Here is a 288,358-nt window from a genome sequence, read left to right on the forward strand (position 1 = left end):
GAAGCCCAGTTAGCTTTTTTCTGTTTATGCTATTTACAGTTGATGTCAGTGTCTGTAAAAGTGCCTGATGTTTATAGCTATCCATCCATCCATCCATCCATCCATCCATTATCTGTAGCTGCTTATCCTGTTCTACAGCGTCGCAGGCAAGCTTGGAGCCTATCCCAGCTGACTACGGGCGAGAGGTGGGGTACACCCTGGACAAGTCACCAGGTCATCGCAGGGCTGACACATAGACGCAGACAACCATTCACACTCACATTCACACCTACGGTCACCAGTTAACCTAACCTGCATGTCTTTGGACTGTGGGGGAAACCGGAGCACCCGGAGGAATCCCACGCAGACATGGGGAGAACATGCAAACTCCACGCAGAAAGGCCCTCGCCGTCCACTGGGCTTGAACCCAAGACCTTCTTGCTGTGAGGTGACAGTGCTAACCACTACACCACCATGCCGCCATCGCATATCATATGTTATTATATTTAAACAATGTCAAGGAATTTTTGTAATTTACAAAATGTTTTCATTTTCAAGAGTGTTTTTATAATCTGGGTTGAATACACTGGTCTACAGCCAGAATGATTACGAAATAAATACCGTCAAACTTCACTAATTCTGGGTCGCTGAGAACAAAAATGAAACTTAAAATTGTTCATTGGTTCTAGTTTTCAGGATTGGCTCTATGAATAAATCTATGATTGGGTTTCGATAGTACTTACTTTTTTGGCAAAACAAGAAATGATGCAATCTGAAGCTGGTATTGCATCATACATGATATCATGTTATTCCTAGAAGTCACTGATGATGCAATCATAAGTCAACTTACATCACTCTGCTGAACAAATTGCCCTATATCAGTTAAAAAAAATTGTACAGTGCTATGCACTCGAGATTAAGTCTTTGCTTGATTAGCTTGACAAGAGATGCTCCATTTCATGAATACAAGAGACAAGCTGCAAAAAGCACTGAGTACACACTGAATAGGACTAAACCTATTCAGTACTTGTACATAATTGTTTTTTGCCATTTCGTTCATAATACATTTTATTTATATAAACTTTTTTGCTGATTTTCTAGTGTTACATAAAGAGAACAGGTGAAATATCATGTAAATCAACCATAAACACATGAAGAGACCTAGGTTTATAATTTATACTTAAAATGTTACTATCTACATAATGTACATAAGTATAAAATGTAAAATCTTAAATATCTTGGAAGCCGTAGCCAATCAGCTGTTTTAATTGTTATATTTGAATTCAACACACCAAATTTCACAACAAACAGCCAATTTCATCTCTGAAGCAGACAACTTCTGAAAAAGTTGCTGACCAGTGATATAAATAAGCTCAAAGGAACAAACAAAGCTCGGTATAAGAAAAACAAGAGCTACAGATCAGCTCATTTTGACATAGACATAAACTTATGTTCAATAGCTACAAGTGGAAGCTATATCATACCATACACTACCGTTCAAAAGTTTGGGGTCACTTTGAAATGTCCTTATTTTTGAAAGAAAAGCACTGTTCTTTTCAATGAAGATCACTTTAAACTAATCAGAAATCCACTCTATACATTGCTAATGTGGTAAATGACTATTCTAGCTGCAAATGTCTGGTTTTTGGTGCAATATCTCCATAGGTGTATAGAGGCCCGTTTCCAGCAACTCTCACTCCAGTGTTCTAATGGTACAATGTGTTTGCTCATTGCCTCAGAAGGCTAATGGATGATTAGAAAACCCTTGTACAATCATGTTAGCACAGCTGAAAACAGTTGAGCTCTTTAGAGAAGCTATAAAACTGACCTTCCTTTGAGCAGATTGAGTTTCTGGAGCATCACATTTGTGGGGTCGATTAAATGCTCAAAATGGCCAGAAAAATGTCTTGACTATATTTTCTATTCATTTTACAACTTATGGTGGTAAATAAAAGTGTGACTTTTCATGGAAAACACAAAATTGTCTGGGTGACCCCAAACTTTTGAACGGTAGTGTATATCTTGAGTAGGTTCTGATCACCTACAGGGGCAAGCCATAAGTAGAGCTGCAGAAAGGTTTGGCTCCATGGAGTTAACATAAACTCGCCATGCTCTATAAAATCACTATTTTTTAATTATATATACAAGTGAAACGTTTGAGTTGTAATAATACCATTGCAATTTTGTGCCAAACATTTGAATTCAATGGTTTATCAGGAATCCAACAGGATGTTCTTCCTTCCACCAAAGGTTTTTTGTACAACCTTTTCTTACTTGGTAACATTACTTTTCTGCAAGGGAGGACCAAAATCCCCCTTGACTCCCAAGATGCTGTTAACTGAATTAACTATCTTAGCCCACACACTTGAAGTTGATGGCAGGACCAGAAACAGTGGATGAGAGTTTTTATTTGTGTCTTACATTTAAGACATAGAGGTGAAAGAGATTTATTAAAAGCATTTCTGCACCTGGGTGAGATATATGGTACTGTGTAGAAGTCTTAGGCACATGTAAAGAAATGCTGTAGACCAAAAAAGGCTTAAAAATAATGACAAGAAAAACGAAAGAAAGAAAGAAAGAAAGAAAGAAAGAAAGAAAGAAAGCACAACTTTATGCATCACACACTTGTGAAATTCCTCTCTGCATTTAACTCATCTGAAGCAGTGAGCATGCACACATGAACAATGAACACACACACATACCCGGAGCAGTGGGTAGCCATGCTAACAGTGCCCGGGGAGCAGTTAGGAGTTAGGTGCCTCGCTCAAGGGCACCTCAGCCCAAGGCCGTCCCATATTAACCTAACCGCATGTCTTTGAATTGTGGGGGAAACCGGAGCACCCGGAGGAAACCCACGCAGACACGGGGAGAACATGCAAACTCCACACAGAAAGGTCCCTGCCGGCCACTGGGCTCGAACCCAGAACCTTCTTGCTGTGAGGCGACTGTGCTAACCACTTACACCATGAAATGAAATATTTCAATATAAAAAAATACTGTAAACAGCAGTAAGCCATACTAAATGAAACAAAGTCAATATTTGGTGTGAGACGACTCTTTGCTTTAAAAAAACCCCCAGTAGTTTCAAGTACAATGAGTGCAGTTTTATAAGGAAACGAGCTGTAGGTTTTACTGAGCATCTTACAGAAGCGGCCACAGCTCTTCTGGACACTTTGACTGTCACACTTGCTTCTTAATTTTGCACCAAAACCCTTCATTAGCCTTCATTATGTTTTCTTTTTTAATCTGAAAACTGCTCTTTTATGGAATATGCTGCTCAGATACAAACTTTTTTTCTGTAACATTTAATTTTGTGCTGGAAAACAAACATTTGGAACTCTAAAATATTTTTGTACTGACTCGATAATGTACAAGTCATAAAATACAAATCTATAACAAAGTTTGCATGAAAAAAAGGGTGCCTAAGACTTTTGCACAGTACTGTATGTCCAATGTAAAGTTTTGGACTATATTTCCTTGATATGGTTTCATACTGATATGGATTGCTAATATTTCCAAATATCATCCCAATCAGGGGCGGCACGGTGGTGTAGTGGTTAGCGCTGTCGCCTCACAGCAAGAAGGTCCTGGGTTCGAGCCCCGGGGCCGGTGAGGGCCTTTCTGTGCGGAGTTTGCATGTTCTCCCCGTGTCCGCGTGGGTTTCCTCCGGGTGCTCCGGTTTCCCCCACAGTCCAAAGACATGCAGGTTAGGTTAACTGGTGACTCTAAATTGACCGTAGGTGTGAGTGTGAATGGTTGTCTGTGTCTATGTGTCAGCCCTGTGATGACCTGGCGACTTGTCCAGGGTGTACCCCGCCTTTCGCCCGTAGTCAGCTGGGATAGGCTCCAGCTTGCCTGCGACCCTGTAGAACAGGATAAAGCGGCTACAGATAATGAGATGAGATGAGATCATCCCAATCATGATCACTAATGTTTATTGATAAATCCTTCTGCCATAAAGTGTTAATTTACATGTTTGTGTACATTCAGAGTATTATAGAAAATATCAAGCCAGTGCTATAAAGGGTTTAGGTTATGCACTTTATGAACTCCTGAGCGCTACCACAGTTTGGTAAATTACGTCACTCTTTCGAGGTAAATAGTTGTAGGGACACTAAAATGCCTCTGTAAAGTGACTGCTTAATATAAATGTTTCCCTTCATGCCAACGATGTCCTGATCAAAGGCTGAGTGATGTGGATGATAAGATCTACTTGTGCATTCCTCTCTCTTCTTCAGTCTGGGAGACGACTCTGGGACAGGGAGGAACCGAGTACACTGCCTGCTGCCTGTAAAAGGAAATATCAAACACCACTGATGTCTTTTCTGAGGAAGTACTTTTAGATGGTAATTATTGGCTGTGCCTCAGCCCTTCCTGTTTGATGAGCCACTGCACAAAATGGCCCATAAGAATAATTTCCTCAATGTAAACTGTTTATGTAAGACCTGTATACTCAAGGGAGAAGGAATTTACAGATAGTTTTGTACTTGGATGCTAGACATTGTGTTTCAAGAGCAGATGAGATGGTAGTTAGTCTTCAGAGGTCTGTCTTTTTCAGAAATTAAAGCCATTACCTGCAGCCACTAGGTAAGTCTTTCCAGTCTTGATAATTACATCAACCAAACTACAATAAAGAATAAATTAAACCAAAGTGTGCTATTCTTCTTATACCACAACAATGTGCCATTTTTTACTTATTAAAGAATGACACATCATACTTAAAATTTTATAGTTCTACTTAGTTTTGTGGAACATCCATAAAACAAGTTAGGTCCCATTAACACTTACATTATAGCAGCTATAAACTGTTCTGACTATTACCAAACATTCACATAGGAGAGTTTATTCATTAATGTCAAATAAATAATCTCCTTAGAGAAAACTTCACGATATCAATGATCATACATGTTTCTTGTTTTTTTATCTATTAATTATAATGCAAGTCATTACAAGTCCCTGTGTATTTTATAAGAATATAATAGTAATAATGTACTGTATTTGAACTAACACATAATACAAATCTCAACATAATACAAAACTTTGAATTATAGCCGAAACTAGCGTCAGAGTCATACCGTTATAAAAAAAATAATTTAATCAATCAATTAATTGACCAATCAGAATTGAGAACTACAACAGTACTGTGACATAAATATTACTAGCATGTGTTCATTAGTGACACCAATACATGGTTTAATCTGTACTCATTTAAGCAAAATTATCAATGGCTTTTCTTGGAAACAAATAAAATGCCATTCAACATTTACATCTGCTTCAGATATGATAGTTTTAGCAAACTCTTAAGTTGGCAATATCAAAACTTCTGTGTTCAATGACATGGTGTTTAAATCTAGTCTCAAACAGTTAACGATGCTGCGTAGTCGATGATTTAATCGGCTATATCCAAATATAGCAGAATGCTTCCATCTTGAGTCTGAACAAAGAGAAGCAAACAAAGTAGTGAATGGAAATAACACTAATTGCTAAGGTTATTAAAAGATCTGTAGACACATTGGCAGAGCTGAATATGAAATATTTAGAGCCATATAAGCATTTTTTAAATAAGGACATGAAAAACAGACATGATTGGTGGGTAAGTATTGAAATACAACAATGAAAAATACTCCTCAGCAATGAGAGCTGGCATTTGGGCTGCATTTTTGAGTGCCATCAGGTGTATGATGTATCCCCTTTCCTGTTGCAAAGGGCACATTGAAACCAGAGCTACATGACCCCGTCACCCCCGACTATAACCACGGCACCATTATCATATTCACCTGTAACTTGCTACTGTCAGGAACAATGACAATTAGGCATGAGGAAGGATTATACTGTATATATTGTTCTCCTTGGCTGTAATTTTTCCAGCTAAGCCTTGTGCCTGGTGCTACGGTATTAACCTGTGTTGTTTAAATATTTATGTTTTTTTTTCTTACAGTGAGGTCAAGCTACAACAACCAGGTGGAGTTTAACAATACCAAGAATGTTAACGAAGGAAAATGGTGCTTGAAGATTCATTTCCTTTCTTTTAGAAAGACCTAGCCAGCAGCTTGTGTACGTTTCCTTGAATTATGCTAAACTATGTTTACACTCTGCTTGAACTGCAGATACAGAGTGATGTTAATAAATTCCTCTTTGTTCAAATAGAAAATGCTGCATGTTATTAGATGGATTAAAAACCTCTTAATTTACAGATAGTTTTGTAAAACAAAATTCCGTTTTGTTCAGTGTAGTGTAGTTTAGGTTTGGTTCTGTTAGTGTTACTGTGGTCCAGCACCATATTGTTTCCTGCTGGCTTAAAACATTTTACTTTACAGTCTTACGTCTCTGGAAAATGTGAATAGATTTCGACTGAAAAATATTGCATACTGTAACACTGTATAATGATGTTCTATACATTTGTCTGTCCTGCTCACAGAAGTGCAACTGCCCACAGCATAACCCATATATATATATATATATATATATATATATATATATATATATATATATATATATATATATATATATATATATATATATATATATATATATATATATACACACACACACACACACACTAGTGCATCTCAAACAATTAGAATATCTTGGAAAAAGTTAAATATTTTCCATCAGTTATTTAATAATGTGAAAATTTAATATATTCTAGGCTTATTACACGTAAACTAAAATCTTTCAAACATTCGATTTTAATTTTGATAATTATGGCCTACAGTGGGCGGCACGGTGGTGTAGTGGTTAGCGCTGTCGCCTCACAGCAAGAAGGTCTGGGTTCGAGCCCCGTGGCCAACGAGGGCCTTTCTGTGTGGAGTTTGCATGTTCTCCCCGTGTCCGCGTGGGTTTCCTCCGGGTGCTCTGGTTTCCCCCGCAGTCCAAAGACATGCAGGTTAGGTTAACTGGTGACTCTAAATTGACCATAGGTGTGAATGTGAGTGTGAATGGTTGTCTGTGTCTATGTGTCAGCCCTGTGATGACCTGGCGACTTGTCCAGGGTGTACCCCGCCTTTCGCCCATAGTCAGCTGGGATAGGCTCCAGCTTGCCTGCGACCCTGTAGAAGGATAAAGCGGCTAGAGATAATGAGATGAGATGAGATGAGATGAGATGGCCTACAGTGCAAAAAATAAACAAAAATCTCAAAAGATGACAGTATTTCATTTCGAATATAGGTAAAACAGTATAAATATCATGTATCTCTCTGTCTAGTTCAGTACACACAACCACAATCATGGGGAAGACTGCTGACTTGATGGTTTTATATAATAGTTTTCGTTTAATAGTTGGTGTGATATCGAATGACTTTTACAGACTTAATGAAGATCTAGATGTAGACCTGACAGTTGTCCAGAAGATGATCATCAACGCCCTCCACAAGGAGGGTAAGCCAGAGAAGGTCATTGCTGAAAAGTCTTATCTGGGTTAAGGAGAGAAAGAACTGGACTGTTGCTCAGTGGTCCAAAGTCCTCTTTCCATTTGAAAGTAAATTTTGCATTTCATTTGGAAATCAAGGTCCTAAAGTCTGGAGGAAGAGTGGAGAGGCACAGAATCCAAGGTCTTTAAAGTTCAGTGTGAAGTTTCTGCAGTCTGTGATGATTTGGGGTGCCATGTCATTTGCTGGTGCCGGTCCACTGTGTTTTATCAAGTCCAAAGTCAATGCAGTGTCTGCCAGGAGATTTTAGAGCACTTCACGCTTCCATCTGCTGACAAGCTTTATGGAGATGCTGATTTCCTTTTCCAGCAGGACTTCACATGTGATTGCCTCCATATGCCACTGATGCAGTAATTCGTGGTATATGAGCCCCAATCAAGTACTGAGTGTATAAATGAGCATACTTTTCGGAAGTTGGACATTTCTGTATTGTAAATCCTTTTTTTAATTGATCCTAGAAAATATTCTAATAATTTGAGATACTGGATTTCTGATTTTCATAAGCTATAAGACATAATCATCAAAATTAAAACAAAAGAAAAAGTTTGAAATATTTTATTTTACATGTAATAAATATAGAATATATGAAAGTTTACCTTTTTGAATTAAATGACAAAAAAATGAACTTTTTCACAATATTGTTTGAGATGCACGAATATATATATAAGATTCAGGATATGTTTATTGCCAGTATTTCCTGCACTTCTGTACAGTCCAGAATGAAATGCCATTCCTCCTAGCCTAAACAATGTACATAAATAACTATGGAGAGAGTTAGTTAAAAATAAGTACTAAAAAAACACACAAGTAAAAAACAAACAAACAAACAAACAAACAAACAAACAAAACACCCACATTCACACACACATTTGATCACATATTTAGCAGCAATTTTCATTGCGGTAGTTCTTTTTATACATAAGGTACATGGTGTGATGTATAAGAATTACACTACTGGAGTGTAAAGTGCACTTGTGGAGTGTAAAGTGTCAAGTCCAGAATTCCACTGGTGTAGTGTAAAGTGCACAGTGTGATGTGTACAAATTGCACTAGTGGAGTGTAAAGTAAAGTACACAGTGCAGTGTGTAAACTTTTGGATTGCACTAGCGGAGAAGTCCAGTGGTGGTAGTGGTGGTGGTGGTGGGGGAGTGTTCAGGACCCTCACAGCCTGGGGGATAAAGCTGTTGAGGAACCTGGAGGTCCTGGTGCAGATGCTCCTGTACCTTTTTCCTGATAGCAGGAGGGAAAACAGTCCATGTGAAGGATGGGAAGAGTCCTTGACGATGCTGGAGGCTCTGCAGATGCAACACTGGTTGAAGATCTCCAGCAGGGATGGGAAAGGGGCACCAATGATTTTCCCTGCTGTTCTTACAAGCCTGTCCAGCTGTTTTAGTTCAGATGCTGTGGAAGATCTGAACCCGGCAGTGATGCAGTAAGTCAGAACACTTTTAGTGGTGCCTCTGTAGAAGGTGGAGAGGGCTGGGATGGGTAGGCTGGCCTGCTTCAGCCTCCAGAGGAGGTGCAGCCGCTGGTGAGCCTTCTTCATGATGGCCATGGTGTTGGCCGAAGAGGTCAGGTTGTCCACCAGGTGTACACCCAGGAACTTGAAGGTGTTGACCCTCTTGACAGCCTTGCCACCTATGGTCAGCAGGGGGCAGTGCTCTGCACGGGCCTTTCTGAAGTCTATGACCATTTCTTTCGTCTTGTTGATGTTCAGGAAGAGGTTGTGTTTGTTGCACCATGCTGCCAGCTGCTCCATCTCCATCCTGTAAGTTGTCTCATCTCTTTTGGTGATGAGACCCACTACTGTGGTGTCATCAGCAAACTTGATGCAGTTGTTGCTGAGACTGGCTGGACAGTTGTGTATCAGAAGGGTGAAGAGCAGGGGGCTCAGGACACATCCCTGGGGTGAACTTGTGGTCACTGAGATGGAGCTTGATATGTGGCTGCTGACTCTGACAGTCTGCTGCCTCTTTATCAGGAAGTCCAGGATCCAGTTGCAGGTGCTAGTGATCACCTCCAGCAACATCAGCTTCTCCACCAGTTGCTGTAGAATGATGTTGAAAGCTGAGCTGAAATCAAGGAAGAGGAGCCTGGTGTAGGCAACCCAGTTTACCAAATGGGACAGTGTCAGGTGAAGGGTGGTGGCTATTGCATCATCTGTGGATCTGTTGGCTTTGTATGCAAACTGTAGAGGGTCCAGATGTGTCTGGAGGCAGACCTTGATATGCTGAGTTACCAAATGTTTAAAGCACTTCATCACTGTTGGAATGAGAGCCACAGGACAGAAGTTGTTCATGCTGGCTGAGTTGGGTTTCTTTGGCACGGGTATAACTGTAGCATGCTTGAGGCAGGTGGGCACTGATGCTTGGCTGAGGGCGATGTTAAAAATGTCTGTGAAAACTGTTCTGCACAGTCCCTGAGAACACGACCTGGGACATTATCTGGCCCAACTGCCTTCCTGGGATTGACATTGCAGAAGACTCTCTTTGCCTTGTCTGGGGACAGCTGTAGAGTCTGTTCACCAGGTGCTGGTGTCAGCCTCTGTGCTATGGTGTTGTTGGAGACCTTAAAGCATGTGTAGAAGCAGTTGAGCCTATCTGGGAGGGAGGGGTCATTGTGGCGTGTTTGGGTGGGCAGGCTTGTTGTCTGTGATGGTTTGGAAGCCTTGCCATAAGCAGCGTGTGTCCTTGTTGTTCATGAAGTGGTCATGGAGACTCTGCCCATACTTCCTCTTAGCCTCTCTGATACCCCATGATAGGTTGCTTTTGGCCAGTCTATACACTGCAGCATCCCTGGATCTGAAGGCAGCATTCCAGGCCTTTAGCAGCACATGGACTTCCCAGGACAGCCAGGGTTTCTGATTGGTACGAGTCTTGAAAGTTTTCACTGTAGTCAAATCTTGGATACACTTGTTCATGTAGCCCAGACTCACTGTACTCCTCCAAGTCAATGATGTTGTCATATGTGGCAGCCTCCTTGAACACATCCCACTGTGTGGTTTCAAAATAGTCTTACAGTGCAGCAATAGCACCTTGTGGCCACAGTCTGATTTTCCTGACAGCCAGTTTTTCCTGTTTCACCCATGGTCTGTATGCAGGCAATAGCATAACAGTCAAGTGACCAGGACAGAATTGCCAACTTGAAGGAGGGGTGTGTTGCCATATGGTGGTGTAGTGGTTAGTACTGTTGCCTCACAACAAGAAGGTCCTGGGTTAAAGCCCAGCAGCCAGCGAGGGTCTTTCTGTGTGAAGTTTGCATGCCCTCCCCATGTCTGTGTGGGTTTCCTTCGGGCGCTCCGGTTTCCCCCACAGTCCAAAGGCATGCAGGTTAGGCTAATTGGCGGCTCTAAATTGACCGTAGGTGTGAATGGTTGTCTGTGTGTCAGTCCTGCGATGTCCTGGTGACTTGTCCAGGGTGTACCCTGCCTCTCACCCATAGTCCCCTGGGATAGGCTCCAGCTTGTCTGCGACCGTGTAGAACAGGATAAGCAGCTACAGATAATGGATATATATATATATATATATATATATATATATATATATATATATATATATATATATATACACACACAGAGAGAGAGATGTGGAGATCTTGTCTTGATGATGGGAAAGTCAAAACATAAAGTCTTGTCCAGCACATCCCAAAGACTTTCAGTGGGGTTAATGCCCGGGCTCTGTGGTGGCCAATTCATGTGTGAAAATGATTCCTCATGTTTCCTGAATTACTGTTTCACAATTTGAGCCCTAATTTTATGCCCATGCCATCAGGCAAGAAAAAAACTCAATTGATGGGATAACTTGGTTATTCAGTACATTCAGGTAGTTAGCTGACTTAATTGCTCCATAACATTACTGAGCCTTGACCTGACCAATTGAAGCAACCCCAGATCATAACACTGCCTTCAGATGCTTGTACAGTAGCCACTATGCATGATGGGTGCATTGCTTCATGTACTTTCCTTCTTACCCTGATGCTCCCATTACTCTGTAACAGAGTAAATCTGGACTCATCAGACCACATGACCTTTTTCCATTGCTCCAGAGTCCAATCTTTATGCTCATTAGCAAATTGTAGCCTTTTCTTCTGATTAGCTTCACTAAGAAGTGGCTTTCTTTTGACCACACAGCTATTTAGTCCCAATCGTGTGTGTTTCTGTCACGTTGTACATGTGGAAATCCTCTTACTTTCACTATTAAATATAGGCGTGATTTCTACTTTTTACAATTCGACTTCACCGAGCATTTAAAGTGACCTTTGATCATGGTCACTCAAGATTTATTTTCTGACCACCTTTCTTCTGCAAAGTTGATGGTTCACCACTATCCTTCCATATTTTAATAATGCATTGGACAGATCTTAACCCAATTCCAGTAATTTCAGCAATCTCCTTAGTTATTTTCTTTGATTAATGCAGGCCAATAATTTGGCCCTCCTGAAACACAGCAACATCTTTTCCAAGGCCATGGAAAATGGACCAATAAAGAAATGCAAAGCTACTCAGTGCATCACTTTGCATTAAAATAATTCTTGCCAGCTGAAACATATTAATCACTGTAGTAGTTATCTAATCAAAAGCCCTTAAGTATTTGCTTATTTGAATCCAAATGGCAACTTTTTTTTTGGCCAAGCAGTGGATATAATGTATATATAGGTTATGGGGTTATGGCTATGGGCAGCTGTGTGTGTGTGTGTGTGTAAGAATTAAGCCAGAACAAGCCAAGGTGTTGTCCATAATATGGACAGTTCCTCATAATGACTAATGGAGTTTACTTTAACTCATTTTTTTTTTAAATTGTGCTTTTTTCAGTAGCCACTTTATCCTGGTCAGGGTCATGGCAAATTCGGAGCCTGTATCCCAGTCCATTACAAGACACCACGTACATACCCATTCATACCTAGGTACAATTTAGCAGAGCCAATTCACCTACTGGGCAGCACGGTGGTGTAGTGGTTAGCACTGTCACCTCACAGCAAGAAGGTTCTGGGTTCGAGCCCAGTGGCCAACAGGGGCATTTCTGTGTGGAGTTTGCATGTTCTCCCCGTGTCTGTGTGGGTTTCCTTTGGGTGCTCCGGTTTCCCCCACAGTCCAAAGACATGCAGGTTAGGCTAATTGGTGGCTCTAAACTGACCATAGTTGTGAATGTGGGTGTGAATGGTTTGTTTCTGTGTGTCAGCCCTGCAATGATCTGGTGACTTGTCCAGGGTGTACCCCGCCTCTCGCCCATAGTCAGCTGGAATAGGCTCCAGCTTGCCTGCGACCCTGTACAGGATAAGCGGCTACAGATAATGGATGGATGGATGGATGGATGGATGGAAGGAATTCACCTACCAGAAACGAGAGCATCTACAGGAAAACCACACAGACGTGGAGAGAACATGCAAAACACACTGAAAGTAACCCAAGCACAGGATTAAACCCTGTGGCTGTGAAATAGCAATGTTATGTGACATTTATGGCATTTAGCAAATGCTCTTATTCAGAGCGACGTACAACATGCCCAGAGCAACCTAAGGAGCAGTTGGGGTGTCTTGCTCAAGGGCACTTCAGCCATCCCTGCTGGTCCAGGGAATCAAACCAGTAACCTTTTGGTCCCAAAGCTGCTTCGCTAACCTTTAAGCCATGGCTTCCCAGTTCAGTTATTATGCTACCCGCAACACCACCATTTATTCATTTATCAGATGCTTTTATCTACGACTCAGTCTTTGTACTGACTAGGGGCACAATTAGAAATTTATGTATGTATGTATGTATGTATGTATGTATGTATGTATGTATGTATTTATTTGTTTGTTTGTTTGTTTGTTTGTTTGAAAACCCTATTAAATTTAATGAATACCATGTTTTCCATGTTGATTGCTTCCCTGAAAATCTATTAAATGCTCACATTATAAAGACCATGACTCAAACATATTCCACAAATACGGCACAAGACCCCACTACAGTTGGTACAAAAAACTGGTTTAAAATTTGAGGAGTTGAATTGTCTCCAGTGTATGTCGATCGGAACACTATAAAATAAATCAACTCCAAACTTGTGGCGAAGAAAACAAATACACACGTCTAATTTTACACAATAGTCCAACCACAATCTTGAGTCATACCAGATGGAATTAAAGGTTTTAACACTAACTACGAACATACATTTTGGATATCCTGTTAAAATCAGCTGTGTTGGTTCGGGTAATCTGCAGGATTTTTAGCCCATTTAAACTACATGCATGTTAATGAACACATGAAGTGAATATACACATCCTAATAAATTGCAGATTGTATTGACAGTGTGTCATTTCTCTAGAACCTGTTACAACCCAAAACCAGGCAGAATACAGATGAGGGTGAAATGCTTGGCTCAGGTTATTAGGATTTTTGAGAACACAATCTTTAAGCATTAACCACTGAGGTAACCGAGTCATAAAAAAAGGACCAGTCAAGTTTATAAGTTTTTTTTTTTTCTGTAATCAGAAATTTTGATTTTAAACAGTCTATACTCTCAGGTAAAATTGTTGATTGTGTAGCTGTAAACTGCACCCCAAGCCACATGCCTGGAATTAAGAACCCACAGAGTGAACAATTCATCTATTTCAGAATCCTAATGAAGTGCTTGGCATGGTGGCTCATGCTCGATGCAAGCTGCTCCAAGCCCACCTGCTGGCCTTACATGCCCAGGCCATTTGCTGGCTCCCACTGAGGCCCAGGTGGCCCATCTGCTCCCATTCACTTGCTGCATATCTTACACTCAGCCAGCAAGATTCTGACCCAGAAACTGTCTGACTAATTATATCGTATTATCAAGCCCATCCTTTTTTGCCCTTGTTTCTGTCTCGGTGGAAAGGTTGCAAAAATCCCAGCCGCCCGAATCAGAGGGTCCACATTAACCTCTGACCTCCATCTGATGTGTGTGGCTTGGAACACTCTCACACCCAGCCATGGGCCCATTAACACATCGCTGCTAAAACACAAGCTGTTTTGACGGGCCGAAATTATCACTAAGTGACATAGAAGAATGCCCTCCATTGTGCGAGGGGAGGGAAGGGGCAGCCGGGGGTTTGCTCTCATAGGCCCGGATCTGACATTTTGAGTAATATGAATGTCAGTCCATTCCCTCCTGGGCCCCCATCTCCATCTGAGCAAGTGCCATTTTCAGCAGGGCATTTCACCATAGAACTGAGATAATGAGAAGGCATTCACAAGAACAGCTCTAGTGGAATTACATGTTCCAGATCGGCAAACGCTAATTAAGTCATCAGTGGTGATTCCCATTCATTGCTGTCCCGAGGCTTCCACTGTATCAGGAATGTAATTAGTTTATGTTCACTGGTAAAGGTTAAAGGGTTCTAAAGAGAATGGTGAGGGGTTTTTTTTTTTCCCCTTAGGATATCAGGCGAGATGCTGTGGTAATTGCTAGATGTTCCTAGCTGCAGGTGTGTGATGGAGCTCATTTGGGATTTGGCAGTTACCGCTGAACCCTGACTGAGAAGACTGAAGAATGACAGGGCCTGTTTGTCTGGCTCACTGCTTTCCTGATCCATACTGTTTTGGATTTACGTGTGAAACCTGATATGAAAAAATATACATAAATTATTAATGGTATTGTGACAGTTTGCTCTTTCAGCAAAAATCGACTGCTGTTGCTAGAATTCCTGAGAAATTTGTCTGAGACTTGCTTGGCCCACTACATACATTATAAATAGAGAATGACAAGAATTAATAGGTGCAGCTGTGGACACATATTTATTTTCTCTCTCTCCTGCTCTCTCTTTCTTACTTCTGACTTGACGATTTCCTGTAACCGGTAACCTTAGACTGCTATATTTTCTGTAACCAGTAACCATCCAAAACCTTAGAATATAATATTGTGTATTCTCATGCACATTCCTACAGATGAGTCACACCTCCATAGTAAATGCCCTCTTCAGACATGTTGCTAATCTAATGTGATGGGATGACCAAAGTCACAGTGGTGGGCCGAAAGTAAACTGATTTTAAAGTGCTTAAACCTGAGATAGACCCAATGAGTAATAAATCTCAAAAGGCTCTGGAAGTGGTTAATCCTGAGCTTCTGAGACACACACACACACACACACACACACACACACACACACACACTAATTAGTGAGCTTTTAGCATCAAAGGAAAACAGCTCTTTGATTTACAAGAAAGCTCTGCTCAAACCCACATCAAGCCATGTTCCTCGCGCTTTGCTCTGGTGTTCCTCCACAAGGCCTAAAGATCTTAATGCTTCACGCAGCATGTGATGAGAGATCAGGACACTGTATATAATACTCCATGACAGAACCCTTTAACTAATCTAAGGCTACATCCACACGACAATGGCAACGAGATTTTTTTTTAGCGGGTAAAAAAAAATATCGCATCCACATGGGCAACGGATCAGTAAAATATCAGGTACATATGGCAACGCAACGCTTGCTGAAAACGATGCAATACACATGCCACACCTCTACGTGCGCTGTAAGATGGTCCCATCGGAGACACCAGAACAATAGAAGAAGTAGGACGCATGCGCATAAACCCCTTCTTCTACCCGGCGTGAATGAGTGAGTGCTGCTTGTTCTAGTCATGTGGTTGTGATGTCATCGTAAACAAATCCGTTCTGCTCATCCAGACGACTTCGCAACGGCGCCGTTGCCAGATTTTTCCACTCTGGAACCCGTTCTCAAAAAATATCGTTTTGGGGCACCCAAAACGCCGGTGCCGTGTGGACGCCAGGCCGAAACGATAAACAGTTTTATCAGATTCACCTGAAACCGTTGCCGTGTGGACAGGGCCTTAACCTCTTGTGAAGTATTATGTCAATTTGTTATGTTGCGTTGCTATTCAGTATTTAGTCTGATTTACAAACACATCAAGGGCATTTTTAGCAGCAACAATTAAGAGTAAATGTTTGATATACACTCACCAGCCACTTTATTAGGAACACCCAGACACCTGCAGTTTTATGTAGTTATCCAATCAGCCAATCCCTTCACAGCAGCACAATCAGACGTGCAGCTTGTGAACAGGCAAGGCAGGCAACTGCTTGGGGCCCCCTGGCCCAGGGGCCCCCCGAGAGCCAGGGCCTGAGGGCTTATTTATTTTGTTTTTTATTGTTTTTATAGTTCTTTACCATTGTATTTTCACATTTGGAATTTAAAAAACTTTGGTTTCATACATTTTTCGTTGGTGTCAGATTATTTATAACATATTGGTGATGAACATGCCCTGTGATGACCTGGCGACTTGTCCAGGGTGTACCCCGCCTTTCGCCCACAGTCAGCTGGGATAGGCTCCAGCTTGCCTGCGACCCTGTAGAACAGGATAAAGCGGCTAGAGATAATGAGATGAGATGGTGATGAACACTGGTCAGAAGGGCCCCCTGGAAATTTTTGCTTGGGGCCACAACAGACTCTAGAATCGCCTCTGAGCACAATGCATAAAATCATACAGATACAAATCAAGAGCCTCAGTTAATGTTCACTTCAAACATCAGAATGGGAAAAATTGTGATCTCAAAGTGTGATCTTTCACTGTGGCATGGGTGTTGCAGGATTGGAGATTCAAACTCTCAAATGCAGACCTGCACCGCGTTACTGAGACAAAACCGATCAAGTCCTTCTGCTTATCAAAAATCAAATCAAAGTCCTTCCCACACCATGTGGCGCATAGGGAGGTGCCGATCTCCATTTCTGTAACCCTCGGCCTCTCACCTATTACAACCCCGATTCCAAAAAAGTTGGGACAAAGTACAAATTGTAAATAAAAACGGTATGCAATAATTTACAAATCTCAAAAACTGATATTGTATTCACAATAGAACATAGACAACATATCAAATGTTTTGAAATTTCATGCCAAATCTTGGCTCATTTGAAATTTCATGACAGCAACACATCTCAAAAAAGTTGGGACAGGGGCAATAAGAGGCTGGAAAAGTTAAAGGTACAAAAAAGGAACAGCTGGAGGACCAAATTGCAACTCATTAGGTCAATTGGCAATAGGTCATTAACATGACTGGGTATAAAAAGAGCATCTTGGAGTGGCAGCGGCTCTCAGAAGTAAAGATGGGAAGAGGATCACCAACCCCCCTAATTCTGCGCCGACAAATGGTGGAGCAATATCAGAAAGGAGTTCGACAGTGTAAAATTGCAAAGAGTTTGAATATATCATCATCTACAGTGCATAATATCATCAAAAGATTCAGAGAATCTGGAAGAATCTCTGTGCGTAAGGGTCAAGGCCGGAAAACCATACTGGGTGCCCGTGATCTTCGGGCCCTTAGACGGCACTGCATCACATACAGGCATGCTTCTGTATTGGAAATCACAAAATGGGCTCAGGAATATTTCCAGAGAACATTATCTGTGAACACAATTCACCATGCCATCCGCCGTTGCCAGCTAAAATTCTATAGTTCAAAGAAGAAGCCGTATCTAAACATGATCCAGAAGCGCAGACGTCTTCTCTGGGCCAAGACTCATTTAAAATGGACTGTGGCAAAGTGGAAAACTGTTCTGTGGTCAGACGAATCAAAATTTGAAGTTCTTTATGGAAATCAGGGACGCCGTGTCATTTGGACTAAAGAGGAGAAGGACGACCCAAGTTGTTATCAGCGCTCAGTTCAGAAGCCTGCATCTTTGATGGTATGCGGTTGCATTAGTGCGTGTGGCATGGGCAGCTTACACATCTGGAAAGACACCATCAATGCTGAAAGGTATATCCAGGTTCTAGAGCAACATATGCTCCCATCCAGACGACATCTCTTTCAGGGAAAACCTTGCATTTTCCAACATGACAATGCCAAACCACATACTGCATCAATTACAGCATCATGGCTGCATAGAAGAAGGGTCTGGGTACTGAACTGGCCAGCCTGCAGTCCAGATCTTTCACCCATAGAAAACATTTGGCACATCATAAAACGGAAGATACGACAAAAAAGACCTAAGACAGTTGAGCAACTAGAATCCTACATTAGACAAGAATGGGTTAACATTCCTATCCCTAAACTTGAGCAACTCGTCTCCTCAGTCCCCAGACGTTTACAGACTGTTGTAAAGAGAAAAGTGGATGTCTCACAATGGTAAACATGGCCTTGTCCCAACTTTTTTGAGATGTGTTGTTGTCATGAAATTTAAAATCACCTAATTTTTCTCTTTAAATGATACATTTTCTCACTTTAAACATTTGATATGTCATCTGTGTTCTATTCTGAATAAAATATGGAATTTTGAAACTTCCACATCATTGCATTCTGTTTTTATTTACAATTTGTACTTTGTCCCAAGTTTTTTTGAATCAGGGTTGTACATAGCTAGGGTTACAGTGGGGGGGGGGGGGGGGGGGGGGGGGTAGTCCTCTGGTAACCGCAAGAGTTTGACTCCCCACTCGCATCTGTATTGCAGCGTGCCTTGCCAGATGGCAGTAGGTACCATTTTTATGATGGTCTTTGGTATGACCCGACCGTGAGTAGAACTTGCAATCAAAAGGCGGACACGCTAACCACTAGGCTACTCGTCAGTCCTTCTGCTTATACCAGCGATTAAAATACCTGGCGTATGTCTGCAGGATGGATAATGGAGACAGAAGGAAACAGATACTTTTTGATGAATGCTCCCCAAGTTGGATGATGTTGGAGAGACTGTTGGGGATAGATGCCCCGCAGATAAGGAGAATGATGATGGATAGGACAAAATTTTAGCGTCTATTGGATACAATAATCAATTAAATTTATATAGCGCCTTTCTCAAAACCCAAGGTCACTTTACAGTTATAGGGGGGAGAAATAGACGCACCCTAAGGAGTCAAAATCTCCAGAAAAGGGAGCACGATGATGATGATGATGATGATGATGATGTTGGTGCCAGATGGACTGGTTTGAGTATTTCAGAAACTGCTGATCTCCTGGGGTTTTCACACACAACAGTCTCTAGAGTTTACACAGAATGGTGTGAAAAACAAAAAAAAAACATTGAGGGAGTGACAGTTCTATAGATAGAAATGTCTTGTTGATAAAAGAGGTCAGAGGAAAATGGTCAGATTGGTTTCAACTACCAGGAAGGATATCGTAACTCATATAATCACTCTTTACAATCGTGGTGAGCAGAAAAGCTTCTTCTGGAACAGCAGAAGACCACACTGGGTTCCACTCCTGCTAGCCAAGAAAAGGAATCTTAGAATCAAGAACAAGTTCCTATTAAAGTGGCCAGTGAGTGTCTCTTCAAGATATATGTATGTTACCTGGACGTGCATGGAAGACATTCAGACATTCTGCATTTCTACTGGATAATCACTGTTGTCTTTTAAGTACGAAATGTTTATCAAGGTTTTTTTTTTACAGGGTTGATTTTAAATATAGCCTGGAAATACCTAATAAACATTCCTCAGCATAAGATGTAATCAGAAATTAAATATTTAGTCATAACACACTAAAAGACTGGCTGGTCTATAATTTCACTTTCCTTTGAGAAGAACTCTCATTTTTCTTTTCAGACATTTCCATTTACCTCATTTGGCTGACACTTTTATCCAATTCGACAATTCAGAGAGGATACAAATGAGCTGTTGAGAGCTCAAGGGTCCAAAAAAAAAAAAAAAGGCAGCTTGCTTGTGCTAGGATTTGAATTCATGATCTTCTAATCAGTAGTCCAGTGCCTACAGCGCCATGTCTGTCCAGGCTTACCAGCTTATCATACAGTATGTATACACAAGTGCTTCTGTTAGGGAATCTCAGTTAATTTATTCTACCTCTGAGTAAAAGTGACTCAATTTCAGGACATTCAGGTTTAAGTGAAGACATACGGTACAATTGGACGTCCAGTCAGCATTATCACACAACTCTAAGGATAGACAGAAACACATCTTTGAGGATTTCTCATTATATATCAACCATAGTTTTCCATCTTAAAATATTATTCGGTAATTCAGTGACTGCACTGAAACTAATGAAAAATATAAAGCAGGATCAACCAAGGGGTCTTGGGACTCTAAGTGGTTAATTCTCATGTGAGAAGCCAAAAAGTAATATAAGCATCATAGTGCCAATGTGCCCAGCAGCAACAGCACTGAGTCATAGACATGAATGTGACTCTTTATGCTCTTGGTCCAGGTGCAGGTACTTCACACTTCAGCTTCTGCACATTAACGCCCGAGTACCCCAATCCCCTTCCTCTCCCCTGTACTTTGTGCCTCAGCACTGCTCTAATGTAATATACCCCCACCTGACTAAAAGGAGGTGCATGAAAGGCAATAAGAGCTAGAGTGTTTTGCAGTGACGGGAAATCCCCCATCAAATACGCTAGGATTTTGAGATGTATGGCTATATATATCAAGAATCAAAGCTAGCTATCATTCAAAGGCAGACAATCAACATCCATGTCACATATCCCGAGTAAAAAAAAAAAAAAAAGACGTGAAATCTGTGCTTCTCAAAGCAATTACTTCATATTTTCTCAAGACCGTTCTTCTATTTACTTCATTCAAATCCACAAGCAATTAAAGAGCTATTTGTTTTCTAAGGCAGGTCACTAAATCTATGCTGTAGCATTACAAGCTTAAATAAACCAATCACATGAGACCTGAGAACCTCTTGTTCCCATAATGGCTCCACTTTAATGTATGGAAATACAAAGAACAGGGATTCACTTACATCATGTCATCACTGAAGGCTTCTGTATTTGCACACATGGAAGCAGTTTCATAACTTTGAACTGTCAAAGCAAAGTGGTTTAAAAAGCCATGCAAGCTGACATATTCACATGATGTATGAAAAAATATTGATATAGTATTGACATTTTGCCAGACACAGTTTCTTACTTTCTTTTTTCTCCAAGAATGCAGTTTTATATATATTATATTTAACAATTATTCCACAAAATCGAGTCGTACATGAGCTGATAGCCAATGAGGCGCATAGCACCGAGTTGGCTATAATCCGTGCACGACAAGATTGAGTGAAATAACTGTTTTATTCTATCCGCATTCACTGGATTTTGAGAAACAGAGCATTTTTATTTTTATCAAATTCGCTAAATAAAAACTTTATACAAAACGTCCGACAAAATCATTTCCGCTGAAAATGTAAACAAACCGGAGAAATGACAGTAGCAATTTGTGAAAAATGCTGTAATAATCTCATCTCATTATCTCTAGCCGCTTTATCCTGTTCTAGAGGGTCGCAGGCAAGCTGGAGCCTATCCCAGCTGACTACGGGCGAGAGGTGGGGTACACCCTGGACAAGTCGTCAGGTCATCACAGGGCTGACACATAGACACAGACAACCATTCACATTCACACCTACGGTCAATTTAGAGTCACCAGTTAACCTAACCTGCATGTCTTTGGACTGTGAGGGAAACCAGAGCACCCGGAGGAAACCCACGCGGACACGTGGAGAACATGCAAACTCCACACAGAAAGGCCCTCGCCGGCCACGGGGCTCGAACCCGGACCTTCTTGCTGTGAGGCGACAGTGCTAACCACTACACCACCGTGCCGCCTGAATTTTATTTTTATATCTATCTATCTATCTATCTATCTATCTATCTATCTATCTATCTATCTATCTATCTATCTATCTATACACACAACCCCGATTCCAAAAAAGTTGGGACAAAGTACAAATTGTAAATAAAAACGGAATGCAATGATGTGGAAGTTTCAAAATTCCATATTTTATTCAGAATAGAACATAGATGACATATCAAATGTTTAAAGTGAGAAAATGTATCATTTAAAGAGAAAAATTAGGTGATTTTAAATTTCATGACAACAACACATCTCAAAAAAGTTGGGACAAGGCCATGTTTACCACTGTGAGACATCCCCTTTTCTCTTTACAACAGTCTGTAAACGTCTGGGGACTGAGGAGACAAGTTGCTCAAGTTTAGGGATAGGAATGTTAACCCATTCTTGTCTAATGTAGGATTCTACTTGCTCAACTGTCTTAGGTCTTTTTTGTCATATCTTCTGTTTTATGATGTGCCAAATGTTTTCTGTGGGTGAAAGATCTGGACTGCAGGCTGGCCAGTTCAGTACCCGGACCCTTCTTCTACGCAGCCATGATGCTGTAATTGATGCAGTATGTGGTTTGGCATTGTCATGTTGGAAAATGCAAGGTCTTCCCTGAAAGAGACGTCGTCTGGATGGGAGCATATGTTGCTCTAGAACCTGGATATACCTTTCAGCATCGATGGTGTCTTTCCAGATGTGTAAGCTGCCCATGCCACACACACTAATGCAACCCCATACCATCAGAGATGCAGGCTTCTGAACTGAGCGCTGATAACAACTTGGGTCGTCCTTCTCCTCTTTAGTCCGAATGACACGGCGTCCCTGATTTCCATAAAGAACTTCAAATTTTGATTCGTCTGACCACAGAACAGTTTTCCACTTTGCCACAGTCCATTTTAAATGAGCCTTGGCCCAGAGAAGACGTCTGCGCTTCTGGATCATGTTTAGATACGGCTTCTTCTTTGAACTATAGAGTTTTAGCTGGCAACGGCGGATGGCATGGTGAATTGTGTTCACAGATAATGTTCTCTTGAAATATTCCTGAGCCCATTTTGTGATTTCCAATACAGAAGCATGCCTGTATGTGATGCAGTGCCGTCTAAGGGCCCAAAGATCACGGGCACCCAGTATGGTTTTCCGGCCTTGACCCTTATGCACAGAGATTCTTCCAGATTCTCTGAATCTTTTGATGATATTATGCACTGTAGATGATGATATGTTCAAACTCTTTGCAATTTTACACTGTCGAACTCCTTTCTGATATTGCTCCACTATTTGTCGGCGCAGAATTAGGGGGATTGGTGATCCTCTTCCCATCTTTACTTCTGAGAGCCGCTGCCACTCCAAGATGCTCTTTTTATAGCCAGTCATGTTAATGACCTATTGCCAGTTGACCTAATGAGTTGCAGTTTGGTCCTCCAGCTGTTCCTTTTTTGTACCTTTAACTTTTCCAGCCTCTTATTGCCCCGTCCCAACTTTTTTGAAATGTGTTGCTGTCATGAAATTTCTAATGAGTCAATATTTGGCATGAAATTTCAAAATGTCTCACTTTCGACATTTGATATGTTGTCTATGTTCTATTGTGAATACAATATCAGTTTTTGAGATTTGTAAATTATTGCATTCCATTTTTATTTACAATTTGTACTTTGTCCCAACTTTCATAATGTCATTAAAGTGAAAAAAAAAAACCCTGAATAATTTGCTTGACTTTTTTTTTTAAACTTCTTTCATGAACAAATTGGTTTATTGTCTCTTTGGCTTCCTATATGACCTTGTAACGGTTTCCTACATTACCCATGATGCCGTTTGTCTGCCCACTGCATTCATCTACAATATATGGCCAAAAGTCTGTGGACACCTGTCCACCACAGCCATATGTGGACCTTCCCCAAACTGTTACCACAAAGTTGGAAGTACACACTTGTATAGAATGCCTTTGTATGCTGTAGCTTTACAAGGGCCATGAAGACATGCTTTGCCAAGGTTGGTGTGGAAGAACTCAAGTGACCTGCACAGAGCCCTGACCTCAACACGATTGATCACCTTTGGGATGAACTGAAATGCAGAATGGACACCAGGCCTCTTTGCCTCACATCAGTGTCTGATCTCACTAATGTTCTTGTGGCTGAATGAGCAAACCCCTACAGTCACACTCCAAAATCTAGTGCAAAGCCTTCCCAGAAGTGTGGAGGTTAGAACAACAACAAAGAGGGATGAAATCTAGAACGGGATGTTCAGAAAGCACATATAAGTGTGATAGTCAGACGTCCACATACTTTTAGCCATGTAGTGTATATCTAACGAGGTGCAGCAGCACTTTCATCCTTTAGTTTGCCCAGTTGTCTCACTTCCTCACCTGTACACTTTGCTCAACGCATAGTGTTCCAGAGTAAAACTGTGATTGTTAGATTCATATTCAAACTCATTGATTACTAGCTGGGGTGGCATGGTGGTGTAGTGGTTAGCGCTGTCGCCTCACAGCAAGAAGGTCCGGGTTCGAGCCCAGCGGCCGATGAGGGCCTTTCTGTGCAGAGTTTGCATGTTGTCCGCATGGGTTTCCTCCGGGTGCTCCGGTTTCCCCCGCAGTCCAAAGACATGCAGGTTAGGTTAACTGGTGACTCTAAATTGACCGTAGGTGTGAATGTGAGTGTGAATGATTGTCTGTGTCTATGTGTCAGCCCTGCGATGACCTGGCGACTTGTCCAGGGTGTACCCCGCCTTTCGCCCGTAGTCAGCTGGGATAGGCTCCAGCTTGCCTGCGACCCTGTAGAACAGGATAAAGCGACTAGAGATAATGAGATGAGAATTAAACACCATTGTAACTGTGCTAGCAAGGTTCCCCTGTGATGTAAGAGCAACACAAAACTGTTAACTTCTTCCACAAGCAACAAAAATGCAGCACCAGAATTGGTAATCACATCACAATGATTGCAGTATAAACAAAAACATTTCATATGTTTCAGGGAGGAGTTTAGCTCTAAGTATTTAATAGTTTGTGTGTATATGCATGGGTATGTATGAATATCTCAGTATCTATGTGTGTGTGTGTGTGTTTACATGTGTAATGTCCTGTTATGTTGTTAAAAGTCTCCAGGCTCTGTGGACCGGACATGGCTCTGGCTGGCTCGGCTTTGTCTAGTATAGCATTAGCTGATGGGATGCTTTGACCTTGTTAACTGTTCCATGAAATGTGTCTTTGGAACAGTGTAAACCTCCATGAAACAGGATCACCACTGTTAGAAAACAGAACTTCCTTTGTGTGGAAAGAAATGGTAAATCTGGACCTTTTCTGTTAATCTGCCTTTTCATCTGAATCCTCAGCTGGGAGTAAACTAAGCTTATTTTAAGATAGTGAAAAGGTAGCAACACCTTCATTAATAGGACTGTTTTTTTTTCTTGCCTCCAGTTCTACTGCCATAGTGTTAACAATCTCCGTAAGTACTGAAGTTAGCCAGATCTTAAAACCCAAAGTCATGTTTGAAATGTTAAAGCATAATTCTTTTGATGCACCCTTTCCTCACTGCTTGTAATAACAATGAATCATTATTAGAGAAAATGTTCCGCTAATGTCTTTTGACTTGTTGCCGTATCCAATCCGATCTTGACCTTCTCCCTGAATCTGCTATAATGTACCTCATATGGAGGCTAAAGTTGTCTAAAAGTCACACCCACACTCTCTGATTGGACTGTCTCGACCAATTACTTCTAGGGACTCAACACAGTGAACTGTTAATGGGAAGCAGGTTGGATATTGGGCCTAGACTGCACCTGTCAAAATCTTCCTACTTTTTGGGTCAGATGATGGCACTCAGTCGCTCTATTATACAATTTGGATCACTGGTTCAATTTATGTTTCCAGTATCACCTCTGATTACCTGAAATGGTTTCAGTGCTGAGTGGAGTATACGAATATTTCATCACTTTTCATAACTATACTGTGTGCTAGCAGTGAACCTGTCAGACTCAGTTAATAACATCCACTGTGTGGTAGTTTTTACAGCTTTAACCAATTTCTTGGTTTCCCAAACTGTTATTCCAGAGATGTCGTTTGTGAGCCGTAGAGCTCTTTTTCTTTCGCATTTACATGCTCTAACTGTTGCAGTTCTTTCATTTAGTTTTGCAGTATGTTTTTGTCTGGGATACAAGTGCAAAATTTACAGTGTTAGCATATAAAAAAGATCATTACAGATTGTAGATGGTTTACCTAATTGACCATCAAGTCACCGCCACAGTGTGCTGTCTGGCTCAGTTTTGCTGTACCATTTAACATGGTTTGCTACCATGCACACGAAAATACCATAAAACAGAAATGAGTTCCGCAGTAATGGATGTCAAATGTTTTCTTCCAGTTAAAGAGCATGAACTGTTAATAAACCACACGGAGCATGCCATTAAAGCCAGCTGCCAAGATGCAGAGAGCAATTCCTCAAGTCCTTTATTGGAACAGATGGAATTCATTATTGTGGAATCTGTTAAATGGAAATGAAAAGCAGTAGCAGTTGAATGGGTCGATCCGGTGAGGTGCATTACTGTACCTTTAGTTTACATCACTGACAGTCTGTGATTGTACGTGCACACCCTAAACTCGAACCATGTCATGCATCTGCTTTGTCCGAGCTGAATATTTGTGGCATGCTCCTTACTTTTCCACTTGAATTATGGTTTTTATGGTGTACACAAAGCCGGCAGTGGCTGACTCAGCTCAGTTGGTTTTAAATGCAGGACTCTGTGGCCCTGTCTGAGCTCTATTCAAACTTTTATAAGAGACTTTTTTTCCCCCTTTTGCCTCCACACCATTTACGGTAAATTGAAAGTGTGTAATTGCTGGTATTGATGAGGGTTGTTTGCTATGCTTATGTGTGGCGTTTTCATAAAACTGTTAATAGAGCAATTGTTCCATTTTGTGAGAAACGTAAGTAAAGGGCATGACAAAAAAAAAAAAATCCTTAACCAAGACCAGGGTTCAGGCATGCTGGTGCAACGAGGTAGGCTGTTCCTCCGCCAGGTTGGCAGAGGGTTTTGTTTGTTTGGCACTAGGCTCAGGGCTGTGCAATCTGTCAGACGCATACACCTGTGTTGTAAATGCCCAGCTTTTACGTAAGAAAGACACAGTCATGCTGTTGAGCTAAGGATGTGGCAGAGTCCCACTTTGAAGGTCGGCGTGCAGGTGCAAGACCACTGTAATTTCTGACATTCTGAGTTTAATGGCTCTCAAATAAGGAGGTCCTCATTCTCTCTCTCTCTCTCACTCATACAAACACACACGTACGTCTTGGTTCTTTTTAGTTAACATGAGCAAGTCGCTGTTTATTTTCATTGGCAAATCATTTTAATTTGTTTTAACAAGAATAATCTGAATGTTTTCATTAGTAAATACATTTCAGGTTTTCAGGTATATAAATAACATTTCAAAACATATTTTGCAATAGCTAATGACTACATATTATATAAATCTCAAGCTAAAGAATATAGGTTTTTGAATAAAATACAGTTTAAAATAATACATTTTTTAAAAAGTGAGTTTTAATAAAAGTTTTCTTCGGGGGATTATTTATTAATTTAAAGGTTGGGTTTTTTAAAAAATATTTTAGAGTAAGCAAAACTGCTACTATTTTCTTTTAACTAACTAAATAACTAATCAATTAACCAGCAAAGTAACTACTTATTTGATTTCTCTTTTCTACAGTTTTACTCTCTGAAAGGCTATATCCAATTGTAATGACTTGTGTGTTGTTGTTGTTTTTTTTTTTTTTTTAAAGTTGCACTCTGAGGTTTAGGTTTCCTACAACTTACCGTCCCTTGTTTATATGCAAAATGATGGTAGAGCCAATGTCTACACACTTGACTCAGTTTTTCCTTGCAGACAGTCTGCACCCGGCGTTGTTTGTTGTTGTGGATACGTGTTGTGTGCTTTCCACTGAAGCGACAGTACCTCTGCCAAACCATAACTCAGGTAATAGTCTTATGCGTCATGGCCTCAAGCTAGCATATAGGTCATACTCAACCATTCCAACACAGTCATATGTGTGGACTTTATCTTTTCCCTACATCGCCTCCAGTTGACGCTCGCCAAGGCCACACAGTCATTTTCCAACACCTGATAATAGCCTGTTAAATGAACTCAGCTAGTGAAACATTTTATGTGCCCATATCAGTGGGGGTGACTGAATGACTCGTCTTCTCAATTATGTGCCTCTTGACTATTTAGCCAGAGAAAGAAAGAGAGAGAGACAGTGTTATGACTTCACCTTGTTCTTAAATTATCGTCTTCCGGCTTAAAATTTTAAGTGTGGCTTGGATTCCACTCAACGTCCTAAAGTTTAGATAGCGGATAATAACAAAGATCCTTACAAGTTAAGTATAAGTGGGATCTAGTTTCCTTCCAGTTCACATCATCTTTTTTTTTTTTTTTTTGGGAACTCCTGTGAGGGTTTTGAACATAGCAACAGATCAAAATATACCTATTTTAACAGTCTCTGGATGTTGCACTGCATGAAAGCATTCCACCTGTATTATGGACAGATGCTCAGTTAATGGCAGACAGATTGCCTTGGCAAAACCCACACACATATACTTACTCAGACAGACAGACAGACAGACAGACAGAGATTTTTCTGCACATCTGTTGGTAAATGGGAAGCAAACAGGAATGCAAATCGTTGCCGAACATCTGCTGACCACAGGCCACATCCCAAGCGCAGAAGAAGAAATAGTGTTAGCCATGATCATGCACAGATATTAGACGTTATTAGATTTTAGATGGATATCAAACAGACCCTCACATGTAAGAGTAATAGATCACATAAAATTTGCTTTCTTTCATGTCTTATTGATTCTTTTTTTTCCTCCCAAATCTTGCTCTAAATGTGCACGAATTGGCAAACAAAACAGAACGATCTGTGGGAAATGTTTCATAAAACAACAGGGCCAGATGTTGGACTGGGACACGTGGTAGTAAAATACCACAATGCAAAAAAAAAAAAAAAATCCAAGGTTCGAAAAATTTTTGATGTCAACAGATGTTCTCTCTCTCTCTCTCTCTCTGTCTCTACCGAATGAGCTCCCCTCTCCCTTTCTTTTTCTTGCACTGCTACAATGTTGCACATGGAGCTGTTATTAACTGGCTGCAGCTGTGAGGTCCATATCTGAAAACACGTACTGTCACTGGCCCAGCACAAAAATAAATGGACAATTTAGAGCAATTGTCACTGAGTGCCTAAAAGACACTGAGTGCTTTTGCTCTGGATCAAATTTGTTTTCCCTGCAATCATATTTCTTCGCCTGGTACAACTTAAATAGTCATTTCGAAATTCTTGCCCATTTTTATAAGTAGAGAAGCAAAACAAAGAATGCGAGCAGACGTTTTGTGATGCAAAGTATACATATAAAAAGTGTAGACTCCTTTAGTCCCACTGACACATAACACAAACCTGCCACCACCTTCATGCTTCATAAAACACAACGCCCTGTACATGCCTTAACATTGTCAGCCTGGTTTTCCTCTTGCATCAGGTGCAATAAATCTAGTGTTAATGTCATGATTTAGTGGCTTTTACTGGCCTTGATGACTACCGAGGAGAGTATGATGGGAAATGACTTGCACAGTGATATGGTTTTCCAGGGAATTAACATTTTGCTGCATCACCTAGGCCAGGTCTGTTGAGTGCACCGTTTTCCCATCAGAAGTGAGATCTGATACAGCAGATGCTGACTGAGTCATGTTCGCAGCTCAGCACATTTAAGCAGGCTTTTTTTTTTTTTTTTATCTGCCTTGAGCTGGTGTTGATTTTCTTACAAGACCTCAATGTCAGAAAATGTGATAAGGTCACTGTAGAAAGTTGTATACAAAGAGCATGAATTTGATTGCCGTAAGATCTCTTTGGAGGCTGAGAAGTGAAACATTGCCCTCTTCTGGAGTCTTCATGCTGAATGAAGGAACCGAGTTTTTTTTAAATGGTGCATAACTGCCATGTGGAGATGCTGTAATGAGTCATAAACATTTATCAGTCACTGTTATTCATTCAGCAGTTATATGTGCTTTGGTCAAAGAAGAAGAGATTTTTCCAAAGCTGAGTGAGCTGCAGACGTGAATCCGGTGGCCTGAGAGCAGAAGGGCGCTCGGTATGTACACAGGTGCAGAGTGACGAGCGGAACAGCACTCTGAGGCCCCTGTAGGTCTGTAGACTATGAGACTGAGGCAGTGTCTTGTCACTACAACCACAAGACTCAACAAGGCACACCCTATCCCATATAGCTTTGCTCTGCAGGCCTTACTATGGAAAAACCTGAAGCCATATGTGCTGGGCTTGTGGCCAAAAGCACTACTTTACTTACAGTTACACACACACTAACATTATGTGTGTGTGTGTGTGTGTGTGTGTGTGTGTGTGTGTGTATTAGCACACACACACATTTATATATAGTATATATACACACAGAGCAGCCATAGCATTAAAACGACTGACAGGTGACGTGAATAACATTGGTTATGTCATCACAATGGTACCTGTCAAGGGGTGGGATATATCAGGCAGTTGCTGTGTTGGAAGCAGGAAAAATGGGTAATCATAAGGATCTGGGTGACTCTGAGTAACTCATTGTTTACAAAAAATGGTCCAAGGAAGGACAACCAGTGAACTGCTGACAGGGACATAGGTGTCCAAGGCTCACTGATGCATGTGGGGAGTGAAGGCTAGCCCATTGTGGCAGTAAGGGTGTGGTCGAGTATCGGCTGTGAACGGCGAGGATTCAGGTTGAACCAGCAGGTAACATGTGACGAGTTACACTTGTGTCTAATTACTGGCTGTCTACTAATGTGTGTTTCTTGCAGATAGTCAGTAACCAGAGAGAGAGAGAGAGAGAGCTGTGTTACCTAGCACTATGTTTGTGTGTGTGTGCGCGCAAATAAAAAAAGCTAAAGTCACTGAAAAGTGAAATTGGAAAGGGAAAATAAAACACATCTGTATTGTAAAGCCAGCCTCCCAGTTCCTCATTTATCTCAGCATAAAACTTGTCACACCCGTATAGTCATCCATCCATCCATCCATCCATCCATTATCCGTAACTGCATATCCTGTGCAGGGTCGCAGGCAAGCTGGAGGCCGATCCCAGCTGACTATGGGCGAGAGGTGGGGTACACCCTGGACAAGTCACCAGATCATCACAGGGCTGACACATAGAGACACACAACCAACCATTTAAACTCACATTCACACCTACGGTCAAATTAGAGCCACCAATTAGCCTAACCTGCATGTCTTTGGACTGTGGGGGAAGCCGGAGCACCTGGAGGAAACCCACACAGACACAGGTAGAACATGCAAACTCCACACAGAAAGGCCCTCGTTGGCCACTGGGCTCAAACCCAGGACCTTCTTGCTGTGAGGTGACAGTGCTCACCACTACACCACCGTGCCGCCCCCCGTATAGTCATATCTCACAGAAAAGCTATTGTAGCATAAGTTGCTGAAAAAGTTAATGCTGGCTATGACTGAAAGGTGTCAGAACACATTACAGCTTGCTGTGTAGCTGCAGACCGGTCAGAATGCCCATGCTGACCCCTGTCCACCACCAAAAGCGCCTACAGTGGGCACATGAGCATCAGAACTGGACCATGGAACAATGGATGAACGTGACCTGGTCTGAAGAATCATGTTTTCTTTTACATCATGCGAACAGCCAGGTGCATGTGTGTGTCACTTACCTGGGGAAGAGGAAGTGCACCAGGATGCACTATGGGAAGAAAGCAATCCAACCCAGGCAGTGTGATGCTTGGGAAATGTTTTTCTGGGAAACCTTGAATCCTGGCATTCATATGGATGTTACTTTGACATGTACCACCTATCTAAACATTGTTGCAGGCCATGTACACCCCTTCATGGTGACGGTATTCCCTAATTGCAGTGGCCTCATTCAGCAGGATAATGTGCCCAATCACACTGTACAAATTATACAGGAATGGTTTCAGGAACATGACCAAGAGTTCAAGGTGTTGAGTTGGCCTCCAAATTCCCCAGATCTCAATCCAATCAAGCATCTGTGGGATGTACTGGACACATAAGTCCGATCCATGAAGGTTCCACCTTACAACTTACAGGACTTAAAGGTAACATGTTATACCCCTTTTCCACAAATTGATACAGCTCCCTGAGGTCTTAATGAAATGTCTGTGAAATGCTTTGGCCAAAATACCAGAAGGATAAAGCACCACAGTTCCTTTCTCACACAGCCCTGTTCAGAACGCTATGAGTGCCTGTTCCTTGATGATAACGAGCCACTGCTCAGCCCACTCCCCTCTTCCACTGACCAATCAGGTAGCACTTACCTCATAAATATTCATTCACAAAGGTAGTTCTCAAGCCATGAGTGGAGATACTCCAATGAGGAGGCAGTAAACTTCTAATGAGATCCCCTTGTGACACAGAAATTGGACTCAAATCTGAACCGCTTGTTGAAGCACATGTTTTCTGAAATAGGCAGCCTAAAAGAAACTGACTGTTGTCTTATTTCAGAGGTTGTGGGTTGGTAGGCACTCCAGATACCTAAATGTGTATGCACAACCACTGAAAAAGTGAGTTTTTATCCCCCGCTGGCCAAAAGGGGATTATGTCCTGGCAATGTCCGTCCGTCCATCCATCCCAGGAAGGGTGCTCACCTTCTGAAATCAAATCCTCTCACAATTTTTGGAGGAATTTCACGAAACTTGGCAGGCTTCTTTGTTATATGTTGGTAGTATGCATATTGTAATTTTGTTCAATTTGGTCACATTTTACCAGAGTTACAGCCCTTGATTAACAAAATTATATTTTGACAATTTCACCAGAGTGTGTTTTCCTTCTGAAATCAACTCCTCTCACAATTTTTGGAGGAATTTCATCAAACTTGACAAAAAGCTTTGTTATATGACAGTTATACGCATATTGAAATTTCATTTAATTTGGGCAAATTTTACCAGAGTTATTCCCTTGAATATTAACAAACTTGTACTTTGGCAATTACATCAAGGTGTGCTTGCTTTCTGAAATTAACTTCCCTCACAATTTTTATCCCCCGCTGGCCGAAAGGCCTGAAGGGGGATTATGTTGTGATGATGTCTGTCCGTACGTCCATCCCGGGAAGGGTACTCACCTTCTGAAATCAAGTCCTCTCACAATTTTTGGAGGAATTTCACGAAACTTGACAGTATTCTTTGTCATATGTCGGTCATACACACATTGCAATTTTGTTCAATCCAGTCGCATTTTACCAGAGTTATGGCATAGTTGCCAGCAGGGGATATTGTGCTCTCAGAGCACTCTTGTTCATAATATGACCCTAGGATCTGCTGCTAATGTCTTAGTGCCAGATATCACAACACACCTTCAGAGGTCTTGTGGAGTCCATTCCTTGATGGGTCAGAGCTGTTTAAGCAGCACAAAGGGGACCTATACAATATTAGGTACTGGTTTTAAAGTTGTATCATAATATAATATACATCAGCTGAGAATTTCAGGTTTTAAATAACTCTCTTCCAGTGCACCCTAAGTCCAACCTCTTGGTCAGCAATAATGGCTTTCTTTTTCCTTGGGGCTTGTGATGCATGTTGGGTACTCCCTCTGGTCAGACCAAAGTGGCTTTTTAATCAAAAACTCTGCACTCATTTGATGTCCACCATGGCCTCTGTGCTATGTGCAAACGCTCAAACAAATTAGGACAACAGCTGTAGGATACTAGCTGCTTGCAGTTACACAATGCAGGGCTATTCTCAACATTCCCTCATTCTTTCACTCGATTATTTCAGGTGATATACAGATTGATGACAGATTAAAAGAAAAACCAATATAAATTGTCTTAGAAAGATAATGGACCAACGTGTGTCACCAGAACAGCTTCAATATACCTTGGAAGTCTTTGGAGCTGTATTGAATGGATGAACACCATTCTTCCCAAAGATATTCCCTTAGTTGGTCATGGAGGTACAGAGTGCTCTTTAACATATCAATCCAAAATCTCCTATAGGTGTTCAGTTGAGTTGAAATCTGCTGATAGTGAAGACCATGTGATTTATATCATTTTCATATTCATCAAACCATTCACTGAATTCTCAAGGGGACTCCGTTTTTTTTCCTTTAATTTGTCAGTCATGGTAAAAGATTAGTATTTCCTCAATTGAACCACTACACCATCACTCCTGCAATTAGAATCAACAGCCTTGTCAAATGCTACTCCCCGCCAAACATCTAAACAATAACGCGTGACACACTACCCCATGCAGGTAATGTTTGTATTAGAAAACTAAAAAACATTCTCATCTTAAATTTGTCCAGTGTGGCGTGGAGAATTTTCGTTTCATCCCTGTTCCAGGCTCGTAGTGGAAAACCCCTGAGCTTCCTTCATAAACTGTACATTTCATTTGATTTCGGCAGGAGGGAAACATTCCCCACTGTGGCCCCTGCAAACGGAGGAGGTTCAAACAAAGTGCTAGGTGCTAATGAACAGAGTCCTGACAAAGTTTGTTTTCCTGCACCGAACCATGCATATAATGGCTTCATTCAGAAGCGGTGGCTCAGCCATGGAAAGAGCTAGTAAAGAAATCCCAAAGTGTTTGGGTGACCTTCCTGAACTTCTTACAAATCCGTTTGCCTTATGGGCCTAGTCAAGGGAGTTTACATATTCATGAGAGACATGCTGCAGCAACAGGGCAGAGATGGCGACATGCTATGAATTTCCCTTACTGTTACACAAAAACTTGGAAAGCAAGTAAACAAGAAGCATAATGAGCAGTGAGTGCATGCTGGCACATTTAATATAATCAGGGAAGAAGGACATGATGACATATGAAAGAATTATTTTGATTAGAAACAAGAAAATACGATATATATATAATAATCCAACTAAATTAATTTCAATATTGTCACTTGTAGTATCTAAAGGTAATTAAAAAAAAGAAAGCATGGCAAAGAATGACTCATGTACATCAATAAGAATTGATGTAATATATAATTCATATTTCTTGCTTATTTATATACTATTATGATAGCTTATGATATAAATAACGTGTTCTAATAACTTTTTGGTATCTGTTCAATTTATACGATGCCTTAAGTCATATTCTAGAATTATTGAATACTGAGATCTTAATAACAGCTTCATGCAGGTCATCAGAGCCTTGGGATTTGCTCAGATCTTCTCAAAAGGGTTCTATTGATTTCCTTCAAAGACCGGCACCCTTTGGCATTCCAACACAAAAAATTTTAAAATTAAATATTAAATGTAGAATGTCCCAACAACTGATCATAATGCAATAAATGACAGAAACCTACTTTTACCATGGTATTATTTACAATTATTTTTTGGAAGAATGTATGTATGAACTGGAAAGCGGTACCTGTAAGAGCTAATGCAAGGTGAAGTTCCTCTTGTAGTAACTGAAGCACATCTCTGACACCTTTCTCACCCTAATAACAGCATTAGATATTTTTGTGATCAAATTTGCATTAAAGCTAGAAGGCCTTTCGATTTCATAAAATCAGTGAAATTTAGTTCCCTATGAAATTTGGTCATTGTGATACATGTTTATTTCTGTAATATCTAAATTAAAAAAAAAAAAAAAACCAGGCCATTCTGTGGCTGGGAAGTTATTTAATTTGAGAGGATTCCCGAGCAAATAATGTGCATGAAATCGCTCGCTTTGTTCAGTCAAGCAGACAGAGGAAGTCCGTGTGCGCATGCGCAGGTTTATCTTCTTCTTCTTTTGGGTTTTACGGCAGCTGGCATCCAGTGTTGCATTAAAGCCATCTACAGGTTTACCTTGAGCGTGCACTGACAGTTCCATCATTCTGTCGGTAAACGAACAGCTGATCACACCGAGGTGCTCGCTGAGCGCCGATATTTATTAGGTTGGTCCTGCGTTTCCTTTCCTTCGCAACATAACGCTTTTCTCCTCACTTTCCGTTACTGCAGTCAGTCTTTCACGTTTCATTCGCACACTCACATCCTCCATTTTTCTCATCTCATCTCATTATCTCTAGCCGCTTTATCCTGTTCTACAGGGTTGCAGGCGAGCTGGAGCCTATCCCAGCTGACTACGGGCGAAAGGCGGGGTACACCCTGGACAAGTCGCCAGGTCATCACAGGGCTGACACATAGACACAGACAACCATTCACACTCACATTCACACCTACGGTCAATTTAGAGTCACCAGTTAACCTAACCTGCATGTCTTTGGACTGTGGGGGAAACCGGAGCACCCGGAGGAAACCCACGCGGACACGGGGAGAGCATGCAAACTCCGCACAGAAAGGCCCTCGCCGGCCACAGGGCTCGAACCCGGACCTTCTTGCTGTGAGGCGACAGCACTAACCACTACACCACCGTGCTGCCCCCATTTTTCTCTCCTGTTTCAAATTTGTATCCCACAATGCCTTGTGCGAACGGGGAAAGCCCATCACGTGATGCATGACATAGTATCTTGAATTGGGTCATGGTGAGGCAGGAAAAAATAGCAGAGGATTTAGGGCCACTTGGCCCTAAATTCATTAATTGTTCTATTTAAAAGAAAAAAAAACGAATACATTTGGAAGCCTGTGATTCGAATTCAGTAGCTTTTGGTCCACTAAACAAAAATAACTGGATGTCAGGGAAAATTCTTTTTATGACCTACGCTTGAAAAATCTGAAAGGCCTTTAACAAAAGTTAGTTTTAGTTGAAAAAGTTCTGCTGCCATGTTTTCTTTCTCACCTCACAGGCCAGGCCCCACAGGATGGGTCTTCCTACAAACACAGCCTTTGCCCCCAGCGCCAGGGCCTTGAGCACATCTGTGCCTGTGCGTATGCCTCCATCCAGATAAACTTCTGCTCTGCCACCCACGGCCTCCACAATCTCAGGCAAGGCATCGATCTGCTCTCACACACAGGTACATTGTGTAACACAATTCAAACACATTTTAGCTTGCTCGAACTCTTCTCACTTGTGTTTAATTTTTGCATGCCATGCTAGAAAGTATGACCCACAAAGACGTCAGAGCAGTAAGTAAGACTAGTTTCCATAAACCTTTTGACATTTAATAAACAGTGTATGAAGGTTGCTATGATGAAATAAACCAATAACCTACCCATTTGACAAAAATACAGCATGAGCATCGTGTGATACCTGCAATCATAGCTTTTAGTCACGCCGCAGTGTGACACCTTAAAGAACCAACACCCAGGCAACACTAACTGAGATGTAATTTTCAGACCACAGTTGTTTACTGAAGAGATAACATGCGGCTTGGGGATCTCTAAAGTATAAGCACTGTTTACTCTTTCACTAGGCACTTACGGTGGCTGGAACACAATCAAGCTGTCTTGCTCCATGGTTTGACACGAGTATCCCATCAACACCGTATTTCAGAGCTTCTCTGGCATCTTCCGCTGCAGCATAGATTTGGAATAAACAAGATGTTGGCATCAGGTTAAGCATACACAGTTCTCTTTGCATATTATGTAAGGAATAAAACACAATGAGGTGTGCTGTTCTTGGAAAATAATCAACAATGGGTTGATGTGATGTACGGTAGCAGTTACTGTTTCCACCATGGTGTTGATTATTGATACAAAACACCAATATGTGAAGCTTCTCTCATAAATGTTAAATAAACTGCTCTTTACAGGAAGTGTCACCATCAGTAATAATGATTATACATTTTCTTGGTTAAATAACAACACATTTTTCTCTGATTATTATTATTTCCTCCTCACAGGCTGATCTTTGTCGGTTTTCACCAAGGAGTGGGTCATAACAAATGATCATGGGTCCTGGGCATTCATTTTTTCTCCATGATCAGGTTTCAAGCACTCTTCTCAGTATCCTTACTATTCCAAGCAGCGTTGTCTTTTGTAACATCGATGTTGCCATTTTAATTCCAAGCTTTTCTACCCATTTACTGAAGTCAACCATTACACAGCCAAGTTCACCTATTACCATTGGGATGACCATTACCTCTTTTATCTGCCAAAGTCTAGCTATTTTTCTTCTGAGATCTTGATCTTTCTAACATGCCTCTTTCTTGCCATTCCATATGCATTCGTTGCCTGTAACCTTTGATCGGCTTTCTGTTTTCATCAAGTGGTTTACTTCAATAGTAGCATTCCATCGCAACTTCCATCTCATTATCTCTACCCGCTTTATCCTGTTCTACAGGGTCACAGGCAAGCTGGAGCCTATCCCAGCTGACTACGGGCGAAAGGCGGGGTACACCCTGGACAAGTCGCCAGGTCATCACAGGGCTGACACATAGACACAGACAACCATTCACACTCATATTCACACCTACGGTCAATTTAGAGTCACCAGTTAACCTAACCTGCATGTCTTTGGACTGTGGGGGAAACCAGAGCACCCAGAAGAAACCCATGCGGACACGGGGAGAACATGCAAACTCCGCACAGAAAGGCCCTCGCCGGCCACAGGGCTCGAACCCAGACCTTCTTGCTGTGAGGCGATAGCGCTAACCACTACACCACCGTGCCGCCCTCCATCGCAACTTGATTTACAATATTATTCCACTTCATCCTAGCAGTAGCTGGATTATGACTGGGTCCTTGCTGATGGGCCAAGGAACACCTGCTGGGCAAGGTGCCTTCACTTGTTATACCTCCAGTCCCATTCACACCATTTTCTGGTAAATTATCATTTGACATTTGAACTCATTTAAGAGGATGGTGTTTTAAGGTGCTACCACCACTGGTATTTTTTATCGAGACACCATCTCTAGGAAGGCTGTCATCCAAGACTCAAGAGCCCCTCCTGCTCATGGGACACGACTATTCCCTGCCGGATGTCAACCCAGTATTTCTAGGTTGCAGGGATGCATGGACTGGGGTAAAATTGGACTACTCTTCATCTGGCCTCTTCCCTTCAATCTTTCTGGCTTGGGTGGCTGTAGCAGGAGCAATAGCTCCCACCAGTATAGCTCTCAGGATGACTGAGACACACAAGACCCTCCACCACAACAAGGTGGTAGTCCGTGGAGGGCATTATTACCTCGTCTGCTATGGAATACTGTAAGTGGGGCAAGGTATTGTTTTTGGTCAGGTTTCTTTGTTTTTTTTGTAAATGATATTATGGGAAAACAGCTGGATCAATCTTCATGAAACTTTCAGGATAGATGGTCATTGGTCTCAAATAGAACCTCCAAATGGGGGTTCTTGTCCATAGAGGAGCCAATCAGGACATATGCCCTCTACATCCCAACCCATGGCAAAAGATGCCCAGGACGTCAGAAAACGAGCTACCTGACCTACGTTCAGAACCTGCTGGGGGATGCAGAGGGTGACCTGACCCCCGATACTATTGCTGCGCTGGCTGCTGACCGTCAGTCGTGGACAAAACTTGTGATCAACTGCTCTGCAGCCGACTGATGATGATGAGAACCTCCAACATTTTGAGGGCCATTCAGTCAAGGTCATCATGCTGTAAGAATGTAAGTGTAATGATCGCGCACTGCACATGCGCATACACATGTTCCGATTAAAATGGCTGGTGAGTATATACAATTCGGTTCACCATTTGAAATAAATGGATTAATCGCTTTCAGACATGTTTATGCTTATTACAGAGGGAACGTGTGTTCCACTGAGCTCTAGCGCCGGGCCATTTCCAGGAAATAAGAGTTTCGGTCATGGCGACATCGTGTGTATGTCAGCCTCGGTTCGGAGGTTTCAATTTCTAAAACTGTAAGAGGTAAGAGTAGAATAATATAAAGTACAGACACTTGGTATATTTTACTTCTGTGATTTTTAAATTGTTCATTTTTGAATTATACTTCATTTTTGTGGCTACTGCCTCATAGAGTGTATATATATATATATATATATATATATATATATATATATATATATATATATATATATGCTATATTTACTGTATGGACATGATATCAGAAAAAATATATATTTTCAGCAGTAGCCACATGTACCCATAGGGTACCTTTTTTTTTTTTTTTTTTTTGCGATATCTTCCTTCATATTCATCATAAGTGCTACCGGGCAAGGTTTGTTTTGCCTGGCAACACTTGTTGTTGTTGTTATTATTATTATTATTATGTGGCGAATTTGCAATACAAGTTCCCACAGAAATGATAATCTGTTAGAAGAAGCACATCCTTATAAAACTGTGATTTGAATTACAGTTAGCACTACTGTTAAAGCTGCTGTCATAGAAATTAATCACCTTCTGACCAATCAGATTTGAGTATTTTAATACTGCTGTAGTATAAAGATATTTAAAGGAAGCAACAATATTTTTGTGTTGAACTGTTAATACTTCCTTGCATGTTGCCTGTTACATAGTACGTGTTAACATCTCATTATCTGTAGCCGCTTTATCCTGTTCTACAGGGTCGCAGGCAAGCTGGAGCCTATCCCAGCTGACTACGGGCGAAAGGCGGGGTACACCCTGGACAAGTCACCAGGTCATCACATAGACTACCCTTCACACCTACGGTCAATTTAGAGCCACCAGTTAACCTAACCTGCATGTCTTTGGACTGTGGGGGAAACTGGAGCACCCGGAGGAAACCCACGCGGACAACATGCAAACTCCACACAGAAAGGCCCTCGCCGGCCACGGGGCTCAAACCCGGACCTTCTTGCTGTGAGGCGACAGCGCTAACCACTACACCACCGTGCCGCCCACGTGTTAACATAGCTGGGATTATTTAATATCAAAGATTTTTTTTTTGTGCTGAGTATATGGACCATTGAAGGTGGTGTCAATTCCCATAAACACTGTACTTTCTCTATTTCCACATCAAGACTTTCAGACTCCATCTTCAAGTGATCTTAGTTCCAGACCCAGCAAGATCTGAAAGTTAAAGGCCGATCTCAAAGAAAGATAACAATGGTTTTAGCCATATGGAGGCCATTATGTGTAGGAGCTGCAAACTTCACTGCATATCTTTCCTGCCATGAAATAAGGTACATACTGTATTTAATTAACACGCCCTTGCTGACATGCAGCTCACATATCATTCGTGGGTTTTTTTTTTAAAATCGGATTATGCAAATCCCTTTGACGGTATATCAGTGGTTCATTTCCAGAGACCAAAGGCCGCAGACGGATGAGCGCAGACGCTCTAATCACTCCTCCCAGCTGGAGCACCCACCTCTCAAAACTCCTTTAACCACCACAGGCAAGGAAGTGATTCTTTTTAGCCAAGCAATGTCCTCCCACTTCAGTGTGGGATCTATGGCCTGAGCCACATACACTGCCAGGCCGCTGTCCTCCCCGTAGCCCTCCTTTGATGAGAATGCTAAATCAGGCGTTTCAAAATTGGCCATTCTGAAAAAGAAAGAGTGCACAAAAAATTACATTAATTTGAAGAGTGTTGTTTTTGGTCAGTGTTTAAAAAGCCAGTTTGGGAATTAAGCCAACCAGTACCCCTGCTGCTCAATAGCACCTTGTTGATGCTGGTGCTACACCTTAAAAAAAAAAAATCTGGAAAGCTCACAAGGCTGTATCATGTCATTTCTGGTGGAAAAAGGAGTAGCACATGAGGAATATATGATCTGTTCACAAACTTCATTTTAGTTTTCAGATTGCAATAATTCACCTCGCAGTACAGAACAGGAAGCCTTTGCTTTCATCAAGCTGTTTTCTTTAGCCTAACGTAATGAGGGGTAGTGAAGATTAACCAGTTCCTATTAATCCCCATGAGCGACTTGCTAATCTACTGTAAGACGTGAGGGGGAAAATGTTTCCCTGGTTTTAGAAGCCAGTGTTCTGTTCCATAAATACATAAGCCTGTTCAGGGACCACAGTTCAGTTTTCAAGAGAAAACAAAGCTGTCTGTGTGGGGCCAAAATTCAGATGGGCTTTGCTTTTCAAGAAATCTTACAAGAATGTCAGCATTAGACACTTATCTCTCGTTAAATACTTGGAGATATGCATGAACTGTAAGTGGTTCTCTAAAAAAAAGGTTGAGAGTTTGTGTGTGATTCCATGACTGCAGTATCATTTCACCCTTGTAACTTAAAATTGTTTTATCATTGAATCTTAGAAAACATGCATTAAAAATGTCATCCAAGACAATATTTATTTTTACAATTTTTTTATGACATTGGCTGCATTTTTCTTTTAAATGAGTAACAGGACTGAGTTTTTTTTTTGTGTGTGTGCGTAATATGACCAGCTGCTCAAAATGTGGTTAACTACTATCCATGTTTATGGTATGAGGACATGAAGGGCTTTCTAATGATTAACTTGAAATCTTAAAAAAAAAAAAATTCATGAAAGAACGTTCTTTTTATCTTCAGGAAGATGAAAGTTCATGTTTGAAAACGAGGTGAACATGTTGAGGTAACAGGGTTGAGTGAATGTTTGAACCAAATGTTTGAAAAAAAGAATGGACATATTTGATAACCTGTAATGGATAACTCATGGAAATGGATGATTCACGCAGAAGATGTTATATTGATTCATACATTAATACAAAAATATTAAGATTGTTAAAGTGGGCTTGGACAAAGAAAATGCTGTTTTATGAACGCTGTCGGTTTTATTTTTGTAAGTGATTTATCTGAAATATGTATATAGGTTGTTGTGAAGGACACTTGTTTATCCATCCATTATCTGTAGCTGCTTTATCCTGTTCTACAGGGTCGCAGGCAAGCTGGAGCCTATCCCAGCTGACTACGGGTGAAAGGCGGGGTACACCCTGGACAAGTCGCCAGGTCATCACAGGGCTGACACATAGACACAGACAACCATTCACACTCACATTCACACCTACGGTCAATTTAGAGTCACCAGTTAACCTAACCTGCATGTCTTTGGACTGTGGGGGAAACCGGAGCACCCGGAGGAAACCCACGCGGACACGGGGAGAACATGCAAACTCCACACAGAAAGGCCCTCGCCGGCCCCGAACCCAGACCTTCTTGCTGTGAGGCGACAGTGCTAAGACACTTGTTTATGTTTAAAATGTCTTTTACTTTACACTTATACATACATTCATGGACCACTTTATTAGAAACGCCTGCTTATTCCTGCAGTTATCCAATCAGTCCATCATGTGGCAGTAGCACAATGCATAAACTCCTCCAGATACAGGTCAAGGGCTTCAGTTACTTTTTGCATCAAACATCAGAATCATCAAAAAATATCATCTCGGTGACTTGGTTGTTGGTGCGAGTATTTCAGAAACTGCTGGTCTCTTGGGATTTTCATGCAAGGCAGTCTATACTGTAGAGTTTACAGAGAATTGTGCAAAAATGGTCAAAAGAGGATGGAGAGATGGGCGTGAGCTGACAGGAACTCAAATAGTCACTCATTACGACCGTAGTGAACAGAAGAGCAATTCAGAATGCACACTTCGTATCATGAGGTGGATAAGCTACAACAGCAGGATAAGCTACAGCATTTCCTGTCAGCCAAGAACAGGCTCACCCAAACTAGACAGATGAAGACTGGAAAAACATCTTGACTGATTGGATAAATGCATGAATGAGCAGGGGTACAGATGTTCCCGTTAAAATGGAGGGTGAGTGTATTTGTAAATGGAATATCAGTGGGACACAAATGGACCTCCATTGTGGGATCATCGCTGTATTATCCTCCAGCAAGTGTATAGGTACAGCATTTATATTTACTGGCAGACTTGCTGACTTTCGCTACATCCACACGACAACGGCAACGAGATTTTTTTTTAGCGGGTAAAAAAAATATCACGTCCACATGGGCAACGGATCAGTAAAATATCAGGTACATATGGCAACGCGACGCTTGCTGAAAACGATGCAATACACATGCCACACCTCTACGTGCACTGTAAGACGGTCCCATCGGAGACAATAGAAGAAGTAGGACGCATGTGCATAAACCCCTTCTTCTACCCGGCGTGAAGCACTCACAGGAACAAACACACAACAACAAGAAGAAGATGGCTGCGACTATGCGAGGAAATCATGCCTTCTGTGTGCACAAATTAGTTTTATTAGTGTGCATAGTTTTATATAACTTAATTTTCTTATTGTGTGTGAACATTTTGAAAAGCATTTTTATATAATTTATATAACTTTTTATATTGTGTGTGAACATTTTGAAAAGCAGTCTTATCCAATAAAAAAAAAAGAAATTCAAGAAATGGTTCAGTTACTTGTTTATTTAAAAGAAAAGCTGTATACAAAAGTGAATGCAATGCAGTGGTTCATACAAAACGGTCTGTTGAAGGGTCTTCTAGTCATGTGGTTGTGACGTCATCGTAAACAAATCCGTTCTACTCATCCAGACGACTTTGCAACGGCGCCGTTGCCAGATTTTTCCACTCTGGAACCCGTTCTCAAAAAATATCGTTTTGGGGCACCCAAAACGCCGGTGCCATGTGGACGCCAGGCCGAAACGCTAAACAATTTGATCAGATTCACCTGAATCCGTTGCCGTGTGGACAGGGCCTTTAACTCTGCGATAATTTCTGGTGTTTTGTGTGTATAAAACAAGATGGTGAAGGTTTTTTTTTCTTTCAATGGTAAAGAATGTATGACACTAGTTGCTAAATTCCTTTAGGCAGTAGACTGGCACTGCTGTGTGCACTATGCCCTGGAGTAAGTGCTCCACTTGTATGTTCACAAAAGGCTGTGAAACCCTGCACATGGCACACTAACATGTTGTGCATAGTTGCCTCCACTTTTACCTCAAATGAGAGGGCAGCTTGAAGCGATTGCGCACGTCATCACGCCGCTTGCCAAGATAAGGTGTGTCCACTGTGACAAAGATACCCTTATACCCTGCCTCTTCAGCCCTCTTGACTAGAGACTGAGTCAGTGCTCGGTCTTTGTAAATGTAGAGCTGCAACCAGCGCACGCCAGCCGGGGCTGCTTCTGCTACTTCCTCTATGGTAGAGGTGGCCCAGGAGCTCAGCATCATACCCGTGCCAGCAGACAAACAAGCTACAGGAAAGAGACAAAAAAAAAAAAAAACATGATGTGCTAAAAGGATCTTTTATAGTAAAATTATTTTAAAAAGCTCTTATTTTCTTAACTTTGTGGAGGAAAAATAATGAAACGTACGTGAAAAATACCTGACTATAATAAACCTCAATTAGCAATTTAATACCAAAGGGTTAGCTCCTAAAAATGAAAGAGCAGGAGCTGTTTTTCTCACTCATCATTTTCCAGCTGTTTAATGTCATAATGCTGAGAAACCCAACACTGAATTAGTGGCATTGATGGAGATATTAGCATGAAAGTTGAAGCTTTAGGATCTGGTTTAATTGATATAACTTTTCTCACTGGGAAGAACGGTGGTGTAGTGGTTAGCACGGTCGCCTCACAGCAAGAAGGTTCTGGGTTCAAGCCCAGTGGCCGGCAAGGGCCTTTCTGTGTGGAATTTGCATGTTGTCCGCATGGGTTTCCTCTGGGTGCTCTGGTTTCCCCCAAAGACATGCAGGTTAGGTTAACTGGTGACTCTAAATTGACCGTACACTCCTGTTCAAAAGTTTGGGGTCACCCAGACAATTTTGTGTTTTCCATGAAAAGTCACACACTTATTTACCACCATAAGTTGTAAAATGAATAGAAAATATAGTCAAGACATTTTTCTGGCCATTTTGAGCATTTAATCGACCCCACAAATGTGATGCTCCAGAAACTCAATCTGCTCAAAGGAAGGTCAGTTTTATAGCTTCTCTAAAGAGCTCAACTGTTTTCAGCTGTGCTAACATGATTGTACAAGGGTTTTCTAATCATCCATTAGCCTTCTGAGGCAATGAGCAAACACATTGTACCATTAGAACACTGGAGTGAGAGTTGCTGGAAATGGGCCTCTATACACCTATGGAGATATTGCACCAAAAACCAGACATTTGTAGCTAGAATAGTCATTTACCACATTAGCAATGTATAGAGTGTATTTCTGATTAGTGTAAAGTGATCTTCATTGAAAAGAACAGTGCTTTTCTTTCAGAAATAAGGACATTTCAAAGTGACCCCAAACTTTTGAACAGTAGTGTAGATGTGAGTGTGAATGGTTGTATGTCTCTATGAGTCAGCCCTGCGATGATCTGGTGACTTGTCCAGGGTGTACCCCGCCTTTCACCCATAGTCAGCTGGGATAGACTCCAGCTTGCCTGCGACCCTGCACAGGATAAGCGGTTATGGATAATGGATGAATGGAACTTTCCTCACTTGGCAAAATGGCGCACATCGACTTCTTTATGTCAGCTCTGTAGATTAAGTGGGTTATGGCAAAAAAAAAACCTTCTTGAATTTAGTATTCATTCATTCATTCATTCATTCATTCATTCATTCATCTTAATGCATGATTCAGCCACATTTATTTTCTGACTTCCTATAATTATTTTTATTGTCAGATAAATTGCAGGGGTTTTTTTTCCGAAGCTTTGGATTGGAACTAATCCTTAAGAAAAATCTGTGCAATTTGAACACTGGATGTAAGGATGAGATTAGTCTTTGCAGCACAACACAGATTAACTCTTTTGGAAAAAAAAATCACATATTTGACATGTAATTATGTGAGAAGCATGTGTTCAAATGAGGGAAGTATGTGAAAAAAGTGACCTCAAGTACACCTGAAACAGCATATAAACGTGTAATCGCATGAAAACAAATTAATTGTTGGAAAAACACACTTCCATCCATCATCTGTAGTCGTTTATCCTGTCCTACAGGGTCGCAGGCAAGCTGGAGCCTATCCCAGCTGACTATGGGCGGCGGGGTACACCCTGGACAAGTCACCAGGCTATCGCAGGGCTGACACATAGAGACACACAACCATTCACACCTATGGTCAATTTAGAGCCACCAACTAACCTAACCTGCATGTCTTTGGGGGAAACTGGAGCATCCGGAGGAAACCCACGTGGACAGCATGCAAACTCCACACAGAAAGGCCCTCGTTGGCCACTGGGCTCAAACCCAGGACCTTCTTGCTGCGAGGCGACAGTGCTAACCACGACATCACCGTGCCGCCCGGAAAACCACATTTGAAAAATAAAAATATATGCACTTCCTGTGAAAATTCCAGGTGCACAGCATAACAATATGTGTTTAAAATCTATCTGTGTATATTTAAGAGTTATTGCATGAAATCGAATCGTACATGAGCTTATAGCTGATGAGGTGCGTAGCGAGCGCCGAGTTATTTGTAAACCGTGTATGACGAGATTGAGTGGAATAATTGTTTTATTCTATCCACATTCACTGGATTTTGAGAGACAAAGCATTTTTATTTTTTGCAAATTTGATCAATAAAAACTTTATACAAAACGTCTGATAAAATAATTTCCGCTTAGACTGTAAACAAACCGGCGAAATGACAGGAGCAATTTGTGAAAAATGCTATAATAACAATAAGTCTTGAAAAAACAACAACATACGCTCTTATCATGGCGGCACGGTGGTGTAGTGGTTAGCACTGTTGCCTCACAGCAAGAATGTCCTGGGTTCGAGCCCAGCAGCCGGCGAGGGCCTTTCTGTGTGGAGTTTGCATGTTCTGTGTGGGTTTGCTCTGGTTTCCTCCACAGTCCAAAGACATGCAAGTTAGGCTAATTGGTGGCTCTAAATTGGACCGTAGGTGTGAATGGTTGTTTGTCTCTGTGTCAGCCCTGCGATGACCTAGTGACTTGTCCAGGGTGTACCCCGCCTCTTGCCCATAGCCAGCTGGGATAAGCTCCAGCTTGCCTGCGACCCTGTAGAACAGGATAAGCAGCTACAGGTAATGGATGGATGGACGTTCTTACCATCAAATACTTTTATTCCATATCTTGTTGCTTTTTTTTTATTTTAAGGCCCGGTCCCACTGGCCGATGGACACAAAACGTATGCAAAAAGGACACAGCGGACGAGCAAAATTTCGGAGGTGGCTCTATCCGTTTTCATCCGCTCCAGAAATGGACAAAATTGGCGAAAATTGGCGAAAACAGAACGGAAAAGAACGGACGTGGGTAGTATATAGCGGGGATGTTAAACGCATGTTCATAGGAAGCCTAGCGGATGAAAGCGGATGGAAGTGGATGACAGCTCCGAAGGGGTTACCGGTGATAACTGAGAAGCGGACGCATAGCAGAAAGAGCGGATGCATAGCGGATGAAGGGGATGCATCACGTACGCCTAACGGAAACAAAGGGGATGTTGCACGGATGTATATCGGATGCAGACCATTCACTGCGCTAGGTGTCCTTCTACATACTCTACACATACTCCAGACATCCTAAATATACGAGATACATCCCAGATATAAACGCTTCGTCCGTTTTGAATACTTTATATACGAGATGCATACGCTTACATCCTTTCTATTTCCGTGCTACTAACGATGAATAGACGTTTCATGTACCTTATCTTTCCTCCCTCTTTCCGTTTTCAGCTGCAGCGGATGTGAGTTGCGAGGATGCCCAGAGGATGCAGAGAGGATACAGCAGACGTTTAACGGATGATAACGGACATAGAACGTTTGTTGCTCGTATATGTCGCGGATTTACATCGTACACGGCGGAAAGTTCATCCGTTCTAAAAGTTTTGTGCAGCTCAAAATTTTTTGCGCGGATGAAATCACAGTGGACGGATGCTCGATGGATAGAGCGTATGAAGCACGTATGCAATGAGTACACAACGGATGCATAGCGTTTTCCAACGGATGGCAAAGATTTTTTTACGTTTTACATCCTCTTTGCATCCGTAAGTGCAGTAGGACCGGGCCTTTAGGGGGTTTTTGTTTTTTAGTAGAATTTTTTCGTCCTCGGTTGGTTAAGCTACACGCGCCTCCATTTTGTTTTTTTTCTACTTGCGGTATATGAGCTGATAGCCTAGTAGTAGAGTAGCCAATCAGAGCACGCGATTGCTCATATCCAGTCAGTCAATGTGGATAGAATAATTATAATTATACATGAAGTTGGTGTGACTACTGTGTAAGAGAACCATGGGAATATGGGCAGATTTGACTTTGCTGTGACAGAGTTCAATGTGTGAACTGTTCACCCTTGTGATGGTGACGTGAAGCCTTGCTGTAACATCATGCGTAACACAGACCTGGATTGCCACCATGTGGTGTATTACATTATTACACTATGGATCCAGCACTCTGTGTGACGTGTCCTGGAGCTGCATGTCTCACCTTTGGCAGTAGCAGTCTCTCCTTCAGGGTGAGCCATCCTCTGCATTGCAGTGGCTGCTACACACACAGGCATGCTCACGCTCTGTCCCAGCACAGTGGTAGACATGTCCACCTTGGACACATCTTTAAGCACGCGTGGGAACAAGCGCCATCTTTAACAAGAAGGAAAAAATACACTCTGAGGATGAAGAGGCAGGGAAACATTAATCGTTGACTCACTGTAATTTGTCTCTCAATACATAAGCTGCCTACTTTGCACTACATCACATTCCTCGTCGTCCACAGGTCATTCCTCCTTGTTTTTTTGTTGGTATGGTCATTTTTCAAACCTTTCACTTTTACTCAAGCCCTAAAGCTACTGGTGCAAACACACACGATCCCTGTTTGCCTTATTATTTATTCACATCCTTTCTTTTCATCTACTTTTCTGTCTGTAGAAAATTGGCTTCATCTAGATTTAAAAAAAAAAAATAGTTTCAACTGACCATGCTGATTTCTGACTTCTCATATCTTTCTTTTCTCATCTACTTTTTCTTCTCGTCTTCTCTTTTCTACTTTGCTTGTCTTACCTCCTCCTCCTCGTTTTATCTCCTTCTCTCGTCTCAAATCCTTCTTTTCTTTCCTACATTTCTCTTCTCATCCCCTTCTCCTGTCATCTCTTCTCATTCTTTTCTATCTCCTTTTCAAGATTCAAATGACTATTCTGTTTTTCATACTCTTCTCATCTCACATCTTTCTTGTTTCTTGCATTCTTCTTTTCATCTAATCTCGTTCTCTTTGCCCTGGGCTGCCAACTCTCATGCAATGAGCGTGAGACACATTTGACTGTCTTCACACGCTCACATGCCATACCTCCGATTTCTCATCTCATCTCATCTCATTATCTCTAGCCGCTTTATCCTTCTACAGGGTCGCAGGCAAGCTGGAGCCTATCCCAGCTGACTACGGGCGAAAGGCGGGGTACACCCTGGACAAGTCGCCAGGTCATCACAGGGCTGACACATAGACACAGACAACCATTCACACTCACACCTACGGTCAATTTAGAGTCACCAGTTAACCTAACCTGCATGTCTTTGGACTGTGGGGGAAACCGGAGCACCCGGAGGAAACCCACGCGGACACGGGGAGAACATGCAAACTCCACACAGAAAGGCCCTTGCCGGCCCCGGGGCTCGAACCCAGGACCTTCTTGCTGTGAGGCAACAGCGCTAACCACTACACCACCGTGCCGCCTCCGATTTCTCACGCTAGAAAAAAATCTAGTTTATCTATCTGATCTAGGCTACCTATTCCGTCGCGCCAACCACTTGCGATCGATCAATTACGCCTTACACACGGCTAAACAGGCAGAGAGGTGTTCCCTTCTGTACACACTCCCCTATGGTAGGTGGCGCATCTAATGATGCTGCACTCGCCGGAAGTTGGATAATTGCCTACCGTCAATTTAGAGGAAGAGGAGAGAGAAGAAGGTATCCGAGTTGAAGACGGGTGTCTCAGGCAGGTTTGTGCATATGCACGCCAATGTGTGGTGTTACTGGCGTAATTATGAACTTATATAAAGTTTCTTAATCATTTTAGCCTATAAGTGTTGTGAGAATATTTAATGCCATATCGAGAGCTGTGTACTAGGCATGCTAAATCATTATAGGCCTCCTGCCGTGCCACAGCCTCTATCTTCCCCAACAAGCAGCACGGGAGAGCACCTCCTTAGCACACGTTTATTAAGGCGCATTTTTAGTTTGTTCACTGTATGTTATCATACTTTATGACTTTATTTGAAGCCATACTGGAAATGTTGTAAAATAAAGCAAGTAAGAGATAATATTACAAATGCAAGAAGAGCCATTAGCCACCATACCTATTGTTTATTTACAGGGTATTTATTTTTAATTATTTATGATGTATGTAATTGCTCAGTTAAAGTAAATAAAGCATGGTCACCTGTAATATCAAAGAACTTGAACTTGTGAATAATTAAAAAAAAAAGACAGAACAATATACTGAGGAGACAGGGTTTCAAAGAGGGCAAGACAGGTAGAGAATATTTGTTAGATAACAGGCCCTGACGAATGCTCTATTACAAATAAGAAACATAGATAAGAAATAAATGAATAAGAAATATATTAATATAGCTTATTTAAGTATGACCAACATTTTTAAGCCCAACTTTGTGTGCACATTCCCACCAATGGCCAAGGTTCAGCTTTTTGTGTTTCAATACTGTTCAAACTTAATCATTTTAATGTTTCTTGTAGCACATGCACATTTTGCTTACTGTTTAAGCATTTTATTTGTTCTTTTGCTGTTGATATTTTTCCCCATGCCAATCTTCTGCTGAACCCAGTGGTGGGGAAAGCCCTTAAATACATAATGAATAGTCAGTGAGGGACAATCTTATTTTTGCAACAGTTATTAAAAACTTAACATTTAGTTTCAATTCAGAAGGTGTTTAGGCTTAGCTGATGTAATATTTTCAAACATGAACTTGCCTTTAAATCTGAAACACAGATCTATAGGGCTACAGGAACATTGGCAGTCATCTGTAGTTTTCTACTGTGGGGGCTTTTAAGCCAAAACTTGGTGCTTTTGTTGGCCACAAGCTGAAGGCCTGGCAAGTCAGGGTGTGTAAGAATGTAGGTATGGCACACCAGGCCACTCCAAAAATCCACCAGAATGCAGGAACATCTACTAAATCCAAAATCTCAAACCCCCCCCCCCCCCCCCTTCATTGTCCATCTCCAGCTGGACGACCCACAAACAAAACACCAGAATGCAGGGGGACAAGTGAATATCAAACGGAATACAAAATTCCCACTTACGGCGTGGTGTGCAGAAAAATTTTGCCGTCGAGTCAACCCCCCCCCAAAAAAAATCTCACTCCAAGGAATTTTGAAAAGTTGGCAGCCCTGCTTCGCCTCTCCTCTTCCTTTCTTCCCTCATCTCCTTGTCTTGTCTTCTCGTCTCCATGTCTTTCTTTTTTGCTCTCTTCTCATCTTTTCATCCTGCGCAGGGTCATGGTGGATCAGGAGCCTATCGCAGGAATACACCTTGGATCTCATGCATCATGTAAATGCTTGTCCACTCTTTGAGATCTCCTTTCCCAGCACTTTGTTATCTGCTTGTACTTTTTCAGTCTGTGACGTTACGGGCATTATATAAAGCAGGAGCAAAGCTATATTCTGGAGACACAGGTTCAATTCGCTGTGCTGTTTTAAGCAGACACATTAATGTGAGAAATAGAGCCCCACCACAGAGCTCTTAATTGTTGCCTGTCACTGTTAATGGCTGATGTAGTCAGGGTGATCTGGCTAGAGCTGACTAACTACAGCTACTTTCACTTTCCATGATCACTCCCTGGACCCTGAGCTTAATGGTTTGTTCTTGATTATACTATAAATAATGTAGCACAAGGTTTATCTGCATAATGACAGGCTTTTTGTTTTTGTTGACAGTGCTTTAGGACACTTTCCCCCCTCCTCAATTGGAGTCTGAAGTGCATCTAACTACCCACACAGGAGAGACCAGCAGGGAATCCTGGGAAAAAAAAAAGAGTTCCATAACCTTTTCTGACCTCTAACATCCATGCTGTAGATTAATAAGAAAAACCAGAGTTGTGAAATAGCCTGGGTGGATATTTTTTTCCACTTGCTGAATGAGGAGGAACGAATATAATGTTGTAATGGAATGGCTCGTGTTATTAGCTTGGGGTCTGAAATCAATTTCCCCAACTTGTTGTGATGGTTTATATTTCTTGCTTGACATGTCACGACTTCCACCTCAGCATGTGTTACTCCGTGTTACTCGTCTTAGTAGTGACAGCAAAGAAAGGGCTTGCATGTGGAAAAACAATGTGCAGCATTTTCATAAAGTTTTTTTAGTACATGGTGTGACGAGAGTGGTTTTGTTTGATTGATTGTGTGGCCTCACCCTTTGAGGAAGTTTATGTGCATCGTAGCACGCATACACTGTAACTGGATTTCCAGCTTAGAACTTGTGTAAATTCCTAAGCAGTATGAGGTTTTGGTCTGTTATTAAATAATATGGGTTTGATCCAGAGGCGGCGTAGTGGTTAGCACTGTCGCCTCACAGCAAGAAGGTCCTGGGTTCGAGCCCAGTGCCCGACGAGGGCCTTTCTGTATGGGTTTCCTCTGGGTGCTCCGGTTTCCCCCACAGTCCAAAGACATGCAGGTTAGGTTAATTAGTGGCTCTAAATTGACTGAGTGTGAATGGTTGTTTGTGTCAGCCCTGAGATGACCTGGCAACTTGTCCAGGGTGTACCCTGCCTCTCGCCCGTAGTCAGCTGGGATAGGCTCCAGCTTGCCTGCAACCCTGTAGAACAGGATAAGCGGCTACAGATAATGGATGGATGGTTTGACCCAGTCTTTGCACAACTCTAGGCAGTCATAGAGCCTTTGTATATTTATAATTATAGCTAAGATCTCATCTCATCTCATTATCTCTAGCTGCTTTATCCTTTTCTACAGGGTCGCAGGCAAGCTGGAGCCTATCCCAGCTGACTACGGGTGAAAGGCAGGGTACACCCTGGACAAGTCGCCAGGTCATCACAGGGCTGACACAGACAACCATTCACACTCACATTCACACCTACGGTCAATTTAGAGTCACCGGTTAACCTAACCTGCATGTCTTTGGACTGTGGGGGAAACTGGAGCACCCGGAGGAAACCCACGCGGACACTGGGAGATCATGCAAACTCCGCACAGAAAGGCCCTCACCGGCCACGGGGCTCGAACCCGGACCTTCTTGCTGTGAGGCGACAGCGCTAACCACTACACCACCGTGCCGCCCAAAGCTAAGATTTATGACTTATTGCTGCATGTCAAACTACTAAATTACTCCTATTATGCAAACAAAAACATATTTACTATTGAACTATGGCTGAAAAAGGATTTTTTTTTTTTGTGTACATTGTATTAGCCACTCCAGCTTGCCACATTTAATCAGATCTCAGAAACAAACTACTAGATATGTATAGCTGCATTTTCACAAAAGCATACAAAAAAACCCCCAAAAAACCTGGAAATCATCCTGATTTTTGAATTTCAAAAGCACAATTTAATGATTGTGTTCACGTTGTATAGAGCAAACACTTTGCCATTATACCATCACATACCTTTTGAAAGCTGCTACATTATCAGCTAGTGATTCCTGCTGATCTGCTCCAGAGAAATAATAATCAAATACTGCTTTGGGTAAGATTATTTTAGCTTGCTGCTCAAAATCACTCACACACACGGGCTTGTCGGACATGTTTCCCAAGAGACGACCCTTCATCTGTCTCTCCCTCTGCAGCATTTCACAGAAATCAACAGCTCACCTATAAATAATTAACTCCAAAAACTTTGGGAAGTTTCATAATAAATGTTTATCTACTGAGGGCTGACGTACAGTTCCTTGAAAAAGTATTCATACCCCTTGAACTTTTTCACATTTTTCCACCTTACAACCACAAACTTAAAAGTTTTTTTTTTATTGAGATTTTATGTGACAGACCAACACAGAGAAGCATATAATTGTGAAGTGAAAAAAAAAAGATAAAATGGTCAAAATTTTAAACAAATAAAAATTTGAAAAATGTGGTGTGCATTAGTATTCAGCCCCCCTGCGTCAACACTTTGTAGAGCCACCTTTTGCTGCAATTACAGCTGCAAGTCTTTTGTGGTATGTCTCTACCAGCTTTGCACATCTAGACACTGAAATTTTTGCCCATTCTTCTTTGCAAATAGCTCAAGCTCAGCCAGATTGGATGGAGAGCGTCTGTGAACAGCAATTTTCAAGTCTTGCCACAGATGCTCAATGGGATTTAGGTCTGGACTTTGACTGGGCCATTCTAACACATGAATGTTCTTTGATCTAAACCATTCCATTGTAGCTCTGGCTGTATGTTTAGGGTCATTGTCTTGCTGGAAGGTGAATCTCCTTCCCAGTCTCAAGTCTTTTGCAGCCTCCAACAGGTTTTCTTCCAGGATTGCCCTGTATTTAGCTCCATCCATCTTCCCATCAACTCTGACCAGCTTCCCTGTCCCTGCTGAAGAAAAGCATCCCCATAGCATGATGCTGCCACCACCATGTTTCACAGTGGGGATGGTGTGTGCAGGGTGATGAGCAGTTTTAGTTTTCCGCCACACATAGCGCTTTGCATTTAGGCCAAAAAGTTCAACTTTGGTCTCATCTGACCAAAGCACCTTCTTCCACATGCTTGCTGTGGTCCCCTACATGGCTTCTGGCAAACTGCAAACGGGACTTCTTATGCCTGTCTTTCAACAATGGCTTTCTTCTTGCCACTCTTCCAAAAAGGCCAGATTTGTGGAGTGTACGACTTATAGTTGTCCTGTGCACAGATTCTCCCACCTGAGCTGTGGATTTCTGCAGCTCCTCCAGAGTGATCATGGGCCTCTTGGCTGCTTCTCTGACCAGCGCTCTCCTTGCTCACTCTGTCAGTTGAGGTGGACGGCCAGGTCTTGGTAGGTTTGCAGTTGTGCCATACTTTTTCCATTTTTGAATGATGGATTGAACAGTGCTTCTTGAGATGTTCAGAGCTTGGGATATTTTTTTATAACCTAACCCTGCTTTAAACTTCTCCAGAGCTTTATCCCTGACCTGTCTGGTGAGTTCTTTGGTCTTCATGATGCTATTTGTTCTTCAGTGTTCTCTAACAAACCACTTCAGAGAACAAGTGTATTTATGCTGAGAGTAAATTACACACAGTAGGACTCTATTAACTAATTAGATGACTTCTGAAGGCAATTGATTGCACTGGATTGTATTTAGAGGCATCAGAGTGCAGGGGGCTGAATACTAATGCACACCACATTTTTCAGATTTTTACTTGTTTAAAATTTTGAAGACCATTTATCATTTTCATTTCACTTCACAATTATGTGCTACTCTGTGTTGGTCTATCACATAAAATCTCAATAAAAAACTTTTAAGTTCGTGGTTGTAAGGTGGAAAAATGTGAAAAAGTTCAAGGGGTATGAATACTTTTGCAAGGCACTGTAGCTGTAGAGTGTTAAACCATGTGAAAGGGTCCATGCATATGTTGAACAACCCACACTGTTTGAATAAAAATCAATACCACATGTTGTCTGTGGGCGGCCCGGTGGTGTAGTGGTTAGCGCTGTCGCCTCACAGCAAGAACGTCCGGGTTTTCTGTGCGGAGTTTGCATGTTCTCCCCGTGTCTGCGTGGGTTTCCTCCGGGTGCTCCGGTTTCCCCCACAGTCCAAAGACATGCAGGTTAGGTTAACTGGTGGCTCTAAATTGACCGTAGGTGTGAATGTGAGTGTGAATGGTTGTCTGTGTCTATGTGTCAGCCCTGTGATGACCTGGCGACTTGTCCAGGGTGTACCCCGCCTTTCGCCTGTAGTCAGCTGGGATAGGCTCCAGCTTGCCTGCGACCCTGTAGAACAGGATAAAGCGGGTAGAGATAATGAGATGAGATGTTGTCTGTGTAATAATAATAATAATAAATAAAAATGAACCCAACAACCTTGCATTAGGGCCTTCATATAAAATCATCTTCATGCAAAAAGGAAAAGGCAATCGAGAGAACGAACCCATTACAACTGACAACGTGTGATTAAAAGAGTAATTCTTAATCGGGTTAATACGAACATATTTTCTCAGGAGGGAAGAGTTCCCTCTGAGAACATCCTGCACCACATTGCTGTGTAGGTTGTAGGCTGTTAATATTCCTGGCGGTTTAGATCCTTCTTGCTATATAGCCTCCTCTGCAGCTTTACGTAACAGTATTGCAGTGCTCTCTCATCTCTCTCTCTGTATTCCACACATCATGAGTTCAGAGGACGTTGTATAAACTTCCATCTAACTTTAAATCAACAGAGGGAAAGAAAAAAAGGGTGGAAAATAAGTATAATAATTTACAATTCATTTTTCAAGTAATTACCTTTTAGCTACAAACTTTTAACATAAATTTCAACCATGCAATTAGAATTAAGAGTTGAAGAGAAAAAAAAAATTCTCACTGAAGCCATACAATACTGCTTTGACCCGACTGTCTGTTTAATCTCAAATATTGCAATGACTTCAATGTGTGCGTACGTGTGTGTTTTGGTGTAGTATAAAGATAGACACAAAAAACATGATTAACAGTTTATAGTCCAAATTAACAGTCAATTGTATAAAATGACAGCATGTCATAGCATCACTCAAACATTGCATAATTTATGTCAATTAAGTCCTCCAGAATTACTGGAAGTGGACATAATCATCATCATCATCATCATCTACCAAATTCTAAAATTCCTTCATTCAATTCAAATGTTCATTGCTTTAAAAATAACTTCCCCATATTTTGCAAAAAAACCCACAACACATCCTAATCCAATACACACAACATCCACAAATACCCAGTAAATATTTGAGACAGTGCTTTTTTTTTTTTTAAAGCATTACCTTTTCCACATAGGAGGCTTGTGCGATACACATTACACACTGCTATACTACCAGACCTGCCAACCTTTACACCTTTTCTTCATAGCAGCTCCACAATTTAACACCAGAATACGCTAGTATGAGTCATCACTTACATACATGCCAGCAAAGCAGTCTTTTTCTCCCCCAGTAAAACTGGAGATGAGCCAATTGACATTAATCTGAACTGATTTGAAAACACCCGTGCAAATTTCCAATATCAAAATAGCCCCATATCAGAATCCCCTAAAATCCACCATCCAGTTTGGTTCCCCTCCCTTCATGATTTCAACTGCAGGTGTTCGCTGGATTCCGACTCCCATTTGCTGGTACACAGCAGGCACACTGATGCTGCATATTCAATATTATTCAAGATTTGCGTTGCTTTTGTTGAGAACATAAGATATTATGGGCGGCATGGTGGCGTAGTGGTTAGCACTGTTGCCTCACAGCAAGAAGGTTCCGGGTTCGAACCCAGTGGCCGGCGAGGGCCTTTCTGTGTGGAGTCTGCATGTTCTCCCAGTGTCTGCGTGGGTTTCCTCCGGGTGCTCCAGTTTCCCCCAAAGACATGCAGTTAGGTTAATGTAGGGCGGCCTTGGGCTGAAGTGTCCTTGAGCAAGGTACCTAACCCCTGACTGCTCCCCAGGTGCTCTAGTGTAGCTGCCCACTGCTCTGGGTGTGCGCGCGCGTACACACGTGTGTTCACTGCTTCAGATGGGTTAAATGCAGAGGATGAATTTCACAGCGCATGTGACAAAGATTTCTTCTTCTATTATTAGAAATAAGCTACTGTGGTGCACAAATGCATGCGAAGGTGAATCGGATTCTGCCAGATTGAGCAAAATACCACACCAACACCAAGTCTTCAGATCATGAGATAAAGTTTGGCATCATTGTAATGGTCCTTGTTTTCTTTTCGTGTAGTTCTGCAGATTACAGCATAGAACAGTTAAGGGAAAATATAAAAGCCCTGGAACCTACCAAGAGAATAGCAGTAAATATGCAGCACTGCTGTGCTTAGTTCGTAACACGTGTGCACGAAGGAATGTCGGATTCTGCTGGGGAGAATTCAGCTCAACAGCAGCATGCAGTTCCTGACTGCACAGCTGAGGATATTACTGCACCATTCCCTACCCTCCTTAAACCTAAAATGCTTGGTTTCCTGTTGGTTCTGGATGGCAAACGGTGACTCACAAGTAGGGAAAAGATCTATCACACAAGTCTACATACAACAAAAGTAATGGCCTGACGTCACCATTGTTTACGGAGTATTGCATACTGTATGGTAAACTACATGGTCTCAATTTTCAATTAAGCTAACGAATGCATAAGACCTATTCGCAGCGCTAGGCCATTAAGACTACATAATAAGCAGATTTGTTTTAATACTTAGACATGGAACAACTCAAAGCACCATACAGAGTTGAGGTTCTCAATGTGGTTCAAACAGGTTTGCAAAGCACAATCGGGGGGGGGGGGGGGGGGGGGGGCTGTGGTTTTCTAGTTTTGTTATAGTAGTAGAAGCCAGAATCCACCTATTATGCCTAGAAATAATGTCAGCTGGATTCTGGGGATAGGGAGAACAACAAAAAAAAAAAAAAAAAAAAAAAAAACCTCCTCTGTATCCAATTACATAAACTTATACACACTTTTTTTTAATTGTCTGTTTGTAAAATAAACCTGCTGAGTTAAAAGGGTCCCTGACTGATAAAACTTTGAAAATCCCCGATGTTGAGCATCTCGCTGACGATCTAATTCACGGTGACGATTCTCCTCATACTCTGCATCCGATGCCTTCAGTCACATTCACTGAAAGCTTTTACAAAAGCAGTTTTATACCCTGGAATGTAAAAAGCATGTACTTGTAGCTGTTGCAACTAAAAAAGTTTAAAAAAAAAAAACACCACAAAATGGCGTAAACAAAAAGCATTCCATTTGCAACATTAATGGCATATGGACATCCTAAATGCAAAATACAAATATTAAACAGGTTTTTGGAGCCTTCTTAAAATCTATCACATTTTATATTATTTTTCTTTTTAAGAGCATTACAGTCACTTGCTGTATGATTGATCCTTGGCAATAGTTTTGTTTATAAGCAAATATTATTTTAAAGGTTTCTCCTAATTTACACACACAAAATACTGAAACCCACAGGTGAGGTTTGACAGAAACAGGGACGGGCTGAATAAAATCGAGAACACTGACTAGGAAAGAGGAGACAAGTGTTCAGCTCTTACAGTGCTGGATTCAGCTTTGCTGTGGGAGTTTCTGTATTTGTGTAAAACTCTATTTGAGATTTCCAGCCTGTGCAGAAGTGTTATGTGGTCTCGGGACTGTTTGGACCCTGAGGTTTCCTCTTCCTCACGGAGGCCTCTGTAGATTGCTCACTGCTGCCAGCTGCAGCTTCAGTGCCAGGGCTTCCTTCCTCCTCGGTGAACTCCTCCTCTCCAGACACCAGCTCACTCTCATTATCCAGGTCAGATGCGTGCTTCTCTTCAGTCAGGGTGTCGTCTACTTCGTCCTCAGAGCCTTCATCTTTCTGAAGTATAACTAGACAGGCAGAGATATAAGAGTATAGGATGAATAGTGGGACTGCATTTCTATAAGCAGAGGTGTCAACATTGAGAGGGGAAGAAGAAAGAAAAAGAAAAAAAAAAAAAAAAAAACCCTAGTGGTTCCACACTAGCAAAATAAAACAGTGATCTTTAACTACAGTCTAGGTTTATACACAACTAGCTATAAGTGGGTATATAAGCTTACTTTTATATAAAAAGTACATGCTTGCTTTATTTATGATTAGTACAAAATTAAAGACCATATTCAGTCTGTAGTTTGATCCGCATCAAGTGACACGACAGTTTCTACAACTGAAAGTAATAGACAGTGATAAAATACACTAGTGCATCTAAAAAAATTAGAATACCATGAAAAAGTTTTCATAATTTAATTCAAAAAGGTAAACTTTCATATATTCTATATTTATTACATGTAAAGTGAAATATTTAAAGCCTTTTTTGTTTTAATTTTGATGATTATGGCTTATAGCTCATGAAAATCAGAAATTCGGTATCTCAAATTATTAGAATATTCCCCAAGATCAATCAAAAAAAGGATTTACAAGACCGAAATGTCCAACTTCTGAAAAGTATATTCATTTACACACTCAATACTTGGTTGGGGCTCCTTTACCATGAATTACTGCATCAATGCGGTGTGGCATGGAGGTGATCAGTCTGTGGCACTGCTGAGGTGTTATTGAAGCCCAGGTTGCTTTGATAGTGGCCTTCAGCGTATCTGTATTTTTGGGTCGGGTGTTTCTCATCTTCCTCTTGACAATACCCTGTAGATTCTCTATGGGGTTCAGGTCAGGCAAGTTGGCTGGCCAATCAAACACAGTAATATCATGGTCAGCAAACCATTTGGTATTAGTTTTGGCACTGTGGGTAGGTGCTAAGTCCTGCTGGAAAAGGAAATCAGCATCTCCAAAAAGCTCGTCAGCAGATGGAAGCATGAAGCGCTCTAAAATCTCCTGGTAGATGGCTGTGTTGACTTTGGACTTGATAAAATACAGTGGACCAACACCAGCAGATGACATGGCACCCCAAATCATCACAGACTGTGGAAACTTCACACTGGGCTTCAAACACCTTGGATTCTGTGCCTCTCCACTCTTCCTCCAGACTCTAGAACCATGATTTCCAAATTAAATGCAAAATGTACTTTCATCTGAAAAGAGGACTTTGGACCACTGAGCAACAGTCCATTTCTTTCTCTCTTTAGCCCAGATAAGACACTTCTGCCATTGTCTCTGGCTCAGGAGTAGCTTGATATTAGGAATGTGAAAGTTATCCCCTTTCTTGAAAATGTCTGTTCGTGATGGGTCTTGATACACTGACACCAGCCTCAGTCCACTCCTTGCGAAGCTCTCCCAAGTTCTTGAATCAACTTTTCTTGACAATCCTCTCAAGACTGCGGCCATCCCTGTTGCTTGTGCACCTTTTCCAGCCACCCTTTTCAGCAATGACCTTTTGTGGCTTACCCTCCTTCTGGAGGGCATCAGTGATCATCTTCCCCATGATTATGGTTGTGTGTACTGAACTAGACCGAGAGATACACTGTGTTCATACTGTTTTACTCAAACTCGAAATGAAATATTCTAATATTTTGAGATTTTTTTTTTTAAATGTTTTTGTACTGTATGCCATACTGATTAAAATTAAAATAGAAAAATGCTTGAAACATTTTAGTTTATGTGTAATGAGTCTATAATGTATAAATTTCACTTTCTTAAAACAATTGATGGAAAATATTGAACTTTTTCACAATATTCTAATTTTTTTAGATGCACTAGTATTTGATGATGTTTAACTGACCAAGATATGAGCATCAGTATAAAAATCTCAGTCTTTACACCTTCCCCCCAGGATTTTATCAAAGGGAAACAAAAAAATTAACTTCTGTCCAAAGTATAGTCGACATACTGAAAATTCAGAACACTTAAAGCTATACACTGCCTTTCAGATTTTTCAAGTGTAGGTCATAAAAAGAATTTTCTCCGACACCCAATTATTTTTGTTTAGTGGACCGAAAGCTACTGAATTCAAATCACAGACTTCCAATTTTATTTGTTTTTTTATACAAGTACAATTAATGAATTTAGGGCCATGTGGCCCTAAATTCTCTGCCATTTTTCCTGCTTCACCGTGATGCAATGCAAGATACTTTGTCATGCATTACATGGTGGGCTTTCCCCGTTCGTTCAAGGCATTGCGGGATACAAATTTGAAGCGGGAGAGAAAAATAGAAGACGCGAACGAAACATGAAAGACTGACTACAGTAATGGAAAGCGAAAGGAAAAGACGTTATGTTGCAAAGGAAAGGAAACACAGGACCAAACTAAAATATTGGCGGTCAGTGAGCACCTTGGTGTGATCAGCTGTTCAACGACAGAATGATGCAACGGTCAGTGCACGGTCAAAAGTAAGCATGTGCATGCTTACACAGACTTCTGTCTGCTTGACTGTGCAAAGTGCGCGATTTAATGCACATTATTTATTCAGGAATCCCCTCAAATTAAATAACTTCCCAGCCACAGAATGGCTTGATTTAAAATAAATAAATAAATAAACTACAGAAAAAAAGCATGCATCACAATGACCAAATTTCAGTGATTTTATGAAATCGAAAGGCCGTCTACTGTTAAATCTTATCGCTTCTCTCTCTGCTATCCCTGGTCACTGACTGTTCAGTCCTTTTCTGTGCTTTGAGCTACTCTGCTGTCTTTATGCCCGTGCTAATTCTGACTTTGTTGTGTCCCTTATCCGTCATGTCTTCTTTTGGTTGATTTGTCTCATTCCGTTTTGTCTTTTGTAATGCCATTAGTCTGTAAAGCGTCCTCGGGTTGGTGAAAGGCACTATATAAATTAAACTTCTTGTTGTTGAAAGATATTAAAATGGTGACACAGCACAATCCTCCCTGTGCTTTGCAGCTCCTACTTTTTTTTTTTTTAAAAAGTTCACAAATTCACAAGTCAAAGTTCACCTAGATAAAGTTGCTGCACTGCAGAGCAAAAAGTACTGCTACCAAAAACATGTCTTTTTGATTCCCCAAGTCCTTATCACCTTCACTGAACTGGCTTTTCCGCTGGGTGAAATTTTATTTCCCCATGTGGTCTGATTGCTGCTGCTTTAAGTGAAAAAGAAAAAAAGGGGGCAGAGTTTTCCATCAAACGCTTTAGTGTAGGTGTTGGCACCTCTGTATAAAGCCATAAGATAGAAATATTAAAAAATGTAATACAAGAACGAGGAAAAGAAACATTATATACAGTCCCATCCAATAGTATTGGAATGGCAAGGCCAATTCTTTTGTTATTATACACTGAAGACATTTCAGTTGGAGATCAAGACGAATGAGACTATAGATCAGAATTTGCAAAGAAATTCCAGAGGCCATTCCTGGACCAGCAGGAATAGCTCAAGTGACCTTGAGCAAGGCCCACTGCTCTGGGTGCATGCGCTCACATCCCCAAATGGGTTAAATACAGAGAAAAAAAAATTTCACTGTCCTCTAATGTACATGTGACGAACAAATACAGAGACGAGTCATAAAACTCCTGGAACCAAGATTAACCTCTACCAAAGAGATGAAAAGGCCAAGGTGTGGAGAAAGAAAGGATCTACTCATGATCCAAAACATGAGCTCATCAGTCAAGCACAGGACAGGAAGGGTCATGGCTTGGACTTGCATGGCTGCTTCTGGAACAGGCTCACTAATCTTTATTGACAATGGAGCTCATGATGGTATGAGCAGAATGAATTCAGAAGTCTATAGACACATTCTGTCTGCCAATTTACAGAGAACTACCTAATCTTACTGGGAGGAACTTCATCATGCAGCAAGACAATGAACCAAACCACACTTCCAAAACAAAGGACTTCATCAAGGGGGAGGAAGGTTTTACTGGCCAAAATCAATCCCAACTGAGCATACAGTTCACCTCCTGAAGGGAGTGGAGCGAGAAACACCCCAAAACAACAACTGAAAGAACCTGAAGTACAAGCCTGGAAAAGCATCACAAAAGAAGAATGCAACAGTCTGGTGAGGTCAGTGGGTTGCCAGGTTGATGTTTCAAGCATGAGATATGAAGCCAAATATACATGTTATTTACCAGCTGGGAGGTCCATATCGTGAAATACTGTGACCAAGGTCTTGAAAGTACTGACCGAGGCCCTTTGGGCCGAGGTCACGGTATTTGACCATACAGACCGACCTTAAGCTGGTAAATAATATATTTATTTATTTTTCTTCTTTACCAAACTCTAATAGAAAACAAGAGCGCCCGAAAGGGAAAACCGAGCCGAGCCGCCATTTTAAATCCTCATTTCACGGCTGTAATGCAAATGGCTTCCTCCTCGGTATACAAGTGTACTTCCATGGCAGGGGAGAAAAAAAAAAAAAAAAACCCTACATTTTGCCACCTATGTAGTCCCCTATTCATACAAAATTGAGTCATTCAGGATTCAGCCATGTTTTTGCTTGGCATTAGCAAGTTAAAGGTTTTTAGCTTTCTCCTGAAATGTTCCATTTTATTTCGTCTTCCTCAGGGTAGTAAAACTCGCTTTCGCTGTGAACACTGTCGTTATCGCTATCCATGCTGTAAAATTACCGTATTTTCTGGACTACAAGCCGCTACTTTTTTCCCAGGTTTTGAACCATGCGGCTTATACAAAGGTGCGGCTATTCTGTGGATTTTTCTTCCACCGCTAGGGGCGCTCTAACCAGAAGTAGAATCAAAAATAAGATAGACGAAAAATCAATGCAAAGAAGAATTAGCAGATCTTTAGCAGATAGAACACGCACGACAAATTACTAACTGGTAATTATTTTCAAATCCAGCAAAGATGATTAAAGTGACTTGTGGCTTCAAACACAGGAGAAATGAAGGTAAATAAATACCGGTTATTTTCTCTTGGTTCTGTTCCGTTTTAATCAGCAAAGTTGCTGCCGTGTTAAAAGGCACTGTTCGGAAAGAATCTGTTCAGGTACATACATGTACATTTACAGTACAAAATCGTTCTGTACATGCAGTAAATATCTAATTTTTCAACATAGATATCTGCGGCTTATAGCCCGGTGCGGCTTGTATATCTTTTTTTTAATTTTTTTTTTAAAATAGAGCGGATGCGGCTTATATACAGGTGCGCTCTATAGTCCAGAAAATACGGTAATGCTATTTTCCTGAGAAATGCTGGCAAAAATTTATAAGATTTCTGATAATCTTACAAATAAATCTTATAAAAAGATAAATGTTGAGAAAAAAAAAATGCTACCGTGTTTGTTGTTGCGAACGAGTGAGTCACCAGGGGTCCGTACGGACCCGCTCGCCAGCCAATCAGAGCACAGGATTTGATGGAAACCGCCCTGTGGGGGGAGTGTCATTTCCTTTACTTTAAGGCCATCAGTTCCTCTACTTTTGATCACCGAAAAATAGGTGGTCTGCCACAAAATATCCCAAGTTAGATGGAACATATCAGGAAATGAAAGCTGAAATTCTAAACCACTGTTTCATTCCATCTTTTGATCTCAAACCCAAATGTCTTGTGTATAGCCAAAAATAAATAAATAAAAATTAAATAAAATTTTAAAGCTATACAGCCTTTCGATTTCATAAAATCAGTGAAATTTACTTCCCTCTGAAATTTGATTACTGTGAGATGTTTATTTCTGCAATATCTCAAAAACAGGTCATTCTGTGGATGGGAAGAAGTTGATTTGAGCGGATTCCCGAGCAATTGTGCATGAAATTGCTCGCTTCACGCAGTCAAGCAGACAGAGGAAATCCCGTGTGCGCATGCGCAGGTTTACCTCCTTTTGGGTTTTATGGCAGCTGGCATCCAGTGTTGCATTACTGCCATCTATAGGTTTATCTTGACTGTACACTGACAGTTCCATCATTCTGTCGCTAAATGAACAGCTGATCACACCGAGGTGCTCGCTGACAGCCGATATTTATTAGTTTGGTCCTGCATTTCCTTTCCTTCGCAACAATGTCTTTTCTTCTCGCTTTCCGTTACTGTAGTCGGTCTTTCACGTTTCATTCACGTCCTCCATTTTTCTCTCCTGTATCAAATTTGTCCCCCACAGTGCCTTGTGCGAACAGGGAAAGCCCACCACGTGATGCATGACGTAGTATCTTGAACTGGGTCATGGTGAAGCGGGGGGGGGGGATTTAGAGCCATGTGGCCCTAAATTCATTAAAGGAGAACTGAAGTCATTTTTAAAAACTTGCTTTATTTTTTAATTAACGTGTTATTCAATTACGTTTTCGGTTTTAGTAACCTTATATCGTGACTTGTATTGGCAACTAATTGCAGTTAAATATTATACTTATCGGTCTATTTGGTCCACGGCAGGCGTCGCTTATCCACGCGATCTTCACGAGACTTGTGCGAGACTTCGAAACGTGAAGTGTCAGCCAGGTGTCAGTGCCGCCATTTTGAAAACTGTTTCCCAAACGAAATATTGCACAAAAACGAGTTTAAATGACGATTACTGCCTACTTTTTTTTCAAGCTTTCCTGATTGCTATCAAAACAAACAAAACTTCCAGCTTGATTACATCAGCATTCGAAAAAGAGGGCGCGCGTCTTTTGGCAACGTTGGTAGCTGTCAGTCACTTTGATTTCCGCTGTACGTTTTACTTCCGTCCTACGATGTCCCGCACAGGTCTCAACGAATGTCGTTTACGGCCATTGCTTTGACATACGGACTGATATTACAGAGCATATTTCAAACACAACTTGCTATAGCAGCGACAAAATAGCGATCAAAAATGCATTCCGATATTTAATAAAATGAGAAATAGAATTTTGATTAAAAAAAAAAAAAAAAATTTGCCTTCAGTGCTCCTTTAACTGCTCCATAAAAAAAAAAAAAAAAAAAAAAAAAAAGGCACCCATAATTAAATTTGAAGTCTGTGATTCAAATTCAGTAGCTTTTGGTCCACTAAACAAAAATAATTGGGTGCCAAGAAAAATTCTTTTTAGGACCTAAACTTGAAAAATCTGAAAGGCAGGCTGCTTTTAACATGAAACAAAAAATTACCTGATCATGCTAGAAATAAATAAAAATCATACAAAAAGCTTTACATGAGTACCAGTGGCACAACCAGAACATGTACTTGTAAAATAATATTCACTAAATCCAATAAGAGCTGAGATTTTAAAGGAACAGTCCACCGTATTTCCATAATGAAATATGCTCTTATCTGAATTGAGACGAGCTGCTCCGTACCTGTCCGAGCTTTGCGCGACCTCCCAGTCAGTCAGACGCAGTCAGACGCGCTGTCACTCCTGTTAGCAATGTAGCTAGGCTCAGTATGGCCAACGGTATTTTTTGGGGTTGTAGTTAGATGCGACCAAACTCTTCCGCGTTTTTCCTGTTTATATGACCAGTGATATGAAACAAGTTCAGTTACACAAATTGAAACGTGGCGATTTTCTATGCTATGGAAAGTCCGCACTATAATGACAGGCGTACTAACACCTTCTGCGCGCTTCGGCAGCACATTGATACGGAGCTCAGACATCAATGCGCTGCCGAAGCGCGCAGAAGGTGTGCCACTGGTACTCATGTAAAACAGGAAAAACGCGGAAGAGTTTGGTCGCATCTAACTACAGCCCCAAAAAATACCGTTGGCCATACTGAGCCTAGCTACATTGCTAACAGGAGTGACAGCGCGTCTGACTGACTGGGAGGTCGCGCAAAGCTCGGACAGGTACGGAGCAGCTCGTCTCAATTCAGATAAGAGCATATTTCATTATGGAAATACGGTGGACTGTTCCTTTAACATCAGGTTGAGTTAACTGCTGGATTTAAAAGGCCTTGCATTTCCATTTTTTAATTTAGGTCTGGACGAGTCTTGATGTATAGCATATTTGGCAAAATGACAATCCAAAAATGGATACAGCTTTACCAAGAGCAGAAAAATAGCTCCCTGCAATTAAACCATCATTTAAAACTGTGGTCCAAATTACATTATCCATCTCACCAGTCTTATCCTCTTTGTACTTTGGCCTAGATGGGCAAATGCAGTCTGCGATCAGCACCAGCATCTGTTAGAAACGCAGAGAAAATTTAAGAGTACTGGCAAAAGTTTTCTACAACGCAAGGTTCTAGTTCCACCCACTTTATTCCCAAACGTGCTGTACAATAGATAAGGATTACACAACCAAGAGTTGTATAACGCTTTTGCTGAACACCTTTATTTTCTTACATAATTCCTAATGACGCAAGTCATTATCTCTTTACCACTGGTAGCAGAATGATCAGAACATTAGAATTGAGAAAAAGTCATGTACAATTTCTTTCTAATGTTAATGTAGAGGAAAATTATTTAATAATAATTAAAAAGCAGGTGTGGGGGGGGAAGCGCACCCCACATACACCACCTTTTAAAAATGCACTTTTACGGGTGCGTGGAACATTTATACATGAAACACTTTCGCTAAACAATGGGCCCACACGGCATCGGTGTCATTCTTTCACCAAGCTGGATTTAGGTAGTTTTTTTACTTACCAGGCCAAGGAGAAGGCCCAGGAACAGCGTGACAATGGCAAAGATTACATAAGAGCCCCATGACGGAATGCCAACAGTGTTGGTTAGGTACGTGTGGATTTGCTGAATTGGATAAAAAGATACCCAGAATGATTTCCTGATACAAAAACTTCCAACAAAAATCACCATATTTCAAGCTATGTAATACTGCAAACCAAGCAAAAAAGGTGTAGAGGTGCAATTCTCCCATGCACAAATATAGATCATGAAACTACACAGTTTTCAGTTTACGCAGATTCTCCCCTTGACTTATGTCTTACTTCTGACTTGCACGCTATGAAGGCAGTTCTGTGCTTTGGGCAGAGCAAACCCAAAACCTGGTAACAGCTTATGTAAAGGACACTTGCGCGTATTCTTCCCTGCAATTATGTACTTTTCAACTACTCACTTCTAAGAGCTGTAATAAATCAAGTTCCACCTCATGGCAAAACACCATATTGCTTTTAAGTCAGTGGTACGTCTACTTTTAACATTATTATACATGTACAAATAAAAGTTTAAAAATTTCTAAAATGTGTGTACCATTTGTTTTAAAACTACAATAACATTCCTTGTAACCTTATATTAAACAGGTAAAAAAAAAAAGTTTTACACCACATGGTGTTGTGAACAAGCCTGGTAAATTAGTTTAATTCGAATAAAACAACAGTTGGGCGGCACGGTGGTGTAGTGGTTAGCGCTGTCGCCTCACAGCAAGAAGGTCCTGGGTTCGAGCCCCGGGGCCGGCGGGGGCCTTTCTGTGTGGAGTTTGCATGTTCTCCCCGTGTCCGCGTGGGTTTCCTCCGGGTGCTCCGGTTTCCCCCACAGTCCAAAGACATGCAGGTTAGGTTAACTGGTGACTCTAAATTGACCGTAGGTGTGAATGTGAGTGTGAATGGTTGTCTGTGTCTATGTGTCAGCCCTGTGATGACCTGGCGACTTGTCCAGGGTGTACCCCGCCTTTCACCCGTAGTCAGCTGGGATAGGCTCCAGCTTGCCTGCGACCCTGTAGAAGGATAAAGCGGCTAGAGATAATGAGATGAGATGAGAAAACAACAGTTAAGATGAACATAAATAGGACCAACTTTCTGGTATGCTTTGATCCTAAATGCATGCACTGCCTTCACTTGTACTCATGAGAGAGTCGGAAAGACGGAGAAGAGCCAAGTGAAAAGACGACAGACAGTCACGAGTACTTGGACCTGGTCCGGACATACTGGGGCTCACGGGCGTGCAGTTCGTCGAGTGATTTCATCTCAACCATGAAGCCATCATCCACCTGTGCAGACTCCTGGGTGAACAGCTTTCTAAGCACAGTAATCACGTGTTCTAGCTGACGTCACCATCATTACACCATAATCATCTATACTTGAACTTGAGCCCCATTTTGACCAATAGCAGAGCGCTACCCATTCGCTGAACAGTTTAACTAATAGCCGGAGGCGAAGTGGCCAAGTGGTTAGAGCGCTTGACCACTAAGCGAATGGTCCCCGGTTCGAGCCTCGGCTCGACGGGGATCTGGGGCTCGCTCCCTGTCCACCCAGCAGTGAATGGGGACCTGGTGGAAACACTGGGGGAAGAAAGGCGGCGAGGAAAGGAACTGGCCACCCTACCTCACTATGCCGATGGCCCAGGACAAGTGCGCTCTCTAACAGGCACTCCCCCAATGTACGAATCGTATATGGGACCCTCTCTTCTTCTTCTTAACTAATAGACAGTACTTTGGAAGAGGGAGGAGTATAGAGAGCGTGCACGTGAAGTCACGAGGTCACGTGATATTTGTTTATCTGCCATCTTGGACGGCATGGGCGCATAGAACTTAGACGAACCCGTTCTAATTATCAAGTGTGTGGGAGTAGATCTTTCGAGAATGGTTATATCTTGTTCAGCATTTGGTTGTACCAATAGACAGGGCCAAAAGGAGGGCCTGTCATTTTATAGATTCCCCGCAGACGAGGAAAGACGCGCAAAATGGGCGTCCGCTGTGCGAAGAGAAAACTGGTATCCCAGTTCTACCAGCCAAATTTGTAGTGAACACTTCATATCAGGTAGGTGTAATCTAATTCAATACTCCTAGTACATCTGCCAAGTTGATTTTCGGATTGAATGATAACTGCATAGTCGGTGATTTGTGATTTTTTTTTTTTCAGACAAAAACACACATATTTACAACCCTGTCATTATCTGGAACTGAGTTTAGATTTCGAACATTCTTACGATAAAATGTCCTGCATAGTCTCTATCATAGACGTCTTAATGCCACTTACCTGTGAGGTTATCAAGTAGACATTCTTCTTCGGAACCTTCCAGAGGTATAGTTGGGATACCCATCCCGCAACAAAATATTTATAAGCTTCCAGGCTCTTGTAAGCTTTGAGGGCTTTGCCAGTGTAACACGATTCACGATTAACGAGAAAATTGTAAATGTCGTGGTAGGCCAGATCGGGCAAATCGCCGGCACCGCAGCTCCGAATTTCCCTGAACAAGGATTGCGGCAAGTTGTACGGATCTGCAATCCCCAACCTGGAACACTTTTCCACGTAACGCTGCCTCACGTCACCTTCAAGATGCTGACCAAACTTAGACAAGTTATCGCGCGATGTAGATGGGGTATTTTCCGAATTTTCTTGGGGATTACTCCCTGGATCCATTACGCTCGCGCAAGGTAAACAATCCTGAAGCCGTCCAATATGGCGGAGTAAACACGGACGGGTCACGTGACTGCACATCCTCTATACATGTATATGATTACTGTACAGTGGCAGTTCGTCAGGAGGCAATGCCTGATTGAGATTTTAGAAGAAAATTGTAAAATACAGTATGTAAATAACACCATTTAGTTTGACATTCTCGGAGTCTTTCATATGTTTAGATGGTAACACGGGGTTTACTGGCCAGTGTTTTTATTATGATGCGTAATCTTACGCTTGTCTTTTCCTGTCAGCAATTTTCTGACTTTAATTGACAATGGTTTCTAGGTACAGAGGCCAGATGATGCATGTTCGGTCTGTGGCTGAGACTTGTGCAAGTGTTGCTTTGAACAAGCAGGCCCTTAGGTCAGCTGATTGTCATCATTTGTTTTTATCCTGTAGTCAGATGCATTTACAAGACCATCTGTGTGCGCGTGCATGCGTATGCACGCTGCATAAGGGGTGTTCACACGGCAACTTTTACTCCGGTGTAGCACCAGGGCTGCCCCGGTAGAGCGTTCACACGGTACAAAGTTATACCGGTGTAGCCCCTGAAAGCTGCTTAAACCGGTGCAAATCTAACCCTGCTCGGGAGGTGGTTTAAGAAATTTACTCCGGAGTAAATGCTAGTTTGCGGGGCAGCACCGATATAAAATGGGACGTCTGAACGCTACAGGGTAGACTCGCTACGCGTGAAGAGAGTTGATTACATACGGGCATTGCATAATTTGCATCCTGGTATTTTGCGCTTCCAAAATGGCGAATATCAACAACAGAACTGCGCGTCTTCCAGTGTTGCCAGATTGGGCAGTTTTAAGTGCATTTTGGCAGATTTGAACACCTTTTGGGCTGGAAAACGTCAGCAGTATCTGGCAACACTGGTGTCTTCATCCACGGTGTTTTCCCGGTGCTTGGTGATGCCATGACAACCGGGAAAAGGAAGTACATTTTCACGCATGCGCATATTTCATTTCCGCATTATTACTATCGTATAGCACGGTCGCAAAAACTGCCGTGTGAACGCAAGTGGGGCTGCATCGGTGCTAACACGCTTCTCTCTAGTAAGCAGGTTTGTGACGTGTGAACGCTCCACAAAATTTACACCGGTGTAAGATATATCGCAACAAAATACATCGGTGCAGCATCGGTGCAAATATGTGCCGTGTGAACACCCCTATAGTCTGCCTCCTCAGTGAACTTCGCCACCAGCCGGTACTGATTACTAACGCATTTTTAATAGTACTGTAGGCTACGCAGCACGAGTTCGAGCGTGGACATTGGAACATGCATTTTGTTGAACCTTTTCCTCAACAGTGCATTTTTATTAATGATCGTGTTCATTTTTTGGAGGGGTTTACATCCTACACAGAAACTAATGCCTTCCTTTGAAGCGACTCGTAACATAGCCAAGCTCTCTTTTTGCATTTATTTTCAAACTCAGAGTCTGGTTCATGGTTTAAACGGATTTCAATGACATTCACGTGGTAAAAGACCATGAGGGTGTGACTCAGTCTACTGCCATTTTAAATAAAATAAAATAAAAAAAATCACACCTTCATTCAGAAGGGATGTGCGATAGCTGGGATCAGAGAGTGTAGGGGAGAATGTGCGTAACTGGTAGTGAAAACTAATTGTTGTAAGCACAGAGACCACTGCACTTTGCGGTGTCTTGACAACATGACAAACTGCATTTTTGAAAAATCAATGACTTAATATGCATTATAAGTGACAACAGGAACCAATGTGTGGATGTTCCACAACATTAAATGCAACAACAAATGGGTAAAATGTACCAGTTAATCATGAGCAAATTGCTGTGGTATGGAGCACTTGCATGTGATGTCACAGCCGATCCAGATTGTGACAGACGCCATCTTGTCGGTCAAACGCCATTTTCCGCCTTCTACTTCTACCTTTTCTTCTGGAAAACCCTACTATATACAATTCTACTACAACAGCTGCAGCTACAAGCTCTCCCTACCTGTGCACGTTTATGTTTTTTGTGTGTATTTTTGCGTGTTGTTCGTCTGTACCAGACTTCAATATCCACTACAACCGTATGGACTTACTGGACATGGGTTTCTAGCAGAAAATGACGGTTTGTAGCGATTTCAATCGCATTCACAACATTCCGGACGAGATAGCGAGACCAGCGGGGTCTCCGTGGATTGTTATCGGAAGCAAAGCGAAGGAGGCGGCGTCGGGAGTGGACGCAAAAGCGAGGCTGCAGGCAGAGCCGGCCTGTTGACTAAGCTCAGAAAACAGCCACTCAAACCTCCACTGCCAAGCCTCTACCTCTCCAATGCCAGATCCATGGTAAACAAGATAGACGATTTGGAATTACAGCTGGAATTACCTTATTCTATAATCGGCTGGTCAGTGTTACACTTAATACTTAAGTGACTTACCCATCCAATGAGGATTATTTTCTTGTTTACAAGATGCCACATCTGAGTCGCTGACAAATCCTGAATTTCTGTAAAGACAACTGTCCAGAGATTTATAAGCACGCAGCGCTTCACCACTGAACAGCGAGGGAAAGTTGATGAGGTAATTATACACGTCCGGGTATTCCGCTGGCAGTTCAATATCCACTGACACGGTCAGGAAAACTACGTCCGGTAAGCCATAAGGGTCACTAATCTGTAGATCGTTTATTTTAGACATATATCTAGTTATCTATTCATTAGAAAAATGAGCCGTGTAGTCCGTCGGTTGAAATTGATCCATTCTGTACACGAGTGCAGCAGTATTCAGCTGTGTTTTTTACCGACAAGATGGCGGCTGTGTACTTTCCGGTCACGTGACTACAAGATCTCTATAGGAGGAAAAAAAAAAAAAAACCCCACTTCAGGACATGCCGTTACAGCGCAATAATCCACTTCACATTTGAGCTGCATCACACCACCCGGTCATTGCCCTGCCCCCCCATAACAGCATGCCTGATTGTTTTTCTTTACGTTACATACAGTAAACATCCAATAAAATACATCATACCCGTATCCACACGGACAGCCGGAAGAGACCAGCCATTCCTGACATCCTGCAATTAAAAACAAAACCTAGTTCAACAATAGAGATAAGAACAACAAAAATGGCTTCAGATTAGTTCTCTTGAGTCGCCAAGACCCTTTGAGTGCTGAACACATCTAACTGAAGATACGCAGAGAAAGAAGAGTGTTACAAGATAGATGAAGGCGATTTCCATCCTGGCAGCGGCTCCACAGATTCCCACTTTTTTTGAACAATGTATGCTTGGATATCCTCAATGGTCCGTGATGACATGTATCTTCTAAAACTTCCATCTTTAGCACTGCAATAGACAGGAGATGAGCACTTGACCACAGAATATTAAACAAGGTGTGATTATATTCCACAAAGAGGCAGTCAAACCGATATAAACCGAAAACAAAGCAGACTGATGACTGATTGCTCTCCTAAGGATAGCGAAGCAATGATGTATTGTTTCTACACTCTGAACACACTGGCCCTCATTTATCAACCTAGCACAGAAACCAGCGCGGATCTGAGCAGAGAAATCATCGTACAACAGGGTTCACTTGTGATTCATGAAAGGTTCGTATCTCGGCAATCACAGTGTATGAATGATCGGATGTTGATCGATGCGGCGACTGAAAACCATCATCATTTACATAATCATGCCCTTAAATATTCTCCATTTAGAGGCTGCGCCCCTAGACTTTACGACATGGAGAGACGCAACACAGCCAAAAAGAGAAACTCTTCTCTCTTCCGAAATAGAAGCGCCAACATCAAGTCCAATTGAATTAATTATTTCTATTTGGCAGCCTGAAACGTGGCAACATAAGAAGTCATAAAGAATGGAAAGAAACGCTGCGGTCAGCAACACTGTCAGTCATAGACACACTCCATCTCCAGCTGACGTTTGAATATTTAAATTTATACATCTGTGATATGTATAGCCTGTGTACTGTTTATTATAATAATAAAACATTTCACAAATTTTCACATCCAGGATGGGTGAAGAAAAATGGTCAGCTCTTAAAACACAGGAGAGAGAAAGCGCGCGAGAGAGAAAATGAATCTTCTCCACCCCTGTACTGGCACATCACCACACTGACTGCCTTTGGAGAGGAAAATGACTTAACCACTTGCCACTCTCCATTATAAATAAATTAGATGGATTGGGGGTGGGAGACGAGATGGGACCCCACGTGCTCCTGAAAAAACCCCTCATGTCTTATGGATGTGTAAGAGGCCTTCTAACAGAGCCAGATGTGGCATTGCCAAGATTTGATGATTGGCAAAGCTCTTGTTTAAACAGGTGAATAAATAAGGCCAGCCTTAATTTTTTTTTGTTGGTGGTAACCCAGCTGGGTAAGTGTAAAAAAAAAAAAAATAAATAAAAATAATAATAAAAAATTGCAGGCGAAACGTTTGTAGTTTAAAAGGGGGGAGAGGGGGATCCTCCCTTTTAGGCCTGCCAAATGGCCCCCTATCGTACACTGTACCCGTACTAACTGTTACCAAAACCATTACGTGTAGCGCCTAGCGATTGGTCCGTTTGACACTGTGAAAAGAAAGCTGCCGTCTCATTGGTTGTTCAGCGTGTTTGCTAAAATGGCGTCCAATGACCATGCCGACTGCAAGTTGTTTTTAATATCTATAGCGGTGAATAACACTAAAATACGCAATAAAATGGTGCACGTTGATTGTTCTAAAACTTCCAAAAAAGTGTGTTCATAGAAAATGTAGACAAATATTTGATATATTTGTACAGACGAGGATGCTGAAGCAAGTCACATACATGTTTTCGTTCATACACACAGTACAAGGTAGTCTGGTTAACACCAGACCATATCACAAGTGAAATATGGTCTGGAATCCGCCTACTGAATTTCTCGTAGGGGAGGTGTGGTTTACGATTGTCAACGGCCGTTTATTGGACGTTGCGAATGTCTATCATTTGGCGTATACGTAGCCCATGGCCAATCATGGCAGTTGTACCCGGTGACGTAGTTAGAGCAACGAAGAAAGACTAACGCCAAACGCTGTTCTTTTTTTTAAAACAAACTTTCGCTCTAAACTATTCAGAACAGTGTCTAAAGCTTGATCAAAAGTTTGGTTCGTATCGCTCGCCGCCATGTTAAATGTGATCCGTAAACAGCCCCAAATAAACTACAAGCTTCCGTTTGTCGAGTAGTACGCGTCACCGTCTTTCCACCCCTCCCCACTCTCTGATTGGCTCCCTAACTCAGACGAGCCTTTAGACCATAGTTTCCATGCTGTCTTTTCAGATTGGAACGATTGTGCAAAGCAGCATGGGATTTCCCAGGCTAAGTACAAGGGAGGGGTGGGACGCAAAACCTACTGCCAGTGCTGATGAACTCCAGATTGACTTGACTTCTCAAGTTTCACATTTAACTCTGTAGTTTAGATCCAGTTTGAGACATTTGATACTTTAACGTTGTACATTTCTGTGTCAGACATTGATTTTTTTCTGTCCCCATGTAGGAGAGGGTGGAGACCTCGACTGGCTATCGTAGCCTGCAGGGAATCGGCCGTCAGACATCCTGTCGCATGTCCCAGACCCGGTAAATATAACGGAATTGTCTTGGCCAGCCCTAAGGGTCCCATCTGCATCTCATCATTGCTGAGGAGTGTGCTCCCATCACCCATCCAGCCAGAGCAGGTCATGATATTTTTTAATCATATTAACATGCCATTGCTGTGTATTATGCCTGATGTCAAGACTCTCGTCTCTGCGAGCCTACCACACAGATTTAATACTTGTGTCATTTTTAGGGCATACCTAACAACCTGTGTTCTCTCTCCCTCCCCCCCATCTGTCCCTCTGAGTTACATGTTGGTCCTGGGATTGAGATGCTGGCCTCTTCTGCCCCTCGGACCTGCTCGATCCATCCTGGTACCCTGTGTCTGGTTGGAGTCTTATCGCATCACTCCTGTGAAGGACGGCCCCATGAGGACAGTTGAGGGTTATACCTGGAGGATGCTCTGGACACTTACAGTAATGCTTTTATGGCTGAGGACTACAGTCAACTTGCTAACTTTAGGACTGCAGTTGTCATGAACAGTTTTGCACTCAAGTTTCCATCAATGAAGAGTTATAACATCAACGAAACTGTCTTCACGTTAAAACTGTTAATGTTATAGTCATGCTGTCTGTTGTTGCCCAAATGAGGATGGGTTCCCTTTTGAGTCTGGTTCCTCTCGAGGTTTCTTCCTCATGTCGTCTGAGGGAGTTTTTCCTTGCCACCGTCGCCACAGGCTTGCTCATTGGGGATAGATTAGGGACAAAATTAGCTCATGTTTTAAGTCGTTCAAATTCTGTAAAGCTGCTTTGTGACAACGTTTATTGTTAAAAGCGCTATACAAACAAACTTGACTAGTGTTAGAAAAAGATTAAAGTTGTTCAGTGCAGATCTATAGTTCTTGACATTATATAAAATGGAGGGTTTGATTTAGATATCGAACTTTGTTGTGTGTCACGTTAGTGACATTTTAATACTTAAAGTTATGAACTTTATAAAAATATTACATTTTTTCTAAAGCATTATCAGATTATAATAAATCAAATAAAGTTATTTGCTGTAAAATGAATTCCACTGTTGCAAGGCTTGTAATGTATGTAACGTATGGGTTTTTATACGGCCTGTCCGAAAAAATTTCTCCGCAAACACCTGGGGATCTTGAAGGGGCCAAAAAATAATAATATTTCTGCTTACCTACTGGAATTTTTCATACCATGTTACCACCAGCAAAGCATTTATTAAGGCTGGCCTCAGCATCTAGTGTCTCACTGCAAATGCCTTAATCTTATTTGTAATGTCACCAGTAGCAGGCTCTCTCAAAATGAAAAATAAATCTTAATAAATAAATAAAAACCTACGGAAGCCGCGAGAGGCCCTTCATATAATCTTTTTTTTTTTTTTTAAACTCACCTTATCCCGAGATAACGACAATTAATTCAGGATCTCGAGAAAACACAACTAATTCGAGATCTCGAGAAAACAAAACCGTTATTTCGAGATCTCGAGAAAACAAAATTATTTCATGATCTCAGCTGGATCACTGTATCTCCGTCGGTAGAGACGAAGCCGGGCCAGTCTTCCGCGGAGATGCCGCGGACTAATTTTGAAATTATCCCTTATTAAAAGACTTAATGCAATCTCTCCGTGTCAACCCCTGATCAAAATATTGCCTTATTAGGTGATCGATTATTCCAGACATTCTAATGACCAAAGCTGCGTCTATACAGAATGAGAAATAGCCCCAAAGTCAGCATATCAAGTCTCTTGGCGCACCTGAATGAACCATTTCTCAGCTGTTTACTCAAGATCTCGAATTAGTTGTGTTGTTTTCTTGAGATCCTGAATTAATTATGTCGTTATCTCGGAATAACGGTTTTGTTTTCTCGAGATCTCGAATTAGTAGTGTTGTTTTCTCGAGATCCTGAATTAAATTATGTCATTATCTCGGGATAACAAGGTTAAAAAATAAATAAATAAATAAAAGGATTATATGAAGGATAAAAAAAAAAAAAAAGGATTATATGAAGGGCCTCTCTCAGCTTCCGTAAAAACCTGTTAATTGCAAACAATTTGATCATACCCATTTATCCTATGTTCAAGATATGGCCTACTCGATGTAGGCCTTTACCTAATATATTATTTTGCCTTATGCTACATATTTTAAAGTGATCCGTGGCTGCATATGCTTGGATGCCAGTCAGAATATATGGTTTAATAACAATTCTGTCCACTCAGCCGGCTTTGCTACACTGCACCGCACGTCTGAACCGACTCAAAACTTGCATATACGAGGCAAGACTTGACTGTAGCCTCTGCTCTCGTCCACATTGGTCATTTCCACACAAAGCACGGCATTTACCATACTCCCAGTGTTTTGGGTTCCCCCCCCATACGTTCATTTTGTAATTGAGGGCCTTTGTGTGCTACCTGATAATTATTTTCTTCCTTTTATGCATAACTAGTTTGATCTCTCCTTCCCTTATTAAAACTGCTAAACTTAGGATTTATTCATTTCCGTGAGTGCCAAGTAATACACATTCAGAGAGAATTCAGGGCTACATCCCAAAACCATGTAATGCACAATGATTAGTAGAGCTGCAACTAAAAAAAAAAAAAAAAAAAAAAAAAGACAAAACTATTTGAATTTGGTAATAAAAATAGTTGGCATAGAATCTGATTATCAATTCGTTGGTATTTTGTGATGCATGCAGTGGCACACAATGCTTCATTTCATTTCGACCAAAAATTCATCTGATGCAAAATGGAAGAGAATGTTCTAAAAACACAAACTCTTTCTTGATTGTATCGTATCCTACACACTATAGCACATGACTTTCAGAAACACAACATCATTAAATGAGACGGCTTTCTTTTAAAGAGCTTCTGCAATTAAAGTAAGAGCGATTAGTATTGTCAGCATTATACAACGTTAGAACTCAACTTTGGAGACTTACTGAAAGATAGTCGGGAGTGAGGTGACCAGAAAGCGCCCACTCAGACCTGCAGAACAGAGCAACAAAGGGCATGAGAGACGGAGAGAGCGAGAGAATTAGTTATTACAGAAATAGAGAGGGTGCAGTGCAGCTGCAGGTCCTACAGGCTCATCTCCTGAGCGTGGGAGGTTCATACTGCTTCAATAGCGGAGCTGTAACACGAGTAAAGTAACTCAGTTTTTTTGATGGTGAACTGTAGCAGAGGTCTCATTTTCACCCAACAGCTGAGGTCTCCGCAGACATTCAACTTATACAAGCAGAGTGTCAGAGGCAGCCTTAAAAAAAAGAGACAGTGTGGCTCGGGTTGGTTATTTTCAGGCTCACGATAAAAGGAAGTCGTCATCTTTCTTTCTTCTTTCATGGCCCAAAACACACACACACCCCTTTGAAAGTTTCTTACTGGGATTATGCTAGAGCTAAAATGTACAGTGCCCTCCACAATTATTGGCACCCCTCGTAAAGATTAGTAAAATGGCTGGGGGGGGGGGGGGGGGGATCCACCTTTTGGTGAAGGTCACTTCATCTCATCTCATCTCATTATCTCTAGCCGCTTTATCCTGTTCTACAGGGTCGCAGGCAAGCTGGAGCCTATCCCAGCTGACTACGGGCGAAAGGCGGGGTACACCCTGGACAAGTCGCCAGGTCATCACAGGGCTGACACATAGACACAGACAACCATTCACACTCACATTCACACCTACGCTCAATTTAGAGTCACCAGTTAACCTAACCTGCATGTCTTTGGACTGTGGGGGAAACCGGAGCACCCGGAGGAAACCCACGCGGACACGGGGAGAACATGCAAACTCCACACAGAAAGGCCCTCACCAGCCACGGTGCTCGAACCCGGACCTTCTTGCTGTGAGGCGACAGCGCTAACCACTACACCACCGTGCCGCCTTTCAGGAAATAATTAATTATTTTCAAAACACACACAATTTCTTACTGGGATTATGATGGAGCTAAAAATGTACAGTGCCCTCCACAATTGTAAAGATCAGTAAAATGGCTAGAGGGGAAAAAAAATAAAAATATCCACCTTTTGGTGAAGTCACTTCATCTCATACTGGGGGGGGGAATGACGACAAATCTAACCTTTAATTGAAACATTTATTCAGAGAAAAATCCCTCTTCAGTAAATAATTAGTTTTAAAACACACACGGGCAGCACGGTGGTGTAGTGGTTAGCGCTGTCGCCTCACAGCAAGAAGGTCCTGGGTTCGAGCCCCGTGGCCGGCGAGGGCCTTTCTGTGTGGAGTTTGCATGTTCTCCCCGTGTCCGCGTGGGTTTCCTCCGGTTTCCCCCCCAGTCCAAAGACATGCAGGTTAGGTTAACTGGTGACTCTAAATTGAGCGTAGGTGTGAATGTGAATGGTTGTCGGTGTCTATGTGTCAGCCCTGTGATGACCTGGCGACTTGTCCAGGGTGTACCCTGCCTTTCGCCCGTAGTCAGCTGGGATAGGCTCCAGCTTGCCTGCGACCCTGTAGAACAGGATATAGCGGCTAGAGATAATGAGATGAGACACACCACTATTACTGACACCCCTGGAAATTATAGAACACACAAATGTAACTGAAACATGTTTTCCATTTAAATTGTACGTTTGAGTTGATTGGAGTGTGTAGGAACTTTCAAGCTATAATCCATGACTTCCTGATTAGCTGGGGTGCAAATATGAGGTGACACAGAGGCCAAATTTCTTGAGTCATCCATCAGCATGGGAAAGACAAGAGAAAACAAACCAAATGTGTGTGTGTGTGTGTGTGTGTGTGTGTGTGTGTGTGGAGCCCCTACTCACCTGAAAATGCCCATTTCTACTGTTTGGGCAATAATAAAGTGGACACCAACCGGAACTGTTACAAACTTGCCTGGATAAGGACCCAAGCTTATTTTGCCCCAAGGTAAGGTGAGGAGGATGATGAGAGAGCCGAGAAAAAAAAAATCTCCAAGGATCACTGAAGTTTGCAAAATGCTACTCCAACTTTGGAATCATGTCCTGTGGTCTGATGTAACAAAAATGGAGCTTTTTAGCAAACACTCAATCTGGGTTTGCCATAAAGAGAAGGATGGCTTTAATGAAAAGACCCCGATCCCAACTGTAAAATATGGAAGTCCTGTGATGTTTTGGGGCTGTTTTTCCTCCAAAGGCCCTGGAAACCTTGTGTGTACCTGGCATCACGAACGTCACGAAATACCAGGATATTTTAAATCAGAAATCAGGCTGCTTCTACCAGGAAACTACAACTGGGTCGTCACTGGCTCTTCCAGCAGGACAATGATCTGAAGTACATGTCCAAATCAACACAGAATCAACTTCTGCCATGGCCATCTCAGTCCCCTGACCTGAACCCCATTGAAAACCTGTGGGCTGAGCTGAAGAGGAGAGCACAAGAGAGGGTCGAGGACCCTGGATGATCTGGAGAGACTGTGGAAAGAGGAGTGGTCTCAGATGCCCTGCTCTGTATCTCCAACCTTATAAAATGTTAGAGACCCGGTGCTGTTTTACTGACAAAGGGAGGTTGTGCAAAAGTATTAAATGCAGGGGTGCCAATAATAGTGCCTCATGTGTTTTTGTTGAAAATTATTATTTCTTGATGAGGGATGTTTTACTCTGAACAAACTTGTTTCAATTAAAAGTCTGGCCTTCTCATTTTCTCAGTGTGAGATGAAGCGACTTCAAAAGGTGGATTTTGTTTTCTAACCCTTTTTAAGGGGTGCCAATAATTGTGGAGAGCACTGTAAATAATGGAGGGGAAAAAGCCACACTGGGGTGTGATGTTACAAGGAAAATAAACAGGGTAGTGTGATACAGCCTATTATTTTTTTCTATAACAGCATGTCCCAAAATCTGTTACTCTTCCAAAACCAGTGATTTGACAAATGAGCAACTCGTCATACCTTTTAACCTTCTATAGTTACAGCTACAGTTTGTTATAGAACATCTGCAGAACAATTCAGCTCCTGTTCCCACTCGTGCTATTTAAATAAATAAACTCCACAACACTTATTGAATATCACAAAGCACAGACTTCCCAGATTCCTCCCATCAACAAATTATTTGACATTACAGGCCTTCAGCAGATGCTCTTATCCAGAGTGATGTACAACATACCCAGAGCAGCTGGGGGTTAATGTGCCTTGCTGAAGGGCACTTCAGCCATTTCTGCTGGTCCAGGGAATCAAACCAGTACCCTTTTGGTCCCAAAGCTAATTCTCCAACCATTAGGCCACAGCTTCCCATAACAAAGGTTTCAGCTGAGTCAGTCTGTCTACTTCAGTCCAGAACCTGGAACAAAGGCTTCATAGGTTCCACTGAGATTTGAACTCGGATTCAGAGTCCAGAGTGCTAACCATTACACCATGGAACCAAGCAAGAAATATTTTTATTTAAAGCAGATACACAAACTTTATTTTATTTATTTTTGGGCTTTTTCCACCTTTTTATTGGACAGTGTAGAGACAGGAAATGAGCAGGAGAGAGACGGGGAGGGATCGGGAAATTACCTCGGGTAGGAATCGAACCCAGGTCCCCGGATTTATGGTATGGCACCTTATCCACCTGAGCCATGACGACCCAGAACTCATCTCATCTCATTATCTCTAGCCGCTTTATCCTTCTACAGGGTCGCAGGCAAGCTGGAGCCTATCCCAGCTGACTACGGGCGAAAGGCGGGGTACACCCTGGACAAGTCGCCAGGTCATCACAGGGCTGACACAGACAACCATTCACACTCACATTCACACCTACGGTCAACTTAGAGTCACCAGTCAACCTAACCTGCATGTCTTTGGACTGTGGGGGAAACCGGAGCACCCGGAGGAAACCCACGCGGACACAGGGAGAACATGCAAACTCCACACAGAAAGGCCCTCGCCGGCCCCGGGGCTCGAACCCAGGACCTTCTTGCTGTGAGGCGACAGTGCTAAACGACCCAGAACTTTTATTTTTAAATAAATTTGAGTGGATAGGCTCTCCATCCTTGACTCTTGTATGCTGCACAAATGGGAATTCCAAAAAAATACATTTTTGACAGTTAAAATTGACCGCAAAGTTGGCATTTGAGCTGCCCTGCTGAGCCAGCCATGCCCGAGTGCGTGACGTCACAGCGGGAACCGGTTTTAAGGCCAAGGCCTTTGACAGCTATAGACCATCTCATCTCATTATCTCTAGCCGCTTTATCCTTCTACAGGGTCGCAGGCAAGCTGGAGCCTATCCCAGCTGACTACGGGCGAAAGGCAGGGTACACCCTGGACAAGTCAACAGGTCATCACAGGGCTGACACATAGACACCGACAACCATTCACACTCACATTCACACCTACGGTCAATTTAGAGTCACCAGTTAACCTAACCTGCATGTCTTTGGACTGTGGGGGAAACCGGAGCACCCGGAGGAAACCCACACAGACACGGGGAGAACATGCAAACGCCGCACAGAAAGGCCCTCGCCAGCCACGGGGCTCGAACCCGGACCTTCTTGCTGTGAGGCAACAGCGCTAACCACTACACCACCGCGCCGCCCAGCTATAGACCAAAGTCATATAAATAAATAATTTATGGTGAAAGTAAGAAATACTGTTACCGACTTGCTCAACTAAGACTGATTTGACTTCATTGACTGTGGGTCGACTCTCATTAAAACAGGATAGGTGTTATAACTTATGCAACATACATGTACATGCACGCATTTTCACTGATAAAATGTAAAAGGCTACTTAAATAATCAGATGAACTGAGACGATCACATTCTGAAGCAAATTAAATAATCTTATACCGGTAACTTAAACACACAATACAAGTTACATGTATTAATCTAAACGCAGGTAAACAACGTGTTTTTGTTGTTTTTTTTATCCAAATGAGAGTAGGAGCTTACCCGTCTGTGTTCTCGCTTCCTGAAGGCTGAGCTTGCGGCCGATTGCTTCGAAGCAACCTGACTTTCAGTTGTTCATTCAGTTCCCCGTTCATTCACTTCTTCCACGCAAGGGAGAGATGGCAGCGATATCCAGTTTAGAAATAAGACGGCTGCTCCACGCTTTCTCTATTTTGTCCATACTGTGCATTCCACCATTACTGCTTGGCTCAGGCAATTACGAAAACCCAGGACAGAACAGGACGTCACCGGTTTTAGCAACAACCGCGGGGAGGTCACTGCCCGAGCAATACTAGGTCACATCCCGTTCCATCCCAGGCTTTACCAACAACCCTCGGCTCACTCCGGGAGAACTGGTGCAACTGAACTTTGCTTTTAAAATCTAAATTTAAAAAAAAAAAAAAAAAAATTTCCAGGGCAGCACAGTGGTGTAGTGGTTAGCACTGTCGCCTCATAGCAAGAAGGTCTGGGTTCGAGCCCGAGCCCCGTGGCTGGCAAGGGCCTTTCTGTGCGGAGTTTGCATGTTCTCCCCGTGGGTTTCCTCCCCCAAAAGACATGCAGGTTAGGTTAACTGGTGACTCTAAATTGACCGTAGGTGTGAATGTGAATGGTTGTCTGTGTCTATGTGTCGGCCCTGTGATGACCTGGCGACTTGTCCAGGGTGTACCCCGCCTTTCGCCCGTAGTCAGCTGGGATAGGCTCCAGCTTGCCTGCGACCCTGTAGAACAGGATAAAGCGGCTAGAGATAATGAGATGAGATGAATGAAACAAACTTTCCTTTTCTTGTAGTTTTCTTTTCCTTTAATTGTTGGTACTGCACCCCCTTTCAATATGGGCTTATAGCCAACGCTTCTCAACAGATCAGAGGTCTCGTACGAGTCCTCAGTAAAATGTGCAGAGCAGAGGAGAGACCACTTCATAGTCTCATGGAGACAATGTGCCCATGAACTTCTCGCAAAACGCATCCAAATCTTTGCAGTTTGAACATTCTTGGGCCATGAATGCAACGTAAATCCACCTTCTGTCACGTTGCTGGCGGGTGCAGCAACATCTACATGGCATGGCGATAAATTAGCTCAAAATGGAGGATCGGCATTGCAGTCAGCTCTCTGTTTTAGTATAGCGGAAATGGCGAGGAGACCGATAGACTTCCTGCTGTGATGTTACAGACGTCAAGGTCATTCACTCAGACCGCAACCTATATGAAATCACTTTAATCGTAAAAATGACTAGATTAGAATTATTAACACTTAAAACTATTCCTGTGCCATTCCTGAGGTCTCAAGGCATTTATAAACGAAAGTGAGGCCATGGCTCTGCATACATGCTTTAACAAGAAACATGTATAACAAATTTTATTTGTTCATCATTAGGTTTAGATTGGGGTAGTACAGTGGTTCGTCCGGTCACCTCACAACAAGAAAGTTCTGGGTTTGACCGTCACAATGGACCAGGGCCTTTCTGTAACGAGTTCGCATTCCTCCCCCCCGTGACTGCATGGGTTTCCTCCGGATGCTTCAGTTTCCTCACATAGTCCAAAGACATCCAGCTTATATTTAACTAGTTCCTCTAAATTTCCCACGAGCGTGAAAGGCTGTTCCTTTCTGTTTTTGCCCTGCGACAGACTGGAGACCTGCTCACAGTGTACCCCGCCTCTCGCCCAAAGTCAGCTGGGATTGGCTCCAGCTTCCCCATGAGTCTAACAGATGAGCGGTATAGATAATGGATAGATGGCTTATTAGGTTTAGATTATGTAACACATCTACCATATGAGTCACTGTGTGTTACTATCGTTCTAACACAGTATTATTTCAAGGTACACTACCGTTCAAAAGTTTGGGGTCACCCAGACAATTTTGTGTTTTCCATGAAAAGTCACACTTTTATTTACCACCATAAGTTGTAAAATGAATAGAAAATATAGTCGAGACATTTTTCTGGCCATTTTGAGCATTTAATCGACCCCACAAATGTGATGCTCCATCCAGAAACTCAATCTGCTCAAAGGAAGGTCAGTTTTATAGCTTCTCTAAAGAGCTCAACTGTTTTCAGCTGTGCTAACATGATTGTACAAGGGTTTTCTAATCATCCATCAGCCTTCTGAGGCAATGAGCAAACACATTGTACCATTAGAACACTGGAGTGATGGTTGCTGGAAATGGGCCTCTATACACCTATGGAGATATTGCACCAAAAACCAGACATTTGCAGCTAGAATAGTCATTTACCACATTAGCAATGTATAGAGTGGATTTCTGATTAGTTTAAAGCAGACCTGGGCATTTTACGGCCCGCGGGCCACATCCGGCCCTTTGATTCATTCTGACCGGCCCGCGTAAGGTTAATTAGAAATTACAAAATAAACGCATTTTCTAATTTTACCTCATGCATGGACTGAATGTGCAGTGCTTTTATTTTGAAGTTGTATTTAAAAAAAAAAATAAATAAAAAAAAAGCAACATGTGCGACATGACATGAAATCCCACGAAACCTAATCCTGCGATAACTACTTCCATAATTTGTCCAGACCAACCACACTTGTACGTCATCCTTCAAACGGTCCAGCCAATCACATAGTGTGACGTCACCAGCAGGCGCCGGAGCCCGAGCCGATCTGTAGCTCTGATAACTACACCGAATCGACACGGCATCATTATTATAATATGATGTATCTTGCTTGATATGTGGAGTAGAAAGACAATATTGTGATGTCTTTATTGTGTTTTGGGGTGAATGTGACGGGGGGGAGGTACAAACGTTCACATTTTGTTAACCATTGTTTTGGGAAATTTGATTGAATAAATGACATTTTTTGTAAGGCAACCTCGTTTTTTCCATACTCTTACCAAGCTGCTAAAACTGTAAAAACAATGTTATTTACTGCTTTATATAAAGAAATACAATTATTATGCAGAATTTAGTTCAGCCTTTTGGTCCGGCCCTCCACAAAATTTTCTGTTTCTCATGTGGCCCCATGGAAAAAAAATAATTGCCCACCCCTGGTTTAAAGTGATCTTCATTGAAAAGAACAGTGCTTTTCTTTCAAAAATAAGGACATTTCAAAGTGACCCCAAACTTTTGAACGGTAGTGTATGTTATTATAAACCTCCAGCCAGCGAGCACTGTGAGAGCTGTGTGGTTAGAAGAAAGAAAAAAAGAAAAAAAAAACCCAACACCTTCCGAACAATCGGATTTAATAATTTCACTAGCGCCGTGGTAAAATGAGCAATTATTTTAAAAAGCACAGAATAAGTATAATCAGTATTATCAGATGTGGGATGGACATTATATTTTCTGTAAATCTGAAATCGCATGAAGTAAAACAGCCATTTTTGGGCTGCTGTTCAATTTGTATGCCAAATATCCTCAACCATTCACCTTCTCCGTCCTTCCCCATCTCCCCTGGTTCTCCTCCCCCCAGGTTACTCTTCATCAAGGTTATTCAGTCCTTTTGAAAAACTGATTTTAACATGCAATTGACCTGAGCTTTCTATTTTAGGAGGTTTCACCCACATGTCCACTCACCAAATAAGACTTCCATTAAAGACGATTTATTAACTTAAACCCTGTAACATGTACCAAACGCCCATGCACCACAAAGCACTGATAAAACAGAACGCAGTTTGAAGAAGGATAAAAAGATGGATTGTCTTAAATTAATCTACAAAGTGAAGACGTGCATAAAAAGCATGACTTGCCATAATGCTGACTTTTACTAATAAGCCCGTCACACAAGTGTGAGCAATGAACAGCATTAAACTAACTAACAACTGTATTTTTTGGTGACTTTATGCTACTCATATAATATGAACATAACACGAGAATAATAACGCACATCAGCACAAACAAGTATACTAGGACATGGCTGGGGCAGCACGGTGGTGCAGTGGTTAGCGCTGTCGCCTCACAGCAAGAAGGTCCTGGGTTCGAGCCCCGGGGCCGGCGAGGGCCTTTCTGTGTGGAGTTTGCATGTTCTCCCCGTGTCCGCGTGGGTTTCCTCTGGGTGCTCCGGTTTCCCCCACAGTCCAAAGACATGCAGGTTAGGTTAACTGGTGACTCTAAATTGAGCGTAGGTGTGAATGAGAGTGTGAATGGTTGTCTGTGTCTATGTGTCAGCCCTGTGATGACCTGGCGACTTGTCCAGGGTGTACCCCGCCTTTCACCCGTAGTCAGCTGGGATAGGCTCCAGCTTGCCTGCGACCCTGTAGAAGGATAAAGCGGCTAGAGATAATGAGATGAGATGAGGACATGGCTGAACAATATGATACAATATCGATATTGTGCTAAACATTTTTCCAACCTTTTCTTTGAGAAAAAGATAAATAAATACGTTTTATAAACATGGGACTACAAATCTCTGAGCCAAGCGGCATGCGTTGATGCACGGTTAGCATATCACGTGTGTGTAATCTCAAATTCAACAAACGTGTAAAGCATGACGTAACATGCAACATGGGTTCATAGGAAATAACTTTTGCTTTAAAATTTCTTCAACGTCAAATAAGTCTTTGGGGTAAATTTACAGATACATGGACACGACAGTGTGTGGATTTTTTTTTTTTGGCTTTCCACAGTTGTAAGAAGCTGTGTTGGGTGTATTCACATGCAATGGGTTCTTTTAGGGCCACTGATGCCCCTTTTCCACCAAAGCAGTTCCAGGGCTGGTTCGGGGCCAGTGCTTAGTTTGGAACCGGGTTTTCTGTTTCCACTGACAAAGAACTGGCTCTGGGGCCAGAAAAACTGGTTCCAGGCTAGCACCAACTCTTTGCTGGGCCAGAGGAAAGAACCGCTTACGTCAACAATAGCAAGATTGCGAAAGGTCGCCATTTTTAAGTGGCGAGAAGCAGCAGCTGTACAAACGCGAAGTCATCCATTATTATTGTTGTTTCTGCTGCTGCTACTTCTTCTCCGTGTTGTTGTTGCTGCTACGATGTTCGCGCCAAGGTTTATACAAACGCAGCGACGTAACTGACGTATACAGCGACATAATGACGTGGCTCCCCTTAGCAGACCTGTTTACCCCAAATTTGCCCTGTCAGTAGTCTTGCAGTATCTTGTCAGTAGTTTTGGTAAGCTGCCAGTAGGAATTTTACTGGGGTCCAATCTATGTATTGTATCGAAGACAAAAAGTAGAAAGCAGCCTATTAGATAATAGTTCAAGTAAGTAATAATTCAAGTTGAAAGTAAGTGATAGATTACATGAACAAAATTTAAAAAATTAATCTAGCACTGGTCTTATTTTTTCTGTCAAGTTAAGCACCTGTGAGAACCAAAAAGCAAACCCATGTAAGATTCTAGATCTGCTCCATAATCCTCATATTACCAAGCCTAGACTCTAAGGTCTACTTGTTGACTCCTCATACATTTCATTATTTCAGTATCTCTGAAATAACCAGAAGACTAGCAGTAATACTTATTTAGGATGCTACAATAAGAAATATTTCAGAGACCATACTATGCTCTAATAGGCTACTTAATACTTGATTGGCAGCTATACTGATCTCACACTCTTTACTAACAAATCACAAGTCATTGATACCTGGCAACTTGACAAAACAAGAAAAAAAAAAGTCAACATCAAAAAAGTTTAATTTCAAGTTAAAGTTTGACATTGGTTAATAACTGAACATGCATTTATGGCAACTCAATTATGGCATTCAATGCAACGTACGGTAAACGTGGCTTAAATGTGATTAAACATGGCCGCGCCCATGACTATACGATCAATGTTCGATTCCCACAATAAACATGATTATAAAGTAAGTCATGAAACATTTGGCAACATTTCGGCCATAAATCGTAGTTTTTGGACAAGAATTCGTAGTCCGTGTTTTGTTTTGAAAAATCGTAGGAACTACGGACAAATCGTAGGAGTAAACAGGTCTGCCTTAGCACCCCGAGCTATAGAAAAGCAAACTGGTTCTCAGGTGGCTCGCAAGTTGAACAAGTTGTGAACCAGCACCAGCGCTGGCCCCGAACCAGCCCTGGAACTGATTTGGTGGAAAAGGGGTATGAGGTGGCATTGTGGTGATTTTTTTTTTTTAAAAAGGTATTGGCACGAGTTGGGCTACTTGAGCCCTATTTCATAGCAACAATGAATTTAACTTGTGGCAAACACTGCATTTGGAAACGAGCGAGAGATTCAGAAAGATCAGCCAAATTAACCATCGTGGCTACAGGAACCCAAGCATGGGGATGACTGATAAGATTAGACATTACTGAATGATGCATAAAGACATAATGGAAAGTGACATGGATACACCATTAGCCAGCATCACTTTAAGGTAATACACGGCCTCCTGTTAATTAAGGATGATGCTCCTACAACACGTGTCAAATTCATAGCTCATGCAAAGCCTGTTTTACACTGAACAACTATAGTAGCCTTAAATTTTATTTAAATTGAATAACTGTACAACATGATCCCAATCAAATCTGGACTGGATTCTATAACGGGCTAAGCAATAACACATTCTCCATTTAACAGTTATTCCACGAAATCGAGTCATACATGAGCTGATAGCAGACGAGGTGCAGTGCGCCAAGTTGGCTATAAACCATGTACAATGAGACTGAGTGGAATAACTGTTTTATCCACATTCACTGGATTTTGAAAAACAGCATTTTAATTTTTTGCAAATTCGATTTTAAAAAAAACTTATACAAAACGGCCGATTGAAAAAAAAAAATACATTCTTGCCATCAAATACTTTTACTCCACATTTTGTTGCATCTTTTTTTTTTTTATGCCTCCGCCACCGTAAGGTGCAGGAGGCATTATGTTTTCGGGTTGTCCGTCTGTCAGTGCGTCCATCCGTCCCGAAACCTTGTGAACGCGATCTCAAAGGCTAATGAAAGGAATTTCACCAAACTTTCACCATTTGTGTGCTTTGGGACAAACATGAACTGATTAGATTTTGAGATCATCTCCAAGGCTGATACAAGTAATTTCACCAGGTCAAGATTACTGTGAGGTCAAATGTCCATCCCCAAATCACAACTTAATAAAGGCGTGTAGTCTACTGGGCGGAGGCATCCCCATTGACGCAGTTGGCGTCGAGTTCTATCTAGTTTTCGAGTAGCGTTTTTATTTCATCCTCAGTTGATTCAGCAACACGCTCAGCCATTTTGTTTTTCCTCTACGCACGGTATATGAGCTGATAACCTAGTAGTAGAGTAGCCAATCAGAGCACACGATTGCTCATATCCAGTGAATGTGAATAGAATAATTCAGATTATATGATGATGATGGTCCTCCTTTAACAACAGACCTGCGATTAACAATTGTGTTCTGGCAGATTCTACCATAACTGGATCCATTAACCACTTGCCCACAAAATAAGAAATTTTTCTTGTCCTTTTTTCAGTGAGGTAATATTTTCCAAGACTGAAAATATGGTATTTGGTCTTCTAAAACAGCACGTCATTTAAAAATACACTGAGGCCCACTTTACACGGGGACGGTATAAAACAAAAACGCAAAAGTCCGTTTTCGTTCTCACTTTTTTCCGCGTCTATACGACTGTTTTCAAGGAGGAAATCTGCGTCTATACGGTGACGCATAAATGTCTCCGCTATGTCTGCACGCATGCGCAACGTCTTCTGTCTTGTCTGATCTGCACATCTGCGCTGCTGTTCTGTCAAGTTATCCTACCAAGCCTACTACGCATGCGCGAAATCCAGGAGGGTAGGAAAATTCAACAGTAGTTTTGTCCCACTGATCAGCTGGGCTGATAGAAAATCGGTGAGAATTTCACGCATTTGCCGATTTTTATGTTTTGTGCGTATTGGTCGAGTCTTTGGCCGAGTCAAATAATTTGTAATGACTTGTTTTGAATAATAAAACGGTCTGTATGAGAACTTGCTAGGATAACTTTACAGAACACCGGTCCGGCTGAGGTACTGTAGTGCTCGAGGGAGGAGCAGGAGCAAACCGAAACTCTTTTAATCTGCCTTTATTAAGTAACACTCACTCTTGTTTCGGTGAAGAAGAGAAAAGGCAGTGTCCATCTCAGCAAAATAAACCCGTTCGGCTGCTAGTTTTGTTTTCAGTCTCGGGTTTATTTTTATTTTTTTTGTTTATTTAGTAAACCAATGTATATACATGATATAATAAATACAATATGGAAAATATACACTAGTTGTACATGGATAACGCAAGAAAGTTTAAAACTTATTTCCATTGCGGTCCATATGAATGATGACATGATGGCGGGTAAATACTAATTATACATTAATCACATATAATTATCACATATACATATTAAATTAATTAATACTGAGTATGTATGAAAATTTATTTTTAAAAAAATGGTTTCACGAGCGGCTTGAATAGGCGGCACGCGCGTGCGCGTGTGTAACTTGGCGACACCAAACTGAGGAGCTCCAGCCGGGCGGGTGAGCAGGAAAACACATCTACTGCATTAAAACACAGAGCAGCTTGAAGGTCCGTTGGATCGATGTAATCAGACATGCTCTTACTTTTTTACTTACTTTCTTACTTCCCGGGCTGGCATGTGCAGTATATGACATATGTATGACGTAAACGCGTACCCGACGTGAGCAGATCCGAGCAGAGTTTCGCGTACTGGGTAGTTTAGACGGATATGCAACGGGGGCCGTTTTTAACTTATCCACTCTGGAAGGCGTTTTCAATTTTATCCGTTTTTCAGCCTCGGAAACGCCGTCCTCGTGTAAACGAAAGGCACTTCTGATAAAATATTTAGTCGTTTTTACCCGACAGCGTCTTCGTGTAAACAGGCCCTGAGTAAATCAATAAAAGATTTTTAAAGAATAAAAGTTCTATTTCTTTGACATATCTGACAGACATAACTCCCATTTTAAAAATCACTTTCATTATCCCTGTTGCTATCGTCAGTGAATTTCTGTCAGATGACCTGACGATAGACTCAGCCATTATGGATCTTTGGTAGTTATCGTGTGGAAGCAGGCTTTATCATTTTTGGGTGTCAACAAATAGAGTTGAAATAGATTAACGGCGAAAAAACTATTTCGTTCACGAGAGAAGCCCACAGTTATTTTTAAAAAATGCTATTGTCAGTCTGTCAGTCAAATGCACCTGACGATAGCAAAATTCAAGCCCTCGCCACGCACATGTTGACTGACGCAAAGAGGAAATTCTACTGCGCATGATTTTTGTGACGGCAGACATTTACTTCCGGGCAAGACTTGGAGTTCTGACAGCTAGATTTCATCAAATAAATCAAGGTAAGATTTTCAGTCAGCTATCCTGACGATAGAAATTTTTGACGATAGAAACATTGAGAATATATTTGTGCATTCATATTTAAATTTTTCTGGAGGAAAACTATCGTAAGTTGAGATAAATCGGAGCCACTTGCGACCCTTTCAGCCGACAGGCCATTTCAATGTGTTATTTCCCCGCGAAAGTGACACAGTCGTGTCTATCGTCACTGTTCTGACAATTATTGTTGATATTTCAATTTTGAAAATAAATTCTCTTTATTTCAATATTTTATTGTATTAATTGGTTCTAGTGATGAGGTATTAATATTACTAAATTTGTCAGATTAATAATGCAAGAAACAGTTTTGTTGCTATTGTCATCTAGAGTGTCTGTCAGAATATGATGGTAGACGTTAGTTTGTCTGTCAGATTTTGATGATAGAAACCGATGTGTTTCTATTGTCATTTAGCATGTCTGTCATGTCAGGCTTTTATTAATTAGTTACCAGGACTACTGTCCTAAAAATTTACTGTGAATGTCCAAGACCCCAAATGCTACTAGAAAAACTTAATAGAATGATCAAAATAATCAATTCAGCAATTTAAGGAGATGGGACTTAACTGGCCTCTGTTACGGTAGAATCTGCCTTATGTTTTCGGGTTGTCCGTCCGTCCCGAAACCTTGTGAACGCGATCTCAAAGGCTAATGAAAGGAATTCCACCAAAAACTTTCACCATGTGTGCGCTTTGGGACAAACATGAACTGATTAGATTTTGAGATCAAAAGGTCTAAGGTCAAGGTCACTGTGAGGTCAAGTGTCTGTCCGAAAACCTTGCGAACACAATATCTCCAAGGCTGATACAAGTAATTTCACCAGGTCAAGATTACTGTGAGGTCAAATGTCCATCCCCAAATCACAACTTAATAAGGCCTGTAGTCTACCGGGTGGAGGCATCCCCATCGACACAGTTGGCATCGAGTTCTATCTAGTTTTGGTGTGTTTTCGAGTAGCGTTTTTATTTCATCCTCGGTTGGTTCAGCAACACGCTCTGCCATTTTGTTTTTCCTCTAGGCACGGTATATGAGCTGATAACCTAGTAGTAGAGTAGCCAATCAGAGCACACGATTGCTCATATCCAGTGAATGTGAATAGAATAATTCGGATTATATGACGGTCCTCCTTTAACAACAGACCTGCAATTAATTATTGTGTTCTGCTTACGTCATGAAGCAGTACAATCCTGAAAATAGGCTGACACAAACAAAAACACATCTCAAAGTGAACTTGAAGAAATAAGGAGTTTCCTTTCCTTTAGCATGTTTCATTTGCATTTCGCCATTCTCACTACCAGTTTCATGTCTTCCTACTGGGGGCTTTTAGAGGAGTATTGTGCAGAAAGATTTAAGAAACTTCAGAAATTTCTGACACTGACAGAACTTTGTCATCGGTCATCTTTGGTTACAATGATGATATTTTGGTTGATGGTGGACACGGTCCAAGATCACCGATCTTAACTCAAGACCAAAGAATTTATTTACAATGTGCTATTTTTTTTTTTTTCCTGTACAAGACAAAAAAGTGTAAACCTGTCTTCAAACAAACAATGCGTTCATGAGTTTGGTATCTTGTCACCATAACTAATTTGTGGCCTCAAAATACTATCGTATAGCCTTTGTAGCCAAGCACACCATGTCACATCAGTGCTCAGTAGGTCCCAACCTTGTAGGACTGTGGAAGCCTGTGTAAATGTGGCTTGACACACGTCATTGCGAGGACATGTTCTTCCCAGTGGTGTAGTGGTTAGCACTGTCGCCTCACAGCAAGAAGGTTCTGGGTTCACAGCCAGCAGGGGCTTTTCTGTGTGGAGTTTACATGTTCTCCCAGTGTCAGCGTGGGTTTCCTCCACAGTTAGGTTAACGTGGGGCGGCCTTGGGCTGAAGTGCCCTTGAGCAAGGTACCTGACCGCTGACTGCTCCTCGGGCGCTGTTGTGTGGCTGCCCACTGCTCTGAGTGTGGGTGTGTGCACGTGTGTTCGCTGCTTCAGATGGGTTAAATGCAGAGGATGAATCTCACTGTGCTTGAAGTGTGAAGGTTTCTTCTTTAAGAAAGAAAGCAAGACTTTATTCATCACACACTTGTGAAATTCCTCTCTGCATTTAACCCATCTGAAGCAGTGCACACACACGTGAGCAATGAGCACACACACATACCCAGAGCAGTGGGCAGCCATGCTACAGGGATGTGATTTGGGGCTGGTGAAATTCTGAAAATTTTAGGCGGGGGTCTGGGGGCCACAGGCCCCCAGCTGGTCCAGGGCAGCGCCCTGGTGGGGGTACAAGGGGGGAAGCCCCCCGAAGCTCCTGGGTTTTGGGGTTTTCTGACTTAAAAATTGTACTAAAATGGCAAGCAAAACACACAAGAAAAAACTTGTCATGATTAACAAATTCAAGCCAATTTAATGGTCAACATGCAACTCTGACACACACGCTCACTCTCTCACACGCTCACTCTCACTCACACACTCACCCCCCAAAGAACCAGCGCGAGCAGGGCCCGCTATTGGGACGTAATTCGCCCCGAGGCAAGCCGCGGCGCTCCGCTTAGGTTTCGTTTCTATCCCGGGCTCCAGCCTGACTTTGGACGCTCGTAGTTCGGGCAGGGGAGGTCCCAGTATCCCATACATGTCAACCTTTGGTCACTCAAACCTGTATAACCAACCTCCAAAATCTGTATTTCCCTTATAAAATCTGTATAAGATGCAAATTAAAATAATTGGCCTAAAATTTGAATGATAATTAACAATGATATATCCCAGTTACTTTTATTCAATATTAATAACAATAAACCTTCAGAATGAATACAAAGCTCCAATGTTTGACAAAAACACAAAGTGTCACTCTAATGTTCTGAATTGTACTCCATGACAGCTTTTTTAGCGCTCTGCACCAATACCTCACGAGGCTGCATCTCACAACAAGTGTCTGTGTTGATCTTGCCGGAGTGCCCATTCAGAATCTTTTCAGTCACTAGTGAAAGTCGCTCAGGTGGAAATGTTACTTCCAGGTTGGCGGGATTCTCGCAATGCGGTGTGCGCATGATCAGAAGTGGACCGAAGTCTCGCTACCACAAGATAACGCGCGATTTCATAAGACTCTTTACTGGCTGTCTGTGGTGTACAGTACGTTTGTAAATGTTATGCGCTATTTTATCATCGTGGGAATTGATTATAGCTCTAAATAAATATTGAAGTTTTTAAAAAAAAAATCCGTATAACTTTATTCATACGCCCGTATACTACGTTTATTGAATCAAATCCGTATAAAATACGGACATTCCGTATAGGTTGACATGTATGAGTTTGGGGATAGTATCCCCAAACTTGACAGCCAGAGACCTCTGCCCTCTCCCCAAAGAACGAAATCGCTAAACAAATGTCTCACAGTCTTATGTCCAACGTCTGTAGCAACCTCTTTCTCCAACCATTCCCAGCGGAACTTGTTTTTCACTATTCTGTCGATTTCTTTAACTCGATTTGCATCTTTATGCCTCGATCACGGAGGCTGCCATCTTTCAACTCTTTGTTTGAAGCGAGCTTACGTACAGCTAACAAGCGCGTTCATTGGTTGTTACAGAGCGATGGGCCAATCACGTACCTCGTTTCATCTCAATGATGTAATTGCGTCAATGACGCAATTACGTCAATGAGATGAAACGAGGTACGTGATTGGCCCATCGCTCTGTAACAACCAATGAACGCGCTCGCTTCAAACAAAGAGTTGAAAGATGGCAGCCTCCGTGATCGAGGCATAAAGATGCAAATCCGAGGCTGCCATCTTTCAAACAAAGTCGGAACGAATAGGATACGAATGTGGATTTGAGGGAAAAATCGGAAACATTTTTTTTTTCAACTTTTGAGGTGAAAAAAGCGGAATTCCGTGAATTCGCGGAAAAATCACATCCCTGATGCTAACAGTGCCCGGGGAGCAGTTGGGAGTCAGGTGCCTCACTCAAGGCTGTCCCATATTAACCTTTGAACCAGTGGCGACTGGCCCATGGGGCGCTCGGGCACCACCCTCCCAGATGTGGAGGGGAAAAATAAAGTGTGTGTTTGGGTTTTTTTTTGCAAATTTTATCAATGTCAGTTTTACTTAATAGTGTGTGCCTACATGCAATCTGAATTATTTAAACAACATTTCCACCAACTGACTCTCATTCAACAGTGAATTTCCACCAACAAACTTGTATCATTTCTCTTCTTGGGTGCTCGTCAAAGCACCCCAGAAGTGCAGCGAAATAGCCAATCGTGTATGGCTGCTAAGGAAAAACAAATATTTGGCCAAATCAGCATCACCAAATTTAATGGTTTTTGGGCGCTGGAAATTTAACCCCTGCTACAGAAAACATGAGAAAGTTTTGGATTGCTATGTTGATAAACTTGAGGTCTGAGGGCAGTCAGTCAGAGAGATGATGGTGATGACGACAGTTGAGGGGCAGCTTCCACTAAATTCGGTGAGATCTTTGTTGAACTCCCCTTTCGCGAGAAGGACGATGGTGGAAAAAATCCGTGTTAAGGAGCTGGGACCCGGCAAGCCCGAAATAAACATCACCCAACCAACCAAGGAGAAAGTTAAAGCCTACAACAGGACTTTTTGCAGGAGTTGGCTCCAGCGTAAGTCGTGGCTGACAGGCTGTGGAACAGCCAATGCACTTTTTTGTTTCCTCTGCATCCTTTTCAAAAGTGACAGGTGTGATTTGACGTGGACACATTCTGGACAAACTGACTTAAAGCACCTCTCCGAACACATCAAGAAGCATGAAAGATCAAGAGTTCACATGGAAAACTGCGTAAAGCTAGCTGTACTCGGAAGGATTAGCATAGCGGCGCAGCTAGACGATGGGCACCGCATTGCTGTAAGAAGACACAATGAAGAGGTATTTGACTATTGTATTTGATACCGTTCCTTTCCAAAGCGTAAATGGAGCCTAATATAGTTGTAAATTGATAATTTAGTTTATCTCTGAAACCACAGAATTGTCATCATTTTCTGACTGTTCATTTGAGTGCTTATACTGGACTAGGCGGGGAAATCTATTGGCACACCAGCCACCACTGCTTTGAACCGCGGGGGAAACCGGAGCACCCGGAGAAAACCCACACAGATTTTGATTCTTTGGGCAGCACAGTGGTGTAGTGGTTAGCACGGTCGCCTCACAGCAAGGAGGTTCTGGGTTTGAACCCAGCGGCCGGCAAGAGCCTTTCTGTGTGGAGTTTGCATGTTCTCTCCGTATCTACCTGGGTTTCCCCCACAATTCAAAAACATGCAGTTAGGTTAATATGGGACAGCCTTGGGCTGGGGTGCCCTTGAGCGAGGCACCTAACACCCTGGACGCTGTTAGCATGGCTGCCCACTGCTCTGGGTATGTGTGTGCACGCTCATTGCTCACATGTATGTTCACTGCTTTAGATGGGTTAAATGCAGAGAGGAAATTTCACAAGTGTGTGATGAATAAAGTTGTGTTTTCTTTTCTATCTCATGGCCACAACATAACACTATAGGCATGACAGGAAAGAAAGAAAGAAGAAACCTTTATTCATCACATGCACACTTCAAGCACAGTGAAATTCATCCTCTGCATTTAACCCATCTGAAGTAGTGAACACACACGCGCACACACACACCCAGAGCAGTGGGCAGCCACACCAGAGCGCCCGGGGAGCAGTCAGGGGTTCGGTACCTTGCTCAATAGGGTGCATCAGTTGCCCCCTAAAAATGAAAAGTTCCTCCGATCATGATGCATTTTTGTTTTATGTTCCTTTTGGTAAGAAAACACACTGGGTGAAATATTTTGACAAAATTCAAAAGCTTAATGGTGGCACCAGGAGCTCAAAGTTATGGAAAAAGCTGCTATTTTATGACAAAATTTCGATCACTTTTCATGAAACATTATGGCACCTTATAGAGTATACCAAATATCTTAGATACACATTTTTAGTACATATTCTAAATATATTATCAAGCACAGTTTGAGTTTTAGCTGTTCATTGAATCATTGTTCAACTACTTTTAAACAATACAAATGTATTATGAATCAGATAAATGCTTCTCAATCCTTTGAAAAGGTTCTTAACATGATCTCTGGGTCAGAAGAAATCAATAAATGGAGTCCAACATTGTGATTCAAACCTTACGTGAAAACATAAAATAAGCGTTTTTTGGCAAAAAATGAACCTCATGGTGCCACCATTAGACTTTTGAATACGGTCAAAAATTTTTACAGGATGTCTTTATTGGTGAAAAGGAACACCCAAACAAAACTGCATCAGATTTTATGAAAGTGAGGGCAACTGATGCACGCAATTGCTTAAGGCTGTCCCATATTAAAGTGCCATTCCACCATTGGATGTATTCTTTGGCATAAAATACAATATATTTTATGACAACATGACTAGACAGAGAAATCTTTTAGCTTCAAAATGATGTGTCAAACATAATTTTTTGACAACGACAAGTATATTAATTTTGCGACCAAAGTCACCTACCCTTTTAATTTCCGCGCGGTAGTGAAACGTGATGTCATCGGCAGGTTCCCCTTCTTGTGTACCACGTCACGTGTGATGTGGCACAGATTATCAGCAATGGCGGATAGAACGCGATTTCCACTTGTCAATTGCTGTGCCGGGCGGCACGGTGGTGTAGTGGTTAGCGCTGTCGCCTCACAGCAAGAAGGTCCTGGGTTCGAGCCCCGGGGCCGGCGAGGGCCTTTCTGTGTGGAGTTTGCATGTTCTCCCCGTGTCCGCGTGGGTTTCCTCCGGGTGCTCCGGTTTCCCCCACAGTCCAAAGACATGCAGGTTAGGTTAACTGGTGACTCTAAATTGACCGTAGGTGTGAATGTGAGTGTGAATGGTTGTCTGTGTCTCTGTGTCAGCCCTGTGATGACCTGGCGACTTGTCCAGGGTGTACCCCGCCTTTCGCCCGTAGTCAGCTGGGATAGGCTCCAGCTTGCCTGCGACCCTGTAGAAGGATAAAGCAGCTAGAGATAATGAGAATTGCTGTGCCGATATTCACCATCGACCGTCTCCTTTGGGCATCACTTGCTATTTTCCTTCGCTTCTTTTCCGAAGCTGACAATCGCGTTCTATCCGCCATTGCTGATAATCTGTGCCACGTCACACGTGACGTGGTACACAAGAAGGGGAACCTGCCGATGACATCACGTTTCACTACCGCGCGGAAATTAAAAGGGTAGGTGACTTTGGTTGCAAAATTAATATACTTGTCGTTGTCAAAAAATTATATGTTTGATATATCATTTTGAAGCTAAAAGATTTCTCTGTCTAGTCATGTCATAAAATATATTGTATTTTATGCCAAAAAAAAAAATACATCCAATGGTGGAATGGCACTTTAACCTAACCGCATGTTTTTGAATTGTGGGGGAAACCCATGCAGACACCACACAGAAAGGCCCTTGCCGGCTGCTGGGTTCGAACCTGGAACCTTCTTACTGTGACGCGACCGTGCTAACCACTACACCACCATGCCATACTTAGTCATAAAACATAACCAGCTTGTCACTACAGCAGCTCTGTATCTTGTAACTTACAACACTTTTGTGCTTAAAAAAAAGTGCCTTGGTCCAATTTTTTTTTTCCTTCTCCAGAGTGTTTAAAAGGGTTAAACATACCAATCTGGCAACACAGTCTCAGTTCAGTAGAATTGCTGCTTCTACAGAGGCCTGTATTATCCTGCAATAATCATGTATTTATTTTTTCCCCTCCCATTTCTACGCAAAAAACAAAATGACAAACCTGGTTGTTGTGTGACATCAACATTCCCCACGGATATTCCCAGACTGTGGCCCAGTTTGGCAAAAGCCTCCCAGTCCGCCTGAATGTGCTGACATGCTGGACACCACGGGGCGTAGCTGTGGTCAAATAAACAGCACTGTTAGCCACTAACTGGACCTGATCTCAGGTAAAACCAGACAGCAGGGAGCACAAGACCCCTCAGAATGACAAGACAATAGCACTAGCTAGCCAATATGCTAGCATGGGTCTTCTGCTGTATTAGCTAGCACTGCATGCTAGCTAACTAGCTAGCTCCCCTGTATATACTGTACTGCTCGCATGAATGCACTCATATAATAAACAGTAAAATGTGATTAAATGGTATAATTTCCTTTCACTACTTAACGATTTCCGGTCTGTGCAGAGAAAGATAAACAGTACCCCCAGTGGGCGTGGCGTGTCAAAATCTAAAGCTCACACTACCAGTTTAATACAATTTAATAAATGACATGAAACTACTCACAATTTTAACATCCACTCGCCCTCCAGAATAAGGGTCCAGTTTGAGTCAGCGACTGTCAGCACACTGCTATCAGTCTGAGCACTGACATCTTGGAGCTGGACTGCTAAAACAGCTAAAACTGCACCGAACCAAAACATCTTTCTGAAAACCTTCAGCAGCCCTGGATGCTTCTGTCCCGCCATATTGCCAGCACACATAATTGTAAGATTGTCAGAGACCTGAAATGCCTCGCCCTCTTTAGGTAGACCGTAGTGTCAGTATGACACGTCTTCTATAAATTCCTGATTACTTTGGCACTGGTTGGTTATAACGGCTCCTGTGTCTTGTTTATCAGCAGAAAGTCCCGCCTCTGCTTCACCAAACGCGCCACTTTCAGTTTGAATTCTCCAATTGTTTTCACAGACCACGCCCCTGTCCGGCTGTTATTGGTTGGGAAAATGATTGACGGTCCTCATTATCCAGTAGGGATAGGCGATATGACTGATTTTCATCCGACACCAAGTAACACTCAGACGAGTTCATGATAGTAAAAAGTCTTCCTGTGTACACAAGAACAGGAAATAATAATAATAATAAGTTAAATTTATATAGCGCCTTTCAAGAAACCCAAGGACGCTTTACAATTATAGACAAGGAAAAAAAAAATAATAATTTAAAAAATGATAAATCCATCCATCCATTATCTCTAGCCGCTTTATCCTGTTCTACAGGGTCGCAGGCAAGCTGGAGCCTATCCCAGCTGACTACGGGCGAAAGGTGGGGTACACCCTGGACAAGTCGCCAGGTCATCACAGGGCTGACACATAGACACGGACAACCATTCACACTCACACTCACACCTACGGTCAATTTAGAGTCACCAGTTAACCTAACCTGCATGTCTTTGGACTGTGGGGGAAACCGGAGCACCCAGAGGAAACCCACGCGGACACGGGGAGAACATGCAAACTCCGCACAGAAAGGCCCTCGCCGGCCACGGGGCTCGAACCCGGACCTTCTTGCTGTGAGGCGACAGCACTAACCACCGTGCCGCCCAAAATGATAAATAAATCTCATCTCATCTCATTATCTCTAGCCGCTTTATCCTGTTCTACAGGGTCGCAGGCAAGCTGGAGCCTATCCCAGCTGACTACGGGCGAAAGGCGGGGTACACCCTGGACAAGTCGCCAGGTCATCACAGGGCTGACACATAGACACAGACAACCATTCACACTCACGGTCAATTTAGAGTCACCAGTTAATCTAACCTGCATGTCTTTGGGGGAAACCAGAGCACCCAGAGGAAACCCACGCGAACAACATGCAAACTCCGCACAGAAAGGCCCTTGCTGGCCACGGGGCTCAAACCCGGATCTTCTTGCTGTGAGGCGACAGCACTAACCACTACACCACCGTGCCGCCCGCCTTTGTAAGTATGTTTTTTTAAAGCTTTTCGTTCGCATCTTTACAACGAAGCACTGCAAGATGAAGTGTAAACATACAACAGTTTGCTTGATTCTCCCTTGTGTTCTCAGGTAAATCATTCACAAAGATCATCAGAAACCCCTTTAAAGACCTGGATCTTAGTTAAACAAGACGGAGAAGTGATCACGGCGCATTGTAACTGTATGGCTGGGTAAGAATTTTGTCGCGACCTTTATGCGTATGGACTTTGTGAGGAGTGACGAGGAAACAAAGAAACAGCTGGGGACTTTAGCGCTTCATGACTAAAAAAAGTACCGTAAAATGACGACACATAAAAAGAAAAGTACTTGGAAAACACTAAGGACAGGGATATACAAACCTTTCACGTGAAGAAACTTTGATCAGTGTCACAGTTAGATCGATTAAAACAACGCAAGCGTAAGGCATTTTTCATGCGAGCAATGCACCTTCTTCGTACAAACGCTTTGTCAACTAGCTTCGGTTGACCACCAGCTAAAGTTTTGAATAACTAATGAGGCGGATGTGACGTCATGTGAAACCCAAGCATAGGAAGATAATTGCAAGTCAGTCACACAGTGGCAGAAAGGAAACAAGGTGTTGTTGTTGTTGAACCTGTTTATGTCAAGAATAACTCCTGAAAAATTTACTAATGTAAATATACGTTTATTGAACCTGTGCTGGCTGTTATTAAAAATTAAAAGGACATAAAGATGTCTGCATTTACCAGTTTTCACTCTAGAAAGATTTCCTACTTGGTGGACTTTTTACTTTTTTAATTTAATTTTATTTATTTATTTATCATTTTGGGCGGCACGGTGGTTAGTGCTGTCGCCTCACAGCAAGAAGGTCCGGGTTCGAGCCCCGTGGCCAACGAGGGCCTTTCTGTGCGGAGTTTGCATGTTCTCCCCGTGTCCGCGTGGGTTTCCTCTGGGTGCTCCGGTTTCCCCCACAGTCCAAAGACATGCAGGTTAGGTTAACTGGTGACTCTAAATTGACCGTAGGTGTGAATGGTTGTCTGTGTCTATGTGTCAGCCCTGTGATGACCTGGCGACTTGTCCAGGGTGTACCCCGCCTTTCGCCCGTAGTCAGCTGGGATAGGCTCCAGCTTGCCTGCGACCCTGTAGAACAGGATAAAGCGGCTAGAGATAATGAGATGAGATAATAATAAGGCCTATTTTAATGTCTATCTTCTTACTATTATGGTTAGTTTGCATATAGTCATCATTTACAGTTGATGTGCAGTGAAGCCAGCAAACTCATGAACAGATGATACCAAGAATGAGGACGAGAAGAAAGAGAGCTAAATTTTTAAGTACGGCTTTTTGTGGAGAAATGGCTGCTACTTCTAGCTGGCTTTAAGGCTCTTAACTTTTCTCTGACGCTGCAGCCACATTCTTCTTCAACCAGTTGTTTCAATGTGCTTTCAAACACAACCCGGTTACAATACAACACCTCAAGTTTCAGTAGGTGTGGTGGTGCAGTGGTTAGCATTGTCGCCTCAGAGCAAGAAGGTTCTGGGTTTGAGCAGGGACCTTTCTGTATGGAGTTTGCATATTCTCCCCGTGTCCGTGTGGGTTTTCCCCATAGTTAACTGGCTACTCTAAATTGGCTATAGGTCTGAATATACAGTAGCTGTGTTCTGTGGTCAGACATGAGTAATATGGTGGCTGCCAGTGGTGCCTTTGCGTGCCTTCAACTTGACCATGTTGAGCTGTGTCCTTTGCTATTCAGCTACAAGAAAGGATGATTAGCCGCTTCAAGTTTTACTTGTACAGAAGTGTCACCCCAAATACTTCTGAGGTCTAACACTTCACTGTCCCTCCAGTGAGTTACTTGCAGCTGTCTCCATGTTTGTATTCACCCAAGTGACTAAACCAGCACATAATTATGACGAATGTCAATCTAGAGTGAAGTAAAATTTGCATGAATTCTGAAACGACTGTTTGAACCACTACACCACCATGCCACCCTTACCTGAAGAATATATCCACAACCACTTATCCTGTGCAGGGTCGCGGGCAAGCCGGAGCCTATCCCAGCTGACTATGGACGAGAGTCAGGGCCTGGACAAGTCGTTAAATCATTTCAGGGCTGACACATAGAGACAGACAACTATTCACACTCACATTCACACCTACGGTCAATTTAGAGCCACCAATTAGCCTAACCTGCATATCTTTGGACTGTGGGGCACCCGGAGGAAACCCACACAGACACGGGGAGAACATGCAAACTCCACACAGAAATGCCCCTGTCAGCCACTGGGCTCAAACCCAGAACCTTCTTGCTGTGAGGCAATAGTGCTAACCGCTACACCACTGTGCCACTGCCTCATAAAACAAACCTTGTATATTCTTGGTTATGGTGACATGAAATTAGGTGTCATGAAGGTCCATGTGAACCAATCATGTGGCAGGAATTATACCCGATAACCTTAAAGCTAGGGTACGCAACATTGGAGAGACTAGCAAAAGTAACTAGGTTTTGAAGTATTAAACCAAAAAAAATCCCACCCATCCCTCCAAAACACATGAATGCGCACTGCCTGATTACTGCTGGAGGACTAGTGCACGAGATAGATCATTATGTAGAGGAGCGTAGTGCATTGTTGTCATATCCAACTACCTCATGTCTAGGGCTTGAACCCGGAAACTTCTTGCTGTGAGGCGACAGTGCTAACCCCTACATCACCGTGCCATCCATCCATTATCAGTAACCGCTTATCCTGTGTAGGGTCGTGGGCAAGCTGGAGCCTATCCCAGCTGACTATGGGCGAGAGGCAGGGTACACCCTGGATAGAATAGATAGTTGTCAGACAGAATAGAATAGAATGCCTTTATGGTCACTGCACAAATGTATAACAAAATTAGTTCATCATAGGACATCAAAGCCGCTTTGTTCGTGTGTGCCGCCACTCTTGGGCACTTCAGCCCAAGGCCATCCCATTTTAGCCTAACTATGAACTGTGGGGGAAACCAGAGCACCCAGAGGAAACCCACACAGACATGGGGAGAGCATGCAAACTCCACACAGAAAGGCCCCCATCGGCCACTGGGCTCGAACCTTGAATCTTCTTGCTGCAGGCAAAAGCAACTACTGCAGGCAACAGTGCTAACTACTTTCACCACCATGCCACTGATACACAGAGAGACACAACCAAATTTCACTCTGCTTGAGTGTCCATGTGACAAATAAAGGCTTCTTCTTCTTTCACACCTACAGTCCAATTTAGAGCCACCAATTAGCCTAACCTGCATGTCTTTGGACTGTGGGGGAAACCGGAGCACTCGGAGGAAACCCACGCAGACACGGGGAGAACATGCAAACTCCGCACAGAAAGGCCCTCGCTGGCTGCTGGGCTCAAACCCAGGACCTTCTTGCTGTGAGGTGACAGTACTAACCACTACACCACCGTGCCGCTATCACAGGGCTGATGCTTGAGTGTCCATGTGACAAATAAAGGGTTCTTCTTCTTCTTTCACACCTACGGTCCAATTTAGAGCCACCAATTAGCCTAACCTGCATGTCTTTGGACTGTGGGGGAAACCGGAGCACCCGGAGGAAACCCAGACAGAAAGGCCCTCGCCGGCTGCTGGGCTCAAACCCAGGACCTTCTTGCTGTGAGGCTACAGTGCTAACCACTGCACCACCGTGCCGCCCTTCCATATATCATATGAGCGAGCAAAAAAAAAAGATTGATAGATTTGTGCCACTTTTGCCTGCAACTGTCAAATGGATCAGATATGCAAACGCACAGCTTGTGAACAGGCAAGGCAGGCAACTGCTTGGGGCCCCCTGGCCCAGGGGCCCCCCGAGAGTCGGGGCCCGAGGGCTTATTTATTTTGTTTTTTATTGTTCTTTACCATTGTATTTTCACATTTGGAATTAAAAAAAACCCCTTTGGTTTCATACGTTTTTCGTTGGTGTCAGATTATTTGTAACATATCGGTGATGAACACTGGTCAGAAGGGCCCCCTGGAAATTTTTGCTTGGGGCCACAACAGACTCTAGAATCGCCTCTGCAGATATGTAAGGGTGAGCATATTGATGCGTGCAGATGCGCAGGTTGTGAACAGGCAAGGCAGGCAACTGCTTGGGGCCGCCTGGCCCAGGGGCCCCCGGGCTTATTGATTTTGTTTTTTATTGATTTTATTGCTCTTTACCATTGTATTTTCACATTTAGAATTTAAAAAACTTTGGTTTCATACATTTTTCGTTGGTGTCAGATTATTTATAACATATTGGTGATGAACACTGGTCAGAAGGGCCCCCTGGAAATTTTTGCTTGGGGCCACAACAGACTCTAGAATCGCCTCTGGATTAGGGTGGTCCTAAATTTTTTTTTTTAGGATTTTGTTATGACCACCTTACCTTTTTTTTTTTTTACATTGTCTAAAAGAAGTTATTGCGCGGAATTTGGTTAAGATTGAACAATGTTTAGAGGTGCCACAAAGCCATTAAAGTTTTCACTCAAGACATAATATAAAATAATGTGGCTTATTAACTGTTTCATATTAATACAAACAATACAGTAATATAACTTCCTGTGTTCAAAGTAACAATAGCTATTACTTGTCTGTGATTTTCTAAACCCTTCGGTATTATGGTATCTTGTGGAGATAAAAGAACACACTAAGGACTTCCCTAGCAGAAGGAAGCTTTCTCCCAGACAGTTCCTTGGAAGTGGGACCAATTAACCAAACATAATTGTCCTTTCTGGTTTTGTGCTTTGCACCACCGGTACTACTTGTATTACTGTTGCTAGCCATCTGAAAAACATAGAAAGAAAAACATTCACAACTTCATCAGCATATTACGATCAGTGCTCATTGTTTAAGAACCCCTTAGTGCATGAAAGTTAACCTTCTATCAGTCTATAAACTCTTCCTCCCTCTTCTTTTTCATAGAAGTGGCATATTCCCTCTAGAACTGTGACTTTTTGGGGGTTTGAGATCTTCTCTGCAACAGTCTACGCACCAACTAATGTTAATGGCTTAACCCGATTTGCAACCTCGTGTGGCACCTCTAAATATTAACCAATTTTTCTGAAATTTTGCTTGTTGCCTTCTTTTAGCCTATGTAAAAAAAATGGTAGGGTGGTCGGAATGTCTCATCTCATCTCATTATCTCTAGCCGCTTTATCCTTCTACAGGGTCGCAGGCAAGCTGGAGCCTATCCCAGCTGACTATGGGCGAAAGGCGGGGTACACCCTGGACAAGTCGCCAGGTCATCACAGGGCTGATACATAGAGACACACAACCATTCACACCTACGGTCAATTTAGAGTCACCAGTTAATCTAACCTGCATGTCTTTGGACTGTGGGGGAAACCAGAGCACCCAGAGGAAACCCACACGGACACGTGGAGAACATGCAAACCCCGCACAGGGTTTGCAAAAAAATTTTCCCATACATTTCGGGACCAGGGGCGGCACGGTGGTGTAGTGGTTAGCGCTGTCACCTCACAGCAAGAAGGTCATGGGTTCGTGCCCCATGGCTGGCTGGCGAGGGCCTTTCTGTGCGGAGTTTGCATGTTCTCCCCGTGTCCGCATGGGTTTCCTCCGGGTGCTCCGGTTTCCCCCACAGTCCAAAGACATGCAGGTTAGGTTAACTGGTGACTCTAAATTGACCGTAGGTGTGAATGTGAGTGTGAATGGTTGTCTGTGTCTATGTGTCAGCCCTGTGATGACCTGGCGACTTGTCCAGGGTGTACCCCGCCTTTCGCCCGTAGTCAGCTGGGATAGGCTCCAGCTTGCCTGCGACCCTGTAGAACAGGATAAAGCGGCTAGAGATAATGAGATGAGATGAGATAATGAGATGAGATGAGATGAAAAATTTTCCCATACATTTCGGGACCAGGGGCGGCACGGTGGTGTAGTGGTTAGCGCTGTCACCTCACAGCAAGAAGGTCATGGGTTCGTGCCCCATGGCTGGCGAGGGCCTTTCTGTGTGGAGTTTGCATGTTCTCCCCGTGTCCGCGTGGGTTTCCTCCAGGTGCTCCGGTTTCCCCCACAGTCCAAAGACATGCAGGTTAGGTTAACTGGTGACTCTAAATTGACCGTAGGTGTGAATGTGAGTGTGAATGGTTGTCTGTGTCTATGTGTCAGCCCTGTGATGACCTGGCGACTTGTCCAGGGTGTACCCCGCCTTTCGCCCGTACTCAGCTGGGATAGGCTCCAGCTTGCCTGTGACCCTGTAGAACAGGATAAAGCGGCTCGAGATAATGAGATGAGATGAGATGAGTACTGGTTCTTCAGGGCGATGCCATAGAAGAACCTTTTTTCAGGGCTTCAAAGAACCGTTCATGCAACAGTTCTTTAAAGAACCATTTAAACCATTTGTTTGAGCAGTGAAGACAGATTTGTGTTATGTGCATTGACCAGCAAATGGTAAGAGAATGCCAGGCTCTGAAGAACCACTTCCAATGTGAAGAACCTTTCGCATAATGTAATGGTTCATCACAGAGTTTTGACTCTCCATGGAACCATCCAGAGATTTGAAGAACCACTGAAGCACCTTTATTTTTCAGAGTGTACTCTGGGTGCGTGTCCGACTTATTTATTGGCTCCCCTGCCCTAACCAGGTTGCATGCTTTCCTCACCTTAGCTTTGTCCAAACGCACTAGGAGGCGCTGAATCCCAGCGAGCTCAGTGTTCAGGCGCTGAAGTGCCGCAAATGAGTCAATGTGCGGAGGCCCCTCATGCTGCCAGCCCCCCCTTCCCTTTTACTCGCCATCATTCAGGAGCGCTCTTCTCTTTTGCTGCTCATTTTTTACCTCTCGCATCTCGGCGCTCTGTCGGAATTCCCAGCAAGCTCATGAACAGAATCTAAAGACCATATTAAACAAACAAACAAACAAACAAACAAATAAACAAGCAAACAATAAAGGATGTTCGCGCGCATGTAGATCTCCTTATTGTCAGTCATTTTTGGCACACAGCCCTCAGTCAGGGCTCTGGAAGAAGACAGAAGATCTCGCTCCATCTCCTTTTATTTCTTTGTTTCTCTCTTGTTGGAAGTAAATGTGCATGCTGAATGGCCGGAGCACAGCCCGGGGTTCACGCGCTGCAGCTCAAGCCGGTGTGCGTACCGGAGAGTCTGAAGAAAGGCAGCAGGTTTATGAAATGGGACGAGGTAAGTCATGGAACAGAACAGAACAGAACGTGTGCTGTCAGTGTGTGCGATTTTGCTTACTGACTTATATGAAAACTTAAACGATTTCGGCTCATCCGCCCCCCAAAATGATCTAGAACATGAGTACATCAGTAAGAAAGACACCTCTGGCAACTCGCACATCTGTTTATGCGTTCTAAGCCCGCGCCACCTCTGAACGGATTCAAAAAAAAAAAAAAATCCTGAATGATCATAAACAGGTTGATGTAGCTTACTGAAATCATATATATATATATATATATATATATATATATATATATATATATATATATATATATATATATATATCCTGCAATGAGCATGCACCACTGCTTTCTGTGGTTATGCTTTAAATGTCATTGAAATCCCCACTTTTTATAATGTGTCCTATTCACACATGCCTCGAGAATAAAAAAAAGGATTTCCTTTTATTTCCATTTCAGAAATAATAGCATTGTATTTCTGTTAAGATTATATTATAGTAGCCTACTGTGCTATTGACTGGGAGCCTTGCGCTCCCAGGCTGCTGTGGGTTGAGTAATTACTGGAGTGTAATGCAGTCCCTCAGTGCTGCACTGTTAATGATGGAGGATGAGGATGCTGCTGATCTGCTCACCTGTTGGTTCTTTAAAAAGACACGAAAAACTCCTTTACTCAACTCCAGAGCTGCACCGAAAGAAGCTCGTGTATAATCTGAAACCATTTGACATACTGGGCTGTCCTAGCATGTCCCACTGACCGATTCCTATAAATAAATACATTATTGTGCGCTTGTGATAGGCTAATTAAAAAGAATGCACACAGTAGAGTACTTGTCTATCTGATATGGATGGAACAGTCGAGTCGATGGATATATATATATATATGATAAGGATGCACCAATACCTACAGCTTGATATTGGGCCTGAGCTTCTTGGGTTTTGAATAAGCTTTGAGATGTTTGGCTTAATTACTAAGAGGATGTCAGAGATAAGCCAATCTCCAGATCATCATCATCAATCATCCTGGTCCAGCGCTGTTGCCAGGTTGGGGTCCATGTGGACCCTGTTGAACCACATGTTATATTAACTGGAACATAGTTTTACACCGGATGCCCTTTCTGTCACAACCCTCCCATTTCTGGGCTTGGGAAACAACCATTCACACTTATGGACAATTTAGAGTAGCCAGTTAACATAACTGCATGTCTTTGGATGTTGGGGGAAACAGGAACACCCGGAGGAAACCCACGCAGACACGGGGAGAATATGCAGACTCCACACAGAAAAGCCCCCATCAGCCACTGGGCTCAAACCCAGAACCTTCTTGCTGTGAGGCGACAGTGCTAACCACTACACCATCATACCACCCCTCCAGAGCCAGAGCCAATCCAATAATATCCATATTGTATTAAGGAAAAAGTGGGCAAAGTGGTACTGCATCCCTAGAACTTGATGTTATCCATAATTTATGAGAAAACACACACACACCACTGTTTTCTGCTCAGATAGCTTTAAATGTTTGAGAATGTGCTCAAAAACAACAACGTCCATATAAATGAACGATATTTTATCCCTACACCTTATTTCGAACACTGAAGTGAATAATCCAGCACTTCCTAATGGCGGTGTTTGTTCCTTCTACAAAGAGCACCTTCTCAAAGTGGTGACTACACGAGATGCAGATGGTGCAACCCATTCATGCATGCTTGTATCTTTCTGTGATCAACAAGAGGAGGCAGGTTCTTATGGTGAGCTGCACAATTTGAAATACTGTTCGAGCCTATTCATCACTACAGCCGCAAAATCTTACAAGCTGCCAGAAGGGAGACAATAAATAAAGGTTTGTGGTTTGCTCACGCAGAAAATGTAGGCAGTTCAAAGCTTGGGCTACACATAAAACTGAAAATATTGGTCTGTTGCTATGGCAACTTTCATGCTTTTAATCCTCCTCTTCTTGGCTCCCTTACTTTAGCTAAGATGCGCTCTACCACCCAACTTAGATGTCCTCGTGCATGTGGGCAGATCCTCCAAAGGTCTAAAATAACACAATTAGAGAGCTGTAAAGAATACGTCGTGCCACAGTCAACAGTGGGCACTGAGTAAAGGGTGAAAGTGTCCCTTTTCCATTTGAGGCAGACATGCATTTGCTTCAGAGCTAACATTTAGTGTCTGTTTAAGTGATGAGTGACATGTAAGGTTAAAATAAGCTTGTGGTCTCGAATCATTGTAGAGGAGGTGAACTCTATGCAGGGTGCCAGGATTTTGTAACTTGCGCCAAAGGAAGTTATTAAAAATTAACATGAATATGTAGAACACTTATGCAAGGTCTGACTCAAACTTCAGATTTTCATGCAGCCCAAGACTCAGAGACCACACAGTGTATTAAGTCACATTATAATAATGATATTCCAGGGTGATTTTTAAGATGATTAATAATTGGCAATATTACAGCTTATGGTTTCAGTTATATGCTATAATAGCAACTTAATCTATAGGTACATTTAAATTAAATGAAGAACACAGCCGGTTCAAATGAATACTTGTTTTGTTCTGTTAAGGATTCTTCTACAGTGACTCCAGTGACCTTACGTGTGGATCCTCAGGGATACTTTCTATACTGGACTGATCAGAATAAGGTAAGATTTCTGTTTTAGTTAGTGCATATTTTAATTAGCACTTAGTGATTTTCACAATTCATGCATTTTAATAATTAATTGTAAATTATGTGTCTCATCAGTGTGCAGTATATGATGATTTAGTATATAATGATTTAGTATATGAGGATTCAGTATACAGTATGATGATTCAGTATGTAGTCGGATGATTTACTATATGATGATTCTGTATATGGTGATTGGGTATGCAGTATGATGATTTAGTTTACAGTATGATAATTTAGTATATAATGATTCAGTACACAGTGTGATGAGTCAGTATACGATGAATCAGTATACAGTGTGATGATTCACTATATGATGATTCAGTATACAGTATGGTGATTCGGTATATGATGATTCGGTATGCAGTATATGATGATTCAGTACACAGTATAATGATTCAGTATATGATGATTTGGTATACAATATAATGAATCGGTATACAGTATGATGATTCAGTATGATTTAGTACATGATGATTCAGTTTACAGTATGATGAGTCAGTATATGATGAATCAGTATACAGTTTGATGATTCAGTATATGATGAATCAGTATACAGGAGGATGATTCATTATACAGTATGATGATTCAGTATTTGACAATTCAGTATATGATAATTCAGTATACAGTATGATTTAGTAAATGATTTCGTGTACAATATGATTGCAGTATTTGATTCAGTATATGATGAAGATTCATTATACAGTATGATGATGCAGTTTACAGTATGATTCAGTATTTGACAATTCAGTATATGATGATTCAGTTTAGAGTATGATTTCAGTATATGATTTCGTGTACAATATGATGATTCAGTATTTGATGATTCATTATACAGTATGATGATTCAGTATATGATGATTCATTATACAGTATGATTCAGTTTACAGTATGATGATTCAGTATACAACGAGTTCATGTACAATATGATGATTCAGTCTTTGATGATTCAGAATATGATGAATCAGTATACAGTATGAGGATTCATTATACAGTATGATGATTCAGTTTACAGTATGATTCATTATCTGATAATTCAGTATACAGTATAATGATTCAGTATTTGTTAATTCAGTATTTAATAATTCAGTATACAGTATGATGATTCAATATATGATTTTGTGTACAGTATGATGAATTAATATTTGATGATTCAGTATATAATGATTCATTATACAGTATGATTCAGTTTACAGTATGATGATTCAGTATACAATGATTTCATGTACAATATGATGATTCAGTCTTTGATGATTCAGAATATGATGAATCAGTATACAGTATGAGGATTCATTATACAGTATGATGATTCGGTTTACAGTATGATTCATTATCTGATAATTCAGTATACAGTATAATGATTCAGTATTTGTTAATTCAGTATTTAATAATTCAGTATACAGTATGATTCAATATATGATTTTGTGTACAGTATGATGAGTTAATATTTGATGATTCAGTATATAATGATTCATTATACAGTATGATTCAGTTTACAGTATGATGATTCAATATACAACGATTTCATGTACAGTATGATGATTCAATCTTTGATTATTCAGAATATGAATCAGTATACAGTATGATGATTCATTATACAGTATGGTGATTCAGTATTTGACAATTCAATATACAGTATGATTCAGTATCTGATAATTCAGTATACAGTATGATGATTCAGTATATGATGATTTTGTGTACAATATGATGATTCAGTATCTGATAGTTCAGTATACAGTATGATGATTCAGTATATGATGTAACTTGGATCCAAGTTATTGCTTGAGTTTGCAGTGATATTGAACACTTATTTTGGATGTCAAGATGGAAGCATACATGGGGGAATGTGATATGTTTTGTAATAATATGGCAATCTAATTTTAGCTAGAATATGGTGTCACACACAGATATAAACTTGAAAAAATGCCAGAAGGGACATATTTGGGAGATAGTCCAGATGGATGACCTACCACCAGATAGCCTGAGAGTTCCCTATTGAAAGCCCCATTTCAAATAATGTCACAGGGATAGTGCAGAAATTAAATCTGACAACACACTTCTTTGAAATTCACATTTAAAAAACTATTTTGAAAACCCAGAGGTTAGTGAATGAAAAGATTTGAACATTATTCATGATTTTAAAAAAGTGCAGTGGGAATTATTTTTGATGTGTTATCACATGGATTAGTTTCTGTACAGGTGTTGTTCCTAAAATGAGCTGCGTGTCTTATAAAATTTTAGTAAACACAGAGACACATGGTACGTTCAGACCAAAGGCAGCAAGAACGTTAAAATTTGCTCTGGATGCTCAACCAACAACGCTGGTAAGTTTGTGGATGCTCTGTGACGTAGATGAAATAGGTGGTTCGTTCAGAATGCTTCATCTTGCAAATCTTATTTAAAGGGACGCAAAGCAAACAAACATGTCAACCAGTATTAATCTCTATCTATTGTGTAGGGTGTAAGTTATCCTCATACAATCATTTAAAAGTGAAGATTTATAAAAATTTAAAAAATGAAAAAAGATGAAGGAAGGTAACGAACAATTATGATACATGTTCGGTAAGAAAATAAACTAACGACAAAATAATTAAAAGCCAATTGTGTAGTGTGACTTTTGTGTTGATGCGGAGTGCTAAGTCAAATTTCAACATGCAGTTTACCCTTTTTTTTAAATTATATCCCTGTATGCAAACAGGGACACATCATAACTAATGGGGAAGCCTACCACCGAAATTATTCATTTCTCCTCCATTGTACTTGGGTATGGTTTGAACAAAACCAAAATTTAGATGACTGCGTTCTGTAGTATTCTTTAGAATAGATCACTTCTAAATTCCGATTGGTTGCTGCCAAATTGTGTCACAGCCATAATGTCATTAACAAAGACTTTATTATGATGCCCAACCACCCAAGATGCGCTGCCAATGATCATGCCGCTGCTTGTCGCCGAGAGACGCTGCCTCACAGAAAAAAAAATGAACAACTTCCAGTCATTTTGATGCTCCTGCCGCATTTGGTGTGAACATAGGGACAGAAGGTTGTAGGCTGGTGAGATGTGGGGATTATAGGAGAAGCAACCAGGCATGTGTATTTTTAGTATTTAAAATGATGTACAGTCTGTTGATTTGAAAATAACGCAATAACAACAACTGGTTGCCATTTTTGTCACATTTGGACTTTTTTTTTAGAAGTTTAGAAATATGGCGCAGTGGACCGTAATTGGTGCAGGTCAGTCTGTTTACCCCAGAGGATATATACCAGTACACATTTGAGAACAGAAAAGCAACGAAGCATTTTCAGAATCTCAGTCAAATTATGTAGCATGAAATTGTCAGAGGTTCTGGAGTTAAGCCAGGCATGGAGAGTGTGATTTGCAATCAGTTTCAAGGTATTTGAATTCTGCATAAGCAAAAGTAGGATTCTCTCTTTCTTTTTTTAAAAATCTAAAAATATTCTTATTTCTTGTTTTATTTTTGGTTTCTTTATTTCAGCAGTGAAATCTCTGAAAGCAGAAGCCTGTGAGGTTTATTTAAAAAAAAAAAGCACAAGGAATGATCTTGCCCTTTAATATCAGTGTCCAGGTCCTGTGAGATGACCAGTACCCAGCACTTTAACCAATAGTAACAAATGATCTTGCTAGAAATAGTTTAAATGTAATGTCTTGATAGGGACAAAGAAAAAAAATGTTATACTGTTCAGAATGTCCAATGCAAATTTTATGTAAAGTTGTTTGGGTGATTCCATGATTGGGATGCTGATTGTTTCCCAATGATATTAAATTTACAAAGATGTATGCAAGGTAAAATACTCTTTAAAGTGTCCTTCACATGGTAAAGGTCAAGTAAATCATCAGAATTTCCAGAATGTCCTCATTCCATTAGCATGACAACCATATTTTGAGTATTTGCCAATTTTATGTGAACAAGCTCTGTTTATTTCAGTCCTGTTACTGATTTAAGAGTGAGCCACTGCCAGCAAAGAAACCTTGTTACAAAAAGAGATAGCTGCCTGAGATGGGATAACTCATTTTTGAATATTTAAAATGCATGTTTGCTTAGGTTCAGAGTTGAAAAAAAATCTAAAAAAAAAAAGAGTTTAAAATTTTAATAGTTACAAGGGGTAAACGGCACTTCAATTGTAGAATCACCTTCTTAGTGCATAGTATTTACAGCCCACATTTCAAAACATTTAATTCCTCACTACCATGCACTAGAAACTCATGCATGTAATTCATGAAGCTGAATCACACAATGATTAGAATAGCTTCTCATACCTTGCACTTAGCAGTAATTGCTTTCAAAGTGATGCAAAATAGATTTGAGAGTGGGTCAGGTTTCAGTGCATCATGTAACAATAAGGTGCTATTATGCTTCTTTCACAGAACATGTGTGAACATGATCAAAATGAATATAGTGAGGTATTTTTAAAACTTGAATTTCACAGGGTGGTGTAGCAGTTAGCACTGTCGCCTCACAGCAAGAAGGTTCTGGGTTCGAGCCCAGCAGCCGACAGGGGCCTTTCTGGGCGGAGTTTGCGCGTTCTCTCCGTGTCGGTGTGGGTTTCCTCTAGCCGCTCCGGTTTCCCCCACAGTCCAAAGACATGCAGGTTAGGTTAGTTGGTGGCTCTAAATTGACTAAGTGTGAATGTGAGTGTGAATGGTTGTTTGTCTCTATGTGTCAGCCCTGTGATGATCTGGCAACTTGTCCAGGGTGTACCCCGCCTCTCGCCCATAGTCAGCTGGGATAGGCTCCAGCTTGCCTGCGACCCTGTACAGGATAAGTGGCTACAGATAATGGATGGATGAATTTCACAGCAGGGACCCCAGTTTGGAGAGATTTGTTCTGATGCTCTTTGAACATCCACCCATCCATATATACCGCTTATTCATCAGGGTCATGGGGTAACTTTGGGTGAGATACAGGGTACACCCTGGGCACACCAATCTATCACAGGGCTAACACAGAAATGAACAGCCATTCACACTCAGAGGAAATGTACAGTAGCCAGTTGACCTAATCTGCATGTCTCTGGACCGTAGGTGGAAACTGGAGCACCTGGAAGAAACCAACAACTTTTCTTTCATGCATGAGGAGAACATGCTAACTTCGCATAGAAAGACCCTGGTTGGCCATGAGGTTCGAACACAGGACCTTGTTGCTATGAGGCATTACATTACAGGCATTTAGCAGACGCTCTTACCCAGAGTGACGTATAACACCTGCTCAAGGGCACTTCAGCCATTCCTGCTGGTCTAGGGAATCGAACCATTTTGGTCCCAGAAGGTCCTCTAACCATTAGGCCATGGCTTCCCCTAACTACTGCACCACACTGCTCTTAGAATATTTTATCAGAATTCTCATCTCAACATTAACAAGTCACCTACCATGACCCCATATTTTCATAATGTTTATTTAATACAAACAAAACTCTTTCATGTGTCCAGACAACCAGCTTTGTGTCTTTAGAAGGAAGCATTTCTGCTTCTCATGTTGCTTCAAGGCTACCCACATGCGTATGTTGTGCTGATCTTGCGTTTTTTTCTTGTCATCGTAGGAAAAAATGTAAGTTGTGTAATATAACTAAAGATTGAGGAATGAAAGAATGAGGCAATATCGCTGTGAGCCAGCTGTTTTGTGAGTCCCTAGGTTTGCACGTATAAAAACCAATTTGGAATAATAAATTACGCAAACTAACCTGTCCATGAACCACACTGAACTAAAACCACACAGAGCATGCTTCAGCGCATAACTCCAGAATGATTTCAAGGTCCCATCATTTGAAGGTGACAGATTGCAGGATATTTCACATTTGAATTCAGCACAAATTTGGTAGTGGACCAAGCAGTTAGTTTTCTCTTCTCCAGTTTCCGACAGAGGCAGACGTATACACCAGTCTCCCTCCAGAAAGATCAATATGAATTAGTCCATCAGGGAAATGTAAGCTACAAGGCATTGATAATCTGTACTGAAAAAAGTTTGTATAAAATCATTTCAAACAGAATATAATTGATTTGGAGGTTTCCACAGCCATATGTACCTACTATTCATCTTTTTTAATCGAGTTGTTGGTATCCAGATGCTAATGAATATCAATTTGTACACATTAAATGAGTTCTAAATGACTATGCTCTATGCAATTTTGCTTTTAAGGATAAAACCAAACACATTAAGTTCTAGGATGACCGGATTCCCTGAAACGAATGTGTCTGAATAACAGGGCAATAACCGTGCGTCCTGCAAATCACAGCTTACAATGACTTATTATACATTTCTGCTTTTGTACAGAATGTGCAAGGAAATCATAACCAGTTGCTAGTGGCAGGAAAATAATAGCATGCAGTAGTGTTATGCAAACCAAGGGTCTCATGATCAATACTCGGCTTTCTATTTTTAGAGGACTGCAGGTTGGCTTGTCGCCAGTGAGAGGCACAGCAAACATGACATTCATTTAGTACACAGTAGCAGTGGACTGCTGCCATTGCATCAGTCGTGTGAGTTGCATCTCAGCCGAGGAAGTCAGTAGACTGCGCTATCCAGCAGACTGCCAGCATACTGAGTGTATCACTCAGCCTAAGTGGATTCTAAACAAGGAATACACTGGTCTTGTTAGATCAGATCATATTGTCCATCATTGCACCTTCCACCAGCTTCTTTCAAGTCCTCGCCATAGGTAGCCTCCTTGTCCTGTTGCCATGGCAGTACTGAAGCTTACAGCTGTGTGAGAGAATGAGTTAATCCAGAAAATGAGGATAATAAAAAAAGTGGGCAGGAACATGTTAAATAAAAGCCACATTATTTATGCAGATAAATTATTGATGCATTTACTATTAATAATACATAGCTGACACAATAAGACACTTTCAACCAATTCAAGAATATGATATTTTGTCACGCTTATAATATCTGATGCCTGATGTCTATGGTTTGTGAAAATTCACAGTGATGCTGTAGGATTTCTTCATGAATGTAAAGACTAGACTTCTAGTTTTATCCATGTTAATGATACAATTACAACCCCGTCGAGAAACTGTTTGCTCATGCAGTTTTTCCACAAAGTGGTGAACCTCACCCCATCCTTGCTTGTGAACACCTAAGCCTTTCCAATTAGCAGTTAAACCGTTTACCTGTAGAATGTTCCAGACAGGTGTTTTTTGAGCATTTCAAAACTTTCCCAGTCTTTTGCTACCCCTGTCTCAATTTTTTTGGAATGTGTTGCAGTAATCAAGTTCAGAATGAGTATATTTATTTAAAATTCAGTTTGACCATTAAATTAGGAATATCAGGTGAAAATTCAAATTCAGTCCAAATTGCTTGAAACTGCTCAAGGAAGTCAGAATTGAATGCAGAACAGCATACTTTTTACATAATTAAAATATGTTTAGCGGCACGGTGGTGTAGTGGTTAGCGCTGTCGCCTCACAGCAAGAAGGTCCTGGGTTCGAGCCCCGGGGCCGGCAAGGGCCTTTCTGTGTGGAGTTTGCATGTTCTCCCCGTGTCCACGTGGGTTTCCTCCGGGTGCTCCGGTTTCCCCCACAGTCCAAAGACATGCAGGTTAGGTTAACTGGTGACTCTAAATTGACCGTAGGTGTGAATGAGTGTGAATGGTTGTCTGTGTCTATGTGTCAGCCCTGTGATGACCTGGCGACTTGTCCAGGGTGTACCCCGCCTTTCGCCCGTAGTCAGCTGGGATAGGCTCCAGCTTGCCTGCGACCCTGTAGAAGGATAAAGCGGCTAGAGATGATGATGATGCATTGTTCTTTTTATCTCAAATTTCTATATATAATTTTTCCCCTAAATTTAGAACAATATCAATCCTCTAACCCTGAAGTTATCCTAGTACATTTTTTGGCAGTAGTGAGAAAACAAAGTTGCATAAGACTCCTTTAATTCTCATCAGTTTTCTAGACAATAAGTTACCAGTGTCTCATCTTAAAAACATTGTCTTACAGAAGAGTTTTCCATGTGAGATACTCTTCATTGACCTCTGTTCAAAAACCCACCTTTCTTTCTATTCCAAATCAGAAATTTAAAATTACATGTTGACATTTTATTTTTATGTTACATAATTGTTAAAGACTGTCTATCCTGTTACTGCTTTGCATCATAGTCAGTCTGTTTGTATCGATGTTCTTAATGTCAAGGTGCAGGCACTTATGGATGTAGGTGCAGGAGAAGTAAACTGGAAATGAAGTCAAAACATAGGACAAGAATCGTAGTCAGAGAAACGGGCAGGGGTCAGTCGATCGGCAGACAGAACAGCGTGGGCAACACATGAAGATGAGGTCAAGGAGAATGTAAACGGAGTCAAGATAATGAGAAGCCAGGCAGAAAGTAACCAGCTCAGTGCACCAGGAGAGAACCACTGAACAATACTTCACAACTAGAGTGCGTGAGAGAGGGGTTTAAGTAGCAGAGCTAATTGACGAGGAAATGAGAGACAGGTGTAATTAATATGCAGGAGACAGAGGGCGCTGTGGTTCATGGGAGTTGTAGTCTAGACTGGCCATGTTTGGAGGCTGTTTTGAGCTGGCGCTGTCAACGCTGTTACTGACATTTAAAGTGTATCATATATGGCTTTTATATGGTTATACATTATTATGAGTGATCTAACCATCAAGTCTACAGTAAACTGTTGTTCATTTATTTAATCACCATCAGTAAATGCTTTATCCTAGTCAAGGACGCAGTGCCAATTAGCTTGTAATGACTTTAACTGTACCAGGTATTTCCTTTGTAAATGGTTATTAATTAAACATAGACCTGTGTAAAAAAAAAAAGAAACCAACAATCCAACAATACCTGTAAAGACAGAAATAATTAAAATAGCAGACAATCAAAGATGAATAAAATCTCACCATTCCCTTCCTGTTTAATTTTTATTTTTTATTTTAATGTTTAATGTTTACTAGTCCATCTCAAAATATTGGTATATCATGAAAAAGTTAATTTTTTTCCTAATTTACTTCAAAAAGGTAAACTTTCATACATTCTATATTCATTACATGCAAAGTGAAATATTCCAATGTTGTTTTGTGTTTTAAGTTTGATGATTATAGCTTAGCTCATGAAAATCAGAAATCCAGTATCTCAAAATATTACAACAATTAATTTTGAGTTTGAGTAAAACAGTATAAATACTGTGTATCTCTCGGTCTAGTTCAGTACATGCAACTACAATCATGGGGAAGACTGCTGATTTGACAGTTGTCCAGAAAATGATCACTGACACCCTCCACAAGGAGGGTAAGCCACAGAAGGTCATTGCTGAAAAGGCTGGCTGGAAAAGGTGCACAAGCAACAGGGATGACCACAGCCTTGAGAGAATTGTCAAGAAAAGTTGATTCAAGAACTTGGAAGAGCTTCACAAGGAGTGGACTGAGGCTGGAGTTGGTGCATTAAGAGCCACCACGCACAGACGTCTTCAGGAAAGGGGCTACAACTGTTGTGTTCTTAATATCAAGCCACTCCCGAACCAGACACAACGATAAGATAAGATAAGATAAGATAAGATAAGATAAGATAAGATAAGATAAGATAAGATAGCCTTTTATTATCCCATAAGGGTTGAAATTTACATTGTTACAGCAGTAAAATATAGAAAGAAAAAGATAAGGAAGTGAAGGAGTAATGCAAAAGTACTAAGTATACAAGTAGGGTATATATAAAAAGAAATAAACTACAAATTCAAAGATAAAAATTAACGAATTTGCATAAATTAACAGGTTTGCAGATATACAGTTAACATATGTGTATTACACAGGTGGTATTGCACGTGTAAGTATTGCACAGGTATTATTACCAGTATTACACAAGTAGTATTGCACAAGTAAGTAGATATAGTGCACAAGAGCCATTTTAACAGTGTGTAGCTAGCAGTTCACTGTAAAGTACTGATGCTGATAGTCAGTGAACACAGTATACATTCAGAGGGGTTTCTATGGATGTAGAAGTGATCTGGATAGTATTGTTCATTATTGTGAGGAGTGTCTGGTGCTGTGCTTGGTGAGGTGCCAATTGTACAGTCGTACAGCAGTAGGGAGGAAGGAGCTGCTATATCTCTCCTTAACACACCGCAGATGGAAGAGCCGGTCACTGAAGGAGCTGCCCAGTGCTGCTACTGTCTCCTGCAGTGAGACAGGAGGTGTTCGCTATTAAGGACGACAACTTGGCCAACATCCTCCTCTCCTCCACTACGTCTACTGAGTCCAGTGTACAGCCCAGGACGGATCCTGCCTTCCTAATCAGCTTGTTAAGTTTTTTCCTCTCTGCTGTTGTGATACTGCTTCCCCAACAGACAACTCCGTAGAATGTGGCTGATGCCACCACAGAGTCACAAAAAGAGTTCAGAGGTGGACCCTGGACTCCAAAGGCCCTGAACCTCCTCAGCAGGTGGAGTCTGCTCTGGCCTTTCTTGTACAGGGCGTGTGTGTGATCAGTCCAGTCCAGTTTATTGTTCAGATGAACACCCAGGTACTTGTAGCTCCTAACAATCTCAATGTCCTTTCCCTGAATGTTCACTGGGGTAGGTGAAAAGAACCTCGTCCTGCAGAAATCCACCACCAGTTCCTTGGTTTTACTTGTATTGATCTGGAGGGAGTTCTGTTGGCACCAGTCCACAAAGCTCCTCGTCAGTTCTCTGTACTTACTATCATCGCCATCTGAAATATAGCCCACAATAGCAGAGTCATCAGAGAACTTCTGTAGATGACAGGTAGTTGTATCATATCTAAAGTCTGCAGTGCAAAGTGTGAACAAAAACGGGGCCAGGACTGTTCCATGTGGAGCCCCTGTGCTGCAGGGAATGGTGTCTGACACACAGTCCTTCAGTCTCACATACTGTGGTCTGTTTTTGAGATAGTCCATAGTCCATGAGGTAAGATGATGGTCCACCCCTGCGCTCTCCATCTTACTCCTCAGAAGAGTTGGCTGGATGGTGTTGAAGGCACTAGATAGATCAAATGACATAATTCTAACAGTCTTCCTGCCTTGTCAAGATGAGAGAGAGATCTATGAAGCAGGTAGATGACTGCATCTTCCACCCTGATGCCTGGCTGGTAGGCAAACTGCAGGGGATCCATAGCTGGCCCCACCAGTGTGCGGAGATATGCCAGAACAAGTCTTTCCAGAACCTTCATCAGGTGAGAGGTCAGCGCCACTGGTCTATATCCATTTAAATCAGTGGGGTGTGCAGTTTTCGGTATCGGAACTACACATGATGTCTTCCAAAGGACCGGCACTCTTTCCTGTTCCAGGCTCAAGTTGAAAACGTCCTGCACTATTCCACACAGCTGGTCAGCACAATGCCTCAGGAACCCGGGGTTGATGCCATCTGGACCTGCAGCCTTTCTCGCCTTCATCTTACTCAGTTCCCTCTTGACTTATTCTCTGTCGAAGGACAAAGAAGAGCACAGCTGAATGCTAGGTGTAACACACGGAGGTGTGAAGCATTGAGCTGGAGGTATGATGATTGAGGGGTGCTGAGAGGGTGAGAAGGAGCTCTGTGAGCTGGGTGATGATGACCAGGAAGAGACAGTAGCAGTAACAGTAGGCTGATCTGGGGGGAGGGCCGGTGCCTGATCAAATCTGTTAAAGAAGTTTTTCAGGTTGTTTGCCCATTGCAACTCTCCTCCAAGCTGCCCATTGGACTCCTTAAGTCCTGAGATGGTTTTAAGACCCCTCCAGACTCCACTCACACTGTGCTGCTGCAGCTGATCCTCCATCCTCTTCCTGTAGCACTCAAAAGCATCTTACCTGGGCTAAGGTGAAAAAGAACTGGACTGCTGCTCAGTGGTCCAAAGTTCTCTTTTCAGATGAAAGTAGATTTTGCATTTCAATTGGAAATCAAGGTCCTAGAGTCTGGAGGAAGAGTGGAGAGGCACAGAATCCAAGGTGTTTGAAGTCCAGTGTAAAGTTTTTGCAGTCTGTGATGATTTGGGATGCCATGTCATCTGCTGGTGTTGGTCCACTGTGTTTTATCAAGTCCAGTGAGCAGCAGTCCAGTTCTTTCTCTCCTTAGCCCAGGTAAGACGCTTCTAGGGTTGTCTCTGGTTCAGGAGTGGCTTAATATTAGGAATGCGACAGTTGTAGCCCCTTTCCTGAAGATGTCTGTGCGTGGCGGCTCTTGATGCACTGACTGACACCAGCCTCAGTCTACTCCTTGTGCAGCTCTCCCAAGTTCTTGAATTGACTTTTCTTAACAACCCTCTCAAGGCTGTGGTCATCCCTGTTGCTTGTGCACCTTTTCCAGCCAGCCTTTTCAGTAATGATCTTCTGTGGCTTACCCTCCTTGTGCAGGGTGTTGATGATCATCTTCTGGACAACTGTAAAGTCAGCAGTCTTCCCCATGATTGTGGTTGTGTGTACTGAACTAGACCGAGAGACACACGGTATTTATACTGTTTTGCTCAAACTCGAAATGAAATATTCTAATATTTTGAGAAAGTGGATTTCTGTTTTTCATGAGCTATAATCCATTATCATCAAAATTAAAACAAAAAAAGCCTTGAAATATTTGACTTTACATGTAATACATATAGACTATATGAAAGTTTACCTTTTTGAATGAAATTACGAAAAAAAAGAACTTTTTCCACAACAGTGCAATATTTTGAGATGCACTAGTATATAAACATAGTTTAATACTTTAACTACACTGCCTAATGTCGTTCAGTGCTTTCACCCATGCCACGACGTTGCATTCAGACTTAGACCACATACATTTCTGCTGTAGTTGTCTGAAGGGATAACTATCACCTCTTTCAAGGCTATAGGAAACAATTCAGCACTCAGTAATTGCACGTTTTCTTCAGGAATATTTTCACTTAGAATGGTCAGTTTACTTTTCTGAACTGGATCCATACTTACCTGAATTGACTTCTGTGTTTTACACACTGTTTTTTTCTGTATCCTTTGTGCTGTTTCATTTAATTTTCATGGCATGTCTTCAAGTTGGTCTTTGACTCATTTTGGGCTATTATGTAATATTAGGCAAAAAATATGAGACATTTGCAGTCAACATGTTGCTTGGTGTCTTTATTCATGACAGGAAACCGAACTGTTGGACATCAATTATATCAAGGATGCAAGAACTGGGAAATGTACGAAAACACCAAAGGTAAGTGTCTTCAACCACTGTGACCTCTTACGTTTAATTTTCAGAATATACTATCCAGATTCTCTTCATTAGGTCTCCAGTACCACCTGATTAAAAAAGGAGGCTTACCTATTCCACCTGCTGGATGTCCTGCCTGCCAATCTAAATATAGATTAATTGGGTTTGTGGGTGATAAGAATCACTCAGTGAAGGTAATGGGCTATGGAGTCTGGTGACTCTGGCACAAAGTGCCAGAGGCAGACATCTGGATGCACACTCAAAATCATCTTAAAAAAAAAAAAAAAAAGTAACATGATGTTTATGTTTTTTTTAACAACTACATAAAACACACATGTAAAATCAACATGATGAGTTTATAGGTTTAGTACATAGATGAACTGAATAAATTCCATTGATTACACATACGTGGAAAAGAATTACCATCAGTATACTGTGTGCATGTGACATTGAGAAGAAACAATACATTGTTAGAAAAGGTGATATTTACAGATGGATATACTGTAATAGGGTTCATCCATCCATTATCTGTAGCTGCATATCCTGTACAGGGTCACAGGCAAGCTGGAGCCTATCCCAGCTGACTATGGGCGAGAGGTGAGGTACACCCTGGACAAGTCACCAGGTCACCGCAAGGCTGACACAGAGACAAACAACCATTCACACTCACATTCACACCTATGACACACCTAACCTGCATGTCTTTGGACTGTGGGGGAAACCAGAGGACCCGGAGGAAACCCACGCAGACACGGGAAGATAAGATAGCCTTTCATTATCCCACAAGGGGAAATTTACATTGTTACAGCAACAAAATATATAAAGACAAGGCAGAACATGCAAATTCCACACAGAAAAGCCCTCATCAGCCACTGGGCTCGAACCCAGGACCTTCTTGCTATGAGGCAGCAGTGCTAACCACTACACCGCCCTAATAGGGTTCATTGAATCAGTATTGCTCCTCATTTACTACGTTAATTGGGCAAACTTAGAATATATCATTTTAGCGAGATAATTCAGAGAGAGATGCAAGATGTCAAGAAGAATATCAGCTGAATATAAGCCAGGGAAAATCTGCTGTGCCTGGGTCAAAGCTGATTGAATAAATCTTTCGCTTCACATTCATGTGAATGTGCCTGAAGCTCACTGCAAGCCATCCGTCCAGCCATACACGCCAAGGTTGAAGTTGTTTGAAATGAGAGAATGAATCATATCAGGTGATTTGAGATGTCTTCTGAGACAGTGTTTCTGAAATGATCAAATGTATTACTCAGCACCTGTCAACACTTGACACATAAAGCATGATTGAGAGATGCTAGTGAGCTACAGGGAGAATTTTCCAACATTGTCTTCACATATATTAAGACTAAAATGGATACATGCAGTTGGAGAAAGACACAAAATATCTCAATTTTATGCAATTGATCATCCCAAAAGTAATCTTTGCTACAATGAAAATTGAGTGGTTGCTCCAGGCAGGAGCAATGAGATTCCCATCTCTAATCGCTACTCTTATTCCCGGAGGCACAGTAAAAGCGTAATAGAAAACCATTTGGTTTTAATGTATTATCAGCCCACAATTGCACAGTACAGCTTCATCGTCATTATATACAGAGGGAAGTGAAATGCCATTTTATTGTTTGTGATATTTTCTTGTTATAAAAACTGTCATGGAGTCTGAGAATTAAAAATGTAATTAAAGTTGTTGACACTTCAAGAAAGGGATATATATATATATATATATATATATATATATATATATATATATATATATATATATTGCTCTCTATAATTATTGGCACCCCTTGTAAAGAATAGCAAAAAGGGTTCGAAAAAATTCCACCATTTGTTGAAGTAGCTTCATCTCACACTGAAAAAGATGAGAAAAATCCAACCTATAATTAAAATAAATGTATTCAGAGGAAAACAAGTCTCTCATCAAAGAATAATTATTTTCAACAAAAACACATGTGCCACTATTATTAGCACACCTGGAAATGATAGTGAACATAATGTAACTGAATCATGTTTCCCATTTAAACTGTACATTTGTGAATTGATTGGAGTGTGTAGAAACTTCCATCCATCCATTATCTGTAACCACTTATCCTGTGCAGGGTCACGGGCAAGCTGGAGCCTATCCCAGCTGACTATGGGCGAGAGGCGGGGTACACCCTGGACAAGTCACCAGGTCATCGCAGGGCTGACACATAGAGACAAACAACCATTCACATTTATACCTACCGTACGGTCAATTTAGAGCCACCAATTAGCCTAACCTGCATGTCTTTGGACTGTGGGGGAAACCGGAGCACCCGAAGGAAACCCACGCAGACACGGGGAGAACATGCAAACTCCGCACAGAAAGGCCCTCGTTGGCCACTGGGCTCGAACCCAGAACCTTCTTGCTGTGAAATGATAGTGCTAACCACTACACTACCGTGCCACTTTTGTGTAGAAATTTTCAAGCTGTAATCCATGACTTCCTGATTAGCTGGGAAACAAATATGTGGTGACACAAATTCCCTTAGTCGTCCATCAACATGGGAAAGATAAGAGAACAGACAAACCAAATGAGGGAGAAGTGTGTTGACCTTCATAAGTCAGGGAATGGTTATAAAAAAAGCTACTCGCCTGAAAATATCCATTTCAACTTTTAGGGCAATAATAATAAAGTGGACACCAACTGGAACTGTTACAAACTTGCCTGGAAGAGGATCCAAGTTTATTTTGCCCTCACGTTCAATGAGGAGGAGGGTAAGAGAGGGAAAAAAATCCCCAACGATCACTGTTGATGAATACCAAGAAAAAGTAAAATCTTGGGGTTTCCAAGTCTCCAAAACCACCATCAGACGCCACCTCCATACCAGCAGATTATTTGGAAGCTCTGCCAGGAAAAAAAAAAAAAGCCTTTTGTATCAGTTAACCACAAACACAAGTGCCTGAAGTTTGTGATACGCTACTTCAACTTTGACTGGAACCGTGTTCTCTGGTCTGATGTAACAAAAATGGAGCTATTTGGCAATAAACACTCAAGCTGGATTTGGCATACAAAGAAGGATGGCTATAATGAAAAGAACCTGATCCCAATTGTAAAATATGGTGGGGGTTCTGTGATGTTTTGGGGCTGTTTTTCCTCCACAGGCCCTGGAAACCTTGTTAGGGTACATGGCATCATGGGTGCCATAAAATACATGGACATTTTAAATTAACATCAGGTTGCCTCTGTCGGGAAACTAAAACTGGGTAACCACTGGATCTTCCAGCAGGACAATTATCTGAAGCATATGTCCAAATCAACACAAAAATGGTTAGCTGACCACAGAACCAAGCTTCTGCCATGGCCATCTCAGTCCCCTGACCTGAACCCCATTGAAAACCTATGGGCTGAGCTGAAGAGGAAAGAGCACCAAGATGGCCGAGGACACTGGATGATCTGGAGAGATTGTGTAAAGAGGAATGGTCTCAGATGCCCTGCTCTGTATCTCCAACCTTATAAAATGTTACAGGAGAGACTCAGTGCTGTTTTACTGGCAAAGGGAGATTGTACAAAGTATTAAATGCAGGGGTGGCAATAATAGTGGCACGTGTTTTTGTTGAAAAGCATTATTTGTTCATGATGGATTTTTTAAACTAATTTATTTAAATTAAAGGTTGAATTTTTCAGTGTGAGATGACGCGACTTCATCAAAAGGTCGATTTTTTAAAAAACCCTTTTTACTAATCTTTACAAGAGGTGGCAATAATCATGGAGGGTACTGTGTGTGTGTGTGTATATATATATATATATATCTCATCTCATTATCTCTAGCCGCTTTATCCTGTTCTACAGGGTCGCAGGCAAGCTGGAGCCTATCCCAGCTGACTACGGGCGAAAGGCGGGGTACACCCTGGACAAGTCGCCAGGTCATCACAGGGCTGACACATAGACAACCATTCACACTCACATTCACACCTACGGTCAATTTAGAGTCACCAGTTAACCTAACCTGCATGTCTTTGGACTGTGGGGGAAACCAGAGCACCCGGAGGAAACCCACGTGGACATGAGGAGAACATGCAAACTCCGCACAGAAAGGCCCTCGCCGGTCACAGGGCTCGAACCCGGACCTTCTTGCTGTGAGGCGACAGCGCTAACCACTACACCACCGTGCCGCCATATATATATATATATATATATATATATATGATTTATTAATTTTTGGCATTTTTTCTTCTTTCTGATTTTGAGTGATATGAATTTTTCATAACAGTGACAATGACCATCTCAGCAGAGAGTTATAACGTTTTGAGATTGATTTTGTTCAGTAAGATAAATTGTTGCAGAGATAATATTTACCTCCAAGATGTACCACATTTACGTGTGAAATTAAGGCTGTGTTCCAAATCACATTCTAGGATTAAGTAGTGGGCCGTTTATGTGTAGCCATCTGTTGAAAAGCCGCTGGCACTTTGTTAGTGGTGCTGCTTATGGTAATGAACATATGGCTTTCTAGAAACAGTTTTCATAAGTGGCAGAAATGTAAACAAATGTCCTTGTGTAACCTATGTTCTTGTTTTGATGCACACAATAACTTTCTTCTGCAAATACTTTCCCTCTGGCCTCTAAGGCACCCATATACAGGCAAGCAGGATCACGTATAGAGCCTTGATTTGAGTGGAAGAGACTCCTTTTTAATTTCTGCCCACTTTTTTCCTCAAGCAAAAACTGCCTCAAGGAGGATTATCAGCTCAACACCAATGCCATGAAATCAGGCTGCTCCATCTGTTGACATGCTTCTAGAAGAGCTAAGAGCCCAAAAGCCTGTTTGGATGTCAAAGCAGAACAGATCAAGGTTTTAAGACCCCAAGTTTATTATTGTACCTTTTTTGCTTGCGCTGCTTGGCCAAACCTGTGCTTTATATTTAGAATATACATGCTGTGTGGTACAAATCTACAATTTGTAAAGTGGCAAATTTGCAATGCAAATCCTCTTTTTACACACACGTTTAATTTCTGTCATAGAAGCCTGGCGGTCCATTTACTTTGGCATAGAGATGCAAAATATGACCATCCTCTCATTATTCATTTGTTCCTCTTCAGTAATCATTTTGTCCTGGTCAGGGTGGTGATGGATCCAGAGCCTATCCTGGAACACAAGGTGTGATGGCATGAATACATCCCTCACAGGGCACCATGCACACACACACACATACACACACACACACAAAACAAATGACCCCCCCCCTCCAAAAAAAAACACTCAAACTCATTAGTGTACCCAGTCCACCTGCTGGCATGTCTTTGGGAAGTGGGACCAAACCAGAGAACCTTGTGTCAAGTCAAACAAATTTTATTTCTATAGTGCTTTTAACAGTAGACATTGTTGCAAAGCAGCTTTACAGAAAAATATAAATTTTGAACATATTAATTTTTCCTTAATAACCTAGCCTGAGGCGATTGTGGCAAGGAAAAACTCCCTCAGACGAAATGAGGAAGAAACCTTGAGAGGAACCAGGCTCAATAGGGAACTTATCCTAATTTGGGTAGCGTGATAATAAATAGCTTGCTTCTAAGACTGTGTCCTATATGGTAAAAAAGTGCAATTGTGTAACCTGTATACTGATTACAGTTTTGACATTAAGTCTTTTTTGTTGACGCTATCAACTGTTCATTGATGGAGATTTGAGTGCGAAACTGTTCATGACAATTGCAGTCCAAAAGTTATTATGGCAACTGTAGTCCTAAGCCACTGTATTATTTGTCCAAAGCCGTCTTCTAAGTGTATCTTTAGGCTGTGCATATGGGACTATCCTCCATAGTAGTAAAGTGATGAGAACTTCAGCTAGAAGTAGGGCATCAGGATGGATCAGGCAAGTCCAGAGAACAGGAGAGGCCAGCATCACTGGTATCTCTGGAGTGGCATTTGGGGGGGAGGGAGAAGGAAAGAGAGAGAGAGAGAGAGAGAGAGAGATTGATTGATTGTCATGGCCTAAAGGTTAGAGAAGCTGGTTTGATGATTCCCTGGATCAGCAAGTATGGCTGAAATGCCCTTGAGCAAGGCACCTACGGTAACCCCCAACTGTTCCCCAGGCTGCTCTGGGTATGTTGTACTTTGTTCTCAATAAGAGAATCTACTAAATGCCTTTAATGTCATGTAATGGTTAAGAACAGGGTACATTTTGCACTGAATGCAAGCAGGGGCTCCAGCAAGACTAAATACACTCTTCGAAAACAAAGTACATCATTGTACCTTTTGGGGTGGCATGGTGGTGTAGTGGTTAGCACTGTCGCCTCACAGCAAGAAGGTTCTGGGTTCAAGACCAGTGGCCGACAGGGGCCTTTCTGTGTGGAGTTGGCATGTTCTCCCTGTGTTTGCCTGGGTTTCCTCCGGGTGCTCTGGTTTCCCCCACAGTCCAAAGATGTGCAGGTTAGGTTAATTAGTAGCTCTAAATTGACTGAGTGTGAATGATTGTGTGTCTCTATGTGTCAGCCCTGTGATGACTTGGTGATTTGTTCAGGGTATACCCCGCCTCTCGCCCATAGTCAGCTGGGATAGGCTCCAGCTTGCTTGCAACCCTGCACAGGATAAGTGGGGATGGATGGATGTACCTTTTGGGGTAAGGCAAGGCAAGGCAAGGCAAGTTTATTTATATAGCACATTTCATACACAATGGCAGTTCAATGTGCTTTACAGAAGCAAAAACAAAAACAGTAAACAATAGAGAAATAAAATTACATAAAATAATTTTATTTTTAATCTAAAACAATTAATTAAAAGAATTAAAAGAAAATAATAAGAATTAAACAACAGTAGAAATAAAATAATAAAATGCCAAAAAGGAGAAAAAGAAAAAGAAACCAGCGGAATAAAATAGAATAAAATTAAAGTAAATTTAAAACATGCAAAGAAAGTAAAGATTATAAAAAATGTAAAAATATTAATTATTTAACAGAAAGCATCTGAAAACAGCTTGGTCTTTAACCTAGATTTGAAGCTGCCAACAGCAGGAGCATTTTTAATGTCCTCTGGCAGTTGGTTCCATAGATGTACTGCATAGTAGCTAAAAGCTGCTTCACCACACTTTGTTTTAACAACTGGTTTTAATAGTAAATTTTTCTGTTGCGATCTGGTAGATCTGATTGGGTTTGGCCGCTGCAACATATCAGAGAGGTAATTGGGCCCTGTACCATTTAGAGATTTGTACACCAGCAGCAATGCTTTAAAGTCAATTCTGTAGCTTACTGGAAGCCAGTGAAGGGACCTTAGAATTGGGGTAATGTGCTCTGTTCTTTTTGTTCGTGTGAGAACCCTCGCCGCTGCATTTTGAACCAGCTGAAGTCGTTTGATGGTCTTTTTTGGCAGGCCTGTGAAAAGGCCATTGCAGTAATCAACCCTACTAGAGATGAAGGCATGTATTAGTTTTTCCAGATCATTTTTTGACATAAGTCCTCTTAGTTTGGAAATGTTTTTTAGGTGATAAAATGCCGTTTTAGTGATTGCTTTCATGTGACTGTCAAAGTTTAGCTCGCTGTCAATGAAAACACCAAGATTTTTAACCATTTCTTTAGTTTTAATCCCTTTTGTGTCAAGAATAGTGGTAATCCTGAGTCTTTCATCTTTTTTTCCAAATAGAATTACTTCTGTTTTATCTGTGTTCAACTGAAGAAAATTTTGTGACATCCAGCTATTGATTTGATCGATGCACTGGTGGAGACATTCAAGGGGGGCATAGTCATTTGGTGATAGAGCAAAATAAATTTGGGTATCATCTGCATAGCAGTGATACAAAATTGAATTTTTATTGATAATTTGCCCAAGTGGGAGCATATAAAGGTTGAAAAGTAATGGTCCAAGAATCGACCCCTGGGGGACACCACAGGTCAAGGGCATTGACTTTGAGGAACAATTTCCCAGGGTAACAAAGAAGCTTCTATCTTTTAAGTATGATTTTACAATGGCTTGTCACTGAGGCAGTACCCTCTAAGGTACTTATTTGTACCATTTATATACTGCTTGAGAACATGTATGTACCTTTTTGGCCCTAAGTCAAATAATGAGCCCTAGAGGGTACATTAGTGTAGATTGTACCTTGGGGTACAGAAATGGACTCCTACTATATCCCTATTTCTGACAGTGTATGACAGCATAACTAAAAGAGAGAGCCATAAGATAACACAGACATGAGGGCACCCTGGGACATTAAGTAGCCAGCCACTACACCGTCAACAAACATTAGTGAATGTGTGAGAGTGGTAGGGTGACAGCATCTAAATATCACAGTTTACCAAAACAATTTATGCCTGAGAACCTTCCAGATCTGCTCCTTTACCTAATACAAAGCTATTAACAAAAGGCTTGACTAGCCAGATATGTTTTCAGCCTAGACTTAAACACTGAGACTGTGTCTCAGTCCCAAACACTACTTGGAAGGCTGTTTCATAAATGTGGGGCTTTGTAAGAAAAGGCTGTCTCCTGCTGTCTTGTTCACTCTTTGAGGTACCAACAAATAGCCTGCACCTTTTGATTTAAGTAGGCATTGCAGGTCGTAAAAGACCAGAATTTACCCAGGTACTGTGGCACGAAACCATTCATGGCTTTATAGGTAAACAGTAGTATTTTATAATCAATGCAAAATTTGATTGGGAACCAATGCAGTGTGGATAAGATAGGAGTGATGATGTCCTGTCTTCTCGCTCTAATAAAGATCCTACCTGCTGCATTCTGGACAAACTAGAGCTTGTTTATTCACCTACTGGAACATCCAGACAGTAAGGCATTACAGTAATCCAACCTAGAGGTAACCAAAGGCATGAACTAGTTTTTCTGTATCATGTAGTGACATTATATTTCTTATCTTAGCAATATTTATGAGATGAAAAAAGGCTATCCTAGTAATATTATCTATATGAGGTAGGATTATATAAAGAAAAAAGCAGTTGGCATAAGACAGAACCTTGTGGAACACCAAACTTTACCTTAGCATGCAAAGAAAAGTCAACATTTTCATCTACAAACTTAAACAATCAGTTAAATAAGACCTACGCAAAGAGTGTGTCCTTCCTTTAACTCCAACAACATTTTCTAGTCTATCAAGAGGAACCCCATGCAATCATGGGGAGAGCATACAATACTTCACACAGACAATAAGCTAAATCTCAGGATCCAACAGGGGACCTTGACGCTGTGTGTCGCTGCACAACCCTCCTGTCATTATACTGCCACATCTCTCTCTCTTTCTCTCTCTCGTAGTTCCTTTTGTACAGTCGGGCAGCAAGATGTCGCCAATCATTCCGGTTTTGAGCATAGTCGCCTGCATCTTCCCAGGTGATGTTGAGTTGCTTCAGATCTTCTTTGAAGATGGCACGCCATGTCTTCTTGAGTCTCCCTTTCTTCCTTTGTCCCTTTGGTGGTACCCACTGTATAGCTGTCTTGGGTATTCGCTCTTCTGACAATCAGAAAACATGACCTGCGAGTCTCACTCTTCTTTCTGCCACAGTCTCTTACAGGCTGTGTAGATTGGCTCTTTTCAGGACTTCAGAGTTTGTGATTCTGTCCCTGTAGGTGATCTTGAGTATTTTGCGCAGACACCATTGGTGGAATATGTTCAACTTCTGAATGATCTTGGCAGTCATTTTCCAAGTTTCTCCTGTGTAGACTGCTGTTGGCAAGAGAATGCTCTGGTACAGCAGGCTCTTTATATGATTGCTAATCAAAGTACTGGCCCAGATCTTGTTCATTCTTCTAAACACTGCTGCTGCACACCTGAGTCTGGAGTTGACATTTGTCTCAGTATCCCCCTCTTTAGCAGTAATGCTGCCCAGGTAGGTGAAGTTGGTGACATCTTCAGTGGATTCTTGAGTCACAAGAATTTGTGTCTCTCTTTGCCCACTGACCTGCATCACCTTGGTTTTCTCAGAGCTGATCCTTAGGCCCGCCTTTGCCACTTCTTCAGCCAATCTGGTCGTCTTTTGTTGGAGCACTCGGCGTGGACTCTGCCAGGAGCACAATATCATCTGCAAAGTCCAGGCCCATTAGACGTCTTCCTACAGTCCACTGTATTCCAGCTGTTGGTCCATTCATGGCTTTCCACATGACAAAGTTGATATCCAGAAGAAACAACAGGGGTGACAGGAGACAGCCTTGCCTCACTCCTGTGATGATTTTGAAGAATTCTGTGTTGCTACTTTTGGTTCTCACACAGCAGCTTGAGTTGGCATACAGACTCTTGAAGATGGAGATGTAGTCTTCTAGGATGCCATATGCCTTGGCAGTGCTCCACAGTGTTTCTCTATGTACACTGTCAAAGTCTTTTTTGAAATTGATGAAGTTGATGACCAGTGATTGCTGGAATTCTACGCACTGCTCCACAATGTTTCGTAGTACAAAGATCTGTTCGATGCATGATCTTCCTGCCCAGAATCCTGCCTGTTCTTCCCTGAGTTTTTCATCCAGCGCTTCTTTCAAATGGAATTCTGCCATTGCCGGTCCCAAGCTCGGATGTGAAAGGAGGAGGGTGGTCGGTGGGCTAGCAACCCGCCACCAGAACCACTGATGTGGGGAAAACTACAACCGCTACAGAAACAGCAAGAAGAATCGCTAACAATATTGCCACATACTGTATATGTATATATGTCTACAGTACTGTGCAAAAGTCTTAGGCACCCTGTTTTCTCATACAAACTTTGTTATAGATTGCTGTTTTATGACTTCTACATTATCGAGTCAGTACAAAAACATTTTAGAGTTCCAAACGTTCGTTTTCCAGCACAAAATTAACTGTTACAGAAAAAAATGTTTGTATCTGAGCAGCATATTACATAAGAGACCATTTTTCAGATTAAAAAAGAAAACATAATGAAGGTTACTGGGTTTTGGTGCAAAATTAAGAAGCGAGTGTGGCAGTCAAAGTGTCCAGAAGAACTGTGGCTGGTTCTGCAAGATGCTCAGTAAAACCTACAGCTCATTTCCTTATAAAACTGCACTCATTGTACCTGAGACTACTATTTTTTTTTTAAGCAAAGGGTCGTCTCGCACCAAATATTGACTTTGTTTCATTTATTATGACTTACTCCTGTTTATGGTATTGTTTTAATGTTGAAACATTTCATTATTTTAAGCCATTTTTGGTCTACAGCACTTCTTTACATGTGCCTAAGACTTTTGCACAGTACTGTCTATCAGACCCTATGTTTATGTAATAAATACTTCTGTTTGTTGGATCATTTGGATGCTGTGATTCATCAGCTCTCCTGCAGACACATTCGTGTGGAATGTTCGAAATTGATCAGATGCTAATTATGATTTGTTATGCCTAGTGGACATGACATGGCTCTCAAAATTCTAACATTGCTCTTCTGCTCACACTACACGGCAATTAACACTCACATTCTGTTTCCATGTTGGCATAACAGTGAGTTGCAAATGATTGTTGATGAGGCTTAGACATTACTTGATCTGTCACCTTGAGGGCTCCCTGACAAAGCGTGACTGCTTCCAAAATCCTACAGTCAGTAAAATTTATAACTGCCAGAACAAATTGCAAAAAGGGAACTTGCAACTTGCTGAAATAGATGTTTCTTGGAAATATTAGGGATTTAACATCAAATAAACATTTGTATGCTCACCAAAGTTATATCAGTCTTCTCTCCTGGCTCCACACAGTATGCAGCATGGCTTTTGGCACGGTTATATTTATTTTGGTCATTCTCTGAGTTTCCTTACTGACCACTGCTCATCACTGCTTTTATGCTGTGCTGGAAATAAAATTAGATGTGGGAAGTTCCTTGTTCATGTTCATGACTTTTGACCACAAAGCACACCAAAAATCCAAAGCTTGACTACACAACACACAAACAAGAAAAGATGGCTGCACATAAAATGTGTTCAACGTACCACATTAGATTTGAAATATCTAGCATGTTGCTCAATAATTTAGGAATTATTTGGCATAGAGTCTTTGTTGGACTTTAAATTGCATATTGTTCCATAAAGCAGACTACAGATTCACTTCATATTTTAGCTGTGAAAATATGATTTTCATTATTTTTGTCTGAATTATAAATAAGCGTTGCTTTTTTTTTTTGCATTTTATAGATTTGACTATTGTTTTATTTCAAGCCCCTTTCACACATGAAATACAATTGTAGTCTGTGGTGAAAAGTGATCTAAAACACCACACACCTAGTCTGGTTAACACCAGACCATATCACAAGTGAAATATGGTCTGGAATCCGCCTATTGAATTTCTCGTAGGGGAGGTGTGGTTTACGATTGTCAACGGCCGTTTATTGGATGTTGCGAATGTCTATCATTTGGCGTATACGTAGCCCATGGCCAATCATCGCAGTTGTACCCGGTGACGTAGTTAGAGCAACAAAGAGGCGAAGAAGAGAAGGAAAGAGAAAGAGAAGGCAAAACAAAAATAGGAAAACAATGGCACCGAACGATTACTGCTCTAAACTATTCAGAACAGTGTCTAAAGCTTGATCGAAAGTTTGGTTTGTATCGCTCGCCGCCATGTTAAATGTGATCCGTAAACAGTCCCAAATAAACTACAAGCTTCCGTTTGTCGAGTAGTACGCGTCACCGTCTTTCCACCCCTCCCCACTCTCTGATTGGCTCCCTAACTCAGACGAGCCTTTAGACCATAGTTTCCATGCTGTCTTTTCAGATCGGAACGATTGTGCAAAGCAGCATGGGATTTCCCAGGCTACCACACACCCATTTGAAATGGGGAATTTTTACTGATGCTTCCGTTTTACTATTTGTTATCCGCATAGCTCACAAGATGTACCACGAATAGAATTAAAGACAGTTGAAATTTTTGAGGAATCTGTGCCTGTCTGTAAACTGGGGAAAGCACACAATTAAACTTCACGCTTTGTGAGGAGTCTTAAAGAACAAGCTCAGGGATTAGTTGCTGATCTGGGGCAGCTGCTGCAGATATCAATAATTTGTTGGCAACAGGAAGATAGGAGCTAAAATCCTGATGTGCACTTCGCATTAGCGGCTCATTTATATCCTGCAAGCTTCTGTGATATTACTTATAAGACCAAGTCCTTTAGTTTCATCACCTCACACCCTCTCCACTGAAGTTCCCTCAGGATCACTTCTCGATGCACTCTTGTTCTTCTAATACATTAAATCAGGGTGATATGCTGACACAAATTCTCCTACTACTGTTTTCCTCCATTCAGCTCTCAAGTTTCATAGAAGATCTCTATTCTTTCTGATACTTTGCTTTTTTTCTGGATGGAGAACCATCATCTGTAACTAAAGCTGACAAAACAGGACTGATCTACTTACTGCCAAGGACCTTGCAAGCTCTAGTTATTTCTAGACATATGTATTTACTATTTTATGTGACACACTGTCTGAGATCACAACATTTACTTCCTTAAATTCAAAACTCTTGTACTGGAATTCGAGGCCTCAAACGGCTTTGCACACACCATCTACTTACCTTCATTCAGAACTGCACACCCACATCAACTCAGGTCTTGCTTTAGGACTCTTGGCATGGCTCTCTTTGAGATCTGACCATGCTTGTAAAGTGAGCTCTTGCTGCTGTCACAAATTGGAGGCAGGTAGATATAAGAATGAGCATACAGTGGTGCTTGAAAGTTTGTGAACCCTTTAGAATTTTCTATATTTCTGCATAAATATGACTTAAAACATCATCAGATTTTCACACAAGTCCTAAAAGTAGATCAAGAGACCCCAGTTAAACAAATGAGACAAAAATATTAGACTTGGTCATTTATTTGTTGAGGAAAATGATCCAATGTTACATATCTGTCAGTGGCAAAAGTATGTGAACCTCTAGGATTAGCAGTTAATTTTGAAGGTGAAATTAGAGTCAGGTGTTTTCAATCAATGGGATGACAATCACATGTGAGTGGGCACCCTGTTTTATTTAAAGAACAGGTATCTATCAAAGTCTGATCTTCACAACACATGTTTGTGGAAGTGTATCATGGCACGAACAAAGGAGATTTCTGAGGACCTCAGAAAAAGCGATGTTGATGCTCATCAGGCTGGAAAAGGTTACAAAACCATCTCTAAAGAGTTTGGACTCCACCAATCCACAGTCAGACAGATTGTGTACAAATGGAGGAAATTCAAGAGCATTGTTACCCTCCCCAGAAGTGGTCGACCGACAAAGATCACTCCAAGAGTGAGGCGTGTAATAGTCGGCGAGGTCATAAAGGACCCCAGGGTAACATCTAAGCAACTGAGGACCTCTCTCACATTGGCTAATGTTAATGTTCATGAGTCCACCATCAAGAGAACACTGAACAACAATGGTGTGCATGGCAGGGTTGCAAGGAGAAAGCCACTGCTCTCCAAAAAGAACATTGCTGCTCATCTGCAGTTTGCTAAAGATCACGTGGACAAGCCAGAAAGCTATTGGAAAAATGTTTTGTGGACGGATGAGACCAGAACTTTTTGGTTTAAATGAGAAGCGTTATGTTTGGAGAAAGGAAAACACTGCATTCCAGCATAAGAACCTTATCCCATCTGTGAAACATGGTGGTGGTAGTATCATGGTTTGGGCCTGCTTTGCTGCATCTGGGCCAGGACGGCTTGCCATCATTGATGGAACAATGAATTCTGAATTATACCAGCGAATTCTAAAGGAAAATGTCAGGACATCTGTCCATGAACTGAATCTCAAGAGAAGGTGGGTCATGCAGCAAGACAATGACCCTAAGCACACAAGTCGTTCTACCAAAGAATGGTTAAAGAAAAATAAAGTTAATGTTTTGGAATGGCCAAGTCAAAGTCCTGATCTTAATCCAATCAAAATGTTGTGGAAGGACCTGAAGCGAGCAGTTCATGTGAGGAAACCCACCAACATCTCAGAGTTGAAGCTGTTCTGTATGGAGGAATGGGCTAAAATTCCTCCAAGCCAGTGTGCAGGACTGATCAACAGTTACTGGAAATGTTTAGTTGCAGTTATTGCTGCACAAGGGGGTTACACCAGATACTGAAAGCAAAGGTTCACATACTTTTGCCACTCGCAGATATGTAATACTGGATCATTTTCCTCAATAAATAAATGACCAAGTATAATATTTTTGTCTCATTTGTTTAACTGGGTTCTCTTTATCGACTTTTAGGACTTGTGTGAAAATCTGATGTTGTTTTAGGTCATATTTATGCAGAAATATAGAAAATTCTAAAGGGTTCACAAACTTTCAAGCACCATTGTATATAGAGGATATTACATGGGTGCACAGAGATATAAAGTTTATCTTTGAATGCTGAATATATATATATCATGAGTGAGTGAGTGAAGTGAATGAGTGAGTGAAAATAATATTTTCAAGACGATAAAATAAACTTCATATCTTCGTGCTACCATGTCATGTTCTTTATATTATATGGACACATCCACAAAAAATGCAACTTAATCAATAGAATTTTAATTTTGAACCAGTTCACCATTTTGACAATGAGTGTCTAGTCAGCAGGAAAACACTGGAAGTGACATCTTCGTAGTGAAATATCAGGAAATATGTCACTCAGATCTGAGATGTATTTTGTATGAAAAAATGTGAGTTTTTCAACACGACAAGATAAACCCAACCACCTCCCGGCGACCAGGTGTTGACGCTGTCCCCAGACAGCGTGAGGAGAGCTCTCAGGACGACAAATGCACGAAAAGCCCCGGGTCCTGATAACATTCCTGGTCGTGTCCTGAGAGACTGTGCCGAGGAGCTCACAGATGTCTTTACAGACATCTTCAACATCTCGTTGAGCCAGGCTGTTGTCCCCATGTGACTCAAAACCACCACCATCATCCTGGTCCCGAAGAAGCCGTCTCCCTCCTGCTTCAATGACTAACACCCTGTCGCACTCACTCCCATCCTCATGAAGTGCTTTGAGCGGCTAGTCATGCGGCATATCAAGTCTGCACTCCCCCCCGCCCTGGACCCTTTCCAGTTTGCATATCAGTCCAACCGTTCGACTGATGACGCCATCTCCACTGCCCTCCACTCAGCCCTCACCCACCTGGAGACAAAAGACTTGTATGTCAGAATGCTGTTCATAGACTTTAGCTCAGCATTCAACACAATCATTCCTCAGCAGCTCATTCATAAACTGGACCAGCTGGGACTCAACACCTCCCTGTGCAACTGGCTGCTGGACTTCCTGACGGGGAGACCACAGACTGTACGGGTCGGCAGCAACTCCTCCAGCACCATCACATTGAACACGGGGGCCCCCCAAGGATGTGTGCTAAGCCCCCTCCTCTTCACTCTGCTGACCCACAACTGCACACCAACATCCAACTCCAATCTCTTCATTAAGTTTGCGGATGACACGACTGTGGTGGGTCTCATCAACAATGGTGATGAGACAATCTACAGGAGTGAGGTGAGCCACTTGGCCATGTGGTGCAAGGACAGCAATCTCCGTCTGAACGTGGAGAAGACGAAGGAGATTGTTGTGGACTTCAGGAGAGCGCACACCCAGCATGCTCCACTAACTATCGACGGTGCTGCAGTGGAGAGGGTGAGCAGCACCAAGTTTCTGGGTGTGCACATCTCTGAAGACCTGTCCTGGAGCAACAACACCGCATCACTGGCCAAAAAAGCCCAACAGCGTCTGTACTTCCTCCGCAAACTGAGGAGAGCAAGAGCCCCGGCCCCCATCGTGCACACTTTCTACAGAGGCACCATCGAGAACATCCTGACCAGCTGCATCACCGTGTGGTACGGCGCCTGCACCGTGTCCTGCTGCAAGTCTCTGCAGCGCATCGTGAGAGCAGCTGAGAGGATCATTGGTGTCTCTCTCCCTTCTCTAATGGATATTTATAACTCCCTCCTCACCCGCAAAGCCATCAGGATTGCAGGTGACCCCACCCACCCATCTCACAGCCTCTTCAGTCTGCTGCCGTCGGGGAGGAGACTGCGGAGTCTCCGGGCCAAAGCCAGCAGGCTCAAGAACAGTTTCTTTCACCAGACGGTCAGGAGGCTCGATTCCCTCCCTGTTCTGCCCCTCCTCCCCCCTCTGCCCCCTGCCACAGATTCTGCTCGCACATCCCCCTGCAGCACCTGACATGTCATCCTCACAGTTTCCCCCCCTCCAAACACACACACACACACACACACACACACATCTCATCGTTCATTAACACACTGAACTCAGGGACCGCACATCTCACTTTACCTCGCTCATTTGCACTATTCCGCACTACCTCACCTTAACAGCTGCTAGTTTGTTTATACTGCTTATTTCATGTTTACTTGCTATACCTCAAGTGCCCTTGACTGTTTGTTTATTTGCACCAATTTACGTGTGTGTGTGTGTGCGTGTGTGTGTGTGTGTGTATATATACTGTATATATATATGTATATGAGTGTTTAGTCTACGTCTAGAGTGTTTATACTGTTGTTTGAGTGTTTAGTCTGTCTAGTTCTTATCTAGTGTTTATACTGTTTATATTGTCTGTTTGAGTGTTTAGTCTTTGTCTAGTTCTTATCTAGTGTTTACACTGTTTATATTGTTTGTTTGAGTGTTTAGTTTGTCTAGTTCTTATCTAGAGTGGTTATACTGTTTATATTGTTTGTTTTTTCAATTATTCTATTTTTATTTTTATTTATTGCATTGCCTGTTTGCACCGTGGGTCAGAGGGACTGAAATTTCATCTGTGCTGTATGTCGAGCATGTATAGCATATTTGACAATAAAGTTGACTTGACTTCAAGCCAACATGTGATTTTCTTTTTATTATATAGACACATTCACAAACAAAAAATACCCAAATTTATCAAAACAATTCATCGATCTCCTTATGAGTGACATATACAGATTTATGTCACGGTTTTGAATCTTCATGTCCCGGATGGAGCACCTGTGAAAAATACGACTGGTGTATTTCCCAGTAAAACAGTTGTTTCCATGTAACATTATGTTTTACTATTCAAAATCTGGCTCCATAGTAGTGCAACAGAAAATTAATTTGCCCTATCATCTGGCCATCCATGGCTGGGAGTTCAAGAGAGCAAAACTGCTCTCGAGGTGGGAAGAATAGTACAGTGGTGCTTGAAAGTTTGTGAACCCTTTAGAATTTTCTATATTTCTGCATAAATATGACCTAAAACATTATCAGATTTTCACACAAGTCCTAAAAGTAGATAAAGAGAACCCAGTTAAACAAATGAGACAAAAATATTATACTTGGTCATTTATTTATTGAGGAAAATGATCCAATATTACATATCTGTGAGTGGCAAAAGTATGTGAACCTCTAAGATTAGCAGTTAATTTGAAGGTGAAATTAGAGTCAGGTGTTTTCAAACAATGGGATGACAATCAGGTGTGAGTGGGCACCCTGTTTTATTTAAAGAACAGGGATCTATCAAAGTCTGATCTTCACAACACATGTTTGTGGAAGTGTATCATGGCACGAACAAAGGAGATTTCTGAGGACCTCAGAAAAAGCGTTGTTGATGCTCATTAGGCTGGAAAAGGTTACAAGACTGTATCTAAAGAGTTTGGACCCCACCAATCCACAGTCAGACAGACTGTGTACAAATGGAGGAAATTCAAGACCATTGTTCCCCTCCCCAGGAGGGGTCGACCAACAAAGATCACTCCAAGAGCAAGGCGTGTAATAGTCGGCAAGGTCACAAAGGACCCCAGGGTAACTTCTAAGCAACTGAATGTGTCTCTCACATTGGCTAATGTTAATGTTCATGAGTCCACCATCAGGAGAACACTGAACAACAGTGGTGTGCATGGCAGGGTTGCAAGGAGAAAGCCACTGCTCTCCAAAAAGAACATTGCTGCTCATCTGCAACTTGCAGACAAACTGTGGACAAGCCAGAAGGCTATTGGAAAAATGTTTTGTGGCCGGATGAGACCAAAATAGAAATTTTTGGTTTAAATGAGAAGCGTTATGTTTGGAGAAAGGAAAACACTGCATTCCAGCATAATAACCTTATCCCATCTGTGAAACATGGTGGTGATAGTATCATGGTTTGGGCCTGTTTTGCTGCATCTAGGCCAGGGCGGCTTGCCATCATTGATGGAACAATGAATTCTGAATTATACCAGTGAATTCTAAAGGAAAATATCAGGACATCTGTCCATGAACTGAATCTCAAGAGAACCTGGGTCATGCAGCAAGACAATGACCCTAAGCACACAAGTCATTCTACCAAAGAACGGTTAAAGAAGAATAAAGTTAATGTTTTGGAATGGCTAAGTCAAAGTCCTGACCTTAATCCAATGGAAATGTTGTGGAAGAACCTGAAGCGAGCAGTTCACGTGAGGAAACCCACCAACATCCCAGAGTTGAAGCTGTTCTGTATGGAGGAATGGGCTAAAATTCCTCCAAGCCAGTGTGCAGGACTGATCAACAGTTACTGGAAATGTTTAGCTGCAGTTATTGCTGCACAAGGGGGTCACACCAGATACTGAACGCAAAGGTTCACATACTTTTGCCACTCACAGATATGTAATATTGGATCATTTTCCTCAATAAATAAATGACCAAGTATAATATTTTTGCCTCATTTGTTTAACTGGGTTCTCTTTATCCACTTTTAGGACTTGTGTAAAAATTTGATGATGTTTTGGGTCATATTTATGCAGGAATATAGAAAATTCTAAAGGGTTCACAAACTTTCAGGCACCACTGTATAATCTCTCTTATCAATCAGTGACACTTGCCAATCATGCGTGTCTGTTAGCTCATGTATGTATGTTAGCTACATGTACAGTGGTGCTTGAAAGTTTGTGAACCCTTTAGAGTTTTCTATATTTCTGCATAAATATGACTTAAAACATCATCAGATTTTCACACAAGTCCTAAAAGTAGATCAAGAGACCCCAGTTAAACAAATAAGGCAAAAATATTAGACTTGGTCATTTATTTGTTGAGGAAAATGATCCAATGTTACATATCTGTCAGTGGCAAAAGTATGTGAACCTCTAGGATTAGCAGTTAATTTGAAGGTGAAATTAGAGTCAGGTGTTTTCAATCAATGGGATGACAATCACATGTGAGTGGGCACCCTGTTTTATTTAAAGACCAGGTATCTATCAAAGTCTGATCTTCACAACACATGTTTGTGGAAGTGTATCATGGCACGAACAAAGGAGATTTCTGAGGACCTCAGAAAAAGCATTGTTGATGCTCATCAGGCTGGAAAAGGTTACAAAACCATCTCTAAAGAGTTTGGACTCCACCAATCCACAGTCAGACAGATTGTGTACAAATGGAGGAAATTCAAGACCATTGTTACCCTCCCCAGAAGTGGTCGACCAACAAGGATCACTCCAAGAACAAGGCATGTAATAGTTGTCGAGGTCACAAAGGACCCCAGTGTAACTTCTAAGCAACTGAAGGCCTCTCTCACATTGGCTAATGTTAATGTTCATGATTCCACCATCAGGAGAACACTGAACAACAATGGTGTGCATGGCAGTGTTGCAAGGAGAAAGCCAATGCTCTCCAAAAAGAACATTGCTGCTCGTCTGCAGTTTGCTAAAGATCACGTGGACAAGCCAGAAGGCTATTGGAAAAATATTTTGTGGACGGACGAGACCAAAATAGAACTTTTTGGTTTAAACGAGAAGCGTTATGTTTGGAGAAAGGAAAACACTGCATTCCAGCATAAGAACCTTATCCCATCTGTGAAACATGGTGGTGGTAGTATCATGGTTTGGGCCTGTTTTGCTGCATCTGGGCCAGGACGGCTTGCCATCATTGATGGAACAATGAATTCTGAATTATACCAGTGAATTCTAAAGGAAAATGTCAGGACATCTGTCCATGAACTGAATCTCAAGAGAAGGTGGGTCATGCAGCAAGACAATGACCCTAAGCACACAAGTTGTTCTACCAAAGAATGGTCAAAGAAGAATAAAGTTAATGTTTTGGAATGGCCAAGTCAAAGTCCTGACCTTAAGCCAATGGAAATGTTGCAGAAGGACCTGAAGCGAGCAGCTCATGTGAGGAAACCCACCAACATCCCAGAGTTGAAGCTGTTCTGTATGGAGAAATGGACTAAAATTCCTCCAAGTCGGTGTGCAGGACTGATCAATAGTTACTGGAAGCATTTAGTTGCAGTTATTGCTGCACAAGGGGGTCACATCAGATACTGAAAGCAAAGGTTCACATACTTTTGCAACTCACAGATATGTAATATTGGGTCATTTTCCTCAATAAATAAATGACCAAGTATAATATTTTTGTCTCATTTGTTTAATTGGGTTCTCTTTATCTACTTTTAGGACTTGTGTGAAAATCTGATGATGTTTTAGGTCATATTTATGCAGAAATATAGAAAATTCTAAAGGGTTCACAAACTTTCAAGCACCACTGTATGTGGAAGAGGGTGGATAGTGCTTTCCTCCAAACGTATTATGCTGCTCTGTGATGCAGCATGAGCAGCAATTCAGAATGATTTGGTTGGCTGGCTTTACATGTTCTCAGAGTATGCGCATGTTAGCCTTTAGCCTCCCTGCTTGGTAGCTGTTGTATGATAGAAGGTCCTGGGTTTGAGCCCAGCGATCGACGGGGGCCTTTCTGTGTGGAGTTTGCATGTTCTCCCCATGTCTGCGTGGGTTTCCTCCAGGTGCTCCGGTTTCCCCCACAGTCCAAAGACATGCAGGTTAGGTTAATTGGTGGCTCTAAATAGTGTCAGCCCTGCGATGACCTGGTGACTTGTCCAGGGTGTACCCTGCCTCTCGCCCATAGTCAGCTGGGATAGGCTCCAGCTTGCCTGCGACCCTTCACAGGAAAAGTGGCTACAGATTATGGATGGATGGGTAAATCATGGCCTAATATTTAGAGAAGCAGCTTTGGGACCAAAAGGTCACCTGTTTGATTCCCTGGACCAGCAGGAATGGCTGAAGTGCCCTTGAGCAAGGCACCTAACCCCCAACTGCTCCCCAGGCCGCTCTAGATATGTTGTACATCACTCTGGATAAGAGCGTCTGCTAAATGCCATTGATGTAAAAAACACATACAGTCAAAACACTGAAGAGCAAAAAGGGTCAAAACCAGGGAAGCAATTGCACCAAAGCCTTGCAAAGATTGTGTAAATGAACAGTTCATATAGACAGTGATTGTGAGAAAACAGGAAGCAGATGTGTTATAAATCAGGTGAGTGTGAGCATTGTCATGGTTGGGCTGGATTTGGATCAGGATGAGGATCAGGAACTCCTGGATTGGCAGTGGATCTGGATGTGTCAGCTCCTTTAGTGTCTTGGTATTTGAGGCTAAAATAAACATACCACTCCATTCCACAAGGCCCAGTACATCTATTCCTTCCTGAACTGTCTAAAGGCCGTCAGACAATATCTTGGATACCTCTTTGTATTTTCTTCACTGGTATTTCTTATTCTTAAGACACTAACTTAGTTACTGACTAAAACACTTTACAAGTTGTACAAATCAACAAACCTCGAGTCCTTCAGGTTATATTGGACATCTTTACAGATTCTCTCAGTATTATTGCATCTAATTCACCCTGGATAAAATGCCGAGTAACTCACTTTAAATGTAAATGTACTGGAGGTGGACAAAGTACCCAACTTCATTACTTATGTCAAAGTACAGATCCCACTGGTCAAATGTTACTCCATTACAAGTGAAAGTTGTCCAGTCAAATTTTTACTTAAGTTAATGTACTGAAGTACTTGCTTTTAAAAATACTTAAAGGAACAGTCCACCGTACTTCCATAATGAAATATGCTCTTATCTGAATTGAGACGAGCTGCTCCGTACCTATCCGAGCTTTGCGCGACCTCCCAGTCAGTCAGACGCAGTCAGACGCGCTGTCACTCCTGTTAGCAATGTAGCTAGGCTTAGCATGGCCAATGGTATTTTTTGGGGCTGTAGTTAGATGCGACCAAACTCTTCCGCGTTTTTCCTGTTTACATAGGTTTATATGACCAGTGATATGAAACAAGTTCAGTTACACAAATTGAAACGTAGCGATTTTCTATGCTATGGAAAGTCCGCACTATAATGACAGGCGTACTAACACCTTCTGCGCGCTTCGGCAGCGCATTGATATCTGAGCTCCGTATCAATGCGCTGCCGAAGTGCGCAGAAGGTGTTAGTACGCCTGTCATTATAGTGCGGACTTTCCATAGCATAGAAAATCGCTACGTTTCAATTTGTGTAACTGAACTTGTTTCATATCGCTGGTCATATAAACCTATGTAAACAGGAAAAACGCGGAAGAGTTTGGTCGCATCTAACTACAGCCCCCAAAAATACCATTGGCCATGCTGAGCCTAGCTACATTGCTAACAGGAGTGACAGCGCGTCTGACTGCGTCTGACTGACTGGGAGGTCGCGCAAAGCTCGGATAGGTACGGAGCAGCTCGTCTCAATTCAGATAAGAGCATATTTCATTATGGAAGTACGGTGGACTGTTCCTTTAAGTATTAAAAGTAAATTTTCTGTCAACGCATTGTTGTATTATTGCCACAACACTTACAAAACCTACTGCCTCTGAAGCGACCGACTGAATTTACTGACTAGTGTGTGCATTCCCCAGAAGAACTGCTTCCTTCCATTCTGCCATCGTGTTCAAATAATGCTGCAGAGAAATCATTGAACTGGATTTTATACAGTCTATGGATGTGGCGTGACCCTAGTGATTACTGATAGGCTGTCTCAGTGTCACCTGCAAAAAAACCCAATCATGTTTTAGAAAAGAAAAGGAAAAAAAATCCACTTTCAAAGCTGCTTCATTGTAACGAGTAACGAGGGCCTTGATAGAAAAGTAGTGGATTAAAAAGTACGATATTTGTCTTTCAAATGTAGTGAAGTTAAAGTCATAAGTTGCCAAAAAGAATAATACTCAAGTAAAGTACAGATACTCAAAAAGTGTACTTAAGTACAGTACTCAAGCAAATATATTTTGTTACTGTCCACCTCTGAAATGCACATCAGTACTATCAGGGTCAATATCATAATGTAAACAGTTATTAAATAAGGACCATTATGCAGTCCAACTTTGGTTATTGTTTAAAAAAAAACCCAGCTACATTAGACCTTTTGTACAAAGCTTGCAATTCTGGCCAACTCAGAGACACAGTGGTGTTTCACTTTACGAGACTGTGGGCTAAACATTTGGCCAAATCCTGTTCTCAGTGGCAGTAGAGTCTTGATGGATTGTTGCCATAGAAACTCTTGTGGAATAGCTCCCCATGTGTGACCAAAGCCATAGGCAAAGGGAGCTAATGAGGTGGGAAGAAAGGGCATCCAACATAGCGAGGAGCTGAGCGAGGACAAGGTGACAATACAAACAACAGCATTTCACTGCAGACAGGTTGCAGCCCTCCCCGCATTCACAGCTGACTCATCACATCCAAGACGTCCTCCTCCTCAGTGCGCCAAGTATAATGAATATGCATTTTAGGCCGTTCTCACTTGGAGAGAACCGAGAGAGAATGTTTGAGGAGACTCGTCATCACCATACATCTGTTTTGTGTGGGGGTGGTGGGTCAGGTTGGTGGGAGGGGGATTGGAGTGTAACACCACTAAATGAAAAAAAAAATGTTTATACCTTATAATATTTATATATATATATATATATGCTCTGATGTGTGTAAAGCATAAAGTACAAGATGGCTAAGTTTATTTATATTAAATAGTCAGGTGTACATGAAACGCAACTGAAAATAACATTACATCTACATCCTGAAAGTGGAATAAATTGTCAAGCAGACTTTCTCTCTTTGTTCTTTTTTTTATTAAATATTAATTATTTAATGACCCACAATTATTATCCATTGCACAGTTGCTCGCTTTTGTAGCGTTTCCAGTATTTATGTATATGTGGAATTCTAAATGCAGTTTATTTCCTTCTAGCCTGGGTAATTTTTGTCAAAACTTGTGAAGTCTTTTTCAACCACAAAATATGTTAATCCTGAGCCATCATCTTAAAATGTCAAAAAAGTTGAAGCATGCTGGCATATCTTTCATTTCATAGAAGAGCTTATTGAAATCCCCAATCCCTTGCCCTTCAACACCCCTAATGAAATGTCATGGAGACCCTAGTAATGGTTTTCCCATGATATGGAGCTCTCGGATAGTCGGATATTTTTTTCGCTCCTGCTTTGCATATATACCTTTAATTGAAGCAAGCTCATCAGTTAAGACACAGGGAATCACACAGTTAATAAAGAGTGATTGTGTGTGGAGGACGAATCATTAACCTGACAGCATAGTTCAAGCAGGCATTAAAATAAATGAGATTTTTTTAAAAACATTCCATGGTGTTTGGAGAAAGCCCTTCAGAATGTGTGGGCACTAGTAATGCTGAAAGATACAGTATAAAAATAACAAACATGTATAAATAACTAGAACTGGACAGGGAAATCCAAGAAATGAAATCTCTCAAGCCATTTTTCAGCAAAGTGCATTGAATTAAAGTGAAAAATTAGACTGTATGCCAAGTCTAAATATATCAAAGATGCCAACATGGGCCAGAAGAGAGCTATGAGTCATGCTGAGTAGGAGCAAACTCCACCGTTGTGACCGAAGTGCACTGGTGCCTTGTGTAGCAAATGGGATTGAATCATTTAACCTCCTTCTAAATGTTTACTGTGTGATTTTGGAGAGTACTAAAGTCTCTTTACAATGATGATGGAAGTAAGTAACTATGTAAGGGTTGATACAAATGTACATTTTCATGGATTTGTGCTAAATGGAAAAATTCAGGACGTTTCCTGCCTAAAGTTAGAGTTTGTTGTAAAAGTAAACTTGTAAGGCATTTTCAATATTGTCTTAATATCTTATTTTTGTTTACATACGGGCCACTGCGTTTACATTACAGGCATTTTGCAGACACTCTTATTCAGAGCGACGTACAACATACCAAAAGCAGCCTGGGGAGCATTTGGGGGTTAGGTGCCTTGCTCAAGCCATTCCTACTGGTCCAGGGAATCAAACCAGCAACCTTTTGGTCCCAAAGCTGCTTTGCTTAACCATTAGGCCATGACTTCCCCATAGCTGTAGCCTCAGCTGTATTATATTTGTTTAATCATTCATTTGGCTGTGCCTCGGGCAGCACACAAAAAGAACTTCTCAATTGGAAAGTTATTGCATGTCGTTGTAATTATTTACTGATGGCTGATGCAAGTGCAGCAGGCTCCAACACACCTGTTGGCCAGTGTGACATTATACTCTCTCTCATTATCTCTAGCCGCTTTATCCTTCTACAGGGTCGCAGGCAAGCTGGAGCCTATCCCAGCTGACTACGGGCGAAAGGCAGGGTACACCCTGGACAAGTCGCCAGGTCATCACAGGGCTGACACATAGACACAGACAACCATTCACACTCACATTCACACCTACGGTCAATTTAGAGTCACCAGTTAGCCTAACCTGCATGTCTTTGGACTGTGGGGGAAACCGGAGCACCCGGAGGAAACCCACGCGGACACGGGGAGAACATGCAAACTCCACACAGAAAGGCCCTCGCCAGCCACGGGGCTCAAACCCGGACCTTCTTGCTGTGAGGCGACAGCACTAACCACTGCACCACCGTGCCGCCCCCGTGACATTATACTGCAGAGAGAAAAGATGGGTGGGGGACAAAGTTAAAGAGTAGATTCAAATAACAGGCCGGAGCAAAACACATTTTAAAATTGATCTTAAATGTGATCTAATAACCTTGAACTGAAAAGAATTTAATTGATTTGTTGGCCAACCTTAATAACAAATCATAATCCATGTATTAAAATATGCAAAGTATGAAACAATGCATTTATCTTGTGTGTGAGACCATCCAACAAAGTCACAATGTGATATTTGGCACAATATTTGCACTAAATACCTCTGTCTTACAGTCGTCTTTCACCGGTTCCTTCTTGTCAAGTTTTCATTGGTCACTGGTTCTGATTGACACAGAATCCTGGCAGTTATCCAGGGTTTAAAGAACTACAGTTACATATATTAGCATGCAATTTCACACGTACCAACTGTCCGGTGTGGAGGGATTCATCTAGACAACATACAGTACTGTGCAAAAGTCTTAGGCACCCTATTTTTTTTAAATACAAACTTTATTGATTTCTATTTTATGACTTCTACATTATCGAGTCAGTACAAGAACATGTTAGAGTTCCAAACGTTCGTTTTCCAGCACAAAATTAAATGTTACAGAAAAAAAAATGTTGTATCTGAGTAGCATATTACATAAGAGAGCATTTTTCAGATTAAAAAAGAAAACATAGTGAAGGCTACTGGGTTTGGGTGCAAAATTAAGAAGCAAGTGTGACACTCAAAGTGTCCAGAAGAACTGTGGCTGGTTCTGCAAGATGCTCAGTAAAACCTACAGCTCGTTTCCTTATAAAACTGCACTCATTGGACCTGAGACTCCTATTTTTTTTTAAAGCAAAGGGTCATCTCACACCAAATATTAACTTTGTTCCATTTTTTATGGCTTACTGCTGTTTATAGTCTTTTTTAAATGCTGAAACATTTAATTTCATTTCATTATTTTTAAGCCATTTTTGGTCTACAGCATTTCTTTACATATGCCTAAGAATTTTACACACTACTGTATGCTGCATACATAACGTAAGTCATGAGGAATAGACTCAAGTTAAGACACACCTGGAAAGGTGTATAAAGATGACTGCCACACTTACATCAATGTAAGGCAACATTATCATTGTAGAGCTTGAAGAATGCGCATACTGAAACCCAGGGAGCAGCAACACAGAAGATCCTGGATTGGCAGACCTATAAGTAATACCCTTAAAGAGGAGATGATTCTCATAGAGTGTTATGTCAAAGTAGGTTCCAGGTGTCCAGCTTGCTCCTAGGTGATAATGCCCCTCATGTCCTTCTTCTATAACAGATGAACTGAGGATCAAATGCCCGTTCTGTCTAAGTAGCACTATAGGGGATGCACTAGACACAACAGATAATGCTCTGCAAGTATCCCTTGAAAGGAAAACTGCAATGTCAATTGATTGGTTTACAGAAATGGGTAATATGACCTTGTGCAGAAATAATGGGTCTAACCACAAGTTCCACAAGTAACCTCTGGCGCTCATGTGGCTGAATGGCTACAAGTCTCCACAGCCTTGTTCCAAAATATAAGAAGAGAGAAGAAGAAGAAGAAGAAGCCGTTATTTGTCACATGCACATTCAAGCACAGTGAAATTCATCCTCTGCATTTAACATTCGCATTTGCATTAAATACAGCGCAAAGCCTTCCCAGAAGAGTGGAGGCTGTTATAGTAGCAAAGGGGGAACAAGTCAATATTAATGCCCTTGATTTTCGATCAGCATGTTCAATACACAGGTGTATACAGTACATATTAACTACATTTTGCTATGGACATATCTTTCTGTGATATACCCAGATAGCACACCTATGTCGGTCCACCGTCGGCTGCACTGACAGTACATCAGAGGTATGACCAGCAGGCCTCCATCGGGCAGACATCGGCAAGCTGGTAAAGGAAAAAAAAGGATGTAGATATTCACTTTAACTGTTCTGATTTTTTTTATTCTAAAGATTATTCAATTATAACAATAGCAGGGCAGTATTGTAACTTTTTATTTTCAGAACCTGCAGAATATTTTTAGAATCCAGCAACCCGCTAGCGACAGTGAGCGGTAAACACATCTGGTGGTCCGTTATCGGATCACTAGCGGCTCGCGGGTGGCAGGACACACGAGAGTAACGAGATCTCATTTTTTTCCCCCTTTATCGGCTTGCCGATGTCGGCCTGATGAAGGCCTGCTGATCATATCTCTGATGGACCGTCAGCACAGCCGATGGTGGGCCAACATTGGGCCGACGTAGGTGTGCTATCTGGGTACATTTGGCAATCTAAGAACAAAGAAATGAATGAATCAAAACATTAAACATTAGTTAGGAAATCTAAGTTATTTTACTTTCATATGCATTCCTTGGTGTAGTGGTGAGCACTGTTGCCTCACAGCAAGAAGGTTCTGGGTTCAAGCCCAGTGGCCGACAAGGGCCTTTCTGTGTGGAGTTTGCATGTTCTCGCAAATATTGTCTGTGTGGGTTTGCTCCGGTTTCCCCCACAGTCCAAAGACATGCAGGTTAGGTTAATTGGTGGCTCTAAATTGACTGTTGGTGTGAATGGTTGTTTGTCTCTATGTGTCAGCCCTGTGATGACCTGGCGACTTGTCCAGGGTGTACCTTGCCTCTTGCCCATAGGCAGCTGGAATAGGCTCCAGCTTGCCCATGATCCCGCACAGAATAAGCAGTTATGGATAATGGATGGATAGATATATATTCCTTATTCAGAGCATTCAAGAAAGTACACTCAACAAAATAGCATTCCTGAATGGTTATTTGGATAGCTAATGATTACATTAATAGCATTTTAGCAGACACTCTTATCCAGAGCAATGTACAATATACCCAGAGCAGCAGTTAGGGATTAGGTGCCTTGCTCAAGAGCACTTCAGCCATTCCTGCTGGTCCAGGGAATCAAACTGGTGACCTTTGGTCCCAAAGCTGCTTCTCTAACCATTAGGCCATAGTTTCCTATCTGCCAAGAGCTACTGTAGCTGGATGTATAGATGAATGGATGGGTAGCTGGATGGATGGATGGATGGATGGCTTCATATTCTATTTTTTTTTTTGAGAGTGGAGTTCCGCACATTTTTTTGTTTGTTTGTTTGTTTGCCAGGAAAGTGGCTGAGTAAACAGCATGATTAACCTGCTTGGACACCGCCTTCATATCTTGGCACAATATGTCCTCTTAGAAGATTGCCTAACCAATTGTGTACCTTTATCTTGAAGAAAGCAAATGGTGCCAAATGAATGGAAAAGGTTATCATAGATCACGGTATTGTGGCGTGCCCTTAATAACAACATTGTGTGTACTGAGCATTGCAATATATGCAGTATCCGTGACTGATTATTGGTACATAATGTTTAAAAGTCCAGAAAAAAATGGGGTTACACTCTGTTACCACGTCAGTGTGTCTGTCCATAATCAGCATCTGATACATTTTGTGGTGTTTCTGCAAACATATCCAGCTCTTGTATCTTAAACAGCAAATGACAATTTATTATGAGTGCAGTTCAGTTAATTCTTATTTTATGTGGTAAGAGATAAAGCTCTCATGCTTTTATTTTTATTTATACCAGGAAGCCAAGCTGCGAGAGTTACTTGATGTTGGGAACCTGGTGGGGCGGATAGAAAATAAGATGCTGACGGTGGTCACAGGGCCAGACATGGTCAACATTACATATCTGAACTTCATGGCTTTCCAAGAAGAAGTGGCAAAGGTATTCTAATTACTAAAGTTTATCATTTCAATAATTTCATTTCCTATTAGTAACAAAATGGTCACTCTTTTATTTTTTTTATTATTATTATTTTTTTTTACCAAAATATCTGCACATATATGCAGGGCAATGTTTAAGCAAGGAGCTTGATATATGTTTTTATGGGTATTGACTGTATTGTCTTTTCTTCTCTGTAAAGGAGTGGGCAGATGAGCTGTTTAGTCTGGCGTCCAACCTGCTGGCTCAGAACATGAATAGAGAGTCCAGCCTGGAAAAAGCGTAAGCACCCGCAGATAGGCTCAAGTCGTCTACGTTTATCACTTATGGCTTTGCATGAAACATGACAGTTGCCATGAGCTTTTCACACTTGAGCATTAGCCTTAGGGAACCATCACACCAAATATATTTCTGTCAAGGCATCAAAACACATTTGTCTCTTAACAAAAGAGGTGTACCGTATATTTATACGTACAGTAATTAAAAGTATAAGCAGTGAAAGTACAAAATCCAAAAAATGCATAAATTAAAGGTCCCATGGCATGAAATTTTCACTTTCTGAGGTTTTTTAACGTTAAAATGAGTTCCTCTGACCTTCTTAAGTCACCCCAGTGGCTAGAAATTTCATAATGTGTAAACCAAACTATGCCCAACATTTGAGAATGGCGCGTCAAAACGGCGCGTTGATAAGCTCTTCCCTTTACTACGTCAGCAAGGGAGATGATCCCCATGCCCCCCCTCTGGATTCCCACCCACTGTATGGATTGCCCCGCCCAGTTGTAGTAAGGAGACCATAGAGGGAGGACACAACAACATGGCATCACCTAAGCGAGCGAAACATGGAAATTGCGCTGTACATGGATGTGACAACACAGAAAAGAGTCTGTTTTTACTGCCGACGGGAGAGCCCCTGAAGACGCAGTGGCTTAATTTTATTTACTTCAATAATACGCCGTCGAGTCTACCTAAGACGGTGTATGTTTGTCGGAAGCATTTTCCTGAGGAATGTTTCCACAACTTGGGACAGTACAGGGCAGGTTTTGCACATCAACTGTCACTGAAGCCTGGGTCCGTACCAAGCATCCCTGCCACATCAGCCACAAACACCGAACAAGTAAGTGTATAACTGGTCGTTTTGCCGTGTTTTAAAATCGGTGCGTTAGCCTAGCAATGGCTACATTAGCTGTGCAGCTAACCGCTTCCTGCAGTTAGCCAGGTAATCTGCGCTACAAAACTAAAGAGCATGCAGCATGCTCTGCTAAACTGAGTTTAGTCTGGAAATTGACTGTAACTTATGAGCTTATGTTTGACTATTGCTCCGCAATGCATGTCTTCTATTGGATAAGCGCTATGTTGTTGTAGTTGCTGCTTCTATCCTCTTTGGTTATGGAGTGCGTGTTCAAGCCTAGGGTATTATACGTTCGTAAACTACCACTCCAAACACTCTCACTCTCTGTTCTCTGTGTCAGTGTCACATTGAGTTTACGAAAGGAGTCCGAGGGAGAACGGGGTTTTGTCTTAGCAGCGTGGCTACAGGCGCTGATAGCAGCGAGTATGTGTGTGCGCGCAGCTTGGTCAAGCCCCTCCCCCCATGACCCGCCCCCACCCTCTACCCTTCCCCGCCTCCTGCTTCTCATTAGCAAAACGACGCACTGGGAAAAGCGCTGAAATGGGGCTTTCTCCCAGGAGGCTATATTTATGTGCCGAGGGTTAATTTCGAGAAAGGCTGCGGATATAACATCCGGAAGCCTCCACGAGCCCGTTTAAAGCATCAACAAACCACCATGCCATGGGACCTTTAAACAAAATGCAGTTTTCAAAATCTGTTCATTGAGTTGCTTTAAATATCTTGTGAATAATTGAATATTATTAAACACATTTAATACATTTAAAAACATTTTTTTTCTTTCACTGAACGTGCTGCTCATCAAATCAGATATACAAGACTTAAGCTGCAGCCAAACCAAGAAGGACGTATTCCTGTGAAAAAGTAAGTCACTGCCTGGGTATTATATATTCCACCTCGATATTTTAAGTATAAATGATAAGTAGTCTCTGTTTGAATCACCTGTTTGTAATGTGTCTTTTGTGCAGCATATTTCGCATGTTTTCGGCTGACAGGAAGCGCGTAGAGACAACATTAGAGAGCTGTAATCTTCCATCAGGCAGGGTAAGCATATGTTTGGCTAATAACTCCAGGATCCTACTGAGAGAAAGCATGAGTGCACATTCTAACAGGAAGTGATTGCACCGTATTTACCAATAAATGCATAGAAGCATACTGGTGGGCTAGATTTCTACCTCTCGGTATTTTATAGTGTTAGTTGATGCCTATGCAATGCCTGCACTTTATAAGAACAAAATTTTTATCTATATATGCTTAATGAACCTATTTGTATTTTCATGAGTGCTACTGTTTTTTTTTATGCTGAAACAGATATACCGGTACATTACTTTAATACAACACAAGCTTCTTCTCTAAATCATTTTTATGTTCTCATCATCCGAACAATGCAGAAAGCATATTTATCTTGTTAGTTTTGCTTTTGTTCCTTTTGATAGAATGTCTTGGCTGAAGAAAAATGCTCACAGTTTAGTCCATGATTTTAGAAGCTTACTATTTGAGCAAAGATTCCCAGTACCGCCTCTATGATTCATACACTGCATGAGCCTTTAATCCCTTTTTTTCTTGATCTCATCATTTTCTTGACCACCAAAACATTAACTGACCTTGAGTTTTGCCACTGCCTCCTGGATCCTTGGCCTCATTTGCATATTTTAAATGTTTACTGGTGCAAAATGGACAACACTGAGACAACACCGACTAATGCTTGCACTCTGACAACTTTATTTATTAGATTAGTTAAAATGATCCAAATGATTTAAAGTCAAATTAACTGCATCGTCTGCAGACTTGGAGTGAAAGCACTGATTAATTCAAAGGGCAGCATGATGCTTTTAGTCATTATTAATATTGGACAGTATGACAAAGCAAACAGCTCGTCCTCTGTTTTACGTGGATGTTTAACTCTTGTGCATCAGTAATTGTTTTGAATACCACTGAAATCCACTTCTAAAGGTACTTATTTCATTAAGGAATCATTATGGGGACGTTTCCTTTTGTCGCCATGGGACCTGTGATACAAAGGGTGAATCTGTACAGTCCCCACATTGATTCCTTAATGAGATAAATGCTCCACTTCAACTTTAGAAGTGGAGTGTGATAATATTTAGAAATTTTTGGGTAGAGTGCTGATTGCTAATGTGCATCCATCTGGACGGCAACTGTAATTGAATATTTGATTAATTTGACTGCACCCAGGCCTTTCGATCCTGCTCATAGATAATGGACATAATGAAGATGTTAGGATAAATGTGTAACTATTGATCAGCAATTGATTGCCAGTCTTTATTCATACAGAACGATTCCATTCCTCTGGAGGACCTAACTCCTGAGATTTACAAATCCTTCATTGCCAATCTCTGTCCCCGACCTGAAATCAACCAAATCTTTGCAGATCTGTAAGTAACGTTGTATTATATTTCAGCATGAAATAGTTTTCTTTTATGTATTTCTATTGCCTGTTTGAATTTTGAGTAAGCCTTATTTCTGAAGCCGTATTTCTGAAAAGAAATCTCTTCCAAATATCTGATTTATAGAGGAGCTAAGGGCAAGAACTATCTAAATATGGAGCAGATGACTGAGTTCATTAACAATAAGCAGCGGGATCCTCGTCTGAATGAAATCCTGTACCCTCCACTGAAGACAGAACAAACACAGCTCCTTATGGAGAAATTCGAGCCCAACCCAGGCATGATACAAAAAGGTCAGTGGTAAAAACTCATGGTCGTCAGCCATCATGTTCAGACTGTCTCAGCTGTCCATTGATTCCTTCAGCTGGTTGATGTGCTGTCATGTCACATAAGCCTAGACTGTCTAGGGATGACAGGTAGCCATGAGCGATGCTACAAAAGTCATTCTTCATAGCAAACTGTGTTACATAGTTCTTGAAAACATCAGAGAAGTGTGATTGTTTTTAAGCACTGTTCACATTATTCTTAAGAACATCCTGTTTCTATTATACTGGTCGACCATTATTTTCAAAGTAGTGTTCTGGGAACCGCCAGGGGTTCATAAAGCATAACCAGTGGGTTGTTTTTGTTTGGCTTGGGCATTTAGGATGCTCCAGGGGTGGAGATCATAATCAACTGCCATCAGAGTTGTCATAGTTATTATATGCACAGCTCACTGGTCAGGGAGAGAGAAAGAATCACAGACCTTTACCCTTTTCCTCATCCTGAAAGCACCTCCTTCCCAGTACAGACCCGTGCTAAAACATGCCCCCACCTGCTACAACCGTTAATTGCTCTATACTGACACCTAGCAGATTGAGCATTTACTGTATATCACCTTCAATGCTGTGGAGATGCAATCGTGTGAACTACAGTGCTGCTCAAAACATATCAGGTGCTTTAAGCATAGTAGTCAATAACTGACATGACCGTTTCTAGCCATTGTAGACTGTAGTTTAATTACAGTAGTAACTGTAATCATATTTCTCTCTATGTACAAGGGTACTGTTTAACTAAAACCCCTGTTATTCAGCTCAGTTAATGTTACACAGCATACTTCAAGTAAACTGACACTTCGATGAGGTATTGAGTACCTTGTGGTTTTTTTTTTCTTGTTTAAATTAATCTAACAAATGATCAAATTAACAAACTTTATTGTACTCCTACTGCCTCAATCTCACTTTTACAGTCCTACACATATCCCATGGACAACAAGGTGCAAAAGTGCCAAAGACATAAATCTATTCATTTTGATAGGGAAATGTGATCTCTGTAATCAGACTTCAGTGGTTGCCCTGATTACGTCCATAATTATTTACTGTATCCTGGCTATATATTTAACAGTTATTCCATGAAATCGAGTCGTACATGAGCTGATAGCCGGCGAGGCACATAGCACCGAGTAAGCTGTAAGCCATGTACGACGAGATTTAGTGGAATAGCTGTTTTATTCTATCCACATTCAATGGATTTTGAGTGGTTGGTTCACTCATTTTCGGTCCGTTCAGCAACACATGCGTGGCCATTTTGTTTTTCTTCTTCTTTAGTGGTTTTTTGGCAGTTGGCAACCAACTTAAAAGTGTGTTACCACTATCAACTGGGCTGGAGTGTGGAACAGGCGATTATTATTATTTTTTGGGGGGTGGGTGGGTGGGGGGACTATATTCTTTTAGTTATTTCTGTTTTTGTTTTTTTTAAATACTTGATAACAAAGCTGCCATTTTGTTTTTCTCTACTTATGGTATATGAGCTGACATCCTAGTAGTAGAGTAGCCAATCAGAACATGCAATTGCTCATATCCATTGAATGTGGATAGAATAACAGTATTTATTCTGTCCACATTCAATGGATTTTGAGTGGTTGGTTCACTCATTTTCGGTCCGTTCAGCAACACATGCGTGGCCATTTTGTTTTTCTTCTTCTTTAGTGGTTTTTTGGCAGTTGGCAACCAACTTAAAAGTGTGTTACCACTATCAACTGGGCTGGAGTGTGGAACAGGCGATTATTATTATTTTTTGGGGGGTGGGTGGGTGGGGGGACTATATTCTTTTAGTTATTTCTGTTTTTGTTTTTTTTAAATACTTGATAACAAAGCTGCCATTTTGTTTTTCTCTACTTATGGTATATGAGCTGACATCCTAGTAGTAGAGTAGCCAATCAGAACATGCAATTGCTCATATCCATTGAATGTGGATAGAATAACAGTATTTATTCTGTCCACATATAAGCAATCACGCATTCTGATTGGCTACTCTACTATTAGGATATCAGCTCATATGGAGCACTTGCATGTGACGTCACAGCCGATCCAGATTGTGACAGACGCCATTTTGTCGGTCAAACACCATATTTCCGCCTACTACTTCTACTTCTGGTTCTACTTCTACCTTTTCTTCTGGAAAACCCTACTATATACAATTCTACTACAATGGCTGCGGCTACAAGCTCTCCCTACCTGTGCACGTTTTTATGTTTTTTGTGTGTATTTTTGCGTGTTGTTCATCTGTATTGGACTTCAATATCCACTACAACCGTATGGACTTACTGGACATTGGTTTCCAGCAGAAAATGACGGTTTGTAGCGATTTCCATCGCATGCACAACATTCTGGACGAGATAGCGAGACCAGCGGGGTCTCCGTGGATTGTTATCGGAAGCAAAGCGAAGGAGGCGGCGTCGGGAGCGGAAGCAAAAGCGAGGCTGCAGGCAGAGCCGGCCTGTTGACTAAGCTCAGAAAACAGCCACTCAAATCTCCACTGCTAAGCCTCTACCTCTCCAACGCCAGATCCATGGTAAACAAGACGGACGATTTGGAATTACAGCTGGAATTACCTTATTCTATTCTATAATCGGCTGGTCAGTGCATCTAGTATCAGTCCTAGTAAAACTTAAGTGACTTACCCGTCCAATGAGGATTACTTTCTTGTTTACAAGATGCCACATCTGAGTCGCTGACAAATCCTGAATTTCTGTAAAGATAACTGTCCAGAGATTTATAAGCACGCAGTGCTTCGCCACTGAACAGCGAGGGAAAGTTGATGAGGTAATTATACACGTCCGGGTATTCCACCTCTGGCAGTTCAATATCCACTGACACGGTCGTGAAAACTACGTCCGGTAAGCCATAAGGGTCACTAATCTGTAGATCGTTTATTTTAGACATATATCTAGTTATCTGTTCATTAGAAAAATGAGCCGTGTAGTCCGTCGGTTGAAATTGATCCATTCTGTACACGAGTGCAGCAGTATTCAGCTGTGTTTTTTACCGACAAGATGGCGGCTGTTGACTTTCCGGTCACGTGACTGCAAGATCTCTATACCGCGAGTAGAGAAAAACAAAATGATGGCATGAGTTGCTGAATGAAATAAAAACTCGACTCGAAAACAAAACCCCAAAAATACAAAAAAAAAGCAACAAAATATGGAATAAAAGTATTTGATGGGAAGAACATGTCTTTTTTATTTTTGAATAATTATTATTATAGCATTTTTCACAAATTGCTACTGTCATTTTGCCGGTTTGTTTACATTCTAAGCAGAAATGATTTTGTCAGACATTTTGTATGAAGTTTTTATTTATCAAATTTGCAAAAAATAAAAATGCTCTGTTTCTCAAAATCCAGTGAATGTGAATATAATTAAAACAGTTATTCCACTCAATCACATTGTACGTGGCTTGTAGCCAGCTCAGCTGTCAGCTCATGTATGGCTTTATTTCGTGGAATAACTGTTAAATAGTATAGTACGGTATATAGTATAGTATTAGTATATAGTAATACTGTATATTAGTAGTAGCGATTTTGCAATGATGTTTGCCATTAGATAATTTACAAACGTTTATATCCACAAAATAACTGGAAGCCTAAGCATCTGTATTTTAGAAATATACATTTAGTAATGGTGCATCATTTCATTCAGAAGCAAGGTTGGAATGGTTTTGCTAGCCTCCTGGTGGCATAGTTAAAAGCCAAATTGACTTAAATTGTCTGGGCGTAATTGAAACCATGATGACTTAAAAACAAGTACAAGAAAAGTTTTTTTCAAGAGTTTGTTGAATAACTAAGCTTCCAAAAACTTACTTTTAGAATTTTCTTATAATGAAACACTCTCCCCCAACCAAGAACTATTCTAAGGGCACCAAAATAACCCTTCCAAAATTCTAAGGGCATCCACAATACTATATTATATCCACTATATTATACTATACTACACCACACTACACTACACTACACTATACTATACTTAAATAATATTAGCTGGCGTTGAGTGGTCTATCAGATATATTCCATTCAGCTAGCATGATATTGAACAAGTTAAAGCGAGTTCAGTATCATGCTAGCTGAATGGAATATATCTGACATACCACAAAAAAGCTCTTCTTCTTCTTCTTCTTCTTATACATATTCAATGGAACAAACCTGGCGGCCATGCTGGCTTACAAATTGCCACAGTCTCTCGCTAGTACGGAAGTTTTATATGTAATACATATCTTATGGCATTTTCAATTCACTGCGACAGTTTACTGCGGATGCCGCTGGCGAACAAAGAAATGCTTCTGCACATACGCAGCAGAAAACTCACTTTGAATATTTGCATCAGCTCCTACGTGTGACATCATGTTGTCTTGACAACCATGCAATATCGTAAACCATTTTCAATGCTCATTCTCCATTGGGTAGAGTGATGTAATACACGTAGGATAAGCGATATGCTAACAACATCGCATGCTATCAAACCAAATGAATGAAACCCACTAGAAGGGAATAGAACGTTTTTATTCCATCGAAAAAGTGTCCTGTATGTATAATACTATACTATACTATACTATACTATACTATACTATACTATACTATACTATACTATACTATACTATACTAGGGTTAATATTGTACTGTACTATACTATACAATACACTGGGCTTTGCTATGCTGTTCTGTGTCGCTATACATTTTATGAAATGCATTCATTCCATCCACCTCTTTCCCTTTGTCAGATTGCTTTGGAACCCAAACCCACAGTAGCGCGTAGCTCAGTCAGGTGATTGACACTCACACAATAGCACTTCAGAGTCATTTGTTCTTCCTGAAGAATAGTTCACTGTCTTTGAATCCTCTGTGTAGCTTTGAATTGCAAATTGTGTAATATTAAATCATTTTTTCTTTCCGGTGCACAAAACATTTTCTCTACCTTTCCCTTCGTTTCATTACCATAGCAACAGTGACTCCTGAGATCCACTCGAACATGCCTTCCGACACTGCGGCTGAGCCAGTTTATTTATATAATCCGGTACACAGCCAGGGGATCCGATCACTGGGATGATCGTATGAAAGAGGCAGTTAGCTTGTGACATCTGATTGATTAGACATGTTTAGCCCAGAGAGGCTGGAGATGAGAATAGATGAGAGTGATCATCAAGCACTTTACCTCGCAGAGCTACCATGACACCTCGCTGTCATATAGATTATGAGCTATTCTCTCAGCCCACGCTCTGAGACAGGCAAGGGAAATGATTATGGGAAGGGAAATGGTTATGGTTAAGTCCCTTCCAGACTTAGATTATGCTTTGACCATACATAATTTCAGTTTAGCCACAGGGATAGTCAGAGGAGACAGCGTCCCTGTAGACCCTGGGTTACCAAGTGTCAAAGGTGATTTTTGTATCATTCTACTAAAGTTTCCTAGATTCAGACATCAGTGACATCTTTGTGTTCTTAAGGGAATGTGAACAGACTGAGCCAGAAATATTATCTCAACTGCACACTTTTGGCTTCTTCTCTACATTGAGAAGACAATTAGTGACTTTCAGCAGAGCGCAGTAATCGCAGTCTTTGAAAACCGCTTGTCTTCTTTTTCCAGGGAGAGCAAGGTGGTTTGTTTCTGCCAGATGGAAGCCAAAGCTATTTGCCTCACTGTGATTTAACAGCAGCAGTCCCATTGAGACGACTCTGAAATTCTTCATGTAATGTTGATATGAAATTTCAAATTCCCCCTTGTCTTTAAAAAGGACTGCGATTAATTACCTGTACAGCTCTGTTAAGAATGACCTTAATTAATGTAAACTACTGCTGGGAATTTGTCACAGGGGACACCCAGCTTCCAGTGTGTTCCCTACAAGCACACGCTCGGTTTCAGGAATGTGGATGTGACAATTCATGTGTAGTTTGATGACTCTTTGCAATTCCAGCATTAATTTCACTGATGAGACAGGTTGTTACTTTAGGTGCAAAAGTAGTGTGAAACAGCTTCGCTGCAGTGGGCAATCCTGCTGGTACACTGTAGCAGGCGTGTCATGTCAACCGTATCCTCGGCTGAGTTGTTATTTTTGCTAGAGCTGCTGAAATGATGAAATTTGACCCCTGGACATAGAGTAAGCACATTTGTCACACTGTTTTACAGGACAGATTTCAGCTGAGGGATTCTCCAGGTATTTGATTAGTGATGAGAATGGTGTAATACCACCTGAGAAACTGGACCAGAGTGAAGACATGACCTTCCCTCTTTCGCACTACTTCATCAACTCCTCTCATAACACCTATCTCACAGGTATGTCCGCTCTTAAAGGTCCTATGGCATGGTGGTTTGTTGATGCTTTAAACGGGCTCGTGGAGGCTTCCGGATGTTATATCCGCAGCCTTTCTCGAAATGAACCCTCGGCACATAAATATAGCCTCCTGGGAGAAAGCCCCATTTCAGCGCTTTTCCCAGTGCGTCATTTTGCTAATGAGAAGCAGGAGGCGGGGAAGGGTAGAAGGTGGGGGCGGGCCATGGGGGGAGGGGGAGGGGCTTGACCAAGCTGCGCACACACATACTCGCTGCTATCAGCGCCTGTAGCCACGCTGCTAAGACAAAACCCCGTTCTCCCTCGGACTCCTTTCGTAAACTCAACGTGACACAGAGAACAGAGAGTGAGAGTGTTCGGAGTGGTAGTTTACGAACGTATAATACCCTAGGCTTGAACACGCACTCCATAACCAAAGAGGATAGAAGCAGCAACTACAGCAACATATCGCTTATCCAACAGAAGACATGCATTGCGGAGCAATAGCCAAACATAAGCTCATAAGTTACAGTCAATTTCCAGACTAAACTCAGTTTAACAGAGCATGCTGCATGCTCTTTAGTTTTGTAGCGCAGATTACCTGGCTAACTGCAGGAAGCGGTTAGCTGCACAGCTAATGTAGCCATTGCTAGGCTAACGCACCGATTTTAAAACACGGCAAAACGACCAGTTATACACTTACTTGTTCGGTGTTTGTGGCTGATGCGGCAGGGATGCTTGGTACGGACCCAGGCTTCAGTGACAGTTGATGTGCAAAACCTGCCCTGTACTGTCCCAAGTTGTGGAAACATTCCTCAGGAAAATACTTCCGACAAACATACACCGTCTTAGGTAGACTCGATGGCGTATTATTGAAGTAAATAAAATTAAGCCACTGCGTCTTCAGGGGCTCTCCCGTCGGCAGTAAAAACAGACTCTTTTCTGTGTTGTCACATCCATGTACAGCGCAATTTCCATGTTTCGCTCGCTTAGGTGATGCCATGTTGTTGTGTCCTCTATGGTCTCCTCACTACAACTGGGCGGGGCAATCCATACAGTGGGTGGGAATCCAGAGGGGGGGCGTGGGGATCATCTCCCTTGCTGACGTAGTAAAGGGAAAAGCTTATCAACGCGCCGTTTTGACGCGCCATTCTCAAATGTTGGGCATAGTTTGGTTTACACATTATGAAATTTCTAGCCACTGGGGTGACTTAAGAAGGTCAGAGGAACTCATTTTAACGTTAAAAAAACTCAGAAAGTGAAAATTTCATGCCATGGGACCTTTAAGCTCAGTCCACAAAGCAGGCTCTGATTTCTACAGACACTGTCTGTCGAAATAATCACACATTTCCATTTAACCCGTTTTCTTTCAGTCTCTCAGAAAATGAACAATTTCAAATGTTTGCTACGGAAACAATTGATTCCTCGAACCATAAAGAAATATTTCTAACATGATATTGTTTGGATCAGTTGATCTAATTAAATGTAAAACCGTAAATAATGTAAAATTTGTTTATTTTACAAATTAGAAGAGCTGCACAATAATGGATAACAAATTTCTTTGTATTGAATTTATGTCACATTTATTTCTCTAAGTGGAGAAGAAAACGGATTAAGAACACTTTATTATTTAATCCTTTTAAATAAAAAGAAAACAGGCTTCAGTTTCACATTGTACATTAGGAAGAAGACAAACAGAGGTACCAAGATATTTTAAGCTAGACGGCCTTTCGATTTCATCAAATCGGTGAAATTTAGTTCCTTCTGAAATTTGGTCATTGTGATGTATGTTTATTTTTGTAATATCTCAAAAAAACAACAACAACAACCAACAGGCCATTCTGTGGCTGGGAAGTTATTCAATTTGAAGGGATTCCCGAGCAAATAATGTGCATGAAATTGCTCGCTTCGTGCAGTCAAGCAGACAAAGGAAGTCTGTGTGCGCATGCACAGGTTTACCTTCTTCTTCTTTACAGCAGCTGGTTCTTCTTCTTTACATCTACAGGTTTACCTTGACCGTGCACTGACAGTTACATTATTCTGTCACTAAACAAACAGCTGATCACACCGAGGTGCTCGCTGACGGCCGATATTTATTAGTTTGGTCCCGCATTTCCTTTCCTTCGCAACATAACGTCTTTTCTTCTCGATTTCCGTTACTGTAGTCGGTCTTTCATGTTTCATTCACACAATCATGTCCTCCATTTTTCTCTCCTGTTTCAAATTTGTGTCCCACAATGCCTTGCGCGAATGGGGAAATCCCACCACGTGATGCATGATGTAGTATCTTGAATTGGGTCATGGTGAAGCAGGAAAAAATAGTGGAGAATTTAGGGCCACGTGGCCCTAAATTCATTAATCGTCCTATTAAAAATAATAATAATAATAATAAAATTGGAAGTCTGTGATTCGAATTCAGTAGCTTTTGGTCCACTAAACAAAAATAGTTGGCTGTCAGGGAAAATTCATTCTATGACCCACACTTGAAAAATCTGATAAGCAGTCGACCTTTAAGCTTTGAGTTACTAAAATGACAAATGTAGGGGATAATTTGCATGTGCAATGTGATAAACTGCATTGACGTGTTGTTAATTTACAAAGATGAATGGCGTCGTGTGTAAAGCAGGCGGAAAAATAATATTTAAATGATGTTTTTGCATGTGCTGAAGGTCTTGTTAGACATGGTGATTTCAAAAAAGACTTCCAGGAGAGCAAAACTGGAACCTGCTACACGTATACATATTTACATGTTAATATTAAAGGCAGTAAGATGTGTTGGAAAAATTCTTTAAAATAGGATTTGGAGACAAAAATAGTTGTTAAAGAATGGAGCCAGTGCTGTATTCTGTTCCCAAATTAATAAGTAAAGAATTCTTTACAAAGACTGTAGGCATCACAGGTACAATTCTCCATAGTTATAGTCAGTTGGAAATATAGTCAGAATAAATCAGAATACATACTGTAATATTTTTGATCACCTAAGACATCATTTTGAAAATTCTTACACTTAAATAAAATAACATTTATTTAAAATAAATAATAATAAAAAAACTTAAACTAAAATAATAGTTTGATTTTATCTTTATTTTGTCTCACGGCAGAAAATGACATGACTTTAGGCCACACGAAGCTAAATCACACCGTTGGTGCTACATTCACTTATTTGTTTAAACGCTGACTTGTATTTTTCACTTTTAGGTAAAAATGTCACAAACTATATATTTATTAAGGCAAACAGATCCATCCATTATCTATAATCGCTTATCCTGTACAGGGTCGTGGGCAAGCTGGAGCCTATCCCAGCTGACTATGGGCGAGAGGCGGGGTACACCCTGGACAAGTCGCCAGGTCATCACAGGGCTGACACATAGAGACAAACAACCATTCACACTCACATTCACACCTACGGTCAATTTAGAGCCACCAATTAGCCTAACCTGCATGTCTTTGGGGGAAACCAGAGCACCTGGAGGAAACCCACACAGACACGGGGAGAACATGCAAACTCCACACAGAAAGTCCCCCGTCGGCCACTGGGCTTGAAACCAGAACCTTCTTGCTGTGAGGCAATAGTGCTAACCGCTACACCACCATGCCACCTTTAAGTGAGTTAGGTTTCGCTATTGAAATGAAATGCAATCAACGAGTGGGTGTTCAGATATTCAACAAATTAAAGTGATCAAATTAAACAAATTAAAGATGCTAAAGCTTGCAGCTTCCATTTGAAATGGAATGAAATGGAAACGTTCTCTAATGATCTTTCTGCCTAACTACTTTGGAAAAGGTTTGCACGGGCCGTTATTCCTGAAATACAGTATCTGTTCTGACACTGCAGATTATTTGCCCCAAATAATTTTCATAATTGGGGGCGGCACGGTGGTGTAGTGGTTAGCACTGTCGCCTCACAGCAAGAAGGTCCTGGGTTCGAGCCCCGGGGCCGGCGAGGGCCTTTCTGTGCGGAGTTTGCATGTTCTCCCCGTGTCCGCGTGGGTTTCCTCCGGGTGGTCCGGTTTCCCCCACAGTCCAAAGACATGCAGGTTAGGTTAACTGGTGACTCTAAATTGACCGTAGGTGTGAATGTGAGTGTGAATGGTTGTCTGTGTCTATGTGTCAGCCCTGTGATGACCTGGCGACTTGCCCAGGGTGTACCCCGCCTTTCGCCCGTAGTCAGCTGGGATAGGCTTCAGCTTGCCTGCGACCCTGTAGAAGGATAAAGCGGCTAGAGATGATGAGATGAGATGAATTTTCATAATTATACTGCAGTAAATTTCAATAATTTGGGACAATATAATTAATTGTTTGTGAACTGTTTGTTGGTCTTTGAAGCAGCTCTCTGTAATATAGTGCTTCAATTCAGAATTCTGAATGGATTGTGTGTGTATATTTTCCAGCGGGACAGCTAGCAGGAAACTCTTCAGTGGAGATGTACAGGCAGGTGTTACTGTCTGGCTGCCGTTGTGTGGAACTGGACTGCTGGAAAGGCCGGACAGCTGAAGAGGAGCCTGTTATCACCCATGGCTTCACCATGACCTCTGAGATCTCTTTTAAGGTAATACACAAACAATAAACACAATAAACTTTGGACGATCACTTAGTTAGATCTTAATCTGATCCAGATGCAACTTGTTTTCTATCAGTTTTACCCCAGAGCAAATTTAGGTCAGTGGCATCCTCTTAATTAACTTGACACTTAAAGGGATAGTTCGGGATTTTTGACATGAATCTGTATGGCATCCCCATCAATAGGGGACTTTTTATTTGACAACGGTTTTGTGATGCAAATATATCACTCTTTTGAACACATACTGTTTTGAGACGAAAAACGTTTTACTTTCGTGACCCCAACAAACTTGCCGGACTACTTTCGTCTGGACCAAAACTGGACAAGAACTGGACTCACAGGATGCTGTCAGGGGTAAGTTAGTGTGTTTGCACGACACTATTGATGGGGATGCCATACAGATTCATGTCAAAAATCCCGAACTATCCTTTTAAGGAAATGAATCGTAAAATACGAATTTACTTGTAATGAAGCACTTTGACATGTAATTCAAGGTAGCACTAAGCTGATGTAGTAATTCTGAAAGGATATTGATTATTTTCACATTTAAAAGTGGCTAAGTTAGGGCATCGGTCAAAATACGTGTACGCCGCCATATTCATCTGCACCGCTATAAGGATACCATAAAAAGTCAAAATGAGGCTACGGGATTGATGACGTAGAAATTGTTGAAGCCGGATCCAGGCGAGACCCCTTTTAGCCTTTTAAATCCATGGCTTCGCTACTTTGAACCTGGGATAATTGTTTCCTCATCACCACTGAATTCCACGTTATTGAGAGTATTTTACTTTCTGCTTCTTGCATGCGGTAAAAGTTAGCAGTAGACTGTTTTTATAGTTTATATGGACTATGGCGTATCACTTTCGCGATAAACGTATACATGCACGCTCCCACGGGAAGCAGCTCTGACGTCATGATGGCTGCGCCGATTGAACGAAAGAGTTCCTTGTAAATTACGCATTTTCTCGATGTTTATTCCACTTTAGACACATTACAGAAAGAAACACCGTCCTCGAATTGATATGGTGACTAGAAGTCGGTTAGTTTTCAGGGATCATTTCCTTTAATGTAATTGCAATGCTGAATGAGTTCATCACCCTGAAATGAACAGCATTTGGACAGAAGAACTTAAGTGTGTATTTTTACATCTCAGCTAGTGATTATATTCTCTCCTCTAAAACCTATTTATATTCAATTTATTCTCTTTCAGGAAGTAATTGAGGCCATTGCTGAATGTGCTTTTAAAACGTCTCCTTTTCCCATCATCCTGTCCTTTGAGAATCATGTGGACTCGTGAGTGAAAGTGCCACACTGCCTGCATGTGACAAGCCTCTCTTACCTTTGGCCTTGGAGTGCCAATGTTCTGCACACACAAGAGCTGAGTGCAACTATGGCAACAAGGAGTAGAATGATTATAGAATAGTCTGTTATGCACGATTTGTTTTCACTTGTCCCTCTTGAAATGCCACACACTGTTGCTGCTCCTTTTCTTGTTGTGTGCAAGAAAATGTGGCATAAATTGAGAGCTCATAAGTATGGCACCTTATTAAGTAGCACAGTGCTGTTAAAGTCTGTGATTTCTATTGCTTTGCTGATTAAAATACGTTCATATCTTTGAGAATTTTATTTATTTATTTATTTATTTTATCAAAAAATAGAATTGTGTTTGTAATTACAGTCCAAAACAACAAGCCAAAATGGCGGAATATTGCAGATCGATTTTTGGAGATGCCCTTTTAACTGAGACACTTGAGAAATATCCGGTATGTACCTGGTCTTCAGGATCCTTTTCACACTATTGCAGTCGTACACGAAGTCTACAATAAGGACAGTGTATAAAGAATTTTTTTCTTCTGTATATTGTTAGCTTGAGTCAGGGGTTCCACTGCCCAGTCCACAGGAACTCATGGGGAAGATCCTCATCAAGAACAAAAAGTCTCACCCCAAACCACCTGATGGGAGTACAAAGAAGAAGCTCTCAGAGCAAGCCTCGAACACCAATAGTGACTCCTCCAGTGTGTTCGAACCATCCTCACCCAGCGCTGGGCCTGCAGGTAAACGCAGCATGCTGTTAAAGGCTTAATCTTTTTTTTTTTTTTTCCTGAAGAATTAGGATGAAGAAATGAACACTTCTAAGTAGTGACTTTTAAATCACCACCTGTTTCAGGTGCACTTTTTTTTGTCTCTGTTTGTTATTTTTATAGTGCCATCTGGTGGGTTGTGGAGTATAGACATAACTATGCTAATGCAATATGATTTGTTTTTATAGCTTGGATTGCTAGGAATACTTTGTTTTGTAGCAGTAGTGTCTGCTATTAAATATTGGTGGCTTGATTTCAACTTTACCTGGAGCACATTGTCCATGGGAAGATCATTGTCAAGTATATGATATACTGTATAATATGCTTAAAGGAGAACTGAAGGCAATTTTTTTATTAACAAAATTCTATTTATCTCATTTTATTAAACATAGGAATGCATTTTTGATCGCTATTTTGTCGCTGCGATAGCAAGTTATGAGTGTTTGAAATATGCTCTGTAATATATCAGTCCGTATGTCAAAGCAATGGCCGTAAACGAGATTCGTTGAGACCTGTGCGAGACATCGTAGGACGGAAGTAAAATGTACAACAGAAATCAAAGTGACCGACATCTGCCGACGTTGTCAAAAGATGTGCGCGCCCCCTTTCGAATGCTGATGTAATCAAGCCGGAAGTTTTGTTTGTTTTGATAGCAATCAGGAAAGTTTGAAAAAAGTAGGCAGTAATCGTCATTTAAACTCGTTTTTGTGCAATATTTCGTTTGGAAAACAGTTTTCAAAATGGCGGCACTGACACCTGGCTGACACTTCACGTTTCGAAGTCTCGCACAAGTCTCGTGAAGATCGCGCGGATAAGTGACGCCTGCCGTGGGCCAAACAAACTAAATTCGACATGGCTAAAAACCGAATAGGCCGATAAGTATAATATTTAATTGCAATTAGTTGCCAATACAAGTCACGATATAAGGTTACTAAAACCGAAAACGTAAATGAATAACATGTTAATTAAGAAATAAAGCAAGTTTTAAAATGACTGCTCATAAGTTCAGCTCTGCATCATGTTGCAGACTTTACAGGGTGTTATCAAGTCAAGTCAAAGTCCCTCTCACGCCAGAATCTGGCCTTCCTAGGCAGTCTCCTGTCCCAGTACTAACCAAGTCTTTAAGGCGTTTGGGTGTGGCGCCGATCTCCTTTTCAATAGCCCTCAGCCTCTCACCGATACAGCTAAGGTTACAGTGGGGAGCTAGTCCTCTGGTAACCGCAAGAGTTTGACTCCCCACTCGCATTTGTATTGCAGTCTCCTGGTAGTAGGTACTATTTTTCAGATGGTCTTTGGAATGACCCAACCACGAGTAGAACTCACAATCTCCTGGTTGAGAGGCGGACACGCTAACCACTAGGCCAAACAGGGTGTTATATTGCGATTATATTGTTTTTCCTCAATTTTCACACAAGTGATGAAACCAAAGTGAAAATGTTGCATGCATGAATTAAAATTGGACATTTTGGGCATGGTGTCCATTTACCAATCAATACAGTACACAGTTACAGTAACATTACAGTAGCTTCATTCATTTTCATTAGCAAATAAAGCTATCAGTGCTAGCCACTGGCTATGCAAGTGTTTCTGAACCTACCCGGCTTCATTAGTATTTTTAATCCACACTTCGCCAACGGTTTTCAGTGCCCCTTTCCCCATTACACATACTCAAGTCGCATACAAGTATGCCGTATGTGAGTGTTCACACATGATGCCCTGATGTACTTGCAGAATTTGTATGCACTCACAGAAATATAAATCAGGCTTTAAGTTTAATCAGTAATGTTTTTATGTTCTAAAACCCTCTTTACTGGTATTTATTAGCTTCAGCAGAGGTGGAGGCAGATGATGATGAAGATGATGACTACGATGATGATGACTGTAAGAAGTCAATGGACGAGGTAAATGGGCTTATTTCTTACATTTATAGCAAGGTTGAAGATTTAGCAGCTGATATGTTTGCGTATGGATTCTCTACAGGGTACAGCAGGATCTGAGGCTTTTGCTACTGAAGAAATGTCCACTTTAGTTAATTACATCCAACCCACTAAGTTCCACTCCTTTGAGACTTCAAAAAGTGAGCAGAATTACTTGTAATGTTCAGACCATTCATTTGCCCTAATTTTCTACCTTGATGTTCTCGCTGATGCTGTTTCCATCGTTGTGTTTTCAGAGGTCAACCGCAGTTATCAGATGTCGTCATTTGTCGAGACAAAGGCCCTGGAGCAGCTCACCAAGACTCCTGTGGAGTTTGTGGAGTATCTTTTTTATTCATTAAATCCCACAGTTAAGTTCCTGCCACTTCTGCGTTATCCTGCTGTAACATACACTCTCAGAAAATAAAGTACATTATTACACCTTTAAGGGTACGATGACTTGTCACTGGGGCAGGACCCTCAAAGGTACTTATTTTGTACCCTTTATATACTGCTTGGGAACATATATGTCCCGTTTTGGCCCTACAAAGGTACACATAGTTACCTTGAAATCCAATAATGAGCCCTAGGGGGTACATTAGTGTAGCTTGTACCTTGGAGGACAGAAATGGACTCCTACTGTACCCCTGTTTCTGACAGTGTACCACATGGTCTCATCTAATCTCATTATCTCTAGCCGCTTTATCCTTCTACAGGGTCGCAGGCAAGCTGGAGCCTATCCCAGCTGACTATGAGCAAAAGGCGGGGTACACCCTGGACAAGTCGCCAGGTCATCACAGGGCTGACACATAGACACAGACAACCATTCACACTCACACCTACGGTCAATTTAGAGTCACCAGTTAACCTAACCTGCATGTCTTTGGACTGTGGGGGAAACCGGAGCACCCGGAGGAAACCCACGCGGACACGGGGAGAACATGCAAACTCCGCACAGAAAGGCCCTCGCCGGCCCCGGGGCTCGAACCGAGGACCTTCTTGCTGTGAGGCGACAGCGCTAACCACTACACCACCGTGCCGCCCGTACCACATGGTATCTGAATAAACATGGTGAGGAATGAGGCTAGCTGACTCATTTTTTTATGCACAACTTGTGGCCCAAATAAGCAGGTATGTGAGTACAGACAGAATTACAACAATAGGTTATAATTATAAATTATCATATGCCTTCCCAATATTACCCAGCGCTATACTGTAAATGTTTAGGATAATATTCTCTCTACATTGGGGAGATTATACCTGTTAAAAGAATGCCTTTATATTCTTAACTGAACTCTCTAAGATACAACAAGCTTCAGCTCAGTAGGATCTACCCCAAGGGCACTCGAGTCGACTCCTCCAACTACATGCCTCAAGTGTTCTGGAACGCAGGCTGCCAGCTGGTGGCACTAAACTTTCAGACAATAGGTAATAGCAGTCTATTTCTTAAGTCATCCTCTGTATATGAACATCATTTCATTCATTTTCCTGGTAGGGGTCAAGGTTGCAATAGGTTGAGAAGGTCAGGCCACACTGCCTATCCCCAGACACAGGTTCCAGCTTCTCCTAGGGGAGCCCTAAATGTTCCCAAGACAACTGTGAAATATAATTGCTCCAACAAGTGCAGCTCTAACTTGGGGTATCCTTACCACTGCCCCAATCTGATCTGTTTGTCAATTTCACGTTGTCTTTTTCTATCACTTGCAATTAATGCCTAGGTCAGATGGCAGAAAGATGCATGCTGCGACCTGCGATTGGTTGGGTGGTGACGGCACCGTTTTGCATCAGATCCTTCGTTGTGGTCAGATGTATTGCAAGATGCAGAGTTTTTAAGCTGAATCAACCAGTTGAAAGCAGACGCAGATAGACGCAGGTTGACGCAGTGCACAGAAAACCTTTAAAAAATATAAGGCCATAAGACTGCTCGCAGGTTGTTGTAAACTATTTGCAGGAGCAGTCTGCATATACCTGCGATGCATCGCAGCCATCTCTAAAGACTTGTCTTCCCCTGCGTCAGCCTGCGTCTAGCTGCCACTACCTGCTTCAATCTGCAATTGGTCGCTCAAGCGTTGCACGACCGCCTGCCTCTACATGCGTCCATCTGCTATTTACACCGATTGGAAGCGAATCACAACTGAAATGTGAACAGATCATGATCCACTTGCATCAGCCTGCCTCTACTAAAGACCCTCTGCAACACTACCACTATCTGCGTCGTCGTGCGTCGATTTTGTTATCGCAGGTAGACGCAAGTAGTTGAAAATTAGTTGCAGCCTGCCGTCTGACCTGGGCATAAGGTCCCATGGTACTTCAACTTATCCACCTGGAGCAAGATCTATTATCTCATTTAACAGGAACATCCCACCTTTTTTCTGAGAGAGAGAGAGAGAGAGAGAGAGACATGCTCTCAGACTAGGAGGTGCTGATTATCATCCCAGCTGCTTTACACTCAGCAATATTCAAGTGGGTGTTGGAGGTCTACTTCTGATGGTGCCAAGACATCACCATCACCTCTAAAATAACAGGGATTCTACTTCCATTCCAGTATTTTGGACACCTTTCAAACCTTAGCTGTTTCCTGATACTTTGTCCATAAAAATACAAGCAGGAATGGAAACAAGACACACTCTTGAAGAAGCATGACACCCACCTTAAATGGTTTCAAGTTAATGCCAAAAATCTGGATACAGCTATCACTGTGCTCATAGAAAAGACCAGACTCTATGAAGAAGGGACCCAAATAACTCCCACAACAAACTGTTGTGGCACATGATCATAGGCTTTCTCCAAATCCACAAAAAAAAAAACATGTAGACTGGTTTAGCATACTTCCACACCCCCTCAAAAATGTGCAAAGAGTCCAGTGAAGAGCTGATCCACTGTTCCAGAGTGAAGAGGTCGACACTCCCCCGCATTTGCTCAGCAGAGTTTGAATCAGGAAAGCTTTCTGTGATCATTAATCGGAAAGCCTCCTTCTTCAACTTAAAAGCTTACTTCATCACTTGCTACTAGTATATTCTAGGGATACCACCATGACAGGCATGGACAGCCTTCTGGCCACAGATTCTTGAAGCTGTGTCAATCGAATGGTCAATTCAGACTCGCTCTTCGTGACCTCATGTGCTACAGTGGAGAAGTCCTTTCTGAAGTGGGAGTTAAATTTGTCTCTCACAGAAGCTTCTGTCAAACATTCACAAGCAACAAAGAAGGCTCTGTGTAATGAATCCAACTCACCACCAAGTGGTGATCAGTTGACAGACAGTCTCCTGAAGACACCACTCCCTGGCTTGGCTCCTGGGAGCATTAAGTTATCATTAAGTAGCCTTGAGGTTAAAGTACATAAGTCCTGGTGACAGCAGGGGTATGGTTGAGTGTTGGCAGAAGATGGAAAGGCAGTGGCTTGAACCGGCAGGTAATGCGTGATATTTCTCATCTGTGTGTGATCACAGTGAGTCAACTTATGCTTTTTTGTTCTTTCAGTAGAATGCCATGAATGAGAGCATGAGAGCTGAGCTGAGAGGAACTGCTTGTGTGTTTGTGAGAACAGAAGCACTTAAACATGTTGGTAGATCAATAAAAGGAAGCAGGAAAGCTGCAACAAAAAGTCACCTGTTTCCTCCAGTCCTCCTTCCCACATACACTCCAGGATCTACAGTTGTCCGTGGAGGACATCTTTGTGAGTGTCAAGGCCAGACTCGCTGGAGAAGCCGTAGATGGAGGAGCTACAGCTAGAGGAGCAGTTGGTTGCATCAGGATCTGGAGCACCCGTCATTTCGCAGCTTGAATAACCTCAAACTGTTGTTGATGTTCATGGTGCAGGTTGAGGAGATCCTGGTATGGCATCCGGTAGAGGCTGGCAAAGGACTTAACTATCTCACTGAGCAGCGAGGCTTCCATGGTGACATCTGGTACCTCCTCCTGGGTTTCAGCACCACAGTAGAACTCTGTGTGTATGTGGGAAAGAGGCAGGAGAAGGCAGGCAACTTTTCAGCACTTCTGCTCTCGTGAGCACACAAACACAAACAGTTCAGCCCAGCTCAACTCTCACTCTCTCATTTACAGTGTTGTTCTGAAAAGACAAACAACCCACACATAAGTAAACACCGCGATCACATACAGACGAGAATCATCACGTGTTACCTGCCAGTTCAACCCGCCTCATCTCTGTCTGCAGCTGATGCTTGTCCACGTCCATGCTGCCACAGCGAGGTTTAGATCCTTAAAGAAGAAGAAGCCTTTATTTGTCACATGCACAGTGAAATTCATCCTCTGCATTTAATCCATCTGGAGCAGTGAACACATGCCTGCACACACACAAGTCAGCAATGAGGACACACACATACCCAGAGCAGTGGGCAGCTATGCTACAGCACTCAGGGAGCAGTTGGGGATTAGGTGCCTCGCTCAAGGACACTTCAATCCAAGGCTGCCCCATGTTAACCTAACCACATGTCTTTGAACTGTTGGGGAAGCTGGAGCACCCGGAGGAAACCCATGCAGACACGGGGAGAACATGCAAACTCCACACAGAAAGGCCCTCATCGGCCACTGGGCTCGAACCCAGAAACTTCTTGCTGTGAGGCAACAGTGCTAACCACTATGCCTCCCAAAGCGTACATCGTTTCATTGTAGTTGAAAAATATCTCATCTCATCTCATTATCTCTAGCCGCTTTATCCTGTTCTACAGGGTCACAGGCAAGCTGGAGCCTATCCCAGCTGACCACAGGCGAAAGGCGGGGTACACCCTGGACAAGTCGCCAGGTCATCGCAGGGCTGACACATAGACAACCATTCACACTCACACCTACGGTCAATTTAGAGTCACCAGTTAACCTAACCTGCATGTCTTTGGACTGTGGGGGAAACCGGAGCACCCGGAGGAAACCCACGCGGACATGGGGAGAACATGCAAACTCCGCACAGAAAGGCCCTCGCTGGTCACGGGGCTCGAACCCGGACCTTCTTGCTGTGAGGCGACAGCGCTAACCACTACACCACCATGCTGCCCGTTGAAAAATATGAAGGGGAAAAAAACATTTTTATGACTGCTCCATGCGTCTTCTTTTGCTTTCCTAGATCTGTCCATGCAGCTGAACTTGGGCATGTACGAGTATAATGGGAAGAGTGGCTACAGGCTTAAGCCTGAGTTCATGAGGCGACCAGATAAGCACTTTGACCTCTTCACAGAAAGCACTGTGGATGGCATTGTAGCCAATACTTTATCAATAAAGGTTAGTGTCCTATAGACTGGCTTCACACTGCAAGTAAATGTTTGTGACTTCTGTTTAGTGCATATGAGGTCCCTTTGGGAATTTCATCACATGACGAGCAAATGGTTACTTTTTCTAGCAATGGTATAAGCAGCACTTATTGATGCAAAAATACTCGACACCTTCGCCAACACAACTAGTGAAAAGGACTAAACTACTGAAACGTTATTATCGCTTAGGTTTCTCATGTCAGGGTTTAGACAAAAGTAATGTTTTATTAGTGTATCATCCAAACAAAGTTGATGCTGATATTAAAGGGATAGTTCGGGATTTTTGACATGAATCTGTATGGCATCCCCATCAATAGTGTCGTGCAAACACACTGACTTACCCCTGACAGCATCCTGTGAGTCCAGTTCTTGTCCAGTTTTGGTCCAGACGAAAGTAGTCCGGCAAGTTTGTTGGGGTCACGAAAGTAAAACGTTTTTCGTCTCAAAACAGTATGTGTTCAAAAGAGTGATATATTTGCATCACAAAACCGTTGCCAAATAAAAAGTCAGACCTCGAAATCGCTTGGCACTATTTTCTCTCCCTTCTCATCACTGCGTGCTGCCGCCAGGTGACAGCGAAACGCAGACCCACTAAGCTGGTGGGAGACCATGGCTGCACTCTATCCACGGCTTACACACGTGATGGCACGGAGGGTGTGTATAGTGGCAGCATCTGTCCCCCCAGAGAGGATCTTTTCAAAAGCAGGACAGATTATAACTGAGAGGAGAAATAGAATCAGAATTAACTAGTTAATTGCAGCAATTAAAGGAATAGGTAGGAAAAGGAAGGCGCAAAGACACCGCGCAGCGCCTGAAAATGGGTTTTCAGGCGCTGCGCACCCGTTTTCAGGCGCTGCGCGGTGTCTTTGCGCCTGCAGCGGTGCTTTGCCTGTGCTGTGGCTGAAAATAGTTCCAGATATAAATTGGTCTAGTAAATCCCTTCGTGTTAATTTCCATTGATATGTGTACTCGATGTGAATGTACAAGTCATGAGAAATAATTATAAAAAATCTTCCGAAAGAGCCGGCTCCTTATAGTAAGAAGAGCCAAAAGAGCCGAAATTCCCATCACTAGTAAACAATGAATGAAACAGCCGTGGCTGTCACCTGGCGGCAGCGCGCAGTGATAAGAAGGGAGAGAAAATAGTGCCAAGCGATTTCGAGGTCTGACTTTTTATTTGACAACGGTTTTGTGATGCAAATATATCACTCTTTTGAACACATACTGTTTTGAGACGAAAAACGTTTTACTTTCGTGACCCCAACAAACTTGCCGGACTACTTTCGTCTGGACCAAAACTGGACAAGAACTGGACTCACAGGATGCTGTCAGGGTTAAGTCAGTGTGTTTGCACGACACTATTGATGGGGATGCCATACAGATTCATGTCAAAAATCCCGAACTATCCTTTTAAGCTTAAGGCTAGAACATGATTTACATTAACATAGGATTACTTTTTTCCTAAATGGGGCAGAAGAATTATGCCTTCAGCATGTGGTGTTGTACAAAAAAACTCATGCATGTTTTACATCAAGTAAAAAAAAAAATACAGCCCTCATTTTTATTTATTGTGCAGTTCAGGCTTTCAATTATTAGCTCATCCGGCTGATAGGCGATGAGTTTATGCCATCATGTGTTGTCGGTGGTCCGTCTGGCGTCATCCACGTTTCACGAAAATCGCGTCTTCTCTCTCAATTCTTCAGCGATTTTTATTCTTTTTGGCAGGAAGGTAGGTCTGCCTGGGGTGCATATAGCGTCTATCCAAATTTGTATAATTGCAATTAATAATGAAGATATGGAGTAATTAAGCCCTAACAAGCACTTTCCACACAAATCGGTTCTTCTCCCTCAGTTCTTCACCGATTTTGATTCTTTCTGGCATGAAGGTAGGGCTACCTAGGGTGCATATAACTTCTACCCAGATTTGATTTCTCACTGGACTGGAGTGAGCTACGTCATCATTGACGGTCTCGTTACTACTACTGGCTCGCAGCTGCCACTCAGTCATGAGTGTGGAGCTTCATTTCTGTTTTCTTACTGTGAGTGAAAAAATATTTAGTGCAGATGTCTGTATTTGGATTATTATAAACCTATATTGAAAGAACACAAGACAAAGAACTAAGCAGAAACAGGAAATGTCCCTCATCTGCACATATGTACTGAATTTTCAAGGTCCTGGTGACATGATCATAGACAGAGTCAATAAAAGTGATTCATTAGGCTTGGCATCAACATGTTTCATGTAATAACATGACAGATATCTATTCAAGATTGCGTATGTATTATTATTATTATTATATTATTAAATTATATTGTGAATGCAGTTATTACTGTTTTGTCCAATCAGATCATATCAGGACAGTTCCTTACTGACAAGAAAGTAGGGGTGTATGTAGAGATCGACACATTTGGGCTCCCAGTCGACACGAGACGGAAAGCATTCAAAACAAAGACATCCCAGAACAACGCCATCAACCCTGTGTGGGATGAAGAGCCGATCGTCTTTAAAAAGGTAGAGCACCTCACTCAGAAGAGTCCCAGCGTGCATCTTTAAATAAATCATATTACGGTTGGCTTCCCTTTTTATTTATTTATTTATTTTTAAATTTTTATATATATATATATATTTTTACAGGTGGTTTTGCCTACTCTTGCCTCGATGAGAATAGCTGTATTTGAGGAGGGTGGAAAGTTCATAGGTCATCGGATAATTCCTATATCAGCCATTCGACCAGGTAGATGCCTGCTTTCTCTGCTAAACCGGATTTAGAGTTATATTCAATTACTTTGATGAAAATGTTTTTACACAAGATTTATTGTTGTTACAGGTTACCGGTATATTGGATTGAGAAATGAGAAGAACCAGTCGCTCACTCTTCCTGCTCTGTTCGTTTATATTGAAGTGAAAGATTATGTGCCAGACACCTTTGCAGGTAAGTAGTATCAAATTAGAACATAATGATTACCTGCCCTTTTTCTTCAGCCTACTGTGCGAATGTGAAATTCCATCTTGATCACAGTGCCACAGGTTTTAGCAATTTAGTCTTGAGATAAAGGTGTGAAATGCTGAGACTAAAGGGATTTGTGCTTCCTGTTCAGCACATATGACTCTAGTTTGATTTTTTTTTTTATGCCACTGGGGCTTACAGGTGCAACTGGCTCTAGGGTTGGTTTGTGTTTTAACAGCATTTAACGCTTTTGTTCTGACGAGCGTTCAGTCCCCCACAGAAGTTGTGGGTGATGTCAGCACTAAGGCAGATAACATTCTTGAGAGACAGCAGGAGAAAAAAAAGAAAAGCGATGCCATTGTGAATGCAAATAATGATGAATTGACAGTCTGGATGAAATTTGCCATGCTTGTGATGACTGACTGTGCGTTTCTTATTGGAACAGATGTCATAGAGGCCCTGTCTAACCCCATTAGATATGTCAACTTAATGGAGCAGAGATCCAAGCAGCTGGCTGCTCTGACATTAGAAGAAGGGGAGGAGGAGAAAGATGCCAAAGAGGTGGGGTCCGTGTGCCTTGTTCCATCCAGGTTTACATAGTTCACTGCAGGTTCACTTCAGCGTTCATATGGCTTAATAATAACGAGTGGAATTGAAGCTCTTAATTTAATGTGCCTTTTTCGCTACGTTCACACTGCAAGGCTTAATGCTCAATTCCGATTTTTTTGTGAAATCCGATTTTTTTGTGAGGTCGTTCACATTAACAAATATATGCGACTTGTATGTGATCCTCAGTATGAACGAAAAGCGACCTAAAAGTGTTCCGCATGCGCATTGCAGGATACGACGACGTCACACGCAGTGAGCATGGCCAGTGTTTACGGAAGTAAAACCGCCCGGTTGCGGTATGACCCATCCAATCTAGCTTGAATAGCTGCATCCCCCCAAATGGAAATCAGCTCCCTAACCTCTGCGTCCTTCCATTGAGAAGATTCAGAACCTTCACAGCCCGAAGCGTCCCTCGCATTGATGTCATGCGCAGGGGCGCAGATACGTTTTTTGAACTGGGAGGGACAAAAAACTGGGGGGGACAAAGCTGCCAGCAAACCAACCCCAACCCCGATATGCCTGTCAAACTTGTTGTTAGTAACCATAGCAACCAAGCTTGAGCTCGCAACCTGTGCAGTCTGCGCAGCTCAACCAACCGAATATCAGTCTTTGTTTTATGTGAGTTGTTGCAACTATGTATACACTGCTGTGCACCTCAATAAACCGAATAGTAATTAGTCTTTTGATTTTTCCGTGAGGTTTGCCTTATACAAAGAAAGACAGCATAGACGTTTTTTCCTCCCTATAAGTGGGGGGGACCAAACGAGGTGAATTTAAATCTGGGTGGGACGAGTCCCACCCTCTATCTGCGCCCGTGATTATGCGCCATGTTGTTGTAACTTTTTTTGAGAGACCCGCCGCCTACTTCAGCGCAGAATAGTGAGGTTTGTGGCTTGTTGATGACGTGTAAGTCGGATGAATGCGACCTGGCGGTTCAGACTGAAGTCGCATATGAAAAGAGCGGATAGGGATCGGAATTAGCACCACATATCCAAACGGCCTGGGTCGGATTTGAAAAAATCGGATCTGTGTCATTCATATTGTCAATAAAAGATCGGATACAGGTCACATATGGGCGAAAAGATCGGATTTGAGTCACTTCAGCCTGCAGTGTGAACGTAGCCTTTGTCTTTTTTTTAAAAATACATTTGCATCTGATCTGTATGATAAAGCAGGAAAGAGAAGACTGATATAATACTTTTGTATATTAATATTTTTTGGTAAACTGAACAGCCTTAGGAAGACAAAAAAAGTCATGCCTTATGCCACACTCACAACCCGCCGTAAGTGTTTTGGACACGCACGGGTCGCAGGGTTTGGTAGCTCGCAGCCGTGCCGTGCCGCAGGGTTGCGGTGAACCCGGGGGGAAGAGTACGGGCAAAGTACTTGTCAAGTACAGGTTGCACACCTGACTTCCTCGAGGCGTGGGAAAACTTGCGCCGTTAGCCCGTGGAAAGCGTATGTCTGACGTACGTGATCAGTGTGTGTTCAGTGAGTGTGGTGTGTGTGTGACTTGCATTTTACCAGTTTTCTGCGCTATGAGTATGGGCTGCACTTGTGAAGGATGTGTGACGCACATGACAATCACTCATGACTTGCGTGTGACGCAAGCCAGGAGTGGGTATAAAACCAGCGTGGCTGCAGCATTCTGCATCTGTCTTTTGGCTGAAGAACAATATCGATTCATGCTGCTCCTCAGCTTCTATCATCTGCCGATAAGGGTCCAACTCCCTCAGTTGTTGCGGCAGTATGGTGACAGCCATCTTCTTCCGTTCTACAATGCTACAAGTTACATGATCGGTTCCTTGGTTCCTCCTCAGTATATATACCCAGAGTCTTGCCCCTTGTGTCGTGTGAGGGTCGCATGCGCTGCGTGCATGCCACACATAGGGGTAGAAAGTGAGATGTACTTCTGTCTTGGGGGCCGCACAAATAGCAAGTGTGGAGTACTTGTGTAGTAATTCTGAGGCACATCACTCGTACACTGACCGTGCGTCATTCGTGCATCTTACTGTCATCGCAAAGCCCCTACTAGCCGTGCTGCTGACTTGGTTCAGGCGTACAAAAGGAGTACAGGTCCCATATGTAGTGTATGCATTCTTGATTTTTCGCAAGACCCGTAGAATTTGCATGTGCAGGACCAAAAGTCTCCACGGCCAGTCTACGACATTCTACGGTGCTGAACACACGCAAGTGTCGTGCAAGTCTCAAGCACGGTTTTGCCAAATTTTTTTACCGTAGACCGCCCATAGTAGAATGTACAGCGGGCTGTGAGTGAGCCTTTACTGTACCTTTGACCCATGTATTTGCATTTTTAAAGTCATATTCAAACCTGTGACCACTTATGTCTTTCTTTAATCAGTTAACAATCATGCATTGACTGCAATTTATATGCATTTGAAGTAAACATTTAGCTGTTTCAAGAAAATCTTTTATGAAACATTTAATATATCAGGGCGGCACGGTGGTGTAGTGATTAGCGCTGTCACCTCACAGCAAGAAGGTTCTAGGTTCGAGCCCCGTGGCCGGCGAGGGCCTTTCTGTGTGGAGTTTGCATGTTGTCCGCGTGGGTTTCCTCCGGGTGCTCCGGTTTCCCCCACAGTCCAAAGACATTTAGATTAGGCTAACTGCTGACTCTAAATTGACCGTAGGTGTGAGTGTGAATGGTTGTCTGTGTCTATGTGTCAGCCCTGTGATGACCTGGCGACTTGTCCAGGGTGTACCCCGCCTTTCGCCCGTAGTCAGCTGGGATAGGCTCCAGCTTGCCTGCGACCCTGTAGAACAGGATAAAGCGGCTACAGATAATGAGATGAGATGAGATGAGATTGTTACAACAATCAGAGGGATACACACATCCACTCCTAAGATTGTGTTAATGGTTGCAATTTCTTAACTACTGATATCTGATATGTGACTTAGTTAGGTTCCGAGTGAAGTAACTCAGTGGTCAGTGATTGTCACAATAATTTTAGAAAATAATAAGCATTTTATATTATTTATAAAGGCGGCACGGTGGTGTAGTGGTTAGCACTGTCGCCTCACAGCAAGAAGATCCTGGGTTCGAGCCCCGTGGCTGGCGAGGGCCTTTCTGTGCAGAGTTTGCATGTTCTCCCCGTGTCCGCGTGGGTTTCCTCTGGGTGCTCCGGTTTCCCCCACAGTCCAAAGACATGCAGGTTAGGTTAACTGGTGGCTCTAAATTGACCGTAGGTGTGAGTGTGAATGGTTGTCTGTGTCTATGTGTCAGCCCTGCGATGACCTGGCGACTTGTCCAGGGTGTACCCCGACTCTTGCCCGTAGTCAGCTGGGATAGGCTCCAGCTTGCCTGTGACCCTGTAGGACAGGATAAGCGGCTACAGATAATGGATGGATGGATATTATTTATAAGTGATGATATCTTGTTTTTTCCTCCCATCTTCTTCCCAATTTGGTCATCTGCCAATTCCCACCCACGATCTCCCTGTTGTCATACAAAAGCTCGCAACCAAGGAGGATGAAGGTTAACACGTGTTTCCTCTGAGAAATGTGAAGCCATATCCCAACTGCGTCTTTCAGAACTGTGAACTGCAGCTCATACTACATCACAGGGCAGAATAACACACTTGTATCATCTCCACATACAGAAACACCCTCTTCTGTATCCTTGACTTGCGAGTGATGTCAAAGCAAAATAGAAACCTGTATGTCAGCCATGTTGGTGGATGTACAAATGCGGGGTCAAGCCACATTCCATACAAAACAGTCACGTGTGCGCAACTCTATTTGTTTTTCCACTGCTTTAAGCGTTCTTTTAGCTCTGCCATATCTTTGTGCTGTATATGGTTGTGGTCACAACAGTACTCGTGACCGTGGCACGTTCTGATTTTTTAGAATTCTGTCCGTGATTCAGAAAGAGGGCGAGGAAACTCTGAGGCTTAGTACAGAGGGGATCAGGACACTTCATCCAATGACCATTTCATCCAATAGTTAAGACATTTCATCCAAAGCCTTTTTCATACGCACTATCAATTATTTTATATTTCAGGTATTCCGGTGTTCACGAACAAAAGCCCCGCAAGAGCGCTGCTCGGCGCTTAAAGATTTAACATGATCCAACCAGCTTTAAAATTAATATCTTGGCCAACGGAGCTCACAACGAAGCCAAATTTTACAGGCACCTCCCTCTAAGCCTCCCCCCTTTGAAAGAGCATGATCTCAGGTTGGTAGGACCGTGCCTCAGCCCAGGATTCGCAAACGAAGCCCCCACGAGAGCGCTGTTCCACGCCGAAAGATTTAATATGATCCAGCCGGCTTTAAAAATTAATAATTCAGCCAGGGGAGCTCCCAGCAAAGCCAAGTTTTACAGGCCCCTCCCTCTAAACCTCACTCTTTGAAAGAGCATGGTCTCGGGTTGGGAGGGCCATGCCTCGGCCTGGTATTCGTGAACAAAGCCCCTACGAAAGTGCTACTCCGTGACTGAAGATTTAATATGATCCAGCAGGAAACATAGACATGCAAGCGAGAAGCCTGCAACGACAAGGAAGTTAACTCATCCTAGGGTCAGCAAGTGGCATGGGCCAACGTGGTTATCCCCCTTAGTACGTTCTTAGTGTCGAAGCACACGTACTATGGCACTCATTTGCTTTACAAAAATGTGTTTTGCTTCAGTCAAATTCCAGTGAGAATTCCTCCACTTTTTCAAACAAACAAATACCTGAAATATAAACTAATTGATAGTGCATATGAAAAAGGGTTTGGACAAAATGACCTGTATTCGTACTCGATGGTCGGTAGAAACGTCTCATCTTCAGAAAAGTCTGACTTTTTTAAATAATATGGGTCAAAACCACACATATCTTCTCTTTGTATTGAATCTTCGCTCGACCGTTCAAATCATGGTAATACTTAGAAAATGCAGAATTGTTTACAGACATGCTTTCAGCAGCTGTCATCATAGTTGCTTTGTATATCCACCATCATGGCTGACACTCTGACATAGCACATTTTGATCACATGGTTGCAAGTCATCTATACATAAGCTCACAGATCCATGTGATTGAAAGAGGAGAGAGAGTATGCAATCCCTCCCTCACTGAGAGCACAGCCAAGAGACCTTCTCAGTCTCAAGATCTGAAATGGGTAACCACAAATTCAAATGGCGGTCGCTAATAGCTCTACTAGTGTGGCCAGTGATACATCCATCTATCCATTATCTGTAGCCATTTATCCTGTGCAGAGTCACGGAGCCTATCCCAGCTGACTATGGGCGAGAGGTGGGGTACACCCTGAACAAGTCACCAGATCATTGCAGGGCTGACACATAGAGACACACAGCCATTCACATTCACACCTACGGTCAATTTAGAGCCACCAATTAACCTAACCTGCATGTCTTTGGACTGTGGGGGAAACCGGAGCACCCGGAGGAAACCCACCCAGACACGGGGAGAACATGCAAACTCCACACAGAAAGGCCCTCTTCGGCCACTGGGCTTGAACCCAGAACCTTCTTGCTGTGAGGCGACAGTGCTAATCACTATACCACTGTGCCACCCACCAGTGATACAATGTGGACAAAAAAACTCGATAAAATGACAAAATGTCCATGATTACTACTGCAAATAATCTTTCAAAGTGTGGTAAATGAAGGTTTCAATGCTACAGCGCACACAACTACAAAACAATGCAAATTAGTTTGTAAATTTAGCAATCACTTACCTACTGAAGTCTTTTATCACTCTGAAAAGAATGAAATGATAGACTACTATCAGTTGAACTGTTATTGTAACCATAAGCTACACAATAATGTACTATTTTGAGCTAAAGTGGTGCTTGTAAGTTTGTGAACCCTTTAGAATTTTCTATATTTCTGCATAAATATGACCTAAAACACCATCAGATTTTCACACAAGTCCTAAAAGTAGATAAAGAGAACCCAGTTAAACAAATGAGACAAAAATATTATACTTGTCCATTTATTTATTGAGGAAAATGATCCAATATTACATATCTGTGAGTGGCAAAAGTATGTGAACCTTCGCTTTCAGTATCTGGTGTGACTCCCTTGTGCAGCAATAACTGCAACTAAACGTTTCCGGTAACTGTTGATCAGTCCTGCACACCGGCTTGGAGGAATTTTAGCCCATTCCTCCATACAGAACAGCTTCAACTCTGGGATGTTGGTGGGTTTCCTCACATGAACTGCTCGCTTCAGGTCCTTCCACAACATTTCGATTGGATTAAGGCCAGGACTTTGACTTGGCCATTCCAAAACATTAACTTTATTCTTCTTTAACCATTCTTTGGTAGAACGACTTGTGTGCTTAGGGTTATTGTCTTGCTGCATGACCCACCTTCTCTTGAGATTCAGTTCATGGACAGATGTCCTGACATTTTCCTTTAGAATTCGCTGGTATAATTCAGAATTCATTGTTCCATCAATGATGGCAAGCCGTCCTGGCCCAGATGCAGCAAAACAGGCACAAACCATGATACTACCACCACCACGTTTCACAGATGGGATAAGGTTCTTATGCTGGAATGCAGTGTTTTCCTTTCTCCAAACATAACACTTATCATTTAAACCAAAAACTTCTATTTTGGTCTCATCCATCCACAAAACATTTTTCCAATAGCCTTCTGGCTTGTCCACGTGATCTTTAGCAAACTGCAGACGAGCAGCAATGTTCTTTTTGGAAAGCAGTGGCTTTCTCCTTGCAACCCTGCCATGCACACCATTGTTGTTCAGTGTTCTCCTGATGGTGGACTCATGAACATTAGCCAATGTGAGAGAGGCCTTCAGTTGCTTAGAAGTTACCCTGGGGTCCTTTGTGACCTCGCCGACTATTACATGCCTTGTTCTTGGAGTGATCTTTGTTGGTCGACCACTCCTGGGGAGGGTAACAATGGTCTTGAATTACCTCCATTTGTACACAATCTGTCTGACTGTGGATTGGTGGAGTCCAAACTCTTTAGAGATGGTTTTGTAACCTTTTCCAGCCTGATGAACATCAACAACGCTTTTTCTGAGGTCCTCAGAAATCTCCTTTGTTCGTGCCATGATACACGTCCACAAACGTGTTGTGAAGATCAGACTTTGATAGATCCCTGTTCTTTAAATAAAACAGGGTGCCCACTCACACCTGATTGTCATCCCATTGATTGAAAACACCTGACTCTAATTTCACCTTCAAATTAACTGCTAATCCTAGAGGTTCACATACTTTTGCCACTCACAGATATGTAATATTGGATCATTTTCCTCAATAAATAAATGATCAAGTATAATATTTTAGTCTCATTTGTTTAACTGGTTTCTTTTTATCTACTTTTAGGACTTGTGTGAAACTCTGATAATGTTTTAGGTCATATTTATGCATCAATATAGAAAATTCTAAAGGGTTCAGAAACTTTCAAGCACCACTGTATATCTCAGACTTTGTAGTTCATGAATACAGATAATCCATACAAACACATGAGGCGTGTAGGCGTTTGTTTACCCATTTCAAACCATGTGACCGCAGCACTCCAATGGAGCTGAGGAGATCTACTGTGGTCTATAGACCATGGATAGCTGTGGCATCACTTTAACTCATAATTTCCTGATCGAAGTGTGAATGCTCTTCTGTTGCACCACTCAAATTTGAGGCTGCATGTGACCACTCCCTAAAACCCACCCACCTTTCACTCCCCACCCCACCAATAACCGCTATAGCTAGTGTAGAAGTTGTTTTACTTTTTTGTGTTTTTGAAATGTGTGATTTGTAATGTGGGACTTTATCCTGAGGCGGCATGGTGGTGTAGTGGTTAGTACTCTCACCTCACAGCAAGAAGGTTCTGGGTTCGAGTCCAGTGGCTGATGGGGGCCTTTCTGTGTGGAGTTTGCATGTTCTCCCCGTGTCTGCGTGGGTTTCCTCCGGGTGCTCCGTTTTCCCCACAGTCCAAAGACATGCAGGTTATGCTAACTGGTGGCTCTAAATTGACTGTAGGTGTGAATGTGAGTGTGAATGGTTGTTTGTCTCTATGTGTCAGCCCTGCGATGATTTGGCGACTTGTCCAGGGCAGGGGCGTCACTAGGAATTAAGCTTTACTGGGGCACTTCCCCCCCGACACACACACACAAAATGCCCCTCCCGCACAATGCACCTTAACGTTCCTGTCCCCAACCTATGCAAAGTGGATAATTCTCATGCTCTCGTAGATGAAGTTATGCGAGGAATAGGTCAACAAGACGGAAAACACATCCCAGTCCCCAAAAAATTTATTGCTGGCATTTGGGCTTTTAATGCATGCTGATGCTAAACGTGTCACCTCAACTCTCACGATTCACGAACTTAGCTGGTTAGTTATGACTGACTAGCACATAGCCTACAACCTTAATCTTACTTCTCTCACCCTCCTCCTCATCTGTCACTGTTTCCCTGCCCTGTCTCTGCTTCGTGAGAAGAATTGTCTGATATCCATCTGGAAAAGTAATTTAATATCGTTTAATTCGATGTAGTTTAATGGGCTTGTTAGAATATGGTTTGCTTAGTTTTGTTGCAAAAACTTCGCGCTACCTTAACTCATCCAGAGCCCGTTCTCTGACTCATCCAAAGAGTAGACTCATCTCTTCAGTAGGCTAAATGGACTCATGGCATGCCGCACACATGCTATGTTTACAGTGAGAATCTCCCAGACCAATCAGAAAATTAGTTAGAAAGAAGAGGCGATAGAAGTTTGAAACACACTCTGTCCTACAACTTACAGTAGATAAATGATCTGCCAAAGAAACTAGTTTGTTACGAAAATCTTTCAACATTTTCTTACTGGGGCACAGCTGATTTTTACTGGGGCACGTGCCCCAGTAAAAAAGGCCTAGTGACGCCCCTGGTCCAGGGTATACCCCGCCTCTTGCCCATAGTCAGCTGGGATAGGCTCCAGCTTGCCCGTGACCCTGCACAGGATAAGTGGTTACAGATAATGGATGGATGGAACTTTATTCTGAATAACAATAGTGAAGTTAAAGTGCCATTCCACCATTGGATGTATTCTTTGGCATAAAATACAATATATTTTATGACAACATGACTAGACAGAGAAATCTTTTAGCTTCAAAATGATATATCAAACATAATTTTTTGACAACGACAAGTATATTAATTTTGCGACCAAAGTCACCTACCCTTTTAATTTCCGCGCGGTAGTGAAACGTGATGTCATCGGCAGGTTCCCCTTCTTGTGTACCACGTGTCGGTCTATTTTTAGACCAGGAAACCCCCAAAGTGAGAGAGTCATTTCTCCTCGTATATGGGGGCCAAAAAAATTGCGAAAAATTTTGAGTTAATCTTTCAGTTAGCTAGATTTATTGGTATTAGCTAGATTTATTGGTATTATTTTTATCGTGTTCTATCCGCCATTGCTGATAATCTGTGCCACGTCACACGTCACGTGGTACACAAGAAGGGGAACCTGCCGATGACATCATGCGCGGAAATTAAAAGGGTAGGTGACTTTGGTCGCAAAATTAATATACTTGTCGTTGTCAAAAAATTATGTTTGATATATCATTTTGAAGCTAAAAGATCTCTCTATCTAGTGATACCATTTATATATGTTGTCAAAATATATTGTATTTTATGCCAAAGAATACATCCAATGGTGGAATGGCACTTTAAGAACAAAACAAAACAAAAAAACCCCCCCAAAAAACAGAGGGCCCCTCAAAGGCAAATTGAATGTTTTCAGTATGAATCATCTCTATCATCAACTCTTGTTTCTCAGACTGAGTCGGGGGTTGAGCAGGCTTCAGAGGCAAAGAGTGAGCCCAAACCTGCCCCTATAGAGAACGGCCTGAGTCACACTCTGAGTGCAACACCGAAACCAGCATCGCAGCTCAATACTCAGCCCCAATCTACAGGTAACAGTACCAAATTTATTACCATCGCATCTGCATACAGCTGAGAGCTGGATTGACTTCTTATTTCTGACAGTTTCTATTTCTGAATTATAAGAATATTAAATGAATATTGCATTTAGTGCTTTAGAGTGAAAATAGTCAACTTGCTTATTCACAGAACTGATCCGTTTGTGTGTTTTAGGGTCAGCTAAATCTGCAGCAAAGACGGAAGATCTTATACACAGTGTCCTCACTGGTCAGACACTTTGTACTACACAACACAATTACTGTCAAATATTCTGAATTATGTTCAGTGTATAGTTCTGTAAGACAAGAACAATCAAGAATAAAATAAGAAGTACATACACTCATTAAACAGTTTTTATTGTCTGGATATTTATTTAAAAATAAGAAAGATTTGTTAGGCGGCACGGTGGTGTAGTGGTTAGCGCTGTCACCTCACAGCAAGAAGGTCTGGGTTTGAGCCCCGTGGCCGGCGAGGGCCTTTCTGTGTGGAGTTTGCATGTTCTCCCCGTGTCTGTGTGGGTTTCCTCCGGGTGCTCCGGTTTCCCCCACAGTCCAAAGACATGCAGGTTAGGTTAACTGGTGACTCTAAATTGACCGTAGGTGTGAATGTGAGTGTGAATGGTTGTCTGTGTCTATGTGTCAGCCCTGTGATGACCTGGCGACTTGTCCAGGGTGTACCCCGCCTTTCGCCCGTAGTCAGCTGGGATAGGCTCCAGCTTGCCTGCGACCCTGTAGGACAGGATAAAGCGACTAGAGATAATGAGATGAGATGAGAAAGATTTGTTAGCCTTAAGGAGGGCAGCACGGTGGTGTAGTGGTTAGCACTGTCACCTCACAGCAAGAAGGTCCTGGGTTCGAGCCCAGTGGCCGATGAGGGCCTTTCTGTGTGGAGTTTGCATGTTCTCCCCATGTCCGTGTGGGTTTCCTCCGGGTGCTCTGGTTTCCCCCACAGTCCAAAGACATGCAGGTTAGGCTAATTGGTGGCTCTAAATTGACCGTAGGTGTGAATGTGAGCGTGAATGGTTGTTTGTCTCTATGTGTCAGCCCTGTGATGACCTGGCGACTTGCCCAGGGTGTACCCCGCCTCTCGCTCATGGTCAGCTGGGATAGGCTCCAGCTTGTCTGTGACCCTGTAGAACAGGATAAGTGGCTACAGATAATGGATGGATGGACAATAGTCCTTGTCATATACTAATTACAACCCCGATTCCAAAAAAGTTGGGGCAAAGTGCAAATTGTAAATAAAAACAGAATGCAATAATTTACAAATCTCAAAAACTGATATTGTATTCACAATAGAACATAGACAACATATCAAATGTCGAAAGTGAGACATTTTGAAATTTCATGCCAAATATTGGCTCATTTGAAATTTCATGACAGCAACACATCTAAAAAAAGTTGGGACGGGGCAATAAGAGGCTGCAAAAGTTAAAGGTACAAAAAAGGAACAGCTGGAGGACCAAATTGCAACTCATTAGGTCAATTGGCAATAGGTCATTAACATGACTGGGTATAAAAAGAACATCTTGGAGTGGCAGCGGCTCTCAGAAGTAAAGATGGGAAGAGGATCACCAATCCCCCTAATTCTGCGCCGACAAATAGTGGAGCAATATCAGAAAGGAGTTCGACAGTGTAAAATTGCAAAGAGTTTGAACATATCATCATCTACAGTGCATAATATCATCAAAAGATTCAGAGAACCTGGAAGAATCTCTGTATGTAAGGGTCAAGGCCGGAAAACCATACTGGGTGCCCGTGATCTTCGGGCCCTTAGATGGCACTGCATCACATACAGGCATGCTTCTGTATTGGAAATCACAAAATGGGCTCAGGAATATTTCCAGAGAACATTATCTGTGAACACAATTCACCTTGCCATCTGCTGTTGCCAGCTAAAACTCTATAGTTCAAAGAAGAAGCCGTATCTAAACATGATCCAGAAGCGTAGACATCTTCTCTGGGCCAAGGTGTTAGGGTTTTGCTGGGATTCGAACCTGGTTCGTTGGTGTGATGATCCAGCAAACCCCCACTAGGCCACCAGGGGAATGACTCAAATGCAGAGGCGTGAGGCGGAAGTAGAAAAAGTAACAAAAGGTTTATTTATACTATGTACACTATATACAATCCAGGGCAAAACAAAAAAAACAAAAACAAAGAGTATAATTCAAAAAGAAAAAGGCAAAAATGCAAAAGCTCAGAAGATCCACAAAACACAGTACAAAGGAAACTGGAGATAAACATAACAGCACAAAGACTCCGTGACAAGAGGACTGAACTCAGGGGTATAAATACACAAACTAATTAAGGACACAGGTGAAGATAATTAGGACTAACAGGCAATTAACAAAAAAAAACACAAAACACAGGAACAGTGGCGGCCTCTAGAGGCCAAAATAAATATGACACGAAAAGGAAATAACAGCGGCCTCTAGAGGCCAAAACAGTCCAAGTCCTAACAGGACCCCCCCCTCTAGGAGCGTCTCCTGACGTTCCCAGGGCGATCCGGATGGGCCGAATGGAAGTCCCGACACAGTTCTTTATCCAGGACATCCCGAGCAGGAACCCAGCAGCGCTCCTCAGGACCATAGCCCTCCCAGTCCACCAGATATTGCAACCCGCCGCGGACCCGGCGGGAGTCAAGCAGGCGATGCACAGTGAACACAGTCTGCCCCTGGAAGATGCGGGGGGGTGGGGGGTTCCTAGGGGCAGGGGCATACGTAGACGTCAGTACAGGCCGCAACAGGGAAACATGGAAAGTGGGGTTGATCCTCAGAGTCCGGGGCAACTGGAGCCGGTAGGAGACAGGGTTCACCCTGCGCACCACCTTGAAGGGGCCAATGTAGCGAGGAGCAAGCTTGCGGTTCTCCACCCGCAGCGGAAGGTCCTTAGTGGACAGCCAAACCCGCTGCCCAGGGCGGAAAGTGTGTGCAGGTCTTCTATGGCGGTTGGCCTGAGTCTGGTTGGTTCTGGAGGTCTGTATGAGGGTCTTCCTAACCTTGCTCCAGGTCTTGCGACACCGTCTCACATATTGGTTGACCGAGGGCACCCCCGCGTCCTCCTCCTGGTCCGGGAACAGAGGTGGCTGGAACCCGAATTGGCACTGGAATGGCGACAGCTTGGTGGCCGATGACTGCAGGGTGTTGTGGGCGTACTCTGCCCATGGCAGCCAGGTGCTCCACGATGTCGGGTTATCCATAGCCAGGCCTTGCAGGGTGGTTTCCAGGTCCTGGTTGAGCCTCTCCGTCTGACCATTGGACTGTGGGTGAAACCCAGAGGAGAGGCTGGCAGTGGCTCCGATGACCTTGCAGAACCCGTGCCACACTCGGGAGGAGAACTGGGGCCCTCGGTCTGAGACGATGTCCTGTGGAAGACCAAAGACTCGGAAGACATGATTAAATATAAGTTTCGCTGTTTCAAGAGCAGAGGGGAGTTTGCACAGAGGTATGAAGCGGCAGGCCTTGGAGAATCTGTCAACAATGACCAAAATGACCATGTTACCTTGTGACTCAGGGAGACCCGTGATGAAGTCGACTGCCACGTGGGACCAGGGACGCCGGGGAATGGTCAGAGGATGCAGGAGACCCTGGGGACGCTGTCGTGGGTTCTTGGTTCTGGTGCAAACCTCACAAGACAGGACAAATGACCTTACTTCCTGCTCCATGTTAGGCCACCAGAAGCGTCTTTTCAGGAAGTCCAGGGTCCTCCGAGCTCCCGGGTGGGCGGTGAGAGGGGAAGAGTGACCCCACTGGAGAACCTTGGCCCGGGCTTGATGTGGGACGTACAAGAGGCCCGGTGGCCCCGTCCCAGGACCGGGGTCCTGGCGTTGGGCTCGTCGAACAGCCTCCTCAATACCCCAGCGGACAGGGGCCACAATCCGGGACACCGGGATAATAGGCCCGACTTCATTCTCCCTGTTAGTGGCAGAGAACAGCCTGGACAGTGCGTCAGGTTTGGTGTTCTTGGAGCCGGGACGGTACGAGAGGGTGAAGTCAAACCGACTGAAAAACAGGGCCCACCTAGCCTGTCGAGGGTTCAGTCTCTTGGCTTGCTGGAGGTACTCCAGGTTCTTGTGGTCAGTCCAAACCAGGAATGGATGTTGCGCTCCCTCCAGCCAGTGCCTCCACTCCTCAAGGGCCAGTTTGACCGCTAGCAGTTCTCGATCCCCCACATCGTACCGGGACTCCGCAGGACTCAGGCGGTGGGAGAAGTAAGCGCAGGGGTGCAGCTTTCCTTCCGAACGTTGAGAGAGTACCGCGCCGACACCACTGTCCGAGGCGTCCACCTCCACGATGAATGGTTGGGAGGTGTCCGGGAGGACCAGAATGGGTGCCGTGCAGAAGCGGGCCTTGAGGTCTTTGAACGCCTTTTCTGCCTGAGGAGACCAGCCATAAGATCCACCTGTCCCTTTGGTGAGGTCTGACATGGGTGCTGCCACAGAACTGAAGTTCCTGATGAACTTGCGGTAGAAGTTAGCGAATCCTAAGAACCGCTGAACCTCCTTAACGGACTTGGGAGTAGGCCAGTCCCGGACAGCCAGGGTCTTGGCAGGGTCCATTTGGAGTTGGCCTGTCCGTACAATAAATCCCAGAAAGGAGACCTCGGGAACATGAAATTCGCATTTCTGGGCCTTGGCGAACAGATTGTTCTGTAGCAGCCTCTGGAGAACCTGGCGGACATGGTGGCGGTGCTCCTGCACGGTCTTGGAAAAGATAAGGATGTCATCGAGGTAGACAAAGACGTACAGGTTAATCATGTCCCTTAAGACGTCGTTGATTAGGGCCTGAAAAACAGCTGGTGCGTTGGTGAGTCCGAAGGGCATCACCTGGTATTCGTAGTGCCCAGACGGGGTGTTAAAGGCAGTCTTCCACTCGTCTCCCTGTCGGATACGGATGAGGTGGTATGCGTTCCGTAGGTCCAACTTGGTGAAGACGGTGGCGCCTTGGAGCAGGTCGAAAGCAGTGGACATCAGCGGAAGGGGATATCGGTTGCGCACAGTGATCTTGTTCAGGCCCCTGTAGTCAATACATGGTCGAAGCCCCCCATCCTTCTTGCCGACAAAGAAGAAGCCGGCACCAGCAGGTGAGGTGGAGGGTCGAATGAACCCAGAGACCAGGGCGTCTTTGAGGTATTCCTCCATAGCCTTGCGTTCTGGCTGAGAGAGGGAAAACAGTCTGCCACGAGGAGGGGTAGTCCCAGGGAGCAAGTCGATGGCACAGTCGTAGGCCCGGTGCGGAGGAAGAACGGCGGCCCTGCTCTTGCTGAATACCTCCTTGAGATCCCAGTACTCTGTGGGAACTTGAGATAACTCGGTGAGATCAGGGGGCTCGGCAGGAGACACAGGAGAGCTAGAGAGCAGACAGGAGGCATGGCATGTAGGGCCCCATTCCACAACCTGGCTTGTTACCCAGTCTATGCGAGGGTTGTGGCGAGTAAGCCAAGGAAGGCCTAGAATAACTGGGAACTCAGGTGAAGGAATCAGGTGCAGGGATATTTCTTCCTTGTGACCTTGAGACTGGAGGAAGACTGGAGAAGTAACTTGGGTGACTCTTCCATCACCTAACGCTTGGCCATCGAGGGCAGACACAGACAGTGGGACTTCAAGAGGTGCAGTAGGTATATTGATGCTTTGGGCGAAGTGAATATCCATAAAGTTCCCAGCCGCCCCTGAGTCTATCAAAGCTTGACAAGAGTGGACAGACTCACCCCAGGAGATGGAGACCGGGATGTAGATTCCTTGGCCAGGGAGTCCGGGAGAGAGAGTAGGCCCCGTCACAACCCTCCCTCGGCTGGACGGGGCGGTCCTTTTCCCAAGAGTTCGGGACATGATGCTCGGAAGTGACCAGGCTTGCCACAGTAGATGCAGCACTTGTCCCTCCTTCTGCGCTCCCTCTCAGATGCGGAGAGGCGAGTACGACCCACTTGCATGGGTTCTGGACAGTCACTGAAGGAGGTAGACGGTCTCCAGGTAGAGGTAGGGAGGCTGGGGGGGCTCAAGGCTTGGTGGCGTTCTCTCATCCTGTTGTCCAGACGAATAGCATGTGAGATGAGGGTTTCGAGGTCACTTGGGCATCCAATAGAGGCCAGACCGTCCTTGATGGGGTCAGACAGACCATGGTGGAAGGCTGACACCAGGGCAGTCTCGTTCCATCCACTTACTGCTGCGAGTGTTCGGAACGAGATGGCGTAATCTGCGACGCTTCCTCCTTGCCGGATGGACATGAGCTTTCGGGCTGCGTCGGTACTGATGTCTGCCTGATCGAAGACCCGAAGCATCTCTTCAGAAAACAGCTGGAAATCAAAGCACTCAGGTCCCTGTCTTTGCCAGATAGCAGTAGCCCAGGCTCGCGCCTTACCAGCTAATAAGGTGATCACAAAGGCAATCTTGCGGCGATCCGTAGTGTAGGTGGTAGGCTGAAGCTCAAAGGTGAGTTGACACTGGGTAAGGAACTCTCGGCACTCACTGTGCTTGCCGTCATACCTCTGTGGTGCAGGAAGGCTGGGTTCGCGAGGTGAAGAAGGCAGCATGGCAGGAAGCACTGGAGCAGGAGTGGGAGCTGGATCAGGAGCAGGAGATGCAGGCAGAGATGTCAGCTGTGCCAGGGTTTTCCCAATTTGCTGAAGTAGTTCCTCGTGGCGAGCAAGGGCCTCACGTTGGCTGGTGAGCGTACGTCCATGAGCGTCCATGGTCGCTCCGAAGCGTGTCAAAGCTGCCATAATTCCCTGAAGGTTGGCCAGGTAGACAGTTGAAGCAGCCTCTGCTGAGTCGGTCATGACGGAGTCTTTCTGTTAGGGTTTTGCTGGGATTCGAACCTGGTTCGTTGGTGTGATGATCCAGCAAACCCCCACTAGGCCACCAGGGGAATGACTCAAATGCAGAGGCGTGAGGCGGAAGTAGAAAAAGTAACAAAAGGTTTATTTATACTATGTACACTATATACAATCCAGAGCAAAACAAAAAAAACAAAAACAAAGAGTATAATTCAAAAAGAAAAAGGCAAAAATGCAAAAGCTCAGAAGATCCACAAAACACAGTACAAAGGAAACTGGAGATAAACATAACAGCACAAAGACTCCGTGACAAGAGGACTGAACTCAGGGGTATAAATACACAAACTAATTAAGGACACAGGTGAAGATAATTAGGACTAACAGGCAATTAACAAAAAAAAACACAAAACACAGGAACAGTGGCGGCCTCTAGAGGCCAAAATAAATATGACACGAAAAGGAAATAACAGCGGCCTCTAGAGGCCAAAACAGTCCAAGTCCTAACACAAGGCTCATTTAAAATGGACTGTGACAAAGTGGAAAACTGTTCTGTGGTCAGACGAATCAAAATTTGATGTTCTTTATGGAAATCAGGGACGCCATGTCATTCGGACTAAAGAGGAGAAGGATGACCCAAGTTGTTATCAGCGCTCAGTTCAGAAGCCTGCATCTCTGATGGTATAGGGTTGCATTAGTGTGTGTGGCATGGGCAGCTTACACATCTGGAAAGACACCATCAATGCTGAAAGGTATATCCAGGTTCTAGAGCAACATATGCTCCCATCCAGACGACATCTCCTTCAGGGAAGACCTTGCATTTTCCAACATGACAATGCCAAACCACATACTGCATCAATTACAGCATCATGGCTACGTAGAAGAAGGGTCCGGGTACTGAACTGGCCAGCCTGCAGTCCAGATCTTTCACCCATAGAAAACATTTGGCACATCATAAAACGGAAGATACGACAAAAAAGACCTAAGACAGTTGAGCAACTAGAATCCTACATTAGACAAGAATGGGTTAACATTCCTATCCCTAAACTTGAGCAACTTGTCTCCTCAGTCCCCAGACGTTTACAGACTGTTGTAAAGAGAAAAGGGGATGTCTCACAGTGGTAAACATGGCCTTGTCCCAACTTTTTTGAGATGTGTTGTTGTCATGAAATTTAAAATCACCTAATTTTTCTCTTTAAATGATACATTTTCTCACTTTAAACATTTGATATGTCATCTATGTTCTATTCTGAATAAAATATGGAATTTTGAAACTTCCACATCGTTGCATTCCATTTTTATTTACAATTTGTACTTTGTCCCAACTTTTTTGGAATCGGGGTTGTATATGACAAGGACTATTGTCTGAATCCTTATAACTTCTCTTTTAACTTCTCTTCTAACTGTTTCATGAGTGCATGTACTTCTTTAAGGTTAATGAATTTAACTTTATGAACTTTGTCCCATCTTAGAGATGGAGGCTCACACATTAGAGGAGCTGAAGCAACAGAAAATGTTTGTTAGGGAGCAGAGAAGGCATTATAAAGAAATGAAGGAGCTGGTGAAGAAACATCACAAAAAAACCACAGAACTGATCAAGGAGCATACAGCCAAATACAATGAATTCCAGCATGACTACCTCCGCAGAAGAACTGTGCTGCAGAAATCTGCGAAACGAGATGGTAAGAAGAGGTAGGTCCACATTCTGCTCCTCTGGGAATCCTCTTAAAAGTGCAAAAGTGTCTATACTCTAAAGCAGGGAGGTGGATGGACTTCAGATTTCAGCTCTGTTCCATAGGTGTCTGTCCTCCAGTCCGGAGCACGGTCCCTCGTTTTTTGAGCAGGAGCTGGCAACTCTGGACCAGGAGAGTGGAGAGAAACTGGCTGAGCTCAAAGAACAGCAACAGCAGCAACTCCTGAACCTGCGGCAGGAACAGTACTACAGTGAGAAGTACCTGAAAAAAGAACACATCAAGCAGGTAATGTGAATGGCTAACATCTCGTACAGTCATTATGAAATTTAATATCAAGAGTTTTATACACACACACACATATACAGTATATATATATATATATATATATATATATATATATATATATATATATATGTATGTGTGTGTGTGTGTGTGTGTGTGTGATAGTAATAGTACGCAGTTGTGTGAAGATATGAAGTTTATCTTCAAGTGGTGAATATATTCACAAGTAAGCGAAGTGAACGAGTGAAAATATTTTCAACATGAGAAAATAAACTTCATATCTTCGCACAACCATGTAATGTTCTTTATATTATATGGCCACATCCACAAAAAAATACGCAAGTTAATCAAAAGAATTTAAATTTTGAACCAGTTTGCCATTTTGACAACACGCATCTAATCAGCAGGAAAACACTGGGAGTGAGGTCATCGAAGTGAAATATCAGGAAATTATGATACATACGGGACACTTTTTCCATGGAATAAAAACGTGTTCTATTTCCTTCTAGCGAGTTTCATTCATTTTGTTTGATAGCATGCAATATTGTTAGCATACCACTTATCCTACGTGTGTATTACATCACTCTACCCAATGGAGAATGAGCGTTGAATATGGTTTATGATACTGTATGGTTGTCAAGACAACATGACGTCATACGTCGGAACTGATGCGAATATCCAATGAGAAAGTTTTCTGCTGCGTACGCATAGAAGCATTTCTTTGTTCGTGGCAGCGCCAACAGTAAAATGTCGCAATGAGTTGATAATGCCATATGATACGTATTACACATAAGACTTCCATGCTAGCGAGCAACTCTGACAATTTGTAAACAAACTTTTTGTAAAATCTATAATTGTTCCATCGAATGTGGATGTATTATAATAATAATAATAATAATAATAATAATAATAATAATAATAATGGATTTTATTTTGTGGTATATCAGATATGTTCCATTCAGTGAGTATGATATTAAACTCGTCTTCGACTCATTCAGTATCATGCTAGCTGCATGGCATATATCTGATATACCACTCAACGCCAGCCAATATTATTTAAATATGTCACTCAGATAAGTGATGTATTTCGTATGAAAAAATGCGAGTTTTTAAACACGAGAAGACAAACTTCATATCTTCAAGGCAACGTGTGATTTTCTTTTTATTATATAGACATATTCACAAACAAAAAGTACCCAAATTTATCAATACAATTCATCAATTTCCTCACAAGTGACATATAGAGATTTATGTCACGGTTTTGGTTCCCCATGTCCCGGATGTAGCTCGTATGAAAAATACAAGTGGTGTATTTCCCAGTAAAACATTCATATATATATATATATATATATATATATATATATATATATATATATATATATACACACACGGGGTGCTTGAAAGTTTGTGAACCCTTTAGAATTTTCTATATTTCTGCATAAATGTGACCAAAAACATCAGATTTTCACACAAGTCCTAAAAGTAGATAAAGAGAACCCAGTTAAACAAATGAGACAAAAATATTATACTTGCTCATTTATTTATTGAGGAAAATGATCCAATATTACATATCTGTGAGTGGCAAAAGTATGTGAACCTCTAGGATTAGCAGTTGACTTGAAAGTGAAATTAGAGTCAGGTGTTTTCAATCAATGGGATGACAATCAGGTGTGAGTGGGCACCCTGTTTTATTTAAAGAACAGGGATTTATCAAAGTCTGATCTTCACAACACACGTTTGTGGAAGTGTATCATGGCACGAACAAAGGAGATTTCTGAGGAGCTCAGAAAAAGCGTTGTTGATGCTCATCAGGCTGGAAAAGGTTACAAAACCATCTCTAACGAGTTTGGACTCCACCAATCCACAGTCAGACAGATTGTGTACAAATGGAGGAAATTCAAGACCATTGTTACCCTCCCCAGGAGTGGTCGACCAACAAGGATCACTCCAAGAACAAGGCATGTAATAGTTGGCAAGGTCACAAAGGACCCCAGGGTAACTTCTAAGCAACTGAAGGCCTCTCTCACATTGGCTAATGTTAATGTTCATGAGTGCACCATCAGGAGAACACTGAACAACAATGGTGTGCATGGCAGGGTTGCAAGGAGAAAGCCACTGCTCTCCAAAAAGAACATTGCTGCTCATCTGCAGTTTGCTAAAGATCACATGGACAAGCCAGAAGGCTATTGGAAAAATGTTTTGTGGACGGATGAGACCAAAATAGAACTTTTTGGTTTAAATGAGAAGCGTTATGTTTGGAGAAGGGGCGGCACGGTGGTGTAGTGGTTAGCGCTGTCGCCTCACAGCAAGAAGGTCCTGGGTTCGAGCCCCGGGGCCGGCGAGGGCCTTTCTGTGTGGAGTTTGCATGTTCTCCCCGTGTCCGCGTGGGTTTCCTCCGGGTGCTCCGGTTTCCCCCACAGTCCAAAGACATGCAGGTTAGGTTAACTGGTGACTCTAAATTGACCGTAGGTGTGAATGTGAGTGTGAATGGTTGTCTGTGTCTATGTGTCAGCCCTATGATGACCTGGCGACTTGTCCAGGGTGTACCCCGCCTTTCGCCCGTAGTCAGCTGGGGTAGGCTCCAGCTTGCCTGCGACCCTGTAGAAGGATAAAGCGGCTAGAGATAATGAGATGAGATGTTTGGAGAAGGGAAAACACTGCATTCCAGCATAAGAACCTTATCCCATCTGTGAAACATGGTGGTGGTAGTATCACGGTTTGGGCCTGTTTTGCTGCATCTGGGCCAGGACGGCTTGCCATCATTAATGGAAGAATGAATTCTGAATTATACCAGCAAATTCTAAAGGAAAATGTCAGAACATCTGTCCAAGAACTGAATCTCAAGAGAAGGTGGGTCATGCAGCAAGACAACGACCCTAAGCACAAAAGTCATTCTACCAAAGAATGGTTAAAGAAGAATAAAGTTAATGTTTTGGAATGGCCAAGTCAAAGTCCTGACCTTAATCCAATCGAAATATTGTGGGAGGACCTGAAGTGAACAGTTCATGTGAGGAAACCCACCAACATCCCAGAGTTGAAGCTGTTCTGTACAGAGGAATGGGCTAAAATTCCTCCAAGCCGGTGTGCAGGACTGATCAACAGTTACCGGAAATGTTTAGTTGCAGTTATTGCTGCACAAGGGGGTCACACCAGATACTGAAAGCAAAGGTTCACATACTTTTGCCACTCACAGATATGTAATATTGGGTCATTTTCATCAATAAATAAATGACCAAGTATAATATTTTTGTCTCATTTGTTTAACTGGGTTCTCTTTATCTACTTTTAGGACTTGTGTGAAAATCTAATAATGTTTTACGTCATATTTATGCAGAAATATAGAAAATTCTAAAGGGTTCACAAACTTTCAAGCACCACTGTATGTGTGTATGTATTTTATATATGTGTGTGTGTGTGTGTGTGTAGTCAAACACCCTCACCCTCTGATGATTGAACATAAATGGTTAACTCCATTTTGTCATACATATTCCACAGCTAATGGAGAAACTAACCCTGCTCGCTGAGGAGAGTCAAAACAGCCAAATGAAGAAGCTGAAAGACTTGTGTGAAAAGTAAGTTTGATATGAATAAAACATAAAGACGATGCCTCTCGTTTAGTCCCAGCATGGGCCTTACTGATGTTTTAATGTCCACAGAGAAAAGAAAGAACTGAAAAAGAGAATGGACAAGAAAAGACAGGAGAAGCTGAATGAAGCCAAATCGAAAGAGAAACACTTGACAGAGGAGTAAGTTGAGATTTTGCGTCAAATCTCAGGGGGAGAAAAAGTAATACTGAACTTAATATAAGGTCACTGTAGCAAGGCAGATAGCGTCCTGTAGATGGCAGTGAAAGACCAAATGTGTCCTCGAATCAGTTTGAGTTGATTCACATTCCTTTATTTGGCAAATTCTCATCTCATCTCATTATCTCTAGCCGCTTTATCCTTCTACAGGGTCGCAGGCAAGCTGGAGCCTATCCCAGCTGACTACGGGCGAAAGGCGGGGTACACCCTGGACAAGTCGCCAGGTCATCACAGGGCTGACACATAGACACAGACAACCATTCACACTCACATTCACACCTACGCTCAATTTAGAGTCACCAGTTAACCTAACCTGCATGTCTTTGGACTGTGGGGGAAACCGGAGCACCCGGAGGAAACCCACGCGGACACGGGAAGAACATGCAAACTCCACACAGAAAGGCCCTCGCCGGCCATGGGGCTCGAACCCAGGACCTTCTTGCTGTGAGGCGACAGCGCTAACCACTACACCACCGTGCCGCCTATTTGGCAAATTATTCATGTAAACATGCTCCATAAATTAAATCACTGCTACAGTATATCAAATCTGAACAAATTTTGTCGCATTGTGAAACTGTGAAACGCTGCACTAGACATGCCAGTTATGGTACCAGACACATTATCACTTCGTGGTGTCGGATTAATTTATTAGACTGTCCAAATGATCAGGTTATTATTTTTATCAAATGTCTGTGCTTTTAGGGAAAAGCTGGAGATCAACAGGTCATATGTTAATGAAGTGGTACAGCATATTAAAAGGGTAAGTGGTATTCTGTCACACAGAGGTGATTGTGAGCACATGACCAAAAACAGCTAACATGCATTTAACCTGATTTGCTTTTATTGTTTATATTCTTTGGCCAGCTGGAAGATGCTCAGACCAAAAGACATGAAAAGCTTGCAGAGAACCATAAGAACATTCTTCAACAAATCACTGAAGAAAAACCTAAGGTAAACACATCAATTTCGATCGGTGTAACACTTCAGGGGCTTTGAGGGACTGAAGGATGGAGACAGGCGGGGTGCTTTGACTCACTTTATTCACTTTACTTTCACCTTTCACCTTTCAGCTGATTTTTAATTGCTTCACAGTCTCAGACAGACAGAGAGACAGACAGCTCTGTGCTGGATCTCGATTTCTCTATCCTCTCAGCTCTTTTCTCTTTTAAGCTCTCGGTCATCACTGAAACAGAACACACACATACACACACACACATCACCGTTAATCAGTCCCAGGTGTAATCGCTTTGCCTCACTTCCTGCAGCCTTGTGTTCCGTTCACAAACCGACACTCGAACACGCTTCCACCTCCATAGCCTGTACTTCCAGATTTCTATCACAGTTCAAAGACATGTGGCTAGGTTAACATGGGGCAGCCTTGGGCTGAAGTGCCCTTGAGCGAGGCACCTAACCCCCAATTGCTCCACAGGTGCTGTTGTATAGCTGCCCACTGCTCTGGGTATGTGTGTGTGCTCATTGCTCACTTGCGTGTGTGCATGCATGTGTTCACTGCTTCAGATGGGTTAAATGCAGAGGATGACTTTCACTGTGCTTGAGTGTGCATGTGACAAATAAAGGCTTCTTCTTCTTCTTCTTCTCATCTCATCTCATTATCTCTAGCCGCTTTATCCTGTTCTACAGGGTCGCAGGCAAGCTGGAGCCTATCCCAGCTGAGTACGGGCGAAAGGTGGCGTACACCCTGGACAAGTCGCCAGGTCGTCACGGGGCTGACACATAGACACAGACAACCATTCACACTCACATTCACACCTACGGTCAATTTAGAGTCACCAGTTAACCTAACCTGCATGTCTTTGGACTGTGGGGGAAACCGGAGCACCCGGAGGAAACCCACGCGGACATGGGGAGAACATGCAAACTCCGCGCAGAAAGGCCCTCGTCAGCCACGGGGCTCGAACCCGGACCTTCTTGCTGTGAGGCGACAGCGCTAACCACTACACCACCGTGCCACCATTCAGTTTATATATGCATGGAATTTGATAGACACAGTGGCCTCCTTTGTAACTTGTTTAGTGCATCGTGACAGCTGTTGTTGTGTATTGTTACAGCACATTTGGTATTTATTGCACCATGAGACTGAGATGTTATAATATTTTATAGCCATTATGGGGGACTTAAGTTCACCACCAATGTCATGTCTTCAGTGTTGGTGCACTTGATTTACAGAAGTCTTTGATAAAATGTGTCGATATCCAAAAAACACAAACCAGCAATATTTTCACAGGCAACATAAAAATTATACAAACTGACCAGAGAAACAGCATTCAATACAACGTTAAAGTTATACCACCAGACCTAACAAATAATATGAAAAATTAAATAGAAAATGAATAAATAATTCACATTACATAAGGAATAAAGCATGATAGGGCATACTGTTATAGGAAAATAGCAAAGCATGCTGTAAAACATTTTATTATTCTTATACCACAGCACTTTTCCCAGTGATTAAATTTTAATTTATATATATATATATATATATATATATATATATATATATATATATATATATATATATATATATATATATGTAGCTAGCCATGGAGAAACCACAGGGCATGGAGTCTTCTGACCTAAAGACTTTGCTCTGACAGTCACAAAGTATTGTCACTGGAGACTCCTTTCATAAGTGTTGTCTCCTTACAGAAACTTCATCATACCAACGATTAGATGTTTTACTTTGTTAAATAGCACCACTGCTTTTAAATCCATTTATTATTAAGCTTAGGTTGTGTGGAGCATCTGCCATACAAGTCCTCGTAAATTAGTTGTTACTATAGAAGTTATATCAGGTTTATATTAATGCTGTCTTTCTATCACTTGAATTACAGTCGAGGCTACTGTCAGAGCTGCTGTTGTAGAATTATTACTTAACACCTGACCAATTAGTTTTGATCACCAGCAGCAAGGTATAAATTCACGTTCAGCACAATTGCTGGGTTTCACATGACGTCACATCCGCCTCATTAGTTATTCAAAACTTTAGCTGGTGGTCTACCAAAGCTCAGTTGACAAAGCATTTGTACGGAGAAGGTGCATTGCTCGCATGAAAAATGCCTTACGCTTGCATTGTTTTAGGTTGTTCGAATCGATCAAACCATGAAACTGATAAAAGTTTCTTCATGGTTCCCCGTGAACTCATAAAAAAGGGTGAACGAACACAGGATTTCACAAAAAGACATCAAGAAAGGTGGCTTTTGAACCTCTCACTGAAATCGAAGGGAGCCGAGTCGAAGCATGTTCGAGTTTGCAGTGATCACTTGGTGAAAGGTTTGTATTTCCATCTCAGCGATGTCCTTAGTGTTTTCCAAGTACTTTTCTTGTTATGTGTCGTTATTTTACGGTACTTTTTTTAGTCATGAAGCGCTAAAGTCCCCAGCTGTTTCTTTGTTTACTCCTCACTCCTCACAAAGTCCATATGCATGAAGGTCGCGACAAAATTCTTACCCAGCCATACAGTTACAATGCGCCGTGATCACTTCTCCGTCTTGTTTAACTAAGATCCAGGTCTTTAAAGGGGTTTCTGATGATCTTTGTGAATGATTTACCTGAGAGATAAGAGCCAACACAAGTGAGAATCAAGCGAATTGTTGCTTATTTACACTTCAACTTGCAGCACTTCGTTGTAAAGATGTGAATGAAAAGCTTAAAAATAAAACATACATACACGAGCAAAACCAATACAGGATTCATTCGGCAGCGACTTGATCCCGAGGTCCTTTTACCCAGCCACATACAAAAAAGTTGTAAGCCTCCATACTCTTCCACGCTTTCATCTGTTTTGCGGTGTAGAAGGACGTCTGCAACACCAGATAGTTCGAGATGTCGGGGAACTCGACTGAAGGGTAGTTTTCGAGATCATATGACAAATCCTTCTTTCCCAGACTGTAGGAGTCGATTCCATTGCACATAGCAATCTTCTGAATATATCTAAAGCGAGCAGTGGCTTCTAGATTACGAGCGTACTCTGATAAGTTATTGCTAGTTGTTTGCACTATGGCAGCCTTTAGACCACCAGCTATTTCACTTCCGGTAAAACTGCTAAGAAAAGTCACGTGACTGAAACCCAGCAATTTATGATGTACAGCCTGACATGATTAAATAATTAAGCAGAGTATCATTAAGTTGCAGTGCAATTTATATAAATATAGGATATAAAATGGTGGTGCAATTTATGTAACTATACAAAATAACAAATCATATACTAAAAATGATATTTAATGCATCTATTGCACAAATTTACATATCAAAATGATCAAATACACATTACAAGATTAATAATGGTAATAATGATATCATGGCATGTATACTGTGATAAGAATATAAAGTATATAAGAAAGAATATGGAATATAAGAACAGAGATAGACAAAGTACCCAACTTCATTACTTAAGTCAAAGTACAGATCCCACTGGTCAAATGTTACTCTGATACAAGTAAAAGTTGTCCAGTCAAATTTTTACTTAAGTTAAAGTACTGAAGTACTTGCTTTTAAAAATACTTAAGTATTAAAAGTACATTTTCTGTCAACGCATTGTTGTATTATTGCCACAACGCTTACAACACCTACTGGATTTATTAACTAGCTTGTAGAACCTGTAGAATAAACACCTTTAAACACAGATAAACAAAGATTTCTACATTCTGTTTATTTGGCAAGATTATGCTAAAACATATTTCTGAAAGGACTTCAGATAAGTTAACGTTAAATTCATGTTTGCGTAACTCCGTTTTTACATGCTAACTAACAGTGTCCAAGTTAACTAGCTATGTGTTAATGTTAGCCATGGATAAGGCTATAGGAACTTGATGGGCAAATCCATAGAAAGTCATTTGACTAACCAGACTGTATAGCTATTGCAACGTTATCGCTAGCTCTAAAAGCACAGACAACTTCATTGCAAGCTTTCTCTTGGAATAAAACGTTTACATCCCTCAATATGCTTCCGCAGGTCGGACGGCGAGTTTTTGTAGGCTGTGATGTGGTTTGTTTTCGGCAAACAAAGCAAACATTTAAAATAAAACAAATCTTTAATCCTTTCAGAAAACTGAAACATGGATTCCAGGTATGGCCATGGGTGTGTGTGCATTCCCCAGAAGTACTGCCTCCTTCCATTCTGCCATCAACTCGTGTTCAAATAATGCTGCGGAGAAATTATTGAACTTGATTATATACAGTCTATAGACGTGACGTGACCCTAGTGATTACTGATAGGCTGTCTCAGTGTCACCTGTGAAAAAACCAATCATGTTTTAGAAAAGAAAAGAAAAAAACATCCACTTTCAAAGCCGCTTCATAGTAATGAGTAACGAGGACCTTGATAGAAATGTAGTGGAGAGAAACGTATGATATTTGTCTTTCAAATGTAGTGAAGTTAAAGTCATAAGTTTCCAAAAAAATAAAACTCAAGTAAAGTACAGATACTCAAAGTGTACTTAAGTACAGTACTCAAGTAAATGTACTTTGTTACTGTTCCCCTCTGTATAAGAATACAAGGTTTCTTCAGTGAGCAGATGTGCAAAAGGTGTATGCTCAAAGTTCAGTGTGTGAGTTTCAGTACAATGAGAAAGATGTTAGAACTTGTAGAAATTGTTACAATATAGTATGAGCTGTTAGTTCCCAGAGTCTCAGGTAGGTAGTTCAGGAGCTGTACGTCTGTATTCTGTAGCTGTATCTCTATCCCCAGGGTCTTGTAGGTCTCAAAGCACCCACAAGCACATCTGTTCCCAGTGCTGCTCTCACCAAATGATGACATTAAGAATGAACAAATTGCTCTGCCTTTGAAAAGTAGCTCAGAAGTATCAGTATATCCAGGTGTGCGATTTTCTGAGCACATCTAGAAGAAGAGCTGGATAATGGTATCTGGTAAATCTGACTCAATCAGAAAAAATTTGATTGATTCTGAAGGAAATTGCTTAATGCAATAAATCTTAATGTAAATGTAAATGCGAAAAAATGTATTTTAATTTATACACTGCAATTATATTACTGTGGAAAAGTCTGAGGCACATGTAAAGAAATGCTGTAGACCAAAAATGGCTTTAAAAAATTATGAAATGAAATGTTTCAACATAAAAAAAACCCCTTTATACAGCAGTACACTGCAGAAAAATGAATTTGAGGGGAAAAATCCTTAATACTAGTGAAATTATCTTGCTGCATGGGCAGATAATTTTACTTGACAAGACATCTTGGAATAAGTTGGTTACAATCTAGAACTAGTTTTAATCATTTCAGAGTTGGTGTCTTGTATTCTTCTAATCGGAAATGCTAGATCATTTCAATTATATTCAAGATATTCTAACTTGTTAAGATATAATTTTTGCAGTGTAGAAGAATACAAGACACCAACTCTGAGATTATTAAAACTAGTTCTAGATTGTAACCAATTTATTCCATGATGTCTTGTCAAGTAAAATTATCTGCCCATGCAGCAAGATAATTTCAGGAGTATGAAGGAATTTTCTCCTCAAATTCAGTTTTCATTTTTTTTGCAGTGTAAGTCATAATAAATGAAACAAATTTGATACTTGGTGTTAGCCGACCCTTTGCTTAAAAAAAATAGTAGTCTTAGGTACAATGAGTGCAGTTTTATAAGGAAATGAGCTGTAAGTTTTACTGAGCACCTTGCAGAACCAGCCACAGTTCTTCTGGAAACTTTGACGGTCACACTTGCTTCTGCACCAAAACCCAGCAGCCTTCATTATGTTTTCTTTGTTGAGGAAAATGATCCAATATTACATATCTGTGAATGGCAAAAGTATGTGAACCTCTAGGATTAGCAGTTAATTTGAAGGTGAAATTAGAGTCAGGTGTTTTCAATCAATGGGATGACAATCAGGTGTGAGTGGGCACCCTGTTTTATTTAAAGAACAGGGATTTATCAAAGTCTGATCTTCACAACACATGTTTGTGGAAGTGTATCATGGCACGAGCAAAGGAGATTTCTGAGGAGCTCAGAAAAAGCATTGTTGATGCTCATCAGGCTGGAAAAGGTTACAAAACCATCTCTAAAGAGTTTGGACTCCACCAATCCACAGTCAGACAGATTGTGTACAAATGGAGGAAATTCAAGACCATTGTTACCCTCCCCAGGAGTGGTCGACCAACAAGGATCACTCCAAGAACAAGGCGTGTAATAGTCGGCGAGGTCACAAAGGACCCCAGGGTAACTTCTAAGCAACTGAAGGCCTCTCTCACATTGGCTAATGTTAATGTTCATGAGTCCACCATCAGGAGAACACTGAACAACAATGGTGTGCATGGCAGGGTTGCAAGGAGAAAGCCACTGCTCTCCAAAAAGAACATTGCTGCTCATCTGCAGTTTGCTAAAGATCATGTGGACAAGCCAGAAGGCTACTGTAAAAATGTTTCGTGGACGGATGAGACCAAAATAGAACTTTTTGGTTTAAATGAGAAGTGTTATGTTTGGAGAAAGGAAAACACTGCATTCCAGCATAAGAACCTTATCCCATCTGTGAAACAGGGTGGTGGTAGTATCATGTTTTGCTGCATCTGGGCCAGGACGGCTGCCATCATTGATGGAACAATGAATTCTGAATTATACCAACAAATTCAAATGGAAAATGTCAGGACATCTGTCCATGAACTGAATCTCAAGAGAAGGTGGGTCATGCAGCAAGACAACGACCCTAAGCACACAAGTCATTCTACAAAAGAATGGTTAAAGAAGAATAAAGTTAATGTTTTGGAATGGTCAAGTCAATGTCCTGACCTTAATCCAATCGAAACATTGTGGAAGGACCTGAAGTGAGCAGTTCATGTGAGGAAACCCACCAACATCCCAGAGTTGAAGCTGTTCTGTATGGTGGAATGGGCTAAAATTTCTCCAAGCCGGTGTGCAGGACTGATCAACAGTTACCGGAAACGTTTAGTTGCAGTTATTGCTGCACAAGGGGGTCACACCAGATACTGAAAGCAAAGGTTCACATACTTTTGCCACTCACAGATATGTAATATTGGATCATTTTCCTCAATAAATAAATGAGCAAGTATAATATTTTTGTCTCATTTGCTTAACTGGGTTCTCTTTATCTACTTTTAAGACTTGTGTGAAAATCTGATGATGTTTTAGGTCATATTTATACAGAAATATAGAAAATTCTAAAGGGTTCTGTTGGGATTCAAACCCAGGTCACTGGCATGATAATCCAGCAAACCCCCACTAGGCCACCAGGGGGATGACTCAAGTGCAGAGGCGTGAGGCGAAAGTAGAGTATCAAAAAACAATTTACACTATATACAGTCCAAAGGAAAAAACAAAAGGATAATCCAAAAGCTCAGAAGATGTACAAAAAACAAAAATATCCAAAGGGTCAAAGTCCAAAATCCAACTAAGAAAAGAAGAGGCAAAAACTCAAATGCTCAGAAGATCAAAAGGTCAAAACAAAATCCCCAAAGTCCAAAAGAAAGAAGCAAAAACCAAGAATACAAAGACATAGGCAAGGTACATGGGACAGAGGGAACTAGCACTAACAGCATAGCATAGGAAAAAGACTCCGTGACAAGGGAACAAACAGAGGGGTATTTATACACACACTAATTAAGGACAGGGCAGGAAACAGGCAATAAGACAAACACAGAACACAGTGGTGACCTCTAGAGGCCAAAACAAACATGACCAGAAAAGGAAATAACAGCGGCCTCTAGAGGCCAAAACAGTCCCAGTCCTAACAGGTTCACAAACTTTCAAGCACCACTGTATGTAATATGCTGCTCAGATACACACTTTTTTCCTGTAACATTTAATTTTGTGCTGGAAAACAAATGCTTGGAACTCTAAAATGTTCTTGTTCTGACTCGATAATGTATAAGTCACAAAATAGAAATCTATAACAAAATTTCTATGAAAAATAAATAGGGTGCCTATGACTTTTGCACAGTACTGTGTATCAACACACTGATAAATCTGTAATGTCTTAAATCCCTCTTGGTTCAGGATAGTTCTCATACAAGTTTCACCTGTAGGTCTAGCCTAGACTGCAAGGCTGAAAAGAAATCTTGAATACAAAACAAAGATTAAAATCAGTATGACAGTGTGTGGCTCTGATGCTATAAATGTTACCTAATATTGAGTATGAGCAAAAAAAACTAATCAAAACAAAACCAATGCAGATGACTGGCCACATATCAACATTTAATGTTTGTTAGTTACAGCCTGGTGGCACAGTGGTGTGGCTAGCACTGTCGCCTCACAGCAGGAAGGTTCGGGTTCGAGCCCCGTGGCCGGCGCGGGCCTTTCTGTGTGGAGTTTTGCATGTTCTCCCCGTGTCTGTATGGGTTTCCTCCGGGTGCTCCGGTTTCCCCCACAGTCCAAAGACATGCAGGTTAGGCTAATTGGTGACTCTAAATTGACCATAGGTGTGAATGTGAGTGTGAATGGTTGTCTGTCTCTATGTGTCGGCCCTGCGATGATCTGATGACTTGTCCAGGGTGTACCCCGTCTCTCGCCCATAGTCAGTTGGGATAGGCTCTGGCTTACCTGCGACCCTGCACAGGATAAGCGGTTATGGATAGATGGATAGTTACAGCCCCCTTCGCAGTTGACTGGGACATCAACAAACTACGGAACTGAATTAATCTTATCATTTCGAGTGCATATTACTGACATCGATCTGACTCTGTAACATACATGCATAAACCCACCAAGTTGTTCCACTGTAACAACTTTATGAAATAATTTTAGCTAGGCTTACTCAGGAAATGCATGTATTGAATTTGATTTGATGAAGGGGAGGGTATAGATAGATATAGATATTATACATAATAAGTATGTGTAATTATTCTGTCCACATTCATTAGATATGAGTAATTGCACGCTCTGATTGGCTACTCTCCTACTAGGATATCAGCTCATATACCGTGAGTAGAGAAAAACAAAATGGCGGAGCGTGTTGCTGAACCAACCGAGGACGAAATAAAAACTCTACTTGAAAACAAAGCCCCCCAAAATATGAAAAAAAGCAACAAAATATGGAATAAAAAGTATTTGCTGGTAAGAACGTATCTTTTTAAAATTTTCAAGAATCATTATTATAGCATTTTTCACAAATTGCTACTGTCATTTCGCCAGGTTGTTTATATTCTAAGTGGAAATTATTTTGTCGGATGTTTTGTATGAAGTTTTTATTTATCGAATTTGCTAAAAATAAAAATGCTCTGTTTCTCAAAATCCAGTGAATGTGGACGGAGTAAAACAATTACTCCACTCAATCTTGTCGTATGCCTCGTCGGCTATCAGCTCATGTACGACTCGATTTTGTTGAATAACTTAATTATCCAGCCAAAAACATACTCAAGTGAAAGTAAAAAAGCTGTTACTTTGAACTGTACTCAGGTATTAAAAATAAAAAAGTAACTGATGATAACTAACCAATATTCACCATTAGCTAGAATTTGTCTTTCTGAGAGACAATAATGTTAGTTAAAGAAATTGATGAGTCTGAACTGGCATTAGCAGAGAAGACAGGCTAACTTAGTTCAATATAGCTAATTTGCTAACATTAGCAAATTAGCTAAGCTTACTTCAGCATTTTTCAAATTAGATGAAGTTTGTGCTTTCTCGGGAGGTGAATAAAAATGCCTAGTTTTTTTCCGTGTCTTTGCTTAATCCAGCTTATTGAAACATTTTAGGGCCAGAGGCACTTATCTCCAAATTCCACCCTGCAGTCTGGTAACTTATCCATCTTCATTTACATTACATTACAGGCATTTAGCAGACACTTTTATCCAGAGTGATGTACAACATACCCAGAGCGGCCTGGGGAGCAGTTGGGGGTTAGGTGCCTTGCTCAAGGGCACTTCAGCCATTCCTGCTGGTCCAGGGAATCGAACCAGCGACCTTTTGGTCCCAAAGCTGCTTCTCTAACCTTCTGAATCTTCAGACGTATTGCTGGGTTTCACATGACATTGCATCCGCCTCATTAGTTATTCAAAACTTTAGCTGGTGGTCTACCAAAGCTCAGTTGACAAAGCATTTGTATGGAGACGGTGCATTGCTTACATGAAAAATGCCTTACGCTTGCGTTGTTTTAGGTTGTTCAAATCGATCAAACCATGAAACTGATAAAAGTTTCTTCAGGGTTCCCTGTGAACTAATAAAAAAGGGTGAACGAACACAGGATTTCACAAAAAGACGTTGAGAAAGGTGGCTTTTGAACCTCTCACTGAAATCGAAGGGAGCCGAGTCGAAGCATGCTTGAGTTTGCAGTGATCACTTGGTGAAAGGTTTGTATTTCCCTCTCAGCTATGTCCTTAGTGTTTTCCAAGTACTTTTCTTGCTATGTGTCGTTATTTTACGGTACTTTTTTTAGTCGCCAAGCGCTAAAGTCCCCAGCTGTTTCTTTGTTTACTCCTCACTCCTCACAAAGTCCACATGCATGAAGGTCGCGACAAAATTCTTCCCAAGCCGTACAGTTACAATGCGCCGTGATCACTTCTCCGTCTTGTTTAACTAAGATCCAGGTCTTTAAAGGGGCTTCTGATGATCTTTGTGAATGATTTACCTGAGAGATAAGAGCCAACACAAGTGAGAATCAAGCGAATTGTTGTTTGTTTACACTTCAACTTGCAGCGCTTCGTTGTAAAGACGCGAACGAAAAGCTTAAAAAAAAACCATACACGGGCAAAAACAATACAGGATTCATTCTGCAGCGACTTGATCCTGAGGTCCTTTACCCAGCCACATACAAAAAAGTTGTAAGCCTCCATACTCTTCCACGCTTTCATCTGTTTTGTGGTGTAGAAGGACGTCTGCAACACCAGATGGTTCAAGATGTGGGGGAATTTGACTGAAGGGTAGTTTTTGAGAGTGTATGACGAATCCTTCTTTTCCAGACTGTAGGGGTCGATTCCATTGCACATAGCAATCTTTTGGGTTCTAGATTACGAGTATACTCTGATAAGTTATCACTAGTTGTTTGTACTACGGCAGCCATTTCGACCACCAGCTATTTCACTTCCGGTAAAACTGCTAAGAAAAGTCACGTGACTGAAACCCAGCAATACAGATAGCTAGAGTATTAACTACACTGTGTAGCATGAAAAGATTCTGTAGATACTGATACTTGATAGTTTGTTCTCCACTGATGAACTTGATAAGATGCTGTAAACAATTTTGTTGAGGTATATCATCCGGTTATTGGCGAGATGAGAGGAGAAGAAGAGACCTTCAAGATTTGTAAAGAGTACTTTAAAAGTCGGGATAAAAACGTAAAGAGTAAAAAAGTATGTTTTTTTTTATTTAAAATGTATTTAAATAAGAGTACAAGTTTCAGTAATGGTCAAGTAAAGTATAAATCTAGCAAAATAATGCCTAAGTAACAAAATACACCATTATTTTCATAAGGAAGAGATGTCAATGTTTATTACTGGTGAAGAATTTTGCTTATAAAACTTTTTTTTTTTCATCTGACAGGTTTTTCCAGACCGCCTTACATACTGATCTACAGTTGTTTTGCACTTGTACATCACTCTGGATAAGAATGCTAAATGCCATGTAATGTAATGTAATGTAATGTCAATACTGTAGCATACTAACATCTCTCTGCAGATCACAGCGTGCTATCTGTTGCTTCTCAGACAGCATTATGTGCCAACAGCTGGGTTGTTTAAAAATATTACTACAGCATTTTAACAAGAACTGCTTCATAATATTAATTATTATCAAAGACTGATTTCATTAGCACTTCATAATGGTTTCGTCTGGCAAACAGTTCTCCCTCGCAAACTCTGATTTTATATATATATATATATATATATATATATATATATATATATGAAAAAAGCTGTCTTATCAGCTTGACACATTTATTGTGACCTTTAACAGACTGTGCAGTTTGATTCATGCTTTATTGTGTAAATGTTAGGTCAAGTGTAAATGCTGTGAAAGGCCGTTGGTATTTTCTGTGGAGTCACTTTAATCCCGTGTCGATACTGAGTTTGTAATGGATATGATCTGCCCGCAGCTTCAGAACGAACTGGATCAGGAGTATCAGGACAAGTTCCGTCGGCTGCCTGTGGAGATTCAGGAGTTTGTGCAGGAGACGACTAAGCGAAAGACTGACAGGAATGATCAGGAGTCCCTGCCTTCTTCTACAACACTGGAGAAACTCAGCCATAAGGGAGCGCAGTCTGAGGATGATATGGAGGAAGAGAGGAAAGACTAACAGAATGAGGTGTTAAGAATTCCACCGTGCTACAGGCACTCTTCCTAAATCTTTTTTTTTTTTTTGATGGGGTGGGTGGGGAGGGGGATTTGACAACTTTGTCACTAATGCATTTTGGGGAATGTCTATGGGTGGAGGCTAAAAGGATAACACACAAGAAATCACTTAGATCACTTGGACCACATGATTCAAGTGATAAATTATTTATTTATACGCAGTTTACTGATTTCTCATCATAGTAATAATCACGTTTTGAAGTCAAATTAATTTTTTAGATGATATTGGCTTTCGTTGTAGTTAATATTGTGTGTTCTAAATGACTCATGATCCTAATCACACATTTATGGCCAGTAAGTAACCAGTTTAAAGAAGGTGGGAATGGCAAGCAGGTACCACATACATTACTGTAGCTCTGATTTCTCTGACAGAAGTTTTCGAAGTGGTCACTGCACCTGCAATTAATGTATAATAGGTCTATTTGCGAGCACAGGTGGCTTGCAAATGTACATTCATTATTTTGTTAAATTAGCTACTGACGCTGTTTGTTTTATTTCATCTCGACCGATTAAAGTACAGCAGAGTATGAAATTTGTACTAAGTGGGTCCAGTACAGGACAGTAACAGTTTTTCAGACATGCATGAATAAGGTGAATTGAGCCATTTGTGCAATTTGTAGAAGCAATTCTCTAGCTTATGTGTAAAGATAAAGACATGCTTGTGTGTGTGTGTGTGTTTACATAGTACATAATACAAAATGTCATTATCAGCAGATAGATTTAATATGTTATTTCCAATTCATTTTCAGTCATTTTATTAAGAGGTCATTTTAAAAATAAATTATTTTGCATCCCTTATAGTATGCTGAATCATTATAGCTTTTTTTTTTTTTACTAAGTATATATATTATAGTAGAATAACTTATTTAGTGAAGTAATGAAGTACAGATATTTATTTGCAGAAAGGGTGGAAATTATATCAGAAGTATAGAAATGCACTTTCATGAGGTATTGGTATTATTATGCAATCTTTTTACTTGCGTGAGATTCTACTTTCAGTATGTTTCCATTTAATTTATTCATGATAGGATTTGAAGCATGGGATCAGTGATGCCAAGTGAAGTATCGTGATCATTCTTTTCCAGAATATACTTCCCCATACTCCCCCTGTTCGTTTCTTCACTCGCTATTTATATAGATTTGTAACACTTAGGTTAGAGCTAGGTTTTAGGTTAAGTGGTGAGTAAATTCTTACATTCATGTAAATGTGTTATTTATATTCATGCTTTGTATTTATTGCAATATATAATTACTGTGGACCACTAAAATAAAGTGCCAAACAATTGCCTACTATTGATAGGTCCAACATGAACCATCGAAACATGAAACAGAATAATTACATCCATTCGACCTCTTGACCGACACCTATTCATAATGTATATGATGATCTAGTTTCATTTTAAAGTTGTAATTAGATGCAACGTAATATATTAAAGCCACGGCAAAATCTGTGGTAGTATAGCTGCATCTATAAATGCTATCAAACAAGTATTAAAAATTTGATTTTCACACGTACTAGTTGTAAATGATATTCCGTGTGATTACACATAAGAGCCATTTTATTGAATTACATTGTATATTTTTTTTACAAGATGACTCTGTGCTGTTGTTTTCTTTTGACCAAACCGTTTTTTGCAATGTAAGATTACTTGAAATACTTTTATGACCGGACTCATTTTTGATCGTTTTGAAGTGACGTTCTGTGCCTTTGAATGTTCTCTGTGTTAGATGTGGAATGTTAAAAAAAAAAAAAAGTGTTGATGTATAGAGCTTTTCTTTTTTGTATAAATTGTGCACGCACTTTTAAAATGTTTATACTAAAGATTTACTTTGAAATTGTTTAAATGTCAAACGATTGACAGTGTATGCTATTGAGTGCCATGTTATTTATTTCAAACATTAATTCCATTCAAGAAAACAGACATAGATTAGGGGAAAACATATCTACAAACATTTGATTTCATCGAACTGTATTATTGGTACTACAGTATCTGCATCTTTAAAAGATGAGTATTGTTGAATGTAAGTTGTGCTTGTGCTGTGAAATGGTTTTAATAAAACATTTTTGTGAAATGTGGAACTTGCAGAGTGCAAAAGATGCCTAAGTAATTATTCAGTTAGTTTACTATACAACAATCATTTCTATCACATTGAACTGAAATCCAAATGTGAGTATTGTATGTGTGTATACTCACCGGACACTTTATTAGAAACACCCATACAGCTGCTATTTTATGCAGTTCTCTAATCAGCCGATCCCTTGACAGCAGCACAATGCATCAAATCATGCAGATACAAATCACAAGCTTCAGTTAATGTTTACTTCAAACATCGGAATGTGAAAAATTTTGATCCCAAAGTGTGACCTTCTTTCATTGTGGCATGGGTGTTGGTTTGAGGATTTCAGAAACTGCTGAAATACTCCTGGGGTTTTCATATACAATAGTCTCTAGAGTTCACACAGAATGGTGCGAAAAACAAAAAAACGTCGAGTTGGCGACAGTTTTGTGGGTGGAAACAAACGTCTTGTTGATAAGAGAGGTCAGAGGAAAATAGCCAGATTGGTTTGAGCTTCCAGGAAGGATATAGTAACTCATATAATCACTCTTTACAACCGTAGTGAGCAGAAAAGCATCTCAGCAGAAGACCACATTGGGTTCCACTTGACTCACATATGAGCTTAAGTGACATCCCATTCCTAATCCATAGGGTTCAATATGACGTCGGTCCACCCTTTGCAGCTAGAACAGCTTCAACTCTTCCGGGAAGGCTGTCCACAAGGTTTAGGAGTGTGTTTATGGGAATTTTTGACCATTCTTCCAGAAGCGCATTTGTGAGGTCACACACTGATGTTGGACGAGAAGGCCTGGCTCTCAGTCTCCGCTCTAATTCATCCCAAAGGTGTTCTATCGGGTTGAGGTCAGGACTCTGTGCAGGCCAGTCAAGTTCATCCACACCAGACTCTGTCATCCATGTCTTTATGGACCTTGCTTTGTGCACTGGTGCACAGTCATGTTGGAAGAGGAAGGGGCCAGCTCCAAACTGTAAAAACAGTCTGCATGCCTAGGTGCTTGATTTTATACACCTGTGGCCATGGAAGTGATTGGAACACCTGATTCCGATAATTTGGATGGGTGAGCAAATACTTTTGGCAATATAGTGTAGATAGATAGATAGATAGATAGATAGATAGATAGATAGATAGATAGATAGATTAAAAAAGGAATAAAGTCAAAGGTTATAAGTAACCACAACACAAAAGAATTCCAGAAAGAGTTATTGTTGTTGGGGTAGATACTGAGTCAAGTTAGTGTTTGACTCATTCATTTATTTATTCATCATTAGTAACTGGTTTATCTGGTTGGTCAGGGACGTGGTGGATCTGGAGCCCTGGATCTTATCCCTCGGAACAATAGACTTGGGATGACTGATGATCGTACCAAGAATCGACAATCGATTCCAGTGATGGCTATATGAAGTTGGACAGTTTAAATGTCTGTAAAAAGTGGTGCCTGCAGCTTAAAGTGCATATCCTGGACCAATTTCGTTTTTTTTTTTATATGAACGTATGTCCCTTTACACACTCATCCAGAAGGGTAATTTTGCACAAGGCCATCTGTCTACAGCAGAAAAAAATAAAATAACAAAACGCGTCTGGAAAAATCCCAAGGGAGTCTGGAGCCAGATTCATGACATCACCTGCGGATCCGCCAGCAGGCTGCAAGAGCTTGTATGGATTCAGTGCAAAGTCTGTGTAGACCAAGTTTAGCAGCTAGCGATTTTGCATTGAAATATGGAATTGTCACCTGAGCACAATGTTACTTCACCTTTGGATGAAGAATATAATAAGATGTCAGAATTGGGGCTTCATCTGTTTGGATGTGATGATGATTCAAGTAGTGAAGATGACGGAGACAACACCGGGGATGTAAATAATATGGTTGTTTTCTCATAAACAAACCAGCGCTGACGTAAGATTCAGAAGGAGGTGTCCTGCACGTGACGTCGCAAAAATCAATGTTTGCCGGGAAATCCAAATGCCAAGTTTTTTCAGAGGCAGACCAATTCGCCTCAAATGGCTTGATTTCAACTGAATTTTTCTGGTATTGCGCAAGGTAAAAAAATTACACAAAATGCAAAATGTGACAGATATTTGACCAAAGTTTAATATAAAATAGGAGAATTACATTGATCTTGCTCCTGAATTTACCCGTGATATGCACTTTAAGAGAGACAAAAATATATTGCATCTCTTAATATTATCATGCTCCACCCCGGACATCCACTCCGCAGATTACGGATCTCCCACGCCAGCGCCGATCCGGATCCAGGATGGGAATTCCAGCTCACCTTCAACTCACTTCCTGGTTTTCACCCTGCCTATATAAAGGCCGTTCTCAGACCCTAACTTTGCCAGAATGTCTTGTTTTGCTATTCCAGCTGTTTCTGTGCCCTTATTGCATTTCATGGTTTTTGCACAAGCTATTTTTCTAGTTTATGGTTTTTGCACTTACGGTTTTCTTCTTGTTTATGTTTTTTTGCTCTAGTGTTTTTGTTCTTGTCTGCCTTGTGTTTTTAAGTTTTTTTGTCTCTCTATCTGGACTATTTTGCCATTTGTTTTTGTCCCATTTGTTCACCTTTTTGCCATGCCCTTTTCCCCTGGATTAAATCATCTTTTTTTAATTGGATTACTGTCTGTTCTGCTTGTGGATCCTTATCTCACCACACCTCCACCTCCCCTAACAGTACGTTCTGGCCAACATGGATCCAGCGGAACTCACCCGTCTGAGAACAGCCATCCAGCAGCAAGGGACTCTCCTCAGGACCCATCAACAAGACCTCCAGCAGATCACCCAGAACCTCGCCACCCTGTCCAACTCACTCAACCTCCTCACCACACAGATGCAGCGCTGTCAAGCTGTGCCTACCCCTGCCCAGCTGTCTCCTACTTCAGCTCTTGCCACTGCTCTTCTCCACAAACCGAGACTTCCAGCGCCTCAGCCCTACGATGGAGAACCAGGTACTTGCAGATTGTTTCTGTCTCAATGCTCTTTGAGCCTAGAACTGCAACCTCTGGCTTTCCCCACAGAACGCTCCCAGGTAGCATATACCATCACGCTCCTCACTGGCAAGGCCAGAGAGTGGGGAACAGCAGTCTGCGATGCACCCTTTTGTTCCTATTTCAAGGATTTCTCAGAGGAGATGAGGCGAACGTTTGACCACTCTCTGTCTGGCCGGGAGGCAGCTAGAGGGCTCATGGAGCTACGGCAGGGGTCCCGGTCTACCTCAGACTATGCCATTGAGTTCCGGACGTTGGCGACATCGTGCGGTTGGAATGAGAGTGCCTAGATGGACGCGTTCCTGCACGGCCTGTCTGACACCATTAAGGACGAATTGGTATCGCGGGAACTGCCGTCGAACCTCTCCAGCCTCATGGACCTCGCCAACAGCATCGATACCTGGGTCCAGCAACAGAGGAGAGAGAAGAACCGCCCCAGCTTCACCTCCTCTCCACCCCCTGCTGCGTCTGTCGAACCCATGCAGATAGACTGGGGTCGCGTGTCAGTGGAGGAACGACAGCGCCAGCGGAGCACAGGCCTGTTTCTATTGCGGTCAGTGAGGACACATCTGCCAAACCTGCCCACTAAAGGGAATGAGACCACCAGTGAATCGAGGGGCCCTGGTGGGCAGCACTCGGAACCAGCCCCCCGCTGATCGACTGTTACTCCCTGTCATCGTCATCCACGACAACCAGCATCACCATCTCCAGGCTCTCGTTGACTCAGGGGCAGACAGGAACCTGATCTGCTCTGCCACCGCCAAGCATCTGGGAATTCCGCTACTTGCCCTCGACATCCCTCTCACAGTCCTGACACTCAATGGCACTGGCTTGACCACCATCACCCACCTTACCGCCCCGCTCATCCTGAGGATTTCCGACAACCACTCTGAAACCATCCAACTCCACATCATGAACAACCCCCACATACCCATCATCCTAGGATTACCCTGGTTAACGCAGCACAACCCCCACCTAAACTGGGCCAATAATACTATCCTAGGCTGGAGCCATTCCTGCCTAGCTTCCTGCCTGAACTCCGCTCTGCCTCCCGCGAAACCACCACAGCCTTCAGCCAGCGAGTTTCCCAACCTCTCTCACATGCCTCTGGAATACCTGGACTTAAGACTTGTTTTCAGCAAGACCCAAGCAGTGTCCCTCCCTCCTCACAGACCCTATGACTGTGGAATCGACCTCCTGCCCGGAATGGTGCCACCCAAAGGGCGACTCTACTCTCTTTCTCCCATTGAAAGGCAAGCCATGGAGAAGTACATCTCCGAGTCTCTGGCAGCTGGGATCATCTGCCCTTCCTCCTCCCCAGCAGGGGTGGGATTTTTCTTCATGGAAAAGGACAAGTCACTCTGCCCCTGCATTGACTATCGAGGTCTCAACGCCATCGCCATCAAGAACCGTTACCCCCTACTGCTCATGTCTACGTCCTTTGAACTACTCCAGGGAGCCAAGATATTCACCAAGTTGGACTTTCGCAATGCCTACCATCTCATCAGGATCAGGGAGGGGGATGAGTGGAAGGCAGCCTTTAACACCACCACTGGCCACTATGAGTACCTTGTGGTCCCTTTCGGCCTGACCAACGTACCTGTAGTCTTCCAGGCACTCGTGAACGATGTCCTAAGGGACTTTCTTAACATCATCTTTGTTTTGTGTACCTGGATGACATCCTGATCTTCTCTCGGTCCCTGGAAGAACATTGGGGCCATGTCCGGCAGGTCCTCCAGCGCCTGCTAGAAAACAAGCTGTTTGTCAAGGCAGAAAAGAGTGAATTCCACCAGAGCTCTGTCTCGTTTCTGGGGTTCATCTCCCTGGCTAGGATCCAGATGGACCCCCTCAAGCTTGAGGCAGTCGCAGACTGGCCTACCCCATCCTCGTGACGAAAGCTCCAGCGTTTCCTGAGAGTCGCTAATTTCTACAGGTGCTTCATCCGCAACTTCAGCACAGTGGCCAGACCTCTCACTGCCTTGACCTTGATTAAGACCAAGTTCAAGTCGGGGGAGGAAGCAGAGAAAGCCTTCTCCATGCTCAAGCGCAAGTTCACCACAGCACCCATTCTCACCATACCCGATCCGACCAAACAGTTCATCGTGCAGGTCGATGCTTCCGAGTCCGGGGTCAGAGCCATTCTCTCCCAGAGGGCCAGCGATAACAAGGTCCACCCCTGCTCCTTCTCTCACCGGCTGTCCCCTGCTGAATGTAATTACGACATCAGCGACAGAGTTGTTGGCCATCAAGCTAGCCTTGGAAGAGTGGAGGCACTGGCTCGAGGGGTTGGATCTCCCCTTCCTAGTCTGGACCGACCATAAGAACCTGGAGTATCTCAAGTCTGCCAAATGTCTCAATTCCTGTCAAGCCTGTTGGTCTCCTCTTCTCCCGGTTCAACTTCACGGTCCCCTACCGCCCAGGCTCCAAGAACAGCAAACCTGATGCCCTGTCCAGGATGTTCTCTTCCCACCAAGAGGAGTCCAAGCCACCTGAGACCATCCTTCCTCCACGCTGCCTGGTGGGAGCCGCCATTCTAGAGGTTGAGATGCTCGTGCAGAAGGCCCTGGAGCAGGACCCCAGTGAAGGTAACTCAAGCAACATACCACCTAACCATCTGTTTGTTCCCTGTTCTGTGCGAACCCAAGTGCTGCAGTGGGGTCATGTCTCCAAGTTGGCTTGTCACCCGGGAGCTGCTCGAACCCTGGCGCTTGTCCAACAGCGGTTCTGGTGGCCATCCATCAAGTAAGATGTCCAGGAGTTTGTGGCAGCCTGTGACACATGTGCCCAGAACAAGACAGCCAATCGACCCCCTGCCAGCTTGCTAAGACCCCTTCCGATTCCTCATCGACCCTGGTCTCGTATCGCCCTGGACTTCGTCACAGGACTCCCCAACTCAGGTGGCAACACATGCATCCTCAGTTATTAACTGTTTCTCCAAGACAGTCCATTTCATCCCTCTGCCCAAGCTTCCCACGGCTAAAGAAACCGCCGAATTACTTATCCTCCATATTTTCCGCATATGCAGACTCCCCACTGACTTCATCTCTGACTGGGGTCCTCAGTTCACTGCACAGTTCTGGAGGGCCTTCTGCAAACTCATTGGGGCCTCCTGTAGTCTCTCCTCAGGGTTCCACCCTCAAACCAACGGCCAGGCGGAACAGGCAAACCAAGATTTGGAGGTGGCACTCAGGTGCATGGCGTCCAGGGATGCCGGTTCTTGGAGTAAGTACTTACCTTGGGCCAAGTACGCTCTTAACACTCTTCCTTCATCTGCCACAGGTCTCTCACCCTTCCAGTGCTCCCTAGGTTACCAACCAAGAGGAGGAGGTCGCCGTACCCTCAGCCCAGATCTTCATATGCCACTGCAGGAGGACATGGGCAATGGCCCGGAGAAGACTCATTCGCTCTGCCCTAGCATCCAAGAGGCAGGCTGACAAACACCGCTCTGAGGCACCCACCTACCAGGTGGGGCAACGAGTCATGCTTTCCACATGCCACCTGCCACTCAGAACCGTCTCCTGCAAGCTGGCTCCCAGGTACCTAGGACCTTTTCTCATCAGCAAGGTAATCAATCCATGTTCCATCAGACTGGCATTACCACTCACCATGTGAAATATTCACCCCACTTTCCACGTGTCACAGCTTAAACCTCTGGTTTCCAGTTCTTTGCTGTATGTCTGGGTAAGAGCGACATACAACACTTTCCACTACTTCATCCAACTCACTCCAGAAATCTTTTCTCTTCCATCTCACACCAAACTTGTGGGGCAGATGCACTGACAACATTCTTCATCACACTTTTGGTTTACAGCTTCGTACTCATCGATCTGTCAATCACTCTCTTTACCACTGGATACACTCTTGATGTACTGTACTCTTCTTTCAGGATAACCCTCTACACCATCTCTCCTACCATCCAAACCATGGTAGAACAGTCTGATGCTCCTGGCCTTGCTCACCTTCCACCTGGACTTGCACACACAGTATATCCACTTCCTTTCTCTCCATCATATCTGCCAGCTGAGTGTCTGAGATTGCATTGCTTATTTGATTAAACACAATGATTTTGCAAAATGAGTGACAAAAATGAAACATGACTCTTTTTCTTTTATTATTTTTTAAATGGTTATTGTATCAGACTGGGGCGGCACAGTGGTGTAGTGGTTAGCACTGTTGCCTCACAGCAAGAAGGTCCTGGGTTTGAGCCCAGCGGCTGGCGAGGGCCTTTCTGTGTGGAGTTTGCATGTTCTCTGCATGTCTGTGTGGGTTTCCTTTGGGTGCTCCGGTTTCTCCCACAGTCCAGAGACATGCAGGTTAGGTTAACTGGTGGTTCTAAATTGACCGTAGGTGTGAATGTGAATGGTTGTCTCTGTGTCAGCCCTGCGATGACCTGGTGACTTGTCCAGGGTGTACCCCGCCTCTCGCCCATAGTCAGCTGGGATAGGCTCCAGCTTGCCTGTGACCCTGTACAGTATAAGTGGCTACAGATGATGGATGGAGTATCAGACTAGATTTCAATAATAATAATAATAATAATAATTAAAGCCGCAAGCGGCCTCGACGGGCCCTCGCGCCAGCGGCCAAGGGGGGCGGGGGCATGCGTCCCCGCGAAATACCTTCCACAGCTTCTTCGGCAAGAGACAATACTCCCGCAATGGCGACAAAGCACAGAATTGGACACATGGCAACGATAGGGTCTCGGACTGTACGGTGCTCGGGCCCTAATAATAATAGCGCCCCAATAAGGGTCTTGTAAAGAGTTTGCTTGCCAAGTTTGACAAATCAGAAGCTGCAATATCTTTTCTGCCATAACCAGCATCCCCAGGGGCGAAAGTGCACAAAATTTGGCGTACATGCCAGGTGAGCTATGAAGAGTTTGCGTATGAAGTTTGATGACAATTGAGTAAATAGAAGACGAGATATAGATTTTTGAAGAATAAAATTTTTGGTTTTTCCCATGTCAGAAGGTGGCGCTATGCTGTACATGAGCGATTATGAGTTGGAAAAATAAGTGTCTACAACAGCAACGCACTATCTCAAGGTAGTGGTGTGAAGGAAAAGCATTATGGAATTATTTACCAAAAACCCGTTTTGGAGCAATTGCGTCGGCCAAAAACAGCGCCCCCCATGGACGAAAATTCCCAAAATGTGGTATACATGACATGGGAGGTAGTAAGAGGGTGGCCGTGAAGTTTGACCAAATTTGAGGAAAGATTGGAATTTTTGCCCAAAAATAGCGCCCCCAGTGGCGAAATATCACAGAAAGTGGGTAACATGTCAGAAGCCCAATGAGTGATCTGCGTGTGAAGTATGAGCAGTTTTGAGCAATTAGAAGATTTGTAATGAATTTTTAAGCATGTAAAATGTTGCATTGAAATTGATTGACGTATAACTTCTGAACGGTTTATGCTACGTGAAACGTATTTAGTACCTTTTGTCAGCCATGTCTGTAGATGATGTGGATCAATTTTGGTGACATTCCTATGAACGGTCTAGGAGGAGTTGCGCCGTCTTCGTGGCCATGCATTTCGCACAAAAGTGAAATTACCTCACTTCCTGATGGGCGTGGCTAATGCATTGGCATTACATTTTTGTCCGGCTTAGTGAGATACATATGCGTACCAAATGGCATGCCACTACTACAAACTACATGGCAACCAGGCACCTTAATGCGGGAGGCCAAAATCACAACGAGTTAGGGGGCGCTATAGAGGCCCTGAGGCCCGCCTGGATCTGGGCTTCTGGTTCTCAGTAGCGGTGGCAGTCTAAGAAAAAGGAGCCAAATTTCGTGCGTTGTCGACCATGGCAAGCGCCCCAATAAGGGTCTTGTAAAGAGTTTGCTTGCCAAGTTTGACAAATCAGAAGCTGCAATATCATTTTTGCCATAACCAGCACCCCCAGGGGCGAAAGTGCACAAAATTTGGCGTAGACGTCAGGTGAGCTATGAAGAGTTTGCGTATGAAGTTTGATGACAATTGAGTAAATAGAAGATGAGAAATAGATTTTTGAAGAATAAATTTTTTGGTTTTTCCCATGTCAGTAGGTGGCGCTATGCTGTACATGAGCGATTATGAGTTGGAAAAATAAGTGTCTACAACAGCAACGTACTATCACAAGGTAGTGGTGTGAAGGAAAAGCATTATGGAATTATTTACCAAAAACCCGTTTTGGAGCAATTGCGTCGGCCAAAAACAGCGCCCCCCATGGACGAAAATTTCCAAAACGTGGTATACATGACATGGGAGGTAGAAAGAGGGTGGCCGTGAAGTTTGACCAAATTTGAGGAAAGATTGGAATTTTTGCCCAAAAATAGCGCCCCCAGTGGCGAAATATCACAGAAATTGGGTAACATGTCAGAAGCCCAATGAGTGATTTGCGTGTGAAGTATGAGCAGTTTTGAGCAATCAGAAGATTTGTTATGAATTTTTAAGCATGTAAAATTTTGCATCGAAAATTGATTGACGTATAACTTCTGAACGGTTGATCCTACGTGAAACGTATTTAGTAACTTTTGTCAGCCATGTCTGTAGATGATGTATATCAATTTTGGTGACATTCCTATGAACGGTCTAGGAGGAGTTGCGCCCTCTTCGTGGCCATGCATTTCACACAAAAGTGGAATTACCTCACTTCCTGTTGGGCGTGGCTAATGCATTGGCATTACATTTTTGTCCGGCTTAGTGAGATACATATGCGTACCAAATGGCATGCCACGACTACAAACTACATGGCACCCAGGCACCTTAATGCGGGAGACCAAAATCACAACGACTTAGGGGGCGCTATAGAGGCCTTGAGCCCCGGCCAAGTTTGGGCTTCTGGTTCTGAGTAGCGGTGGCAATTCTCGGAACTGGTGCCAAATTTCGTGCGTTTTCGCCCCTGGCAAGCGCCCCGAAAATGGCCCAACAGCGGAGAAAAATAAAGAAGAAGAAGAAGACGGAAGAAGAAGAATAATTAAAGCCGCAAGCGGCCTCGACGGGCCCTCGCGCCAGCGGCCAAGGGGGGCGGGGGCATGCGTCCCTGCGAAATACCTTCCACAGCTTCTTTGGCAAGAGACATTACTCCCACAATGGTGACAAAGCACAGAATTGGACACAGAGTACACGGCGCGCTGAGATGTTGTCATGGACAGAAAATTTTATGCCATGGCTTCCCAACCAAATTAATGTATTTACCTCATCAGTCACCAAGCTATAGCTACATAGGATTGTCTTCTGTTAGACATCTATTAGTCTGTATGTACCGCTACAACACTTGCTCCCGACTGCCTACCCATTCCCCACAAGTCATGTGTGTTTAAGGCAACCAAAACAACATACTCCTGGTGCCTCATGATTGTAAACACCTCTCCTGCAACTGATACAGCGCAATGAGCGCCCCCAGTGGTGAAAGTTCACCAAATTTGGTATACATGTCAAGGGACCTATGAAGAGTTGTTTTGTAAAGTTTGATCAAGTTTGACCAATCAGAAGCCGAGATATAAATTGTTGCCTGAAAACAGCGCCCCCAGTGGCAAAAGTTCACAAAATTTGGCAGATATGTCAGGTGACCTGTAACGAGTGTGCGTATCAAGTTTGATCAAGATTGAGAAAATAGAAGATGAGATATTGATTTTTTAAGAATAAATTTTTTGGTTTCTCCCATGTCAGTAGGTGGTGCTATGCTACAACACTTGCTCCCGACTGCCTACCCATTCCCCACAAGTCATGTGTGTTTAAGGCAACCAAAACAACATACTCCTGGTGCCTCATGATTGTAAACACCTCTCCTGCAACTGCTACAGTGCAATGAGCGCCCCTAGTGGTCCACAAGTCATGTGTGTTTAAGGCAACCAAAACAACATACTCCTGGTGCCTCATGATTGTAAACACCTCTCCTGCAACTGCTACAGCGCAATGAGCGCCCCCAGTGGTGAAAGTTCACCAAATTTGGTATACATGTCAAGGGACCTATGAAGAGTTGTTTTGTAAAGTTTGATCAAGTTTGACCAATCAGAAGCCGAGATATAAATTGTTGCCTGAAAACAGCGCCCCCAGTGGCAAAAGTTCACAAAATTTGGCACATATGTCAGGTGACCTGTTAAGAGTGTGCGTATCAAGTTTGATCAAGCTTGAGAAAATAGAAGATGAGATATTGATTTTTGAAGAATAAATTTTTTGGTTTCTCCCATGTCAGTAGGTGGCGCTATGCTGCACATGAGCGATAATGAGTTGGAAAAATAAGTGTCTACAACAGCAACGTACTATCACAAGGTAGTGGTGTGAAGGAGAAGCATTATGGAATTATTTACCAAAAACCTGTTTTGGAGCAATTGCGTTGGCCAAAAACAGCGCCCCCCATGGACGAAAATTCCCAAAATGAGGTGTACATGACATGGGAGGTAGTAAGAGGGTGGCCGTGAAGTTTGACCAAATTTGAGGAAAGATTGGATTTTTTGCCCAAAAATAGCGCCCCCAGTGGCGAAATATCACAGAAATTGGGTAACATGTCAGATGCCCAATGAGTGATTTGCGTGTGAAGTATGAGCAGTTTTGAGCAATTTGAAGATATGTTATGAATTTTTAAGCATGTAAAATTTTGCATTGAAAATTGATTGACGTATAACTTCTGAACGGTTTATTCTACGTGAAACGTATTTAGGAACTTTTGTCAGCCATGTCTGTAGATGATGTGTATCAATTTTGGTGACATTCCTATGAACGGTCTAGGAGGAGTTGCGCCGTTTTCGTGGCCATGCATTTCGCACAAAAGTGAAATTACCTTACTTCCTGTTGGGCGTGGCTAATGCATTGGCATTACATTTTTGTCCGGCTTAGTGAGATACATATGCGTACCAAATGGCATGCCACTACTACAAACTACATGGCAACCAGGCACCTTAATGCGGGAGGCCAAAATCACAATGAGTTAGGGGGCGCTATAGAGGCCCTGAGGCCCGCCTGGATCTGGGCTTCTGGGTCTCAGTAGCGGTGGGAGTCTAAGAAAAAGGAGCCAAATTTCGTGCGATGTCGACCATGGCAAGCGCCCCAAAAAGGGTCTTGTAAAGAGTTTGCTTGCCAAGTTTGACAAATCAGAAGCTGCAATATCATTTCTGCCATAACCCGCACCCCCAGGGGCGAAAGTGCACAAAATTTGGCATACATGTCAGGTGAGCTATGAAGAGTTTGCGTATGAAGTTTGATGACAATTGAGTAAACAGAAGATGAGATATAGATTTTTGAAGAATAAATTTTTTGGTTTTTCCCATGTCAGTAGGTGGCGCTATGCTGTACATGAGTGATTATGAGATGGAAAAATAAGTGTCCACAACAGCAACGCACTATCACAAGGTAGTGGTGTAAAGGAAAAGCATTATGGAATAATTTACCAAAAACCCGTTTTGGAGAAATTGCGTCGGCCAAAAACAGCGCCCCCCATGGACGAAAATTCCCAAAATGTGGTATACATGACATGGGAGGTAGTAAGAGGGTGGCCGTGAAGTTTGACCAAATTTGAGGAAAGATTGGATTTTTTGCCCAAAAATAGCGCCCCCAGTGGCGAAAGATCACAGAAATTGGGTAACATGTCAGAAGCCCAATGAGTGATTAGCGTGTGAAGTATGAGCAGTGTTGAGCAATTAGAAGATTTGTTATGAATTTTTTAGCATGTAAAATTTTGAAGTGAAAATTGATTGACGTATAACTTCTGAACGGTTAATGCAACGTGAACCGTATTTAGTAACTTTTGTCAGCCATGTCTGTAGATGATGTGTATCAATTTTGGTGACATTCCTATGGACGGTCTAGGAGGAGTTGCGCCGTCTTCGTGGCCATGCATTTCACACAAAAGTGAAATTACCTCACTTCCTGTTGGGCGTGGCTAATGCATTGGCATTACATCTTTGTCCGGCTTAGTGAGATACATATGCATACCAAATGGCATGCCACTACTACAAACTATATGGCAACCAGGCACCTTAATGCGGGAGGCCAAAATCACAACGACTTAGGGGGCGCTATAGAGGCCCTGAGCCCCGACCAAGTGTGGGCTTTTGGTTCTGAGTAGCGGTGGCAATTCTCGGAAGTGGCGCCAAATTTCGCGCGTTTTCGCCCATGGCAAGCGCCCCGAAAATGGCCCAACAGCGGAGAAAAATAAAGAAGAAGAATAATTAAAGCCGCAAGCGGCCTCGACGGGCCCTCGCGCCAGCGGCCAAGGGGGGCGGGGGCATGCGTCCCCGCGAAATACCTTCCACAGCTTCTGTGGCAAGAGACATTCCTCCCACAATGGTGACAAAGCACAGAATTGGACACAGAGTACACGGTGCGCTGAGATGTTGTCATGGACAGAACATTTTATGCCATGGCTTCCCAACCGAATTAATGTATTTACCTCATCAGTCACCAAGCTATAGCTACATAGGATTGTCTTCTGTTAGACATCTATTAGTCTGTATGTAACGCTACAACACTTGCTCCCGACTGCCTACCCATTCCCCACAAGTCATGTGTGTTTAAGGCAACCAAAACAACATACTCCTGGTGCCTCATGATTGTAAACACCTCTCCTGCAACTGCTACAGCGCAATGAGCGCCCCCAGTGGTCCACAATTCATGTGTGTTTAAGGCAACCAAAACAACATACTCCTGGTGCCTCATGATTGTAAACACCTCTCCTGCAACTGCTACAGCGCAATGAGCGCCCCCAGTGGTGAAAGTTCACCAAATTTGGTATACATGTCAAGGGACCTATGAAGAGTTGTTTTATAAAGTTTGATCAAGTTTGACCAATCAGAAGCCGAGATATACAGCGCCCCCAGTGGCAAAAGTTCACAAAATTTGGCACATATGTCAGGTGACCTGTTAAGAGTGTGCGTATCAAGTTTGATCAAGATTGAGAAAATAGAAGATGAGATATTGATTTTTGAAGAATACATTTTTTGGTTTCTCCCATGTCAGTAGGTGGCGCTATGCTGCACATGAGCGATTATGAGTTGGAAAAATAAGTGTCTACAACAGCAACGTACTATCACAAGGTAGTGGTGTGAAGGAGAAGCATTGTGGAATTATTTACCAAAAACCTGTTTTGGAGCAATTGCGTTGGCCAAAAACAGCGCCCCCCATGGACGAAAATTCCCAAAATGTGGTGTACATGACATGGGAGGTAGTAAGAGGGTGGCCGTGAAGTTTGACCAAATTTGAGGAAAGATTGGATTTTTTGCCCAAAAATAGCGCCCCCAGTGGCGAAATATCACAGAAATTGGATAACATGTCAGATGCCCAATGAGTGATTTGCGTGTGAAGTATGAGCAGTTTTGAGCAATTTGAAGATATGTTATGAATTTTTAAGCATGTAAAATTTTGCATTGAAAATTGATTGACGTATAACTTCTGAACGGTTTATTCTACGTGAAATGTATTTAGGAACTTTTGTCAGCCCTGTCTGTCGATGATGTGTATCAATTTTGGTGACATTCCTATGAACGGTCTAGGAGGAGTTGCGCCGTCTTCGTGGCCATGCATTTCGCACAAAAGTGAAATTACCTCACTTCCTGTTGGGCGTGGCTAATGCATTGGCAATACATTTTTGTCCGGCTTACTGAGATACATATGCGTACCAAATGGCATGCCACTACTACAATCTACATGGCAACCAGGCACCTTAATGCGGGAGGCCAAAAATCACAATGAGTTAGGGGGCGCTATAGAGGCCCTGAGGCCCGCCTGGATCTGGGCTTCTGGTCCTCAGTAGCGGTGGGAGTCTAAGAAAAAGGAGCCAAATTTCGTGCGATGTCGACCATGGCAAGCGCCCCAAAAAGGGTCTTGTAAAGAGTTTGCTTGCCAAGTTTGACAAATCAGAAGCTGCAATATCATTTCTGCCATAACCAGCACCCCCAGGGGCGGAAGTGCACAAAATTTGGCGTACATGTCAGGTGAGCTATGAAGAGTTTGCGTATGAAGTTTGATGACAATTGAGTAAACAGAAGATGAGATATAGATTTTTGAAGAATAAATTTATTGGTTTTTCCCATGTCAGTAGGTGGCGCTATGCTGTACATGAGTGATTATGAGATGGAAAAATAAGTGACCACAACAGCAACGCACTATCACAAGGTAGTGGTGTGAAGGAAAAGCATTATGGAATAATTTACCAAAAACCCGTTTTGGAGAAATTGCGTCGGCCAAAAACAGCGCCCCCCATGGACGAAAATTCCCAAAATGTGGTATACATGACATGGGAGGTAGTAAGAGGGTGGCCGTGAAGTTTGACCAAATTTGAGGAAAGATTGGATTTTTTGCCCAAAAATAGCGCCCCCAGTGGCGAAATATCACAGAAATTGGGTAACATGTCAGAAGCCCAATGAGTGATTAGCGTGTGAAGTATGAGCAGTGTTGAGCAATTAGAAGATTTATGAATTTTTTAGCATGTAAAATTTTGAAGTGAAAATTGATTGACGTATAACTTCTGAACGGTTTATCCTACGTGAAACGTATTTAGGAACTTTTGTCAGCCATGTCTGTAGATGATGTGTATCAATTTTGGTGACATTCCTATGAACGGTCTAGGAGGAGTTGCGCCGTCTTCGTGGCCATGCATTCCGCACAAAAGTGAAATTACCTCACTTCCTGTTGGGCGTGGCTAATACATTGGCATTACATTTTTGTCCGGCTTAGTGAGATACAAATGCATACCAAATGGCATGCCACTACTACAAACTATATGGCAACCAGGCACCTTAATGCGGGATGCCAAAATCACAACGACTTAGGGGGCGCTATAGAGGCCCTGAGCCCCGGCCAAGTGTGGGCTTTTGGTTCTGAGTAGCGGTGGCAATTCTCGGAAGTGGCGCCAAATTTCGCGCGTTTTCGCCCATGGCAAGCGCCCCGAAAATGGCCCAACAGCGGAGAAAAATAAAGAAGAATAATAATAGTGAACTCTTACAAGAACAATAGGGCCTTCGCCCTATAGGGCTCGGGCCCTAATTAAAGCCGCAAGCGGCCTCGACGGGCCCTCGCGCCAGCGGCCAAGGGGGGCGGGGGCATGCGTCCCCGCGAAAGACCTTCCACAGCTTCTTCGGCAAGAGACATAACTCCCACAATGGCGACAAAGCACAGAATCGGACACAGAGTACACGGTGCGCTGAGATGTTGTCATGGACAGAAAATTTTATGCCATGGCTTCCCAACCAAATTAATGTATTTACCTCATCAGTCACCAAGCTATAGCTACATAGGATTGTCTTCTGTTAGACATCTATTAGTCTGTATGTAACGCTACAACACTTGCTCCCGACTGCCTACCCATTCCCCACAAGTCATGTGTGTTTAAGGCAACCAAAACAACATACTCCTGGTGCCTCATGATTGTAAACACCTCTCCTGCAACTGATACAGCGCAATGAGCGCCCCCAGTGGTGAAAGTTCACCAAATTTGGTATACATGTCAAGGGACCTATGAAGAGTTGTTTTGTCAAGTTTGATCAAGTTTGACCAATCAGAAGCCGAGATATAAAATGTTGCCTGAAAACAGCGCCCCCAGTGGCAAAAGTTTACAAAATTTGGGAGATATGTCAGGTGACCTGTTACGAGTGTGCGTATCAAGTTTGATCAAGATTGAGTAAATAGAAGATGAGATATTGATTTTTGAAGAAAAAATGTTTTGGTTTTTCCCATGTCAGTAGGTGGCGCTATGCTGTACATGAGCGATTATGAGTTCGAAAAATAAGTGTCTGCAACAGCAACGTACTATCACAAGGTAGTGGTGTGAAGGAAAAGCATTAAGGAATGATTTACCAAAAACCCGTTTTGGAGCAATTGCGTCGGCCAAAAACAGCGCCCCCCATGGACGAAAATTCCCAAAATGTGGTATACATGACATGGGAGGTAGTAAGAGGGTGGCCGTGAAGTTTGACCAAATTTGAGGAAAGATTGGCTTTTTTGCCCAAAAATAGCGCCCCCAGTGGCGAAATATCACAGAATTTGGGTAGCATGTCAGAAGCCCAATGAGTGATTTGCCTGTGAAGTATGAGCAGTTTTGAGCAATTAGAAGATTTGTTATGAATTTTTAAGCATGTAAAATTTTGCATTGAAAATTGATTTACGTATAACTTCTGAACGGCTTATCCTACGTGAAACCTATTTAGGAATTTTTGTCAGCCATGTCTGTAGATGATGTGGATCAATTTTGGAGACATTCCTATGAACGGCCTAGGAGGAGTTGCGCCGTCTTCGTGGCCATGCATTTCGCACAAAAGTGAAATTACCTCACTTCCTGTTGGGCGTGGCTAATGCATTGGCATTACATTTTTGTCCGGCTTGGTGAGCTACATATGCGTACCAAATGGCATGCCACTAGTACAAACTACATGGCAACCAGGCACCTTTATGCGGGAGGCCAAAATCACAACGACTTAGGGGGCGCTAAAGAGGCCCTGAGGCCCGCCTGGATATGGGCTTCTGGTTCTCAGTAGCGGTGGCAGTCTAAGAAAAAGGAGCCAAATTTCGTGCGTCGTCGACCATGGCAAGCGCCCCAAAAAGGGTCTTGTAAAGAGTTTGCTTGCCAAGTTTGACAAATCAGAAGCAGCAATATCATTTTTGCCATAACCAGCACCCCCAGGGGCGAAAGTGCACAAAATTTGGCGTATATGTCAGGTGAGCTATTAAGAGTTTCCGTATGAAGTTTGATGACAATTGAGTCAATAGAAGATGAGATATAGATTTTTGAAGAATAAATTTTTTGGTTTTTCCCATGTCAGTAGGTGGCGCTATGCTATACATGAGCGATTATGAGTTGGAAAAATAAGTGTCTACAACAGCAACGTACTATCACAAGGTAGTGGTGTGAAGGGAAAGCATTATGGAATAATTTACCAAAAACCCGTTTTGGAGCAATTGCGTCGGCCAAAAACAGCGCCCCCCATGGACGAAAATTCCCAAAATGTGGTATACATGACATGGGAGGTAGTAAGAGGGTGGCCGTGAAGTTTGACCAAATTTGAGGAAAGATTGGATTTTTTGCCCAAAAATAGCGCCCCCAGTGGCGAAATATCACAGAAATTGGGTAACATGTCAGAAGCCCAATGAGTGATTTGCGTGTGAAGTATGAGCAGTTTTGAGCAATCAGAAGATTTGTTATGAATTTTTAAGCATGTAAAATTTTGCATTGAAAATTGATTGACGTATAACTTCTGAACGGTTAATCCTACGTGAAATGTATTTAGTAACTTTTGTCAGCCATGTCTGTAGATGATGTGTATCAATTTTGGCGACATTCCTATGAACGGTCTAGGAGGAGTTGCGCCGTCTTCGTGGCCATGCATTTCGCACAAAAGTGAAATTACCTCACTTCCTGTTGGGCGTGGCTAATGCATTGGCATTACATTTTTGTCCGGCTTAGTGAGATACATATGCGTACCAAATGGCATGCCACTACTCCTAACTATATGGCAACCAGGCACCTTAATGCGGGAGACCAAAATCACAACGACTTAGGGGGCGCTATAGAGGCCCTGAGCCCCGGCCAAGTTTGGGCTTTTGCGTCTGAGTAGCGGTGGCAATTCTCGGAACTGGTGCCAAATTTCGTGCGTTTTCGCCCATGGCAAGTGCCCCGAAAATGGCCCAACAGCGGAGAAAAATAAAGAAGAAGACGGAAGAATAATATAATAGTGAACTCTTACAAGAACAAATAATAAAAAAAAAAAATAATAGTGAACTCTTACAAGAACAATAGGGCCTTCGCCCATAGGGCTCGGGCCCTAATAATAGTGAACTCTTACAAGAACAATAGGGCCTTCGCCCTATAGGGCTCGGGCCCTAATAATAGTGAACTCTTACAAGAACAATAGGGCCTTCGCCCATAGGGCTCGACCCTATGGGCGAAGGCCCTATTGTTCTTGTAAGAGTTCACTATTATTATTCTTCCGTCTTCTTCTTCTTCTTCTTCTTTATTTTTCTCCGCTGTTGGGCCATTTTCGGGGCGCTTGCCATGGGCGAAAACGCACGAAATTTGGCACCACTTCCGAGAATTGCCACCGCTACTCAGAACCAAAAGCCCAAACTTGGCCGGGGCTCAGGGCCTCTATAGCGCCCCCTAAGTCGTTGTGATTTTGGCCTCCCGCATTAAGGTGCCTGGGTGCCGTGTAGTTCGTAGTAGTGGCATGCCATTTGGTACGCCTATGTATCTCACTAAGCCGGACAAAAATGTAATGCCAATGCATTAGCCACGCCCAACAGGAAGTGAGGTAATTTCACTTTTGTGCGAAATGCATGGCCACGAAGACGGCGCAACTCCTCCTAGACCGTTCATAGGAATGTCACCAAAATTGATACACATCATCTACAGACATGGCTGACAAAAGTTACTAAATACGTTTCACGTTGGATAAACCGTTCAGAAGTTATACGTCAATCAATTTTCACTTCAAAATTTTACATGCTAAAAAATTCATAACAAATCTTCTAATTGCTCAAAACTGCTCATACTTCACACGCAAATCACTCATTGGGCTTCTGACATGTTACCCAATTTCTGTGATATTTCGCCACTGGGGGCGCTATTTTTGGGCAAAAAATCCAATCTTTCCTCAAATTTGGTCAAACTTCACGGCCACCCTCTTTCTACCTCCCTTGTCATGTATACCACATTTTGGGAATTTTCGTCCATGGGGGGCGCTGTTTTTTGCCGACGCAATTTCTCCAAAATGGGTTTTTGGTTAATAATTCCATAATGCTATTCCTTCACACCACTACCTTGTGATCGTACGTTGCTGTTGTAGACACTTATTTTTCCAACTCATTATCGCTCATGTACAGCATAGCGCCACCTACTGACATGGGAATAACCAAAAAATTTATTCTTCAAAAATCTATATCTCATCTTCTATTGACTCAATTTTCATCACACTTCATACGCAAACTCTTCATAGCTCGCCTGACACATACGCCAAATTTTGTGCACTTTCGCCCCTGGGGGTGCTGGTTATGGCAAAAATGATATTGCAGCTTCTGATTTGTCAAACTTGGCAAGCAAACTCTTTACAAGACCCTTTTTGGGGCGCTTGCCATGGTCGACAACGCACGAAATTTGGCTCCTTTTTCTTAGACTGCCACCGCTACTGAGAACCAGAAGCCCATATCCAGGCGGGCCTCAGGGCCTCTTTAGCGCCCCCTAAGTCGTTGTGATTTTGGCCTCCCGCATAAAGGTGCCTGGTTGCCATGTAGTTTGTAGTAGTGGCATGCCATTTGGTACGCATATGTATCTCACTAAGCCGGACAAAAATGTAATGCCAATGCATTAGCCACGCCCAACAGGAAGTGAGGTAATTTCACTTTTGTGCGAAATGCATGGCCACGAAGACGGCGCAACTCCTCCTAGGCCGTTCATAGGAATGTCACCAAAATTGATAGACATCATCTACCGCCATGGCTGACAAAAGTTCCTAAATACGTTTCACGTAGGATAAGCCGTTCAGAAGTTATACGTCAATCAATTTTCAATGCAAAATTTTACATGCTTAAAAATTCATAACAAATCTTCTAATTGCTCAAAACTGCTCATACTTCACACGCAAATCACTCATTGGGCTTCTGACATGCTACCCAAATTCTGTGATATTTCGCCACTGGGGGCGCTATTTTTGGGCAAAAAATCCAATCTTTCCTCAAATTTGGTCAAACTTCACGGCCTCCCTCTTACTACCTCCCATGTCATGCATACCCCATTTTGGGAATTTTCGTCCATGGGGGGCGCTGTTTTTGGCCGACGCAATTGCTCCAAAACGGGTTTTTGGTAAATAATTCCTTAATGCTTTTCCTTCACACCACTACCTTGTGATCGTACGTTGCTGTTGTAGACACTTATTTTTCCAACTCATAATCGCTCATGTACAGCATAGCGCCACCTACTGACATGGGAAAAACCAAAACATTTTTTCTTCAAAAATCAATATCTCATCTTCTATTTACTCAATCTTGATCAAACTTGATACGCACACTCTTAACAGGTCACCTGACATATCTCCCAAATTTTGTAAACTTTTGCCACTGGGGGCGCTGTTTTCAGGCAACATTTTATATCTCGGCTTCTGATTGGTCAAACTTGATCAAACTTGACACAACAACTCTTCATAGGTCCCTTGACATGTATACCAACTTTGGTGAACTTTCACCACTGGGGGCGCTCATTGCGCTGTATCAGTTGCAGGAGAGGTGTTTACAATCATGAGGCACCAGGTGTATGTTGTTTTGGTTGCCTTAAACACACATGACTTGTGGGGAATGGGTAGGCAGTCGGGAGCAAGTGTTGTAGCGTTACATACAGACTAATAGATGTCTAACAGAAGACAATCCTAGGTAGCTATAGCTTGGTGACTGATGCGGTAAATACATTAATTTGGTTGGGAAACCATGGCATAAAATTTTCTGTCCATGACAACATCTCAGCGCACCGTGTACTCTGTGTCCGATTCTGTGCTTTGTCGCCATTGTGGGAGTAATGTCTCTTGCCGAAGAAGCTGTGGAAGGTATTTCGCGGGGACGCATGCCCCCGCCCCCCTTGGCCGCTGGCGCGAGGGCCCGTCGAGGCCGCTTGCGGCTTTAATTATTATTATTATTATTATTATTATTATTATTATTATTATTATTTCAATTTATATAGCACCTTTCTCAAAACCCAAGGTCGCTTTACAATAATAGGCAGAAAAAAGAAAGGAAAAAAGTCCACCAAATAGAGGTCAGGATATCATTCCAGTGATGTAGCAGCCACAGTCCCACCAAAGGGCGCACAAAAACAAGTCCCACATCTCCAGCACAGCCGCTGTGACGCCGCCAGCAACATCGCTCAAACACCATGCCACAGATCCACAAAGTGAGCACAAGCACCGCCATGCAGAGCGCTGGTGTGTCCCAAACGGCCTACACAGCCGCCGCGACGCCACCGAGCAGCATCGCTCGGAGCATCACGCCAAGCATTAAAGCACAGAGCACTGGACAACCATGATGTTGAGCTCACTGCAGTCCATAGCTGGGAGCACAGGCATCACCCACAGCGAACCAAGGCCTGGAGGGAACCGACGTCCAAATCTGGGTCCGGAGCTACACCACAACCGGCGGACAAAAACACTCAAACATCAAACACAGAAAAAAGAAATTAAAATAAAAAAGGAGAGAAAATAAAATTAACAAAAGCTCCGGTGAGAAGCAGCAGCCAAAATGTGCACAATGTACTCAACTGGAAACCAGAAACAGAAAAAAAAGACTTAATTTATAATAAATACAAATATCTCATCTCATTATCTCTAGCCGCTTTATCCTTCTACAGCAGTGGTCACCAACCTTTTTATGCCTGAGATCCCTAACCTCTGCCTAGATGGCAAGCAAGATCTACCCCTTGAAGCGTTGACAGAAAAAGAAATCCAGACTAGACTGTTTCAAGTTGAGGCTTTTTATTTAGCCTAATTTTAACTGAATAAGATTTAAGACCCTGGTCCAACTTTTTAATTTCTTGTGAGAGCTGACTAAATGACTTAATTTCAGTACAACATACAATGGAAATTAACTATACACAAAAAATATATAGGCCTATATCTGTAGTGAGCAGAATGAATGAACCACCAATGACTCAGATTGTTATTAATATCAATTAATAATATTGTAATGAGAAAGCTGAACTGTTAACATCAGTTGCACTGTCTTGTTTGTATTGTAACACTAAATTAATTAATTTCACAACAACATAAAATGGAAATTGTCAACTGAAATTACAACACAACAATGATGATATATCACAAATTGTAACTTAAGTGACAAAATGACAACTTCAATTCAGCATGAACTGATTTTCTTTAACCATACCTACACAATAAAGACAAATATGAACTTGCAGTGATACTACAACCAATGACTGCTGTCATGCTACAGAGGTTACAGTTCATCACGCAACTCAAGTCAATGTGATGGCTGTGACTGAACACGGTCAGTGAGTGCCTTATAGTTAGGTTCATATCACGTACCGTATCATATTACGGCAGGAACAAGCAGCAGTAACATCCATGACCTTACGCTTAAAGCTCGACAAAGGAAAAACTTGACAGCAAGCTAATTAGCATTTGTTAGCGGCTACAGTCGGTACTCGGCACGTTAAAAGTGGGTCAGCGTTGTAACGACATAACGTTACTGTACAAGCAATGCTTATTTAACGGTAACAAACTTGAGCCCTATATGTTGAAATTCCTATCTTATTCGTTCGTTAATTTATCACACAGTCTTACCTCAGTCATGTTCTCCCCTACTTCTGTGAAAATTCAACGTCTCAGACGCGGACACGAGTGGGCGGGGGATGCGTTTGATTAAGTCTCCTGACTGGCTGGTGATAGATTGGTGGGCGGGGGATGCGTTTGATTAAGTCTCCTGATTGGCTGGTGATAGATTGGTGTCATTATAGCGCGTCGGAGCGGTTCATGCTAGGCTCGAGTCCGATCCACCACTCCGCGGAAACACTTCAAGAGCTACAGTAACACTGACAGCCAGGTTATATCCTCACGGTTTTATAGGCAATATCATGCTTCCTTTTGTAAAGGGGCGGCAGAAATTAAACGGGGGCGGGAATCACAGAAAGGGGGGCGGCCCGCACCTCTAAAACCCCTCGTGGAGAACCCTGAACCGTATTGCGAGGCTATCACCATGGTGACGACGCTCAGAGACGTAAGACGTAAGCAGCAGGAGTTAAAAAAAAAGAACCCTGCGACACAGAGGGGGAAAGCTGTAGTGGGCCTATCGGAAGACATGTAATATGAACGCCAATCAGATATACTGCAGTGTATTTCTGTATAATCTTCCAATTTCTTTCCTCATCCCCCAAGATCGACTGGGAAAGCCTCCGAGATCGACCAGTCGATCGCGATCGACGGGTTGGTGACCTCTGTTCTACAGGGTCGCAGGCAAGCTGGAGCCTATCCCAGCTGACTACGGGCGAAAGGCGGGGTACACCCTGGACAAGTCGCCAGGTCATCACAGGGCCGACACATAGACACAGACAACCATTCACACTCACATTCACACCTACGGTCAATTTAGAGTCACCAGTTAACCTAACCTGCATGTCTTTGGACTGTGGGGGAAACCGGAGCACCCGGAGGAAACCCACGCGGACACGGGGAGAACATCCAAACTCCACACAGAAAGGCCCTCGTTGGCCACGGGGCTCGAACCCGGACCTTCTTGCTGTGAGGTGAGAGCGCTAACCACTACACCACCATGCCGCCTACATACAAATATTTTAATATTAATTTAAAGCGTGTTAAATAATGCTGGACAAACTGCATAATGCTCTAACAACCGTGAAGTTTAACAGCAGTACAGTGGTAGACTCTTATTTTGATTAGCGAGGTTGCAGACTCGTGTAGCTTGCCCCTCATTGGCCAATCAGTGTTTAGGCCCGCCCACTCATCCAAACAAAATCAACCTGCAATTTCAGTTTGTTTGTACAAACTGACTAAATGACAATACGAGTTAAATCGAGTTAAATATCTAATTGTTTTTCGGTTTTCATTTTAAATTAATGAAGGAAAAGAAAGTTAAAATGACTGATGTCCTCCAGAGGGCGCCAACACCTCACTTCCAGACATGCTCGTGTCTGGTTTGGTTGCGCATGCGCAATACTTTTAGTGAAGAGAGCGCACGGTTGCTAGGGGATACCGGGTGCACTTTCGAGTTTGCTTTTGCAATATGTTTTCTAGTTTTTGTAGCTATAATTTTGAAGTTAGTCTGTTTTTAGTTTACTTTTTAATTTAAATTGAAATTATTTAAAGATATAAGCTGTGTTTTATCATGTGTACCATGTTGTCTTTCATTATTATATTGTATATTACATATTTCAGTATACACCATACAATATGCTGTGGGTTATTATGTTCTGTTCTTTTCCAGTTGCTATAGTTCAGCAGGTTTTGGTGTAGGTTAGATGGTCTATGGACCTATGGTGTTTTTTAAAATCTTGCTTCATTTGCCCCTTTGTAACTTCAAGCATGTTCCTCTGCATGGCCCTGGAAAGCAGTATAGTTAAAGCTGTCCTCAGTACTAAGAAAACCCCACATAATTTATCTGGTGGTGATGACATTTTGGTTGGCTCTCAGGCATTTTTGTCTCCCCTATAGTCATCACATCCTTAATCAGGATGGATTACAGTGGTGTCATACATAAACATGCAGAAAAGAGATCTTCTTTCACTCTTTCATTTGTCTTACTTCCTTTTGACCAGTGGTGGAACTAGCGTTTTATTCATGGGGTGGCCAAGGAGTGCCAAAGGCCATAGACCATGAGGGCCATAGACCATGACAGAAAATTAGTCTGTAACTCTAAACTGGTATCTAGGGAGCATGAATGAATCCTACGATTGCTGATTAGAGATAGAACTGATAATTCACTTAACCCAGAGCTCTTCAATGTGGCAGCTAGTGTGGTCCACTAGGGTTAGTCCACTAGAACTCTAACACTACGAACAGCCAGTGTCTCTACGTTGTAACTGCAGTGCGGTCTGTCTCTCTCTCTCTCTCTCTCTCTCTCTCTCTCTCTCTCTCTCTCTCTCACACACACACACACACACACACACACACACACACACACTGTTCTCACTTAGGAGGGGCTCAGTGACATCTGGTAGCTCTGGCTCACTGTCTTGCTCAGAGCCAGAGGTCTCTTGTCGTCCCTTGATAAATCTATTACATCAGAATTACATAAGAACCATTAAAGTAACAACAACAAAAAGCCGTAGCCATCAAAACAAGAACACACATGAATCAACAATCAACATTTTCAAGTGAGGCTTAATCTGACAATCATGTATTGTTCCAAGCTGAAGCTCAACTTAAATTCTGAACTGGGCATGTGACTGACTGCCTGGTACACACACTGCTCTGATGGTGGTAGACTTGGTCCTTATGAAGTCTGACCTTACTGACTCTGACTAGCCTTATGTACAGTATGTAGTTGCTCTGTGGTCCGTTGGTGATGCAAGGACTGGGGTCTGTTTGTACCTGATCTGCCTGTTTGGTCTCCTTTAAAAGGAAGTCTGATATCTCTAACTTTTCTTTTCATGGTTGTTTTAATTGACCCTGTGCAAAAACAAGGCAGTCTATCTAAGCAGCCAGTCACCCACACTTTTGTCCAATTCCAATCTTAGTTACAAATCCCCATTATCATAACTGTACCTTAAAATCAACTACCAGCCAAGTTACTAGTTAGATCATGCATACATGTCAACCTATACAGAATGTGCGTATTTTATACGGATTTGATTCAATAAACGTAGTATACGGGCGTACAAATAGTTATATGGATTCTTTAAAAAAAACTTCAATATTTATTTAGAGCTATAATCAATTCCCACGATGATAAAAGAGCACATAACATTTACAAACGTACTGTACACCACAGAAAGCACAAACAGCCAGTAAAGAGTCTTATGAAATCGCGAGTTATCTTGTGGTAGCGAGACTTCATTCCACTTCTGATCATGCGCACACCGCATTGCGAGAATCCCGCCAACCGGGAAGTAACATTTTGTCTGAAACGCATATTTCCACCTGAGCGACTTTCACTAGCGACTGAAAAGATTCTGAATGGGCACTCCAGCAAGATCAACACAGACACTTGCTGTGACATGCAGCCTCGTGAGGTATTGGTGCAGAGTGCTAAAAAAGCTGTCATGGAGTACAATTCAGAACATTAGAGTGACACTTTGTGTTTTTGTCAAACATTGGAGCTTTGTATTCATTCTGAAGGTTTATTGTTATTAATATTGAATAAAAAGTAACTTGGATATATCATTGTTAATTATCATTCAAATTTTAGGTAAATTATTTTAATTTGCATCTTATACGGATTTTATCAGGGAAATACGGATTTTGGAGGTTGGTTATACAGGTTTGATTGACCAAAGGTTGACATGTATGATCATGGTTAGTCCTATTCTTAAGTAGGGGTTGTTGTGTTTTGTTTTTTAGACCTTTACAAGAGCAAACAGGATCTCTGCAAATTGTGGTCATCTTTGAGTAGTATTATCAATGTTCATTTTGAGTTTAAGTGCAGATATGCAAATTCATATGAGTTAATGGATTTCAAATTGCTAAATGTTAACTTGCTAAACACTGACAGCTGTACTAGTTAGCCTCCATTAGCTAAACAGCTGAGCTCTTTGGCCGACCCCGTGGAACAAAGCTTTTAAGGGTCTGCCTGCCTGCTCAGTGTCATCTGGGGCATCTTTTATTAATCAGTGTGTATATTTAATGCTCTGTTTAATGCTTAGCTGGAACAGTACACTGGTGCAGTGGGTAAGGTTCCCAGATAGCACACCTACGTCGGCCCACCATCTGCTGCGGTGACAGTCCATCAGAGGTATGACCAGCAGGCCTTTGTCAGGCCAACATTGGCAAGCTGATAAAGGGGAAAAAAATGATCTTGTTACACTCGCGTGTCCTGCCACCCACGAGCCAGATGTGTTTGCTGCTCACTATTGCTAGCGGGCCACTGGATTCTGAAAATATTCTGCAGATTCTGAAAATAAAAAGTTACAAATACTACCCTGCTGTTATAATTGAATAATCTTTAGAATAAAAAATGAGAAGTTAAAGTGAATATTTGCATCCTTTTTTTTTCTTCCTTTATCAGCTTGCCGACATCGGCCCGACGAAGGCCCACTGGTCATACCTCTGAAGGACCGTCGGCTGTGCTGATGGTGGACCAATGTACCATAGGTGTGCTATCTGGGGTGCTGCATAACTGCTCCAAGGTATGTACTTCAGTCCAGAGCTCAGGTTACTGTCTTTATGGAGCTTTGCATGTTCTCTCCCTGTCTGACTGGGTTTCCTTTGGGTTCCACCTACCGTACAACTAAAAAAAAATGCCTGTGTATGACTTGGATACACTTAGTTGCCCCTAGGTGTGAAATGTTTCCTGTTCAGGGTGTATTCCCACCTCATGCCCAGCTAATAAAAATACATAAATATAACTGCAAGCAGCAATGAGTGAGCCGATCAGACAAAAGGTCAGGGTCAGCGTAGCAACTTGATCTGATCATGGCTGTAAACACTGATGGCAAGTTTTATGTCAGTTGACCAAAGATTGGGTGCAAGTGGGACATGACCTCAGATCCTGTTTGGCAGATTCACCACCAATCCCAAAGAACTGTAATGCATGAACACTTTTTTTTTTATGAAAAACTGATCTAATAACCTTTGTGAATCTGTCTGAAGATCATCTCTGCCAAATTTGATAACTATTGGACAAAATTTGTGGTCTGTGAAATGCTTATGAAAAATTTTTATGCAATTTTTTTCATTAAAAAATGGTTACGTCAATTAAGTTGACACGATAATTTGTCATGTCTTATCTTTGGAATCTCCCAAAGTATGACCTGACAAAAGAATAATTTTTGTTAAGGGAAACGACACTTATGAGGCAAAAAGTTGTTTTTGCTTATCTCAGCACCCCCAGTGGTTAAGACATAAATTTTGCACATGCTTAGGAAGGCATCCCAAGTCCACATACCAAGCTTGGCGCCAAAAGATCAAAGCATTGCTGAGACATGCCCTTACTTCCTGTTCGGTGCCTTTGCCACCATTTTTGTTTGACTGTCATGAACAAACGGTTTCTAAAATAAAATACAAATAAAAATCCATACTTTTTATGAGGCATAGTTCAAAGATCATCTGTGCCAAGTTTGGGCAACTTTATGGCATGTGAAAAATTAAGTTGAAACCTTTTGATAAAATCCAATACTGTGGCCACATCAATGAGGTTGACATGAAAAAATTGCTGTGTCTTGGCCTTGGGACCTCCCATGATTTCACCAGACACGTGACTCAGTTTTTAAAGGCAAACACATCAGTAGTTATTAGCTAAAATGCATTTTTGCTTATTGCAGCACTCCCCAGTGGTCAAATGATGCAAAAACTTCTGTTTTTCAGAATGAGGTTCTGAGTCCAAATTCCAAGTCTGGTTTTGATATGTCAAAGTGTTGCTGAGTTATGTCCTCACTTCCTGTTTGGTGGCTTTGCTACCATTTTTTATTAATTCTAATAGAATTAAGAGACAAATACTTTTATCTCTATCTTGGGATTTCCACCAACACAAGAATTACTTGTTTTTAAGGCAAACACCAACAGTTATTTGTGGTTGGTAGAAGAGAGCAACTGGACTTGCTTGAAGATTCTTGAAGACGTTTCGCCTCTCATCTGAAGGCTTCCTCAGTTCTGTCTGACTAATAGGGAGTATCAAGTATTTATCCTCTCATGGATCATCATAGAATCCGAATCAGAATGCTGATGGCTGCATTGTAGGAGGCTGATAAGAGGTCATAGACACCCACCTCTGTTCAGTGATGGTCGTTCCAGTCAGACAGAACTGAGGAAGCCTTCAGATGAGAGGTGAAACGTCTTCAAGAATCAAGTCCAGTTGCTCTCTTCTACCAACCACAGATTACTATGTACCTGGATGACTGAGTATCTTCACAGATATGTTTCTACGCACTTTGGGATGAGTTCCCTTTGACTGGTGCGGGAGTATGAGAGGACTTCCAGAAAACTGGCAGACATCTTAGCCAGAGAGGATCGTTCATTTTTGTCAACCTGGAACGACTATCACTGAACAGAGGTGGGTGTCTAAGACATCTTTTATCAGCCACCTACAATGCAGCCATCAGCATTCTGATTCGGATTCTATGATGATCCATGAGAGGATAAATGCTGGATACTCCCTATTAGTCAGATAGAACTGAGGAAGCCTTCAGATGAGAGGCGAAACGTCTTCAAGAATCTTCAAGCAAGTCCAGTTGCTCTCTTCTACCAACCACAGATTACTATGTACCTGGATGACTGAGTATCTTCACAGATATACCAACAGTTATTGGGCAAAACGTGTTTTTACTTATTGTCTTCCCCCCTGTGGTCAAAGGACTCAAGTTTGTTTCAGTTCCTCAGGAAGGGGTACTGAGTATCAAGTTTGGTGTCGATACATAACACTTACTGAGATGACCTCACTTCCAGTTTGGCAGTTTCACTGTTGATTTCGATTGGATGCAATGGATAAACCATTGCGAAAATCAAAAATCCACAGAACAACTTTTGTGAGGCTTGGCCTGGAAAATCGTCTATACATGATTTACCAAAAATAATTTCAAATTGATTCTTCAGACCACAGGACACTTTTCCATACACCTCAGTCCATTGCAAATGAGCTTGGGCCCAGAGAAGACAGTGTTTTTGGACATTGTTAATAAATGGTTTCTTTGTGTGGTGGAATTTTAACTTGTATTTGTGGATGCAGAGACAAACTTTTTTCACAGACGATGGTTTTCAGAAATGTTCCTGAGACCATGCCGCAATTGTCACTACAGTATCGTATCTATTTTTAATGCAGTGTTGCCTGAGGGCCTGAAGATCACAGGCAACTAATATTGGTTTTTGGTCTTGTCCCTTGTGTACAGAGATTTCTCTGGATTCTCTGAATCTTTTAATGATATTATGTACCATAGATGATGTGATCTCCAATTTTACATTGAAGAACATTATTTTAAAATTGTTGCACTGTTTGCCCACGCAGTCTTTCACAGAGCGGTGAACCCCTCCCCTTCTTTACGTCTAAGAGACTCAGCCTTCTTTACTTCTGAGAGACTCTGGGATGCTCTTTTAATACTCAATCACGTGACTAAGCTGCCGCCAATTAATCAAATTAGTTGAGATATTCCACCAGGTTTTTGTTTAGCATTAAAGAACTTTTCCAGTCTTTTGTTGCTCCATCTCAACTTTTTAGAAATGTGTGGCTGGCATTAAATTTAAAATGAGCATATATCTTTCAAAACACAATACAATTTCTCAGTTTCAACATTTGAGATATTGTCTTTTGACCATTTTCAAGGAAATATAGGATTCCCATGATTTGCAAATCACATTCTGTATTTATCTGTATTTTCGTGTCCCAACTTGTTTGGAAACAGGGACGTATGCTGGCTGTCTTGTCAGAACTGCATGCAAATGATTGGGCAATTTCAGAGTACAGGAACATACACGAAATAAGGCCAAGTTTACATTAGACCGTATCTGTCTCGTTTTCTTCGCGGATGCACTGTCCATTTACATTAAAACACCGGGAAACGGGAATCTGCCAGGGTCCACGTATTCAATCCAGATCGTGTCTGGTCCGGTGCTGTGTAAACATTGAGAATATGCGGATACGCTGTGCTGAGCTCTAGCTGGCGTCGTCATTGGACAACGTCACTGTGACATCCACCTTCCTGATTCGCTGGCGTTGGTCATGTGACGCGACTGCTGAAAAACGGCGCGGACTTCCGCCTTGTATCACCTTTCATTAAGGAGTATAAAAGTATGAAAATACTGCAAATACTGATGCAAATACTGCCCATTGTGTAGTTATGATTGTCTTTAGGCTTGCCATCCTTCCACTTGCAAGTGGTAAGTGACTTGCGCACAGCGGCTCAGTCCCGAATCACTGCTCGTGCGCTTAACTCGCGCGCTCTGTGAGCTGCGCAGGGCCGGAGTGCGCACCCTCCAGAGGGCACTCGCTGTTCAGGGCGGAGTGATTTGGAGCGCAGCCGCTGAGGAGGAAGCGATGAGCCGCACTGACACATTTCAACTTGCGTGCTGAATTAGTCATGTGATTAGCGTATCCGTGTATTGGCGTTGCTGTGTGCACGCTAATCGTGTATTGGCATTGCTGTGTGCACGCTAATCGTTTTTAAAAACGTTAATCTGATGATCCGCTGATACAGTCTAATGTAAACCCCACCTAAGTCTCCTACTTCTTCATTTCACTTGTATGATTGTTTTGTCACTGTGTTCAGAAACAACAGTACCTCTTTTCAGTGTAGGTGTACACCTGGATGTTATCTGGAGATCTGTTGCTGCTTGCCCGGGGCTACGTTCAGCTCCAACAGAACATAACAAAATGTTTATTTAAACAGAAACAGTGGTGCATTGAACAACCTGTTGTATTATGCAAGTGTTGCAACTATGGCAGCTTTTTTTCTTTTTTTCAAAGAATTTTCAGAGCTTGTATCTTATTCTATTAAAAATAAAACTTTAAAATATTTATGACAAATGTCTTCTGATGTCTTCAGTTGTTGCATACACCAAGCTGCAATGGACACATTTGTAGAGGATGTTAGTAGGATATATTGTGAGCACTGCCTTTTTAATATGGCAGGGTTTATATAAACTGTCCGACCAAAAATAAGTCACCGTTTGGATTTAAATAAGCAAATACTTAAGAGACTTTGGATAATTACTGTAAGATTGATATTGTTCAGCTGGCAATAATTCTTTTAACCCTAATCGATGCAGTGAGTAGATTCTCATTTCTTAAAGAATCATCTCAGATCCCGTGATCATGAAAAAAAATGTTACTGTGTTTCAAAAGGGTCAAATTATTGACCTGCATTATGCACAGAAAACAACTTAGATTGCTGAAATGACTGGAATTGGGTTAAGAACTGTCCAACATTATTAAAACCCTCAAGGGTAGCAGTGAACCTCTATCTTCATGGAAAAACCTTAACCGCCCATGATCAGAGATCACAAAAATGCTTGGTGAAGTTGAATCATGAGAAAAATTCATAGCAGAATGCACAGCTATGTTTAATAGTGAAAATAAGAGTATTTCCACATGCACAATGTGATGAGAACTCACAGGATTGGGTCTAAACAGCATTGTGGCCATAAGAAAGCCACTTGTTAGTGAGGTTATTCCGAAGAAAATACTTCAGTTTGCTAGGGAGCATAAAGATTGGACTCTGGAGCAATGGAAAAAGGTCATGTGGTTTGACAAGTCCAGATTTACCCTATTCCTGAGTGATGGGTGCATCAGGGTAAGAAGGGAAGCGCATGAAGGGATGCACCCATCATGCATAGTGGCCACTGTACAAGCCTCTGGAAGCAGTGTTATGATCTGTGGTTGCTTCAGTTGGTCAGATCAAGGCTCAGCAATGTTATGTGCCATTGAGATGAAGTCATCTGATAACCTGAATAACCAGGTTATCCCATGAGTGGATGTTTTCTTCCCTGATGGCACAGGTGCAAAATTAGGGCTTGAATTGTGAAAGAGTGGTTCAGGAAGCATGCGGAATCATTTTCACACATGAATTGGTCATCAGAGTCCTGACCTTAACCATGAAAGTCTTTGGGATGTGTTGAAAACTTTACAGAGTGGTTTGACTCTCCTGTCATCAATACAAGATCTCGGCAAAATATTAACGCAGCTCTAGAAGGACGTAAATGTCGTGATACATAAGGTTGTTGAAACAATGTCACAGCAAATAGACACCATAATCAAAGCTAAAGGCGGTCCAGTAAAATATAAGATAAAACATACCTCAGCCCATTGCTCAATATTTCACATCATTTCAAGGAAACATGATCAGTCCATAGCAAAATGGCACACAGATTGAACGTGCCCCCGGTGCTGGTATCAGAGCTGGCGTTGAGGGTATGATGGAGACAAGGGTAGAACAGAACTGGGAAATCGCTGGCGTCTGTTGGTGGGTTGATTTGGCAGTTTTGTATTTCTCATTTTGCATGTGGAATTCCACTGCCTTGATTTCCGAGGCCATTTTGACGGTGTACAAAATATAGTCTCATATAGTTGTACATTGCCTGGTACTGGTACTGCCATGAAATTTTGGTTGAATAGCCAATTTTCATTGAACTTGCACTTCCCCATGTCATCGCTAGCTAGCAGACAGTGCATCTGTTCTCAGCAGCCCAGCCACACACAAAAAAGTGAGTGTTGCTGGTTCTGCTATCCTGATCTGTGTGATGTTCATGCAAGAGGCTTTCTGTAAATAATTTTAAAAAATGATGCTACCAATTCTTTTCAGAGTTTAACTTGCAATATCAAAAAAAATCATAAAATCTTACTTCCCATGTCTTTGCATTTTTAAGACCTTTGAAAGATTTAAGACATCATTAATACTAATTAAGATCTTAAGCTTTCATCAGCATTGCTTTTGCTCCATAATGGGAATAAAATGGCAAGACCACATGACTAATATTGAAGTCCTTGAGCGAGCTAAGATCAGTATTGAAGCCATTCTATTGGCAATGCAGCTTCGGTGGGCTGGTCGTCTGGCACGTATGGATAATACTCGTATGCCCAAAACTGTGTTTTATGGAGAGCTGAGTCAGGGTAAGTGTGATAGGGGAGCTCCATGGAAATGTTTTAAGGACCAGCTCAAGTGTCAGCTGAATCCAGTAGGAATTCCTGTAAAGGAATGGGAGAATATCACCAGGGACAAGGCAAGGTGGTGGGCAACCTTAAAACGAGGCTGCAACCTCTTTGAATCCATTAGAAAAGCTACCATCGAGGACAAACGTGTATGAGGGAAAGCTGCTGTCCCCTAGAGCCCTCCTGTACAAGGAATTCCATGTCCATTTTGTAACAGAGTATGTAGGTCCAGGATTGGTCTATATAGGCACCAGAAATCATGTCGCCAATGACAATCTTCCTACTGATCTTTGGATCCGAGGAATCAGCCATCATCATAAGGTCTTATTTTTAGATTCATGAATTCAATGCATTTTAAGACATGTTAAGGATTAGCAGGAGCCCTGAAATAACATGCAATGCTTATTTATGACTCCATTTTATTTGCAGAGCTCTCTCCCATGCAGTTGGACAGAAGCCAACAGATAAGCCTGCTGAGAAATTACAATGATGCAACTGAGTGGTTTGCACTTCAGTTTGAAACTCAGTAACACTGATGTGCATAATGACATCCATTCCTCCATCCATCCATTATCTGTAGCTGCTCATCCTGTACTAGGTCACAGGCAAGCTGGAGTCTATCCCAGCTGACTATAGGCGAGAGGTGGGGTACACCCTGGACAAGTCGCCAGATCATCGCAGGGCTGATACATAGAGACAAACAACCATTTACACCTACGGTCAATTTATAGCCACCAGTTAGCCTAACATGCATGTCTTTGGACTGTGGGTGAAACCAGAGCACCCAGAGGAAACCCACGCAGACATGGGGAGAACATGCAAATTCTACACAGAAAGGCCCTCGTCGGCTGCTGGGCTCAAACCCAGGACCTTCTTGCTGTGAGGCAACAGTGCTAACCATTACACCACCATGCCACCCCTGCACAATGACATTTATTTACCGTATTTCTCTCTCATAATGTTTCTGTAATACCGAGTAAGTGATAATAAATGCACCTACTTGGGTCTGCATCAGTAAACCATTTCGTGTCATTACTATTTAGGCATACTACTAGTGCGTATTATGCAATTTGGGACACAGCCTTGAATTTTCTCTAAATTTGATTCATTTAGCAATTGCAACCATAAGATGAATTTCCACACAGTGGCAGAGCCAGAATTTTTATCAGGGTGACCAGGCTGAGACAATTACTCACATTGGAGTGGCACAGAAAATGTCTTGTTATTTTTTTCCTGTGTGGCAATTGCTGTAGGCCAAATAATCAATTATTTGGTCACTCACTCTTTTCATTTGTTTTTACATGGCAACAGTGACTGCCATGTAGAAGTATGCTATTAGGAGCCATATAATAACCTTTTTTATGTAACCCTCAATTGATTAAAAAAATCTGGTTACGCTTTTTAATTGGGAACAAAGCTCATAAGATACTTACAATTTAAATGATATAAGATAATTATATGAAAGACACATGTCAAACAAACTTATAAAAGTCATATTCTGTGGCTGCTGTGATTTAACGCAAATTGATTTACAAATTCATCTAAGTCAAGGGACTTGGCTCGTCTAAACTCCATACTCAAAGCACCCAGGTTGCTGTCAATCTGTCATCGTCCATGGGTGACCTCAAGTAGGTTTTCATGAGGTTCCCTTGACATGCAATTTTACTCACAGGTATGGTGACCACAATTTTACACAATCTTAAGAGGTCATGAAACACCTCATGATATTGCTCAATGAATTTTGTGAGATAATTGACCTAGAGAGATGCTAGAGGGTTTCTCTATGCCTGCTTGGATTTTCCTTTTGAGGATACATTTTATATGGTGTAGTTCATATCTGAGGTCATAATCAATAAATCTCATCTCATCTCATTATCTCTAGCCGCTTTATCCTTCTACAGGGTCGCAGGCAAGCTGGAGCCTATCCCAGCTGACTACGGGCGAAAGGCGGGGTACACCCTGGACAAGTCGCCAGGTCATCACAGGGCTGACACATAGACACAGACAACCATTCACGCTCACATTCACACCTACGGTCAATTTAGAGTCACCAGTTAACCTAACCTGCATGTCTTTGGACTGTGGGGGAAACCGGAGCACCCGGAGGAAACCCACGCGGACACGGGGAGAACATGCAAACTCCACACAGAAAGGCCCTCGCCGGACCCGGGGTTCGAACCCAGGACCTTCTTGCTGTGAGGCGACAGCGCTAACCACTACACCACCGTGCCGCCCTAATCAATAAATAAACAGATAAATAGGTGCGAAGGAAAACAGGGCTTCTTCATCACAAAATGCAGCATTTGTGAGATACCTTTCATTATTTCAAAGTTTGGTTTAGACAACTGTTGATCTGTTGATCTCAGTGAGCATGTTATCAAGGACAGGGTAAAATATATTTGGACAAAAAGTGTCCTTGTTCTGCTCAGGACGCCCACCAAGTTGAGACATCACACTATGTCCATCCAACCTTTTGTTTTGCATTTTCTGTCTTTTGGGTATCAGTTCTGTGACATTGTTCAGTAGTATGTACCACTTGTTTCCAATACTCTTCAAAGTAGGTTTCATCACTACAGTCTTTAAAAGTCTGTATAAGAGCTTCAACTAAATCCACACCTAAACCTAAATCAAGGTGTGGAGACTGGAGAACATTAGAAAGGCATTTTGCCTCACCATAAAGCCGAGTCAGAGTGACCAGAAGTCCTGTGAACTGCAGGTCCATTTTGGCTAGCAGGCCTCCTGCTTCAATTGACCTATCACCGCTCTTTTCTTTGTCTATTTCTTCAAGGACACAGATAACAGCAGATGGTCTTTCACTCTTATCTGAATAGTATGACATGCTTTGTGTCACCAGGCCCACCTTGCCTCACTTGGCTTTTGCAGTTTTTCTGATGCCCCATGGTACATTTCTTTTTGCTAGTTGAGCTACTTTATATGAACATAAGATCCAGACATAAACATGTATAGGTTTTGCACAAGAGAAAAGAAGCATTCGACTTCTGGGACTGCTTTGATAGCATCAACAAGAACCAGATTAATGCAATGAGTATTACATTGGATATAAGAGGCCTGCTTTGCCACCTCCTTAACATGAGCCTGAATGCCAGACTTGCTGCTCATTATAGATGCTCCATCGTAGACTTGTCCAACCAAATTGTAACAATATTCCAGTTCATATAAGTCAAGGATATGTACTAGTTTGTCTGCCAATCCTGCAGCATTAAGATGCTCTGCAGCTTCAAAGTGCAAAAGGCTCTCTTTTACAGCTCTCCTATAACAATACCTGAGAACAAAAGAAATGTGTTGTTTCTTTTTTACATCTTTGGTTTCATCTGCTAGAAGGGCAAAAACTTGACTTTACTTGACCTCACTGATTATGGTGGAGTGCACCATTTCTGCTAAAGTGTCCAACATTTCACTTTGGATACTTAGCATTACTAGCTTCTTTCAGTTTAGTTTTATCAATGGTGTTGTGGTTGCCAAGAATCTCTAATATAGCAAGGAAGTTTCCCTTGTTGTTTGAATCCATTGTCTCCCTATGACCCCTTTGCACCATGTTTTGTGTCGCAGTTAAAATGGTCAAACTTAAGCTCATCTCATTATCTCTAGCCGCTTTATCCTTCTACAGGGTCGCAGGCAAGCTGGAGCCTATCCCAGCTGACTACGGGCGAAAGGCGGGGTACACCCTGGACAAGTCGCCAGGTCATCACAGGGCTGACACATAGACACAGACAACCATTCACACTCACATTCACACCTACGGTCAATTTAGAGTCACCAGTTAACCTAACCTGCATGTCTTTGGACTGTGGGGGAAACCGGAGCACCCGGAGGAAACCCACACGGACACGGGGAGAACATGCAAACTCCACACAGAAAGGCCCTCGCCGACCCCGGGGCTCGAACCCAGGACCTTCTTGCTGTGAGGCGACAGCGCTAACCACTACACCACCGTGCCGCCCAAACTTAAGCTACACATTTAATATAATTACTGTTTTCCTGTATCTGTTTTGCATGTTCTTGTTACAGTTTTTTCATCAATTACTTGTTTTTATACCCCTGCTCCGGGGGGGGGTGGATACTGTTTTTTTTCCCCCTCTGTCTGTCTGTATCTCCGTCCGTCTGAAACACCCTTTTTCTCAGAAACCACAAATCATAGCCAGCCACTTGGTATCAAACTTCAGCTTGGGGTTCTATACTGTGTATATCGTTTTCAGGTCTGTCCCAGATCAACTTCCTGTTTACCAACTTAAGGTATTTACAAAATAGATAGGGTGGATTTTGATGCTATTCAAGAAGCAAAATGCTATTTCAAAGTGACCGTTTACCAGGATGCTATTTGAAATACCTGGGGAGAACACTGCTCTTTACTTACTTGTTTCAGGGTTAATTATTTGTTGAAAACAACATTCATAATAAGTGTCCTATTCCTTCAATTGCTTGGATTCTGATATAAGTGAGAGCAGGGGTATACGTAAGTGAGCAGTAACTCACAGTTGATCTTGTTTCTTCTTTCTCAAAATTTTTCCAGGCTCGCATAGCATTGATGTGTGCTTCACACTTGGCATGGGAAGCAAAGCCTCCATCTTTGAACACAGCCTTTTTCCAATTTTAATATGCTATATTTGAAATGAAAAGTGATTCAGTATTTGGAAGGCCACAAGGCCTGTAGGTATAACAATAATCGTTGTCCTTGCACTGAGAGTATTCAATCCACTTATGATGTAAATACCTGGAGGCCTTAAAGTTTCTTTGCTTGTCCCCGATGATTGTGCTTGGAAATCATGCTGTATGCTGTGGCTCGACTGGTGCTTTGGCTTAAGAACTGGAGATGTCCAAAACAAGAAAAAGAAATATCTCAGTTATGCTACTCAATATATCCATATTTACCATATGTGAGTGTATGAATGAGACTCATACCTGGTGGCCCACTCTGGTCAGGGCATTTCACTGAAGACCCAACTGTGTTGTTGTGCCTTTGATGCACATAAAGTCTTTCATCTGTCAGTTGAGATACACAAGTTACATTTGAAAGTCAGAAAACATTGGGACGGTATGGTGAAATTGAAATTAAAACCAAAAACAATGATTTGTAAATTATATTTGATCCGTATTGCATTCAAAGCAATACAACAGCACATTAGTTAATGTTTTACGTCTTTTTTTTTCAACACATTTCAAAAAGTTGGGATGGAAGAACTTTTACCACTTTTGTAATGCTACCATTCCTTCTCACAACACTTAAAATATGTTTAGGGACTGAAGACTCCACGTGATAAAGTGTTTCAGGTGTTATTTTGTCCCATTCTTCCTGCAAACAGGTCTTAAGCTGTGTAACAGTATGGGGTCATCGTTGTCATTTTTTCTTTCAGATTTACCACACATTCTCTGTTGGGGACAGAGGGGACAGGCACCCTCTTCTTCCATAGCCCTGCCTTTGTAATATGTACAGAATGTGGTTTTGCATTACTTTGTTGAAATATCTCTGGGAAAGATGTCGTCTTGAAGTCAGCATATGTTGCTCCAAAATCTTAATGTACTTTTCTGTAGTAGCGCTGCTATCACAGAAGTGTAAGTAACCTTTGCCAAGGGCTCTGACACAACCCCATACCATGACAGACCCTGGCTTTTGAACTTGTTCCTGGTAACAGTCTGGATGGTCCATTTTGTTTTTAGTCCAGAGCACACAGTGTCCATATCTTCCAAAAAGACCTGGAATACTGATTTGTCAAACCACAATACACATTTCCACTGTGTGATGGTCCATCCCAGATGCATCTAAGGCCCTGTCCACACGGCAACGGATTCAGGTGAATCTGATAAAATTGTTTATCGTTTCGGCCTGGCGTCCACACGGCACCGGCATTTTGGGTGCCCCAAAACGAAATCTTTTGAGAACGGGTTCCAGAGTGAAAAAATCTGGCAACGGAGCCGTTGCGAAGTTGTCTGGATGAGTAGAACGGATTTGTTTACGATGACGTAACAACCACATGTGCTTCACGCCGGGTAGAAATGTAACAAACTCGATGCAAGTTGTCAACAAATCCTGTAACTTGGTTCATGAAACGCACTTACAAAATATTTTCACTGTGAATATTTATTGTGTAATGGTGCAGAGAGAGAGAGAGAGAGAGAGAGAGAGAGAATAGCCCTTAGGGCAGAGTCAATCCCGCCAGCAAAAATAGGGAAAAAAAAGGAGCGATCTCACCTCTTCAGATGTTAGTTTAAGTCCGACAATACATTCCTCAAAAAGGGCGTAGAAGAACAAAGTAATCCATCAACGTGTAGCATTCAATTTATTCCGGACCATTAAAGAATTCTGGAGGATATCAGAATGTTGGCGTACCAGCTTCCATCTACCCCCGTTCATTCCTCTTTTTGTGTCTCCATTCAAAAAACCAGCACGTGATTTAAAGGGACTATATCCATAGGATAGGGAGTGAGAAAGTGTGTGCGTGTGACAGTGACAGGGATAGTCACTGTGCGCATGCGCAGTTATGCGCATGTGTCTACTTCTATTGTTCTGGTGTCCCCGATAGGACCGTCTTACAGCACACGTAGAGGTGTGGCATGTGTATTGCATCGTTTTCAGCAAGCGTTGCGTTGCCATATGAACCTGATATTTTACTGATCCGTTGCCCATGTGGACGCGATATTTAAAAAAAAAAAAATCTCGTTGCCGTTGTCGTGTGGGTGTAGCCTAAGTGCAGAGAAGTCAATGGCACTTCTGGATTAGATTAGATTAGATTAGATTAGATTAGATTAGATTAGATTAGATTAGATTAGATTAGATTAGATAAAACTTTATTGATCCCTTTGGGAGGGTTCCCTCAGGGAAATTAAGATTCCAGCAGCATCATTACAGATAAACAGAGAAAAGAAATAGAGAAAAACTTCTAGATAAATTAAAATAAATTAAGTATTTACATATACAATGTAGTTAACATAAGACTTCCTTTTTGCACAGTAAAGTTTTAACTGCCATCTGTGGATGTACACTACCGTTCAAAAGTTTGGGGTCACCCAGACAATTTTGTGTTTTCCATGAAAAGTCACACTTTTATTTACCACCATAAGTTGTAAAATGAATAGAAAATATAGTCAAGACATTCTTCTGGCCATTTTGAGCATTTAATCGACCCCACAAATGTGATGCTCCAGAAACTCAGGCCAAGTTTACATTAGACCGTATCTGTCTCGTTTTCTTCGCGGATGCACTGTCCGTTTACATTAAACGGCCTGGAAACGCCGGGAAACGGGAATCCGCCAGCGTCTACGTATTCAATCCAGATCGTGTCAGCTCCGGTGCTGTGTAAACATTGAGATACGCGGATACGCTGTGCTGAGCTCTAGCTGGCGTCGTCATTGGACAACGTCACTGTGACATCCACCTTCCTGATTCGCTGGCGTTGGTCATGTGACGCGACTGCTGAAAAACGGCGCGGACTTCCGCCTTGTATCACCTTTCATTAAAGAGTATAAAAGTATGAAAATACTGCAAATACTGATGCGAATACTGCCCATTGTGTAGTTATGATTGTCTTTAGGCTTGCCATCCTTCCACTTGCAAGTGGTAAGTGATATGCACTGGGATCACACACACAGCGGCTCAGTCCCGAATCGTGGCTTGTGCACTTCACTCGCGTGCTCTGTGAGCTGCGCAAGGCCGGAGTGCGCACCCTCCAGAGGGCACTCGCTGTTCAGGGCGGAGTGATTTGGAGCGCAGGATGCCTGCGGAGCCGAGCGTATCCGTGTATTGGTGTTGCTGTGTGCACGCAAATCGTGTATTGGTGTTGCTGTGTGCACACTAATCGTTTTAAAAACGTTAATCTGATGATCCGCTGATACGGTCTAATGTAAACATGGGCTCAATCTGCTCAAAGGAAGGTCAGTTTTATAGCTTCTCTAAAGAGCTAAACTGTTTTCAGCTGTGCTAACATGATTGTACAAGGGTTTTCTAATCATCCATTAGCCTTCTGAGGCAATGAGCAAACACATTGTACCATTAGAACACTGGAGTGAGAGTTGCTGGAAATGGGCCTCTATACACCTATGGAGATATTGCACCAAAAACCAGACATTTGCAGCTAGAATAGTCATTTACCACATTAGCAATGTATAGAGTGGATTTCTGATTAGTTTAAAGTGATCTTCATTGAAAAGAACAGTGCTTTTCTTTCAAAAATAAGGACATTTCAAAGTGACCCCAAACTTTTGAACGGTAGTGTAACTCTGTATTGTAGTGCTTGACAAAGGTTTTCCAAAGTAATGCCAAGCCCATGGGGTGATCCAGTGCAGTCTGAGGGATCGAAGATCACAGGTGTGCAGCTTAGGTTTGCACCCTTGCATTTAAGGTACCAAAATCCCTCCAGATTCCTTGAATTGTTGAATGATATTATGCACCACAGATGGTGAAATATCCAAATGCCTTCATAACTTTCTTTGAGGAACATTGTTTTTAAACATTTTAATAATTTTCTCATGCATTCATTGACAAACTTGAGATGCTCGGCCCATCTTTGCTCCTCGAAGACTAGGCCTTTCCTGGATACTGATTTTGTACCAAATCATGATTACAATCACCTGATGACATTACTTGTTTCAAATCACATCATTATTTAATTGTTTTCCCTCCTTAATGGCCCTAAATTGCCCCATCTCTTTTTTTTTTTTTGGAATGTGTTGCAGGCCGGGGCGGCACGGTGGTGTAGTGGTTAGCGCTGTCGCCTCACAGCAAGAAGGTCCGGGTTCGAGCCCCGTGGCCGGTGAGGGCCTTTCTGTGTGGAGTTTGCATGTTCTCCCCGTGGCCGCGTGGGTTTCCTCCGGGTGCTCCGGTTTCCCCCACAGTCCAAAGACATGCAGGTTAGGTTAACTGGTGACTCTAAATTGACCGTAGGTGTGAATGTGAGTGTGAATGGTTGTCTGTGTCTATGTGTCAGCCCTGTGATGACCTGGCGACTTGTCCAGGGTGTACCCCGCCTTTCGCCCGTAGTCAGCTGGGATAGGCTCCAGCTTGCCTGCGACCCTGTAGAAGGATAAAGGGGCTAGAGATAATGAGATGAGATGAGGTGTTGCAGGCCTGAAAAGCAGGAATGGATGTATAAAGTTGACTGGACAAAACATGAAATATCTTGGGTTCAAACTGTCTGCAATGATATCTTCTTCTTCTTCTTTTGGCTGCTCCCGATTAGGGGTCGCCACAGCGGATCTTTCGTCTCCATTGCTCCCTGTCTTCCGCATCCTTCTCTACCACACCTGCCACTTTTATGTCTGCAATGATATATAAGTCAAAATAAATTTAGAAATCACGGCTTTCTTTTTTATTTGCATTTTCCATACCGTCCCAACTTTTTTTCTGATTTGGGGCTAGAAAATAATAACAGTAATGTTTTGATGTGACAAGTGTGGACCACATTTTTGTAATTGGTTTCCTGAAATGTCATCATACAAGGGAAACAGATACCATACAAACAGTAGCACTGCAGTAACCAGTGGCTTGCAGTTGGCATACTATAACCTACACTGACATCCACTTTGGTGAGCGCACTCTGGGGACTATGCTCTGTCATCACTTTCGTCATCTGAATGGGTATGTCTTTCATCAGTTGGTAAAGGCACATACATCATCATTCCAGGGTTTAAGGTGAACTTTTTTACTCGTATTGGCTTTGTAAAGTATATTCCACATGATCTGTTGAAGGCAGAGCCCTGGACATATTGTAAAAACAGAGTGTCTTTAGATGCAGACTCCAAACAGAGTGATAGAAGAAAATTCCCAGAATGCTTTGCAAACAGAGGCAGTGTAACATGCAACATGGTTACTAGTTGAGGACAAGAAGCCCATAAATGTAGTACATCTTCTTTAGGGGAAAAAAAAAATTCCATTGGAATATCTTAGATTAACGTAGATGCAAAGGAATTTGTAATTGGACTGTCATAACAAGCATTTCAGGAAAAAAAATGCTATTCACAATGACAGTAGAACTTGATGTGAACATGCTTCCTGGCTATTGCCAATCAATTAATCTGTCTTGTTCTGTTCTTCAAATTTGGTCAGATTTGTCACTATAATAGTTGATAATAGTAGCAAGAAACAGATTTTTATATAAAACGTATAATACCATTCTGTTTATTCTGGTAACACCACACCCGGAGCCAACATTGTGGAAACCTCTTTTCAAAATGGGAATGCCTCATCACTGGTGTATTACACTACCGTTCAAAAGTTTGGGGTCACCTTGAAATTTCCTTATTTTTGAAAGAAAAGCACTGTTCTTTTCAATGAAGATCACTTTAAACTAATCAGAAATACACTCTATACATTGCTCATGTGGTAAATGACTATTCTAGCTAAATTCTACTAAGCCCATGTTTACATTAGACCATATCAGCGGATCATCAGATTAACGTTTTTAAAACGATCAGTGTGCACACAGCAACACCAATACACGATTTGCGTGCACACAGCAACGCCAATACACGGATACGCTCGGCTCCGCAGGCATCCTGCGCTCCAAATCACTCCGCCCTGAACAGCGAGTGCCCTCTGGAGGGTGCGCATTCCGGCCTTGTGCAGCTCACAGAGCACGCGAGTGAAGTGAACAAGCTGTGTTTTCGGGACTGAGCCGCTGTGTGTGTGATCCCAGCGCATATCACTTACCACTTGCAAGTGGAAGGATGGCAAGCCTAAAGACAATCATAACTACACAATGGGCAGTATTTGCATCAGTATTTGCAGTATTTTCATACTTTTATACTCTTTAATGAAAGGTGATACAAGGCAGAAGTCCGCGCCGTTTTTCAGCAGTCGCGTCACATGACCAACGCCAGTGAATCATAAAGGTGGATGTCACAGTGACGTTGTCCAATGAGACGCCAGCTAGAGCTCAGCACAGCGTATCCGCGTATTCTGAATGCTTACACAGCACCGGAGCTGACACGATCTGGATTGAATACGTGGACGCTGGCGGATTCCCGTTTCCCGGCGGTTTAATGTAAACGGACAGTGCATCCGCGAAGAAAACGAGACAGATACGGTCTAATGTAAACGTAGCCTCAATGTCTGGTTTTTGGTGCAATATCTCCATAGGTGTATAGAGGCCCATTTCCAGCAACTATCACTCCAGTGTTCTAATGGTACAATGTGTTTGCTCATTGCCTCAGAAGGCTAATGGATGATTAGAAAACCCTTGTACAATCATGTTAGCACAGCTGAAAACAGTTTAGCTCTTTAGAGAAGCTATAAAACTGACCTTCCTTTGAGCAGATTGAGTTTCTGGAGCATCACATTTGTGGGGTCGATTAAATGCTCAAAATGGCCAGAAGAATGTCTTGACTATATTTTCTATTCATTTTACAACTTATGGTGGTAAATAAAAGTGTGACTTTTCATGGAAAACACAAAATTGTCTGGGTGACCCCAAACTTTTGAACGGTAGTGTATGTGCAACTGTATGTGCCATCATCAGCTACTGATGACTTAATGAGTGGTGTCCCATTCCCTAGGTAAAGATTTCAACCCCTAGACCTTGTAGCCCAGATAAGGGCATTCCAAAACTAAGGGTAGAACCAAGGGGGGAATTGGAATTGGGCCTTACTCTTCATTTTGCCTGACAAGTACAAAATGAAAATATAGCAACCTTAATATTATGAGAAGTAATCGCAAAGTTATCCATTTGCATTGCTGTGTATATTAGCATTTGCCTGCCAGCTCTCACGCACTAAGTGTGAGACTCATGCATTTGAGTCCCATTTCATGCTAGCATGAATGCATGGAAAAAGAAATTCAATTGACTTCTATGCATCTCTCACCAAAAATGTGATAGACAAAGACTGAACAAAACTATCTTATCAAAGTCAGCATTGAACGTTTTGGTAATGTTCCTTGAAATGGCCGCCGTTTTACAGCCATATCTGAGCTGTTACATGCTTATTCAAGTCTAATATTTCATTTTCTGGGAAACTGACACAATGAGGCTGTTTATAGCTTATGACTTAAATACCTGTAGTAAACATTATGAGATTTCATTCAGCTTGTGTATCCCAGCTATAAAATGCACACACTATACAAGAAGCATTTCAAACATAGTGAATACACTTCTTTCTACTTGCTAAAGTTTACCTGTGATTATACTGCTGAAACTTCTCTCTTCAGGGTGCAGGCAGTGGGTTGTGGCTGGCTAGAAAGGTTCTGAGAACTACTTGGGCTCTGTTTAGATTGTCCACTTGTCCAGTCACTCACAATATAGACCCTTTTCAGTCACGTGACCTTCGTAAACGCGACCACCATTTTGGACATGTAGTGGACTTCGGCTCGAATCAGTTTGAACGCGAGGAAGGCGACAAACGAAAAACATAAAATAAAAAGGAGCGAGATGCAGAAAACACCTTCACTATCCAGCGACGTAGGGCATTTACAGGGTGAGCAGAGGGAGAGATATTTGTAAAAATTGAGGTTAGCAAGCTTAGAGAACGACGTTTACCTGCTTCCACCAGGATTGTTCACTGACGTACGGAAGTATACGAAGCCCTCGTCTTTACCTGACTTCGGCCCACATGATCTGTATACCTATGTCATTAAAAAACCATCGCCATACACATACACGCCAACGTCCGAGGTTCCGGAGCGCGCTCCGGCTTGCTCCAGGAGTGCTCCGGCCGAGGTTCCGGAGTGCGCTCCGGCTTGCTCCCCCTCAAATTAAGCAGCGTGCTCCGGCTTGCTCCGGAGCAAGCCGGAGCGTGCTGCTTAACTTGAGGGGGAGCAAGCCGGAGCGTGCTGCTTAATTTGAGGGGGAGCAAGCCGGAGCGCGCTGCTTAATTTGAGGGGGAGCAAGCCGGAGCGCGCTGCTTAATTTGAGGGGGAGCAAGCCGGAGCGCGCTGCTTAATTTGAGGGGGAGCAAGCCGGAGCGCGCTGCTTAATTTGAGGGGGAGCAAGCCGGAGCGCGCTCCGGAACCTCGGATGTTGGCTCCGGCAGCTATTTACACTGGATCCGGTGTAAATAGCTGCCGGATCATAATTACAGTAAACTAGTAAATACAGTAAAGGAAAAACTTGAGACTGAAAGGTTTTAACAGTCATCTAAATGACTGAACGTAAACATTGCTACAGTAACATACTAGCTACTATGTTGTTGACATTAGCTAGTCAACAATAGCTACTACAGAAGAACAAAGAGGTTACAATGGGTTATTTTAACCTATTTGGTTACACACTCGCCGCCACAGAATGTTAACAGCAATGTAATGCCTTTTCTGGCTAATTTTATTCATCTTACCTCCAACAAAGTGGTCACTACACAAGCGCTGGTATGCCGAGGGCTGCCAATCTTTCCTGTTAATGGCCGCTATCCATCTTCTCCGTCGGGATCCGATAAAATGATAAACCTTGCCTTGTTTGTTGATGGTTACTACATCCAGATGCACAACAATATAGTGGCATGATGGAAGTCTTGCTGAAAGTAAAAACTTTCTTTGCTGCCGTTCCTCAATGTTGGCTGTGGTAAACTACTGGTAGTACATGTCCAAAATGGCGGCCGCGTTTGTCGTGACGTCACGTGAAAAGGGTCCATAGTGTTTGCTACATACAGGATTCACTAGGGGACAAGGACAGACATTTGTTGATACATTTGGACACTACTTGGATGCTGTGCTTGGATAGTTATGCATTTGTAATTATTATCTCTGTCACAAAAAAAAAAAATGTCAAGAACATATGCACCACACGTGTGGGGTCATGTACACCAATGCTGCTATTTTTGGATAAGTATATTGATCTATCTCTTCACAATGTTGAAGGGAAAAAAATCCCTTTACAAATTTTGTTGTTTGGGGTGGCAAGAGGGATAGCCAGACTTTAGTCTGTGGTGGTTATGGCGACCCCAGGCCACTCTTTGGTTCTGCCCCTGCTTTTAACACAGAGCAGTGTTCACATGCTGTCCCTCCTGGCAATTTATGCTTTGAGCCACCTCAATCTGGGCACAGACCTTATCTCCAGGGATGGCTGTCTGGTGACAGAATGGTGGCTCCACCCTCAGGGTAAACAGATATGGGATTGGTTTTTCTCAGCTTGATCTCTTTCTCATCTAGAGAAAACATGCACATGCACTAGTTTTCTTTCTGATGGATCACAGGTGGGTGCACTAGCACATGTAGACAAAACGTGTCTTGTATGCATTTCCTCTACTAGAGCTGATCCCCCTTACAGGGTGCATCAGGAAGGAAAAGTGGAAACTTGAGCAATACAGAGACCTCCTCTCAGGCTTCTGTCTCAGGCAGGAGGTCAGGTGGTTCACCCCCACCTGGAGAAGTTTGCTATAATAACTGGAGTTGGTAGGATTGGTCAAACTTTATGCGGGAACAGGTGAGATTAGTCAAACTAAACTTTCTTTGTGAGTGGGTGGGATTGGTCGACGTTAACTTTCTTTATGAGCAGATCGGTTTGGTCAAACATAACTTTCTTCAGGATCAGCTGGGATTGGTCAAACTTTGTGCTGGAGTAGGTGGGATTAGCCAAACATTCTTCAAGAGCAGGTGGAATTGGTCAAGCTTTCTGTGGGGGTAGGTGGGTTTAGTTGGGGGCATGTGGGATAGGTCAATGTCTGCTGGAACAGATGCCATTGGTCAAATGTTCTGTGGCAGCAGGTGAGATTGGTCAAGCTAAACTTCCTTTAGGTGCAGGTAAGTTTGCTCAAACTTTCTTTAAGAACAAGCTGAATTGGTCAAACTTTCTGGGAGACGTGGGATTGGTCAATAATGTCTGGAGAAGCAGATGGGATTTGTCAGAAATTATTTGGGAGTGGGTGAGAATGAGATTTAAAAAACTGCACTCCACACACTTTTTAAGTTATTGTTATTCTGTACACAAATTAAAGAATTCGGTAGAGGAGAGCGGGGAAACTTGGGACAAGTTTTTAGCTTTTGTAAGTTGTGTGAAATTCTTTGCAGGTAGTGTCACATTCATATTGCATTAAAGGAACAGTCCACCGTACTTCCATAATGAAATATGCTCTTATCTGAATTGAGACGAGCTGCTCCGTACCTCTCCGAGCTTTGCGCGACCTCCCAGTCAGTCAGACGCAGTCAGACGCGCTGTCACTCCTGTTAGCAATGTAGCTAGGCTCAGCATGGCCAATGGTATTTTTTGGGGCTGTAGTTAGATGCGACCAAACTCTTCCGCGTTTTTCCTGTTTACATAGGTTTATATGACCAGTGATATGAAACAAGTTCAGTTACACAAATTGAAACGTGGCGATTTTCTATGCTATGGAAAGTCCGCACTATAATGACAGGCGTACTAATACCTGCGCGCTTCGGCAGCGCATTGATACGGAGCTCAGATATCAATGCGCTGCCGAAGCGCGCAGAAGGTGTTAGTACGCCTGTCATTATAGTACGGACTTTCCATAGCATAGAAAATCGCTACGTTTCAATTTGTGTAACTGAACTTGTTTCATGTCACTGGTCATATAAACCTATGTAAACAGGAAAAACGCGGAAGAGTTTGGTCGCATCTAACTACAGCCCCAAAAAATACCATTGGCCATGCTGAGCCTAGCTACATTGCTAACAGGAGTGACAGCGCGTCAGACTGCATCTGACTGACTGGGAGGTCGCGCAAAGCTCGGAGAGGTACGGAGCAGCTCGTCTCAATTCAGATAAGAGCATATTTCATTATGGAAGTACGGTGGACTGTTCCTTTAAAGAGCATTTACTATACCCTCTTTCTACAACATTAGTTTCTCAGATTGTCACATATACTGGCCTTCAGGCTTCACTTTTTCTGTCATTATTTTTGCAGGGAGACATGAAACACTGAGGGGAGACATGGGATGTTATGTTGGGAGACTTGGGACATAGTGGGGAGACATGGAACAAAAATAAAATACCTAAGCCTACATGTTTAATTCTTATTTTTTTAAATAAAAACTTGTAACATAGGAAGTATGAACACACGATGCTGGTACAGAGATAGAAAAATGTCAGTTTACCTGAAACAGTTCCATTCTCAAGAAGGAATGAAATAAGTTTAATCCTCATGCAGGTACCGGTACACTCCTGCATTTTAACAACAACAACAACAACAACAAATTAACATGAACTGTCCCAGCTCTCCTCATCTGGACATTTTGAAAAAAAAAAAAGTTAAATGTTTTTCCCCCAAGAAATTAAGTTGAATAAGTAACACTGTATATGGTAACTCCAGGCTACATACTTTAATTCCTAACAAATCTTGAATTCACCAGTGTATATTACACTATAGAATGGAGGTGGACTGCGAAGTAGAAAATACAAGTTTTGGTTGACAAAAATACTGAACTGCACAAACCTTACTGCGGTGTCCAGCTTCATGGCTCCAAAGGAAGTAGGTTACTCTAAAGGGCAACATTTAACTTCTGATGTAATCTAAAACCTGATTGGTTGAAATTGATTTCTGGGAATACAAACTGTCCCAAGTCTCCGTGCTCCTATTTTATTTATTATATTATTGCTAGCCAGAAGTTTGGCTTCAGCCTAGTACACCATTTATGTGATTATTTCAGGTTTTTAATTTCTAATATTTGATTTGTCACAGGCGGTACGGTGGTGTAGTGGTTAGCACTGCTGCCTCACAGCAAGAAGGTCCTGGGTTTGAGCCCAGCAGCTGATGGGGGCCTTTCTGTGTGGAGTTTGCATGTTCTCCCCGTGTCCGTGTGGGTTTCCGCCGGGTGTTCCGGTTTCCCCCACAGTCCAAAGACACGCAGGTTAGGCTAATTGGTGACTCTAAATTGACCGTAGGTGTGAATGTGAGTGTGAATGGTTGTTTGTCTCTATGTGTCACCCTGTGATGATCTGGCAGCTTGTCCAGAGTGTACCCCGCGTCTCGCCCATAGTCAGCTGGGATAGGCTCCAGCTTGCCTGCGACCCTGTACAGGATAAGCGGCTACAGATAATGGATAGATGGATGGATGATTTGTCACATAGAGGCAGGGGAAGGATACAGGGCAAAGCCCCAACTGATTTTCAGTCCCTTTGGCATAGATTCTTTACACTGGATGCCCTTCTTGACGTAACCCTCCCCAATCTTTCCAGGCTCTGGACTGGCACTAAATATGCACTGGTTCGCGCAACCCCAGAGGCTGGGCATTTTTACCTAATCTGCATGTCCTTGAACAATGGGGGAAATCCACGCAGACACAAGGAGAACATGCAATGCAAACTCCACACAGAAAGGCCCCTGTCGGCTGTGAAGTTCAAACCCGGACCCTTCTTGCTGTGAGATGACAATGCTAACCATTACACCACCATGCCGCCTTAGGATTCTAGTGGAAGTGTGAATTAAATTCTAAAGCTTTTACTTCATTAAAGGAGAACTGAAGGCAATTTTTTTTATTATCAAAATTCTATTTATCTCATTTTATTAAATATACTGTAGGAATGCATTTTTGATAGGTATTTTGTCACTGCTATAGCAAGTTATGAGTGTTTGAAATATGCTCTGTAATATATCAGTCCATATGTCAAAGCAATGGCCGTAAACGAGATTCGTTGAGACCTGTGCGAGACATCGTAGGATGGAAATAAAACGTACAGCGGAAATCAAAGTGACCAACATCTGCCAACGTTGTCAAAAGACGCGCGTGCCCTCTTTCGAATGCTGATGTAATCAAAACAGAAGTTTTGTTTATTTTGATAGCAATCAGGAAAGTTTGAAAAAAGTAGGCAGTAATCGTCATTTAAACTTGTTTTTGTGCAATATTTCATTTGGAAAACAGTTTTCAAAATGGCGGCACTGACACCTGGCTGACACTTCACATTTCAAAGTCTCGCACAAGTCTCGTGAAGATTGCACGGATTAGCGACGCTTGCCGTGGACCAGACGAACTAAATTCAACATGGCTAAAAACTGAATAGGCCGATAAGTATAATATTTAATTGCAATTAGTTGCCAATACAAGTCATGATATCAGGTTACTAAAACCAAAAACGTACTTGAATAACACGTTAATTAAGAAATAAGCAAGTTTAAAAATGACTTCAGTTCTCCATCCATCCATTATCTGTAGCCGCTTATCCTGTTCTACAGGGTCGCAGGCAAGCTGGAGCCTTTCCCAGCTGACTATGGGCGAGAGGCGGGGTACACCCTGGACAAGTCATTGCAGGGCTGACACATAGACACAGACAACCATTCACACTCTTTAGAGTCACCAGTTAATCTAACCTGCATGTCTTTGGACTGTGGGGGAAACCGGAGCACCCGGAGGAAACCCACACAGATATGGGGAGAACATGCAAACTCCATACAGAAAGGCCCTCGCTGGCTGCTGGGCTCGAACCCAGAACCTTCTTGCTGTGAGACAACAGCGCTAACCACTACACCACCATGCCGCCCACTTCAGTTCTCCTTTAAAACTTAAATAGTAGGGTTTTTTTTTAACGCTGTGATTTTACACACAGTTGTGGGGTTTTTTAATATATATATATATATATATATATATATATATATATATATATATATATATATATATAAAATAAATGGGCGGCACGGTGGTGTAGTGGTTAGCACTGTCGCCTCACAGCAAGAAGGTCCGGGTTCGAGCCCCGTGGCCGGCGAGGGCCTTTCTGTGCGGAGTTTGCATGTTCTCCCCGTGTCCGCGTGGGTTTCCTCCGGGTGCTCCGGTTTCCCCCACAGTCCAAAGACATGCAGGTTAGGTTAACTGGTGACTCTAAATTGACCGTAGGTGTGAATGTGAGTGTGAATGGTTGTCTGTGTCTATGTGTCAGCCCTGTGATGACCTGGCGACTTGTCCAGGGTGTACCCCGCCTTTCGCCCGTAGTCAGCTGGGATAGGCTCCAGCTCGCCTGCGACCCTGTAGAACAGGATAAAGTAGCTAGAGATAATGGATGAGGGCGGCACGGTGGTGTAGTGGTTAGCGCTGTCGCCTCACAGCAAGAAGGTCCTGGGTTCGAGCCCCGGGGCCGGCGAGGGCCTTTCTGTGTGGAGTTTGCATGTTCTCCCCGTGTCCGCGTGGGTTTCCTCTGGGTGTTTCCCCCACAGTCCAAAGACATGCAGGTTAGGTTAACTGGTGACTCTAAATTGACCGTAGGTGTGAATGTGAGTGTGAATGGTTGTCTGTGTCTGTGTGTCAGCCCTGTGATGACCTGGTGACTTGTCCAGGGTGTACCCCGCCTTTCGCCCGTAGTCAGCTGGGATAGGCTCCAGCTTGCCTGCGACCCTGTAGAACAGGATAAAGCGGCTAGAGATAATGAGATGAGATGAGATGAGATAATGGATGGATGGATGGATGGATATATAATAAATCACTGAAGTGCGCTAAAGCAATTTGCCTATGTGTGGCGCTGTTTCCGGGTTTTTCTTCAAACATACAACGGAAGTGCACTTCAGAAAGCCGTCAGTGTGGAAATTAGGACAGAGCCGGTGATACAGGTGCACAGGGTGAGTTTCTCTCAGAGGCAGCAGCGAGTTGGGTGAGTGAATTTTACTCACACAGCTTTGAATGCAGTGACATTGACACACACACACACACACACACCTTCAGCCTTCATCTCTGACTAGAAATAAAATTCACATCTTTATTTAAAATCTGTTACACGTTATTGTAAATGTCGGAAAAACAAACAAACAAACTTCTGACAGTCACTTCAGAGAACAGGTGAGTTGTTTTTCATTGAGTCTTCATGGAGAGATGAGCCTGTTAAAGAGGTAGAAATTTCACTTAAACACACACTACCGTTCAAAAGTTTGGGGTCACCCAGACAATTTTGTGTTTTCCATGAAAAGTCACACTTTTATTTACCACCATAAGTTGTAAAATGAATAGAAAATATAGTCAAGACATTCTTCTGGCCATTTTGAGCATTTAATCGACCCCACAAATGTGATGCTCCAGAAACTCAATCTGCTCAAAGGAAGGTCAGTCTGAAATAGACATGGCATATGTTTAGAAAATCAGCAATTTAACCACCATAACCCTTTGAAAAACTCTCTAAATATCAGCTAAAACTATCAAAGTTCTTAAATAATATTTAGGATGGCTATTGTTTTGCTGTTTTGTGGATTTTAGCATACATTTCTGTGGCTTGTGGCAATAATATAGAATTGTACATGATCAAAGTTGATTTTAGCTTGGGGTTTTACATTATAAGAGACTAACAGTGATATACACTGAACAAAAATATAAACGCAGCACCTAAAGATTTTATTTATTTTGTACATCCGATACTGATTTTTTTTTCTGCCCACATCAAATGATAGTATAGCATACCAGTAAACATTTTTTGAAAAAAAAAAATGTCCCTCTACTCAAGTTCTGAGCAGTGCCCAGACTTGAGATAATCCATGATCCAGTCGGGTGTGACCATTGCAGACAAAAATTTCACTGAGTAATGCATGTCATGACCATCCTTTATGTGGGGCCAATAAAAGGCCACCCTAAAATGACAAAAATGTTCAAATGTCAAGATGCCACAGATGACCAGAATCAACCGGGAACGAGCCATTGGCATGCTGCAGGCTGGAATGTCCATCAGAGCTGTAGGGCGTCAATTGGGGGTGCTATTCCACGATAGTCCGCCTCCGACGACGATTTCAGCAGCATGGCACCACAGACAACATGCCACATGCACGCAGGCCACATGTCACCACTCCAGCACAAGACCGGCATATCCGTCTGACCTACCTGCGTGATCGGTGCCGGACTGCAACACGGACTGCAGATGAGACCATGGGGAGACACAATCGCAGGGTCAGCAGTCAAACTGTGAGAAACCGACTCAGAGAAGCTGGCCTCCATGCACGTAGACCTCATCGAGGATTGGACCTGACTGCTGGGCGACGACGTTCTCATCTGGACTGGGCTCGGGCACATAGAAAATAAAAATGAAAATGTCTTTCTATCTGAACATTTGTATTTCATAAAATATGGACCGCTGCGTTTATATTTTTGTTCAGTGTATTAGGTTGGTTACAAATTGGTTCAACTTATTCACATCTGTAAAATACAGGCCTAGGTGATATCTCTGGGAGTGGTTTTGATGTATTACATGTTGCTTTATTTTTGCATGGTGAGGTTGACATTTACATGGAATTGCCCTTTTATAGCTTCTCTAAAGAGCTCAACTGTTTTCAGCTGTGCTAACATGATTGTACAAGGGTTTTCTAATCCTCCATTAGCCTTCTGAGGCAATGAGCAAGCGGGTGGTTCTCCACTATAGTTGCAAATTGGTGTCACCTCACTTAAGTATTCTGAGACCAGGCCTTTAAATAAAATCAGGGTGTCTGTGGTCATATGCCTTCCTATTGATTATAGAAATTAATTGATATTAAATTTTATCCACTCAAATATAATAGTGTTGGTAGAATTTTTCATTGGAAGTACCCAAGGGGGTCCAAAATGCGTGTCTCATACATCCCAGAAGGAAAATAAACCCTTGCTGAAAAATATTTATTGGTGTTATTATTTTGTCACCCATTTAAATATGATCAATATTGTCCATGCAGCATGAAGAAAAGCACATTTTGAAAATATTTCCAATACTAGTCAGAAAATTTCCCGCCAAGAAATTGATTTTTGGTGTCCCAAGTAATTGTCAGTACACTAATGGCCCTTTTCCACTACCCTTTTTCAGCTCACTTCAGCCCGACACGGCTCGCGTTTCGACTACCAAAGAACAGCACGACTCGGCTCGCTTCAGCCCTGCTTAACCCCTAAAACTCGCACCGTTTTGGAGTGGGGCTGAAGCGAGCCGAGTGAGGCTGGGGGCGTGAGCAGACACTCCCCTGTGCACTGATTGGTGAGGAGGAGTGTCCTCACATGCCCACACACGCCCCGTGAGCACGCTGGGATCTGTAAACACCGTAAACCCGGAAGAAGAAGAATTACGAGAATTTCTGAAGCCTTATGCGCCTCGCCTCATCTATACGCTCTTGCCAGTATCTGTTGGCGTTGTCGGTGACAACAAGCCACAGCACCAAGACCAGCAACACTAACGACTCCATGTTTATTGTTTACTATCCGGGTCGTGAGACTACCGCTTAAAAGATCACTGATGTCACTGTTTGCGCTGCTTAACGACATCACGTGACGTCCACCCACTTTCGCTAACTCCACCCAATGTGTCTACCCACTTCCAGCCAGCACGGTTCAGCGCGGTTGTAGTCGAAATGCAACTCCAACAGCCCCGCTCAGTTCGACTCAGCCCGACTCAGCCGCGTTTGTAGTGGAAAAGCGGCATAACAGTACTAACTAGAGACACCTGGGGAAAATGGACAGAACTATTCTAATGAGATGACTGCAGTGCATTGTGGGAATCCCACAAGTTCAAGGGAGGGAAACATTGAATTTCATATTGTGGTAGTTTTCCAGCATTGTCCAGGTTTGTATGGCAATTTTTAACAGAATTTATAATAGCAGTCAATACACTAACACTTCTAGAATGATGTAGGCCCAGCTTTGTCATGAAAACATGTTTGTGCCATGAATGTGAGTTAGAAGACCTTTCAACTAGACTACAATGCACAGGCATCATATACACATCTGCACCCTGGTGACCAGATGATGAACTATTTGTCCATACACTAACAGTCCATACACTAACACCGGGGTCTGTTTGTGTACTGACTATTGTGTTAGTGTATTGACCAATTTGATAGGATGACAGTTTGATGTCTCTCGATCCCTTTTGTCAACCTACTAGTATATAGGCCTATACCTAGTACATGTATCCTACCAGGATATCTTTAAAGGTTTTCTGATTAGGCCTAGTCAATTTCTGAGAGTGTCCCCGTCACCAGAAATTCCAAGAACTCTATGCACATGATGATTCCTACCGGTACATCTACATGGACCCAACTAGTAAAAAATCACCCAGATTTGGTGTAGTGATTGGGACATTTATCCAGCGCCTGGTGTAGTCATGAATTTGGACATTGTTTGGATTGACTAAAATGTCAAAAGCACGGGCAAATTTAGAAAAGTGATGAAATGTTAATTAGGCTACTTTATAATTGGTGTCATGAAATGTTGCCTTAGGTTCTTATGTTTTGTTCCTAATTTTGTTAACACATGGTTAATGTTGTTGCCATTTTTGAGGTTCAAAAATTAAATCTATTACTGTTCTGCTCAAATAATCAACTTTGTCTTATTTTTGAACATGTCAGTACACAAACATGCTGTCAGTACACAAACGCTGCACCCTTTTAATACATATATTTATTGTTCTATTGTGATAAATATGCATTTTCAAATAGAATTATTTATAATAAGGCCCAGATTTGTAATTGGGGTGAATTACATTTTGATTTTGGCCAGAGATTATGGATTTATTAGGCATTTCAGAGACCTGTTTGTGTACTGACAGAGACGAGGGCAACCTTGAAATTACCTTGACCTTGAATTTTGCCATATCGAGCAGTAAGATACTTTGATAAAACTCCAAAATTGGCTACCAGAATTCTGCCTTATGAACTTATCAGTTTGCTCAAGGTCCATATCCCAATTTGCAACTATAGTGGAGAACCACCCAAACACATTGTACCATTAGAACACTGGAGTGATACAGTAGTTGCTGGAAATGGGCCTCTATACACCTATGTGGATATTGCACCAAAAACCAGACATTTGCAGCTAGAATAGTCATTTACCACATTAGCAATGTATAGTGTATTTCTGATTAGTTTAAAGTGATCTTCATTGAAAAGAACAGTGCTTTTCTTTCAAAAATAAGGAAATTTCAAAGTGACCCCAAACTTTTGAACGGTAGTGTATAATTCTGGTTTGCATCACTATCACAAGATTTAATAATGGTTCTGGTTGGTCTGCCTGTTTTTTTTTTTTTTTTTTGAATGATTTACCCAAAAGTATCTTTTATGAGTATAGGTTGTGTAACTCAGGTTCATTCATTCATCCTTTATTTTACCAGGAAGGTCCCTTTGAGATACAATATCTCTTCTTCCAGGGAGTTCTGGCCAAGATGGCAGCAAATAGTCAAGTCTATTTGTATAGCGCTTTTAACAATAAACATTGTCTCAAAGCAGCTTTACAGAATTTGAATGACTTAAAACACGGGCTAATTTTATCCCCAATGAGCAAGCCTGTGGTGACGGTGGCAAGGAAAAACTCCCTCACACGACATGAGGAAGAAACCTCGAGAGGAACCAGACTCAAAAGGGAACCCATCCTCATTTGGGCAACAGCAGACAACATATAACATTAACGGTTTTAACATGAAGTCCATTTTGTTGTTATAAACTCTTCATTGATGGAAACTTGAGTGCAAAACTGTTCATGACAACTGCAGTCCTAAAGTTAGCAAGTCAACTGTAGTCCTCAGCCATAAAAGCCTTACAGCAAGTGTCTAGAGCGTCTTCCAAGCGTGACTCTCAACTGTCCATATGGGGCCGTCCTCTACAGGAGCGATGTAATGTATATAAAAATATGCAAACAGAGACAGGTAACATTAACACAGACAAACACTCTCTAAATCTCAAGAGACATAAGGGAGTCAATGACTAAAATGAACCATGGAAAAAAGACAATTATTTGAAACAATGACCCTGGTCGATGAGAACTGAGTTTTTAAGAGATTTTGTAAACACCTTCAAAGAAGGCAAGGAATCCAAATTCGGAATGTTTTGCAGCTCATTCTATTCGTGTGGTGCGTATGAACAAAAGGCACATCTCCCCAGGTCTGTTTGTGTGGTTGGAGACTGAAGAAGTTTGATGAGCGAGTACTGTATGCAGTAGTGCAACGTGTCAGTAGACTGCATATGTACTGAGGTCATTTGCCCATTAAAGCTTTTTGCAATAAAAACTAGACTATGAATTTTTCTTCTCAGATATAATGATGTCCAGGTTAGTCCTTCTAACTGAAGTTGGCAGTTGAAGTTGCAGCCATTACCAAGAGGAACCCAAGATATGCAAATGTTTCCTGCTCGTGTTATCAGACGAGGCAGAGCATTCAGCCTGTTCTGTGTTGCTCTTCTTTTCTCCTGCTGACTTGCCAGCCATTAAAATTTCAGTTGCACGAGTGCTTCAATACGCTGTAGGTCTGAGCTTCTCAAACTTTTATGAAGACGTTTAAAAGTAATCTAAAACTTCACTGATCCACAAGGTACAGATTTATGAACATAATCCACTCATTGATTTTGTTAATCTTCAGTAGCCACTTTTATTCTGGTCAGGCTCCTGGTAACACAAGACATGAAGTGAACCGTGGAGAAATCCCACACAGGCATGGGGAGAGCATACAAATCTCCACACGGATGATAACCCAAGCTCAGAATCAAAACAGGGACCCTGGAGCTGTGAGGCATCAATGCTGCCTTCTGTATCGGAGGACTGTCCTGAAAATAATTAATATATTCAGATATCAGGTTCAGTATTTAAATGTACACAGTACTACCCTGGCTATGTACCAAAGCCACAGAGGTCCCCCCCCCCCCTTCCCCCAGTTCTTAAACTTTCCACATTTGTCATTATTAGGTTCAAGTGGATATTATTTACAGGCCAACTTTTGTAGCAGCTTTAATTAAACCCATTTAATTCCCAATGACTTTCAGGCTTCGGTAATTGTGGGTTATGTTTTCTACTAGTGTAACTTTAAATTGGAAAAAACAAAAATCCCAGGGAGGTTATTCTTCATGGATGCCCTATTTAGGAGCAAATTATAAATAATCTTTACCCTTTCATCAACAAGGGGAAAAAAGGATAATTCCGATGCTTGGTAGTATGCGATACCGTATTCTTCTAAATAACTTGCATTCAGTAGTCTGAGTTGTCATGTGTGTTTTTACAACAGAGGAAGATATTGAAATTGGTATTTCATGAGACGGGCTGCAATGTCTTATGGTCTAAGTGGATTGATATAAGGTACAGCTTCTGTACAGTACATTTTGGTGTACCTTGTGGTGATTTTTGTAGTGCACTATATACTGAATAATATTTCTAGTAGAGAATTCAAACAGCACTACAAAATAGCTGATTCACTATATAGTGTGTAAGAGGATGTTCTGAACATATGGTTGTGTGTAGTTGAATGGGGAGTGGTTGTGCTGTTAACAGCGGTCTCAAAAGTAGCCGGTCACCGGCGGCAAATCACCGGCTATGGCTTGTTATGCTGCCGGCTATTGCCAGTCGAGTCACAAAATTTAATATTAAATATTTCTGACAGCAAAAAAAGTTGTGAACGTAAGTTACATCCACTGTCATGTATGTCCGTTGCCGCATCAACTGTGTTTACATCCTCGACACGAGTGCGGCCATTACTGCCGCCTGTGTTGCCAGATTGCGCGTTTTCCCGCCCAATTTGGGCGGTTTTAAGTGCATTTTGGCGGGTTTTAACATATTTTGGGCTGTAAAACATCAGCAGGATCTGGCAACATTTTTTTTACTTAATACAAGAAATTAATTGATGGCAACGTTTTTGCCAAAATGGTATTTTATTTTCCATTGTTTAGGCAGCTTCAGCATCATACTGTGAGATTCTGTTCAAATTGTTTTTTCCTTCTATGAAGCCTGAGCCATTTATTTTATTAGTTTATAATTATTGTTTAATATAGTCTTCAGGAGAGACTGCCTGCACACAGCACTAGTATTAATAGTTTTTTTTCTTACATGAAAGCTGAGGCATTTATATTATATTTTAAGGTAACTTGATGTTATGCTGTGAGGTTCTCTGCACTTTTAACTTTTGAACCAACAGGTGCATTTTGGATAAGTAAAGCCTATTTTTCTGCATTTTTGTAGTCCTGGTAATCTTTTATATTGGTAAAGTTGTTTATAGGACCATTTCTCAGTGTCTGTTTTTTTTAATCAATAGTTTTTCAGTAATAACTTAATATTTAACATATCACTCAATTTTAAACAACCCCCGCGCCTCCCCCATAGTCTCCAAAATTTCTGTGGGAAACACTGGCGTGCGTAACAACGCTAATCAAGCTTAAGCTAGACGACCCGCCTCAAATACCCGTCCCGGGTAAATGTTATCCCAATTTTAGATGGCCTGTTCCAAACCATCCCGCCCCATGAAAAATTCGTACTTGCATATCTATCTATATACATAATGCACGCAAAGCGTGCAGGGATATATCTGCCGCTGGCAGACATTTTACCATTTTGCACCCTGCTGTAAATTATTTGTACCCTGCTATTCTCCCAAACTTTGAAGCCCCTGTGTTAATGTGTCTTTATGGGGAAAATGGCCATAGAGAGATTATTTTGCAAAAAAAAAAAAGCTCTGCTTGAAAAACGGTGTTGTCTGTGGTGGCCATAGTGATCCACCCCTGCTTTTGACTGAGATCAGTTTTCACCTGCTGTCCCTCCTGGCAACTTTTGGATATGTTCAGATTACCAGCCTAAAGTGACTCATCTTTTTTTCCTTAATGTGATAGATCTGTTTTTTTTTCCTCCAGGACTGTGTGGACACGCATCCGATCTTTTCAAATCAGATTTGAGTCACTTTCATATGTGGTCGTAAATCGGATACATTTCTGATTCGTGGCCATGCGAGATGAATGAGAGCGCTCAGATTGGAATTCATTTGGCTTTTTGCCTATGTGCATGTGCTGAGTTCTGTCTTCGTCAGCCAGTGCCGGCAGCTCGGCAAAACAACACTGGAGTAGAGCTCCAATAGCTGTGAAAACAGAAAACGCTAACCATCTGGCTTCTTCCTCAACCTGATCATGTACAGCTGACGTCGTTCCCTGTCCACTAGTGCAAAATGCGATGTGTGCGTTAGCTACTAGTATGTCTATTTAGTAGGTTTAATATCGTGAATCTTCTCACAAATTATTATTTTTTTTTTTGTAGGTGATGCAGATAACTTGTGCAAAAATGCATCAATGTGCACATGCGTGCTGTTTATGAGGACAGATATGGTCACATTACAAGTTACCTGTATCTAACTAATTATGAACATGAACCATCAAGATGGGCAAATCTGATTTGTTGCTCAAATCAGAATTGAACAATGAGGCTTGTAATGTGAATAACCTATATTTCGGGCCACCTCGATCTGGGAGGAGACCTTATCTCCTTATCTGGTGGCTTCACCCTCAGGGTAAATAGATATGGGACTGATTTGGCAGACAAGAAAAGATAGTTGACAGTATGCGATTACCTTATTCTTCTAAATAACTCCCATTCAGTTGTCTCTGATTAGCCATATGTATATTTTTACAACAGGGGAAGATATTGGAATAGAAAAAGACAAGTAATGTTAATGAGAAACTTGTAGTGTAAAGACTGGAAATGAAGACTATCCCAAGAGCAAGTGAGAACAGCATGGGGCTACTTCTGTTGGGCTTCATTATACCAGTATCAGGATTTGTACACTACCGTTCAAAAGTTTGGGGTCACCCAGACAATTTTGTGTTTTCCATGAAAAGTCACACTTTTATTTACCACCATAAGTTGTAAAATGAATAGAAAATATAGTCGAGACATTTTTCTGGCCATTTTGAGCATCTAATCGACCCCACAAATGTGATGCTCCATCCAGAAACTCAATCTGCTCAAAGGAAGGTCAGTTTTATAGCTTCTCTAAAGAGCTAAACTGTTTTCAGCTGTGCTAACATGACTGTACAAGGGTTTTCTAATCATCCATTAGCCTTCTGAGGCAATGAGCAAACACATTGTACCATTAGAACACTGGAGTGAGAGTTGCTGGAAATGGGCCTCTATACACCTATGGAGATATTGCACCAAAAACCAGACATTTGCAGCTAGAATAGTCATTTACCACATTAGCAATGTATAGAGTGGATTTCTGATTAGTTTAAAGTGATCTTCATTGAAAAGAACAGTGCTTTTCTTTCAAAAATAAGGACATTTCAAAGTGACCCCAAACTTTTGAACGGTAGTGTACGTATAGCCAGTACTGACATTATACCAGGTACTTGCCTACATGTTTCTGGCTCATGCTTGCTTGCTTTTTCTCACATATACACAGCTTTCAGATGCAGGAACTTGCTTGCTTTGATCAACAAGAGACACACATTTGTGCTCTCTGATAAAATGAATTCAATTTTGTTGCATAGATTATGATTCTTTAAAGGAACACCCAGAGGGTAAGCTGTGCAGGGCATTTTCTTTATTCACAGCGTTTCACATACTCTGTATCAAGAACGTGTCTCTGCACAGCATATTTATTGCACCTGGCCTTGAGTATATGAGACAGATGGACAGCAATAAAGTAAGTAATATTTAGTGGTAGCCAGGCTTTTAGGCAGGATTTTTTTTTAGGGAGTCTAACTTTTTTGCAGGTGTCACTGTATGTGGCGAGGTGTAGCGGCGCGTTGAGCGCTGCTGGCACGAGTGTTTTAGGGGGTTCCGGGGGTACTCCCCCGGAAAATTTTGAAATTTCTAATGCTCTCAAATGCTATTTTTTGAGCTGGAGTTGCATATTAAGCATGACAAATTAGCTATAAAGCTTTCTGATCGCAGAATACTACATAAATAAAGCTTGTTGTAGCTGTGTTTGTCTCAGTCAGTAGTGCACCTATTGCAATTGCATTACATGTGACAACCAACCCCGAACACAGTGTGACAACCAACCCCGGCTGACCAGTTTTGCTTTCAAAGCCGCTAGCGTCCAAAGATTTAGTATAACAAAGAAAAAAACACACAGGAAATATGGCTAAGTCTTCAAACATTATAATGGTATTCGTTTTTTCAATAGAAACCCATTAATTACAAAGCTAGAAGGTAAAAACCAAGGTACTAAAAATTTACAGAAGGAAAAAAAAAACTTACATGAGTTCTCTTCTGAAAGAAGTTGGAAATCGTTGTTTGCCTTCCTCTTTTCTTCATTTTCTTCCTGTCATGCCCAAAAAACTCAGAAAAATCTATCTTCCTTACCAAATATCCCACGTGTTCGTCCTTTTCACGTGCGTTCTTTGGAATCCCAGCATCCTTTAGAACGTGTCGTATTTGATTATTGTTTAGCCTACTAGAAATACTACCCGCCGGCTCGACTACCACACTCTCCACTACGTAGCCTGTAATGTTGGGAAAATCTGCATGAAAATGTGTTATTTACTGTTAAAAGGATTTATTCGGGATAAATAACATGTCAGGTAAGGCCGGTTTTCTATAGACTACATTCCACATTTAGCTGCGGCAATATAGTCTACGGCTATATTGTCTGAATATTTATGCCAGTGTCTCCTAGGCATACATCTTTTCCCCCTCTGCTCTGGGAACGCATATTACAAGTGCTTTGTACACCAAATTTATTTAATAACCCATTTATTTATAACGAGGGCTCTCACAACTTTGAAATTAGTGCAGCCATAGAAACGCGTGTTTCTGTAGCTCTGCGGCGGGTGCCTATATTTTGTACTCTGGGCTCGTGCTGTTGCTATGGTAACCCTGGGCGTCTTCGGGAAAGACAGCTGTCAAAGCGAGACTTCTGAAATTTCCAAAATGGCGGTGTCAACAAAGCTTGTAGATCCTCGGAAAGCTCAGACTCGGCGATTTTTTAACATATTCAGCTAAGTTACCGGACATAACACGGGCGGAAATATTAGGGCGTCTTTAGGGCGTCGTACTAAAAAGTAGGGCGTCCAATTTCTTGTTTTTTTCAGTACAGGGCGTCGAAAAGACGCCCAGACGCCCCTCTATCTAAAAGCCTGGTGGTAGCAGAGGTGATAACGTGTTGATCACATACAGGATAGAATCCAATTTAACCGTGCAGTTTATCAATTGCACTTTGATATGAAACTTAATCTGCTTATAACCACCTTACTTTATACATATTCAATATTCATTCATTTAGTGATTATGCAAAAGTGAAAACGTTTTAAGAAGAATATGAGAGAAGTAACATGAGTGCAGCATCAGAGCATCTTGTGATGTGCGAAACCACAGAGAAATTCAAAAAAGAATTTTATGTAAATAAATAACAGGTCTGCCTTGTGTCAAGTTAATTAGTGGAATTTCTTAATGCATTTGAGATCAAATGGTAAATAATAAAAATACAGTAAACAGCCCTATTCCACAAGCGTAGTAATCCATATTATGTCAAGAGCTGCTCAGCTAAGTAAAGAGAAACATCCATTACTTTTAGATATGAAGTGACTTTTTTTTTTTTTAATTAATAAAAATAAAGAAAAACATTGAATTAGGTGTGTCCATACTTTTGATTGGTACTGCAAATACTTCTGGATGTGCTGGTATCAGGGTATTGGATTGATTGATTATTTAAATAATATTGGCTGGCGTTGAGTGCTCTATCAGATGTATTCTATTCAGCTAGCATGATATTGAACGAATGGAAGACGAGTTCAATATCATGCCAGCTGAATGGATTATATCTGAATATACCATGAAAAAAACAGCGTTATTATTCACGTTCAATGGAACAATTATAGATTTTACAAAAAGTTAAGAATGGGGGGGGGGGGGGGGGGGATGTACTAATATTGAATGCTGATTCTGATCAAATGTATTTCAATGTTCTGTCAATCCAATGTACAAAGTCAAAGTTCTAACAATGAAAATGGTACAAGCATGGGCGCTGCCAGGGGGGGAAAGGTTAGAACAGTTCTAGGGGCCCAGCACTGCCATGGGGCCCTTTAAGGGGCTGATAATATGCTTTTAATGATTTTTAATAAGATCATTAACAAGATCACAATGCAATATTCCATCTGGTAAAATGAGCTAATTGAACAAGGTTGTCTATTTCTTGAGTTCTTCAACATATTGTCATTTAACCCTCCCCCTTTTGCGAAATGGTATGGTCTAGTTCTGGTAGAAGCGCGATGCGTTAAATCGGTGTGCTGATCAGTGCAACGCTACTTGCTGCTGTGTCGCGGTGCAGCAGCCAGACAGCCAGCAGTGGAGTGCATACAGTCTATGATCGCTAAATATGAAGAGTGGCTGTCAAAAACGTAAAGAAAGGCAGCTGAGAGGGACCGGAGAGGCAGGCAACTGGTCACTCAGTTTTTCCCAAAGAAAGGTAGCTATCGCTCACGTGTGTTCAAAATATTAGCGAATGGTAAATGAACAGTATGAACGTGGTTGGATTAGCCTGTCAAGAGAACACTTTTACAGTTTGTACAGTGACATTTTTTCCATTTTAATAACTGAACTGACTTGTGTGATAAACAAGATGAAATATTATGTTATGCTGGTGCTAATAACCAGTTTCATAACTAATG

General features: G+C 42.1%; 3 protein-coding genes across 3 annotated transcripts; 1 reads left to right on the top strand and 2 right to left on the bottom strand.

Annotated features, from left to right (window-relative positions):
- Nucleotides 1–35,060: 35,060 nt before the first annotated feature.
- Nucleotides 35,061–54,310, bottom strand: hao1 (hydroxyacid oxidase (glycolate oxidase) 1). The gene is made up of 8 exons (XM_060933124.1): nucleotides 54,150–54,310; nucleotides 49,013–49,164; nucleotides 44,574–44,829; nucleotides 41,049–41,224; nucleotides 37,223–37,314; nucleotides 36,641–36,799; nucleotides 35,288–35,357; nucleotides 35,061–35,128 (listed from the first exon to the last, which is right to left on the bottom strand). The coding sequence occupies exons 1-8, from the start codon at nucleotides 54,308–54,310 to the stop codon at nucleotides 35,061–35,063; spliced, it is 1,134 nt and encodes a 377-aa protein (XP_060789107.1).
- Nucleotides 54,311–57,137: 2,827 nt separating this feature from the next.
- Nucleotides 57,138–102,507, bottom strand: tmx4 (thioredoxin-related transmembrane protein 4). Its single transcript, XM_060934565.1, has 8 exons — nucleotides 102,182–102,507; nucleotides 101,680–101,795; nucleotides 79,748–79,793; nucleotides 74,444–74,572; nucleotides 74,257–74,302; nucleotides 68,552–68,653; nucleotides 68,024–68,087; nucleotides 57,138–60,023 (listed from the first exon to the last, which is right to left on the bottom strand). Exons 1-8 carry the CDS (start codon nucleotides 102,376–102,378, stop codon nucleotides 59,791–59,793), a joined length of 933 nt encoding a protein of 310 aa, XP_060790548.1. The 5' UTR covers nucleotides 102,379–102,507; the 3' UTR covers nucleotides 57,138–59,790.
- An 8,122-nt stretch (nucleotides 102,508–110,629) lies between these two features.
- Nucleotides 110,630–219,882, top strand: LOC132893946 (1-phosphatidylinositol 4,5-bisphosphate phosphodiesterase beta-1). The gene is made up of 32 exons (XM_060933125.1): nucleotides 110,630–110,740; nucleotides 113,298–113,375; nucleotides 126,445–126,513; nucleotides 156,622–156,762; nucleotides 156,962–157,041; nucleotides 158,696–158,749; nucleotides 158,854–158,929; nucleotides 160,181–160,281; nucleotides 160,420–160,586; nucleotides 166,730–166,876; nucleotides 171,263–171,420; nucleotides 172,643–172,725; nucleotides 173,111–173,195; nucleotides 173,300–173,486; nucleotides 175,338–175,414; nucleotides 175,494–175,590; nucleotides 175,687–175,771; nucleotides 176,733–176,857; nucleotides 180,507–180,661; nucleotides 183,038–183,202; nucleotides 183,326–183,425; nucleotides 183,519–183,623; nucleotides 184,084–184,199; nucleotides 193,986–194,121; nucleotides 194,303–194,356; nucleotides 202,368–202,587; nucleotides 202,694–202,874; nucleotides 206,367–206,443; nucleotides 206,528–206,617; nucleotides 207,377–207,434; nucleotides 207,539–207,625; nucleotides 219,682–219,882. The coding sequence occupies exons 1-32, from the start codon at nucleotides 110,642–110,644 to the stop codon at nucleotides 219,880–219,882; spliced, it is 3,654 nt and encodes a 1,217-aa protein (XP_060789108.1). The 5' UTR covers nucleotides 110,630–110,641.
- Nucleotides 219,883–288,358: the final 68,476 nt, after the last annotated feature.

This window comes from Neoarius graeffei, chromosome 11 (genome assembly GCF_027579695.1).
Source record: "Neoarius graeffei isolate fNeoGra1 chromosome 11, fNeoGra1.pri, whole genome shotgun sequence".
Lineage (NCBI taxonomy): Eukaryota > Metazoa > Chordata > Actinopteri > Siluriformes > Ariidae > Neoarius > Neoarius graeffei.

Bases quoted from the DNA above. Each gene is read 5' to 3' on its own strand.
- hao1 (XM_060933124.1), bottom strand. From the start codon at position 54,310: ATGAAGGGTCGTCTCTTGGGAAACATGTCCGACAAGCCCGTGTGTGTG. The intron at 49,165-54,149 runs GTATGTGATGGT...TTCTTGTTAAAG, and splicing joins AATGTAGCAGCTTTCAAAAG to ATGGCGCTTGTTCCCACGCG. The intron at 36,800-37,222 runs GTAAGTGCCTAG...GTGTGAGAGCAG, and splicing joins TTGATTGTGTTCCAGCCACC to ATCGATGCCTTGCCTGAGAT.
- tmx4 (XM_060934565.1), bottom strand. From the start codon at position 102,378: ATGTGTGCTGGCAATATGGCGGGACAGAAGCATCCAGGGCTGCTGAAG. The intron at 74,303-74,443 runs GTAACACTCTTC...TTTTAATTGCAG, and splicing joins AAATCGCCTTCATCTATCTT to GATGTCAGGAATGGCTGGTC. The intron at 60,024-68,023 runs GTGAGATGGATA...CTGCCTGTCTAG, and splicing joins GTACAAAGAGGATAAGACTG to TTATACTTCAGAAAGATGAA.
- LOC132893946 (XM_060933125.1), top strand. From the start codon at position 110,642: ATGGCCGGAGCACAGCCCGGGGTTCACGCGCTGCAGCTCAAGCCGGTG. The intron at 158,750-158,853 runs GTAAGTCACTGC...TCTTTTGTGCAG, and splicing joins GGACGTATTCCTGTGAAAAA to CATATTTCGCATGTTTTCGG. The intron at 202,875-206,366 runs GTAATGTGAATG...CATATTCCACAG, and splicing joins AAAAAGAACACATCAAGCAG to CTAATGGAGAAACTAACCCT.